This window comes from Heteronotia binoei, chromosome 20, assembly GCF_032191835.1.
Source record: "Heteronotia binoei isolate CCM8104 ecotype False Entrance Well chromosome 20, APGP_CSIRO_Hbin_v1, whole genome shotgun sequence".
Taxonomy (NCBI): Eukaryota; Metazoa; Chordata; class Lepidosauria; order Squamata; family Gekkonidae; genus Heteronotia; species Heteronotia binoei.
This window is the reverse complement of record NC_083242.1, coordinates 38,008,696-38,234,356: the sequence shown is the minus strand read 5'-3', so window position 1 is coordinate 38,234,356 and position 225,661 is coordinate 38,008,696. Positions and strand designations below refer to the sequence as shown.

At 52.2% G+C, this 225,661-nt stretch overlaps 9 protein-coding genes and 2 non-coding genes across 12 annotated transcripts; 5 read left to right on the top strand and 6 right to left on the bottom strand.

Annotated features, from left to right (window-relative positions):
* Nucleotides 1-17,227: 17,227 nt before the first annotated feature.
* Nucleotides 17,228-24,064, top strand: DNASE1L2 (deoxyribonuclease 1 like 2). The gene is made up of 8 exons (XM_060260730.1): nt 17,228-17,368; nt 17,999-18,087; nt 19,083-19,166; nt 19,936-20,036; nt 20,248-20,360; nt 21,457-21,611; nt 21,968-22,064; nt 22,945-24,064. Exons 1-8 carry the CDS (start codon nt 17,228-17,230, stop codon nt 22,996-22,998), a joined length of 834 nt encoding a protein of 277 aa, XP_060116713.1. The 3' UTR covers nt 22,999-24,064.
* Nucleotides 24,065-25,971: 1,907 nt separating this feature from the next.
* Nucleotides 25,972-32,718, bottom strand: ECI1 (enoyl-CoA delta isomerase 1). Its single transcript, XM_060260654.1, has 7 exons — nt 32,199-32,718; nt 31,852-32,097; nt 29,773-29,900; nt 28,576-28,722; nt 27,844-27,965; nt 27,540-27,718; nt 25,972-26,351 (listed from the first exon to the last, which is right to left on the bottom strand). Exons 1-7 carry the CDS (start codon nt 32,716-32,718, stop codon nt 26,185-26,187), a joined length of 1,509 nt encoding a protein of 502 aa, XP_060116637.1. The 3' UTR covers nt 25,972-26,184.
* A 1,479-nt stretch (nt 32,719-34,197) lies between these two features.
* Nucleotides 34,198-67,363, top strand: PARN (poly(A)-specific ribonuclease). 2 transcript variants are annotated; one of them, XM_060260806.1, is made up of 25 exons: nt 34,198-34,405; nt 37,873-37,950; nt 38,591-38,670; nt 39,670-39,737; nt 39,824-39,905; nt 40,841-40,901; nt 42,382-42,547; nt 44,176-44,241; nt 45,401-45,439; nt 46,960-47,002; nt 48,315-48,395; nt 48,574-48,630; nt 50,900-50,977; nt 52,404-52,447; nt 53,779-53,821; nt 55,489-55,563; nt 57,457-57,461; nt 57,719-57,825; nt 58,095-58,164; nt 58,733-58,788; nt 59,852-59,938; nt 60,817-60,891; nt 62,184-62,376; nt 64,723-64,907; nt 66,459-67,363. In XM_060260806.1, the coding sequence occupies exons 1-25, from the start codon at nt 34,387-34,389 to the stop codon at nt 66,509-66,511; spliced, it is 1,911 nt and encodes a 636-aa protein (XP_060116789.1). In that variant the 5' UTR covers nt 34,198-34,386; the 3' UTR covers nt 66,512-67,363. The 2 variants fall into 2 exon arrangements, with proteins under 2 accessions (XP_060116789.1, XP_060116788.1); XM_060260805.1 differs by lacking the exons at nt 57,457-57,461; nt 57,719-57,825 and having other exon boundaries at nt 55,489-55,559; nt 58,072-58,164.
* Nucleotides 49,446-49,517, top strand: TRNAP-GGG (transfer RNA proline (anticodon GGG)). Its single transcript has one exon. It is a non-coding gene; the product is annotated as a tRNA-Pro (tRNA).
* A 3,640-nt stretch (nt 67,364-71,003) lies between the features above and the next one.
* On the bottom strand, nt 71,004-71,075 carry TRNAT-CGU (transfer RNA threonine (anticodon CGU)). The gene has a single exon. It is a non-coding gene; the product is annotated as a tRNA-Thr (tRNA).
* Nucleotides 71,076-73,064: 1,989 nt separating this feature from the next.
* LOC132588525 (uncharacterized) lies at nt 73,065-79,586 on the bottom strand. Its single transcript, XM_060260938.1, has 4 exons — nt 79,296-79,586; nt 77,203-77,251; nt 75,823-75,868; nt 73,065-75,389 (listed from the first exon to the last, which is right to left on the bottom strand). The coding sequence occupies exons 2-4, from the start codon at nt 77,228-77,230 to the stop codon at nt 73,172-73,174; spliced, it is 2,292 nt and encodes a 763-aa protein (XP_060116921.1). The 5' UTR covers nt 77,231-77,251; nt 79,296-79,586; the 3' UTR covers nt 73,065-73,171.
* A 1,794-nt stretch (nt 79,587-81,380) lies between these two features.
* On the bottom strand, nt 81,381-103,471 carry CLCN7 (chloride voltage-gated channel 7). The gene is made up of 24 exons (XM_060260808.1): nt 103,366-103,471; nt 103,176-103,247; nt 102,919-102,981; nt 102,336-102,468; nt 100,469-100,578; nt 99,687-99,767; nt 98,856-98,918; nt 98,161-98,244; nt 95,334-95,427; nt 94,198-94,262; nt 93,959-94,075; nt 93,387-93,441; nt 92,519-92,579; nt 90,248-90,386; nt 89,679-89,772; nt 87,563-87,732; nt 87,227-87,278; nt 86,696-86,823; nt 85,969-86,054; nt 85,570-85,702; nt 85,260-85,319; nt 83,673-83,849; nt 83,460-83,540; nt 81,381-82,661 (listed from the first exon to the last, which is right to left on the bottom strand). The coding sequence occupies exons 1-24, from the start codon at nt 103,462-103,464 to the stop codon at nt 82,575-82,577; spliced, it is 2,304 nt and encodes a 767-aa protein (XP_060116791.1). The 5' UTR covers nt 103,465-103,471; the 3' UTR covers nt 81,381-82,574.
* An 8,836-nt stretch (nt 103,472-112,307) lies between these two features.
* Nucleotides 112,308-122,635, bottom strand: PTX4 (pentraxin 4). The gene is made up of 3 exons (XM_060260653.1): nt 122,513-122,635; nt 117,095-117,896; nt 112,308-112,955 (listed from the first exon to the last, which is right to left on the bottom strand). Exons 1-3 carry the CDS (start codon nt 122,633-122,635, stop codon nt 112,315-112,317), a joined length of 1,566 nt encoding a protein of 521 aa, XP_060116636.1. The 3' UTR covers nt 112,308-112,314.
* Nucleotides 122,636-125,069: 2,434 nt separating this feature from the next.
* On the top strand, nt 125,070-141,567 carry BFAR (bifunctional apoptosis regulator). The gene is made up of 9 exons (XM_060260859.1): nt 125,070-125,143; nt 127,312-127,361; nt 127,593-127,914; nt 129,032-129,233; nt 132,426-132,595; nt 133,841-133,985; nt 136,041-136,229; nt 138,183-138,385; nt 140,601-141,567. Exons 3-9 carry the CDS (start codon nt 127,652-127,654, stop codon nt 140,791-140,793), a joined length of 1,365 nt encoding a protein of 454 aa, XP_060116842.1. The 5' UTR covers nt 125,070-125,143; nt 127,312-127,361; nt 127,593-127,651; the 3' UTR covers nt 140,794-141,567.
* Nucleotides 141,568-164,774: 23,207 nt separating this feature from the next.
* On the bottom strand, nt 164,775-181,882 carry LOC132588324 (alpha-N-acetylgalactosaminidase-like). The gene is made up of 7 exons (XM_060260690.1): nt 181,711-181,882; nt 179,470-179,644; nt 177,770-177,947; nt 176,357-176,451; nt 174,281-174,442; nt 171,313-171,510; nt 164,775-165,035 (listed from the first exon to the last, which is right to left on the bottom strand). Exons 1-7 carry the CDS (start codon nt 181,863-181,865, stop codon nt 164,775-164,777), a joined length of 1,224 nt encoding a protein of 407 aa, XP_060116673.1. The 5' UTR covers nt 181,866-181,882.
* A 13,688-nt stretch (nt 181,883-195,570) lies between these two features.
* On the top strand, nt 195,571-220,294 carry ZC3H7A (zinc finger CCCH-type containing 7A). The gene is made up of 22 exons (XM_060260509.1): nt 195,571-195,678; nt 197,016-197,055; nt 197,893-198,090; nt 199,753-199,911; nt 200,841-200,921; nt 201,028-201,066; nt 201,950-201,983; nt 203,145-203,419; nt 204,744-204,951; nt 205,446-205,510; nt 205,994-206,192; nt 207,308-207,469; nt 207,995-208,191; nt 208,598-208,695; nt 212,124-212,305; nt 213,043-213,119; nt 214,856-214,989; nt 216,200-216,305; nt 216,801-216,909; nt 218,131-218,264; nt 218,578-218,741; nt 219,335-220,294. Exons 1-22 carry the CDS (start codon nt 195,611-195,613, stop codon nt 219,522-219,524), a joined length of 2,919 nt encoding a protein of 972 aa, XP_060116492.1. The 5' UTR covers nt 195,571-195,610; the 3' UTR covers nt 219,525-220,294.
* Nucleotides 220,295-225,661: the final 5,367 nt, after the last annotated feature.

The following is a 225,661-nucleotide window of genomic DNA, read 5'->3' as shown; positions in this document are numbered from 1 at the left end:
CTTTACCTGCCTTGCTTCTTGTTCCTGTGGAGAAGTCCACCTGTGCCATTCCCTTAAAATGCCACATCGCCCCGACCCGACCTTGCCAGGCCTCCAGGTGTTTGCACAGGTGAGCAGATTCCCTAGAGAACACTTCCTGCCCCCCCAGGGAAAGTGTATGCGCAATACATCGCCTCTCCTTTCCCGGTGTAGTGAACGCTGCGTGGTCACTGTCTGGCTTTGCCTGCCAGATGGTCACTGCAATGGCCTCTCCTACATTACTGCATCCGTGGCAACACCTTCTTGCTGGTCCCCCCCGTTTTTCACAGAGTTTGCCACGTCATGGTGCGACCGAATGTCCGGCGGTATAACCGGATGGGCAGGCTGGGCTCACCAACCTCGCCAGCCAAGAGAAGGAAACTCTAACATCAAACCCGGGCAGAAAGAGCTCGTTAATGTAACACCTACCACCTGGAGGACTCGCTGCCGGCGTCCCGGCTTACTGGGCCATGGCAGATGACCCCAAGGTGAAAGGGTGGAGCCAGTACTGCGCACACTGCGCTTCACCTAAAAATTCCTCTGCGCAGGCCTGAAGGGCATATCCACATCCACAACCCACAACATACCAAGTCCTGCAGCGATGGGCAAGGGGCGAAACGGCAGGTGGAAGATGCCACTGGAAGCCGCAGTCCCGATCCTGCATGTAGGTGGTTCAGGGTATTGGTCGCCTGATGCTGACCCAGAGATGAAAGCATTTTTCGGCAGCACCCTGAACGACCAAGCAGCCTTATTTAGGGACAGCACTGCTTGCTCCGTATGGAGAGGGGCCTAGAAAAGGTGGCCTAAACAAACCTCGTCTCCCCCCCCCCCCCCCGTTGGCTAGCCGCGGTCAACGGGCATTCTTACTTGCGGTCAAAAAATAACAACAAAGAAAAGGCATGCACCTGCCTCACAAAGTGTGCAAAGACTAAAGCTTGCGTGTTGGAACATCAGAACCATGCTTGACACAGTAGACAGTGGTCGCCCTGAACGACGCTCTGCTCTAGTTGCCCACGAACTTCTCAGGTTGAATATCGACACAGCAGCTCTCAGTGAGGTCCGTTTCCCTGAGGAAGGTAGTCTTCAAGAACACGGTGCTGGCTATACCCTCTACTGGTCAGGTAAGTCAAAGGCTGAGAGCCGCCTTTCTGGCGTTGGCTTCATGGTCAGGAACTCCATTGCCTCTAAACTCGGAAACCTGCCAACAGGTCACTCAGATCGCATCATGTCCATGCGCCTCCCACTTCAAAACAAGCAGCATGCAACACTCTTCAGTGTGTATGCCCCAACCCTTCAAGCAGATCCTGCAGAAAAGAACAAGTTCTATGCTGATCTACGCAACCTCGTACGGAAGACCCCTATAGAGGACAAGGTGATCATCCTTGGAGACTTCAATGCCAGAGTAGGTAAAGACTCGGAAGTCTGGAAAGGAGTACTTGGAAAACACGGCATTGGCAACTGCAATGATAACGGGCGCCTCCTGCTAGAATTCTGCACGGAGCATCAGCTCACCATCACCAACACTATCTTCCAGCAGAAGAACAGTCTGAAGACAACCTGGATGCACCCACGGTCCAAGCATTGGCACCTTATTGACTACATTCTGGTGCGCCAGAGAGACCTTCGAGATGTCTTACACACCCGAGTAATGCCCAGTGCAGAATGTCATACGGATCATTGTCTTGTACGCTGCAATCTCCGTCTTCACTTTAAATCTACACCCAGGAGAGGCGGTATCCCCCGGAGGAAGTTTCAGGTTGGCAGCCTTCAGTCAGCCGAAGTTAAAGCTGCCTTCCAGGCAAAACTCCAGACAAGAATTGAGGACCCCAGTTGCCCCACAGATCCTTCTCCAGAAGCACTCTGGGAACACCTAAAAACTACCATCCTGTTGACCTCTGAAGAAGTCCTCGGGTTCTCCACAAGGAAGAACAAGGACTGGTTTGACGAGAACAATCAAGAGATCCAAGAATTACTGGCAAAAAAGAGATCTGCCTACCAAGCACATCTTGCTCAGCCCTCCTGTCCCGGGAAAAAAGCAACCTTTCGTGCTGCATGTAGCAACCTCCAGCGCAAGCTTCGAGACATTCAGAACGAGTGGTGGACCAAGCTTGCAGAGAGAACCCAGCTGTGTGCAGACACTGGTGATTTAAGAGGGTTCTACGAAGCCCTGAAGGCAGTATATGGTCCATCATATCAGGCTCAGAGTCCCTTGCGTAGTGCAGATGGCCAAGTGCTCCTCACAGACAAGGCATCCATACTGAACTGGTGGTCGGAGTATTTTCAGGTTCTCTTCAGTGCCAATCGCGTAGTTCAAGATTCAGCAATCCACCTCACCCCACTTCAACCAGTGAAAACAGAGTTGGATGAGATCCCCACCCTAGAAGAGACTGTTAAAGCCATCAAGCAACTGAAAAATGGCAAGGCAGCAGGAGTTGATGGAATTCCACCAGAGATCTGGAAGCATGGGGGCACAGTACTACATAGCTCACTTCACAAAGTACTTGTCACCTGCTGGGAACAAGGCAAATTAGCACAGGACTTTCGCGATGCAGTCATCATCACCCTATACAAGAACAAAGGGGAAAAGTCAGACTGCTCCAACTACCGGGGGATAACCCTGCTCTCCATCGCAGGCAAAATCCTTGCCAGAATACTCCTGAACAGACTGGTGCCCACCATTGCAGAAGAACTCCTCCCAGAGAGCCAGTGCGGCTTCAGAGCTAACAGGAGCACCACCGACATGGTATTTGTTCTCAGGCAGCTCCAAGAGAAATGCAGGGAACAAAACAAGGCTCTGTATGTGACTTTTGTCGACCTTACCAAAGCTTTCGATACCGTTAGCAGGAAAGGCCTGTGGCAAATCTTGGAACGTTTAGGATGTCCCCCAAGGTTCCTCAGCATGATCATCCAGCTACATGAAGACCAGCGAGGCCAAGTCAGACACTGCAACGACCTCTCGGAGCCCTTCCCAATAGGCACAGGTGTAAAGCAAGGCTGCGTTCTCGCGCCAGCTCTCTTTACGATCTTCTTTAGCATGATGCTTCAAAGAGCCACAGTAGATCTAGATGATGACGATGGTGTCTACATCCGCTATCGCACCGATGGCAGCCTGTTCAACATGAGGCGACTAAAGGCCCACTCCAAGACAATGGAAAAACTCATCCGAGAGCTACTGTTTGCTGATGATGCTGCACTCGTCTCCCACTCGGCATCAGCTCTGCAGCATATGACGTCCTGCTTTGCAGAGGCTGCCAAGCTATTCGGCCTAGAAGTTAGTCTGAAGAAGACAGAAGTTCTCCACCAGCCTGCACCCCAGGAAGATTATCACCCTCCTTGCATCACTGTGGGTGAATCAGTTTTGAAGACAGTCCAGCAGTTCAGCTACCTGGGGTGCATCATCTCCTCAGATGCCAAGATCGACAAGGAGATTGACAATAGGCTGGCAAAGGCAAACCGTGCATTTGGCCGACTGCATAAAAGAGTGTGGAGCAACAAGCATCTGAAAAAAGGCACAAAGATCAATGTTTACTAAGCGGTTGTGATGACAACCCTCATCTACGGCTCCGAATCGTGGGTTTTATACCGTCATCACCTGCGACTCCTTGAGTGCTTTCATCAGCGCTGCCTTCGCACCATCCTCAACATCCACTGGAGTGACTTTGTGACCAACACTGAAGTCCTCAAGCGGGCGGAGGTTACAAGCATCGAGGCACTGCTGTTGAAGACGCAGCTGCGCTGGGCAGGGCATATTTCCAGGATGGAAAACCACCGCCTTCCCAAGATTGCCCTGTATGGTGAACTTTCCACCGGCCATCGAAATAGAGGGGCACCAAAGAAGAGGTACAAGGACTCCTTGAAGAAATCCCTTGGTACCTGTTGCATCAACCATCACCAGTGGTCTGACCTAGCCTCAGATCGCAAACCATGGAGGCACACCATCCACCAGGCTGTCTCTTCCTTTGAGAACACACGCATAGCTGGTCTTGAGGACAAAAGGAGATTGAGGAAGAATCGCACTGCTACAGCACCAACCCCAAATCAGACTTCTCCCTGCAGCCACTGTGGCCGGACCTGCCTGTCCTGCATTGGTCTTGTCAGCCACCAGCGAGCCTGCAGCAGACGTGGACTACTGCACCTTTCTTAAATCTTCATTCGCGAAGTCAAGCCGAGAGAGAGAAATGATTTGGAGTTGGGAGTGAGCAGTGAAGTGGCCAGGTTTGCAGATGACACTAAATTGTTCAGGGTGGTGAGAACCAGAGAGGATTGTGAGGCACTCCAAAGGGATCTGTTGAGGCTGGCTGAGTGGGTGTCAACGTGGCAGATGAGGTTCAATGTGGCCAAGTGCAAAGTAATGCACATTGGGGCCAAGAATCCCAGCTACAAATACAAGTTGATGGGGTGTGAACTGGCAGAGATTGACCAAGAGAGAGATCTTGGGGTCGTGGTAGATAACTCACTGAAAATGTCAAGACAGTGTGCGATTGCAATAAAAAAGGCCAACACCATGCTGGGAATTATTAGGAAGGAAATTGAAAACAAATCAGCCAGTACCATAATGCCCTTGTATAAATCGATGGTGCAGTCTCATTTGGAATATTATGTGCAATTCTGGTCACCGCACCTCAAAAAGGGTATTGTAGCATTAGAAAAAGTCCAGAAAAGGGCAACTAGAATGATTAAAGGGTTGTAACACTTTCCCTATGAAGAAAGGTTAAAACGCTTGGGGCTCCTAGCTTGGAGAAACGTCGACTGCGGGGTGACATGATAGAGGTTTACAAGATAATGCATGGGATGGAGAAAGTAGAGAAAGAAGTCCTTTTCTCCCTTTCTCACAATACAAGGACCCGCTGGCATTTGATGAAATTGCTGAGCAGTCAGGTTAAAATAGATAAAAGCAAGTACTTCTTCACCCAAAGGGTGATTAACATGTGGAATTCACTGCCACGGGAGGTGGTGGAGGCTACCAGCATAGCCAGCTTCAAGAGGGGGTTAGATAAAAATATGGAGCAGAGGTCCATCAGTGGCTATTAGCCACAGTGTGTGTGTGTGTGTGTATTGGCCCCTGTGTGACACAGAGTGTTGGGCTGGATGGGCCATTGGCCTGATCCAACAGGGCTTCTCTTATGTTCTTATGTTCACAGACGCGCAAAAGCGAGCAGCATTCTGGCCAGGCCCGGAGTGGGCACCGAAAGCCGCAGCTCATGGTCTTGGCCACAAGGGGGCCCCTTCTCCACGCTGGAGGACCCCGGTCCCAGCGCCAACCCGGCGGCGCCTCTGGACAGGTGAGACCTTGAGGGTGGCATTTGGGAAAGGCTTCCTCGAATGACAAAGGACCGGGCTGAAGCCTCTCCAAGGAAATGGAACACACACACACACACACACACACCCCGCGCCATTCTTTGAACTGCAAAAAAGGGAGGTGTTTCCAGTCCCAGCTGACCTCTTCAAACCAGGGATGCTCCAGCAAATCTCACTTTAAATGCCCCACATATTTACGCTACTAACGAGGAATATCTCTCACCTTCCAGCCCTCAAAGAGAACATTTTCATCAGATTTTTTAAAAAGGGCCTCACTTTGTCTGCACCCGCTTTGGATGGACCCCCCCCCAAAAGAGGGCATCTGGCCCCCCTCCTTCCCTCTGACAGGGGTGGGCGCTGGCGCATGGACTCTTCTCAGCCCCCCCCCCCACACCCCGAAAGACAAGAAGGATAATCACGGAATATTCCTATCTTGTCCTGTCATGGGTTGCCAATGTTGTGTTGAGAGATGCCTGGAGAGGGAATTCCTTGGGTTGTGATGCCAGAGAACCTAGGGTTGCCAATTCGCAGGTGGGGGCAGGGGATCCCCCGGTTTGGAGGCCCTCCCCCTGCTTCAGGGTCATCAGAAAGCGGTGGGGGGGGCGGAAATGTCTGCTGGGAACTCTATTATTCCCTATGGAGATTTATTCCCATAGAAAATAATGAATTGATCCACGGGTATCTGGGGCTCTGGGAGGGCTGTTTGTTGAGGTAGAGGCACCAAATTTTCAGTAAAGCATCTAGTGCCTCTCCCCAAAATATCACCCAAGTTTCAAAACGATTGGACCAGGGGGTCCAATTCTATGAGCCCCCAAATAGGTGCCCCTATCCTTCATTATTTCCTATGGAAGGAAGGCATTGAAAAGGTGTGCTGTCCCTTTAAATATGATGGCCAGAACTCCCTTTGGAGTTCAGTTATGCTTGTTACAGGCTTGATCTTGGCTCCACCCCCAAAGTCTCCTGGCTCCACCCCCAAAGGGGGAGAGATCAACCCTGGCTCTGCTAGGCTTCTCAGCACCTCTTGACGCAGGAGGAAGAGCGATGTGTGCACTAAAGGGAGCTGCAGAGAGGCTGAGCAGAGTCCAAACTCATGTTGAGACCTGCTGGCCATTTAAAACCTGAACATTCATGTGTGGAACCGCTTGTCACTGTGGTACCTTTGGCACTGCAGGCCACAAACCGTTCTTGAATGAGGCTTGTTGAACTGGCAGGCTCAGGATTGCCAAGGGAGTTGTTTGGGTCCTCCCGAGGGTTCTGATGCCCTCTGGGCCTTGGTTACAGCCAGAGCTCTGGAACCTCTAAATGTTATTGTCCTCTTTCTTTCCTAACCCCCGCCCCCGCCAACTGCTTCTGGGCTCCACTGCTCAAGCCCCTTGTGAGAATTTTGCTCAACTCTAAGATTTGACAAACTTTCTAATATTTTCCCCCACAAGTAATGAGGAAGTAACCCAAACATCTAAAGCAGAGAGATGGAAATCTTCCTCATGCCACTGGGGCCACATAGGAGAAAGTGATTTAAAAAGTATGATAGGGAGTCAGGTTTTATTATGACAGTTCTAATTCAAGAAGCCTTTTAAGGTAGATTCTGAGCTGACAGCCCTGTGGTACGGAGTGTTAAAGCTGCAGTCCTAAGCTTTGCTCATGACCTTCGATCCTCGGTGGAAGCTGGGTTTCAGGTAGCTGGCTCCAGGTTGACTCAGCCTTCCATCCTTCTGAGGTCGGTAAAATGAGTCCTCAGCTTGCTGGGGGGAAAGCGTAGATGACTGGGGAAGGCACTGGCAAACCACCCCGTAAAAGGTCTGCCTTGAAAATGTTGTGAAAGTAACATCACCACAGAGTCGGGAACGACTGGTGCTTGCGCAGGGGACCTTTCCTCCTCCTGAGCTGATAGAATTGAGTCCACCTTCCGGTGACATCAGGGGTGTGTGGCACTGGCAAATGAGTTGTGCTAATGAGCTCCAGCACCCCTTTTTCTGCAAAATGACTTCTTTCAATGGCAGCAACATGAGAAACCTGAAGCAGAATAGCCCGAGTTGGGCCTGGATCCAACCAAAGGCAAGTGAAGGCACCGAGGGGGTGAAAAGAGGACAAGGCTTCCTGGGAGCCCCCGGGGGTAGCTGCTTAATGGGGGGAGGGGCAGGTCATGTGGCAAAGATTTGCACACTTGATTTCCAAAACACACAAAGATGATTGGCTGTCATTTTGGTTCACTAGAATTTTATTTGAAGCAGATATTTAGAAGTCCGCATTAAATAAAAGGGTATCAGCCCTGAGACCAGCAGTGACTTCACAATCTTTTTCCCTTGCTGCAAAGAGACACTTCTTTCCTCCCACTGCTGCCCCTCCCAAGCACCAAGAATAGAGAGCATCCCTGCTCCAGAGTCCAGACAGAGTGAAGAAATGGCCAAGGAGACGTGTGGTGCAGCGGGAGATAAGGTGGATGGGGACACGGGCAGACAGGTTTGCCCCAAAGGAACCAACAGGATATATTTGGGGGGGGGCCTCCCTATTTTGCCCTCTTCCTGGGGGTTGCCAAACAGCAGAGCTCCTTCCTGTTGGACAATCAAAAACGAACTGGTACCGGATGCGAAATCAGCAACCACAACACAAATTGCATCTTTCCTGTGAGGCAACCCGATAGTGTGGGCCCATGGGCAATCATGTTTCCTTTTTGAAAAACACCGTATGTCAGGCCCCAGTGGATGGACACCCCTGTTGTGAAAGGGATCGGGTTTGTTCAACTGACCCACCATAAAAGTCAGCTTCCCTGGGCAGGGGTGTGTGTGCGTGCATGTGTGTGAATGCACACTGTAGCAAGCTCTGCTCTTGAGGTACTGGTTCTGTCTGCACCCACTTCTTTTATTGGGGGGGGGCATGCTAAGCAAGGTGAATTGCAGCAACATTATCCTGCCAAGGTGGGGTCATAGTGGAGAGGGATGGACTGGGGGAGACTCAGGCAGTCTGTGAGATCTTGGGCATTCACCCTCTCTGCTTTGCCTCCCTTACAAGGTTGTTGTGATGATAAAATGGAGGAGGGAGGGGGGAACCACCCTGGGCTCTGAAGAGGAACAGCCAGAGAAAATGGCCAGCCGAGAAGCTATGGAGAGACTTTCTGGGGAGCCCTGCAAAGGGGCTTGTGAACACCTGACAACTGAGCCTCCCCAAAAAAACTCCTTTGGAAGAAGTCCGAGGACGTGGGGCCAGAATTCAGCAGTACCCTTGGCTCTCTTGGGTCCATTTAAACCCAGAGGTTCTCCTGACCTCCCCCCCCCCACATCCCACATTCATCTGGGCTTGGTCACGGCAACCTCAGGCGGACAGCTGGTCCCCTCCACCCTCCCAGCATCAACCCAAATTCAGAAAGAGGCCAGACAAAGTCGGGAACTGACGTCTCCGGAGTGTTCGGAACGACTCAGGGGTGTTTTTCAGGTTTCCGCAGGATTCCACCCAGCCTGGATTCCTTTCTCCCTCGCTCAGAAGAAACTAGTCCAGCTTGTTTGTTAGATCTCCTCGTTCTGAGAACCCGAGAGCATTTTGGGGAAAACACCATTCCTTGAGAGCTCTCGATTTGTTGGCTCTGCATGGCAGACAAGTTCATCGCTATTAGAACACCGTCATTGATTGATTTATCTGGGATATATCTATATGCCCAGCCTTTCCTTTGACACATTCAGGACTTGAGGCAGGGTTTCATGTTGTAGGTGAAATGTCGGCTTGCCAGATTAACAATTAGGCCAACTAGGCCCTGGCCTATGGGGCCCCAGGACTGGCTCCCCCCACCCCAGTTTTCTCCTTCCTTGCAGCCCTCCCAGCCTGCACACGCAGCCAGCAACTGAGCCGCTTTTTGGCCCACTTGCCTGGGGCAGCTGCTGCTGGTGTCATCGCCAAGTTTGCCTCTCTCTGCCTCTCCGCCGCAGCTTTGTCCAAGGGGCTTTGGAGAAGGGGCCTGCAGGCTGCAGCGAGGTGGATGCTCTGACTCTGAGATCATTTGCAAGCCCCCTCCCCTGAGGTTTTGACTGCCTGGGGGCCTCCACAGGGTTTAATCCGGCAGGGTGCTTGTGCTGATGTACCATTGACTTCCTTTCCTGTAAGGCACAGAGTGGGGCCAGAGGCTAGAAGACCACGTACTTCCAAGCCATGGGGCAGGGGTGGGGAAGCAGACTCTTTGCCAGGGGCGCACTGTTATGTATGTGAGTCGGTATTGTTATTGACCGTGTTCCTGCCGGGCTCCTTGGAGCCTTTAGGCCTGAGCTTGGGGACTTAGGAACAACTGGTGTTGCCAATCCCCAGGTGGGGGCAGGGGATCCCCCGGTTTGGAGGCCCTCCCCCCCCCGCTTCAGGCTTGTTAGAAAGCGGGGTGGGGGAGGGAAATGTCTGCTGGGAACTCTATTATTCCCTATGGAGATTTATTCCCATAGAAAATCATGGAGAATTGATCTGTGGGTATCTGGGGCTCTGGGGGTGCTGTTTTTTGGGGTAGAGGCACCAAATTTTCAGTATAGCATCTAGTGCCTCTCCCCCCAAAAAAACCCTATTTTCAAAATGATTGGACCAGGGGGTCCAATTCTATGAGCCCCAAAAGAAGGTGCACCTATCCATTATTTCCTATGGAAGGAAGGAATTGAAAAGGTGTGCTGTCCCTTTAAATGTGATGGCCAGAACTCCCTTTGGAGTTCAATTATGCTTGCCACAGCCTTGATCTTGGCTCCACCCCTAATGTCTCCTGGCTGCACCCCCAAAGTCCCCAGATATTTCTTGAATTGGACTTGGCAACCCTAGGAACAACAGGCAGCAGGATCCATGAATGCCCTGCTCCAATCACAGGCCCCTGGCTGGTTTGAATGACCCAGTCATGTGCTTGTGCGGGAACCCAGGGCACAGAGCGGGTCCCATTCGCCAGTTCCGTTAGTGCAGCCACCACTATGCTGTACTCAATAAAGGGCTTGTTCTCACGACCACCTCGCCTCTTCAGTGCCTAAGAACCCGCTCTATTACAGGCACATAGCTTGAATGGGAGGGGTACAGATTAATAAGTGTGGAAGTCCCAGCTTGCTTTCAAGACTCTCTGCTTCCCATGGAGATGAGCCTGCCCCCCCCCACCCCCACCCCTACCCCTGGGCACGGCATTGCTCTGAGACACTTCGTATTGTCGCGTCTTTCCATCCACGTAGTTCTGTTGTGCATTCACGGCTTATAGATGATTTGATGTTAAGAACGGCAGCAAATGGATGCAAAAACCCCCCCCGTGCCAGTCACTCTGTTATAGACCAGCAAGGCTGCCATTTCTTTTTCTGTCAGGCCAACGTAAGAACATAAGAGAAGCCATCTTGGATCAGGCCAATGGCCCATCCCGTCCACCACTCTGTGTCACAGAAGAACATAAGAGAAGCCCTGTTGGATCAGGCCAGTGGCCCCTCCAGTCCAACACTTGGTGTCACAGAAGAACATAAGAGAAGCCCTGTTGGATCAGGCCAATGGCCCATCCAGTCCAACACTCTGTGTCACATAAGAACATAAGAGAAGCCATGATGGATCAGGCCAATGGCCCATCCACTCCAACACTCTGTGTCACTTGAGAACATAAGAGAAGCCATGTTGGATCAGGCCAATGGCCCATCCCGTCCACCACTCTGTGTCACATAAGAACATAAGAGAAGCCATGTTGGATCAGGCCAGTGGCCCCTCCAGTCCAACACTCTGTGTCACATAAGAGCATAAGAGAAGCCATGTTGGATCAGGCCAGTGGCCCCTCCAGTCCAACACTCTGTGTCACATAAGAGAAGCCCTGTTGGATCAGGCCAATGGCCCATCCAGTCCAACACTCTGTGTCACATAAGAACATAAGAGAAGCCCTGTTGGATCAGGCCAGTGGCCCATCCAGTTCAACACTCTGTGTCACATAAGTACATAAGAGAAGCCATCTTGGATCAGGCCAATGGCCCATCCCGTCCACCACTCTGTGTCACACAGTGGCCAAAAAACTCAGGTGCCATCAGGAGGTCCACCAGTGGGGCCAGAACTCCAGAAGCCCTCCCACTCTTGCCCCCCAAGCACCAAAAATACAGAGCATCCCTGCTCCAGACAGAAAGTTCCAACATCCCTGCCCCGCCCCAGACAGAGAGTTCCAACAATATGCTGTGGCTAACAGCTGCTGATGGACCCCTGCTCCAGATGTTGACCCAATCCCCTCTTGAAGCCGTCTCTGCTTGCAGCCGCCACCACCTCCTGTGGCAGTGAATTCCATGTGTCAATCGCCCTTTGGGTGAAGAAGGACTTCCTCTTATTCCCGCTCAGCAATTTCATGGAGTGCCCCACATTCAGCTGGTGAAGCTTCCAGCAGACCTTCATGCCAGGTGTGGGGGAGAACTTCACCTGCTGGATTTCTGTCATGCTCTGCAAGGGAGCAAAAGGCAGTGGCAGCCCCCCCCAGCCCCCAGCCCAGCCCTGCAGCTTTGCCAAGGAGTGCTCTGCCACCTCAGCAGTATTTGGCATCCCCAGTTGCACAACTCATCAGCTTCCCCCGAGCGAGGTGGGGCTTGCAGTGCTCAGGACGGGCTCCACCCACCCCGGGAACAGCCCTTGCATCCTTCCCAGAAGAGAAACGGCAGTCAGGTGCTGGATGATGCACCGGGGGTGGGTGGGGAGTCTGGATGTGCTCCCCCACCCCACCCCGGCAGCTTGACAGAGTCTTCCAGCTGGAGGAATCAGGCTGTGGGGTGTTGGTGTTCAGGGATCTTCCAGAAGCCTTCTGGGACTGCCGGTGAAGAGCACAGTAGGTAGGGGCAGCTGCTTAAAATTGCTCCTTTGCTTTATCTTTTGGGGAGGGGGCCTGCACAGCTTCTTGGCAGCCTCTGCCCTCCAGCTAAGAGGGAGGATGGGAAGGATGGGAAACAAGTTGTATCTTTCTGAGCCTCCCACAGGGAACGTTTGCAAAAGATGTCAAGCAGGCAGAGCAAGTGGTGGTGGAAACTGTGGCTCCCGTCTCCCCCAGGAGGCAGGCAGGTCCCAGGTTCTTATAGATAAAAATATGGAGCACAGGTCCATCAGTGGCTATTAGCCACAGTGTGTGTGTATATATACAATTTTTTGCCACTGTGTGACACAGTGTTGGACTGGATGGGCCATTGGCCTGATCCAACATGGCTTCTCTTCTGTTCTTATGTTCAGGTGTTCAGAAGGTGAAGCTTCCATTAGCAAGGCGAAGCAGTGCTGCTCCTGCAGAACTTCGGCCTGTCAGGCATGTGAGCCCAGCCAGGGGAAAAGTCCTGCTCGGAGGTGTGACTGAGCAGCCTGGGAAGATCTGAGGGAGCGAGCGGGTTCTGGGAAGCCACAGGGACGTTTCTCAGAGTGGGGTCCTCAAGAGGGGGGCTCTGATTTGAGGGCTCCCAGTTAGAAGCCCAGGGCTGGTGGAGGACTGTTGCTTCCTTTAGCCAGAACACCCCTTTGCTTTGGAACGAGGGATGCTGCAAGATATCAAAGGGACGTGTGAGCAAGAGATCTGAGGCACAGCCTTTGGTTCCACAGGTTGCTGAGCAGCTTTTGGAGGGCTGTGGGGTAGGTAGAGCCTCTGCTCAGCATGCAGAAAGTCCCGGGTTCAATCCCTGGCCATTTTTTTTGAGGGGGGGTGTTTGTGAGTTTCCTGCATTGTGCAGGGGGGTAGGACTAGATGACCCTAGAGGTCCCTTCCAACTCTAGAATTCTGTGATTCTATGACATCCAGGTGAAAGGACCAGGCAGGAGGTGAGGGGAAAGACCTGTTTGTGCCTGAGACCCTGGAGAACAGCTGCCGGTCTGAGCAGACAGGATTGACTTGAATGGGCCCAGGGGGGGCTGATTCACAGCTTCATGTGTCCATGAGAGGGGGGACTTGGAGCTGAGGGGCAGAGCCTCTTCTTGGCAGGCAGAAGGTCCCCAGTTCAGTCCCTGCCAGCATTTCCAGTTGAAAGGACCGGGTGATGCAAGCAAACTTGGCAGGATACGTGGGCAAGGCAGACCTCTGATCTGACTCCGTTTTGGGCAGCTTCACAGGTCAGCGAAAGACAGGACATCCTTAGGCAGGGACATCGGGCGAGTCTCAGGAGCTCCCTCTGGTGTGGCCATTCGGAGCACCGTCTCTGCATGAAGGGTTCTGTGGCCAGAGAGGCTGCAGCTGGTTCCCAGGTCCTCCTTTGCTAATCCAACCTTGAACAGGGACGATACCTAAAGAGCTCTGTCTGCACCCCAAAATAATTTTGGGACCAATCATGCATTCCTGAACCCTGGGAACTCTGCCCCACAAGGGGACCCAAAGTTATGTTTGTATTTGGAGACTTCTACCCACTCGTGGTGCAGAGTGGTAAAGCTGCAGTACTGCAGTCCGAGCTTTGCTCACAACCTGAGTTTGATCCCGGCAGAAGCTGGATTCAGGTAGCTGGCTTGAGGTTGACTCAGCCTTCCATCTGAGGTTGGTAAAAGGAGTCCCCAGCTTGCTGGGGGAAAGTGTAGGTGACTGGGGAAGGCAACGGCAAACCACTCCATAAAAAGTCTGCCGTGAAAATGTTGTGATGCGATGTCACCCCGGAGTTGGAAGTGACTGGTGCTTGCACAGGGGACTACCTTTACCTTTTTTTTTACACACCGTATTAGTTCTACAAGGATATCTACTTACTTTAAAGACACAGTTAATAACCTTGAGGAAGACCACTTTGCTGTTACTTCAAGGACATTGCTTCTATACAGTTGAGCCTTTGGGACTTTTGTGTCAATTATTTGTTATATTGTATAACAATATTATTTGCACAATTTTGATGGGAGTGTTTGCATACTTTAAGCATAGTGTACCATAGAACACAGTTTCCTTTGTTTGTTGACTTCTTGTCCAAAGTCTGGCTGAACGTTAAGAAGCGGAGGCACATGCCAGCCGGTTTGGGCAACAAGAGAGTCAAAGTTGGGTGCCTGAATTCCTGGACTCTGAGGACGGCGCCTTGCAGAGACAGTCCCCCTGCCTCAGTTTGGGCACCAAGAAGGTTCAATATCTGCACACAGAATCTGTGCAGGGAATCTGGGAAGATATGATCCAGCCCACCCCAAATCTTCTTTTGGGGGATGTAAGGGGAGACACTGCCCCCTTTCCCTGGATGGCACATCATCCCCATACAACCCAATGTGATCTTTAGGGCATCACTTTGAAGTTCTTTGTGCCTCTGCCTGGAGCTTTGGAGCCACTACGAAGGAGCCCCCTCCCTCCCTGGGCAGTGCCAGACGACGCCCAGCTTCTCTTCCCAAAATGTGTCCGTCTGGCCTTGGAGCCCTTCGTTCAGCAGCAAGAGAGACACACCTTTGATGGCTCAGCGATGATGGAGATGGTGCCTGAATCAGGCCTTATTATTCAGCCAGGAAGGCCTGAGCAAACATGGGCTGGATCCTGCTCTGTCTCTTTAACAGAAGTGGGAAGCCAAAACAGGTCATCTTTCTCCCAAGTGGGGAACCAAAGCAGCTTGCCTCCTCCTCCTCCGTTTTATCCTCAGAACAACCACCCTGTGAGGTAGGCGAGGCTGGGAGTGTGTGATTGGCCCCAGGTCACTCAGGCAGCTTCCAAGGCAGAGGCAGGATTCAAACCTGGGGCTTTGCATCACCTTGGCTCTCACAAATGTTCCGATCCCCTGGGTCTGACGCTCATGAGAGCCTCTGTGGGGTCATGGCGAGACTCCAGGCTTGAATCCCCCACTTGGGTCTTGGCAGCTTGCTGGGTGACCTTGGGACAGTCGCTCTCTCTCTCTCTCTCTCTCTCAGCATCGCCTTCCTCACAGGGTTGTTGTGGGTTGCAATGGAGGAGAAAAGAACGTTGTGGCAAGCCCTTTCAGGGCACAAGAGGGGTATAAATAGCATCTAAGGAAGAATCACGTGTAGATCAAACTAATGTCAACAGGGCAGCTTGAGAGATCAGTTTAGAAGCTGGAAGGTCTTCCTGGTGACCTCCCCCACTTCCCAGTGTGGGGGTCGGGATGAGGGGGCTTTGGGGTCCCCTGGGACTCCTCGGCCTTTACCAGCTGGTGGACGCCTGGCAGTTCTAGAGGTGATGCTGTTCCCTTTGGGGTATGTTGGGGGACCTGCCCTCCTTCCGCAGAGATAGGTCAAGGTGGGTGGCTGGGTGAGTCTCTTTGTAGCAGTAGGAAAGAGCCTTTGGTCAGGTCCCTCATTGTTTTCTGTGTCTGTTTGATGTGACCTAAGGAATGCACGCTTCAGCTGCTGGAGAAAGGAAACTTCACTGCCTACCTCTTGAGAGCTGGGAAACTGCTGGGCGCAAGGCCACGGCTTCTATATGGGGATGTCTCTTAGGATGCTTTGTAGTGAATGTCTGCTTGATTTGGAGCCACTAAGTTTAAACGGTCTTCGGGCCCTAAATTGAGGTGTGCTTGTAACCGTCCTTGCAAGGGCATAGAACCAGTGCATAGCAGCTGTGTGTCAGTTTCGACACTATGTCAAGTCCTGGTTTCCTTCAATAATTATGACTCTCCATGAGTTTGGATCATGGGGCTGCCCCTGTGCCGAACTCGGCGGCTGCAGCTGGTGCAGAACGCACTGGCTGCCGGTGGCGTACCGAGTTCGTTACAAGGTGCTGGTTATTACCTTGAAAGCCCTATATGGCCGAGGACCTGTCTACTTGAGGGACCGTCTCTCCCCGCATGAACCCCAGAGAGCGCTGAGGTCAGCTGGAAAGAACCAGCTGAATATCCCTGGGCCAAAGGAGGCCAGATTGAAGTCTACCCGGGACCGGGCCTTCTCTGTAGCGGCCCCCCTACTGTGGAATCAGCTCCCGGAGGAGGTACGGGCCCTGCGATGCTTAGATCAATTCCGCAGGGCCTGTAAGACCCACCTCTTTAAAATAGCCTTCACATAAACCGAGCCAAGAAAGACCTGTTGGATATGTTCTATGTTTTAATCACTGGATTTTATGGAAGATCTTAATTATAGCACCATAATCTTGTCTAATGTAATTTTAATGATTTTAAGGATGATTTTATAATTGAAATTGTATATGAATTTATAATTGATTGCACATGGTTTTATTGTATACTGTATTTACATGTTGTGAGCCGCCCTGAGCCTGCTTGCGGGGAGGGCGGGATACAAATAAAAAGTATTATTATTATTATTATTATTATTATTATTATTATTATTATTATTATTATTATTATTATCAGTGTTCCCTCTAAGCTGAGTTAGTGCGAGCCAGTTCACAGTTTTTGTAGCCTCTGGCTCACACGTTTTTGTCTTAGCTCATGAAAAATGGCCCCAGAGCAAGCTCGTCGATGCAGGAGCTCACACCTTTCATGCCAGCAGCTCACGAAGTAGAATTTCTGCTCCCAAGACTCCGCAGCTTAACCCTAACCCTAACATTGGTTTGGATAAGCGTTTATTGTAAGGCAGGATACATGGAGTCAGTGTCGAAACTGACACACAACTGCTATGCACTGGCTCTATGCCCTTGCTAGGACAGTTACCAGCGCACCTCAATTGAGGGCCCGAAGACCGTTTAAACTTAGTGGCTCCGAATCAAGCAGGCATTCACTGCAAAGCATCCTATGAGACATGCCCAGATAGGACCCATAGCCTGGGTGCCCGGCAGTTTCTCAGCTCTTGAGAGGTAGGCAGTTAAGACTAACAAAAATGGTGTCCAGGTGTCTGAAGAAGTGAGTGGCGATTCACAAAAGCTCCTTCCCGGAGGACTGTGGCTCTCTTCTCTTCCTGCCCTCCTTCCGTTGGCACAGAGAGGAGACCAGGCTAGAAGGGTAATGAATGAAATGAAATGACACATGGGGCAGCTGCCACGCCCAGCAATGCAGAGTGGGTTGGGGGAGCTTCCCCCCCCCCGCACCCGTAACTGCCTTCTCCTCCTCCCCGTGTCTCTTCCCAGGGGGGAAGAAGGGCCATGAAGTGGGGGCTGCTCATTCTCCCCTCCCTGGCTGCTCTGCTGCACGCAGCCAGCGCCTTGCGGATCTGTGCCTTCAACATCCAGACTTTTGGGGACAACAAAGCGGACAATGAAGTCGTCACAAAGGTCATTGTTAAGGTGAGTGCGGGCCTGGGAGGGGGGAGATGAAGCTGGAGCCCCTCCACCTGCCCTTCTGTGAGAACAGACTGGTTGGAAACAAAGAGGGGCTGGGCTCCAACACTGTACCTCTCAACTCCCCCCACCACAAGCCCCCAGAAGAGGGTGGGGAAAAACACATTCTGCACATTCCCCAAGGGACTGTCTTCACCCTGCCTCTGACGAGAGGCGAGAAGGAAGAATCAAGCGGACACACAGACACACCAAGGCTGCCAACATTCAGTGCTGGAGAGTCCACCCTCCAAAGTTTTCTGCAGGGGGACTGACCTTTGCAGTCTGAGGACTGGCTGTGATTCCAGGAGTTCTCCAGGTCCCACCTGGAGGCTGCTGGCATCCCAAACACACCCCCATCCTGAAAATGAGGAGGCAAATGGAAGCCACTGGGAGGCCCATCACGAGGGCTGGTAGGACCACAGAGACACAAATCCCCACTTCACTGGCCCCACAGCCCCCTCTCAGCCTCACATGGAGGAGGCGGAGGAGGGAAATGTGTTGGCTGAGGGGAGATATTAAAACACGCAGGGAAAGAGCACCCCACCCCCCAGGCGCACTAACCCACTGCTCGTCCCTGAACACGTGTGCTCGTTCCAGATCCTCTCCCGCTACGACATCGCTCTGGTGCAAGAGGTGCGTGACTCAGACCTCAGTGCTGTCACCACCTTGATGGAGCAGCTCAACAGGTGCGTCAAAGGACATGGTGGGAGGGGCAGGCAGAAGCTCAACTGGTGTGCCATGGAAAACTGCAGAAAGGGCAGGCAGAAATTCAACAGGGGCGCCAAGTGGCATTAGAACAGGTCAAAGGAAGTCCTTCTTCACCCGAATAGCCATTCACGAATGGAATTCAGTGCTGCCGGAAGTGGTGGTGGCTGCAAGCACAGACAGCTTCAGGAGGGGGCTAGGTCAACATCTGGAGCAGAGGTCCATCAGTGGTTATTAGCTGCAAGGTATAAATGGAGCACTCTGCCGGGGGCAGGGATTCTCTGTCTTCTTGGTGCTGCGGGGGGGGGGGGGTGCAACAGTGGGAGGGCTTCTGAAGTTCTGGCCCCCTGATGGCACCTGGGTTTGGGCAACTGTGTTGGACTGGATGTGCCATTGGCTTCTCAAGTTCTTATCGTGGGACAGGCAGACAGAAGCTCAACAGGTGCGCCAAGGGAGCTGGTGGGAGGGGCAAACGGAAGCACAGTATGGGGCCTTTCTTTCCCCCGTGTCTTGCTTGAGCCTGGATTCTGCACCACACAAAGTCTGTCCCAGCCAAACATCCTAACTTGTACAACCCCCAGAAAAGGACCGAGAGAATGGGAAGGAAGGAGGCGTGGTCCAGCCCGATCAGCTTGGCTCTGAGTCAGCAGATGGTTAGAGCTTCCTCTTTGGTTAACCATTAGGGAATTAACCAGCTCTCCCTTAACTAGAAGGAGGGCCCCTCTCTGGGGTAGCTCCTCTCTCCAGCCAGGCCACCGTGTGCTTCCCTGGGCGAATATGCCAACTTCCTCATGCCCAGAAGGCACCTGCTCAGGCCTGACTTGGGTTGGAAGGGCTGTTGGCCCACGGAAGAGAGGCTGGCCTGTAGCTCAGCAGCTGCGGGGGAGTGGGGGAGGAGAGGAGGAGTTGGTCTGCTGGGCAAGGGAAGGGAAGGGACTTGCAGCCCCCCGCCCACCTTCTCCCTCTCACCCCACAGAGCCTCCAAGAACTCCTACGAATACATCATCAGTGAGCCGCTTGGGCGGGAGAAATACAAGGAGATGTACCTCTTCATCTACAGGTACGGAACCAACTTTGGCTAGCTCCCCCCCCCCCCCCCATTTAAGAGTAAATTCATTGGGCTGGTGCAAAGCCCTTGAGTCCTCCTCCTCTTAGCTTGGTCCGTGGTACTCTGGAGTCCCACCAGTAACAGAGGCACAGAGGCAGTGGATCCCGTGGGAAGGGCAAAAAGCAGCGGCTGCAATATTGCAAAGCGGGAGCTGCTGGTGGCCCAATGGCAGAGCCCCTGCTTGGCAGGCAGAAGGTCACCCCCTGGCAGCAGCTCCAGTTAGAAGGACCAGGCAGAAGGGGATGGGAAGAGAGCGGCTGCCAGCCTGAGTAGGAGCCCGATGGATTCTGGGGGATGGTCTGATTCAGGATCAAGCAGCTTCACAGGAGGCTTCAATTAGTTTGTGCTGGGGGGGGGGGTCACCCTTGATGGGTGCAGGACCCGTTCTTGAGCCCAGTCACACAAGTGACCCCCGCCCAGGCAGCCCCCCAAGAGGGCCTGCTCTGGCTGGCAGCCTCAGCGACGCTGGAGGCGATTGGTGTCACTTTGATGCCTGGCCCCTCTTCTGCCTGGATCTGGCCAGCAGGAGACGAGAGACATTCCTGGGTCAGAGGGCCTAACCCGAACCCTTGACACACACACCCCCCCCGCCCCCCACAGGCTGTCTGGCTTCCTGGCAGAAGGCTTCTGCACACCCCACCCCAGAAGAGCAGCACTGACAGCAGGCAGGCTAGACAGAACATTGCATTACTCTTGAAAAGCGCCTCTGCTTTCTCTCCAGGCCCGAGAGCGTCTCTCCCGAAGCCCAGTACCAGTATCCCAACCGCGACAACGCCTTCAGCAGAGCCCCCTTCATCGTGAAGTTCTCGGTTCCCAACTCCAGTGAGCCAGGGGGCTGCAAGGACACCCCTCCTTCTCCCCGCTCCCCACAGGGTCTGCACCTGCCCTCAGGTGCCGGGGGAGGGGGCAGGAGGACACCGCTGGAAGCAGAACGCAGCAGGCGGGCAGAGGGGGACTCTGGAGGGCTCTGCCCTTCTGGGGCTCTGGGAACACAAGCAAGGGGTGCCGCCTTCTAACTCTGGTTCTCTCGCAGAGGGGGAGCCACTGATCCTGGTGCCTCTTCACACCCCTCCGAGCGAAGCCGTGGCCGAAATAGATGCCCTCTACGACGTCTACCTGAAGGTCATAGACAAATGGGGAACTGACGTAAGTGGCCAGGTGCGGAGGGGGATGGAGAAGCAGCCCCCCCCCCAGCCGTGCCTCATTCACAGACCACTCTTTAGTGGTGGAAAGCAGAGGATCTTGGGTGCGAGTTAAGCCTTGAGAAGGGATGTGGGAGGGACCCCTCGATACATCACTGCTGGTCTTGTCTGCTCAGACTGGCAGCGCTCTCCAGGGTCTCAGGCAGAGAAGCGTCTTTCGCCTCACCCGTCCTCTTAACTGCGATTGAACCGGGGACCTTCTGCCTGCCAAGCAGAGGCTCCACCCCTGAGCCCCAGACAGTGGCTCTCTCCAGAGTCTCAGGCTGAGGGGTCTTGCATAGCGTCTCCTGCTTGGTCTTTTTAGCTGGAGATGCTGCCGGGGATTGAACCGGGGGCCTTCTGCTTGCCTCCCAGCCAGGGCCCTCCCTTTGTCAATCGCAGCCTACAAGTGGGATTAAAGGGAAACCAGACTAAGTGATAGAGTTGCCAAGTCCAATTCAAGAAATATCTGGGGACTTTGGGGGCGGAGCCAGGAGACATGGGGGCGGAGCCAGGAGCAAGGATGTGACAAGCATAATTGAACTCCAAGGGAGTTCTGGCCATCACATTTAAAGGGACAGCACACCTTTTAAAATGCCTTCCTTCCATAGGAAATAATGAAAGCTAGGGGCACCTTCTTTTTGGGGCTCGTAGAATTGGACCCCCTGGTCCAATCCTTTTGAAACCTGGGAGGTATTTTGGGGAGAGGCACTGGATGCTATACTGAAAATTTGGCACCTCTACCTAAAAAAACAGCTCTCCCAGAGCCCCCGATACCCATGGATCAATTCCCCATCATTCCCTATGGGAATCGTTCATGGAGGTGCATAATGGCTGTGGGGGTGGAGCTTCCCCCGCCGGCCAGCTGGCTGGGGGAGGGGGGGAGCCTGTAAAACCAGGGGATCCCCCGCTGGGACCTGGGGATTGGGAGGCCTAAGTGAAGCGAGCCCCCTGGGCCCCTGCCCTGCCCTGGATGAGATGAACCCCACAGTAGGGCTTCTCTGGATTCAGTCCTGGGGTCCCCAGGCTGAGCAGCACCTCCCCCCTTCTTCCCTGGGCAGAACATGATGTTTCTCGGAGATTTCAACGCCGACTGCAGCTATGTGGGGAAAAAGGACTGGGCCTCCATCCGCCTGCGTACCAGTGATGTCTTCAAGTGGCTCATCTCCGACTCCGCAGACACCACTGTGGGCCAGTCGGACTGTGCCTATGACAGGTAGGGTGGCCAACCTCCAGGCAGCAGCTGGAGATCTCCCAGAGTTACAACAGAGATCTGTTCCTCAGAGAAAATGGCTGCTTTGGAGGGGGGGGGGGCTCTAGAGCATTGTACCCTGCTGAAGCCCCTCCCTTCCCCAGACCTCACCTTCTGCAGGCGTCACTCCCAAATCTCCAGGAATTTCCCAACCTGGAGGGCCACAACAATCCCTTTGAGCCTCTCCAGGAGGTTCACCAGTGTGTCTCTGTCACTGGCTCTTTGCTGACTCTCTAGCTTACAGTGGCCATGTTCTGGTGGACAGGCTGCAGGATCCACACCTGGAAGACGCACTCCGCCTGTGCCCTTTTGCCTTCCAGGATCGTCGTGAGCGGCTCAAAGCTGAGGAAGCGGATTGACCCCAAATCTCCCAAGGTGTTTAACTTCCAGACTGCCTTCAAGCTGAGCCAGGAAGAGGTGGGTCTTTCTCCTCCAGGATGGATCGATTTAGATCACCAAAGGGCCCATCGAAGCAGCTCATTTCAATGGCTTCTTCTTCAGCTTTCCGTTTCTTGCCTTTCCTGATGGGCTGCCAGAGCAATTAAAGCATAGCTTCGCATTCAAGAGCTCCCAAAGGAGGGGATGAAGGCAGTTGATTCTGGAGAGCCTCTGCCAGTCTGAGCAGACAATACTGACTTGGATGGACCTGTTGGCTGAACCCTGTGTATTCTTGCCACCTCTTCCTGATCTCTTCTACTTCTGTTATGTCCCTACCATTTTTGTCCTTTATCATGGTCATCTTTGCATGAAACGTTCCCTTGATTTCTCCAATGTTCTTGTAGAGATCTCTTGTCCTTCCCATTCTATTATTTGCCTCTACTGCATTGCATTGTTCCTTCAGGAAAGCCTCCTTTTCTCTCCTTACTGTTCTCTGAAAACCTGCATTCAGTTGGGTGAATTTTTCTTTTTCACCTTTGCCTTTCGCTACCTAATCTTAAATAGGGACACACACAGCCTGGCCCAACAAGGTCTCATTTATGTCAGATCTGGCCCTCATGACAAATGAGTTTGACACCCTTGCTGCTGTAGGGAGTTGAACTGGGGACCTCCTGCGTGCCAAGCAGAGGCTCTGCCCCTGAGCCACCAGGGCCCCTTCCCATGAAGCTCAGGCCAAGGTCTTCCCCATCCCCTCCTGCCTGGCCCTTTTGAACTGGAGCTGCTGCTGCTGCTGGGGACTGAAGGGGGGGGGGAGGGACCTTCTGCCACCACAGCCCCTCCCCAATGCAGCGTGACGATCCCCAGAAGGGTCCCGCCTCACCAGCTGCCCTGCTTTTTCTCCTTGTGTCCTTCCTTGCAGGCTCTGGCCATCAGCGACCATTTCCCAGTGGAGGTGACCTTGGACTCTCCGTGAGGGTCCCGGACTTCTCGGGCCAAGGAAGGTTGAAGCGTTGCAGCCACGGCTGGACCTCCGATGTGGGTGGTGTCTTCGCTCTGCTGCTTTGTGGCCATCCCACCCTTCCAGCTTTCCAAGGTCTCGCTGGGTCGTGAAGCAAGCCCAGGAGCCCAGGAGTTGTGGGCCAGGACGGCCGACGGCCATTTCTCTCCCTCCTAGCAAACTCTGGCTTCCAGTCCCATCACAACACTGCGAATTTACAGCCTGCATTTCTCAGTGCTGGAATCCATCCTATTGCACAGAAGGGATTGATCTGTCGAATGCACAAAGCTGCCTTATACTGAATCAGCCCCCCGTCGGCCCCTCCAAGTCAGTCTTGCCTACTCAGACTGGCAGCAGCCTGGTCCTTTTTGTTGGGGATGCCGGGGACTGAACCTGGGACCTCCTGTGTACCAACCAGAGGCTCTTACCCCTGCGCTACACCCCTCCCTTTCAATAATAATAGCTCTGGCTTTATCTAGATCAGAGATGGCCAAACTGTGGCTCAGGAGCCACATGTGGCTCTTTCACACGTGTGGCTCTTGAAGCCCCCACTGCTCTGTCGGCCAACTTGGAAAAGGCTTTTGTCTCTTTAAATCGCTTCTCCAAGCCAAGCCATCTAAAGTTGCTTTCTACCCACCTCTCCCTCCCCCATCTATTTTCCTTCCTCCCTCCCTCTGTCTTGTGGTTCTAAAGTATCTGACATTCATGTCTTGTGGGTCTCAAACAACTGAAGTTTATTCTATGTGGCTCTTACATTAACCAAGTTTGGCCACACCCGATCTAGATCATAAAAGCCATTTCATGGGCTTGTTGACTTTCAACGCTCAGCTCACTCTACAGCTTTGGGCAGCATTTTCCGGTGCCATCCTTTCATCTTGCAAGTGTTTCGTCCTCTCAGAAGATAATAAGCGGCACTATTGACTCATTTGGCAGCACCGACCTATGAAGGAAGGCTGGATGTTGGCCAGTGAGATCTTTTAATTCTCCTAATCGTTTTTTGATTGCAAAAGCAAAGGGAGACAGGCCAGTTTTTCAAGGAAGAGGAATCAGGTCACCTCTTGGGGCAAGAAGCACTTGCAGGCTGGAGCTGGTGCGCCGATGTGGTCTTTCAAGCTACCTCAATGAAACTCTCCGCCCAGCCTCCACCCCCACAGCTCTGGCCTCCGCTGCTCCCATTGGCATTCATGAGGAGGCCCAATCGTTGACATCCTGTGGAACCTGAACTCGGTATGACTTACTTCTGAATAAGCATATCTAGGATCAGGCTTTTACATGCAAGCTTAGCTTCAGCCAACTGTAACACAACTCTTGTGTTTCGAATAAAAACCTATGTGAGTTCACGGCAAAGTGTCAGGCATTCCAGACTGTGTGTTCTTTTCCTTTACAGGCTGGAGTTGTTGCTCTGAGTTCGATGGCTTGAAAGGTCCCCCACACACCCCTCTTTTCCCTTTGGGAATCAGCCCGTCACAGTTCAAGCCAGCTGTTTGAAATCTTAGAACAGCGAGGATTTCACTCAGTCTGTGGGGTGGTGGGAAAGACATACGGGGGAAAAATTAAAGAGAGAGGGAAAAATCAGGTCTCCTCCTGGCTCTCCTCCCTGTTAGCCTTTGGTTTCCAGCCCGGAATCCCAGGGCAGCTATGATAAGCGGCCCCCTCACAGCTGGTTCCCCTTCCCCACCTTCCAAATCTGAGTCAGCAGCCAAGTGTAAAGTCCACACAAGCATCCTTTTCCTCCCCCCCTCCCCCAGTCACTCAAGACCGAGAGGACAGGACAGAGGCCTCAAGCAAACCATCTTTCCACACAATTCCCACTACTAACCCCATCTCCATCCCTCCCTAATTTGGGGGCAACTAAGAAGGACCAAGCAACTCCCAAAAGCTCTGGAGGGGATTGGTGCGGATCAGGATCCTGAAGACTCCAGTTTAAACCCCCCACTCTGCCAGGGAAGCTTGCTGGGTGACCCTGGGCCAGTCACACACTCCAGCTCCATGCTTTTAACCCCCTTTGGAGGAAAAAAAGGTAACGGTAGTCCCCTGTGCAAGCACCAGTTGTTTCCGACTCTGGGGTGATGTCACATCAGGATGTTTTCATGGCAGACTTTTTTACGGGGTGGTTTGCCATTGCCTTCCCCAGTCAGCTACACTTTCCCCCCAGCAAGCTGGGTGCTCATTTTACTGACCTAGGAAAGATGGAAGGCTGAGTCAACCTTGAGCCGGCTACCTGAACCCAGCTTCTGCTGGGATCGAACTCAGGTCGTGAGCAGAGCTTAGGACTGCAGTACTGCAGCTTTACCACTCTGCGCCAAGGGGCATAAACACCCTCTGGCCCCCTTCCCAGCCAATTTCCTAACTGATTCTGGTAGAAAGACGTCCCTTTGGTGAATTATGGCTACTCGGGAGACCAACTATTCCGTGTAAGGGCGAGGTGTGTGTGTCTGAATAGTCCAAACATCATAGAATTTCCCTTTATCAATCACGTTGCCCTGGTCCAAAATAATAAAAAAAACCTGCTTGAACATTAAAAGAATTCACGAACAATGCTAAAATAAAACTTATGCAAACATCTTTACAGAATGACTGCAGAACAAATATTCTTTTGAGCGCAGAACTGGATTATTCCACGGTAGGATGCAGGTATCCCAGGCAGCAGCGGAGATCCAAGTGTGACCTAATCACAACTAAAGAGGGAGATTCTCTTGAGGGCTCCTGGTCTGTTTGCCGCCAATAGACAGCTCAGGTCTGCCCCCTGCAAGGGCAATGCCGTGCCAGGGCCTCTATCCAGCAGCAGGGTACCAGCAGCAACGGAAAAGGCAGCAAGGGCCGGGAGCAGACACACAACACACCAACTGGGGAGTCTCGGTGGAATGTGGCCAGTTTCTCTCTCCCCACCCCTCCCGCGGCTGAGAGGCTGTGTGCCAGCAGCTACTGGCAGGAAGACAGGAGCCCCTGTTCGAACAGTTACCTTTATTGACAGTTCACATTCTGTTAAACTCACTCATTTAAGAGAACTCCTGCCCGGCCCCGAGAGATCCCTCCTCCCGGGATCCAAAGTCCAGGCAAAAGGCACCACAGCAGAAAAAGGCACGGAGGTTTCTGGGCTGGCAACGCTGGAGCCCCCCTCCCCGCTCCATCGCCAGCCTGGCCGGCAGCTCCTCAGCCAGCTTAGGCCTTCCTCTGTTTCAGCATCTCAATGTACATCTGGAGGGACTTCTGGATGGAGTCTCTGGAGATGAAGTCGACAAAGTTCTGGATGTCGGAGTCCCGATGCTTGTGCAGGCGCTCCACCGCCTTCTTCCGCATCATCGACTTGGTGATCTGACGGGCGTGATCTAGCAGCAGAGGGCGGAAGTCGGTGGGATCAAGCGGCTGGTTTCCCCCCACACCCCACCCCACCCCAGCTCAAGAAGGGCGGAATGTGGAATATTCCAGCGCCATCTCTAATTAGTTGACTCCTGTTTTGTTTTAAATTTTATGTATAGATGCATTATTACAGTGGGGGAGAGGAAGATATGCAAATCAAACAAATGAACTGAAAATAAATCCTTCTCCTTCCACAACTCCCGCACCAGCTTCACCCATCCCCTAGCCTCCTGGCTGGCAATGGAAGACAGAGGGGGGCATGAAGTAGTTTCAATAATGGAATCAGCTGCTGGGGAAGCGGTGAGCTCCCCCTCCCTGGCCGTCTTTGAGCAGCAGCTGGACAAACTCTCGTCAGGGGTGCGCTAGGCTGCTCCTGCACTGAGCAGGGGGTGAGGCAAGACGGCCCTTCCAACTCTATGATTCTACATTCCGCAGGAGCGCCAGGCTTGGTCCAATGACCTCCACTTGCCGATCTGCGATGCCCAGGGCTTTTTTTGTAGCAGGAACTCCTTTGCATATTAGGCCACACCCCTCTTATGTAGCCAATCCTCCCGGAGTAGGCCCTGGAATAAGAGCCCTATAAGCCCTTGGAGGATTGGCTACATAAGAGGGGAGTGGCCTAATATGCAAGGAGTTCCTGCTACAAAAAAAGCCCTGACGATGCCTTGAATCTGGGCCCAAAGCCTAACCTGGATCTACTCTGCCCCAGCTGCAGGGATTTAAGCTAACAGGCATGGATTCGACGCCTCCCTCCCTTCCTCTTGTCCCCCCCCCCAGCTTACAACTGCTCTTCTACTAGCTCTCTCTCCGCACCTGGATGGGTGCCCGTGGGGAGGAGGAGAAGCGAGAACCCCCAAGTGGGTTGTAGGGAACCCAACAGGGATGCAAGCGAATGCCCCTCCCCAGCAGCCTTTAGGGAAAAGACGCCAACAGGTCTGCTTCTTCCTTGGCCCCCTCTGAGACACTCTAGGACTGCAAACGAACTCCGAGATGGAGCCCTCCCTGCAGCCCCTCAACAAATAGGTTCTCACTCAGCTCCCCAACCGAGCTTTCCCTCCATGGTCCGTTTGCCCTGGGACCAGCCCCCCCCCCCATGTTTTTATCTCTGCAGAGACACCTGTGGGGATGGGGGGAGGATCCTCTCCTTGCTTCCTCACCTGGAGTGGCCAACCACTGTGCCATCACCTGAGTCGCCGCGCTCTCCATCTTCTCTTCCGGCACCAGCTGATCCACGAGGCCAAGCTTGAGAGCATCAGGTGCGGAGTAGAGGAGGCCGAGCTGCAAGGACCGCTCTGCGGCTCTGTGGCCAACGGTGCTTATCATCACATCTTTGAACCTGGCCACAAGGGACAGATGTTCAGGCAGCGGAAGGCACGGCGCTAGCTAGCCAAGCCTGCACGGGGCCCACGCCAAAAAGGCCTCCTGGCTGCTCCTCCACGGCTGCCCGCACTCCTCCCTCACCAGAAGGGGGCGATGATTCCCAGCTGCGTCTCATTCAGACCAATCCTGTATTTGGGGTTCTCGGCCATGATTCTATAGTCGCACGAGAGGGCCATGAGGCAGCCACCGGCAGGGCTGGAACCCTAGGAGCAGAAAACACACAGTCCACTTGGCCCCAAACAGCACCCTTGGCTCCCCAGGGCACTCTAGGAGCTGCAGAACCTGAACTCTCAAGTTCTCTCCCTGCCCCAGTTCATTTTCCTTTGATTTGAAACACTCTCAAGACAGGAGCATTCTCAAAGTAGCCAGTTCTTTCAATGCAGAGCAAGTGAGCTCCTGAACGCCAGGCCTCACGAGCCACACTGGGGTTCTAAGGACCAAATAGTCACACAAGGTAGCATCCACTTTGTGAGCTGTGAAGAGCACCAAGCACAGGAAGCCCTTTAGAAACAACGCGTTGGCAACTAATTTGGGTGGTGCGTTTTGAAGGCTTTGGGGCAAACCAGTGGCCCGATCCTATCTTGTCTAAAGCAAGCAAACTTGATCACTGAAATGCCCACATGCCATTTGCAACAGACGGCACCGTGTGCGTGTTTTGCCATTTAAGTGGATGGTTTTGGTGACACCCCCCCTTCCCCTGTCCCACCAGCATCCTCTGTCTTTCCCAGCATCTCAGCTGAGTCAGGGTGTGACCCTTCTCGCCCGGAGAGGCCAGGGAACCAAGGGAGCTGGATGTAGCAGAAGTAAACTTGCGTTGATGGCAGCAACCATCGCCAGACGGGAATCGTACAGCTTCAGCCACATCTCCTGCACGGCCTTCCAGAACTCCGCATAGTGCTCCTTGCTTTTGCCGTGCATCTCAGTGATGTCTAGCCCTGCCGAGAAGATTTTGGGGACAACCTGGGAAGAGGGAGAGGAAAGCGTCTCAGGACGTCTCCCTCTGACACCAGGCGACAAAAAGACCTCCTGCACTGTTCAAGCCCCAAAGGAAGGTAAGATCTGGCCACATCCCCTCTCCCCTCCCCAAAGAGCCCTGCATCACCCGCACTTCCCAGACGTGACACGAAGCAACAGAAAGGCAGTCTCTTGGCCTTCACAGCAAGGGGCCACACCTCCTCAAACCAAGTCCCCAGACACCACCTTCCCACCCCAAAACAAATTCCTTCCAAGCCCTGAGCCTTAAAGCAAGACCTGACCGTTCAGCTGCCCAGAATTTTGCAACAAGAGGCTGTGCTGGAACGATAGACGAATACGGCCACCCGCCTGAAACGATCACTCACCTCAGTGCTAATACCCTGCGCAGCTCATCCCTTAAGCTTTTAATTCTTTCAATTAGGCCTGCAGCGCTTTCTAATTGGATCGGCGTCTCCAGTTTCACTTTCAGAGGAGATTTTAAATTAAACCCTGGCTGTTTATCTGTCAACATGGGGAGTGTTCCTTTGCCCATCAGTGGTTGGTTCCTGTTTTAACTGGGTTTTTTTGGAAATGACCCCCCACCCCACCCTTCTCATCTGCCTTAACACAGTACAAATCTGAAGTGAGCCCTGGCACCAGAAACCTGGCCCTGGAATTGCTACTCTCTCTGGTGCCCTGGGACTCCTGGCTGGATGGCCCAGGGCAGCCCAACTTGGAAGCTAAGCAGAGTCGCCCCTGGTCAGTCTTTGGATGGGAGACCACCCAGGAAGCCCAGGGTCGCTCTGCAGAGGAAGGCAATGGCACATCTGCCTTCCCTCCTTGGCACATTTAAGAGAAGGTTCTTCCTTTCCCATCCATGTCCGAACTACGCTCCATAGTGGCCACCTTCACAGGGGCCCAGAAAACCCAACGGCCGGCCACTAAGTCCGCTCACGAAGATGGGAAGACCGACTGCAACAGCAGAAGCAGCAGAGGAACATTTCCCACCAACCGCTACTGGCCCAGAAGAGCCGTATCCCTGTATGGGATCTGTACCGAGGTCAGGATGATCCCCCGGCAGGCCTTGTCGTTCTCCAGCTTCTCCAGGCTTATCGAGAATTCCGTCAGCAGCTCCAGGCTCAGGCTGTTCACCGGGGGGCTCTTCAGCTTCATGACGGCCACCCCTAAGCGACACGACACACAGTCAGCAGCGGAGAACAACAGAAGAGCGTCGCTTCTGCAAAAGAGCACTCTCCCGGCCGCCTGGCACATGCACAAGGCTGCCTTCCCCACAATCAGACCCATCCAGGTCAGTCTTGTCTACTCAGTCTGGCAGCAGCTCTCTCCTGGGTCTCAGGCGGAGAAGGGTCTTTCCCATCACCTTCTGCCTGCCCCTTTTAACTGGAGATGCTGCTGAGGGCTGAAGCGGAGAGCTTGCCAAACCCCTCCCCACGCCTTGGTCCTTTGGCAGTCTAATTCTTCCATCATTTTAGACACTTTCCAGAGTTATGGGATGAGGGCTGGCAACACAATGAGAAAGCATGCCCTCTATAAGCTAACAAAGCCGGAATGTTACCTAGTTTTATGGCACTTCACACCTACAACAGTAGTCTGCTTTTTATCACCCTCCAGTGTTGTTTTCAGCCCTGCTTTGTTCTAACACTAACAAACACAGACCCCTATTTGTGATTCTTTTAATCTGCTAAAAACATTCCCATGATTCCACATACCAACTCCCTGCCCACTTATATTAAGAATTGCTGCTTGCCAGTCCCATTTTGTCTGATGAACTCTGCTTAAGAGCACACAAAAGCTTACATTCTGATTAAAAACTTAGTTGGTCTTAAAGGTACACTTGTCTACTGCTTTGTTACAATGGAACTCTGCGTAGGGTACCCTGAGTATCACGGGCAAGGGGGAAGGGATCGCATCCCTGCTGTATATGGATTGTCATCCTCAAAGCAAATGTATAGCACACCTTTCTGAGCGGTCAAGGCAGCTTGCTGCAACTGCGGGGACCTCTTTGCAGCCTGCTTGCTTACTAATATGCCCCTGGACACAGAGGAGAGGCAGAAGGAGGTGGGTTCCTCCTTTCCAAAATGAAACCCATGCAACGTGGCTGTTTTTGCCTTCTATGTTTCTGAGCAATTCAGTGAAAAGTGAGCCGGGCTGCTTGTCAGCCCAAGGAGGTTCAAAGGGCGCCGGCAAGAGTGTGTGTTTGTGCACCTGGAAGTTATGGCGACCTCCGCTGGGAGCCTGGAGGATATTCAGGGAGGTGGCGGAATAAAGCCTGCCCTGCCCTCCTGAATGCTGGTATTCCAAGAAGGTCTCCCATCCAAGTCCTTGCCAGGGTCAGTCCTGCTTAGCTTCCGAGATCTGATGCAATCACTGGGCTTGCCAGGTCAGGGGGCAAAGGGGACCGGCCTCTTGTACTGCAATGGCTGGAGGCACCAGGGGCCGGCCCTTGCCAGAGATTTCCCAGGGCTGCTTCTAGCCTTGGGAGACCTGGCCGGAGGACCCTTTGAAGCGCTTCAAGGCTGCTTTATGGCTGCTTTTATTATGACTGACGCTTTATGGTTTTACACTTTGCAAGTTGCCTCAAGCAGCCTGGGCTCCCTTCCATAAAGGGTGGCAGGCTTTTCCTGGCCTGTTTCTGTTGTCATCGGTCATGTTCGAGCCCAGCGAAGTTGAATTGTGGCTGCAGAACGACAACTCCTCCCCAGCCGCGCTTGGTTGCAAGAGCCCCTCTAAGCCGTGGAGTCCTGTGAGCAAACATTCTACTTTATGATCTCCTGGCATTCAAGTTGTGTGCATATAAAAACCGTGAGCTAGTTCACACTCACTCCGCTTAGAGGGAAGGAGGAGTCCAGTTGCACCTTGAAGACCGGCAAAGTTTTATTCAGAAATTCAGCTCTCGTGCGCACGCAGACTTCTCCAGATGAGGCGATGGGCTCTGCATGCGCACTAAAGGTGACGTTCTGGATAAAACTTTGCTGGTCTTCAAGGCGATGCTTGACTCCTACTTTGTTCTAGTGCTTCAGACCGACACGGATCTCTCCGCTTCGAGGGAGCCCGGCCTGGTCGGTCTTCAAGGTGCCCCTGCTGGGGCCCTCCAAGCCCCCTCCCGCCCCTCACCGGTGCTCTCGTCCAGCTCCACCAGGACCTTGTCGTTGCTGAAGGGTCGCCTCGCGCCCGCGCCGCTCCACAGCCCTGCAAGACAAAGCAGCCCCGCCGCTGCAAGCCCCTGCTGCTGCTGCCAGCCCCCCCCGGCCCTTGCCCGCCAGCAGCCAGGACGGGGCGGGGCGGGGAGCGGCGGTACCTGCGCGCAGGAGGGGCAGCCGCCGAGCCCACGCCGCCTTGCCCGCCATCTTCGCAGCCAGCCTGCAAGCGGCACGGAGAGCGCGACGAGGTTGCGCAAGAGCGCCGCTCGCTCGCGGGGCTGGACGGGGCGCACGAGCACAGCGCCGCCTCCTCGGCCCCACCCACGGCCCCGGGGAAAGGAGGCGGCCACAAGCGCCGAGCAGTGGAGCCGCCGCCGCCGCCGCCTTCCTGGGCCCGGGGCCTTTGCAAGCCCAGGGCCTCCTCCAGGGCCCCAGCTCCACCAGGAGGCCAGGCCTGGGCGCTCTGCAGAGCGGGGCTCCCGGAAAGCGGGCCGAGGGGCCCCGGGCAGGGCTGGAGGGCGAGCGGGAGACCCAGAGGCCGGCAGCACCTGCAAGGCGCAGCTTTCCGCAGGGAGTCCCGCTCACGTCTCCTGCACAGAGCTGACGGCTCCGAGAAGTTCCTACTCTGCCGCCGCAAATCCTGGTCGTTTGGCAGGTGCTGCTCATTTCTGCTTGCCTTGGACAGTTCGTTGCTTGCACCACCCCGAGTCTGCAGTCCTCGTCCTCCTGCATCGCTCCCGGGTTCTCTGGTGCTGCAGGACGGATTGCATTCTTTTATATGACCCACCTCAGCAAAGAAGGGGGACTCTACATAAATACAAAATGCTGGATTCGAATTCATTAAGTTCAAGGCCTCCCCCCCCCCCATTGTAAGAAGAACCTGTCTGGTTTTGAGCTCGTTTCTCCGTCATCCCTGCGTTGCCTCTCTGACACCCCCCACCCAGAGTGACCGACCGGAGGGCGAATCAAGCGAGAATGGCCCAAAAGACTCCGAAGAAGCCACCGTGTGCGAGTGCACAAGCGCCGTCCAGTCACTTCCAGCTTTTGGTAACCCAATGAATAAACGATGCTAGCAGTCTTGCAGACTGGAGGCCGTGGCTGCCACAGTGAGAACACATTAAAAAAACCGGACTGATCTCCGCCTTTGTGGTGTATTTATTGATTAAATGCAATGGGGCAGCCGCTCCGCCCCCCCCCCGCCACATATCTGTGTTTTAGTTTCGTTCTAGTGGGTGGAACGCTTGTTTCAGTTTGACGTTTTGGACGTTAGCTGCACTTGTAGGTTGTGGGAGTTGTCCCCCTGCAAACAAAGGGTTGATATTTTGAACCTGCTTGTATCCGCTGAATGGACTTGAGGAGGGGTGCTTGGATGAGTAAACTAACCCGGGAGCCCACAGCCAAAGGGGGGAGGGGCGTTACTGCTTTAAGTTCCTCCCCAACTTGCACCCAACAAGCTTGGGGTTGCCAATCTCCAGGTGGGGCCTGCAGTCTACTGGAATTACAATTGATCTCCCGCAAGCAGAGATTATATTCCCCCGGAGAAAATGGCTGACTCGCAGGGTAGACTAAGGCCAATGCCACTGATTGCCCCCCCCCCCTCAAACCCTGCTTTCCACCACGTTTTGCCCCACCCAAATCTCCAGGAATTTCCCAACCCAGTGTTGGCAACGCTGAAACTGGCTCCTTGGGTCGAAGGAAGCAACACTCTGGAAGTGAGTCCGGTGGCTTCCCCCTTTCCAGGCTAATGTTAACCTCTGCACACGCTATCACCTATCACCTGCAACCTGGATGTTAACTGGAGATGCCAGGGATTGACCCTGGGACCTTCTGCATGCCAAGCAGAGGCTCTGCCACTGAGCCATCCCTTCTCCATGACTCTCCAGGGTCTCAGGCTGAGGGGGAGGGACGGTGGCTCAGTGGTAGAGCATCTGCTTGGGAAGCAGAAGGTCCCAGGTTCAATCCCCGGCATCTCCAAAAAAGGGTCCAAGCAAATTGGTGTGGAAAACCTCAGCTTGAGACCCCGGAGAGCCGCTGCCAGTCTGAGAAGACAATACTGACTTGGATGGACCAAGTGTCTGATTCAGTATAAGGCAGCTTCATATGTTCATATGTTCACACGTGCACGGGAGCAGACACCAGGCGCCCTTCCACGCGTGGCATCCCCGGGACCCTCCTGCGACTCTCGATTCTTGCACGGCAGCCCCGCCCAAGTGAGGGCAAAAAAAAAAGGGCAAGAGGAGCTCGGGTTCCGCGACTGCGCATGCCCGAGAGCGGCCGCGCACGCTCAGTCGCGCGAGACATGAGCCGGCGGAGGCGGTGTAGTGTCGTTGACGTCATCATCTCGGCGACGCGGAACACGTGGCCCAGACGCGCCGCGGGGAGAGGGGGTGGGCCGGAGGGGGGTTGTTTGTTTCCGGAAGTGCCTCGCTGGGCCTGAGCGGAGAGGCGGCCGCCTTGGCCTGACCCGGCCCGGGGAGGGAGAGGCCGGCCAGGAGCCTGAGCCGCGGGCATGGAGGTGACCAGGAGCAGTGAGTTCTCCGGCCTCTGAGCATGTGCAAAGTGCAGCCCCTTGACTACCGAAGGGGGGGGCGGGCGCTGGGCGTGGCCTCCGACCCCCCAAGAAAGTGGGCGGCAGCCTCTGCGGAGGGACGGCAAAGGCCAGGCGGGTAATGCGGGGAGGGGGCTCCAGCTGCCTGGACGGGGAAATGTGGCTCTGCTTGGCCTGCACAAGGCCCCAGGTTCAATCCCCGGGGGCAGCAGCTCCAGTTCAAAAGGCCCAGGCAGGAGGGGATGGGAGAGACCCTGGGAGAGCTGCTGCCAGTCCGAGTAGACAACACGGACCTTGATGGGCGGGGGGGAGGGTCTGATTCTGTAGAAGGCAGGGGGGGGACCATGGCTCAGTGGAAGAGCCTCTGCTTGGCATGCAGAAGGTCCCAGGGTCAATCCCTGGCATCTCCAGTTAAAAGGATCAGGCAGGAGGTGATGGGAAAGACCTCAGCCTGAGACCCTGGAGAGTCCTGGAGAAGGGCCATAGCTCAGTGGAAGAGCCTCTGCTTGGCATGCAGAAGGTCCCAGGGTCAATCCCTGGCATCTCCAGTTAAAAGGATCAGGCAGGAGGTGATGGGAAAGACCTCAGCCTGAGACCCTGGAGAGTCCTGGAGAAGGGCCATAGCTCAGTGGAAGAGCCTCTGCTTGGCATGCAGAAGGTCCCAGGGTCAATCCCTGGCATCTCCAGTTAAAAGGATCAGGCAGGGCCATCTCCAGTTAAAAGGATCAGAAGGGCCATCTCCAGTTAAAAGGATCAGGCAGGAGGTGATGGGAAAGACCTCAGCCTGAGACCCTGGAGAGTCCTGGAGAAGGGCCATAGCTCAGTGGAAGAGCCTCTGCTTGGCATGCAGAAGGTCCCAGGGTCAATCCCTGGCATCTCCAGTTAAAAGGATCAGGCAGGGCCATCTCCAGTTAAAAGGATCAGAAGGGCCATCTCCAGTTAAAAGGATCAGGCAGGAGGTGATGGGAAAGACCTCAGCCTGAGACCCTGGGAGTCCTGGAGAAGGGCCATAGCTCAGTGGAAGAGCCTCTGCTTGGCATGCAGAAGGTCCCAGGGTCAATCCCTGGCATCTCCAGTTAAAAGGATCAGGCAGGGCCATCTCCAGTTAAAAGGATCAGAAGGGCCATCTCCAGTTAAAAGGATCAGGCAGGAGGTGATGGGAAAGACCTCAGCCTGAGACCCTGGGAGTCCTGGAGAAGGGCCATAGCTCAGTGGAAGAGCCTCTGCTTGGCATGCAGAAGGTCCCAGGGTCAATCCCTGGCATCTCCAGTTAAAAGGATCAGGCAGGAGGTGATGGGAAAGACCTCAGCCTGAGACCCTGGAGAGTCATGGAGAAGGGCCATAGCTCAGTGGAAGAGCCTCTGCTTGGCATGCAGAAAGTCCCAGGGTCAATCCCTGGCATTTCCAGTTAAAAGGATCAGGCAGGAGGTGATGTGAAAGACCTCAGCTTGAGACCCTGGAGTGCCATGGAGAAGGGCCATAGCTCAGTGGAAGAGCCTCTGCTTGGCATGCAGAAGGTCCCAGGGTCAATCCCTGGCATCTCTAGTTAAAAGGATCAGGCAGGAGGTGATGGGAAAGACCTCAGCCTGAGACCCTGGAGTGCCATGGAGAAGGGCCATAGCTCAGTGCAAGAGCCTCTGCTTGGCATGCACAAGGTCCCTGGTTTAGTTCCTGGCATCTCCAGTTCAAAAGGCCCAGGCAGGAGGTGATGGGAAAGCCACTGCTGGCACGAGTAGACAAGACTGGCCTCGATGGGCTGGCTGGTCTGATTCAGTAGGAGGAGACTTCATCTGTGGTGGGGAGGGGCTGTGTCTCAGGGGCAGATGATCTGCTTTGCATGCAGTGGGTCCCAGTTTCAATCTGCAGCATCTCCAAGCTAGAATGGACCAGGCAGGAGGTGATGGGAAAGACCTGTGCCTGAGACTCTGGAGAGCCCTGAGCAGACAAGACTGGCCTCGATGGGCTGACAGGTCTGATTCACTCTAACAAAACTCAAGCAAAGGAAACCCGCAGTATTGGGGGTTTCCTTTGGTTAAGCTTGATTACCCCCCAGGACCCCGTGTGTTTGCTGATTTGCTCTAAGGCAGCTTCGTGCATTCAAGTTTACTTGTTGTTTATCTCCTGGCCACAAAAAAGCTTCAGCCTCTGTTAAAGGGATGGGGCATTTTCCTCCTGGTTTGCTGGCAACTACTACTCCTGATAGTCTCAGCAAGGCTTGACAGGTGGAGATGAGAAATAAATGCTCCCTCCTGTACCACCGGCTATTATCCTGAATGGTGAAACGGAACCTCCAGATGCAGTGTATCACTGAACGTTAGTTGCTCTGTGGGCGGGCAGTTCCCAGAGATTGCAGGGCAGGTGAAGAGAGGCCTTGCAGTACCTTCTTTTCTGTCATTGTGAGAGCACATAGCAGGATAAATGCAAACACACAGGCTTCTGCCGGGTGAGGCTGCAAGTCTGTCTTTGTCTGCTCAGCAGCTCTCTCGGGTCTCGTTAAGATCTTTAACATCACCTGATTCTTTGGGCTGCAGACTCCAGAGGAGGTACTTTGAGTACCGAACACAGGAAGCTGCCTTCTGCTAACTCAGGCCTTGCCTACTCGGAATGGCAATAGCTCTCTTGTCACTGCCTGCCTGACCCTTTGAACTGGAGATCCTGGGAATTTCCGCATACAAAACAAATGCTCTGCCCCTGTGGGAGACATGATGCCAGGCCACACTGGCTCATTGGTCTCTTCCGGCTGTCCCATGCCTGGTACTTTTCCTCCTTGTTTTGAAAGTGTCTCCTCAGTAACACGTGTCGAGAAGATCTTCCTTGCCCAGTCCTTCCCATAATTGGGCACTTGTGGCAGGACTATGTTGTCTTGTGCCTTCTGTAGTTCTTGTGACACTGAGACGGCTGCAGCAAGGGAATTGTCAGCTTGCTTGTTCCATGTCAGGCAAGGTGCTGCTAACACTTTGCTAGCAGGGACCCCTGAGTGAAGTTAAGACGCCTCTCCCACCCTTGTCAACTCTTTGGTGAGACCGGCATGTCTTTTCCATGACCTCCTTCCTCAGTTTGTGGGAGGAGTTGAAGAAAAGTGAGAATGGGCAGGTAATGCAGAAAGACGGAGGGGCTGCATATTCTCCGACCATCCCCAGCCGCGTCCTCATCAGAGTCTGGCCGCAAGACCAGTAAGAGGGAAGCCTGCCTTTTCCCACACTGGTGTAAGGGGTCCCCCAAGACATTTAAAACGGGAAAGCGTAACTTGTGAATGGGGGTAAAGTGTATTAACTGGATGAAGGGAAGATTCCTAAATGATTAATCAAGCTTTCAGCAATGCCGTCTTTGGATTTCAGAGCTTCAGGGGTGGAAAGAAAGAAACTTTTAAGTCTGTCCCACATCTGCGGAAGAACATAGTAATGAGGTGGTCTGAATTTCTTTCCTTCTTCTCTTGACTGCCTACAGATTTTAAGGATAATCTCAGCAAAGTTTGTGAAGCTATTGAAGAGGCGGACTTTTTGGCAATTGATGGAGAGTTCTCAGGTACTGCAGGGCCAATAACTTAAGTTGTGGAATTTCTTTTGTTAAACTATGTTGTAAGGGTCTGAGCCTGCAACATTTCTTGGGTCACTTCTCTGAAAAGTTCCTGCTTCATGAACTGTAGCCAAACTGCTGTAATATTGTTAAATGCCAAATCACTGAATTTTGGGTCAGTCCAGCAAGATATTCAGTCTCTAGGGGGCCTGTGAAGAATGAAAGTTTTGCATCCTTTTCCTTTTTTTGTAGGGATGGTAAATCAGGGTGTAATTGGTGGTCTCTTTGTAACAAAAAAGCCCTAACCCGAGACGCTGACTGTTTTGCCTCACTGAGTGACTTCAAGAGGTTCCTAAACCTTTTAATGTGTGTTGTTAGATGAGAGTCAGCGTAGTGTGGTGGTTAAGAGCGGCGGACTCTAATCTGAAGAGCCAGGTTTAATTCCCACTCCTCCTCCTCCTCATGAAGCCAGCTGGGTGACCTTGGGCCAGTCACAGTTCTCTCAGAACTCTCTCAGCCCCACCTGTCTCCCAAGGTACCTGTTGTGGGAGAGGCAGGGAAAGGCGATAGTAAGCCATTTTGGAACTCCTCAAGGCGGAGAAAAGCGAGGTATAAAAACCAGCTCTTCTTATTGTTTTGTAATGATTAGGAATCAGCGATGGACCATCTGTCAGCGCGCTGACCAATGGCTTTGACACGCCCGAAGAAAGGTATCAGAAGCTGAAGAAGGTAAACATGCTGTTCTCTCCCTGAAAAGCTCTTGCCTGTGGAGGCGCAGTGTAACCTATGAGAGCTTTCTGGTCTTTTCTGTGCTGAGGGGAGTACTAAAGGGAAACTAGACCCTTTTTTGGCTTTTTTTTGTGTGCATGATGAGTTGGGGACTAAAGTTTAATTATGTAGAAAATGCCAGCAAAAACAGAGTTCAACACATTTCGGTTCTCAGTATTTGTTATGCTTTGGATATCTAGCCAAGAATTAAATATTGTAAAAAAAAAATTCTGTTTTTTACATTGAACAGATATCACTGTTCACAATTTGGGATTTGCCTGTTATCTGTGAGATCTCTTTTATCTATCAAAGAGAGCAGAGCAGTTGTAGGTAGAGTTCGTTTCCTTTTCTACTTGTTCACCTCAAGGAATGAGGATCTGTTCTTTACCATCAGGAAAAATCCTCAGTGGATTTCTTTTATCCTCTGTAAATGGTTCTTGTTAGGGGATTCCACAATTATGTTTGTGTAAAAGGGTGTGGGATAGGACCGTGGCCACAGGGGCCCTCCTGAATTTGCCTGGCCACCTCCCCTCCCGGCCTCTGGGACCCTGGGGCAACCAACGCTGCCCTCCTCCCCTGCAGCCCGCAGATCTCTGGGACGTGTGCTGGTACACTTGAAAACAACAGTTCATTAATACATGTATGTATCGGGGTTTTTGTAGCAGGAACTCCTATGCATATTAGGCCACATACCCCTGATGTAGCCAATCCTCCAAGAACTTACAGGGTCTTCTTACAGGGCCTACTGGAAGCTCCAGGAGGATTGGCTACATCAGAGGGGTGTGGCCTGATATGTAAAGAAGTTCCTGTTCCAAAAAAAAGCCCTGTATGTATCAAAGTTTACATGTTGCAACAAAGACTAGAAAATGGGTTCTGTGTAACATAAGGCATTCCGCTTGGTCCTCAGCTCCGAATGAAGCTCTGAACAGATTTACTTCGTCCCTCTTTTTTCTTCTCTAGCATTCCATGGGTTTCTTGCTGTTCCAGTTTGGACTCTGCACTTTTAAATATGACCTCACGGAAGAAAAGTATGTTGCTCTCCTGATTTAATGCTTTTAAATCGAGACCTGTGAACACAGGGTCACCTGACTTCTGTTTCTCTTACCCTTCCTAGGTACATCATGAAATCATTTAATTTCTATATCTTTCCCAAACCTTTCAACAGAAGCTCGCCAGATGTCAAATTTGTCTGTCAGGTTAGTGAGAAAATCGGTCAGTGCGCTTCTCTTCCTTCTTGGCCACGGAAGCCTCCCAAAACCCCTTTTCTGCCCTGCAGGTTTAATTTAATTTAATTTTTAGATTTATATCCTGCAAGCAGCCTCAGGCCCTGCGAAACCTTGATAACTCCCACAGGGGCTGGATCTCCCATGGGGGCTCATTCCACCAGGTAGGGGCTCACACCGAAAAGGCCTTGGCCTTCGGACCAGGGACTATGAGAAGATGTTGAGCAGCAGACCTCAGAGCCCGGGGGGGTGGGGGGTTCATATGGGAAGAGGCAGGCCCCTGGCCATAAAGGGCCTTATTGAGCTGAGACCATTGATTTCTCACTGACCATTTCTCATTGATATTGAGCTGAGACCCATCCCTAATTATGTGTAGGCTGTGTGAGCCAAAAGGAAGTCTAAAGTCAATAATGGTGGAGATTCAATGCAGTACCTGAAGGCAGTGAGCTCAATGCTGCTTTATTTGCCTAACAGACAGGCAGCTTCTTGGAAGATAGGTGCTGCTCAACCAGCCACAAAGATCATATTTGAGATGGCCTTAAGCTGCTGGTCCCTGAGAGAGAAGAAGGAAGGGGGCTCAGCAAATGTCAAGCAGCCTCCAAATACTGGAATTCTCGGGGCGTCCTGGATGCCTGGTCTCTCAGAGGAAAGAAGGACCCCTGTAACGTGTGGTGCCCCAAATGTGCCATAGCGCCCCAGTCCCAAAGAGGTTGTACCTTCAGTTGTGGGGGCCATAAACGTCATGTCAGCTTTCCTGCCTGGGACTCTCATTCTATGCAAGGAGGCATTTAGCAGTTCTGTGATTTGCTTTGTAGCAGCTGTGTAAGTTTTGACCAGAGCTTTTATTGGGCTCCACTGACCTGTGCCATCTGTCATAAAAGCTGTTTTCTTTCTCTTTATTTTCCCAGAGTTCAAGTATAGACTTTTTAGCAAACCAGGGATTTGATTTTAATAAAGTTTTTCACAACGGTAAGCCTTCTTATTCCCCGTCTCTTGGAAATCAGTGTCGTAATTTCTCTTGCTTGCAGTGGGAGATCAGCTCCCGCCTCCCTGTGCGTGCAGAATCTAAGTTGTGGCAAATCTCTTCAGATAAAGAAGTGCTTGGAGAAACGTCGACTGCAGGGTGACTTGATAGAGGTTTACAAGATAATGCATGGGATGGAGAAAGTAGAGAAAGAAGTCCTTTTCTCCCTTTCTCACAATACAAGAACTCGTGGGCATTCAATGAAATTGCTGAGCAGTCAGGTTAAAACGGATAAAAGGAAGTACTTCTTCACCCAAAGGGTGATTAACATGTGGAATTCACTGCCACAGGAGGTGGTGGCGGCCACAAGCATAGCCACCTTCAAGAGGGGGTTAGATAAAAATATGGAGCAGAGGTCCATCAGTGGCTATTAGCCACAGTGTGTGTGTGTGTGTATAATTTTTTTTGGGGCCACTGTGACACAGAGTGTTGGACTGGATGGGCCATTGGCCTGATCTAACATGGCTTCTCTGATGTTCTTATGCTTCTGTAGCAGAAGTTCCCAGTCTTTTAAAGCCCATAAACACCTGTTAAATTCTGAGACAGGGAGTGTGGTGGATACAGCCACAAAACAGCTGCTTCAGGAGGCAGAGCCAGCCACAACATTTCTGCCGCCACTGAACCTTCAACTACCCAGTGAAGAGCCGTCTGTTGTGGTGGGGGCTGCTGCTGAAGCAACATTTTTAAAAACCTGCACAGCCAATCAAGTCTACAGCGGCCAATCAGAAGCCCTGCTGGGCAAAAAAACTGCACCTGTTGCCGCCCACATGTGGCAGGCACCAGGAAAGGTGTCAGTGGTCACCATGGCAGCCACAGGCACCACGTTAGGGACCCCTGCTCCAAAGGAACCACTGAGCACCGTGCTACGAAGACTGGTCTTTCCCTTAAGCAGAGCCTGCTGAATTTTGTCTGTGTGGTGAGCAGTTCCTGAATCTTCAGGGCCCCAAATAATGCGTCCAGGTCCCTTTTTCTGTGCTTAGTGGAGTACGCTGATTTTTACTAGACGCTTGCATAGTTTCCTGTGGCAAGTGAGGGTTACATTGGGTGGCAAGAGGAGAAAAGCATGAAAAAATCTGGGTTTTCTAAGATTTGGCTCATGAAGAGGTACATGGAAACAGACGAAGCAAAGTAAAATAACCTTTTTATTAGTGTTAATTGCTCCGAGCCAGCTACCTTTGGGGGTAGATTTCTCTTCCGCATGCACTCCTGACCTCTCTTTGACATTCCTTGCCAGTAGGGGGTGTGACAGCTTCCCTCAAGCTCTGAACTTGCCTCTGTTGACCAGGATTCCTGGCCTCAGAGGGAGAGAGAGAGAGAGACATAGAGGTGGCCCAAGAGCAGGGCGGCATTGCAGTATGATTGTCAGATCTGGGAGGCTCTGCTTCGAATCCTCTCTGCCACAAAGCACTTTGTTCTCTTCCAAAGGAATCCCTTATTTAAATCGAGAAGAGGAAAGGCAGCTGCGGGAGCAATACGATGAAAAGCGTTCTCAAGCCAACGGTGTGGGGACTTTGTCGTATGTGTCCCCCAACGCCACCAAGCATCCCGTGACTATCCCGGAGGACCAGAAGGAGTTCATTGAGAACGTGGTGTAAGTGGAAACCTACAGCTCAGAGTCTGTAATCCGCTTGGGGTCTTGGTGTAGCCCCCCCCCCCACACCCCCCACCCCCGCTGCTTTTAAGATGAATGTATTTGGAACAACCTTCTTGCTGCGGCACACCTGGCACTAAATCTGCCATCTTTTTGGCACCCTTTGCAGGGGAGGCCGATAAAGTCCTCCCTGGCTATGCAGGGGGTGTGGTACGATTAGCCATTCTGCGCCAGGACTTTTGGGGTCAGGTCTATTTGTTCTTTCATGTTTATATGTTAGTCTTTAAATAATTTTTAACATTTAATGGTTTTATCTATTTTACAGTTTTATATTTGTTTGGCTTTGGACACTATAGAAATAATAATAATAATAATAATAATAATAATAATAATAATAATAATAATAATAATAATAATAATAATAATAATAATAATTTTGATGATATTGGATTTATATCCTGCCCTATACTCTGAATCTCAGAGTCTCAGCGCAGTCACAATCTCCTTTACCTTCCTCTTCCATAACAGACCCCTTTGAGGTAGGTGGGGCTGAGAGAGTTCTTGCAGCAGCTGCCCTTTCAAGGACAACTCCTATGAGAGCTATGGCTGACCCAAGGCCATTCCAGCAGCTTCAAGTGGCGGAGTGGAGAATCAAACCTGGTTCTCCCAGATAAGAGTCCACTCACTTCACCACTACACCATACTGGCTCTCACAGCAGCTGCCCTTTCAAGCTCAACCTCTGCCAGAGCTATGACTGACCCAAGGCCATTCCAGCAGCTGCAAGTGGGGGAGTGGGGAATCAAACCCAGTTCTCCCAGATAAGAGTCCGCACACTTCACCACTACACCAAACTGACTCTCCTTTCTAAATCAGATTTTATCAGTTAAAGAAATGTATGCATGTCCCCTCCCCCCCTTTTCCACTTGGTGTTCTGAAATCCTTAGTGCGAGAGCAGGCAGAAGGCCTGAGGTTCAGTCTCTAGTCTCCCCAGCTGAAAGCCCCTTGGGTGGGCAACAGTGCTGAGAAGGACTTCTGCTTGCAGTCCCAGTCAGAGCAGAACCCAAACAGAAAAATGCTCGTTCAAACACTGACTATATGAAAGGCTATTATGAATATTCAGCTGGGCATTTGTTATGCAGATGCGCCTGCTGACTGCTCTCCTCTTTAAGGCCACTGGAGCTAAAGGGAGGTTGTGACCCCTGTGCTCTTTCTCCTCCCTAAGAATTCCAGTAGCTGCTTTCCCTTTCTGCAACACCCATTCCACACTGGCACTCACAGAACCTCTTTCACTTGAATCTGATGTCGTCTTTGGCTCATTCCATGCCATGAAGAAAGTGCCATGCAAACAAAACTTGTGCTTACCCCCTGGTCAGCCTCAGGGCCACTCACTGGAAGGACGTAGAGGCTCTGGCTGCCTTTGGAAGGCTCCGCCTCCTGATTCTAGACTTGTCCAATGAGCAGTGGTCCATTTTGAGTCCTCCTGACTCATATCTACACCAGAGAAGCTCACTGAAAACATTGTACCCTTTTTTTTTTTAAACCGACTTATTAGCTCTCTTTATTTGATAGATTTCCGCACAGGATTTTAGGTGTCTCCCAGCACCTTTAATTTCTCTCGTTCTTTCAGAGAACGGATAGAAGAGCTCTTACAGAAGGAAGAAAGCACAAGCTTGGAACTGGAGCCGTGCACAGGGTGAGTTTGCCCCCAAAACAATTGCGGACACTTAGCAATGTTTGTGTTTAGCTCACGGCTTTTTTTTTGCAGAAAAAGCAGAGCGGGACTTCATTTGCATGATAGGCACACCCCCTGATGCCAGGCCAGCCGGAACTGCGTTTCTGGACATTCCTGCTCATAAAAAGCCCTGGTTTAGCTTATTTGTGCATCAGGATCAGTGGCAGCTAGCAGACAAGACATAAAAACAAAGGGCAGCCTTGGAAGTAGGTATGGCTGCTATCTAAAGGACAGTCAGCACTCAGTAAAAGAAGACAGATGTCAAGTTTCCACCTCCTCAAACCCATGTCTAAATAGTCTATTTGAGTCTCATTTGGAATACTGTGTACAATTTTGGTCACCACACCTCAAAAAGGATATTATAGCATTGGAAAAAGTCCAGAAAAGAGCAACTAGAATGATTAAAGGTTTGGAACACTTTCCCTATGAAGAAAGGTTAAAACGCTTGGGGCTCTTTAGCTTGGAGAAACGTCGACTGAGGGGTGACATGATAGAGGTTTACAAGATAATGCATGGGATGAAGAAAGTAGAGAAAGAAGTACTTTTCTCCCATTCTCACAATACAAAAACTCGTGGGCATTCAATGAAATTGCTGAACAGTTGGGTTAGAATAGATTAAAGGAAGTACTTCTTCACCCAAAGGGTGATTAACATGAGGAATTCACTGCCACAGGAGGTGGTGGCGGCTACAAGCATAGCCAGCTTCACGAGGGAATTGGATAAAAATATGGATCAGAGATCCATCAGTGGCTATTAGCTACAGCATATTATTGGAACTGTCTGGGGCAGTGATGCTCTGTATTCTTGGTGCTGGGGGGGAAGTGGAAGAGCTTCTAGCTCCACTGGTGGACCTCATGATGGCACTTGGATTTTTTTTTTTTTTTTGGCCACTGTGTGACACAGAGTGTTGGGCTGGATGGGCCATTGGCCTGATCCAACATGGTTTCTCTTATGTTGTTATGGGTCAGGCAGTCCTCAGAATCCACCCACCAGAACAGCAGAGGGAAAAGCAAAAGAAAGACCCTCTGGTATTTGGGGAAAGTCAGTTGATGTGGGAGGGAGACAGCAAGCCAGAGCTGTTCTGTTGGGTTCACTACCTTCTCTCTCTCTCTCTCTCTAGATTCCAGAGGAAGCTGATCTATCAGATGTTGAGCTGGAAGTAGGTGTCCCTGCCGCTGCCCACTGTGAAGCCAAGAGGGCTAGGGAGGTTCCGTGGCCCCTTGTGGGTGGGTGTGCGTGGGAGATGGGCCGCTAAGAGGTTGGCCAGCCTAGCAGGCGTGTCCGGACTCCAGCATGGGGGCGTGGCAATGGCAGCAGGAGCGGCTGGACCATTCAGAGCAGCGGTGGGTCTCAGCGCCCTCTCTGCTTCCTGGTGGACCACGCTGCTCTCACGATTTGCACATGGGACTGTCCCCGGAACTAACACCCTGCATAGCGTCTTGCGTGGATCTTTTCCACCGAGTGCTTTTGTGCATGTTGCAGCCAGGCAGCAAGCAGGGAGGGAGCAAGGCTCATTCTGGAGCACTTGCGGGGGGGGGGGGCAGATGCAGGCATTGGAAGCGAAGCAGGTCTGGGGCTGACCAAGCCCTCTGTGGAAGGGCTCCTGGGAACTCTCTTGGGTGCAGTTGAAGGGAAGCCAGACACCAGTGTGCAAAGAGTGAGGACTGTGTGCAAATGTGGGCACGGAAGTCTTCTGCGAGTCTGCTTTCAGTCCCCCTTCCTTTCTGAGTCCCTTACGTGGCCTGGGACCAACATACCTGCGGGACCGTCTCTTTCCATTTATGCCCAGGAGGTCGTTATGTTTGGCCTCCTCGCCTCAGCTAGGGCCAGGGCTTTTTCAGTCGTGGCCCCAACCTGGTGGAATCAGCTCCCTATTGAGATCCAAGCCCTACCTGGCTGATTAGCCTTCCGTAGGGCCTGTAAAATGTAGCTGTTCTGCCAGGCTTTTAGCTGAGGCTGTGGGCGTCTATTCTTGATCTCCTCGGCCAGCACTGTCGCCTGTGCTAGGAATTGGAATACAAACTGCCATCCCTATGAGATATCATAATGTGAGATGGCTAGGCTGGGCAATATGTGATGTCATGGTCATCTGAGTGCTGTGGAGTTGTCTGTTTTAAAATGTTTTTATTGTATTTTATTGTTTTATTATATGGTTGTACTCCGCCCTGAGCCCTACGGGGAATGGGCGGAATAGAAATTCACAAAAATAAATATAAATAAATGAATAAAGAGCTGTTTCCTGAAGGGCCCCCTTCCTGGACTTTTGGCTCTTTTCCTGGCAGTAGAAAGGGGGAGGGGGTCATGGCAGAAGGGGTTTCCTTTGCAGGCAGCAGTTTCTCCAACTTGTGCACACCTGCGGAGGGCGGCTTCTGTGAGTCTCAGGCCTCCCCAGGCTGCTGGGCCACTTTTGTTTCCAAACCCAGACCCAGAGCAGCTAGCGTGCGGCTTCCGAAACAAACTGTGACGGGCACTACGGTAGAGTCCGGGGCACCTGAAGGGGGGGGTGCGCTAAGCTTTCAAGAGTCAAAAGCTCCCTCCGTCAGAGACCACGGGAGGGGGGAGGGCTCTCCGTGACCGGGTGTTGTCTGTCTTGTTGGCTTTCATTTTATTGATTGGAAGGTTCACATCCCGCCCTTCTTCGTGCTTCAAGGTGGCTTATGATAACGTGTTTCATTGCAGGTATCCAAAAGGTATCCATGTTGAAACTCTGGAAACGGAGAAGGTACATTTAAAAAAGCTTTCTGTTTTATCAAAGCCAAGTCTGCCACTGGGATTTGGTGCCTTTGGGAGGAGGTCGGACAGGCCTGACTTGGAGCAGGAGCAAAACTGGTGGCCGGCAGGCAGGACCCAGCCTTTCAGAGGATGTTGTTTTGTTCAGGGAATGGTTCAGGTTGCCCCCACAGCAAGGGCTGCCTTTTTCCATCTGAAGCGGGCCTGACAGTTGGCCCCCGACCTTACCCCCCCCCCCCCCCCCATGATCTAGCCACAGTGATTCATGCAGTGGTCACCTTCAGATTGGACTACTGTAACTCTCTCTACGTGGGGCTACCCTTGACTCTGCTCCAGAAACTCCAGCGGGTGCAGAATGTGGCAGCCTGCTTATTAGCATCGAGGCCTTTATGGGTGCAGATGCATCCGGCGCTGCCCGGACTACACTGGCTACCTCTTGAGTATCAGATCTGTTTCGAAGTCTTGGTTCTTACCTTTAAGGGCCTTTACAGCCTGGGGCCTGCATATCTTCGGGGCCGCCTCTCCCCATATCAGCCCCCCCCCCCCCCCGCCAGGTTCTGAGGTCAGCTGCACAACATCTTTCTGTGAGCCCTGGTGCTAGAGACACCCGAATGGTTTCAACAAGGTCCAGGGCCTTTTTGGTCTGGGCCCCCACCTGGTGGAATGAGCTCCCACTGGAGATCTGGGCCCTGCGGGGCTTATCTAATTTTCGCAGGGCCTGTAAAGACCGAGCTCTTCTGACAGGCTTTTAATTGATCCAGCGGGTGTCCCCTGAACTCATCGCTTCCCCCAGCGCCTTGACCATCTAGGCGTTTATGTTACGCTGAACACTGCCAGCCTGTATGTGCTTTGTGACTTATTGCCAATGACGTGGATCATGCTTTCTGTTATTTAGTTTGGATGTCGTCTGTTTGATGTTTTGTAAGGTTTTTTTAATGTTGTGAGCCACCCAGAGCCGGCTCGCAGGCTAGGGCAGGGTATAAATCGAAAAATAAAATTAAAATTTGGCCAGTCTTGGCTCAGTCACAGATTCCCAGCAGTTCCACTCTTAGGGAAAATTGTTTTCCAGAAGAGGCTTAGGAAGGGGGTGGGGGTGGGAATGTAATTTCAGGCACTTGCTGTGGCACCCGCATGATGGGGCAGTGGCAGCTTCATGGGAGAGGCCAGGCATGCTGAAAAGGGTCTGGTTGCACAGGAGAATAGTAACCCTCCAGCGTGCCCTGGGGGTGGTTGGGGGGATTGACAGCTTTCCCCTGAGCTTCAGCTGCGGCAGGCCTCGGGTCACGCACCTGTCTCCTCCTCAGAAGGAAAGATACATCACTGTCAGCAAAGTGGATGAAGAGGAGCGCAAGCGTAGAGAGCAGGTCAAGCAAGCGAAAGAGCAGGTGTGTGTGTTGCGGGGGGCAGGGTGACCAGCCAGTCCTTGGTTTCCAGCAGTGCGTGGTTTGCTGTCTGGCTGGCAAGGCTGAGAGTTGCCAGGCCAAACTGCCTCGTGGCTCATGGGCAACGTTGCCTTCTGGCTGTGAGTGAGCAGAGAGCACCTTTGGATCCACTCTTTTGCAGGAAGAACTGAACGACGCCGTGGGGTTTTCCCAAGTCATTCACGCGATTGCCAGTTCTGTAAGTCCTCCCTCTGCTAACCTCTTTTGGGCGAAATGGTTCAGTGGGAGGAAAACTTCATTGTGGGCTGGGAGCGTGGGGCTGCTGAGTGTGGGAAAGGTGCTGCCGTCTCACGCTGAAAACGCTGAGGGCCGGGGTGGTTGTAGTGGTTAGTGTGATAGTTATTTATTCGTTCAGCAGCACCTTTTAGACCAAAGTTTTATTCAGAATGGAAGCTTTCATATGCATGCAGACTTCATCAGGCAGTGGAATGGGGTACAGGGAGCAGAGCACGCACGCATACGAGAGCTGACATCCTGAATGAACCTTTGTTGGTCTTAAAGGTGCCACTGGACTCCTACTTTGTTCTGCTGCTTCAGACCAACAGGGCTGCACCCCTGGATCTATTTATTCCTTTGTTAGTTTGTTGCAGTTATATCACTCCCTATCCCACCATGGGCTCAGGGCAGCAAATAGTGTAAATTTGGGGAGTGACGGTGGCTCAGTGGTAGAGCATCTGCTTGGGAAGCAGAAGGTCCCAGGTTCAATCCCCGGCATCTCCAAAAAAGGGTCCAGGCAAAGAGGTGTGAAAAACCTCAGCTCGAGACCCTGGAGAGCCGCTGCCAGTCTGAGTAGACAAGACTGACTTTGATGGACCAAGGGTCTGATTCAGTAGAAGGCAGCTTCATATGTCTTCGGGGAGGGACAGTGGCTCAGTGGTAGAGCATCTGCTTGGGAAGCAGAAGATCCCAGGTTCAATCCCTGGCATCTCCAAAAAAGGGTTCAGGCAAATAGGTGTGAAAAGCCTCAGCTTGAGACCCTGGAGAGCCATGAATGGGGCTGTGGCTCAGTGGTAGAGCATCTGCTTGGGAAGCAGAAGGTCCCAGGTTCAATCCCTGGCATCTCCAAAAAAAGGGTCCAGGCAAATAGGTGTGAAAAACCTCAGCTTGAGACCCTGGAGAGCTACTGCCAGTCTGAGAAGACAAGACTGACTTTGATGGACCTTTGAGGGTCTGATTCAGTAGAAGGCAGCTTCATAGGTTCTGTTATTAAGGGAGAGGTGGTGGCTCAGTGGTAGAGCATCTGCTTGGAAAGCAGAAGGTCCCAGGTTCAATGCCTGGCATCTCCAACTCAAAAGGTTCCAGGCAAATAGGTGTGAAAAACCTCAGCTCGAGACCCTGGAGAGCCGCTGCCAGTCTGAGTAGACAAGGCTGACTTTGATGGACCGAGGGTCTGATTCAGTAGAAGGCAGCTTCATATGTCTTCGGGGAGGGACAGTGGCTCAGTGGTAGAGCATCTGCTTGGGAAGCAGAAGATCCCAGGTTCAATCCCCGGCATCTCCAAAAAAGGGTCCAGGCAAATAGGTGTGAAAAACCTCAGCTGGAGACCCTGGAGAGCCGCTGCCAGTCTGAGGAGACAAGGCTGACTTTGATGGACCAAGAGTCTGATTCAGTAGAAGGCAGCTTCATATGTTCATATGTAAATAAAATACAACAAATGTATAATTAAAACCAGTTAAATAAAACAAGATGGCAGCAAAAACAAACACACTGCTCAGAGCGGTCCAGTGTGCCTCCTGTTGAATGTTAGCAGGATAGCAAGCATCTGTAATATGGGCAGAGGAGAGTGAGGTGTGATCTGGGAATCCTCACGGTGGTTGTGGAACCTCACTGGGTGACCTTGGGCCAGGCACACACACTCAGCCTCATCTCCCTCATGGGGTGGATTCGGGGGGGGGGGGGGTCGCCGTGTTGATCTGAAGCAACAGAACAAAGCCGGAGTCCTTTAAGACCAATGAAGCGTGATTCCAGGTTTATATGCTTTTGTGTGGTATCTGAAGGTGTGGGCCTGCACATGAAAACTTCTACCCAGCATTAAATGTGGTTGGTCTTAAAGGTGCCCAGCTAGACTGCAATTTCTTTCTGTCTCCCAGGGTGGTTATTGTGAGGGTAAAATAGAGAAGAGGACAAAAATGGTGTAAACCGCTGGATATCTCCATTGGGAAGAGAGCAAGGTGTAAACGAAGCAGACAATCCGAACTGCTTGTTAGATTCCCCTCCTCCTTCCCACACCCTCTCCCTCCATGGGGCCCAGAGCAGCGTGTGCCTTCCCTTCCATCTGGACGCTAACCCTGTGAAGTGGGCCAGGCTTACCCATGGAGCCTTACGGCAGAGGCCTTTGCGATCCTAATCCGACACTCAAAGCAGCTTCTCAGCCCCTGGAGCCCCATTGTTTTTCTCAGTGGTCCCAGTGTTGCTCTTGCAGTGGCTTTTCGAACTCTCCTCCGCAGGGCAAGCTCGTGGTCGGCCACAACATGCTGCTGGACGTCATGCACACCATCCACCAGTTCTACTGCCCCCTCCCAGAGGTGAGTGGCTTTTGTGCTTCTAACCCGATGCGGAAGGCTGCTCTCCTTCCGTGTCCTTCTCACGGAGAGGCCTGTTTGTCCAAAACTTGGTCTTCCTTCCCACCCCGTCAGGCAGGTGTTCTGGGAGTGAAAGTTCCTGGTAAGTGAAGTGGGATGCAGGGATAGAGCAAGATGGGTGGCCGCATTAGTCTGTCCGTAGCAGAAGAAAAGAGCCAGATTCACCACGTGACTCACAACAGCTCCGACCCTGCCACAAATGTTGTGTCTTTGAGGTGCTTCTGGGCTCTGTCCCTTTTCTGCTGGGGGGGGGGGGATTCTTGGTGAAGCCGGCTTCATTCTCTGCCCATGAATGCCCAACAGAAGGACATCTTCCTGGATCCCTTTCTGGCTTCGCTTGGTTGATGTGAGGGACGGTGGCTCAGTGGTAGAGCATCTGCTTGGTAAGCAGAAGGTCCCAGGTTCAATCCCCGGCATCTCCAAAAAAGGGTCCAGGCAGGTAGGTGTGAATAACCTCAGCTTGAGACCCTGGAGAGCCATGAATGGGGCTGTGGCTCAGTGGTAGAGCATCTGCTTGGGAAGCAGAAGGTCCCAGGTTCAATCCCCGGCATCTCCAAAAAAGGGTCCAGGCAAGTAGGTGTGAATAACCTCAGCTTGAGACCCTGGAGAGCCATGAATGGGGCTGTGGCTCAGTGGTAGAGCATCTGCTTGGTAAGCAGAAGGTCCCAGGTTCAATCCCCGGCATCTCCAAAAAAGGGTCCAGGCAAGTAGGTGTGAATAACCTCAGCTTGAGACCCTGGAGAGCCATGAATGGGGCTGTGGCTCAGTGGTAGAGCATCTGCTTGGGAAGCAGAAGGTCCCAGGTTCAATCCCCGGCATCTCCAAAAAAGGGTCCAGGCAAGTAGGTGTGAATAACCTCAGCTTGAGACCCTGGAGAGCCATGAATGGGGCTGTGGCTCAGTGGTAGAGCATCTGCTTGGTAAGCAGAAGGTCCCAGGTTCAATCCCCGGCATCTCCAGCTAAAAGGGTCCAGGGAAGCAGGCGTGAAAAACCTCAGCTTGAGACCCTGGAGAGCCGCTGCCAGTCTGAGTAGACAAGACTGGCTTTGATGGACCAAAGAGGGTCTGATTCAGTAGAAGGCAGCTTCATATGTTCATGGGGAGGGACTGTGGCTCAGTGGTAGAGCATCTGCTTGGGAAGCAGAAGGTCCCAGGTTCAATCCCCGGCATCTCCAACTAAAAAGGGTCCAGGCAAATAGGTGTGAAAAACCTCAGCTTGAGACCCTGGAGAGCGGCTGCCAGTCTGAGTAGACAATACTGACTTTGATGGACCGAGGGGGGTCTGATTCAGTAGAAGGCAGCTTCATATGTTCATGTGGTCAAGTTCTTCTTCACATGCCATTAATTGGGTTGCTCTCGTTTTGTTTTAGGAACTCAGTGAATTTAAAGAATTAACAACGTGCGTCTTTCCAAGGTAGGCTCTCTTTCCAGCTCGTTGGGGTATCCCTGATCCACAGTACCGGTAGAGTTTGATACAGAAATTCGCAAGAGCACCAGCTCAGTTGGGTCTGGTATGCAGGCCGCACCTAATATTCTGGACCTTCAGAACGAACAGGGATGCCTTGGTGGTGGCCCCAGCACCTCAGAGCATTCTGCCAAAGTCCAGATCTGCAAGTTCCGCAACATGTAACTCTCGTCTTAGAGTTTTAACGATGGTGTGTTGATTGCTAAGCTTGTAAACCGGGCTCTTAAACTGCTGTTGTCTGTTGATGGTGATTGATGAGCTATGAGAAGAGATGCTGGATGCGTTTCCCCCCGCAAATAGGTTTGTTTTTGTGCTGCTGCTGCTTCCTTCTCTCTTGGGGGGGCTGCTAATTTGTTGAGACTGGATATGTCTCTTTGCCACTGGGTCCTTCCTCCTGCCGATGTGATGTTATCTTTGACTGTCCTTGACCTCTTATTGTGCAGCATCTATGCATATTTTCTTTATGTGATTATATTTGTATCCTGCCTTCTGACAATCAGAGAATGCAATATAATGAACAAAAAAGGATCACCATTAATAAGACAGGTAATACAAGAAACAACTACTGTGATGTGCTGGCTAACAATACAGCGGAGAATGAACTTCCATCCAGGTGCTCATAGGATTTTCCTTGTAATAATCAAATGTGAGAATGGATCTCTGTTATAATACGTAGTACAAAAATATATTTGCAAAGGTTTTTAAGTTATTTTATTAAATATAGTTCGCCAGCACATCACAGTAGCTGTTTCTTGTATCACCAGTCAGAGAATGCAAGGCAAGGCGCACTGGATTAGGCAGCCATGGGTGGGCCTCATCTCTGGCTTGGTTGAACCCAGTCATGTGCTCCCCACCATATTCCAGGGCCCAAAAGGGGCAGCGCTCAGTTCTCCGGGTAGGGGAAACAGTGGTGGGGGATATTTCCCTTTCTTTCCCACAGCACTGACTCGCACCTGATTTGATCCTCGTCCAGTTTCTGCCGGTCATGGGGAAGTCATACGTTGAGGCACCATTCCCCGGCCACTGGATGTCCTGCTCAAGCCAACTGGCAGTTTCTGAGGTGTCACTACGCTTCCCTTCCCCCCCCCCTCCCTTTCCCAGCTGTGCAATTTGAGGGGCTAGAAACTTGGCATTAAAAGAATTCGCACTATAGTGTTGGCTTCTGCTCCTAAAATCACAGTGCAGGTTGAGGTAGTCTAAGTGTAAATACTCAGCCTTATTTCTTGTTTCTGAGACAGCAGGTATGTGCGGGCCTTATTTTTTTAAAAATTCATTTGTAGGCTACTGGATACGAAGCTGATGGCAAGCACCCCGCCGTTCAAGGTAACCAACCCCGGCTGCTCCTCTTGGCAAATCTTGTTTTTAGGGACTGTCTTGGATACATGTAAGTAATCAACTGGCTGAATTGGTATTGCTGGGCAGCACAAATGTGAGGAACTTTCTTACGCGGCTTTGGTGAAGCAGAAAAGAGCCAGAGTCCCGGAGCACCTTAAAGAGTAGCAAAATTTTGGCTCCAGAGGCACAGCTTTGGTGAGTCATGGCTCTCTTCTTCAGCTTTGGTGACGATCCTTCATTGTGTTCCTCCGATGGCAGCCCAGATGGCTTTCAGCAAGGAGCAGGTTGATTTCCACTTGTAATTTTCTGTCGCAACAAACAGCGCGGCACAAGCCACGTCACCTGCTCTAAGGATTCGTGAGAACTGTTCACAGCTCCTGTGAATCTGATCCATTGAACATATGAGCTGCCTTACACTGAATCAGACCCTCCTCGGTCCATCAAAGTCAGTATTGTCTACTCAGACTGGCAGCTGCTCTCCAGGGTCTCAAGCTGAGTTTTTTCACACCTATTACCTGGACCCTTTTTAGTTGGAGATGCTGGGGATTGAACCTGGACCTTCTGCTTACCAAGCAGATGCTCTACCACTGAGCCACAGCCCCATTCATGGCTCTCCAGGGTCTCTAGCTGAGGTTTTCACACCTACTTGCCTGGACCCTTTTTAGTTGGATGCTGGGGATTGAACCTGGGACCTTCTGCTTACCAAGCAGATGCTCTACCACTGAGCCACAGCCCCATTCATGGCTCTCCAGGGTCTCTAGCTGAGGTTTTTCACACCTACTTGCCTGGACCCTTTTTAGTTGGAGATGCTGGGGATTGACCTTTTGTTTACCAAGCAGATGCTCTACCACTGAGCCACCATACCCTCACTTAATAACAGAACCTATGAAGCTGCCTTCTACTGAATCAGACCCTCGGTCCATCAAAGTCAGTATTGTCTGCTCAGACTGGCAGTGGCTCTCCAGGGTCTCAAGCTGAGGTTTTTCACACCTACTTGCCTGGACCCTTTTGAGTTGGAGATGCTGGGGATTGAACCTGGGACCTTCTGCTTACCAAGCAGATGCTCTACCACTGAGCCACTGTCCCTCCCCATTAATGGCGGTCAGCTTCTTCATTGCTGGAGGAGGGATCTGTGTGATCCATCCCCTTGCATGGAATTTGTTTGCTGGGAGTCTCTGCTCCTAGTTATGATACACCCCCTGTTTGATAACCATGGGTAAAAACCCCATGACTTCCACTTAAAAACTGTTGCTCTGACTTCGACTTTCGGCTTCTAAGGCTTTGCAGGGCATCTTCCTTTTCGAAGTGCCACAGTAGCTGGAGTGGAAGGATCTTGCATCTCAGCAAACCTGCTTTGGAATGGCTGGGGTGTGCGGAAATCTTGTTTTTAAAGAGGACATGATTTCTGTAAATGACCCGTCTTCTCCAAAGGAGGGCCATTGTGGAGAAATGGCTTGGATTCCAGCACTGAAGATGAATTACAGATGCTGGAATCCCAGACCTTTCAGCTGAGAAGTGCAGCTTCCCTCCAGTACAGCTCCTTCATGCAAGGGGGGAGGGGGGCAGCAGGGAGCCCTTGCTCTGTAGGGCTTCTTGGAGTGCACACCTCTGGGTTGTGTCACTGAGCAGGTGCCGTCGTGTTTTGCACTTCGCAGGAGATCATCAGCAACACCTCCCTGGCAGAGCTGAGAAGCGCTCTCAAGGACAAACACTTCAGCCCTCCGAAGTCGGTAAGGACACCCGGGGTTTGTACGGCGCGGCAGATGATGTTGGGCTGAAGAGAAATTTTGTTCCACAAGGTTTTCCCGGCTTCCCTCCCCTGTGTTTGGCTCTCAGCTGGGCTTTGGCAGATGCTGTGTGTTGTGAGAAGGAGTGAGGTGGGAAGCAAATCTGGTTTCCAGGTTAATGTGACAGGGGGCAGAGCTGGTTCCTCCCATGAAATTAGGAGTTTAGTGGCTTCTAGGCAGTTTACTTATTTAAAATATATATAAGCCACCTTCCTTCCTTATGGATAGATCCAGGTGGGCAGCTGTGTTGGTCTGAAGCAGTAGAACAAAGTAGGAGTCAAGTGGCACCTTTAAGACCAACACAGTTTGATTCAGAATGGAAGCTTTCGCATGCATGCAGACTCATCAGACAATGAAATGCTGGTTATCACCTTTAAAAGCCCTATATGGCCGAGGACCTGCCTACTTGAGGGACGGTCTCTCCCCATATGAACCCCAGAGAGCGCTGAGGTCAGCTGGAAAGAACCAGCTGAATATCCCTGGGACAAGGGGGGCCAGATTGAAGGCCACCGGGATCGGGCCTTCTCCATTGCAGCTCCACTGCTGGGGAATCAACTCCCAGAGGAGGTACGGGCCCTGTGATGTTTAGACCAATTCCACAGGGCCTGTAAGACCTACCTCTTCAAAATAGCCTTCACCTAATACCAAGCCAAGAAAGTCTCGCTGGACATGTTTTAGCCACTGAATTTTATTAAAGACCTAAGTTATAGCACCACAATGTTAATTTTAATACAAGTTGTTAATGATTTAATGATGATTTTATAATTGTAATTGTAATTACTATGTATGGTTTTATTGTATATTACATTCGTATGTTGTGAGCCGCCCTGAGCCTGCCCTGGCCGGGAGGGTGGGATTCAAATAAAAAGTATTATTATTGTTATAATGAAATGGGGTACAATGGGCAGAGCTACTTATAGCTGGTAGGTAGTGGTTAAGAATGCAAAGTGGTACAAAGTTAGAATCCAATGGCAAAACAGTAAAATTAACAAACTGAAAGTACATTCGGTCTGGATAGTATTTATGGAGTTCAAGGTGCTTTGCAACATAGGTGACATACGTATATAAAATTTTTAAAAACCAGAATTTCAAATCACAATTCAGGACTGCAGCCCTAAATTAAACCACCTTCAATTGCCTTCTAAAGATTGACGTAAGAACATAAGAGAAGCCATGTTGGATCAGGCCAATGGCCCCTCCAGACAAACACTGTGTCACACAGTGACCAAAACCCCCCAGGTGCCATCAGTAGGTCCATCAGTGGGGCCAGGACACTAGAAGCCTCCCACTGTTGCCCTCTGCACCAAGAATACAGAGCATTACTGCCCCAAACAGAGAGTTCCAACAGTACGCTGTGGCTAATAGTCACTGATGGACCTCTGCTCCAGATGCTGATCCAATCCCCTCTTAAAGCTGGCTATGCTGGCAGCTGCCACCACCTCCTGTGCCAGAATTCCACATGTCGATCACCCTTTGGGTGAAGAAGTATTTCCTTTTATCCATTCTAACTCAACTGCTCAGCAAGTTCATGGAGTGCCCACGAGTTCTCGTATTTTGAGAAAGGAAGAAAAGTATTTCTTTCTCTGCCTTCTCTCTCCCATGCATAATCTTGTAAACCTCTATCATGTCACCCCGCAGGCGACGTTTCTCCAAGCTATAGAGCCCCTGAACTGAAGGGGGCACCTTCCTGGGGTGGTTGTTCTGCAGTTGTGGGGCTGCTACTGATGTGTGCCTACCACACGAGCGCCTTGGATGGGGACCGTCTGGAGGGCTCTTTCTGTGATGTTAGTTCCCAGGCAGAAGGAATAAAGACCGGCATGAAGGACATTGCATGAGGACTCGTAGGCAGAGACACGCACAACCTCCCTCCCCCTCCCCCATGTTTTCTGTCTGTTGAGGCTTCCTTCAGGTGAAAGGGAGGTTGCTTTTGTCAGGCAGTGTTGCGTGCTTGGCCTCTGGCTTTTGTGTTTCTGTAGCTCTGTAACCAGTAATGCTGTTTTGGTCCTCCAGGTCCCCTTCCACAGCCCCGTGTGGCTAAAGTGTTTCTCTCCTGGCCATGGTAACCCCAAGTCTGCCTCCTTTCTCTGTTCTCAGAAAGCGCAGAAGGGTTCCCCAGTTACGACACGGCCTCCGAACAGCTCCACGAAGCAGGTTACGATGCTTACATAACCGGCCTGTGCTTCATCTCCATGGCCAACTTCCTAGGTACCGGAACACGCAGGGAAGCATCCTGGCACCGAGTCCAACCCCCCCCCCCTTGCCCTCGGCCCATCCTGCTCAGTCTCACCTACTCTGACTGGCAGCAGCCGAGGCCTTTCCCATCACTTCCTGGCTGATATCCCAAATGGGGACTGAACTTGGGACCTCCTTCCTGCCAAGCTGATGCTCTCCCTCTGTGCTTTGGGCCCTTCTGTGGCCCTCCGCTTCTTGCACTGTGTGGTGCCCTGAGAGGCTGGATGTTTCTCATTCTGCAGGATCCTTCCTCAGCCCTCCCAAGAATCCCGTCTCTGCTAGATCGAAGCTCGTTGAGCCGTTCTTCAACAAGTAGGTAGCTTTTGGGTGCCTTTCCTTCCCACCCACCCTTTAAAAGTCTGAAGTGCTAAAATATAACATGAAAACCGTTAGTAAAAGGAGATTTTGTGATCTGCTTCTGCAAGATATACCTTGGAATGTCGGAATGTTTCTGTTGGTGCTGCAGGCAGGCCTCCTCTTGGACTTCATTTTAGATGAAACCTCGTCGGTCCCCAGCGTGGACCCCAACTCCTTTTCGGGCCCCTGCCAAATGGGTTTTCAGGAAGTGGGCAGGGCCCGGTGGGACTTTTGTCCTGCAAGGCTTCTGATTGGCCACTGGAGATTTGATTGGCAGTGCAGGTTTTAAAAAAAACGTTGCTGCCGCCACAGCCCAAGGATCTTCGCTGAGTGGCTGAAGGGCAGCTGTGGCAATATTTTTGTGGCTGGTTCTGCTTCTTGTAGCAGCCATTTTGTTGCTGTGCGACGTGCCCGAAAAGGTTGAGGATGCCTGGTCTGGCTGGAGAGCGAAGGGCCTCCCTGTAGCCTCCCGGAGTATTTCAAGGGGGCCACTTGACTCTCCCTCTTTCCCCTCTCCTGCCAGGCTGTTCCTCATGAGGGTGGTCGACATCCCCTATCTCAACTTGGAGGGACCGGACTGTAAGTATTCCCCAGGGCTTTAAAGCCAGGCTGGGTCTGGGAGAGGCTTTGGCCAGTTGGTTTGCCAGGGCTGGAAAGTCTGGCTTCTCTGCAGAGCACAGCCTCACTTTGGGAAGCTCATCAGTGCCTGCACTTTGGTCCTTCTCGCTCGACGTTCAGCAGCGGGATGCCGAGTGTGTCAAATTTGTGGCCCGCTGGGTGGAACTGTCCCATCCGGGACTCTTACATGGCCCAACACGAGCAACGGGCTGTTGCCTTTGTTGCCAGGTGACCGAGACTGTGCACTATGGCCCTGCATTGTGTCCCAGTGCTAGTGAGAGCCAGGTTGGTGGAATGGTTAGGAGCAGAGGACTCTGGTTTGGAGAACCGGGCTTGATTCTCCACTCCTCCTCCACGTGCTCCTGCACCAGCTGATGTGACCTTGGGCCCGTCACAAGTTCTCAAGAGCCCTCTCAGCCCCACCTGCCTCACAGGGAGGGTGTCTGTTGTGGGGAAGGGGAGGGAAAGGAGGTTGGAAGCCCCTCTGAGGAAGGGAAGGGTGGCGCCTTCTCCTCCTCCTTGTAATGCATACTGAGTGGTGCAAGTGGGAGGGGGCCTCAGGGTGATACTTTGAGGAAATACTGGAAGAGTGTTAATGTTTTAAGCATGTTTGTATTTGGAGCAAAAATAATATCATTAATTGGGTTGGTTTAAAATTTATATCTCTGGTATCTCATGTTACATTTTATGGCACACATGCTTTGGCCCCAGCAAACTGACATTTATGTCATATCCAACCCTTGTAACAAATAAGTTTGACCCCTCTGGTCCCAGTAGACCTTCTTTTATTTCGTTTTCTCCCCAAGGGGGGACCCAAACTAGCGTGCATTGTTCACCTCTGTTTTGTGCTGACAACAGCCCTGTAAGGTAGAGTCTGAGAAAGTAACTAGCCCAAGGTCACTCAGCAAGCTAGATAGATTCGAACCCGGCCTCCCAGGTCTCGGTGGGACACTCTAGTCGCTGTACCTTGAGGGCTCTTAAGAAAAGCTCCCAGAGCCTGTAGCTGTTTCCCCTTGTCTTTCAGTGAAGCCCAAAAGGGACCATGTTCTTTATGTGACGTTTCCCAAAGAGTGGAAGACGAGCAACCTGTACCAGCTCTTCAGTGCTTTTGGTGAGTGGCAAAGGGTGGGCGGACTGGGAAGCAGATCTGGATGGCAGACTCCACACAGCATTGGATGCTGTTGCCTGTTCTTAGGCACCTGGATTAAGAGGTGTAAAACGCTGGGAAACTTTGAAATCTTTGTGGGGGGAAATGGGAAGACTATACCAAATTGCAGAATTTCATATACTAAAATCATTCATTTTATGCATTCAGCAGAATGGAATACGTTTAGGATTGATATGAAAGTATTCCATATATCCCCCATGGCTATTCTCCCCTCCCAATGGCTTAAAAATTTAAGAACCTAAGAGAAGCCATGTTGGATCAAGTCACTGGCCCATCCAGTCCAACACGCTGTGTCACACAGTGGCAACGCCTCTACCCCTGCCAGTGCCATCAGGAGGCCCATCAGTGGGGCCAGGACACTAGAAGTCCTCACACTGGGGCTCCTCCCAAGCACCAAGAAGACAGAGCATTGCTTGCCCCAGACAGAGTTCCAACAATACACTGCAACTAATAGCTCCTGATGGACCTCTGCTCCATGTTTATCCAATCCCCTGAAGCTGGCTATGCCTGTAGCCACCGCCACTTCCTGTGGCAGTGAATTCCACGTGTTTTGGGTGAAGGACTTCCTTTTATCTGTTCTAACCTGACTGCTCAGCAATTTCATGGAGTGCTCATGAGGTCTTGTGTTGTGAGAGAGGGAGAAGAATAGTTCTTTCTCTTCCTTCTCTATCCCATGCATCATCTTGTAAACCTACAGACCCAAAATCTTAAAGTGGGATGAGAGTCCAGCAGCCACCCTGCTCCTGACTCTGCCCTCTTCTCAGCCAGATCTGATACTGGATGTGCTTAGCATGTGTCCTTTCTCTCCCCCCCCCCCAAAGGTAACATTCAGGTCTCCTGGATTGATGACACGTCAGCATTTGTGTCGCTTAGGAAACCTGAGCAAGTCCCGATCGGTGAGTCTTGGGGAAGCTCTCTGTGGTGGTCGTGGCTGGAGTGGGGAGGGGAGGGGAGGGGGACAGGGTTCCTTGTTTCCTTGGGCGCCTGTGAGTTCATTGTGGGCTTATGCCACAGGAGCTGAGGGGGGGGGGGTCATTGGGGGCTTGTTCCATTTGCTGAGTTCTCCCTGGCAGTTAGCTGTCATTCCCTTTCTGCCTGTTAGAGCCAGGCCGTGGGTCAGCAGAAAGCGCCCGCAGTGAGACTAGCTGGTGGAAATCAAGGCAGAAGAAAAATGTTCTGCTGCTTCTACCCGATTGCATGTTCCTTAAAAGGAGTAATAAGTGCTGCTTTCCTCTCAGTACTTGGCTCTCAGGGGGGCCTCATGCATCGTGTTTTGTGCTGCTGTGCCGAGACCTGACTTCAGAATGGATGCGGGTTGCTTCGTGCGTGAAGCAAGGCAAATGGGATACAGGAAGGCTTTTCCTTTTAAAAATCTACTGGGGGGGGGAGGTTGGGAGAGAGCTGGGCCTTTCTTTAGGTGTCTTTGAAAGGGGAAAGGAGCCACCTGCCCCAGGGCATGCGGTTCATAAGCAGGGCCAAATGCTGGCGTCTGAAAGCTGGCTGTCTTCTTTAACAAGGATGTCCAAGTGGTGTGTGTGTGTGTGTGTGTGGTGGCATGTAAGTGTGTTGTGGCACAATCTGTCATGCTTTTGGTGTGCTGATGGGGGTGGGTGGGGAACGGACAATGTAGAAGCCACACTGTCACTGTTCAATCCATTGTATCTGGTTTCCTCTATGCCGAATCTTCCACTTGGCGGAAGTGCTCCAAGCTCTTCTGCGGCTGGCCTTTCTAGCTCTTGTCCCAGCTTGACTGGTATTTTCCATGGGGTTGGGGGAGCAGCAGTGAGCATTGGTTTAGGAAACTTGCAAACTGCCTTTCACTCTTCAAAGGCACCCAAGGAGTTAAAAATACTAAAACAATAAGATGGGAAAACCAAAGCGGCTAGAATGAAGAGCAACTGGAAGAACTGATGATGCCCGATAAAAATTAAACAAAACTCCATTAAAACAGCAGGCCTCTAATGCAGCCTGTGGAAGTCCTGGGAAATTAAAAAAGTCACTTGACCTAGGCATTTTGTCTATCCACAGCTAGAGGGGCCACCACTGAAAAAGCCCCTGCTTTTCTTCTTCCCTACCTAACCTCTGGGAACAATGGGGAGGGGTGCCTCTGATGCAAATCCAAAAGACTGCGCCGGTTCAAAGAGGGGGGAGGCCTCTGTCTAATCCAGAGTCCCTTTTCTTCCCCCAGCTGTTAACACCAGCAAGTATGCAGAAAGCTACCGAATCCAGACCTATGCAGAGTACATTGAGAAAAAGCACGAGGAGAAGAGGCAAGGGAAGAGGAAGTGGACCGAAGACGGCTGGAAGGAAGTGGAGGCCAAGCGGCTAAAGCCACAGGCCATGCCCCACCTGCTGCAGAACCGTTACTGCAGTTTCACCAGGTGAGACAGAGGCGTGGGGAGTGATAGATTCTTCAGGAACAAAGCTTGAGTCCAGGGGCACCTTTAAGAGCAACAAAGTTGAATGCTGCGTCTAAGAGAGCCACTTTGGTGTAGTAGTTAAGTGTGCGGACTCTTATCTGGGAGAACCGGGTTTGATTCCCCACTCCTCCACTTGCACCTGCTGGAATGGCCTTGGGTCAGCCAGAGCTCTCTTATCTGGGAGAACCGGGTTGGATTCCCCACTCCTCCACTTGCACCTGCTGGAATGGCCTTGGGTCAGCCAGAGCTCTCTTATCTGGGAGAACCGGGTTGGATTCCCCACTCCTCCACTTGCACCTGCTGGAATGGCCTTGGGTCAGCCAGAGCTCTCTTATCTGGGAGAACCGGGTTTGATTCCCCACTCCTCCACTTGCAGCTGCTGGGATGGCCTTGGGTCAGCCATAGCTCTCAAATTGTCCTTGAAAGGGCAGCTTCTGTGAGGGCCAGTTTGGTGTAGTGGTTAATTGTGCGGACTCTTATCTGGAAGAACTAGTTTGATTCCCCACTCCTCCACTTGCCTGCTGGAATGGCCTTGGGTCAGCCATAGCTCTGGCAGAGGTTGTCCTTGAAAGGGCAGCTGCTGTGAGAGCCCTCTCCAGCCCCACCCACCTCACAGGGTGTCTGTTGTGGGGGAGGAAGGGAAAGGAGATTGTGAGCCCCTCTGAGTCTCTGAGATTCAGAGTACAGGGCAGGATATAAATCCAATGTCGTCGTCTTCTTTGTGTGCAGGCACCCTTCAAAATGCACACAAAAGCTTCTACCCAGAATTAAAAACTCAAAACTTTGTTCTGTTGCTTCTGACCAACATGGCCGCCCTCCAGGCCTTCCGAGAGTTCCACTTCCAGCCTCTGCAGGGCTCAGAGCTGCTTTCCAGCCCAGAAGGGCCCAATCCTGGGCCAGTGCCTGTGGCATTAGTCTCACAGCGTTTGTCCCAGCAGCCGCCACTGACTGACTGTTGTACTGCTGGTGGACGGATCACATGTATAGATTTGTGGCTTTGAGCCAACCACCAAGCAGCAGGCCTGTAGCCACGGAGGGCGGGGGCTGTGGGGGCACTACCCCCTGACTTGCAGGCAAGGCCCTCTGGCTCCCAGGGGCCCTCCAGGATGCAGCCAGCGCTTTGTCTTTTGCCCATGGCTGAGCTGGTGAAGTGTTCTCAGAGGCAGCTGGAGCTGGGAGAGCTGAGCAGGGCCCGGGGCACTGCAGCAGCAAAAGCAACAGGCAGAGAGGAGGGAGGTGGAGCTGCATGGGATGGGCTGGGCTGTGGGGGGGGTGGGGATGGAGCTGCTGGCCGCAAGGGGCTGGGGTGAGGGAGAGGGAGGTGGAAGGAAACCCCTCTGCTTGCACGCAAGCTGCAGTCCCTTCTGGACTCCAGAGTTTTAGGGTTGGCTTGCCTCGACTTGGCCACTTTCAGAGCCTCCAGCTTTTGCCCCAACCCCAGAAAGCTTCTGAGAAGTGGCAAGCCCCACAGTGTATGGGAAAGGGGGCCCCCTGACTTTAACATCCTGGCTACAGCCCTGCAAAGCAGTGTAGGGAACACAATAAGAAGTGTTTCAAGCTGCTGAGGCCTGCAGGAGAAGAGAATTGCAGATTTATACCCTGCCCTTCTCTCTGAATCAGAGACTCAGAGCTGCTTAAAATCTCCTTTACCTTCTTTCCCCACAACAGACACCCTGTGAGGTGGGTGGGGCTGGAGAGGGCTCTCACAGCAGCTCACAATCTCTTTTCCCTTCCTCCCCCACAACAGACATCCTGTGAGGTGGGTGTGGCTGGAGAGGGCTCTCACAGCAGCTGCCCTTTCAAAGACAACCTCTGCGAGAGCTATGGCTGACCCAAGGCCATTCCAGCAGGTGCAAGTGAAGGAGTGGGGAATCAAACCTGGTTCTCCCAGATAAGAGAGCTCTGGCTGACCCAAGGCCATTCCAGCAGGTGCAAGTGGAGGAGTGGGGAATCAAATCCGGTTCTCCCAGATAAGAGCTATGGCTGACCCAAGGCCATTCCAGCAGCTGCAAGTGGAGGAGTGGGGAATCAAACCCGGTTCTCCCAGATAAGAGTCCGCACACTTAACCACTACACCAAACAGGCTCTCAGCCCAGCTGCACCTCAGGGGGCAGGCGAGGGTGGCGCAGGATCATGGAACCCCCCTCTGTGGCCCTGGAGGACCCAGTCCCTGCCTCTTTCCTCCACCCCCCTGCCTAGTTTTACAGCAAAAGAACGTCATTGCTGTGAGTAGTTCCAGCACTAGGTGAGTGCTCTGATTCCCTCGGCACCATCCATTATCCCCTGGCATTTCCCCTCCTTGCTCAGTTTTACAGCTACCAGCGCGGCGGGAAAGAGAAGCATGAGTCCGATCCAAGAGGAGAGCGGCTGTGATGAGGCAGAAGAGGCAGCGCTGGATGCTCCCTCCGACTCCTCAGAGGAATCCGCCGCCGATGAGAGGAGGAAGAAGGCCAAGAAGCTGAAGAGAGCCAAGAGGGAGCAAGACCCGGCAGGTAGAGGCGGGAGGTGGGAATCTGCGGGTATCTCCTGCTGGGCTCCTACCTCCAGGAGCTTTGGTCAAGCAAACCAGGTGGCAGCACAGTGTCACAAGAAAAACAAAAACTGCCTAACCAAAAATACACTCAAAATTCAAAGAACACTTCTCCAGTTATATTGAAAATTAATTCCACAATAATACAAAGATTCAAACAGTTGTATACAGAGAAGGCACCATCCATACACAGGAGACAAAAACACTTGAAGGGATCCACAAACTCTTTAGAGTTGAAAGAGTATCCAACATATAGAGGAACTGGAGTCTACTCCCATAAATCGGGTTGAAAGGATTAATGTCCTTTTACATGATTGCTAGCTGAGAAATCACGTTTCGCAAATCACAGCTTTTTCCATAAAGCCAAATTCCCCGATTCTCTGTGAAGGCAAAATTCCAGGAGCGAATGTGTACAGCATCTTTCCAAAGCAAACTTTTTCTGTATTATTGTGGAGTTTATTTTCAATACAACTGGAGAGAAGTGTTCTTGGAATTTGGACTGTATTTTTGGTTAGGCACCAGTTCAAAGAGGGGGGAGGCCTCTGTCTAATCCAGAGTTCCTTTTCTTCCCCCAGCTGTTCACACACACACCCACACTCACACATTTTTGTTCTTCTTCTGCTCGGGGAGCTTTTGTGGCAGGCTCCTCTTCTTGCCCGGTGGCGCAGAGTGGTAAAGCAGCAGTACTGCAGTACTGTGGTCTGAACTCTCTGCTCATGACCTGAGTTCGATTCCGGCGGAAGCTGGATTCAGGTAGCCGGCCCAAGGTTGACTCAGCCTTCCATCCTTCCGAGGTCGGTAAAGCTTACTGGGGGGAAAGTGAAAAAGACTGGGGAAGGCAATGGCAAACCACCGTGTAAAAAAGTCTGCCGTGAAAACGTCGTGAAAGCAACGTCACCCCAGAGTCGGAAACGACTGGTGCTTGCACAGGGGACCTTTCCTTTCCTTTTTCCTCTACTTGCCTTGGGGAGGGGGGAGCCGGTTTGACTGGCCTGGAGGAGAAACAAATTCTCTGGTGGGAGAAGAGCTGCTGTCTTGCTGGAGAGCTTCTGGTCTGTGGCTGCAGCTCCATTAGCCGGGCAGCAGCCACCATCTGGTTTTAGAGGAAGGTCCCCTTGCCAGCGGTGGCATCAAAGATGGGACTGGTGCAGATTTCAGCAGAGAGCCTTTGGCACTGCAGCCCATATCTGAGGTTGCTCTGGCAGACATCTGGCACAGCTCCCCTTCATCAGCTCCTCTCCAGAAGCTTTGGGACAGAACAGCCACCCTTGGCGCACCCCCTCCCCCAAATCTGTCTGGAAGCAAACATCCCCATGGGAGTCAGAGTGTTGGTTCCTCCCTTCCCTCTTCTGTGTTGGCCAAAGGCAAGGAGAGAGGCTGTTTTGCCAGGCCGGTGGCCCCCTCTGCAACCCTTCCAAGCCACCGGTTACCTGCTCACGTGGTTCAGAGTGTGGCTCTGTTGTCTTCTCTGGGTAGCTCTTTAACTTGCTTCGTGTGCTTTTGCTTTCTCTAGGGGGCGTCACGAGCGCTTCCTCTGTGGTCTTTGAGGTCCCAGACATGTGGTAGCCGGCAGCTCTCTCCCCGTGGCAAAGTGGACTTTGGCTCAAAGCGATCTGTGGCGCGTTCGTGGCCTCAGAAGCCATACTTCATGTAAATAAAGTGGGGTCTATTTAAAAAAAAAAATGAAAGAAGCGGAAGGATGTCTTTTTGGAAAATCAGTTTAATTTTTTAAACTCTCTCCTTGAACAATCATTGTCGCGGTTTGTGTGCGTGCGTATAACGCGTTGATTTTGTCGATGACGTAAAATCTTTGCTTGTCTTTAAGTGCTAGATCTAAAAAGCAAGATGGGCGTTAAAAGCTTGGATCTCGATACGGCATGTAGCCCACAAAATCTGCAAAAGGAACCTGTCCGTGTTACAATTCCTCCCTTCTGCTCCCTCCCTTGTTGGGGATGCTGACTTCTCACACTGTCATGCCCACCAGCCTTCATAACACCATTCATCCCCAGCTGTCCCTTAATGCTTCTTCTCTTGGTTTCCCGCAAATGCAACGTGTTCTCTGTAGGCGATCTACAGCCTGACTCTCTTCTCTGCACCCTCCCAAAATAACATTAGAGTGACTCATCTTTGGGGGGAAATGATCCTAAACTTCACATCTGGCAGGGACCGTGGGAGGAGGGTGCCTTCTTCCGGCTTCTGTGTCTGGGTTAGGGGGGTGGTCCTACTTTAGAACACAGAAGGAAACCTGGGGTATTCATCAGCCTTCCTTAGTTTAAAGGTAAAAAGGAATTCGGATTTGGTAGATTTCATAAACTTTATTTCATATTTAACATTTTTTGTATCATGGAACTGAGAATGAGAAAAAAATGTATTTCCATAAAGTGAAAATTAAAGAATTTTTTTCTTAGGAACCAAAAAGGGATTCATTGTTGTTGTTCGGGGCTGATGGTGCTGCCATGTGAGAGGCGATTTCAGACCTGCGGTCACGGGAGGACGTCAACGGCCAGGCTTTATGAGCCATGAGTTGCGGGTTCAGCTTTTTTTCCTTTCTGGATCTAGGAAGGGAACCTTGAGTTGAGAACGTGGAGATATTTGCTATTCCAGTATGTGGCGCTGTGAGCCCTTCAAAAGCCAGTTTGGTATAGTGGTTAAGTGTGCGGACTCTTATCTGGGAGAAATGGGTTTGATTCCCCACTCCTCTGCTTGCACCTGCTGGAATGGCCTTGGGTCAGTTATAGCTCTGGCAGAGGTTGTCCTTGAAAGGGCAGCTGCTGTGAGAGTCCTCTCCAGCCCCACCCACCTCACAGGGTTTCTGTTGTGGGGGAGAATATATAGGAGATTGTGACCACTCTGATTCAGAGGGAAGGACGAGGTATACAACCAACTCTTCTTCTGAGAGTCAGTTTGGTGTAGTGCTTAAATGTGTGGACTCTTACATGGGAGAACTGGGTTTGATTCCCCACTCCTCCACTTGCAGCTGCTGGAATGGCCTTGGTCAGCCAGAGCGCTCTTATCTGGGAGAACTGGGCTTGATTCACCACTCCTCCACTTGCAGCTGCTGGAATGGCCTTGGGTCAGCCAGAGCTCTCTTATCTGGGAGAACTGGGTTTGATTCCCCACTCCTCCACTTGCACCTGCTGGAATGGCCTTGGGTCAGCCAGAGCTCTCTTATCTGGGAGAACCGGGTTGGATTCCCCACTCCTCCCCTTGCAGCTGCTGGAATGGCCTTGGGTCAGCCAGAGCTCTCTTATCTGGGAGAACCAGGTTGGATTCCCCACTCCTCCCCTTGCAGCTGCTGGAATGGCCTTGGGTCAGCCAGAGCTCTCTCAGAGGCTGTTCTGCTCAGAGACTGTTCCACCTCCCTTACAGGGTGTCTGTTGTGGGAAGAAGGGAATGGAGATTGTATGATGTTCTGTGACTTCTTTGGGTAGTGGAGGGCAGGGTATAAATCCAGTCTCTTCTTCCTCTTGGTAGTTCCCCTCCCAGGCCTGGTGGGGGGGGGGGGAGGTAGCTGAGCAGAGGTTGGCTAGGCTTGCCTCTGGGGGCTTCAGGGAGGCTTGAACCCAGGACCGCTGGGCTTGCAGTCTTTGCCTTTGGCAAAGCAGCTAGAAGAAGATCTGCAGCCATGGGCTGCTGCCTTATCAGAGGGCACCATCCCTCCCTGCGCCTGCCGGGATGGCTGTCAGGGCCCTGCAGCACGGATGAGGCCTCTGGGCTTCAAGCAAGGAGCTCGGTCACATTGGGGAGGTTTTCCAGGGGCAAAACGGCCCCCAGGCTGGCTCTCAGGCGTGCCACGGCTGCAAGCAGGGAAGCGCCTGGCAAAGACACAAATCCTTTTACTTAGGAGAGGAAGCTCTTTGTGCTGATAAGAGCTGATACAAGATATAAACCAGAAAAGGGGTAGAAGAAATGCTCAGAAGCTGTGCCTCGTTTCATCTGGAACAGATCCCTGAGTGGGCCTTCAGACCTCCCTATGGTTGCCAGCTCCAGGCTGGGGAATACCTGGAGATTTTGGGGGAGGAACCTGAGGAGTGTGGGGGCTGGGGCAGGATGCCCGAGAATCTACCTTCCAACGCATCCATTTTCTCCAAGGGGGACTGATCTCTATAGTCTGGAGACGAGCTGTGATTCCAGGGGATTCCCCAGGCCCCATCTGGAGGCTGCTGCCATCCCTTCCTGATCGGCTGAAATCTCAGGAGATCTCCAGCCATCAGGTGGAGGTTGGCAACCCTATCTGGGGGGGAGGGAGAGAGACAGGGTTTGCTTGTAATAAAAGCCACTGCATGATGCCAGCGGAGCCCGTAGCTAGTCTCTGAAGGGCTGGGAACTTCCCAGCTGATTCAGTGCCGGCCAGCCAAAATGCCCTCTGGGAGCCAGTCCAAGATATTTTGTCTCTCCAGCGAAGGTCCAGTTTCTCTGGCCCACCCCCTCCCCAGCTTCTTTGTAGCTCAACAGGGTTTCGTGGGAAATGACCTCCACTTTCCTAGGACATTCCGTTTCTCCCCTCCCCCATTTCTTCAGCATCAAATATAAGATACTTTGGAAGAAAGGGCCAGGAATCACAGTGCGTTGCGCCGTGCAACTCACCAGGCATTGCGCTTGCTGTGGTTTGTTTCTTCAAACAGAAAGGGGTTTGGGACTTCGATCCCCTCCTAAGCTCTGCTGAATCGGGATAGGGGCTGAACGGTCGCTGAAAGGCAGCCATGCTTTACTCATGAAGGCTGGAAACCCGTCCAGCTGAGCAGGAGGAGACCAGCGCAAGAGCAAAAAGGATGTTTAGGGGCATTGGGGTCGTGTGGATGAAACATTTGCCCCCCAAAGTCCCTCTTCCCCCTTGTGGCGAAGGCCGCAAGCAGCTGGAGCATCACAGGCGCAAACAGGAATGGGAACAACAGACCATCCCCTGTGCAAAACCAAGAAATGCCTTGTGGAGCCGCTCGGCTGGAACTGGAACTTATATTCTGTCATCTCTGGCCAATGTGCAGCATCATTAAAATAGACCAGTTACAAAAAACCCATAAACAACACTTTTTAAAAACAGGTGACAAATACAGCTCCTTGTCCCAATTATAGACTGCAGGTGCGGGGGGTGGGGGGAGAACAGCAGGAGGAAGCCAGCGCTGTCCTCAATCAAAAGCCTGGCGGAACATCTCTCCCTTACAGGCCCCCTGGGACTGCATTAGATCCTGCAGGGCCCTGATGGAGTTTGGCAGAGAGCTCCACCAGGTTGGGGCCAGAACCGAGAAGACCCTGGCCGTCATTGAGGGCAGATTTAGAGCTTGGGACCACTAACAAGTTGTTACCTTGCAAGCGCAACGCCCTTCCAGGGCATAACTCAAGGGTCATCTAGCCCAACCCCTGCACGATGCATGAAAATTGACTCAAATAGTGCTAAATAATAGGAAACTATGGCCTGTCTCTCTCATTGAGGTGGGCAGCCATGTCAGCCTGAAGGGCAGAAGCTTCCATGTGCAGGCACACATCTTCAGACAAAAGCTTATGTACCCAGAACCAAACTTTGTTGGACTTCCAAGATGCCACAGTGGACTCAGACTTGGTTCTCTTTTGGCTTCTTCGCTTTCAGCCACTTCTAATTTCTGAGGTTTCTTGGGAGCGTTTCAACTCGGCAGAGGACGAGCGCGGGAGCTCCGCAAGGACTAGGAGCAGGTGGAAACGTCTCCTTTGGGGGCGCGGAAGGGGCTGCCCGTTTCCTGCAGTCTGCAGGGGGCTGGACTAGATGGCCCTTGGGGGGCCCTGCATTCAGGCAGCAGCGAGGCCAGGCTCCCGGGCAAGAGAAGGCGCCCGCAGCAGGCGCACCAGCGCAACTCCCGTGGACTACAAGCCCTTGGTGAACTGAGCATGCTCCGCCTGGGCTCTGGATCCGGATCCTGCGGGGGGGGGGGGGGGAGATCTCAGAAGCGAAATCCGCTTTGGGGGGAGGCGGTGCCGGGGCGCCCCTTCCGCTCCCGGCCCCTAAATGGCCCTAAAAATGAGCCCTTCCTTTCTCCGCCGCCGCAGCCTGGAGCGGGGAGGGCGTCCCCGGAGCGCCGCTCTTGCGAGGCACGGACGGGGTTCGAACCCGTGATCTTCGGTTTACGAGACCGACGCCTTACCACTTGGCCACCGCGCCTGCGTTAAAAACGTCGCCTTGCTGCTATCTAGGCTGGCGCCGCTCCCGAGACGACGGCGCGCGCCCCCGAGAGCGCCTGCGCAGAACCGCTCGCCCGGGCTCCTTCCCTTTGGCGAGGTCTGGCAGGGCTGCCTCCTGCGCCGCGTGCGCACGCGCGGGGACGGAGGCCCTTCTTTGCCGCGCATGCGCCTCTGCGTTCACAAATCGGAGCTTGGTTTCGGAAAGCGGCAAGAGGGGGGGGGGGAGAGCCTCTGTTCCAGGGGGCGGCCAAACTTGCTTAATGTAAGAGCCGCATAGAATAAACGCCAGATGTCTGAGAGCCACAAGACATGAACATCAGATGTTTGAGAGCCGAAAGGAAGAAAATATATGGGGAGAGAGGGAGAGGTAGAAAGAAAGCAACTTTAACGTTAAATGCATTCTCCAAGATGCCGGCTGGCTTGACTTTAGAGAAGTGATTTAAAGAGACAAATGCCTTTTTCAAGTCAACTGACGTGGCAGTGGGGCTTCGAGAGCCACACCATTTGTGTGAAAGAGCCACATGTGGGTCCCGAGCCAGTTTGCCCAGCGCTGCTCTGTTCCTTTGCAGTTTAGCTAAACTCCTCCCCCCCCCTCCCCGCGACAAGATTAATTGGATCGGTCAAAGGGCAGCTGTTCTGGAGAGGCAGTGTAGACCTTTTGCAATTACTTTTTTCCAAATAAAAATTCCCAACACAATAGCAAAAGTGAGACTCGCTGCAACTGCAGCCTGCCTGCACGTGGGACTACACCTGGTTCGGCCTGTGGACGGGGTTGCCAACAAGCCTGGAGAAACAGAACAAACTTTGAGAAGACCCACAACGTTTGAATCTGGCAAAATCCATTGGCTTTTGTGCCTGACTGGACTCAAACGCTCTTCTAACACTTGAGATCAACAGGGCAACCCCCCTGGAGCAGAAGATCTGCCCTGCCCCTGGACGGGAGGCTCTTTGCCTGGCAGGGCTGCTGCTAGCCTGGCCCCCTGCCACGGAAAGGGTCGGCTGCTGCCCACTGGCCGGGCACTACATTGCTGAAGAGGCTCATTTTGTCGGCTGCTAAAAGTCTGGCATGATGGCCTCTCTGGTTCATAAGCCGCTTTGCCCTGCCAGCCTCCAGCCAGCTCCTGTTGTCGCGGCTTTGCTGATGTTGTGTAGGTGGACCTTAGTGAAGACTTCATTGGGTGCTCCTGCCTGGCTCATTGGAGCCAGAAGGACTGAGCTTGGGGACTCAGGAACAAGGGGCAGGAGGATCCAAATCCCCGCTGCCCTGCTCCAATCACAGGCCCCCTGCTGGTTTGAATGGTCCAATGACGTGCTTGCGCAGGAACCCGGAGTTGTATATAGCCTGTGGGCCCAGTTAGCAGCCCTATGCTATGCTGTACCTAATGCTGTACCTGAGCTGTGATCACAACTGCCTCACCTCTTAATTGCATTGAACCCGCTATATTATAGCTGAGCATACAGGCTTGGGGAGAGGAGGACAATATCTTATGCTGTTGTGGGCTGCTGCCATTGGGTAGGAATAGCTTGACTTAGGGCGTTTTCGCACTGACCTTACTCGGGAGCGACGTCCCTCTTCACCGCGCAGCGTCTGCGCGGATTTCGCACTAATTGCTCCGCAGAACCCGGAAGAGCCGCAAAGTCCCGCTGCTTTTGTGTCGCAAATGTAAACTGGTTTTTGGCCAGTTTACATTTGCGACGCAAAAGCCGCGGGACTTTGCGGCTCTTCCGGGTTCTGCGGAGCAATTAGTGCGAAATCCACGCAGACGCTGCGCGGTGAAAAGGGACGTCGCTCCCGAGTAAGGTCAGTGCGAAAACGCCCTTAAAAAAAGAAAGAGTCACAGCAGTATTGCAGAACCTGCAACTGGAGCGCAGCTGGTTGGTATTACCGACAACTAAACAGGATGGGCTTGGCCCGGCTTTGGCCACGACTTGCGAAAGGCTTTGTCGAATGAGCAGGCTGTGAAAACTGTTTCCAGGCAAAGTCTTTAATTGTCCCCCCCCCTTTTTTTTTTAATTAGGAAGAGCCCCATTCCATGAGCCAACACACTGCAGGCTTTCCGGACGGCAGGAGCTGGCTCATTTCTGAACCGGCTGCGGAGTTCTGGATTTGCTGGCCAGGCGCGCCACCTCGGGTGTGCGGTACCCGTTCATTTCCAGGATCCACCGGGGAAGGGACCAGCAGACCGTCTTGAGCTTGGCGCTGGCGTCGTTGGAAGGCATGCACACATAGCAGAAGGACCGCCGAGGCTTTCTCAGGGGCCGGGGGCTGGAGGAGGCCTGCGATGTCCTCGCTCTCCTCCTTGGCTGAATAGTGATTTCCAGACCAGCTCCTTGCGGTGGCTGAAGCTGGGCTCGCACTTTTTTCCTCAAGTGTAGATTCAGCTTCTCTTTCTTCACCTCCAGCTCCAAGAAGATGCTGGTCCTGATGATGGACGCCTCAGCGCGAAGCTTCATGGCTCTTCTGCTCACTGCACTGCTTTTGGGGTCTGGCGGGACTGGGGGAGGAGGAAGAGCTCTCTGGCCAGGGCCTCCCGTGAGCGGCTTCCCCTGGCGGCTTTCCTCATACCCTTTTGCAAGTTCTTGCAGGGGCCTGGGAGCATCTGCTGAAACCTGGTGAGCGGCCGGTTCCTTCAAAGGAGCACTTTGGAACAGCACTTGTATTGATTCTTCAGCACCAATTGCAGGGGGAGCAGATGAAGTGGAAGAGTCCAGCAGCTGTGGGAGTGGAAGTCTTTGGTTCAAGCCACAAGATGCGATTCCCGCCCTGTGAATTTGCCCCCAGAGGCTTACCAAAAGCCGAGCCATCTGCTCCCTGGTCTCTTCTTCAGACTCTCTGGGCCGGGAAGAAATGGAGGTCGTCACGGTGGCAGTCAGCTTGGTATACGTGATTGAAATGTTCCCTGAGTAAGCGAGGCATTTACGTTTGATGTTCAGATCAAGAATACAGATGTTCTCCTGGGCAAGGAATGGCAGCAAAGGATACTTCGGCTTCAGGATCTTGTTGCCAGAATTAATCATCTTGGGAAGGGATTTTTCAGAAGCGCCACGAAACAGCTGGAAGGAATGGCCAACCATTTCCGGAAAGGCTCCCATTTTAATTTCTAGTGCCTTTGCAGCTGTGTGGAAAGCCAGCCGATGGAGATCTTCTGGCTTCCATGAGCTGAGAATAAAGGTGCTTTTGAGCCCCAGAGCTTGCTCTGAAGAGAAGGTGCCCACAAACACAAGGGGGGAGAAGAGGAGTGTCAGAGCGACCTGCTTCCTTGACACCAGGGTGATGGTTCCTGTGGGTGTGTGACTGTCGCTCGCTGTCCCCGAGCACAGACTGGTTATTGACTGGAACGCTGCTACAGATTTGGCGACGACGCTGGGCATTCCACACTTCCACTGAACCATTTTCTTCTTGATGTGAAACTCAAGGAAATCCCTGGTGTCTTGGTCCAGGACCGAAGGGACAAACTCATCAGGAGAGGCACTGATAAAGATGGCATTCAGTCTGGAACATTCTCTGCTCTGAGAAGAGCTCTTGGGGATGGCTTTCCCCAATGTGTCCAGAAGCCTGCACAGAGAGGAGACATGCTTGCACGTCCTGGCCTTGTCAGTGTGTGGAAGAGATTTGAGGGCCACCAAAGCCAGTGGTGGGGGCTGCCTCTTCTTCCCCTTCTCATCATTGTGGGTCAGTTTGGGAAGAGAAGGCTGGGCCTTGGGCCTACGGAGGGCTCCCATCTGGACCTGAAGAGACTTCTCCACAAGACAAAGGTGGCCATCTTTTTCATACGCTGAACTCTGGACAATATTTATCCTTGCCACGGACGTCTGAGTTTGGACTTCTTTCGCTTGCAGGGAAAGACACACACTTGTTGTTTCTGAACGAGTCTCCAGAAGCAACAGAGAAGCCTGTGCTGGTGGCGGTGGTGGTTCTGGTGTCCCTTCATCCCGCAGACAACAGCCTTCCTCCTCGGGCAAGCTGGGGTCCTGTGAAGTACGGTAGGAGCCAGAACTTTCGCTCTCTGACCCACTGGATGAGGATGTGGCTGCACGGGCCCAGCCTCCAACGGTCTCCTCAGAACATTCCGCAGAAGAGAAGGCTCCAGGAGCACAACAGAAGTCCAGATTTTTTAAATGAGATAGGCAAAAATAGGAGGGGGAGGAAGACAGGTCTTGGAGACTGTGTTGGGGGCTCGACAAAGACGATCTCCTTTTATGCTCTGGATATAAAACCTCCCCCCGGAGTCTCTTTCCTGTGCCTTCAAATGCCTCCAAAGAATGTCTGTGCCTCTCTGAAGGCTGATCATAACTGCAGGAAAGAAATATATTTTGAAAATAAATAGATTTTTACAAAGCTTTTAAAATATTGGGGAGGGGGACTTGGTTGAACCAAGGACCGATTTTGCACTCACCTTACGCCGCTCTCACATTCCTCTTCTCAGCTGGGCTGCCTTCCGATTTCACACTTTCTGCCCTAGGGCTGTAGCAAGCACGACGTTTTTGTGCGGCAAACAAAACCCGCTAAAAACTAGTTTCTCTTTGCTGCATGAAAACACCGACACTTGCTGCAGCCCCGGGGCAGATAGTGTGAAATCCGAAGGAAACCCCGCTGAGAGCGGTGTAAGGTGAGTGCGAAATTGAGTAAGCTGTCTTCCATAATTTCCCTAGAAGGGGATCCCCAAAGTTTCTCAGAATACAGACCCAAAACCATTGCTGTAGTAGAAGCAGGTATCGTTGCCTACCTTTGGAAACCTGACGTTGACGGTTGCCCCGAAAGACAAAGAGAGCCTAGGAAATGAAGGGATAACTCAGTCAGCTGACACATCCCAACAGATTTTCCTTATTTATAGTCCTCCTTTTTCTCAGGGACTCAAAGCGGATGACGCGAAGTGCATCAGGACAACTCCCTAAGATGGGAAAGACAAAGAGTTCAGGAAGATGAAACCAAATTTGTGGCAGCAGCTTTTGTGAGTTACGGCTCACTTTTCCAGACCTCCCTCCGGATCCCTGAGGCAGGCAACCTGATATCTGAAGAAGTGAGCGGTGACTCACGAAAGCACCTCCCCTGCCACAACCCTTTTTTTAGTCTTTAAATTGCTCCTGGAGTCCGGCTCTTTTCTTCTGCTCCAGGCAGACTAACACGGCTGCCCATCTGGATCTATCAACAGAGCAGGACATCCAGTGACCAGGGCATTATGAGGGTTTTAGAAGTCTGGGACCACCAGAAACAACTGAAGGCATAAATATTCACAAGACAAATTAGACCAGGGGTGACAAACTCATTTGTTACGAGGGACGGATCTGACATAAAAGACCTTGTTGGGCTGGGCCATGGATGTAACTATTTAAGATTAGGTAGCAGAAATATAAAGCACACAGACAAACGCAATTAAAGGTTTTTTTAAAATGTAAAATAAAACACACTTAAAACATTAGCACTTGTGTCTCTCCTGTGCAATCCAGGTAATTGGGCAAAGAAAGCTCTGGCTCTTTACTTCCTTCCCCAGGGAATCAGGAGGGGGAGGAGCCTCAGCTAATAGAAGGAAGAGAGGCTTGACTCAGTAGCTCTGCTTTGCAATTGAGAGAGCCTGGCAAAGCAAGCTATTCCTCCCTCCCTTTCTCCCCAAGGGAGGAGCCTCAGCAAATGGGAAAAATAGAGGCTTTGCACTGTAGCTCTGCTGTGCGATTGAGCAAGCCTGGCAAAGCAAGCTGTGATGCAGAAGGAAGCAAGAGAGAGGGAGAAGGAAGCAGATGACAGCCGGTTGCTCTGGGACCTGATAGGAGCCCTCCGGGGGCCTGATTTGGCCCCCAGGCCACAAGTCTGACACCCTTGAAGATACAGAAATTATATAATGGAAGGTCTATTTGCAATAAGCTATACACAGCAGTAAAGACTACAGTCATTCGCCTTATGCCATACAGTTGCCATTCTATCCATGCTCCTTAAATACGGCATACCCGTCTACTTATAGAATTGGCACTGATGGAATCTGAAGGTGTGATTGACATACATGGCCATCAACATCACAATCACAACCTGGTCACAAGCACCATAACCTCATCACAGTAGTGCTTAGGTGACTCTAAACTTGAAAGAAAAGCACACATTGGAATAGACATACATTCTCTTTGGGGCGTTTCTAAGTCCATTTCTTTTGCCGTTTCAGTCTCCTGTGGGGAAATAGAATAATTAACAGGCATTCATTCTCACATTCTGACCTGTTACTGTCTTATGGTTTCCCACACTAATGCAACCCAGATCAAAGGTTTTCTGGATTTGTTAATTTTACTATTCTGCTATTGGATTTTAACTTTGTACCAGTTTGCATTCCAAACCCCACCAGCTCTATGTGGCTCTGCTTACTGTCCTCATTCCTTGTCTGAAGAAGTGGGCATGCACACGAAAGCTTATTTTATTCTGAATAAAACTAAGTTGGTCTTAAAGGTGAAATTGACTCCTATTTTGTTCTACTACTTCAGACCAACACGGCTGCCTACTTAAATATAGCTGAAAGGGAAAATGGCTTCTTCTCCTTCATCATCATCATCATCGATTGTTAACTTCATTTATTGCCCACCTATTTCTCATAGACTCAAGGTGGATTGCAAAGGGTGAAAAGCAATTCAATCAGATAGGAAAAAGACCCGCAAGAAACAACAGAGGAAGTCTGGCCTCAGAGTTCCAACAATACGCATCTCTCAGGAAGGCAGCAGAAACCAAGCCTAGTCTAAAGGGTGATAAGAAAGGGAGGTCCAAAGGCTGAGGAGGCTGAAAACAAATGGGAGATGAGTTGCTATTCCAGATGTGCCTTGACCTGTGTTGGAAGTGACAGAGGCAAACCACATCTGTTTCTTTTGCCCTGCTGGATGGGCCAGGCTAGACCAATCGTCAGACCTTGGAAGCTAAACAGGGTTGTCCAAGGTTGGTCAAGGGATGGGAGACCGCCAAGGAAGTCTGGGTTGCTTGTGCCAGCTGTGGAAAACAACCTCTCAGTGTCTCTTGCCTCAGAGAACCCTGTGAGAGCACCGTAAATGGCCTGCAACTTGACGGCACTTCCCCCACTCCCGGACTCCTGTCCCTTCACTCACCAGGCATGGGCTTATCCACTGATGCAACCACTCCCTGGCTGGGACACAAGGCGGTCACGCCATAGAAATCAATGCAGATGACAGGACCAGGCCTCAAATAAGCGTAAGAACACAAGAGAAGCCCTGTTGGATCAGGCCAATGACCCATCCAGTCCAACACTCTGTGTCACACTGTGACCCAAAAAACCCCAGGTGCCATCAGGAGGTCCATCAGTGGGGCCAGGACACTAGAAGCCCTCCCACTGTGCCCCCCCCAAGCACCAAGAATACAGAGCATCCCTGCCCCAGACAAAAGAACATGAGAGAAGCCATGTTGGATCAGGCCAATGGCCCCTCCAGTCCAGCACTCTGTGTCACACAGTGGCCAAAAAACCCCAGGTGCCATCAGGAGGTCCACCAGTGGGGTCAAGACACTAGAAGCCCTCCCACTGTGCCCCCCCCCCCCAAGCACCAAGAATACAGAGCATCCCTGCCCCAGACAAAAGAACATGAGAGAAGCCATGTTGGATCAGGCCAATGGCCCCTCCAGTCCAGCACTCTGTGTCACACAGTGGCCAAAAAAACCAGGTGCCATCAGGAGGTCCGTCAGTGGGGCCAGGACACTAGAAGCCCTCCCACTGTGCCCCCCCAAGCACCAAGGATACAGCGCTTCACTGCCCCAGACAGAGAGTCCCATCAATACCCTGTGGCTAACAGCCACTGATGGACCTCTGTGCCATTTGTTCAACCAATCCCCTCTTGAAGCTGTCTGTGCTTGCAGCTGCCACCACCTCCTGTGGCAGTGAATTCCACACGTTAACCACCCTTTGGGTGAAGAAGTACCTCCTTTCTAACCTGACCGCTCAGCAGTTACGTTGAGTGTCCACAAGTTGTGGTATTGTGAGAAAGGGTTACAGCTGTCTGAACAAAAGCATGACCAAGTGGGGCACAGAGGGTGAGACCCTTCCTCTGCTGCTGCCCCGGCACTGCTAGTCAGAGGTGAACTGCCCTCTGTTCACGGAGGCTCCTTTCAGCAGCCATTGAGTCCCCCTTCCAGGACCTGCCTAACCCCCTTTAAAAGGTTCCCCACGTGTGATTTAAGTCGTGCAGAGGTGAGTTGTAATTCCAGGAGCTCTCTAGCCCTCACCTAGCGGCTGTCAGCTGGTCGTGCTGTCCCTGCAGTGGGCAGGGCCAAGGAAAGAGCCTGCAGGGCCCAAACGCTCGCCAGGACCCGCATGGAAGTCGAGAACCCTGAGCCAGGGGGAGGCCGTTCACCAGCTGTTTCCAGCCCAGGTCAGCAGAAGCCAAGAGTGGCAAGGGTGTGTGTGGAGTGGGGGTCTTTCATTGAGGGAGGGGAGGGCAGAGGCCCCACGAGAGGGCAGCACCTCCCCTCCCCAACTCCAGCCAGGGTCTCTTTCCCATCCAAGCTTAGCTTCCCAACGGGGACCCCACCCCAGCAAGGGGCCTTCAAGTGAGCAGCAGAGGTGGCTGGTAGGTGGGGCCTGGAGATCTCCTGCTTTGACAGCTGAACTCCAGCTGGCAGAGATCAGCTCCCTTGGGAGAAAAAGGCTGCTTTGGAGGGTGGACTCTAGGACGGGTGGCCAAGGGTAGCTCTCCAGATGTTTTCTGCCTACAACTCCCATCAGCCCCAGCCATTGGCCATGCTGGCTGGGGCTGATGGGAGTTGTAGGCAAAAAACATCTGGAGAGCTACCCTTGGACACCCCTGCCCTATGGCATTGCACCCTGCTGAGGCCCTCCCCTCCCCAAACCCCACCCTCTCCCGGACCCACCCCCCAAACTCCCCCCCACAGGGCGTTTTTTGTAGCCAGAACTCCTTTGCCTATTAAGCCACCCCCCCACCTGATATAGCCAATCCTCCTGGAGCTTCCAGGGCTGCCTTAAGCTCTCGGAGGAATGGCTGCCTCAGGGTTGTGGCCTAACAGGCTTAGGAGTCCCTGCTACAAACAAAGCCTATTTTCCAACCCAGACCTGGCCACGAGTGGCTGGCCAGCGCCTTCCTCGATGCCCCTCTCCCATTCAGACAACAACCTTGCTTAGTTTCCAGGACCTGGCTCTACCACATCTCCCCACCCAGCTGTAGCCTGACTCAGGATGCAGTCGAATGGCGGACATCCAGTCCTAGGCCCATTCCTCCTAAGGCTTTGAGCAGGTGCCTCCCTGCCTCACCCTCAGCTGTGCCAGGCCAGCCTGGACTCCGCCCCGGAGTGGCAGTGGGCAGGGAGGCCGCACTTTGAGAGGCCCGCCCCCTCATTGCTTCCCCAGCGGGGCTGACCCTCCTTACCAAGAGGGCGGCCGAGGGAGCTGGCGGCCTTTGCAGAGAGGCGAGACAGGAGGTCACCCAGCTGTCCAGAAGGGCGCAGACGAGCACCATGCCCAGGCCGGCCAGCCAGGAGAGCCAGGAGGACTCGGGCACCCAGCTGTCCGCTGAAGGCGGCTGCCAGCCGAAGGTGCCCTGCAAGCGCCGGAGCCCGTTCTGCTCCCGGCAGAGCCTGTGGAGCAGGGGGGGTGCCCCGTTGGGGTCCTCCTGCGACAGGAGCAGGCTGAACACCAGAGCCACGCAGGCCAACCTCATCATAGCTGGGAGAGAGCAGGGTGGGCTGCAGCTGGGCCCCACTGCCAGGCAGCCATCTCTCCCCAGCCAGCCTCTGGGAGGCCATTCCCACCAGGTCATAGTAGGATCTCGTTGCTAAGCAACGTCCGGCCCAAGCAGTCCAGGGGGGAAATTCAGCCAACATTTTCCTGCTCTACATCAGCACTCCCCCCTCTTGCAGTTGTCCTGCCCCAAAGGGGGACCAAAGATGCATCCGGAACCGAAAGGGCAGCCCGTCAAGTTCTGGGCTCCAGCCAACAGAACCCCTGCTTTGGAGGGCAGAAGCAATGGCAATAGATAACCCTTGCTGAGGTCTCTCTCCCAACCCTTCCTCTCTGAATGGCCTGGTGTTTCTCCACCCAGAGATGGCAGCCTTCGTAGGGACTCCTCTTTCACCCGGGGAAGCGGCCAGGGCTTCCAAAACATTTTAGGCAGGGGGACTGGGCCAGGATCCGGGAGAACCAGCTTTGAGTCCTCGCTCCGTCATGGCATGGGGTGGGGGGTTGTGCGCAGGGGGGGGCGGAATCCTGGCCTGCATAGCCACCCCTTTCCCCGCCCCCTCGCTTCACTGCAACGCCAGAAAGAGAGAAAGCAGGCCAGCACAGAAGGAAGCAAACAAAAAGGATAAATAGGTTTTTATTCCAGCACAAAAAAAAGGTTATCTTCTTGAGCTGCAGTTGCTCGGGGCCAGGAGGCAGCCAGCCCACGACCAAGGGCCCCACGGCAGATGAGGGGCTTCCAGATGGGGGGGAGGCACACTCTTCCCCCTTCCCCAAGCCTGCAGGTCCTCCTTGCTTCCTCTCAGCTGAGCTGCTAAGGGTCAGAGGAAGCGCTCTCAGGAACAGGGACTGAGACGGGGTGGAGGGTGGGGAGTCTTCCTGCCCCCAGCTCCCTTCGCTGGAGGGGGGTGCTGAGCCCTGTGAGCAGCTCCCACCAGAGCCTCTGCAGCCCCAAAAGCTGCAGCGTCAGGAACGTCCAGAGGGGGTGTGGAGGCAGAGAAGGGACACGACCCTCCCTCTTTGCAAGTTGGCAGCTTGAAAGCCAGAGGGAGGCCACAGTAACTCAAATGAGGAGGATAGAAACCATCCAAGCATCTAAAGCAACCCCCCACCTCGACCCACCCTGCTATTCGGCTAGCAATAAAAAGCCACAAGGGCAGCAGCAGTTTTTTCCCCACTGGCCCAGAATAGAGAAGAGTTTGAGGGAAGGGGAGAGGTGCGGAGAAAGGCCCCCACGCCCCCAGCCTGCCTGAGCCACCCCCCTGCAGCATTGGGTACAGTGTGCGTGTGTGTGGGGGGCAGTGACACAGTTGCCAGGCAGGGTCAGTCCATCCTGATACGCAGCCACGAGACACTATTGGAAATCCCTGGCCGGATTCTCCAGGCCGGCTCTGTTCAGGTCCAGTCCAGGCACAGAAGGGCAGAGGGAAAGGAAGGAAGAAAGGCACTGTTGGTGGGAGCTGGGGCAGAGGAGCATCTGCTCAGAACCGGGTTGCAACAGAAAGGGCACTGTGAGGAAAGGGCTCCTCTGAATCGTAGCGCAGTTCCTCAATAAAACCTACCGCCTCCTTGATCCCGTATTAAGACCGTGAATGGAAAGGAGGGGAAAGGGAGGGAGGGAAGGAGGGAGGGAGTCCACCTGGAGGGCCAGGGAGTGGGGGGCAGGCTGTGGGGGACACACTGTGAGACACCAGGGGCTGGGCACTGGGTCAGCGTCCCCCACTACAACCTCTGTCTCGAGAGAGAGGCAGGGCAGGGCTGGACTAGGCTGCAGAGGGGCCACGATGCACAGCCAAGCCTTTGGTGCCACCGGGTCACGTCTGGGCCAGCGACAGTTCCTCCAAACCCTCCTTCCCCAGGCGGTACCGGGCCAGATCCTTCCTGGTGACCAGTCCCACCACCTGCAGAGAGGGAGGGAAGCAGGCAGTTAAGAGGTAGCCCAAGCGGCTCTCGTTTCCTTCCAGGCTCCTCGGGGTGGGCAGAGGCGGGCTGCAAGCTCCGAGGACAGACTGAGGGGGCAGAATCTGGGGTTCCCCACATCAATAAGATTATATTGGGGTTCCCCCTCACTGGGAGGGACGGTGGCTCAGGGGAGGGACGGTGGCTCAGTGGTAGAGCATCTGCTTGGTAAGCAGAAGGTCCCAGGTTCAATCCCTGGCATCTCCAAAAAAGGGTCCAGGCAAAGAGGTGTGAAAAACCTCAGCTGGAGACCCTGGAGAGCAGGGGAAGGACAGTGGCTCAGTGGTAGAGCATCTGCTTGGGAAGCAGAAGGTCCCAGGTTCAATTCCTGGCATCTCCAAAAAAGGGTCCAGGCAAAGAGGTGTGAAAAACCTCTGCTGGAGACCCTGGAGAGCCGCTGCCAGTCTGAGAAGACAATACTGACTTTGATGGACCAAAGGTCTGATTCAGTATAAGGCAGCTTCATACGTCCATATGACTCCAAAGCGGCTTCTCACACTGTTCTCTGCCCCCCCTTTGTGTCATGGAAGCTGGCTGTGTGACCTTGGGCCAGTCACATTCCCTCAGACTGACCTACCTCCCAGGGTGGTGGTTGTGAGGATAAAATGGGGAAAGGGGGACAAATGTAAACAGCTTTGCGTCTCCCCCCCTCCGGCCACTGAAGGGGAAAAAAGAGGAAGGGTCCAACTGGAGACCACCCTTCTTGGGGTGAGGAAGTCCCCTCCCCTGCCTTCACTCACCTGGTTACGATTGTCCACCACCACCAGGTGGCGCAAGCCCAAGGCCCGGAAGAGCTTGAAGACGCGAGGGAGGGAGGCCTCCTGCAAACACAGAAGAGGGGCTGCGTCCGTCGGGGGAGAAAGGGGGCCAGCCAGCAAGGACTTGCCCCTCTGGGGGATGCCACCACAGGATCCCCCCTTCCCACTAGCCTGCCCCGGCATGCATGGGCCCACCTGCGGCACTGTGTAGGGCGAGGGGTTCATGAACTCGGTGAGGTCCATCATGCACTCCCGCTCGTCCTGCGACACGTGGATGGACTGGATGGGGGGGAAGCGGGGGTAGGCGTCCCGGAAGTCCTTCAGCTTCAAGCGACGGTGCACCAAGGAGAGGCTGCTACGCTCCACAAAGACCTGCAGGGCGGAAGGGGGGCCCACAATGGACTCCCCCCCAGGGTGGGAGGGAGGGAGGAAGGAAGGAAACGAAACTTTGAAGAAGAAGATATTGGATTTATATCCCACCCTCCACTCCAAAGAGTCTCAGAGCGGCTCACAATCTCCTTTATCTTCCTCCCCCACAACAGACACCCTGTGAGGTGGGTGGGGCTGGAGAGGGCTCTCACAGCAGCTGCCCTTTCAAGGACAACCTCTGCCAGAGCTCTGGCTGACCCAAGGCCATTACAGCAGCTGCAAGTGGAGGAGTGGGGAATCAAACCCGGTTCTCCCAGATAAGAGTCCACACACTTAACCACTACACCAAACTGGCTCTCCCTGGCTGAAGTGATAAGAGTGGACAGAAGAGAAAGCCCAGCCTGGCTGGCTCTTGTGTCTTAGGAAGAAGACGGTAGGGCAGAAAATCAACATGCAATACTGTTTGGTTTTTTTAAGTCTGTGGCGCAGAGCGGTAAAGCTGCAGTACTGCAGTCGGAGCCCTCTGCTCATAACCTGAGTTCGATCCCAGTGGAAGCTGGTTCAGGTAGTCAACTCCAGGCTGACTCAACCTTCCATCCTTCCGAGGTCGGTCAAATGAGTCCCCAGCTTGCTGGGGGGAAAGCGTAGACGACTGGGGAAGGCAATGGCAAACCACCCCGTAAAAAGTCTGCCGTGAAAACGTTGTGAAAGCAACATCACCCCAAAGTCGGAAACGACTGGTGCTTGCACGGGGGACCATCTTTACCTTTAATTAAATCAGTGAACACTAATGTGACATCGTCCCACAGAATCTGAGTTATCAACAAAATGTTTAAAATGCATTTCACTGATATCTCCTCTTTGAACCACGAAAAAAGGCAGGATGGGAAAGTTTTAATCAATAACCAGGATGGAGCGGCACTTCAAAGCTCTTTCCTATGTTGCTTTTTCAGTGAATCCCCTGCCCCCCAAAAGGGTAACCACCTGGGAAGTTAGTTGTATAAAACGGGCTGCAGATCATTTGAAGCCAAGATGGAAATTTCACCCAGGATCAAGAAATCCCAAATCTTAACAGCACAATGACCACTGAGGTTTACCCAGGTTGGGCTGGGAAATCAGGAACCCCGAGGCTCATGGGAGGGATGGACACACAACCCACAAAGCGACAAGATCAGCCCTCCGGAACCACCATCTGCCGGAGGAGCCGGTTTGGTCCAACCAGGGGCAAGAGAGAGAGACTCCAGGGGGCAAGGCCTGGGCAGCCAGCAGAGAGAGGAGGCCCAGATCCAGCTCAGACTGGCTGCTTCTGGTGCCCAGTGGGAAGTGGGGGCTGTGCTTCTCAGCGGCCCAGGCTCTGCGACTCGAGCCAACAGAGCTCCCAGGGCAGCCGGAAGGAGCCAGAAGAGATCTTACCTTGTGCTTCAGCAGAACGATCAGCTGGGAGCGCAGGATCAGGCCTCGCAGTCCCAAGGTCTGGAAGAGAGAGGGTTGCACGTGGCAGAATCGCCCCCTACCTGGGCCCAGGTATGAGGAGGATGTTGGGAAAACTGTGGAGGTTCAGAAGCTCCTTGCATGGGGAGAGAGCTTGTCTGCAAAGTTGCCTGGAGCTGGGGGCTTCCACTCAAGGTGCAGGGAAGTGCTCTGAATCCTAAAGGCCAAGATGACCGAGGGGGGGGTGTGCAAATCCGAGACCTCCCTGCAGAGAGTGCCAAACCTCACCCACCTGGGAGCCGTCGGGGAGGCTCTCTACTACTGGGAACCCATTGTGGTTGGAGCTGGTGTTGCTGAGGATGTCCACGACGGTGCCCACCTTCTCCACCTGGCGCAGGCAAGTGACTGGGGTGCTCATCACCTCTCTGGGGAGGGGGAAGACACAGCCCAGGTCACAACAAGGCCAAAAAAGATCCAGAAGGTTTCACAGAAAGAATGAGCAAATCCCCTCTCTCTGCAGAACACGGAAGGGCCTTGAACAGCAGACAGTGCTGTGGGAAATGCAGGCTCTTCCATGGAGAGATCTCGCTGTTAGTGTCTGAGCCAGACTCCCAAAGGAATGGGTCACAGGGCATCTTCTCCTCTGCCCCACTCTTCCCTTAGCCTGCTGCAGCCTGCTGGTTCAGCTTACCTGGCGATGAGGGAGTGGGAGGTGACGGGGGCTTCCCAGTGCAGGAAGGGGACGCTCTGTAGCTGGATGTGCATGTCGTACAGGCCCTGCAGGGGGAGGAAGAAGGGTAAAGGGGCACCGTGTCTCAGGAGGCAGCAGGGCACCACTTGGGGGGGTGGAGATGAGGTGGGAGTCCCGGGAGTCCGAAGCTCCTTGCAGCCATGAACTCATTGCTTGGGGGGGGAGGAGCTTTCAGGCATGCCTGGTGGTGCAAGCCAGGCCAGCCAGCTTCAGGAGCAGTGAGATCCACGCCCCCCAAACGCGTTCACAGCTCTCGAAAACTGCTCCTGAAGAGCTGGCTGTGGGTATCACCCACAAAAGGCCCAATGGAATGGCAGAATTGGAGAGAATAAAGGAGCTTGGATGTTTTTGTTTTTTTAAAAACCACAGGTTTTCTAGGCTTTAACATTCCAAATCTCAGAAGCTGGGAGGGGGTGTTAGTCTGAGCAGGATATTCCAGCAGCCCACCCCGCCCCTCCCCACACAGCACTCTGGAATAATGCAGACACCAACGGCCCCAGAATTCTCTCTGTTTCCCTTTCCATCCCATTTCTCAAGATGGCCGACAGAATCCCCTGGGTGCTGATTTGGACAGTCCAAGCAGAGAATGCCACTGAGTCCGCTTGAACCCTCAGCCGGCAGCCTGCCCAGCCTTTTTACCTGGGGGGTGGGGCTAGCCCCTCCCTACCTCGACGAAGTAATCGCCCACGATCTTGGCCGTCATCAGCACCAGCATGATGGGGAAGCCGTAGGTGACGTTGCCTGTCGCCTCCATCATGATGACCGTCAGGCTCAGCGTCATGCGCACGATCCCCCCTGGCAAGGCAGGCACAGCATTCTCTTCCGCCACAAATGCTGCTCGCCCTCCGCAACTTAACCCCAGCCGCCCTCCGCCTTGCCTTGCTAAGCCCAGGCTCTGGCTTGCTAGAACTGCCAGCGGGGGGGTGGGCAGGGTTGTGCGTGTGCCCAGCAGCCCTCTGAGGGCTCGCCATCTTGTCACACTCACTGGATGCCAGCTGACACGTCCAGGTTTGCTCTCTGAGAATCCTGAAGCTGCCCCAAAGACCAGCAGAGGAAGCTGGAGGGAGCAGTAGGCAAACTTCAAGAGGGCACCCCCTCCCCCCCACTCACTTGCCTCGGCCCTTCCTTCAGCAGCCGGTCATTCTTGGCATAGTCTCCCTGCATGCCCCCAAGTGGCCCCTCCCAGCGCAATACTCACCCAACTGTGCAGCAGCTCCCATCAGAGCGTATTTCCCTGGGTCCGCCCAGATCTGCAAGCCCAGCACCCAAGAGAGACACAGTGGCAGCCGGCAGCTGAAAGGGTGTGGAGGGGAGAGCCCCACCCTACCCCACAAGGACCCTTTTCCAGAACGCCAGATAATGAGCCACGTGGAAAAGCCAGAGTTTGGGGAGGGGTTACTTTCAGTCCCTGGCTAAACGCAGGCCCACCCCCTCACTCCCCCAACCCAGCTGAACAATCCCTCTTCTTCTGCCCAGATGATTCCTTCTGCCAACCCTGTGGGGGGGGGCTCCAAGCCCACCACCAAGCACCTACCCAGCCACTGGTGATATAGGAGAGCGAGATGCCGAAGAGGCGGCCCCAGGCGGCCCCGATCAGCAGGGACGGGATGAAGACCCCCGCGGAGACCGTCAGCCCATAGGTCCAACAGGCCAGGAAGAAATATGCCAAGGTGAACATGCCCAAGGTCATGGGGTTGTAGGTCCCTGCAAAGGGGGAGGGAGAGAAAGAGCATCAGTGTCCCACAGCTCCTGAGCAGCCACAAAGTCCTCCTTCTTCCACCCTTCCTGAGGCACCCACGCTTGAGACCCGCATCCACAAACATATGAACATATGAAGCTGCCTTATACTGAATCAGACCCTTGGTCCACCAAAGTCAGTATTGTCTACTCAGACTGGCAGCAGCTCTCCAGGGTCTCAAGCTGAGGTTTTTCACACATATTTGCCTGGACCCTTTTTTTGGAGATGCCGGGGATGGAACCTGGGACCTTCTGCTTCCCAAGCAGATGTTCTGCCACTGAGCCGCCATCCCTCCCTTAATAACAGAACCTATGAAGCTGCCTTCTACTGAATCAGACCCTTGGTCCATCGAAGTCAGTATTGTCTTCTCAGACTGGCAGTGGCTCTCCAGGGTCTCCAGCTGAGGTTTTTCACACCTCTTTGCCTGGACCCTTTTTTGGAGATGCCGGGGATTGAACCTGGGACCTCCTGCTTCTCAAGCAGATGCTCTACCACTGAGCCACCATCCCTTCCCTAAAAAGCTCAGAAGTAGAAAGCCACATTAAGGTAAAGCAACTCTGAAGGTTGATCTTTTTAAAACTTGGGCCACCTCCCATTGGCGAAAGAGCAAATAAGGCTTGGAGGTCACTCTCTCTGCAGACAGAATCCAAACGGAGAGGAACGGGTCCAGAGGAGGGTGGTGAAGATGGTGAGGGGTCTGGAGACCAAGCCCTACAAGGGAAGGCTGAAGGAGCTGGGTGTTTTTAGCCTAGAAAGGAGAGCGCTGAGAGGTGATCTGATCACCATCTTCAAGTACTTGAAGGGCTGTCCTAGAGAGGATGGTGTGGAATTGTTTTCTGTGGCCCCAGAAGGTAGGACCAGAACCAACAGGTTGAAATTAAAACAAAAGAGTTTCTGACTCAACATTAGGAAGAACATCATGGCCGTTAGAGCGGTTCCTCAGTGGAACAGGCTTCCTCGGGAGGTGGTGGGCTCTCCTTCCTTGGAGGTTTTCAAACAGAAGCTAGATAGCCAGCAATGATCCTGTGAACTTTGGCAGATCACTTATTACGCTTTGGGGCTCTCCAAGACTTAAAGATGGGGTTCCCAACCTGCAGCTGGGGCCTGGAGATCTCCCAGAGTGACCACTGACCTCCAGGCTACAGAGAACAGCTCCCCTGGTGGCGGGAGGGGAAACAGCTGCTTTAGAGGGTGGACTTTAAGGCATCCTCCTGTCCCAATCTCCAGAAATTTCCCAAACCAGAAGTGGCAACTCCACTTAAAGGCAGGACCCGGAGCAGCTGCCCTTCTTGACTTGCCTGGGCAAAGGAGAAGAACTCCGGGCCCAGGCGGACTCTCACTTTTCAAAGCTGGGAGTCTTTTGCGATTCTTCTGCCACGCCCTCTGCAGGTGGGGAGGGGGGAGATGAGCCCAGATCTTCCAACCCCCCCCCCCCCCCACAGCCCTTCTGCTCTTCAGAGGCCCTCCCCCCAGAAGGAATTCACTAGCCGGGACGTGGCCCCCTGCCTTTTCTCATTAAAATGCCATCAGCTGGGAAACACATCCCAGAAGGGGCCCAGGGGCATTAGGAAAGCAGCTCAGACTGAGATTCTTTGTGAGCAGCAGGAAAAGCTTTTAAGGAAAGAGAAGCTGAGGACATCTGCAGCCTCCAAAAGGACGGGGTGGCAGGAATGTCGGTTCAGGTTCAGCGTTGGCGGAAGAAAACGCATTTGCTAAAGCAAGGCCCAGCCAGCCGCCTCTTTCCTCCCCCCCTCGGGGCTTATAAGCAAAAGAAGGGGCTGAATTCGGCCAAGAATGCCTCCTCAAGGCAGGAAACGCAGAGCAACTGGGGGGGGGGGAGGGGGCAGGGAGAGGAAGGAGGACTCTCTCCAGCTACACAAATGCATTTGCTGCTATTTGGGAAGCGACTGACCTGGGGGGTCGTGGAAGAGGCTGACCACGCTTTTCTCGGGCGTGTTGAAGAAGGCCGTGGCCATGGAGTTGTATTCTCCGTCAGCACAGAACAGCTAAAGGGAAGAGAATGAAAGAGGAAGACGACCGCAGATTTATACCACGCCCTTCTCTCTGAATCAAGAGTCTCAGAGCGGCTCTCAATCTCCTTTCTCTTCCACCCTCACAACAAACACCTTTTGAGGTAGATGGGGCTGAGAGAGCTCTCCCAGAAGTTGCTCTTTCAAGGACAAAGGCTCAGAGCGGCCTACAATCTCCTTTATCTTTCTTCCCCCACAACAGACACCCTGTGAGGTAGGTGGGGCTGAGAGAGCTCTTACAGCAGCTGCCCTTTCAAGGACAACTCCTACCAGAGCTATGGCTGACCCAAGGCCATTCCAGCAGGGGCAAGGGGAGGAGTGGGGAATCAAACTTGGTTCTCTCAGATGAGAGTCCACACACTTCACCACTACACCAAAACTGGGGAAGGGGAGGAATTAATCTGCAGGGGGCACCAAAGCAGAGTGAGCAGCCTCCTGCTTGCCCCCTCACCTGCAGGGGATAGGTCACCCGGTTGCCTTGGAGAGGCTGGCAGTCCTGGGAACTGTAGATCATCACGAACCCCACAGCCGCCGTCACGGCCCCCACCAGCATAGCCTCCAGCACCTGCAAGCAGGGGCGGTGGATGTACCTGCGGAGCAAACACAAACCCCACCCCCCCCAGCAAGAATTGCAATTGGGCCACGGCTGGGATAGGCCAGGCAAGCCCAACAGCCTCGTCAGATCTCAGAAACGAAGCAGGGCCGACTCCGGCAAACTCTTGGATGGCAGACCTCCTTGGAATACCAGCAGTCGGGAGGGCAGGGCAGGCTTTATTCAGCCACCTCTCCGAATACCCTCCATGTTCCCAGTAGGGGTCAGTCACCAGAGGTCACCAAGACTTCCAGGTGCGTGCGCACACACAAACACAATACGCAAAATACCAAAAGAAGAGAGTTGCAATTGGACCGCCCTAAGGGCCCTGTGGGCAGAGCGTTCACGCAGACCCACGGAGAACTCTCTCTGAGAGAACACTTCCTCTCCTCTCCCAAGCAGTCAGGAAAAGTCACAGCGTCTCTTAAATTTAAACACTGTCCCTGCAACGCACACAACAATCCTTGAAGGTAGACAAGCATCGAGAGCTCCGTTTAGGATTTTAAGCCAAACTGGGGGGGTGGGGGGGAGCAGGCAGGTAGGGAGTTGGAGGTCAAGGACCCTCAACTTGTCACGCCTGACTTTGGGGTTCCCCGGATCGCATACAAGGCCGCTGCACGGAACAGCATCTGGGACTGGAGACCGTTTGGGCAGACTCAGCAAGGCTAAGAGCATCAGTCCATCAGAAGAGTGCTGCTGGCTCAGCCCAGGGAGTTCTCAAGTGCCAAACAAAGAAGGATTCAGAGGATGAGTGCCTCAGAATGTGGAGGTTCTCCTTACTGTGGCTTGTAGCTCCTTCATGGGCCACTCTCCTTCTCAAGAGAGGACCCAGGGGAAAGAGGAAGATTTCCTTCCCTGACCCCACAGACGACGTGCAGAAAGCGATGGACTCACGAGCACGAAGGAAAAGCCACCTAGAGCCCTCTGCCCAGAGAACCTCCTGGGGACCAGGGGTCTGCACCATCCCAGCAGCTGGCTCCCCAACTAGCCCTGGGGGCTCAGAGAAAAGGCAAATCTAATCTTTGCCTCTGGCTAGGGGGGAACTCATCCCCAAACAGGCACCGAAATGAAATGACCACCTCTTTCTTTCCCTCTGCATCCAGCCCCAGCCACTCAGTGCTCTAACTTCAGAGACATTTTCCAGAAGTCTTAAACCACCAACGGTTGTAAGTCTTGAAAGACCATCCAGGCTTATTTGGGACTGACCGATAACTGGAATCTTTCTGTCCTTCCAATTTATTACACTATTCAGCCATTTGATCCTAACTTCGTGCCTCAGTTTACACTCTAAAGCCACCAGCTACATGTATTTCAGCCCCCTGCACCCCATCCCCTCGTCTGAAGAAGTCTGCATGCACACGAAAGCTGGCATTCTGAATAAAACTTTGTTGGTCTCAAAGGTGCAACCGGACTCCTTCTTTGTTCTACTGCTTCAGCCCACCTGGATCTATCATCCTGCCCCAGAGACGGTCCCCAAACAGGCACTGAAATGAAACTGCCACCTTCTCTCTTTCTCCCTGCATCCAGCCCCAGTCCAAAGAGCCACTCAAAACCTGGGAGCTCGGGGACTGTCCCCATTCCAACGGATACCGGGCTCTAGCTCCAGAGACATTTCCCAGAAGTTTTACACCACTAGGAGTTCTAAGTCACAAAAGAGCATCCAGCTTATTTTGGGAGATTCTATCTGACTGATGGCTGGGATCTTTCTGTTCTCCCCACCCCTCACCAGGGCTCGTAGCCTTCTGTGGGCACCCACAGGCCCTCGAACCCAAGCCATGCCAGCCACTGGCAGCAGCTTCTCCCCAGCCTGTTTCTCCAAGCCTGGCTGCTTCCCAGTTAGGGGGGCAGCTGTGAAGCCGGGATGTTCCGATGCTGTAAGAGGAACCAGAGAAATCACCTGGGGATCAGCAGAAGACCTCGACGCAGCTAAACCCTTGCAGGCCTCTGGTAGAAGTGGAATTCCTGACTGGATTACCAAAGACTGCCTTCAACGGCAACAGAGCTTGTGGGGGGGAGGGGGGGGTTCCAGCAGCTTGCAAACAGACAGCTCTCGAGTGCTTTTCAGGCCAAAGCATAAACACAGAGCTGCTTTTCCTCCCGCCCCGCTGAGCGCCAGTGCCCAACACTCACCTTATCCGGAACATGGTCAACCAATAGTTCAAGGCATTGAAGGTGGCCCCGAGAATCCCCCCTGCAGCCAGAAGAAAGGAAGAAAGAGCTGGGGAAAGGCGGAAACGGCTGCTCACAAGCAGGGGGGGAGGAGGCTGGCAAAGGGCGGGGGGACACACAGCCCTGTGGGAACAAAACCCTTCCCCCAGAACAAGATCACTTGCAAAAGAGGGGTCCTGGTGTTCTAGGTATGAGTCAAAACCCCTCTTTCCCGACAGTATCAGCAGCCAGGGAAATCCATCCATCCCATTTTTATCCCCCTGCTCCTCCATTTTATCCTCACGCCAACCCTGTGAGGTAGGCCAGGCCAGAAGAGAGCAACTTGCCCAAGCTCTTCTGGAGAGGTCCAAGGCCAAGTGTGGGGATTTGAATCTTGGTCTCTCTAGCAAACTCTCCCCCCCCCACCCCCCCACTGCTGGGATCCTCGATAACACAGGAGCTCCACAGTTCTGCCCACGACATCAAGCCTCAGTCTCTGCAACAGTCAGACCCAACTAGGACTGGATTGTGTGTGGAACAGCAGCCAGAAGTACCGAGACCAAACACAGCAGTGACACTTTCTTTCCCTCCCTGGAAAAAGGACGATTATGAAGCTGCAGACAGAGAGCTATTTCAGCTGGTGACCACGGCCCAGGAACATCCGCCTCCCATTTCCAGCGAGTAACAGCTTCACCCCTCACATGGCCGGGGGAGCCCCCTCCCTCTGCTCTTTAAGCTTCCAAGGACCCCCCACCCCAAAAAAAGGCTCAGAGCTGAGTTCAGAATGGGAACAAGACCTACACAGAGACATCCAAATTCATTCTGTTGTCGAAGGCTGCACAGTTCTTACCCACAACTCCCATGAAGATGAAAATTGGGATTTCTTGGATGGTGTAGCCCATTTTCTGTTAAAGCAAAAGAACAAAAGGAAAAGAAAACAGAAGGAAGTGTGAACTTCAGGGGAGGAGGAGGAAATTGGATTGATAGCCTGCCTCAATAGCCTGCCCTTCACTCAAAGCAGCTTCCAATCTCCTTTCCCTTCCTCTCCCCACAACTTGTGAGGTAGGTGGGGCTGAGAGAGCTCTCAGAAAACTGCTCATGAGCAAGAAGTTCTTTCAAGAACTGTGGCTGGCCCACGGTCACCCCGAGGGCTGCATGCAAAGGAGGAGTGGGGAATCAAGCCCGGCTCTCCCAGATTAGAGTCTGCACTCCTAACCACTACACCAAACTGGCTCTCCAGTGAGCTCCAGAGACTGGGAGACCAATTCTGCCAAAGGAGATGGCAGAGATGGCCACCGTTGCATTCCTCCCCTCACCTTGGCTACATACAGCTCCTCCCAGCAGCCACTGGATTTCTCTTCTCACAGGAGGAGAGAGGCTTTCCCACCTGCCAGGTGAACCTTACAAAGGTGCGGGCTTTACCTCGGTATCAAAGCGGCCAAAATTGATGAGCCCCGGGCTGGAGAGGTCCCAGGGGTTGCCGTGGTAGATGCTCAGGATGGAGTTCAAGGTGAAGGTTGAGATCATGGAGGCAAAGAACTGCAAAAGGAAACCCAGGAAAGTGTTTGTGGCTCAGGACAGCCAGTGGGGGACTCATGCCTGGCTCCCCAGCCCCCCCTCCCCCCACCTGAAGGCTCTGGCAAGTGGTAGGTCAGACTCACAATTCTCCAGGTCAGGAACTGGTTCCAAAAGGAAGCTCCTTCCTCCAAGCTGAACAGCACACCGCCTGGCCATGGGAAAGGGAAAGTGAGGCAGCGTCTGCACCCCTCAAGGTATCCATGCCCAGGTCCCCGAAGCCCCTACAGCTGGCCTTGTTCCCTCAGGGCATGAGGGCCTGCGGTCAGCCGCAGCCAGGGGCCCCAGGAATGGCTCCAAGCGTTGGAAGAAGTGCTGGCCACCCCCCAAGATGCAGCAGCCTCTGAGGAAAGGCTGAAGGAGCTGGGCCTGTTTAGCCTGGAGAGGAGGCGGCTGAGAGGTGATAGGATCACCAAGTCCTTGAAGGGCTGTCCTAGAGAGGATGGGGTGGAATTGTTTTCTGTGGCCCCAAAAGGCAGAACCAGAACTAACGGGTCGAGATTAAACCAAAAGACTTTCTGGCTCAACATCAGGAAGAACTTCCTGACCATTAGAGTGGTTCCTCAGGGGAAGAGGCTTCCTCCTCGGGAGGTGGTGAATGGGCTCTCCTTCCTTGGAGGTTTTTCAACAGATGGCCGCCTGACAGCAATGCTGATCCTATGAATGAGGCAGATCATGGGAAGGAGGGCAGGAAGGGCTGCATCAGTGCTGAGTCCTCGTGGCCCTTTCTGACACACCCAGGGAAATGCTGGGGGCCACTTTGGGGTCAGTCAGCAGTTTTTCTCCAGGCCGGTTTGACCAGAGAACCTGGAGGGTTCTGCCATCTTCTGGGCCTGGAGCCTGCAGGGGCCACTGGGGATGTATGTGTCTGTGGGAGAGGTATCTGTGAATTTTCTGCATTGTGCAGGGGGTTGGACTAGATGACCCTGGAGGTCCCCCTTCCAACTCTACGATTCCATGATTCAATTCTGATGTCATCTCACCTGTGCACCCACCGGATTGGCACACAAGAATCAACCTTTCCTTTCTGAGAACTCCAGTGCCCTGACAGAGGGGCAACCCCCCTTGCTGACGATCCATACTTAGAGGGTGGAAGAGGTGGGGAAGAGAGAGCCCAGCAAGAGATCCAAAGGCCCTTCCTAGTCTTTGGGGGAAGAACAGTGGGGCAGCACTGCTGAGAGAGGCCCCGTCTGGAAGAGGTCAAGGAGGGGGGTGCTTTTACCAACAGGGGCTCCAAAGGCAGCCGAGACGCCTGCCGCAGCTCCGGCCGAGACAAAGTCCCTCTTCTCCGTGTCTCTCCGGAAGTACTCAAACATCTGAAAAAAGCAACCCAAGTCCAGATCAGATGGGTTTCTTTGGAGGGTTTTCTACCCGCCCTCCATCAAAAACTGCACTCGGGGCAGCTCAAAAAGAAAAATATAAAAAGCTACATTGAAATTTCACACATCAAACAGTGCTAAAGGAAATTCTGAAATGCTGGGCAGACATAAAACAGGTGTGCTCAATCATCCAAGTCAATAGAAAGTGGCTCAGAGAGGGGACAAGGTGAAGCTGGATCCAGACAGAAGAGAGGGGAGAACACTGGCCAGGAAGACGGCTGCTTCGGGAGGATTAGGGCTTGCTTGTCCCAGACAGTGAGGAGTTGAGCAGGGCAGGTACTTAGGAGGCTGACAGACGCAGAAGAACACTTCTTCTCCCAGCTGCCTGCTCTCTCCTCTGCTAGACTCTGCCGATCCAGTCACGGTTTTGTCACCGTGTGGCTGCGTTCGTGTAATAGCAGTCCCCAAGGAAGGGAGTGGGTCACTGTCTCTAGACAAGTTCATGAGAGAATGCAAGGTTGTGTTACCTGCTGGGCTCTTTTTTATGTGCACGTGTGTGTGTCTGCGTAAGTGTGTGCGCAACTGGAAGTCTTGGCGACCTCTGGTGATCGACCCCTACTAGAGGCTTGGAGGATATTCAGAGGGGTGGCTGAATAAAGCCTGCCCTGCCCCCGCCAACTGCTGGTATTCCAAGGAGGTCTCCTTCCCAAGAGTTGGCCCTGTTTAGCTTCTGCGATCCGGGGCAGGGCAATGCAGTGGGGGGGGGGGTCTTACTGGGGTGTGGCCTGCAGACTGGGGGGGGGGGGGGTTTAAGGTGAGTTATTTGGGGATTTAAGTTTATTCCTTTATGTGGTTTTGTGATCCACTTCCAGCCACCAAAGCAGGATATAATCATTCCAATTAATAAACAAAACAATAAATGCAGACCCCCTGGAAATAGCAGTGTCAAAAGAATGTGACCCTCGATGCACCGAAGCCACCCTGACCCCACAGCATTCCATAGAAAGCTGCCTCCTAACGAGTCAGACCCCCCCACCCCGGGTTCATCAAGGTCACTCTTGTCTACTCAGACTGGCAGCTGCTCTCCAGGGTCTCAGGCAGAAGGACTTTCACATCACCCACGTTTTCATGATCCTTCTAACTGCAGCTGCTGCGAGGGACTGAACCTGGGACCTTTTGCATGCCAAGCAGAGGCTCTGCCATGAAGCTACCAGCCCCTCCCCTACATCTTCTTTGAAGGAACCTATGAAGCTGCCTTCTACTGAATCAGACCCTCCTTGGTCCATCGAAGTCAGTATTGTCTGCTCAGACTGGCAGCCGCTCTCCAGGGTCTCGGGCTGAGGTTTTTCAGCCTACTTGCCTGGACCCTTTTTAGTTGGAGATGCCGGGGATTGAAGCTGGGACCTTCTGCTTCCCAAGCAGCTGCTCTACCACTGAGCCACCATCCCTCACTTAATAACAGAACATCTGAAGCTGCCTTCTACTGAATCAGACCCTCGGTCCATCAAAGTCTGTATTGTCTGCTCAGACTGGCAGCGGCTCTCCAGGGTCTCAAGCTGAGGTTTTTCATGCCTACTTGCCTGGACCCTTTTGAGTTGGAGATGCTGGAGATTGAACCTGGGACCTTCTGCTTCCCAAGCAGATCCTCTACCACTGAGCCACCATCCCTCCCTTAATAACAGAACCTATGAAGCTGCCTTCTACTGAATCAGACCCTTGGTCCATCAAAGTCAGTATTGTCTGCTCAGACTGGCAGCGGCTCTCCAGAGTCTCAAGCTGACGTTTTTCACGCCTACTTGCCTAGACCCTTTTTAGTTGGAGATGCTGGGGATTGAACCTGGGACCTTCTGCTTACTAAGCAGATGCTCTACCACTGAGCCACAGCCCCATTCATGGCTCTCCAGGGTCTCAAGCTGAGGTTATTCATGCCTACTTGCCTGGACCCTTCTTAGTTGGAGATGCTGGGGATTGAACCTGAGACCTTCTGCTTCCCAAGCAGATGCTCTACCACTGAGCCACCATCCCTCCCTTAATAACAGAACCTATGAAGCTGCCTTCTACTGAATCAGACCCTCGATCCATCAAAGTCAGTATTGTCTGCTCAGACTGGCAGCGGCTCTCCAGGGTCTCAAGCTGAGGTTTTTCACGCCTACTTGCCTGGACCCTTTTTAGTTGGAGATGCTGGGGATTGAACCTGGGACCTTCTGCTTACCAAGCAGATGCTCTACCACTGAGTCACAGCCCCATTCATGGCTCTCCAGGGTCCCAAGCTGAGGTTATTCATGCCTACTTGCCTGGACCCTTCTTAGTTGGAGATGCTGGGGATTGAACCTGAGACCTTCTGCTTCCCAAGCAGATGCTCTACCACTGAGCCACCATCCCTGCCTTAATAACAGAACCTATGAAGCTGCCTTCTACTGAATCAGACCCTCGGTCCATCAAAGTCAGTATTGTCTGCTCAGACTGGCAGCGGCTCTCCAGGGTCTCAAGCTGAGGTTTTTCACGCCTACTTGCCTGGACCCTTTTGAGTTGGAGATGCCGGGGATGGAACCTGGGGCCTCCTGCTTCCCAAGCAGATGCTCTACCACTGAGCCACCGTCCCTCCCCAAGCTATGCTGTGAGAACAGCCCAAACCAAAACCAGCAAGGACAGGGGGAGTCAAGAAAGCCCAGCTCAGCCAACCCCCGCTCTTCAGGCACAGTGCAGCCCCAGGAATTCAAACCTACTAACCTTGAAGTCTCTCTTCAAGGAAGTTGACCGTCCCTGAGAAATCCCAGCTGCGATGACAGCCCCTGAGTGGATCATGGGGCCTTCCTAAAGAGAAGAGCATTAGACTCCAGGGCAGCAGTTTCCTCCACCAACCCAAACTGGTGCCCATGAGGGCCACCTCGCCTATCCACACCTTCCCTGGTACCCACCAAATATTTTTAGAGAGTGGGTGGGGCCAACTGGGTCTTTTGACCAGCAGGGCTTCTGATTGGCTGTGCAGGTTTTTTAAAAGCATTCTTTTAGCAGCAGCACAAGAATCTTTACTGTGTGACTGAAGGCAAGCCATGGTAGCCATTTTGTGACTCGCTGCGCCTCCAGTGGGAGACATTTTGGGGCTGTGTCGGAACTCCCAGGGGCCTGCAGGCTCAAAAAGGTTGGGGATCCCTGATTTAGAGGAAGACCCCTCTGGAGCCACAAGTCACTGGGGGGATGAGCACGTGAAGGGGGTTCGCTACCACATCCAAGCCTGGCGTAAACAGATTACTACCCCAGATGGGTGAAGCAGCCTTCTATCCCAGAACCCAGCTGGGAACGTCGAGGAGTAACTCTGAGGGGCTTTGAGCGACTGCATTTTGGGAAACTTCATGCACAACTGCTGGGGGAAAATGCCCAGAGAAGTCAGAAGCTGACGATTCTTCCTCAAGGGCCCTCCTCACCTTTCCGACGGCAAGGCCCCCGACCACCGAGAGAATCACGCCACAGACTTTGACCACCAGTGTCTGCGAGAGAAGAAACACACGAGAGAAACCCTCACCCTCTAGCCGGGCCTAACAGAAGGAGTGAGGCCACCATTTGGCCTTCCAGCATTTCCATCTCAAACAAACAAACACACACACTCTCCACTTTCAATGGAAGCAACCCAAGAAAACCGGTTTATTTTATTCACTTCTTTTATACCCCGCCTTTTCTCCCCAGAGGGGCTCACGTCGTCTTCCTCGCCTCCATTTTATCCTCACACCAACCCTGTGAGGTGGGCTGGGCTGACAGCATGTGCCTGCCCCACGTCACCCAGCATGTTTCTGTGGCACAGTGGAGATTCGAATCTCCAGATGCTTCCAGATCCTACTCTGACTCCTCCAACCAACGTTCCCTCGAAGCTGTGGAGTCTTGTGAGCAAAAATGCTACTTCCTGAACTACTGACATTAAAGTTGTGAGCTCCGGCATAAATCACTGTGCTCTGGGCTCCCTTTTCCTGAGCTAAGGCAAAAATGTGTGAGCCAGAGGCTAAAACATTGTGAGCTAGCTCATGCTAACTCAGCTTAGAGGGAACACTGCCTCCAGCCATGTTGGCTCTCATCTCTATTCTCTTTTGTCAACATTATTTCAATCCCCACCCCCGGGTCTGTTCTGCTGTTTGGGAACCCGTGTTTTTGGGAGCCTGCTGGGCCACATGAGAGAGAGAGAGGGTCTACCGGAGGGGGGGTGGGGAGGCAGCCTCCACAGTGCAACCTCTCCCCTCCCCCCCCTCCACCTGACAGCTCCTTACCTTCAACCGGACCACGTGGGGGATCTTCACACCATTGAGATAACATTTGATCTGGGGGATTCCACTGCCAGCAGCCACTGGCTAAAAACACAGAGGAGACATGTCTGAACACATGTGATGCTGCTTCTTACTGAATCAGAGCATCGGACCACCAAGGTCAGTCTTGTCTACTCAGACTGGCAGCTGCTCTCCAAAGGTCTTAGGCTGAGGTCGTTCACGTGACCTTCTACCCAGTCCTTTTAACCGGAAATGCTGCCGGGAATTGAACCAGGGACCTTCTGCATGCCAAGCAGAGGCTCTTTCACTGAGCTACGACCCCGGCTGTCATTCAGTTGGTGCAGCAGCTAGATACCCCACGCCTCCCTCCCATTAAGACAGACAACAGGCCAGTTCCGGGGTTATTTATGAAATATTTATAAACTGCCTCTCCATTCAGAGCATTCAAAGAGGGGTTCCAATCGTCAAAAAAGTAAAAATACAAAGCTATGATGTGCAACACAAAATATATACAATAAAGGCTAAAAAAGAAAACAACCCCAAGTTAGCTACAAAACAATCAATAAAAAACAAACCAACAGGAGTAAAGTTTCATTCAAAGCTACCGGAAACCAAAAATGTTTTTGCCTGGCATTGACAGATGTCCAAGGAAGGCAACAGAGGAAAATGGGAGAGAAAATGCCAAAGGAGAGGAGCAAAGAGCCCCGCCCCTTGAAGGAGGGCCTGTGAAACCCAACACTGAGAGCCAGGCCTGCAGAAAGAGACATGGGCCACGGAGGCCTCACCTCAGCAAGGGCCACGATTGTGGAGCCCACCATCACGACAGCAGCGTTCAGGGCGGCCCAGAGAAGCAGCGAGAAAGACAGGCCTCCCGTCTCCGTGAACCTGTCAATATCTGAAGAGAGGAGGTTAAAGAATCTAGCCCCAAATATCAGGAGGGGGGGGGGTAGTTTCAACCCTCCATCTGGGCAGGAGGCTCTAACCCATGGAGGAAGTGACGTCTGGCTTCTTTCTCAAACGCCCTTTACTCAAAGCACAGGGAGAGGCTGAAGCAGGCAAGCTGTGGCAGTCTCAGACGTTACAACCAAAACCTCTGTTAAAAGCAGCATTTCCTGTTAAAAGCCTTTCAGTTCTTTCCTTCTCACACACCAGACTCACAACCATCCTTTCAAGCAGCTCTTCCAACTGCTCCCACATCCCCCTTCTATTTGACTCTTTACTCACACAGCGATCCTTGAGTCAGTCACACACGCTGGCCTAACCCGAGGGGGGGGCAAACCGCAGCTTGGGAGCCACACGTGGCTCTTTCACACATATTGTGTGGCTCTTGAAGCCTCCATTCCCGTCAGCCAGCTTGGAGAAGGCATTTAAATCACTTCTCCAAGCCAAGTCAGCCAGTGGCTTGGAGAATACATTTAAAGTTGCTTTCTTTCTACCTCCTCCTCCTCCCTTCTCCATCTATTTTTCCTCCCTCCCTCCCGGCTCTCAAATATCCAATGTTCATTTCTTGTGGCTCTCAAGCATCTGATATTTATTCTATGTGGCCCTTTAAAGCCCTATATGGTCAAGGAACTGCCTACCTTAGGGACCGCCTCTCTCCATATGTTCCCCAGAGAGCACTGCGATCAAGCTCAAAAAACCTGCTTGAAATCCCTGGGCCAAAAGAAACTAAATTAAAAGCTACCAGAGAACAGGCGTTCTCTACAAAGGCCCCCCAATGGTGGAATCAATTGCCGGAAGAGGTGCGGGCCCTGCGGGATCTTAAACAGTTCCGTAGGGCCTGCAAAACTGCCCTCTTCCAGCTAGCTTTTTAAGACAGAACTCCTGATAAGATCAGGAATACCGAGCCATCCTATATGCCATCCGACTGTATTTTAATGTCATACTGTTTTATTGGTTTTATTGTTTAAATTATTAATTATATTATTTATTGTTTATCTGTATCATGGTTATACCATGTCTTGTTAGCCGCCCTGAGCCTGCCTAGGCGGGGAGGGCGGGATATAAATAAAAGTTTATTATTATTATTATTGCATTAAGAATTTGACCACCCCTGGCCTAACCTACCTGGCATGGTTGCCGGGAGGATTTATTTTATTTATTTACCTTCAAATTTATATTCTGCCCAATCCAAAAGCGGACTCAGGGTGGATGAAACAGAGGAGGAGAGAAAGATCCTCTGGCAGGATCAGCCTGAAGCTCCTCATAAGAGGAGGACAAGCAGACGCTTCCGACACCTCCAGGACTGAATCTGCTCCCAACCTGGCCTCCGAGTTGAAACACAGGAGAGATTTTGACCGGCAGAGAAGCTTGCCGAAACAACATCACTTGGGGCCAAACGAATAACACGGGTCGGACTGGTAATATCAAGCCGTGAACCTCTTGAGCTGGGTGAGATTCAGTTGATGTGGCAGCGGCAGAGGGGAAAAGTCTTGTTCGCTGTCACCTCAGAGGCCTGCAAACGGGCTCAGATTGTGTGCTCCGTCAGACTGATCATTGGGGCTCCCAGGTGCTAGTTCAGCACTCTTCACCAGAACACCACGGCAGCTCTCAACTCGGGTGTGTCCCAGGCCCTGCCTGACCTTTCCTTTCCTCTCAGGGAAGCTTTCTCCGGCTGCTTGGCAGTGCCCAGCCAGTGCCGCCAAAGGATACTGCCCTTCACCACTTTGTACTTCAGCCCTGCCAAGCGCTCCACCAGGATGTCGATGAAGCAGGCGACGAGGCCAGTGAAAATCCCAATCAGGGCGCAGATGACCCAGCGCCGGATCTCCACTGTCCGGAAGGCCTGCGGAGTGGGGGGAAGAATCAAGAAGTCACAGCCCTCCTTCTCCCCACCCCTTCAGCAAGCCTGGGCCATGACCCCCAGAGACGACAAAACGCAAGACTTGCAAGAGGCCAACATTGAGTTTTGCGAGGTCCATTTTTTAGAAAAATGAGTGAGTAAACTTTTGCACCACAGAGTTGCAAAGCTATGCTTGAAATGGTGCAGGGGAGGGGGCTCTGGAGTCCGAAAAAGGGTTGGGGTGGGGAAGAGGGGCCTAAAAGGCTGCAAGGGCGGCCCATCAGTGTCTGCTGAAACAGCCTGTAAAAGCGGCAACACCAGAATCAGACAAAGTGAAGAACGAGATGAAAACTGGGTGGATTCTGTGCTTCATTGACTGCCAGGGCCCGGGGTTTTCCTGGGGTTTCATTCTGCCCTCCCTGTGCCCTTCCGGCTCTTTCCCACCAGACTCACCGTGTGGTTCCTCCTTTCCTCTTCCAGGAAGAGCTGGTTCTCACAATTGTCGTAGTCCAAGCTCTGCAACCAGTAAGAGGAGGGGAAGGAAGGGTTTGACTGAAAACAGGAAGTGGGAGAGAAAAGGCCGTGGCGAAGCAAGAGCCCCGTTTGCCCAGTGAGCCACAAGAAGCCTTTCCCAAGATTGCACCACTCCATTGTACCCTTGGGAGTCTCAGCTCTGCTGAGTAGAAAGCCAGTGAAGGCAGGCTTCTCACCTCATACTTGAGAGACAGGAGCTTCTCGTTGTGGGGGATCTCATGGGGAAGGGAGCAGGGGGCATCCATTTCCTGTGGGACGCAAGAACGGCATTCTTTGCAATCCTCATCCAAACCGTTTGGACTCCCACCTCTGGCATTTTATCAACTGCTCTCCCCTTTCACCCCAACCCTGCCATTGCTCACTCACCAATTCAGAGTCCTCGTCAAGGTAGACATCGCTCAAATGTCCAAGGCGAGAGGCAGACGAAGACGGAGTGAGCTGAGAAGGCAGCAAACACGAGACCATTGAATACGCGGCCTCCCTCTTTCATGGGAAGTGGGGCACCCCAGAAGAAGGAGACCCTTGGGGGGAGCACGGGGCAGCCTGGCCTCTAGCAGCACCCTCCCCCCCCCATCTGTTTGTCCTGCAAGAGGCATACAAAGGGAGGCCCACGAGACCACCCAAGAGGCCCACAAAGCCCAGAAGCCAAGAGAAGCCACCTAGACGCTTCCGGGAGGCAGCAGTGATAGAGGGTGTGACCATGCCAGCCAGCCACAGCTGCTGCCCACCTCCTGTTTGGTTCATTCTCAGCTTGAAAAGAAGACCATTGTAGTCCAGGAGGCAGGGAGCACACGAAGACCAAGGCAGTTCACTCAATGACAAAAGCCCCCCCCCCCACCCGCAGACCCCTACTTAGGTTTCTTTGGACCCCGGCACCTTTCTAGGTGCAGCATTGCAGCAGGGGAGCTGATTTGCAAACCTGCATGCTGAGCCCCTCCCAAGCGACTGTTTCAAGAACACAATCCGGGTTGACTCTGGATTTCTGGGGCAATTAAAGGGGATGAGAAGGAGCTGAATAAAAGACCCTTGGTCGATTTTGGTGGTGGGCAGGGAGAAACTGGCCACATGGAGGCAGCTTCAGCTACAGAGCCCACTCGGCACTGCCCGGCATGTGACATTCCAGGAGATAATGCCCAGATCAGTGCCGCTTTGGGGAGGGGCGGCCTGCCCCAGAGACAGATCACAAGGCTGGAGCTGAGACTATTCCTCTGGGCCCCCCCCTCCTCTCCCCAGCTCTGCCACACAGCAGACAGGCGGGCCCACGAGTCAAATGCTTCGGATTTGGGAGACGACTGAAAACGATCAAAAGGATTGTTGAGCGTCAAGTCGCTGTGTTTGTAGTTTCCACACAGCAGGGAAGCCGAGAATGGGGCCTGCGGAAGCGACACCTTCCAAGCTAGAAGGTGCAAAGAAGAACTGGGCCCCCCTGCATAAACTGTCACCCCACTAGGCACACAGGGAGGGCAGGGTTGCCAACCCCCCAGGTGGCACCTGGAGAACTCTACAACTGATACCCAGACCTCAACTTCAGAGGGTGAGCTCTATTGTACACCACGGGTTATAGGCAGGGCTGTAGCCAGGATTTTAAAAGTTGAGAGGGCTTTTTAAAAAGACCGGGGGCACCCTTTCCCCTCCACTGTGGGGCTTGCCACTTCTCAGAAGCTTTCTGGGGCAAAAGCTGGAGGCTCTGAATGTGGCCAAGTCCAGGCAGGTAGGCCTAAAACTTGGGAGTCATGTAGGGACTTCACCTTGCATGCAAGCAGGGAGGTTTCCTTCCACCTCCTTCTCCCCCAGTCCAGCACTTTGCAGCCAGCTGCTCCATCCATCCCCCCCCTCCCTGGCCCCTCCCACAGGGCTTCCTCCACCTCCCTCCTCTCCACCTACTGCTTTTGTTGCTGCACTGCACTGGGCCCTGCTCAGCTCTCCCAGCTCCGACTACAGCCATGGCAAAAAGCGGGTGGGGAGAGCAGGTTGCACCCTGGCTGGTCCCCTGGGAGTCAGGGGGCAGTGCCCTCGCAGGCCCCTGTGGCTACAGGCTTGAGTCTAGGAGGAGCAGAAGTCTTAGAATGCTATCCCCACCCTGCTAACGCTCTGCAGCTCCCCAAACACCACCATCCACAGACCCATTTCCTAAATCTCCAGGGATTTCCCATGTCAGAGACGGCAACTCTAACAGGAGGGGCACCCTTCCCCCAGAACTCCCAGTCAGAAAAGGCTGGTGGGGCTTTTAAAAAGTGTTCTCAGGTTGCCACAACATTTTAAGCTGCCACTTCATATTAGTGTTCCTACCGACCTCCTTTGCACTGATCCATAATTTATTTCCAAATGTTAGCCTTGGTTTTATTTTAAAACTGACAGGTTGTTTGAATCAGAAACACGAGCATTAAATAAATTCCAGGACCATCGCCTGGACAAAGGAGCCTCATTTTGCAAAAAGCAGAGCAAAATTCTGCCTGGATAAGGCCAGAGGTTTGGCGCGCCTCTTCTGGGCTGAAGGTGGCAAGAAGCAAAAGCCTTTCCTCCCCAGAGCTGCTCTTCTGGCCCACAAACAAGAGCCCCAACGGCGGCCGTGATGGCATCATGATGGCGCCGTGGCCCACTGGTTAGACCCTGAGCAATGGGCCGGGGCACAGACTTCAGCCCAGCCTGCAGAGCAAGCAACTGGTGCCTTCTGGGGATGCCAGCCTCTCAGTGGGTAGCAGGAAAAGAAAGCACAAGGCTTCCCTGATCACCAGCCTCAAACTACCAGAGATCAAGTCCAAGTGTTGTCATTGGATTGCTTAAAAAATGGACTTGATTTGTGGTGGTTTTTGTTCCATTTTGTATAAATGATTGCACTGATTTTATTTCTATTACCACCTCATATTATATAAGTTTTGATAGTTTCTTTGATTGCTTATTATTATTAGTTATTACTGTTTGAGGCTGGTAATCACGGAAGCCTTGTGCTTTCTTTTCCTGCTAGCTACTACCGCGATTCTCTTTTGGGTTTACTCAGCCTCCCGGTGGGGCCTGGAGACGCCCTGGAATGACAGCTCCTCCCCAGACGACAGAGTCGAGTCCCCCTGGAGAAAAGCAGGCCCTTGGACTCGGTGGCCTCGTGCCACCCCCATTGAGGCCCTGCTGCCCTCCCTCCCCCGGCCTGGAGCTGGCACCCGTCCTCGCTGACAGCCCAGCCCAAAGGCCCCGGGGAGGGCAGCCACTGTTCTGCACCCGCCCAGGGGGCCCGGGAGCCCCGCTCCCCTCCGGCGTCCTCGAGAGGAGGAGGAAGAAGAGAGCCCCTCCCGCCCCGTCTCCCGCCCGGCCCGGGAGGCTGGTACCTGGCGGGGCTTGGGGGCGGGCGTGCCGTTGAGGAGCGGCGTGGTCTCGCCTTGGGCCCCTTCCCGCTCCCGCCCGGACCACGAGACCTTCGTCGCCACGTTCGCCATCCTCGACGGCCGCCGCAGCGGGGAACGAGCAGCAGCAGCCCGGCCGCCGGTCATGTGACCCGCAGGCAGGCCCCGGCCCACGTGACTCCCCGCGCCCGACGCATCCTGGGAGATGTAGTCCCTGCGCCTGCCTGGCCCGACGGGGCGCACGGGAGGACCAGCCTGGCGGGAGGGAGGAGCCGCCGCCCGCTGTCAGTAGGGCATCTGTCTCTGCAGGACTGGGTTGCCAACTCTAGATGGGACACTCCCTGGAGACTTGGGGGCGGGAAGCCTCGGGAGAGTGCTGTTTATGGAGGGGAGGAGCCGTTTTCTCCAGGGGAGCTGATCTCTGCAATCTGGAGATCGGCTGATTCTGGGAAATCTCTGGCCAGTAGGGTTGCCAGCCTCCAGGTCTCACCAGGTCAGGACGGAAAGATCTCCCACTTGTACACTCAGGGCCTGAAGATCTCCCACTTGTACACCTGATCTCCAACTGGCAGAGAGCAGCTCCCCTGGAGAAAATGGCTGATTTGAAGGGGGGACTCTATGGCATTGGACTATACTGAGGCCCCTTCCCTCCCCAACTCCAACCTCTCCTGGATCTACCCCCAAAGCCAACCCTGCCTCCAGGCACCACCTGTGTGCTCCCCCCCCCACCCCAGCAGCAAGGTGTGCTGGAGGCACAGCCTTCTTCTCTCCACGGGGTTCTGCTCTCCCTTGGAGCAAAGAGCCCCCTCCCCTGCCCTCATGCCAGAAAAAGGGGGCCTGCTTCTCTCCTCGCTCTTGTCTCTTTCGGCCATACTCCTGGGGGATAATCTAGGCTTCCTCCCCTGCTGATCTTCTAGATCAGCCTCACGATGCAGAAGGGTGTGGTGGGGAGCTGGGAAAGGAAAACAGGGACGGGTGACTCAGGGCCTTCATGCCACTGGCTCACGCCCCGTCACTGGACTTTCCGTCCTGACCTGGTGAGATCACCGGAGCAGCAAAGGCCTGGTGAGTGTGTCTGAAGCAAGCCAGCTGGTCTGACAGGCGACCCAGGAGCAGTAGGGATCGCTTGGGCCGCGTTCGCTGTCCTTTTCATCTGGGTGTCACGCAGGGCTGAGAAGAAACACTCTGCACACGGCCATACACTCCTCTTCAGCCACCCAGGAACTGCAGAGAAAACATTCCCGACAAGAGGACGCTGGGTCTGTTTCTCACACTGGAGACGTTTCTGGACCCAGCGGCATTGAAACTGCGAGAGGCCCCTTTTCATTTAGTGGTTAAAGTGTCAGTGTAGGATGTGGGAATGGGATCGAATCCCTCACTTGTGCCATGGAAGCTTGCTGGGTGACCCTGGGCCACTCACACACTCTCCGCCTAACAGCACAGGCTTATTGTGAGGATACAGAGGAGGAGAGGGGAATGACATGCTGCTTTTGGGACCACGTTCGGGTGAAAGGCAAGGTATACACGTTTTTTTAAAACCGACACCCCCCCCCCCCCATTTTATCCCCTTTTTGCTTATCTGCTCTCCTCCACCTGCCAGAAACAGCGAGAGGAGAGGAGGAGAGAATTGGACAGCAAAGCCCATCCATACAAATTAGAACATAAGAGAAGCCACACACACTGTGGCTGATAGCCACTGATGGACCTCTTTTGCATATTTTTATCTAACCCCCTCTTGAAGCTGTCTATGCTTGTAGCTGCCACCACCTCCTGTGGCAGTGAATTCCACGTGTTAATCACCCTTTGGGTGAAGAAGTACTTCCTTTTATCTGTTTTAACCTGACTGCTCAGCAATTTCATCAAATGCCCACGAGTTCTTGTATTGTGAGAAAGGGAGAAAAGTCCTTCTTTCTCTACCCTCTCCATCCCATGCATAGTCTTGTAAATCTCTATCATGTCACCCCGCAGTCGACGTTTCTCCAAGCTAAAGAGCCCCAAGCGTTTCAACCTTCCTTCATAGGGAAAGTGTTCCAACCCTTTAATCATTCTAGTTGCCCTTTTCTGGACTTTTTCCAATGCTATAATATCCTTTTTGAGGTGCGGTGACCAGAATTGTACACAGTATTCCAAAAGAGACCGCACCATCGATTTATACAGGGGCATTATGATACTGGATGATTTGTTTTCAATTCCCTTCCTAATAATTCTCAGCATGGCGCTGGCCTTTTTTATTGCAATCGCACACTGTCTACATTTTCTGTGAGTTATCTACCACGACCCCAATATCTCTCTCTTGGTCAGTCTCTGCCAGTTCACAACCCATCTACTTGTATTTGTAGCTGGGATTCTTGGCCCCAATGTGCATTACTTTGCACTTGGCCACATTGAACCTCATCTGCCACGTTGACGCCCACTCACCCAGCCTCAGCAGATCCCTTTTGAGTGCCTCACAATCCTCTCTGGATCTCACCACCCTGAACAATTTAGTGTAATCTGCAAACTTGGCCACTTCACTGCTCACACCCAACTCCAAATCATTTATGAACAAGTTAAAAAGCATGGGACCCAGTACTGAGCCCTGCGGCACCCCACTGCTTACCGTCCTCCACTCCGAAGACTGCCCATTTATACTCACTCTCTGCTTCCTATTAACTAGCCAGTTTGTGATCCACAAGAGGACCTGTCCTTTTACTCCATGACTCTCAAGCTTACTAAGGAGCCTTTGATGAGGAATTTTATCAAAAGCTTTCTGGAAGTCAAGGTAAACAACATCTATTGGGTCTCCTTTGTCCACATGTTTTGTAAATCTCTATCATGTCACTCCACAGTCGACGTTTCTCCAAGCTAAAGAGCCCCAAGAAATGTAACAGGTTAGTGAGGCAAGATCTTCCCTTACAGAACCCATGCTGAGTCTTCCTCAACAACTTGTGTTCATCAATGTGCCTACCCATTCTGTCCTTGATAATGGTTTCTACCAACTTTCCTGGTATTGAAATCAGACTGATTGGCCTGTAATTTCCTGGATCTCCTCTGGATCCCTTTTTAAAGATGGGGGTGACATTTGCTACCTTCCAGTCCTCAGGAATGGAGGCAGATGTCAATGAAAGATTACACATCTTGGTCAGAAGATCCACAAGTTCAACTTTGCCATCCGGGCCTGGTGACTTATTAGTTTTTAATTAGTCTATCAGTTGTAGGACCTCCTCTCTTGTCACCTCAATCTGACTCAGGTCTTTCAACACCCGTTCCAAAATAAGTGGTTCTGGAGCAGGCAAACACTTCTCATCTTCCACAGTGAAGATGGAGGCAAAAAATGCATTCAGCTTCTCAGCCATTTCCCTATCCTCCTTCAATAATCGGTGTGATCACTTTTACATCTCTCACCAAGTCTTGGGCATTACTTAGGGCCAAATCCAGGATCGCCCCACCCCTGGTAGGTTCTGAGACCATCTGCTCCATAGCACAGTCACTGAGAGCATCAAGAAACTCAATCCCTTTCTCTCGACCAGAACACATATTGACCCAATCAATCTGCAGGTAGTTAAAATCACCTATTCTGCAAAGGAGTTCCTGACTTCAGCCAAAGTACCTGCAGTGCCTGAAGGACTCCGAGCTAAATTTGCTGACAGCCAGCCGATGCCAGGACAACTTATTGTTCTAACCTGCTGGGTTTCCTTGGTTAAAAAAAGAAAAGAAAAAGCTCAACGGGGCTGTTGGAGTCCTGGCCCCATCCCAGAGTGACCCTTGGCTGGAAAGAAAAGCAAAAGAGAACACGGTGGCTCAAACCAGAACGGAATTTATTATTCCCATCCTTCCCAACATTGTCCTTGGGGTTCCTCTTATTACAACCTGGCCATGAGAATAGCAAGTCAGTCCATGCAGTATGCAGACCGTTCCAGCTGGGCAGCCATGCAGAGGATAGCAGGAGGAAGACGGAGGCTACAGAACGGGGAGGACCAAAGGACGCTCGACAGGAACCCCCAGACACATTTCAGCTTCTTGGTGTCTATTCTTTTTACAATGAAAGCAGCCCCCCTTCCCCCCCGCCTGTGACAGCTGAGAGGGGGAATGGAGTGTCAGGGGCGGGTGCAGAGGGACTGCTGAAACTGTTCCCCTTCTTGCCTGCCTGATCACAGTCTTGCATTTGATTCGCCACAGCCACAGTGGGGGAGAATTTGGGGGCCGTGAATAGGAAGCAACATGGCTCTGTGTTGTGTGTGGAGTTCTAAGCAGGCAAATGGAAGGTGTTCCACATCCCCCACCCATGGCTGCCTTTCGTTACAAACTCGAGGGGCCCAATCCACAGATTGCCCGTCTCCCTGGCTAGAGGTACAGGAGGAGGAGGAAGGAGGAGCCCCAGCAGGGCCGGGCTGCCTCTGTCACAGGGCCAGGAAAGCACGGAGTGTCCCAGGCTGGGGGAAGCCCTGGAAAGGACTCTCAAATACTGTCAGGTTTGAGTCTAGGAACGCCTGACTGACTAACTGGAGTTTCAAGGCGTCAGCTTTTGAGAGGCCCGGCTCCCTTCGTCAGATGTGAGCAGAGTGGAAGGGCGGGTCTCGCAGTCCTTTTATCGTCCTTGGCTTGGAGACCCCCCCTGGAATAACAACTGGGCTCCAGAACGAAGTTTGAGACAAGAGGCACCTTTAAGGCAACACAGTTTAGTTGCAGATAGAAGCTTTTATGGGCATTAAGCTTTGTTGGGCTTTAGGGTGCCACTGGAAATCAAGCTTTGTTCTGTTGCTTCAGACCAGGTTATGGAGATCAGTTCCCCCGAGAAGATGGCTACTTTGGAAGGTGGTCTCCAGGGCATTGTACCCCACCGAGGCCCCTCCCATCCTCCTCCAACTTCACCCCCAAAATCTCCAGGAATTTCCCAACCCAGAGCTGGCAACCCTGTTTTATCCCAGTAGGGGGAGGGGGTGAAGGCTGCAAAGGCACCAGGCACCTTGTCATCCGCTTGACTGCAGCAGAGCGGAAATGCTAGGGGGGGGGTGGGGATGGAAAATTAGCATCTATAGTGAGATCAGAGTCCTCTGTCCCTATTCAGGCCTGGGAGGGGGGATCCACCAATCTGAGCTTGTGCAGGAATTCAAGTTCTGCCATCTCTCACTGTGATTTGTCTTGGGAATGTCTTCCTCTGTGGGCTGCTGACGCTGCAAGAGTGGGGGGAGCAGTTTGGACCAGCCAGGACTAGACTGTTGGGGGGCTCTTTGGGGGCTGGAGGCAGGAAACCTCAATGGGAAATTCTGTTGGGGAAGGCCTCTGGCACATATCCCACTGCTGTGAACAGGAACTGGCCGCATCGGCTCTGCCTTTGATGCAGCTAACCTGGGCACCTGTTGACTCTCCAGCTCCGAAAGGGACCCTTTGCTTGTGGGAAGGGGCTTGCCCTTCAAGGGCCACATGGCAGGAACCTGGGAGAGGACGAGCTGATCTGGAGGCTCCATCAAGGCCAGCAGAGGGCCGGAGAGCTGAACGGCCTTCTGAGCCAAACACGAAGGCCTGAACTGCAGAGAGGCACTTGGAAGGCAGGCTCCGTTCGGGCTGTGCCCTGGGCCGCTAATACTTTCCGGATCCTCCTGGTTTCGGATTGTGCAGCTGGGATTAGCAGTTGGGCCTTAGGAGAGGACGAAGCGTCCTTTTGGGGAGGGGAAATCTTTGTGGCAGCATGTTCTTGGAGAACAGGATGGCGGGTGGCTGAGCTAGCCTGTAAATGGGGTTGCCAACTTCCATCTAGGAACTGGAGAGCTCCTGGGGTAACAATCAGACTACAGAGATCAGCCCCCTCTGGAGAAAATGGCTGCTTTCTATAGCATGATGCCAGCCTTCCCCCCCCCCTCCCCCAGTCTGGAGGAAGTTCTCAGAATCCCAGTCTCCTGGACCTCCCTTCCCTCCCCCAGACCCCCACCCCCAGGCACACAAATCTCCAGGAACTCCCAAGCCAGAGTTGGCAACGCTCCCTGTCAGCCAGGCCGATGTCTCACAGGCAGTGCTCGAGGCAGCTGCAGCTCACCTTCTGCACAGCCCCGCTGAGCCTGGTGACGTTTGCCAGAGAGAGGATTGGGCCCCGAGGGAGGCCGTCCCCAATGGCGATGCTGGAGACCTCCCCCGGCGACAGCGCCCGGTCCCACATGGCCCAACCGGCCAAGGACCCCACAAAGGCCTCCGAGGGCTCAAACCCCCCACCGAGGGTGTCCTGTTCCTGGCCCAGGACGAGTGACCCTCCGGCGGGGATCTCGTAGCCCTTCTGGAACCTGGAGCCCATAGAAGCCAGCCGCCTGTCCACGTAGAACCAGTACCGGCCCTGGATGGAGGACCAGATGAGGCACAGGTGGTGCCACTGACTGTCCAGGAGACGCCCCACCGGCAGCTCCCGGAAGGCCGGGTCCCCGATGACAAAGTGGATGGCGTTCCGGGGGGCCGCATCCCTGCCGTGCAGCACCAGCTTGTTGTCATTGTCTTCGGTGGCGTAGGACAGGGTCGTGCCCAGGTAGCCGGCGCTGGTCTTCACCCAGCTGCACAGGCTGAGCTCCAGCAGTCCGGTGTGGAAGCTCGGCCCAAAGTCCACAAAGTTCTCCGTGGAAGCGTTGGGGAAAACCAGCATGGAGCCCACGTTGCAGACTGACAGAGAGAGAGAGAGAATGGTTGTTCTCTGCACTGGATCATAGAATCCTAGAGTTGGAAGGGACCTCCAGGGTCATCTAGTCCAACCCCCTGCGCAATGCAGGAAACTCTCAAACACCTCCCCCTCAATTCACAGGAGCTTCATTGCTGTCAGATGGCCATCTAGCCTCTGTTTAGAAACCTCCAAGGAAGGAGAGCCCACCACCTCCCGAGGAGGAAGCCTGTTCCACTGAGGAACTTCTCTAAACTCACAAACCCCTCCCCCTAAATTCACAGGACCTTCATTGCTGTCAGATGGCCATCTAGCCTCTGCTTAAAAACCTCCAGGGAAGGAGAGCCCACCACCTCCTGAAGAATCCTAGAGTTGGAAGGGGCCTCCAGGGTCATCTAGACCAACCCTTTGCACAATGCAGGAAACTCACCAGCACCTCCCCCTAAATTCACAGGATCCTCATTGCTGTCAGATGGCCATCCAGCCTCTGTTTAGAAACCTCCAAGGAAGGAGAGCCCACCACCTCCCGAGGAGGAAGCCTGTTCCACTGAGGAACTGCTCTAAACTCACAAATCCCTCCCCTTAAATTCACAGGATCCTCATTGCTGTCAGATGGCCATCCAGCCTCTGTTTAAAAACCTCCAAGGAAGGAGAGCCCACCACCTCCCGAGGAGGAAGCCTGTTCCACTGAGGAACTTCTCTAAACTCACAAACCCCTCCCCCTAAATTCACAGGACCTTCATTGCTGTCAGATGGCCATCTAGCCTCTGCTTAAAAACCTCCAGGGAAGGAGAGCCCACCACCTCCTGAAGAATCCTAGAGTTGGAAGGGGTCTCCAGGGTCATCTAGACCAACCCTCTGCACAATGCAGGAAACTCACCAACACCTCCCCCTAAATTCACAGGATCCTCATTGCTGTCAGATGGCCATCTAGCCTCTGTTTAAAAACCTCCAAGGAAGGAGAGCCCACCACCTCCCAAGGAGGAAGCCTGTTCCACTGAGGAACTGCTCTAAACTCACAAACCCCTCCCCCTAAATTCACAGGATCCTCATTGCTGTCAGATGGCCATCCAGCCTCTGCTTAAAAAGCCCCAAGGAAGGAGAGCCCACCACCTCCTGAGGAGGAAGCCTGTTCCACTGAGGAATCGTTCTAACGGTCAGGAAGTTCTTCCTAATGTTGACCCGGAAACTCTTTTGACTTAATTTCAACCCATTGGTTCTGGTCATATGAACATATGAAGCTGCCTTATACTGAATCAGACCCTCGGTCCATCAAAGTCAGTATTGTCTACTTAGACTGGCAGCGGCTCTCCAGGGTCTCAAGCTAAGGTTTTTCACACCTATTTGCCTGGACCCTTTTTTGGAGATGCCTGGGACCTTCTGCTTACCAAGCAGATGCTTTACCACTGAGCTACTGTCCGTCCCCACTGAGCTACCGGTCCTACCTACCACACAAAACAATTCCACACCATCCTCTACAGGACAGCCCTTCAAGTCCTTGAAGATGGTGATCATATCACCTCTCAGCCGCCTCCTCTCCTAGCTAAACAGGCCCAGCTCCTTCAACCTTTCCTCATAGGACTTGGTCTCCAGACCCCTCACCATCTTTGTCGCCCTCCTCTGGAGCCCTTCCAGCTTGTCTGTATCCTTCTCAAAATGTGGTGCTCAAAACTGAACACAGTACTCCAGTATTGAACACAATACTCCAATACTACCATCTAGAGCAGGGGTGCCAAACATAAGAGAAGCCATGTTGGATCAGGCCAATGACTCTGTGTCACACAGTGGCCAAAAAAACCAGGGGCCATCAGGAGGTCCATCAGTGGGGCCAGGACACTAGAAGCCCTCCCACTGTTGCCCGCCCCACAAGCACCAAGAATACAGAGCATCACTGCCCCAGACATAAGAACATAAGAGAAGGCATGTTGGATCAGGCCAGTGGCCCATCCAGTCCAACACTCTGTGTCACACAGTGGCCAAAAAACCCAGGTGCCATCAGGAGGTCCATCAGTGGGGCCAGGACACTAGAAGCACCCCCCCACCCCCTGGCTTCATAGTTAAGAGCAGTAGACTCCAGTCTGGGAGAGCTGGGCTTAATTCCCCGCTCCTCCTCCTCCTTCACATGCAACCAACTGGAGTGACCTTGGGCCAGTCACAGCTCTCTCAGAGCTCTCTCAGCCCCTCCTACCTCACAGGCAGTGTTCCCTCTAAGCAGAGTTGGTGTGAGCTAGCTCACAGCTTTTTATCCTCCAGCTCACACATTTTTGTCTTAGCTCAGGAAAAATGGCCCCAGAGCAGAATCATTTATACAGCAGCTCACCACTTTCATGCCAGGAGCTCACAAAGTAGAATTTTTGCTCACAAGATTCTCTAGCTTAGAGGGAACATTGCTCACAGGGTGTCTGTTGTGAGGAGAGGAAGGGAAGGAGATTGGAAACCGCTCTGAGACTCCTTCAGGTAGAGAGAAGTGAGGTATAAAAACCAAGTCGTCTTCTTCTCTAAGCATGAGGGCAGAACATCCCTCAGCTGACCATCAGAAGAGAGGATGACGGAGGACAGAATCTCTGCGAAAAGGGGGCAGTGGGCAGCCAGGCTCTCCATCTGGGGTGTGGTGCTAACAGGAGAGAATCCCCACGGGGAGAGAATCCCCACGGCCAGCGGGGAGAGCTAGGGTTGGTGCAGGCACCGTTCAGGGAACCAACCGCTGCTGCTGGCTATTAGCCACAGTGTGTGTGTGTGTGTGTGTGTATTGGCCACTGTGTGACACAGAGTGTTGGACTGGAGGGGCCATTGGCCTGATCCAACATGGCTTCATTTATGTTCTTATGTGACACAGAGGGTTGGACTGGAGGGGCCATTGGCCTGATCCAACATGGCTTCTCTTATGTTCTTATGTGACACAGAGTGTTGGACTGGAAGGGACACTGGACTGATCCAACATGGCTTCTCTTATGTTCTTATGTGACATAGAGTGTTGGACTGGAAGGGCCACTGGCCTGATCCAACATGGCTTCTCTTATGTTCCTATGTGACACAGAGTGTTGGACTGGAGGGGCCATTGGCGTGATCCAATATGGCTTCTCTTATGTTCTTATGTGACACAGTGTTGGACTGGAGGGGCCATTGGCCTGATCCAACAGGGCTTCTCTTATGTTCTTCTGTGACACAGAGTGTTGGACTGGAGGGGCCATTGGCCTGATCCAGCATGGCTTCTCTTATGTTCTTCTGTGACACAGAGTGTTGGACTGGAGGGGCCATTGGCCTGATCCAACAGGGCTTCTCTTATGTTCTTCTGTGACACAGAGTGTTGGACTGGATGGGCCATTGGCCTGATCCAGCATGGCTTCTCTTATGTTCTTCTGTGACACAGAGTGTTGGACTGGAGGGGCCATTGGCCTGATCCAGCATGGCTTCTCTTATGTTCTTCTGTGACACAGAGTGTTGGACTGGAGGGGCCATTGGCCTGATCCAACATGGCTTCTCTTATGTTCTTATGTGACACAGAGTGTTGGACTGGAGGGGCCATTGGCCTGATCCAACAGGGCTTCTCTTATGTTCTTCTGTGACACAGAGTGTTGGACTGGAGGGGCCACTGGCCTGATCCAGCATGGCTTCTCTTATGTTCTTCTGTGACACAGAGTGTTGGACTGGATGGGCCATTGGCCTGATCCAACAGGGCTTCTCTTATGTTCATGTGACACAGAGTGTTGGACTAGAGGGTCCACTGGCCTGATCCAACATGGCTTCTCTTATGTTCTTATGTGACACAGAGTGTTGGACTGGATGGGCCACTGACCTGATCCAACGTGGCTTCTCTTATGTTCTCATGTGACACAGAGTGTTGGACTGGATGGGCCATTGGCCTGATCCAACATGGCTTCTCTTATGATCTCATGTGACACAGAGTGTTGGACTGGATGGGCCACTGACCTGATCCAATATGGCTTCTCTTATGTTCTTATGTGACACAGAGTGTTGGACTGGAGGGGCCATTGGCCTGATCCAACATGGCTTCTCTTATGTTCTTATGCTGGGAACCATTCCCTGTGCGGGACTTCTCAGGCATGAGGACCCTGCAGAACACCCCCCCCCCCCAAGAGTGGGCACCCGTGGCCCTTTGGAGCCCCCGCTCCGAGAGACCTACTTGTTCCCGGGGGACGAGGGGCTTTGGGGAGCTCCTGCTCTTCGGGGGCCTTGTCCATGGCCAGCTGCTCCTGCCTGAGGCCTCCTCGGGGCTCCACCCTTAGGGGTGCCTCCGGCTCCTTCTCCTGCAGGGGCGGCTTCTGGCCTGACAGGGATTCGTTCTGGGCCTGGGCAACCAGACGGCGGCTCTTCTGCTGCAGCCTCTTCCTCTGCCGGTGCTTGGCCCGCAGCTTCTTCAAGGTGGGACTCTGGCCGGCAGCTGCTTCCGGCTCCTTCTCCGTGGGGTTCCGGTTCAGCAGGGGGGCTGCAGCCAGGGCGCTGGGCAAGAGGACCTCGTTGTGCTCCGGGGGAGTCTTCGCCAGCTGCTCGAGCTCGGCCAGCTTGGCTCCCTGGTTCTTCAGGGCATCCTGCAAGCTTTCCAGCACCTTCCGCAGGCTCCCCTGGCTGAACCGTAAGGCTTGGGTGTCCTCCCAGCTCCTGGCGACTTCTTGAGTCAGGTTGGACAGGAGGGCTTGCTGCGCCTTCCTTTCAGCCGCCCTCTGCTGGTCTCTCTCCTGCCGGGACTCTTCCAGGGCCTGGACCCTCGAGGCTGCCCTCTTGGTCTTGTTCTGCAGTTTCTTCACCCAGCTCTTCAGGTGCTGCAGCTCCTCATGCAGGGCTGCGTGGGTCGAGTTGGCAGCGGACTCCAGGGCCTCCTGTTTGTCCTCCAGGTGCCGGAAGCTGGCGTCGATGTTGGAGGACACGTTGTAATTGGCGGCAATCTCCTGCAGGCGCACCAGGGAGACTTCTTGAAACCGGCGAAACTGGGGAGGGAAAGAATGCAAAGTTAGGCATTGAAAGGCCCCTTGTGGAAGGTGTTGGGTATGGAGAGGGGCCTATGTCAGGAGGGGGCTTAACACATTGCCTGCCCTGTTTTCACTTGGGACACCTCAAAGTGCCTCTGAGTCCTCCTGGCTACCTGAGAATAAAGGAGAGGATGTGAATCGAGAAATCCAGTTGTGGCTGATATGGGCTCTGCTTGCCCCCCTTCACTTGGGAAAGCGCCAGGACCTAGAAGCAAAAAGCATTGTAAGAACCTCAGAAGAGCCCTGCTGGATCAGAGTAGTGAGTGTCTGTCTAGTCCATCCTCCTGTCTCACACAGTGGCCAGCCAGTTCCTCTGGAGGGCCAGGAACAGGGCAGAGAGGCCAAGGCCTTCCCCTGAGAAGAACCTCAGAAGAGCCCTGCTGGATCAGACCACTGAGGGTTCATCTAGTCCAGCCTCCTGTCTCACACAGTGGCCAGCCAGTTCCTCTGGAGGGCCCACAACAGGGCAGAGAGGCTGAGGCCTTCCCCTGAGAAGAGCATCAGAAGAGCCCTGCTGGATCAGACCAGGGAGGGCCCATCTAGTCCAGCCTCCTGTCTCACACAGGGGCCAACCAATTCCTCTGGAGGGTCAACAACAGGGCAGAGAGGCCGAGGCCTTCCCCTAAGAAGAACCTCAGAAGAGCCCTGCTGGGTCAGACCACTGAGGGTTCATCTAGTCCAGCCTCCTGCCTCACACAGAGGCCAGCCAGTTCCTCTGGAGGGCCAACAACAGGGCAGAGAGGCTGAGGCCTTCCCCTGAGAAGAACATCAGAAGAGCCCTGCTGGGTCAGACCAGTGAAAGTCCATTTAGTCCAGCCTCCTGTCTCACACAGTGGCCAGCCAGTTCCTCTGGAGGGCCCACAACAGGGCAGAGAGGCTGAGGCCTTCCCCTGAGAAGAATGTAAGAAAAGCACTGCTGGATCAGACTGGCGGTCCATCTCGTCCAGCATCTCCTCACATGGAGTCCAAGAAGTTCCTCTGGAGGGCCCAGCACAGGGCAGAGAGGGCAAGGCCTTCCCCTGGTGTTGCCTCCTGGCACTGGAGTTCAGAGGTTGACTGCCTCTGAATATGGAGGGTCTCGTCAGTCACCATGGCTAGTAGCCCCTGACAGACCACGAATCTGTCCAATTGCCTTTGGAGACTTCCCTTGTTGGCAATCTGACACCTTTCCTTCCACATGACCTACAAAGCTCACTCGCTTGGAAAAAGAATGGAACAAAACGGGGGAAGACCTGAAAATCAGATGGTTATAGGACAATATTGTGTGTCGGTGACCCCAGAAAGTGCTTCTGTGAACTTCTTGGGGCTACCCAGACAATTCATGCCCGGGGTGCTATTCAAAGAGGGAATTAATTCCCCAGATCGTATGTGATGTCCTTGGCCATTGTGTGGCCATTTGGGGGCATTTTAACCTGGTCACGTTCAGTCACTGGGATCTACAAACTTTGGAAAAGGGGAGGGGGGGGGCTATTCTTCCCCACCAACCTAGTTGGAGCTCATAAGTCAGCCTGACTATATTTAGGAAGAGATCTGTTATTGAACAAGAATTATTTATAGCGTTAACTGGAAATCATTCCTAAGTATAATTAAGGCCAAACTGAACGTGATGCTGGAATTCCGTCCCTGGAACTCGCAGTATGTTTTCTGGCTATTAAAAAAACACCCAACAACAAACCAGTCAAACATGCAGAAGAAGTCTGTAAACTCTACCCCCTGATCCTATTTCCAGACTGAGCCCCCCACCCCACCCCAAATGCTTTTAGACTTGGTAGAGAAAAAAAGACGGGTATCTGTCTCCCCCCACCCCGCCCCCGCCCCTTCGGTTAAAAGCAGCTTGGATTGGGGAGGGACTGTTTTCATCAGAGAGCCCACCCCCATCCTCAGCTCTGCACCCCCCCCCCAAGACCAATCCCCCCATATGCTTAGGGTCATGTTACACCCAGTCGTTGGACTCCGACACAAGGCACAGGTTTGCTCTTGCAAGTCATTCATGTCCCTCTCTGGTTACTTCTGATAAGAAACATTTTAATCATGATTTCTCAGGTGGGGAGCTGTCCTGGGAAGTGACTTTTGTGGAAATCAGTGAAGGGACCTGGAATAAGTGAGAGGCCTGACACCGAGGTTTATAAGAGGGATTTCTGTCCCTGCTACCTTGGGATGCCAGCAGCCTCCAGGTGGAATCTGGGGGTCCCCTGGAACTTCAGCTCATCTCCAGATGACAGAGATCACTTCTCCTGGAGAAAATGGCGGGGATGCCAGCCTCCAGGCAGGGCCTGGGGATCCCCTGGGATTACAGTTCATTTCCAGACGACAGAGATCGGTTCCCTGGAGGAAATGGATGCTTTGGAGGGGGGGCTCTGTGGCACTGGACCCCACCAAGGTCCCGGTCCTCCCCAGGCCCCACCCCCCAAATTGCCAGCAGTTTCCCACCTGGATCTGGCAACTCTACCCCCTTCCCCTGCCAGTGGCCACGGGGGGACCTGTGTAAAGTGCCAAAAAGTCACAAGTGACTCATGGCCATGCCAGCCAGGGGCTTTCCAGGCTAGTGAGACCCAGAGGTGGGTTGCCTTCCTCTGCAGACCCTGCCTAACCCTGATTGGGCTGTATCATGCCACCTACTCCAATGAAATATATACAAGGTATGTCATCTTAAAACAGTCCTCCTGCTAATACTTTCTGAAAGAAGAATATTGGACGTCCTGGCTAAAAGAGCAGATGTCCCAAACCCCAGGGGCTCCCAAGGGCTTTTCGAGAGGAACAGGAGTGCCCGGTGCCTAAGAGGGCTGCCCCAAAGAGTTCATTGTGGGGACAGGGGTTGGACCGAAGAGGCATCTTCCAGATGTGTTTCACTAGTGGCTGATCTGCAGAGCAACAGAGCTCCACATTAACCATGGACTGCCATCTGTTTGACAGAAACAGACAGGAAACCTCTGGAACTTCTGCAATGCAGCCTCTTTCTCACACTGTCCCTACTAAAGAAGATGACGCTCGCTCTGTCTCTCAAAATATCACCCAGCTTTATTTATCCTTGCTTGTTGTGGGCGGGTTTTTCTGGGTGGACAACCCAGGCCACTAGACATCCTCTGAATCTTCTATCTTTACTGGGGCCTGGAGCTAGCCAGTAAATCCCACCCCCCAGTGCCTTCAAAGCCAACCCCGCCCCCTCAGCACAGAAAGACAACGGTGACATTCATATCTCTGTTCCTGTTCCCTGGGGGGGCTTTGGTTTGGCATTGTGATCCCAGGCCCCTGAAACCCACCCAGGGGAGAAGCCCCCGCCCCACTCCCAAGAGGTTCTCCACCACCTGTTCTCATTCTGTCCTGGTCATTCTGCATCTTGCAAGCAGTGTCCCCTCTAAGCTGAGTTAGTGTGAGCTAGCTCACAGTTTTTTAGCCTCCGGCTCACACATTTTGGTCTGAGCTCACGAAAAATGGCCCCAGAGCAAATTCATTTATGCGGCAGCTCACAACTTTTATTGCCAGTAGCTCACAAAGTAGAATATTTGCTCTCAAGACTTCACAGAGGAAGTGTTGCTGCAAGTACCGTATACATAAGAATCCAAGATCATCTCCTGTTTATCCCACCTCCTTCTCTGTCCCTGTTCTTTGCTGCCTCCCTTGACTCTGGAAAGCTCATCTCCCAAAAATCTTGTGGGGCTACTGGACCTGAATCTTCAGAGCCTGCCCTCCAAAACTCCCTTGCCTCAAGGTTGATTGTAAGCTCCGTTGGGCAGGGCCCTGTCTGTACAGGGCATGCATTCCACATAAACAACCAGGGGGAGGACCCAAGGGCCTCTGGTGAAGCCACCCTCTCTGTGCAGGAACCCAGAGTCCCTGTTCTGTTGATTTCTCTTTTGAGATCTCAGTTACTGACTGCTACAAAATGACCACATGACTTAGATTTCCATTTGGAGCACCGATTCACAAGCTAAACAAAAGTGAAGTTTAGCTGGCTGAGCTGAACAAGGCCATTTTGTGTCAGCCAGAAATGTAAAAGGAAAAAGAACTGAGATGTCTTAAGAACTCATAAAGGGAAATTCGGAGAACACAGGCAGAAGACTAACCAAAATAATACCTGAGGGTATGGGGACAGGCAATAAGCTGGCAGGAACCAAAAGGGTGTGAACATTGTTGAAACTGAAACCAAAACCAGATTCAAAAATTTAGAATTTTAAAATACTTTCCTAGCATTTGAAATGGAATTTGAATTGTTTCTTCTTCATTAGAACAGAGTTTGGGTCCAGCGCACATAAAAGCTTATACCTTGAATAAAACGTTGTTGGTGCCCGACTGGACTCAAAAGTTGTTCTGCTGCTTCAGACCAACCTGGCACCCACTTGAATCTTTTCTCTTTACGTTTTCATTCCGTGCAACTTTGCAATAGCAAAATCTGAGTTTACTTTGAGACCTTTTTCAAAATACATCTCTCCAAAAGTCTGAAATTTCAGAATCTGCAGCAGAAAATTGTTTAAATGGATGCAAAAGGCCAGTTCCGGCAATCCAACCCCCCCAGGTTAACTGTCCATGCCCAACCAGAGCCCTGGAGGAACTACCTGGGGGCGAGAGCGGCTCACCTGCTCTTCCAGTCTCCGAAATCTTTCGAAGAACGGCTTCCTCTGCTGCAGTTGGACGCCCTGGAGACAGACCCCAGCCAGAACCAACAGGACAAGCGAGTGTCCCAGGGCCCCCAGCCCCATCCTGAGCTCCTTCCAGTTCCTCTGGGTGTGGCACACGGTGATTTGGTCCCCTCTCTGGATCACAGGCTCCCCTCGAACTCGCTGCTCTTTGTGAGCGACTGCAAGGATTCCTCCCTTAAAGCTCAAGTTTCCTCCCACCCGGCTAAAAGGGGACCTGGGTTTGCGCTCAGAATAGATGAGATCTACAGACTTCCCAAGAAGCCAAGTTTAGTTCAGGAGCCAGCCAGCTACAGAGGAGGGAGAGACGCTGCTGGGGGAAGGGAAGCCCAGCCTGTGGTTGGACCTCTCTCCCCACTACCCGGAAGGCTCCCCAAGCCGAGAAACTCTAGGACTGGGTATGTTCCTTGACCCCCAGACAGTGAGAGGGGGGTCTGTTGGAGAGCCAGGAGCGAGAGGTGAGGTCTGGAGTGGGCAGCTTCCAAGGGTGTGAGTCCATGGGCCAGAGGTGGCAGTCAAGGTCCAAAGTGGGCAGATGACCAGGTCTCCGAGGATGCAGGTTGAGAATGAGGACCAGAGTGGGCGGGAGGTCAAGTCTCCAAGGATGTGGGCCCAGTGGAGGCAGGCGGCTGGCAGTGCACCAGGACTGTAAGGATGCTGGTTGGCAGGGAAGTCCCATGGGGGCAGTGGGTTGAGTTTCCAAGGAGGCAATCTGAGGGCAACTGGCAGGGCAGCCAACCTCCAGGGAGCACCTGGAGATCTCCCCCTACGACCTTGGATCTCCAGATTACAGAGAAAATGGCAGCTTTGGAGGGTGGATGGTGTGGGAATTGTAGCTTACTGAGACCCTCCACTCCCCAGGCTCCACCCCCTCCCCCAAATCTCCAGGTATCCCCCAGCCCAGAGCCGGCCACCCGAGCCAGAGGCGAGGCCCAACCACAGAGCAGGGAGGGAGGGCTCCAGGTACCCCCAGCAGCTGTCCAGGGTGGAAAGCAAGGAGCTGAATGGCCCCACTCGGGTGATGTGCACCTCAGGCCCATGTGGCTATCAGTCCCGGTAGAGCCTCTATGCCGTTTCTTCTGCAGCTGTGTGTGGGGGGGGGGGGGTGCCAGGTGCACAGAGGCCTGGCTGGGAAGAGAGGAGGCCTGGTTTGCACCCCCCCCCATGCCTTACTTAAGGGGAAGGTCAAAAGAATAAAAGGCCATGATGTGGGGTGTGCAGCAGGAGCCATGGAAACCAGCACGATCCTGATGGCAGCTGGAAGAGCAACAAGCTTTGACTCCATCAGACGTCTGCCTGCCTGCATGGTGAAGGGGCAGGTTTGGGGGAAGGGAGGGACCTCAACCAGGTCAGAGTGCCCAAGAGCTCACCCTCCAAAGCAGCCATTTTCTCCAGGGGAATTGGCTGCTGTTGCCTGGAGACCATAAGAAGAGTGGGGCATCTGTAGGTGCCTCCTGGAGGTTGGCAACCAACCCTACACCACAAACCTGGGGGTTGCTAGCACCTGAAGAGTTGGGGGTGGAGCCTGCAGAGGGGAAGGGCCTCAGTGGGGTGCGAGGCCACAGAGCCAACCTCCAAAGCAGCCATCCTCTCCAGGGGAAACTGACCTCTGTGGCCCAGAGATCAAGGGGATATACAGGGACATCTCCAGGTGCCACCTGGAGGTTGGCAGCCCTGCGATCACATCCAGAACTGAGTTCCTGCCTCAGGCTCCACCCAGAGTTGGCAATGTGCTGCTTGGCCAGCATTGCCAGGTCCAATTCAATAAATACCTGGGGACTTTGGGGGTGGAGCCAGGAGACTTTGAGGGTGGAGCCAGGAGCAAGGTTGTGACAGGCACAATTGAACTCCCAAGGGAGTTCTGGCCATCACATTTAAAGGGACCGCATACCTTTTAAATGCCTTCCCTCCACTGGAAATAATGAAGGATAGGGGCACCTTCTTTTGGGGCTCGCAGAAGTGGACCTCCTGCTCCAATCTTTTTGAAACTTGGAGGGTCTTTTGGGGAGAGGCACTGGATGCTATGCTGAAAATGTGGTGCCTCTATCTCAAAAAACAGCCCCCCCTGAGCCCCAGATACCCGCTGATCAATTCTCCATTATACCCTATGGGAGTCTGCCTCCATAGGGAATAATGGTGTACCCAGCAGAGATTTCCTCCCCCCCCCGCTTTCTGATGACCTTGGAGTGAGGGGGAGGGCCTCCAAACCGGGGGATCTCCTGCCCCCCACTGGGGATTGGCAACCCCACGTGGCAATCCCCCGCCCTCCTGGAGAGCAATGCCAAGGGAGGAAGGAAGGAGGAGCTGAAGCCAAAATCGCTTCTCTGGGCTGCAAAAATCCCTTTTGCGACTTGGAAGGCCTGGGAGGGCCGCTCTAGCTCCCGCGGTCCTCCACCTCTATGGCCCCTCCTTCGCCTCCAGAACCGGAAGTGTGCCGCTCGGCCGTTTCGCTCTATGGTCGCCTGTAGAAGAGGGCGGGCTGGTGGCGTCAGTGCGCAGGCGCGGCCGGAAGTAGATGCCGGCGGGGCTTGACCGAGGGAAGGGAGATGTCGCCGCTGCCGCTGCTGCCGGGTCGGGGTCCAGGGAGCGCCGGAGTGGGGCGGGGGTCGCACAGGGGGCCCGGCTGGGACGAGGCTGCGCTGCAGGGTGGCATGGGGGGGGGCTGTCCCAGACTGAAGGCTCTTCTTCCCCCCACCCCCCGGGGCAGAACCCCCTGCAAGCAGAAATGCAGCTTCTCAGGGAGGGGGAAGTCTGGCTGGAAGAAGGCGCTGGCTGAGGCCCACGAGCTTTCTCCTTCGAGGAGGGGGGCTGTGACAGTTCTAGGAGGCGCCTGGAGGCTGTGCACGGGTGTCAGCCCGGTTCAGACGAGGTGCTAGACACGTGAAGGGGGAAAGCCCTTTAGGCTCCCTCTGCTGTCAAGCCTGGCTGGGAGGGAGCTGAGCCGGTGGGGTGGAGGAGGGGGAGAGTAATACCTGAAGGGAAGGGCCAAAGGCGCCCCAAGGAGGGCAGGAAAGGGGACTGCACCTTTTTGTGAATAGGATTCGTTCTCCCTGATCCTTCTTGCACTCTGGCCTGAGCAGGGCTTTGACAGGCCTGTGTCCTGGAAGCTCTTGACACTCTGTCTCGATTGAAGATACGGTCAGAGAGCAGCCAAGGGTTAGCCTGCTGTCAAAGAGCTCAGTGCGAGTCCAGCACCACCTAGAGAGCAGCCAAAGTTCCAGAGTGTGAGCTCCAGCTCCCTTTGGCAGGCATTGTTGTCTGTTGGAAGCAGTTGAGCTCGAAGGGACTCCTGGCCTCAAATCTACCTATCCTGCTTGAGAGTCTTTTTAAAATTATGGTTCAGGGTTCCTGGAATTTCTCAGCTTATTTTTGTTTAAAGCAAAAAGCGTGGAGGCTCTTGCAAGCCACATCAGCTTGTGAAACCTCTCTCAGGTATTCGTAAGAAGAGCTCTGATGAATCAGAGTAAGGGCCTGTCTAGGCAGCTGCCCTCAGTAGTCCCTGGCACTGCGACATTCAATAGTACATTGCCCCTGAACATGGAGGCGATATTAACTAGGCAACACAAAGCAGCATGTTTTCCCTTGGACTTAATGGGTAGCTGCTGCTCAGCCGTGGACTTCTGGAGGTGACTAGTGAGGTTTCTATAGCAGCAGGGAATGATATTCTGCATCCCACCATCTCTTGTTTAAAATAAATTTCTTCTTATCTCTGTGGTGTATAAGGTATACCCAATGGTGCCAGCCTCATTAGTGTGCACATCTGAGGATTTTGCCATTTGCTCACTTCATGAGTGCATTGTAAATACTCTGTATGGAAAGGGTGGGAACATACTACCCAATGAAACAGTAAAGCATTGTTTTCCATGAGTATATAAAACCCACTGGGAGAAAAAAACAGATTTGTAATAAATGCATTCAACATGCTTGGGCGTTTCCCTTATATAGGAGCCCTTAGACTCTGGCCCTAAGGGCATAAACAGTTTTTATACTTAATTACATTGTTATTGCTTAGGTTGTTCAGCCTTTGAAGAGCAATTTACATGCTCCAAAATGCATTGAAGTCTTTGTCAGCTTGCAGAGAGGTGGTGTTTGTCACCTCTTGGTGTTTTTGTGGGGTCTTTCAGTTCATGTGTTGTAAATCAGTGGTCCCCAACCTTTTTGGCCCTGGGGACCAGCCAACTATGGCCCCAGGGCCGGCAGGGTGGGGGCACCCAATTCTCTGCAGTGTTTCCTCTTCCCTCCCTCACCCCCCATGCAGCCTCATCGCCCCCCTGCACAGCCTCACCACCTCCTCCCGTTTTCCTCCCCCTGTTACCTCCTCCCTCCGCCGCCCCCGCGCAGCCTCGCCTCCTCCCATTGTCCTCCCCCATTTCCTCCTCCCTCCTTTGCCGCCCCCTCCGCAGCCTCGCCGCCACCTCCCCCCCCCCCGTTTTCACCATTTTAAGGCCGAGGAAGGGGCCGTGAAGCACCTCCCAGGCTGAACCCCCCACCAATCAGCTGATGGGTTGGAAAGTCGCCACAGCAGCAGTCAGCAATACTGCCCTTGCCTTCTTCCCTTCCCCGGCCTTAAAATGGTGAAAATGGGGAAGAGGAGGCACCGCGGGGGGGCGGTGAGGCCGCATGGGGGGGGGGCGGCGAGGTTGCGCAGCCCGTTTCAAAGAGGTTGCGGCCCGGTACCGGTCCCTGGCCTGGGGGTTGGGGACCCCTGTTGTAAATGGCTTGTTTTCTCTTTTTCTTAGATTGCATTTTCTTCAGGCCAGAGATGCGTGTGATTCTGACTTGACTGCAGGTATGCAAATAGGTTGTTTGTCTCGGTAGGAAAACTGAGTGTTGACTGTTGAAGGTTTTCACTTCAGAAGTGGAGGAGGACATTTTGGAATGTTTGGGAACTCTCCTACCATGGTGCCTGGAGGCAGGAAATATGCTGGTTCTTTCTGTCTTCCCCTGGGGAGGGATCTGTCTTGTGTTGTCTTGTGTCGTCTCACGGAGAAGCTGAGTCACTTTTTCCTGCTGTTTCCAGAACTGGTCACCTGCTGCATGATCTGAGAGGCCTTTGCCCAGTCTGCTTCAAGACAGAACATGGAGGACGGTGCAGAACCGCAACGTGGAGTGGAGAAGCAGGAGGTGGCAGCAGCTGCTCCGGTTTTCAGCCGGGAGATTTCCGTGAGCGAGTTCTGCTGCCACTGCTGCTATGACATTCTGATCAACCCGACCACCTTGAACTGCGGGCATAGCTTCTGCAGGCACTGCCTGGCCTTGTGGTGGGCCTCCTCCAAGAAAAACGAGTGCCCGGAGTGCCGGCAGAACTGGGAAGGGTTCCCAAAAGTCAACATCCTCCTCAGGTGATTGCGGGGGCACGATGGGCCACCATGGGCTTTGCTTGTTCACCTGAAATGTTTCTAGCCTGCTGTTCCCCAGGTGACTCAGAGCTCACACTGCTGGCTCTTGAATTTTCAGTCTTCTCCATTCCCCCCCCCCTGTTGTTTGGGCCCCTTAGATGTTCTTCACTTCCTACTTCCACGTTTGAAGCACTGCATATTTCTTTTTCTGGCTCGTGGGAGCATCAGAGCTGGCCTGCCTGTCTGTCCAGGCTGTTGTGGGCTGAGAAAGTCTGACAGGATGGTAGTGCCAGAGGGCAGCTGTCTTGGTCTGTAGTTGAACAGTTAGATTCAACCTTTAGAGCCCAACGAGCTCTAGGACCTTAGAGCCCAATGAGATGTTTGCAGTATGAGCCTCAATGGTTCTGAACTCTGACAAAGGGAGCTCTCACTCTCAAAAGCTTCTGTCCCCCACAAATAATCGTGGTCTTTAAGGTGTTCCTGGACCCAGCTGTTAGCAGAACAACACAGGAAGCGGCTGTAGACTGACTCAGTCTTGTCTGCTCGGACTGGCAGCCGCTCTCCAGGGTCTCAGGCACAGAGGTCTCTCATGCCACCTACTGGAGGGAGTGGGAAGTGCCGTCAGGTTGCAGCCCACAAATGGCAACACCACAGAATTTTCAGTGCAAGGTGGTTTTCAGAGGTGGTTTGCTCTTGCAACCCTGGGCTTCCTTGGGGGTCTCCCATGCAAGTGTGGCCCTGCTTAGCTTTCCATGAGCCAGGGGGATCAGGTCAGGGAATGTCATTGGCTACGCAGTCCCTTTGGATTGGAGGTGGCCGTGCTCCCCCCCGCCCGGGACATGCAAGGCTCCTCTTTGTCCTGTCATCAGAAGAGCCCAGAAGGAACGCTTGGCGTGCCCTCAATGGCTGCCAAGAGATTGCCCAACAAGTTTCTTGGATCAGTGGAAATTTGGGGCAAGGGTTCCCCATTTCTGCCCTTCAGACACCAACCCCCCACCCCCCGCTGGCTCTCCTGCCAGGGCATGCAAAGGAGCTCTCCAGCAGAGACGGCATGTCTTCCAGCCTCAGCGATCGCGATCCTCTTGGAAGGTGTCTTGCTGAGCCGCTCTTCCCTCTGCAGAGACGCCATCGAGAAGCTGTTCCCAGACGCCACAGAACAGCGGAAAGACGACATCCAGCAAAACGCCGACATCTCCCGGAGCCTGGCAGCATTTCAGAAGTACGGGAATGACCAGGCATCTGCAGTCCCAAACGCGGGGAGGACTGACCCTCGAGGAAGGGGCTTCTTCTCCGGAGTCCTGACGGCTTTAAGTTGCGTGGCGGTACGTGTCCCCTTGGAGGCGGCGCCCCCCTGCCTGCTGTCAGAAGAGGAGGGCAGGGTACTGGGGAGAGAACGTTCAGTGGCAGGTGAAGCCACCAAAAACAGAGAAGGATCAGACTTTTGTGGGCCACACTCATGCCCTTCCTCGAGTCCCCTCCTCATGGAAGGTAGAGCTTGGGCCTCTTTGCTGGCCTTTCACCTCTCATGGGCCACCTTTTTCTTTACATAAGAACATAAGAGAAGCCCTGTTGGATTAGGCCGATGGCCCCTCCAGTCTGTGTCACGCAGTGGCCAAAAACCCCAGGTGCCATCAGGAGGTCCACCAGTGGGCCCAGGACACTAGAAGCCCTCCCACTGTGCCCCCCCACAGCACCAAGAAGACAGAGCATCCCTGCCCCCGACCTAAGAACATAAGAGAAGCCATGTTGGATCAGGCCAATGGCCCCTCCAGTCCAACACTCTGTGTCACACAGTGGCCAAAAAACCAGGTGCCATCAGGAGGTCCATCCGTGGGGCCAGGACACTAGAAGCCTTCCCACTGTTGCCCCCCCAAGAACCAAGAATACAGAGCATCCCTGCCCCCGACCTAAGAACATAAGAGAAGTCATGTTGGATCAGGCCAATGGCCCCTCCAGTCCAACACTCTGTGTCACACAGTGGCCAAAAAACCAGGTGCCATCAGGAGGTCCACCAGTGGGGCCAGGACACTAGAAGCCCTCCCACTGTTGCCCCCCCCCCCAAGAACCAAGAATACAGAGCATCCCTGCCCCCAACCTAAGAACATAAGAGAAGCCATATTGGATCAGGCCAATGACTCTGTGTCACACAGTGGCCAAAAAACTCAGGTGCCATCAGGAGGTCCCCCAGTGGGGCCAGGACACTAGAAGCCCTCCCTCTGTTACTCCCCCAAGCACCAAGAAGACAGAGCATCACTGCCCCAGACATAAGAACAGAAGAGAAGCCGTGTTGGATCAGGCCAATGACCCATCCAGTCCAACACTCTGTGTCACACAATGGCAAAAAACCCCAAGTGGCATCAGGAGGTCCACCAGTGGGGCCAAGACACTAGAAGTCCTCTCACTGTGCCCCCCCCCCACAAAAGCACCGAGAATACAGAGCTTCACTGCCCCAGAGAGTTCCAACGATAAGCTGTGGCTAATGGCCACTGATGGACCTCTGCTCCGTATGTTTATCCAATCCCCTCTTGAAGCTGTCTATGCTTGTAGTCGCCACCACGTCCTGTGGCAGTGAATTCCACGTGTTAATCACCCTTTGGGTGAAGGACTTCCTTTTATCCATTCTAACCCGACTGCTCAGCAATTTCATTGAGTGCCCATGAGTTCTTGTATGGTGAGAAAGGGAGAAAAGGACTTCTTTCTCTACCTTCTCTATTCTTTCCCAATGCTAGCCACCCCCAAGCTAAAGGGAGGGGCTTCCAAGAGCCCAGCCCTCCTTCCAGGCTCTTTTCACTGGAAGATGTGAGCCAGGCTACTAAACACGGCTGGGGTTGGGGGGCTTCAGCTCCCAGGTGGTGGTGATTTCCAGGCCTTTGGCTCAAAGGCGTATTCCTCCCTGTCCCTGCTCAAAGCTTTTCCTCCTGCAATGTATGATGTGACTTAAGGAAGTCATGTGCTTTGTGGAAGGTTTTGCCCGGAATCTATCACAAGGCTTCTTGAGTAAACACAAAAGAAGCTTTTAACGAAGAAGCAGGTAGCAAACAGTTGTAGCAGGGAAGCGCAAGACTGCTAGTCTTGCCAGACTGACGATCAGTGAAAGGTGCAGTCCAAATATAGGTTACAGATTAACGGCTCACCACTTCTCCAGTCTAACCATTCCCTGCTCAAAAGTCTTTGAATTAGTTCCCAGACCACAGTGCCGCTTTTCTCCAAGGCCACATTCCAACACTGCAAACGTTTTCAGTTGATCCCTCTCTTCCTTTACCAAGGAGACAAAATTAAGCCCCTGATTCCCACCAAAGTTACCCTGTGTTATGGCCTCTTATGACTGTTACCGATACTGTACTATTCTACAGTCATCCATCTAGAAAATATAATGAATCTGTATAAAGGTTAGTGAATGTTGATGTTGTAGTTCATAAGTTAGCACAGACCTGAGTAAAGGAAATGTATGTAAATACATATATAAATGCATGTAACAATACAGTAGTGGATATGTGAATATGCTGGAGACAATGAAGCACTCCTTAGCAATGGCAATAATATTAAGGAAATTAGTAGAGTGTTACTTAACTACAGGTTTGAAACATCGTTGTCAGGGACTTGTACCTGCGACTTTGGGCCAGTTGAGACTACGAAGATTTGCCCGAAGGTGAGAGGCAGTGTGGTTGGCCTCTCCAGTTTGGTGTAGCGGTTAAGTCCATGGATTCTTATTTGGGAGAACCAGATTTGATTCCCCACTCCTCCACTTGCAGCTGCTGGGTGACCTTGGGTCAGTCGTAACTCTCTCAGGGGCTGCTTTGCTCAAGAGCGGTTCTCTCAGAACGCTCTCAGTCCCACCTACCTCACAGGGTGTCTGTTGTGGGGAGGGGAAGGGGGAGGAGATTGTAAGCCACACTGGTGCTCCTTCAGGTAGTAAAGGGTGGGGTATAAATCCAAGATCCTCTTTTTCGTGTGAAGCCAGCTGGGTGACCTTAGACCAGTCACAAGTTCTCTCAGAGCTGTTCTCTCTCAGCTCCACCTACCTCACAGGGTGTCTGTTGTGGGGGGAGGAAGGGAAGGAGCTGCTTGGAGACTTCCTGGGGTATAGAAAAGCGGGGTGTGAAAACCAGCTCTTCTTCAGTTGTTTTCTCTGCGCTCTGCTGAGCTGCTCTGCTCTGCAGTCCCTCTCTCCCCTCCACCCCCCGCAGCCCTTTGGACTTCCCTCCCCAGGGAGATTGGATTGCCTTCCTCTGTTGGCATCTTTCACCAGCGGGGGGAGACTTCTTTGCTTCATCTGGTGTATACTACCCCCCCCCCCCTCCATAACTATTACTGGCCCTCCTACTAGTCTTGCTTGTTTCCATGTTTTTAACGGAATTATTTTATCGTTTGAACTGTAGTTTTAATTGCTTAAATGTTTCAGTGTTTTTTTGCATTCACCACCTTGTAGACTCTGATTGGTTGGGAAGGTGGCAGGAAGGGCCTGTGAGGGAAGGCCTGTGTTCACGCCCCTCCCTCTGTGGGTTCTTCCGCAGGTGGTCTTGCTCGGCTACCACTGGAGCAGCAGAGAGCTGGAGGACGACCTCCTTGTCCACAAGCCGGTGGCCAGGTGGGGGGCCGAAGAGGTGACGCACTGGCTGGGCCAGCTGGGGCCCTGGGCCGCCCTCTACCAGGAGAGGTTCCTGCTGGAAAGAGTCAACGGCAGGTGAGGAAGGGGCTGCTGATGCCCCTGCGTAACTGCTGCAGGGAACCGCTTCTCAGAGGTTGTGTGTCCCTTGGGTCATGCAAACATTGGGGCAAACGTGTTTGTTTTGAAAGGAAGTTTCCACAAATAGTTTCCCCATTCACAAGAAGCCCCTGCTGGTCAGCCTTACTAACTAGGAACATGTCAGATTTTTAAAATGTGGTTGGAGGTAGGTGACTGCCAGTTTGGTGTAGTGGTTAAGTGTGCGGACTCTTATCTGGGAGAACCGGGTTTGATTCCCCACTCCTCTACTCACAGCTGCTGGCATGGCCTTGGGTCAGCCGTAGCTCTGGCAGGAGTTGTCCTTGAAAAGGCAGCTGCTATGATTGCCATTTGCTGGCCTTGGGTCAGCCATAGCTCTCTTATCTGGGAGAACCGGGTTGGATTCCCCACTCCTCCACTCACAGCTGCTGGAATGGCCTTGGGTCAGCCATAGCTCTCTTATCTGGGAGAACCGGGTTGGATTCCCCACTCCTCCACTTGCAGCTGCTGGAATGGCCTTGGGTCAGCCATAGCTCTCTTATCTGGGAGAACCGGGTTGGATTCCCCACTCCTCCACTTGCAGCTGCTGGAATGGCCTTGGGTCAGCCATACCTCTCTTATCTGGGAGAACCGTGTTGGATTCCCCTCTCCTCCACTTGCACCTGCTGGAATGGCCTTGGGTCAGCCAGAGCTCTCTTATCTGGGAGAACCGGGTTTGATTCCCCACTCCTCCACTTGCACCTGCTGGAATGGCCTTGGGTCAGCCAGAGCTCTCTTATCTGGGAGAACCGGGTTGGATTCCCCACTCCTCCACTTGCAGCTGCTGGAATGGCCTTGGGTCAGCCAGAGCTCTCTTATCTGGGAGAACCGGGTTTGATTCCCCACTCCTCCACTTGCACCTGCTAGCATGGCCAGCCATAGCTCTGGCAGAGGTTGTCCTTGAAAGGGCAGCTGCTGTGAGAGCCCTCTCAGCCCCATCCACCTCCCAGGGTGTCTGTTGTGGGGGAGGAAGGGAAAGGAGATTGTGAGCCGCTCTCAGTCTCTGATACTGAGAGAAGGGCGGGGTATAAATCTCCAGTCGTCTCCTTCTGCTGCTGCTCACGTGGCCGTCCTGGGGAGCCCGATGCTTCCCTGCTGTGCGATTCCCAGTTTCTGGCTGCTCAGTGCTGTGCAAAGCCTGGCAGGGGAGTGTTTCTTCTCTCACGGGAGCGGTTGGTGTTCCAGGCTCCTCCTGACGCTGACGGATGAGGATTTTGCCCGGGCTCCATTCCACATTGAGAACAGCAGCCACAGAAAGGCCATCGTGGCAGAGCTGGAGCGGGTGAAGGCGCTGGGGGTGAAGCCGCCACAGAACCTGTGGGAATACAAGGTAAGCCGGCCGTGCACCCAAGCCCCTTGCCCAAGGCTTTCCAGCTAGAGCTCCCTCTGCCTTGGGGGCAGATCCAAGGAGGAAAGGGGCTCTGGCCCTCACTGCCTTACAGCCTCACCGGAGAAAGCTCCATGTGGGGAATTCCCAGTGTTCTCTTTATTTATTTTATTTTGTATTTTACTAGGCGTCTATTCCGCCCTGCCCCATAATGGGCTCAGGGTGGATCACAACATAAACTGAACAATAAAAAACCTACCGTTTAAATTCAAAACAATACATTAAAGTGAGTAAATCAAACAATAGAACAATAAAACAAAAAGGTGCATCCTCAGACCGGAAGGGCACATTTCACAGGATACAGCAGTTTTCGGTCCAGAACAAATGATGGTGATAATAAATAGGACAGCACCATAATCTGTAAAGCACGATGTCCCAACAAGGGAAGGTCACCTAATGGAATAGGTTGCCCACTGCCTCAACCAAAGGCCAGGTGGAACAGGCATGGGTGTCCCATTTGGATCAGGAGCGTGGGGTGAAACTCCCTGTCTCACTACTTTCCCCATCCAGAATAACTCTAGGAATCACTGTTTGTTCTCCTGGGAAAGATGATACAGACATGGCACTGGTACATCCCCCCCACCCCACCCCCGCGCTGTGCAAATAGCAGCTCTCTGGGACCATTCTCGGTGGGGAAAACAGCCCAGCAATGAAAGCGGAACACGCCCGTAACTCACACGTGCCCTTGGTAGGTGGCTTTTAAAAACCAGCACAAGCTGGTGACCCAGTAACCTCAGCACAGTTTCTGGCTAAACCTTCCCTGGTCCCATCTGTGCAGGCCATGCCAGCCCCCGGCTCAAAGCAGTTTGATGGAGGGGTCAGCAAGAGTCACCCCTGCTCCTTCCCGCCACGAACAGGATTTTCTCCGCAAGCGTCTCTGGGCTGTTTTAATGTGATTTGATATCGGCAGTTGAATTTAATAGCGTTTCATTCTCTCTTCGCTCCCCATGTTTGAGTTTGAAGGTGAAGTTAAAGATGGCAACGCTGCCTGAAGCATTAGAGAGCGCTGGGATGTGTGTGTGTGTGTGTGTGGAATCGAAAGCACACACACACACCCCAGTGACTCACACAGCCCTGCCGAAATTGGCTGGAGCTGCGTGTTCGTTTCAGGGTAGGTGGTGCTCCTGGGCCAGACCTGTCCCTCTTTCTCCTTCTGCCAGTCATGGTGCGTCCCCCGGACTTGCTTTCCCTGGTCTGAAGCGGCAAAGCAGAAGAAGCTCAGAGCTTCCTTCGCACCAGACTGGGTTCGCGTGGCTCAGACTTCAAAGCGTCACCTGGTGGTCCGCTTCCTATGAAGGAGCCTGCGTGATTGGCAAGAAATCAAGGAGTATCAAAGATTTCAGGTTTTCACGGCTGGTAACATCATTAGGGTTTGTAGAGTCTTTCGGGCTCAAGTGCCGTGTTCTACTGGAGAAAGTTTTCCTTCCAGACGTTTCGTTCTCAGCTGCGGAGAACGTCCTCAGTGGCGTTGCAGCCGGAGCAGGCGCTCAGACCTTCTTGGCTGCTGTGCATAGAGAAAACTTTCTCCAGTAGAACACGGCACTTGATCCCGAAAGACTCTACAAACCCTAATCAAGGAGTAGATTTTCAAAAAAGTTTTTGCATATTCTTTGCTGTATAACGGGGTGACCCAAACTTGCTTAACGTAAGAGCCACGAAGAATAGCTTGGAGAACATCGACTGAGGGGTGACATGATCGTGGTTTACAAGATTATGCACGGGATAGAGAAGGCAAAGAAAGGAGGACTTTTCTCCCTTTCTCACAATACGAGAACTCGCGGGCACTCAATGAATTGCTGAGCAGTCGGGTTAGAATGGATAATAGGACTTCTTCACCCAAAGGGTGGTTAGCACATGGAATTCACTGCCACAGGAGGTGGTGATGGCTGCCAGCTTCCAGAGCGGATTGGAGAAACATCTGGAGCAGAGGCCTCTCAGTGGCTATTAGCCACAGCGTATTGATAGAACTCTGTGTTTTGTTCTCTTGTCGGCTTTCAGGCTGTCCACCCCAGCAAGTCTGTCTTCCTGCTCTACGCCTTGAAGAGCTCCCCGCGGCTCACTCTGCTCTACCTGTACCTCTTCGATTACACGGACCTTTTCCTCCCGTTCCTCCACACCATCTGCCCAGAGCAGCAGCAGCAGCAGGACGAAGAAGGGGACCTCGAGGACGTTCTGGCCAAATTGCTGGTGAGTGTTCAGGACCTGACAGAGGACTCAGCCGTCCTGAGACAGAAGCAAGCAGGAGGGGTGTTTAGAAGGGACGGCGTCGCTTGGGATGCTTGAGTGGCTGGTGTGAGGCTCAGGAACAGGAAAACCAGCAGTGGCCTGCCCAGCACCATCAGGGAAGAGAATGAAGCTTTCCAGTCTTTCTGGAACAGCTTTTAGGGGTTCTCTTGCTTTTCCCAGAGACACAGACTTGGGTATGAAGTCTGAGTCCAGAGCTCCTTTAAGACCAACAAAGTTTATTTCTGGGTAGCTTTTGTGTGCGTGTGTGCGTGCATGTTTCTGAAGTGTCCATGAACACAAAACCTGATATCCAAAATAGAACTTGATGGGCTTTAAAGATGCCCCTGGACTCCAACTTTGTTGTGTTGTTTTGGACCCAGGGCCGGGCCTCCCACTAAGCAAACTAGACCAAGAGCAGCAAGAGGCGGGGGGCGGCAAATTGGGCTCTCCCCCCCCCTTCGGTGCCCCAGGCAAGTGCTTAGCTTGCCTCCTTCCCCCATTCGGGCTGCTGGTGCGGCCTCCCGCCCTACCCCCCGCTGCGGTGTCCCGCCCCCCAGGTCCTCCGCTTGCCTGCCTGCTGCTGCTTTTAGCAGCGGCGCTCCGCTCGCTCGCTCACTCGCTCCCCCCTTCTTGCGGGCTAAAAGTAAGCTTAGCCGGCGAGCAGCTTGCACCTGCGCGTTTTGTCTCTTGGCCTTGCCTCTGCGTAGCGACCTTGGACTTCCTTGGTTGTCTCCCAGCCAAATACCAATTTGGGCCAGTCCTGCTTAGTTTCTGCCATCTGGCGAGTCGGAGTTAGTCTGGGCCAACCCAGGTCAGAGCTGCACAGAGAGGATGGACTCTTTGACTCTGCGGGAACAGAAGTCTTGGAATCTGAGCAATACGGAGTCTGTGATGTGCTGTAAGGTGAAGGATTGCCCTGAAGCTGCCCGGTGGTTTTCCTATCTGATGGACCACCTTTGGCCTTCCTGTTCTAAAGCACCCTGCACCTTCAGTTTGATGTAGTGGTTAAGTGCGGTTCTGGGAGAACCGGGTTTGATTCCCCACTCCTCCACTTGCAGCTGCTGGAATGGCCGTGGGTCAGCCATAGCTCTCTTATCTGGGAGAACCGGGTTTGATTCCCCACTCCTCCACTTGCAGCTGCCGGAATGGCCGTGGGTCAGCCATAGCTCTCTTATCTGGGAGAACCGGGTTGGATTCCCCACTCCTCCACTTGCAGCTGCCGGAATGGCCGTGGGTCAGCCATAGCTCTCTTATCTGGGAGAACCGGGTTTGATTCCCCACTCCTCCACCTGCAGCTTCTGGAATGGCCTTGGGTCAGCCAGAGCTCTCTTATCTGGGAGAACCGGGTTGGATTCCCCACTCCTCCACTTGCAGCTGCTGGAATGGCCTTGAATCAGCCAGAGCTCTCTTATCTGGGAGAACCGGATTTGATTCCCCACTCCTCCACCTGCAGCTGCTGGAATGGCCTTGGGTCAGCCATAGCTCTCTTATCTGGGAGAACCGGGTTTGATTCCCCACTCCTCCACTTGCAGCTGCCGGAATGGCCTTGGGTCAGCCAGAGCTCTTGCAGAGATTTCCTTGAAAGGGCAGCTACTGTAAGCTCTCTCAGCCCCACCTACCTGTTGTGGGGGGGAAGGTAAAAGAGATTATAAGCCACTCTGAGATTCAGAGCATAGGGCAGGGTATAAATCCAGTATCTTCTATCTTCTTCAGGCTGTTCCCTAGTGGGCTGGTGGGGGGAATTTCTTGGTTGTTGGGGAGAAGAGGCTGGAGGGGTTGCTTAAACGCTGGATTGTAGCTGGGCAAGTTGTGAGGCCCCCCCTAACTCAGCACCAACAAGCTGATGGCGCCATTAGAAGAAGAACTGTGCTCTGTGTTGGGCTTTGTTCTTTGTGATGAATTCTGTCTCTCTAGGACCCGAAGGAACCCGCTTGGAAGCAGTGGCGGGAGTTCCTGGTCAAGTACGTCTTCCTGCCCTACCAGCTGGTGGCCGAGTTTGCCTGGGACTGGCTGGAGGTGCACTACTGGACGTCCCGCTTCATCATCGTCAACGCCATGCTGCTCTCTGTCCTGGAGCTCTTCTCCTTTTGGAGGCTCTGGTCGAGAAGGGAACTGAAGTAAGTCCTATTTGGTTGGTGTCGGGGGGGGGATAGGAAGCACGGGGGAGGAAACGTAGATGGAGACCTGGAATGAGGGCGAAGGCACAGTTTTGTTCCCCAAGAAAGGGCCCTCTTTCCACACGGAGGCAAGCCTTCTCTTCCCTCTACAACAGGGTTCCCTGGCCCTCTCTAAGCCTGTGGGCAGCTTTGGAATTCTGGCACAGCATGGGGGGGCATAGCCACAAAACGACCCCCACAGGAGACGCAAAATGGCGTCCGCATCTTCAGTCCCACAGTGAAGATCCTTGCACTGTGGTGATGGCAACTGCCAAAGCAATGTTTTTAAAAACCAAGCTTCCGACGGCCCATAGCGCCCCCCCCCCCCACTTTCTAAAAGCACTGGGTGGGCAGCTGTGTTGTCTCTCAGGCAAAAGCCCTTCATCTTCAAGTGCTTTCCAAGACCTCAGTTTCTGCCATCGCTGGGATGTTACACATCTGAGTTGCGAGGGGAGACTTTCAGGAGCCTGTCTGATTCTCTCTGAATCAGTCTCAGAGTGGCTCACCATCTCCTTTATCTTCTCCCCCCACAACAGACACCCTGTGAAGTGGGTGGGGCTGAGAGGACTCTCACAGCAGCTGCCCTTTCAAGAACAACTCCTACACGAGCTCTGGCTGACCCAAGGCCATTCCAGCAGGTGCAAGTGGAGGAGTTGTCCCAGATAAGAGTCCGCGCACTTCACCACTACACCAAACTGGCTCTCTGCAGTGGCCATGCATGAAACAAAGGCAGTGGCGCATTGGCCTGGCCTTGTAGCAGACCTGCGCAGCAAACTCGAGTGGCCTGTGGCCGAAGGGTTGTTCTCTGCGTGCCCTCGCAGCTCTGCTCAAAGGTCAAGAGCACAGGGGGAGAGAAGCACTCCACTGGGCACCTTTCCCAGCTCTGTCTCCCAGAGTCTGCATGTTTTCTGCAACACAGTTTCTCTCCTCCTCCCCCCCCCCCCCCAAACACACCCCATTTGCCAAGTGTGCGGCTGTTGAATAGGGACTTGCTGTTCTTATCAGCCTGGGGCTCAGCATCTGAGCACCCGCTTTGCCCACGGAAGGTTTCCCGTTGGGCGACCTGGTTAAAAAGCCGTCTGGCCAGGTGGGTCTTGCTGCCGCTACCAGGTGGCTCTCTCCTTCAGGCCTGGTTTCTATTCCAGAGGAGCAACTAAGTTAGTTTTTGGGTTTTTTCTAAAGTCCTTTAGAGAACCGTAACGGAAGGGGTGAACTATTAGACAAGCTGTTTTGCCTTTGTTTTCAGTGGCATTTTTGCTTTTGTCAAAGGAAGGACCTTTTTCTGAACGTTTATTTATTTATTTGCCTTAGATTTATATCCCGCCCTCTCCGTGAGCAGACTCAGGGCGGCTAACGGTCATGTTAAAAACGGTTTCCAGTTACAGTTTTAAAAACAATAAAACTTAAGCAGCTTTAAAACTACATACTTGGTGCTATTCAAGAATTTCGGTACAGGCAAGTCAGATTACGATGGTGACGTAGTTCTTCTGTCGATCTGTTCGTGGTCCCTTCTGATGGTATTGCTCAGCAGCACAGAGTGGCAGCCTTCTTCCACTTAGTTGTTATTAGGCCTCTCGGAAAAGTTCAGTTTTACAGGCCCTGCAGAATTGGGAGAGATCCCGCAGGGTTCTTACGGCCTCCGGGAGAGCATTCCGTGGCATTGGTGCTGCCACTGAGAAGGCCCTGGCCCACGCAGAGCTTAGTCTGCAAGAGTTGTTCCTGCCTTTCCTAGCTTGGCATTCCAACAGCCCCTTAGACTAATGAGACCATTTGTGAAGAACAGAGGCTCCTTTTGGCAAAGGCCTCCTGGAAGCTGCGCCCTGGAACTCTCGCTGTTGGTCTGTGGGACTCTTCTACCGTAGACCAAAAGGGCAACTCTTTGAAACAACTTCCTTTCCTTGCCTATCTGCCAAGCTCCTAGTCCCTCCCACCCAAGGAAGGAAGGAAAAGACGCTTCAGAGCTGTGGGTTTACAGCAGGGCCGCTTCGGGGCAAGCTTAATGTGCTCCCCATAAAGGGGAGCGGTTTGGGCAAAGCAGGGAAACGCTCCCGACGGAACAGCAAAGGTGAGCTTGGCTTCTGCAAGGCCTGTAGAGGACTCGGCATGGATCTGATGTGAATGTGCCCTCTGTGCGCTCTCTCTCTTTCTCTCCCTCCTGCCTTCCTTCCTTCCCCAGGACTCTCCCTCACCGGATGTGGAACCACTTCTGGAAGGTGTCCACCCAGGGACTCCTGGTAGCCATTTTCTGGCCCTTCATCCCTCAGTTCCTCTGCAACTGCCTCTTCTACTGGGCATTGTACTTCAACCCCATCATAAACATCGACCTCGTGGTCAAGGAGGTCCGTCGCCTGGACACACAAGTGCTTTGACGCACCCTCTCAGACTCTTCCTCGCGCGGCACGCTGCACCTTCGGCCGTTTCGAAGGCAAGGGGACTTATTCTTTCCACAGCGATAAAACCTGTGTTGATTTCTTTCCCTGTTTGCTTTAACTCGTTTTTGGAGGAGGTATTTTTGTTGTCGTTGCAGTAGAAGCAACCAGGGCATTTTGGGAGCCGCTTCCCCCCCCCACACACACACACACCAGATGGCAGCCTCTTTGTTCATGGGATGGTCTGCCCAAAACTCCAGCTTGGGCCAGTTGTGTCAAATGGTTCTGGCTGTGGAATGGTACCTCGGGGGACCTGGCAAAAGCCCAAGCTTTTGGGTTCTGAAAAAAGACTTGTTTCTCTCCTTCGGGCACTTGTAGACGTAAAGGGATACTTGAAGAGGTACTTGCTCCTTGAAAAACACCACGATTTCAGACCTGATTTTGGGGCTTCCTTCTTCCCCCATCCCCATTTTAATGAATCAAAGGAGGAAGCAAATGTTGCTGTTGCTTTATTAACTTCCTAGGTCCAATTACAGCCACCTTTTTTAAAAGGAGTCCTGCATGCGGATCACCAGCCGTGAAGTGGCTGTTCTGTGTATCAAGTGCCTGTTTTCTCTGTTAGTTTCAAAGTCAGCCCAACCACACTGAGCTTTGTTTTAAACGCCTGCTTCCCTACAAATGAAGCTTCGATTATGTATTTGTATCAATATGATCTTCCGATTTGCATATGAGCCTTTTGGAGAATTAAACCGGATTTTCTTTTTTTTTCTAATATTTCTGTCTGCGAACTTCCCGGCTGTAAGGATGGGCAGAGTTTGACATTGTCACAGGCCTTGTGCTGCTTCTGTTTCTTTTGTGGCTTTCTCTGGGGCCGAGTTAGAATCATAGCGTTGGAAGGGGGCCGTAGAGGCCATCTAGTCCAACACCCTCTGCTCAGCGTATGAATCAGCCCAGGGCATCCCTGACCAGGGCTCGTCCAGCCCCTGCTTGAAGACGACCAGCTCCTCGTATTTCTCCTGAGCAGCATCTCAGGTTCCCAGCCAGCTGTGAGCCGGAGCTGGCTGGAAAGCTTCCCTTGGGACAAGGCACTTTTCACAAGACGACAGAAAACTGGTCAGAGAAACACTTGTTGGTGGATAAGTGCAGACTTTCCTGGCAGATTGAATCCAGACGCACCAACGTTAGCCCAGGGTTTATGTAACGTAACTCAGGAGAAAGAGCTAGGCTGCAGCCAGGTGACACTTATATGATCAGGACCCTCACCCCAAGGAAAAAGTGGGCAGAAAGGAGCACGGGTGCTGTAACAAAACACTTGTAAGAGAGCCAGTTTGGTGTAGTGGTTAAGTGTGCAGACTCTTATCTGGGAGAACCGGGTTAGATTCCCCACTCCTCCACTTGCACCTGCTGGAATGGCCTTGGGTCAGGCAGAGCTCTCTTATCTGGGAGAACCGGGTTTGATTCCCCACTCGTCCACCTGCACCTGCTGGAATTGCCTTGGGTCAGCCAGAGCTCTCTTATCTGGGAGAATCGGGTTTGATTCCCCACTCCTCCGCTTGCAGCTGCTGGAATGGCCTTGGGTCAGCCAGAGCTCTCTTATCTGGGAGAACCAGGTTTGATTCCCCACTCCTCCACTTGCAGCTGCTGGAATGGCCTTGGGTCAGCCAGAGCTCTGTTATCTGGGAGAACTGGGTTGGATTCCCCACTCCTCCACTTGCAGCTGCTGGAATGGCCTCGGGTCAGCCAGAGCTCTCTTATCTGGGAGAGCCGGGTTGGATTCCCCACTCCTCCACTTGCACCCGCTAGCATGGCCTTGGGTCAGCCATAGCTCTGGCAGGAGTTGTCCTCGAAAGGGCAGCTTCTGAGAGAGCTCTCTCAGCCCCACCCACCTCACAGGGTGTCTGTCGTGGGGGAGGAAGGGAAAGGAGATTGTAAGTCGCTCTGAGACTGATTCAGAGAGAAGGGCAGGATATAAATCTGCAGTCGTCGTCTTCTAAGCTGACGAGAAAGTTGGGCAGATGGAACCTTTGAGGAGCAGGTTGCTAAAAACCTTCAGACGAATAATGCACATTACCTGATTTCCTGCTTCTAGTGTATTTTGGAGGAAGAGTAGTTGGTTGGACAATTGAATGACAAAGGGGTGGGTGGGTGGCTTAATAGAATGGTGGGGAGAATGGAGAGAAATGGAAGCAATGCATTTTTCACTGTGGGAATTGTGGGGCGTACACCCCCCCCCCCACCCACACACACACACACCCATTCTGTGGGGGCCGAGCGGAGTCCAGCTGAAGAGACAGGAGAGGAACGTTCTGGGACTGCAGGGAAAATGGAAAACGAATCCCGTTGTCATGCCAGAAGGGCAGGGCACTCAAGAGCTCTTCAGGAACTGGAATGCGAAACAGCTGGGCTGCTTCCCTGTATGTGCAGCTCGTCCCTCAAATCGTCAGAAGTAGCAAATGTCACCCTGATTATTTTAGACTAGTGCAGATCTAAGGAGTGTTGCGTTTCTTAACTTCACACCAGCAGCCTGAATAGCCCCACTAAGCCTCGGGCTTTTTGGAGCTAGGCCAGGCTGGCCATCGTCAGTATTCAGAGGGGACACCACCAAGGAGGTCCAGAGTTGCCATGCAGAGACGGGCAGTGGGCAGCCACCTCTGCTCCTCTCTCGCCTGGCACATGCATGCCCAGCAGCCAGTTGCAACTGGATAGCCCCCTCTTCTTGGCCTGCCACCTCCACATCCTCGAAAAACAAAGCCTGCAATCAGATCGGCTTCTGCCGAGGGAAGTCTGGCCTTAGATGCAGCTTGCCTTTCTTCCCGAGGCTGAAAGTGGATGACAAAATGTTTTATAAGAAATTCATTCAGACAGAATAACACCTCCACTGGACAACGCAATAGGACTAGGATGTTACAGAACTAGAGAACGACAAGGACACCAAACTACAGCCATAGCACATTATAATGTGGAAAGCTGGTCGCAACAGTAGAAGACCGTGCAGAGAAGGAAAGGGGAGAGGGGTGTGTAATAAAGCTCTGTAAGAAGAATACAATCCTATTCAGTTGTAAAAGCAAACTCTTGAGCTGTTCCATTATAAAGGTGGTCCCCTGGGCAGGCACCAGTCGCTTCCAACTCTGGGGTGACGTCGCTTCATGGCACACTTTTTACAGGGTGGTTTTCCCTTGCCTTCCCCGGTCATCTACACTTTCCTCCCAGCAAGCTGGGTCCTCATTTTACCCCCCTTGGAAGGATGGAAGGCTAAGTCATTCCTGAGCTGGCTACCTGAAACCAGCTTCCACCGGGATTGGTCAGGAGCAGAGAGCTGGACTGCAATACTGCAGCTTTACCACTCTGCGCCATGGGGCTCTTATTGTTCCATTATACTGTGATATATATATATAATTTTTTTATATATTGGACTGGATGGGCCATTGGCCTGATCCAACTTGGCTTCTCTTATGTTCTTAATTAAAAATCATTAAAATTAAAGAGTAGGAACCACTGGTCAGTTCTTGAAGTGGGGTCCCACAGGGATCTCTATTGGGCCTGATCCTCTGGTTTGTTCACAAAGGATCTGGAAGGAGGGGGTGAGCAGGGTAGTAGATGACAGGAAATTGATTCAGGATGGTGAAGAGGATCTCTTTAAACTGGGTGAGAGCCGTCAATAATGTGGGAAATAAAGCTGAATGTAATTCAGGACCAAGTGAAGGTTCTGGGAGCCAAATATCCTAACTTTAAGCATGTATCAGAATATTTAACGAAAGGGAAAGAGATCATAGGATCATAGTGGATAGTTACCATCAGTGTTCCCTGTAAGCTGAGTTAGTGTGAGCTAGCTCACAGGGTTTTGTAACCTCTGGCTCACACATTTTTGTCTTCATTCAGGAAGGATGGCTCCAGAGCAAACTAATTTATGCAGTAGCTAAATTGCTCTCTCCCAGCTTTAATGCCAGGAGCTCACAAAGTAGAGTTTCTGCTCACATAACTCCACAGCTTAGAGGGAGTATTGGTTTCCATGCTGATAATTATTAGGAAAGGAACAGAAAACAGCCAGTATCGTAATACTCCTGTGCAGATCAATGGTGTGACCATGCTGGGAATCCCATGTGTGATACTGGATGTTGTTGTTAACTCAAAGATATTCCAGAGCTAGAAAATGTAAGAAAGGGTAACTAAGATGACTGAACGCTTGGCATACCTCCCTCCTGCAAGCTGTGTCCAAAAAGCCGCATGCTTTTTTGGCGTACGGAAAAGATGAGCTGGACGGGGACACGGTGGAGGTTTATGAAGTTATGCATTGAGCTGAGAAAGCAGCTAGCTTTGTCTCTCTCTCCCACAACATGAGGACCCCCCAGGGACACCCAATGAAGTCAACAAGCCACAGTTGCAAAAGGAAAAACATCTTTATTCAACGAGTATTTAAATTACAGCGTTCACTACAAGTGGATGTAGCGACGGCTTTTCAAGGGGGTTGGATGGATTTGTGGCGAGAGAGTGTCCATCAGTGGCTGCTGGGCGGGGTGCCTGAAGGGAACTTCTGTAGCCAGAGGTTTTGGCCACAGAGCTTGTACTGGGTGGACCACTGGCCTGATCCAGCAGGGCTTCTCTTACGTTCAGAGACAGTCAACCTTTGAATTCCAGCACTAGGAAGCAGCAGGGGAAGGCCTTGGCCTCTGTGCCCCATTGGTTGCCCCCCCCCAGGGCAGCTGGGGTGTGTGGAGGAGGGTAGGGAAGACGCTGGACTAGATGGACCACAGACCTGATCCAGCAGTGCTCTTCTGGTGTTATGCCCAAGTGCTCCTTGTTAACTTTAAAGTGACTTGATTTGCCAGGTGAGCAGGAGTTACAGGTGCCTAGAAAACGGACTTCCAATCATACAAAAAACTTTCAGCTATTACTTCTAAAAAAAGAAAAAAAGGGAGAGAGAGTCTTTATCCAGCCCCGTCTCCACCGTGGCAAGCCCAAGCAGCGCTCTGTCTTAATCGTCTTTGCAGGGAGGGGTGGACGTCCCACACCGAGATACCGGCCACAAGATGTGTGTTGCGTTGTAGGGGGCTTTTGCCAAACACTTGGCCGCTTCACGGTCACATTTGCAAGCCATTTTTTTGCATTTGTCTTCGATACTGTCTGTGAAAAGAAAAGAGCAAGAAGCTGCTGAATCCGGCCACTTTTTTTGGGTTGTCGCTACTTGGCTGCGCTGCAGGTTTTTTTACTGGGCTTATTTACAGAAATGTATTTATAAACTTGCATGTCTCAGGATGTTTGTGGCATCTCTAAGGCTAACCAATGTATGTTGGCATTTACGCTTTCTCAGGCCTGGCGCGCCCTGCCCTGGATAGCTCAGTCTGGCCAGTCTCATCAGATCTTCAAGGCTAAACAGGATCAGCCCTGCTCAGCATTTGGAAATCTGGGGTTGGAATTTGCAATGTTCTAAAAGCTATGCAGTTTTGGATTATAGATTCTGTAGCCTTTTCCCCCAGAGGGATATCCTACTATGAATCCAACCTCAGCTCGTGCATCTGGGGAGGGACGGTGGCTCATTGGTAGAGCATCTGCTTGGGAAGCAGAAGGTCCCAGGTTCAATCCCTGGCATCTCCAAAAAGGGGTCCAGGAAAATAGGTGTGAAAAACCTCAGCTTGAGACCCTGGAGAGCAGGGGAGGGACGGTGGCTTAGTGGTAGAGCATCTGCTTGGGAAGCAGAAGGTCCCAGGTTCAATTCCCGGCATCTCCAAAAAAGGGTCCAGGCAAATAGGTGTGAAAAACCTCAGCTTGAGACCCTGGAGAGCCGCTGCCAGTCTGAGAAGACAATACTGACTTTGATGGGCCAAAGAGGGTCTGATTCAGTATAAGGCAGCTTCATATGTTCATCAAGCTTTCCCCTGTTTTCTTTAGGAACAGATGCATAAGCTTTAGAACCACGTGGGCAGCCATGTTGGCCTGAAGCAATAGAACAAAGCAGTAGACAACTTTAAGACCAGCTAAGTTTTATTCAGAATGTCAGCTTTCGTATGCTCTAAGCAGACTTCACCAGGCAAAACTGGAATGAGAAAGCCGTCCTTAAATATAGAGAAAGTGGGCAGTGAGTTAGAGCCGAAAGTTTCAATGTGCTTGAGTCCAGGCTTCTTGCCGAACCATGCTTGAAACGGAATAACACCTGCTACTTTTGAAGGTATTCTATTGCGAATATAGACTGCTGTATTTCCAGCTTCAGCCCATAGTCCTTTAGGGAATCTATGCATCAACGCTATGCAGAGGCAGGCAATGGCAAGCCACCTAATGATCCTCTCTCGCCCGGATAGCCCAGGCTGGCCGGGTCTCCTCAGATCCCGGAAGCTACGCAAGGTCAGTCCTGGGGAGAGCTCAGGTGGGAAACCCTCCAAGAAATCCCAGGACTCCTCTGCAGAGGCAGGCGATGGCACTTTGCCCTCCCTTGGATGGCCCAGGCTGGTCACTTCACAGAAGCTAAGGACGGTCAGTCCTGATTAGTACTTGGATGAGAGACCGCCAAGGAAGCCCAGGGGTGCTATTGAGAGGCAGGCAACACTGCAACTCCCCCTCCCCCAGTTTGTCTCTTGCCTTGCAAGCCCTACAGCAGGAGACCCCCAGTGTGGATCCTCCTGACACTTTTCCTGGTGACTCCCAAATGCTTTTAGAAAATGGCTGGGCCGGGAGGGGCTTGTGTCCAGCAGAGCTTTTGATCGGCCAGTGGAGATCTGATTTGACTGTCCACAGCTGTTCTGCCACGACCCTCTTTGCGACTGAAGGTAAGCTGCGTGCGTTGAATGAAAAAAACAGCATGTTCAGTTTAGAAGGCGCATCCTGTTAAACAGAGCCTGTACTGGAAATGTTGAAGAGCTGCTATTAGAGTTATGCATAACGTAACTCCCTAGTTTTGTGGTTGGCTCCGCCTCCTGTGGCAACCATTTTGTGGTTGGCTCTGCCACCTGCGTCAACCATTTTGAGGTTGTCCCCACTGCTCTGTGTCAGAATCTCAAAGATGCCCACAGGATTAGAAAAGGCTGGAGCCTCCTGCCCTACAGAATTGCTGTAAGTTGACTCCAACTTGAAAGCATGTTCTGCTACCCCCATGGAGTGGTCCCCCCCGCCCCCTTTCCGGGCATGTGCGATGTGACTTTCCCTCCCCTTTGCAACGGCTCTGTCTGTCTGGAATTCAGCACTCACAGTCGTGTTATCCCTGGGCCGAGTTTTGCTCCCGTGTTCTGGGAGATGCTCCTCTGAATAAAGGTGGAGTAGACATCGGGGCGTGTCTTCCTGCGAGCAGAGCGTTTACTCACCACACTTGGCTGCGTTGTCCTCACACTCCCACAGGTAGCTCTCCATCTTGGGTGCGCAGCCGGCGCTCTCCGCTTCCCCGTAACAGCAGTCGTGCTTAAAGCAGCACCTGCCGAGTAGAAGCAGAGCAAGGATTGTCCCCAAATGCTCCATCTCACCCAGAATTCAACAGCCCAAGGGGCCGGAATTGTTTGGGCAAGTGGAACTGAGTGCTTTTTCTGAACCACAGGCTCTGTGCCCCGAGACCCTCCACAAAGATGCTGGATAAGAGAGAAGTCTAACTTTCTTCTTATTCCCTTGCAATTTTAGTAGCCCAGGCTCCCTGTTTCAGCTCGGCCCACTTGTCAAGATTTGTGGCATTCTTTTAGTGAGCTTTTCCACCCAGCCCAGCTCCTCTGCTGTCCACCGGATAGCCAGCACCCCACACGTGGTCCTGCCATGTAACCGTCTGCTGGATCTGAGTCAGTGAGTGAGCTGCTGGCAGGTGAAATGGCTTTATTCCAGAGCTCACTTCAAGCAGCATCATTTCTTGTTGCTCCACTCGGAGATAGGGTCTGTTTTGCCCCAAGTGCCGCTCGCCTACGCAGTCCCTGTTCAGCAGATGGGTGCAGCGGCCCTGGCTGTGAGCAGCGTTTGGACAGAAACACTTCAAATTGGGTTTGATTTCTTGGTTAGGAAATTTAACCCACTTGATTTCAGGAGCTGGTAATAGAAGATATTGGATTTATATCCCGCCCTCCACTCCGAATCTCAGAGTGGCTCACAATCTTTTTTATCTTCCTGCCCCCCACAACAGACACCCTGTGAGATTGGTGGGGCTGGGAGAGCTCTCCCAGAAGCTGCCCTTTCAAGGACAACCTCTGCCGGAGCTATGGCTGACACAAGGCCATTCCAGCAGCTGTGAGTGGAGGAGTGGGGAATCAAACCCAGGTCTCCCAGATAAGAATCTGCGCACTTAACCACGACACCAAACTGCCTTTCAAATAGGCAAGTTTGGGGGGGGGGGAGGAAATCCTGGATCCAAATTACACACACACACACACACACACACACACACAGAGCTGGGAATTCAAGCCAAACCATTCTTGCAGTGTTAAAAGTGATCTACTCTTACAGAGTGATGCAAGAATTGTGTGAAACAATTTAAAAACTCTCAAGCACAAGGTCACATTCAGAATTGGGGGGGGGGGGAGTTTGACTGCCCCCCCCCAGTCTTGATGGCTTTGTTCCTGTTTTGGGGGTGGGTGATTGTTGGCTGAAACCCAACTGACTCTGAAGTTTAAAAACCAGACGCTGTTATTCCAGAGAGTTAAAGAAAAGCTGAGTTCACATCACTTAAGGTGACGACTGCAGCCCAGGAGGACAGCTGGCATGCTGTGAAAACATGTCCACGTAGGCACCTAGGCCATGCTCTCCATGGCTCTCAGGTCAACAAACAGCTTCACCGGAGGCAGCTCTGGCATTCCCAGCTTGCCCTCGGCCACACCTTCCAAACAGGAAGCTGCCCTGGTAACCTAGATGCCAGTCTTGGACACAACATTCTGCAGCCAGCTCCCTGATTACAGTGGCCACAGTCAAAGGCCAGGCCCAGCTCTTTGGTTTGACAGTCTCATCCCACAAAGAGAGGTCAGAAGCATCTCAGGCTGTGTTTACAAACATTTAAAAATAGCCGAAGCCCAGCTGGTCATTAAGCTACAGGGAAGCCTGTCTTTTTCGGAACCTTCAGAAAAGCAGTTTAAGGATGTGGTCTGCTTGATGCATAGTCTTCACCCTCCCCTGGGATATTACCAGATCTGCGTTTCTTCCCTGTGTGTGCGTCCGTTCCAGGGCAGCGGCGGACTGGCCTCAAGGCCTACGTGGCTGCATTTGAAAGCTGAAATTCCTGCACTCCACAGATATGTCATTAACTGTCAAGAGTTCCTGTGGTTTGTAAGGCACAACTTATTTGAGACTCTTCCCAAAAGGAGCTATCCTCTCAAGTTATCCGGAATTCTCCACTCGGGCTGGGCCAGAGTAAAGTCCACCAAGATTCCCTGCAGGTTGGTGTCGGCCTGCTGTCCCTCCACCTTGCTCAGAGCTACAGGCTTCAACACAACATGTCATCGTGTGAAAATTTTGTTTTCAAAGAGAGAGAGAGACAGACAGACCCCTAGATCTCAGGCCATGTGCAACTGTTTTAAAAGGCAAGAAAGCCATTTGCTAAACAAACTCTTCCTTCTCCTGCCTCATACTTCTTGTTCTTCTGCCTGGTGGGCATCCATTTTGCTCTCCTTCCTTACTTTCTGTTGCCTCTTTTCTTCCAGTGATATTTCTGGTTCCATAAATCCCTTAGTACTAAAATAGATTAGGGATCCTGTAGCCCAGAGACGTGACTGGTTCTTTTCACAGTCCCAGGCTGAGAAACTGCAGCTGGGTAGCCAGAGGCAAACAAGGAAGCAGTCGGACCAACTCTTGCCTGGCTCCCAGTCATTTCACAGTCTGTACCATGTATTCCATCTTTTTCTACACCTGAGCAAAAGGGAAAAGCTCAGGAGGAACTAATTTGCATATTAGGCCACACCTCCTAATGCCACCATTGCTTCCCACAGGGCTTTCTTGGCGAGAGAGACCGGCAGGAACTCATTTGCATATTAGGCCACACCTCCTAATGCCACCATTCTCACAGGGCCTATTGGAGAAAATGCCCATCAGGAACACATTTGCATATTAGGCCACACCCCCTGGTGCAAAGCCATCCGGAACTATTCCTGTGTGTCCCTGCTCAAAAAAAGGCCCTGCTTGGCTATATGGAAAAGTTATGTATTTACCTCATTTACACCCACCTTTCTCCCCGTTGTATCCTCACTACAACCTTGTGAGGTAGGTCAGAGCTGAGAGTGTGCACAACTGGCCCCAGCTCACCCAGTGAACGTCCACGCAAGAGAAGGGATCTGGAACCCAGGTCCCAATCTGACACACTAACCACTACCCCACACGCCCTCCGGTGAGAAATTGGTGGCGGCATTTGGCTCACTTGTCTGCTGAGCTTCCTTACCAGTCGGCTTCATCGCTGGGCCAGCCAGCCCCTCCCAAGCCGCAAAAGCAACCGTAGCGCAGGTAGGCAAAGGGGGTGCGCCCGGTCGTGCACTGAATGGCCCCCGCCAGCTGCAGCAGTCCTCTTCGTCGCCGAGGCAGAGCCCCTTCTGCAGCTGGGGAGAGAAACAAACATCTCCATCAGCACCAGCAGATGCTCCCTCTGAGGCTCCACAAGGCCACTTCTGGCTCTCTGACCAAGATCCCCCGCTCTGGCAGGCAGAGGACGCCCAGCGAGGACCCAGATTGGAACTGGAGGGGGCTGATTAAGAAAAACAGTGGCCCTTTTGGAACTGCCTTTGTACTCTGTTTTAGTAACCAGTGACTAACGGGTTTTTTCTGTCACTTCAGACAGACCCATTTGAGTAAGCGGCTACTAGCAGAATTCATTTACCTGCTCATACAAACCTGCTTGTGTTGGGTTAGCAAAGGGTAGTTGAGCCGGTTTGGAGGGAAACAGCTTTCTTCCATCTTCTACCCCTTCGTTGCACTTCTGAATCACTGTGGGGTGCGGTTTAAAATGTCTGCAGTGCTGCTTTTTTATCCAGCGCCCTTCTTTGCTCAAGCTCATTCTTTTGAATGTTCTAAGTTGAGTGCTGTAGTGCTAAACCAATATAGCCCCACCACAGAGATGCCCATTTATTTATTTATTCCATTTCTATTTGTACCCCCCCTTTCTCCCCACTGGGGACAGAGGCAACCTACCCACCTCCTTCTCCTCTCCTCCAGCTTATCCTCACAACAACCCTGGAAGGTAGGCTAGAGTGAAGAGTGTGTGTGCGACCGCCTCATGGTCACCCATCTCCGTGGGGCTGCTATAGCACTGAAGGGCTGCCTTGGTTTAGCACTAGAGCGGTCAACTTAACACATTCCAAAAGAAGGTCCAAGGAAGACTGCATGGCAAAAGGTTGGCGGGGGGTGGGGAGCGGAACTGTTTGAAAGGACCACAGCACTCCAGAGATGGTGCATTAATTGAAAGAAATTTGCAATATCGCTTTATTGAAAACCGGGCCAACAAAGAATACCCGCCACTTTAGAAGAGCAACGTGAAAAGGGCCTTCTGTGTGGGGCAGTAGTGCTTTCCTGCTTCTGGGAGGCTGACCGTTGTTTCTCTGGACAGTTAGAAATGAGTCCAGTGGCACCTTAGACCAGGGGTGTCAAACATGCAGCCCGGGGACCAAATCAGGCCCCCAGGCCACTGTCCGTCATCTGCTTCCTTCCCCCTCTCTCTCGCTTCCTTCTGCATTGCAGCTTACTTTGCCAGGCTTGCTCAATCGCACTGGAGCTACAGAGCTAAACCTCTCTTTTCTCCATTGGCTGAGGCTCCTCCTTTGGGGAGGAAGGGGGGAAGGAGAGCTTGCTTTGCTTTTCTCTCAATGACACAGCAAAACTACCGAGCCAAGCCTCTTTTCCTTCAATTGGCTGAGGCTCCTCCCCCTCCTGGTCCCCTGAGGAAGGAAGGAAGGAAGGAAGGAAGGAAGGAAGGAAGGAAGGAAGGAAGGAAGGAAAGAGCGAGCCAGAGCTTCCTTTGCCCAGTTCCCTGGATCCCATGGGAGAAATACAAAGAAAGCACCTTTAAGACCAACAAGTGCTAATGTTTTAAATAAGTACATACATGGCTTGGCCAAACAAGGTCTCACTTATGTCAGATCTGGCCCTCATAACAAATGAGTTTGACACCCCAGCTTTCGAGTCAAAAGGCAATGCTTCTTTTATCAGAGACAAGTCAGAAGGGAGCCAGTCTGCTGTAGCAGTTAGGAGCCTGGACTCTAATCTGGAGAACTTGGTTTGATTCCCCACTCCTCCTCCTCCTCCACATGCAGCCAGCTGGGTGACCTTGGGTCCTAGTTCTCTCAGAGTGTTCCTTTCAAGAGCAGTTATCTCAGAGCTCTCTCAGGCCCACCTACCCCAGAGGGCATCTCTTATGGGAGGAGAAAGGGAAGGAGATTGTAGACCACCCGGAAACTCCAAGGGAAGGGTGGGATATAAGTCCAATCTCTTCTCTTCTGCTTGTAAAAGATGCAAAGGTATAATAATGTGTCTTGTGATCTTTACTCTGCACATCTCCATGCTCACGTTCTGCCTCTGAGCATTTCCCCTCTGATCCAGAGATGACAGGCTGCATGGTACCTCTCCATCTTTCCCAAGCACAGTTGGCAAAACACCCCCCCCCCCCCAAACACACACGGGTCGAAAAAGAGGCGCTGGAGCTCATTAGCAGAACTCATTTGCATTTTCCAGACACCCCTGACATCATCGGAAGGTGGACTCAATTATACCAGCTCAGCATCTGCCTTCAAATGCTTCTTGAGTTATAATTGTCATAATAAAAACTCCCGTCATACTTTTTAAATTACTTTATCCTATGTGGCCCCAGTGGCATGAGGAAGAGTTCCATCTGTCTGCCTTACAGGTTTTGGTTATTTCCCACCCACCCCTTTTTTTTTGGTGGGGAAAAATATTAGAAAACTTGCCAAATCTTAGAGTTCAGCCAAATTCTCACAGGGGGTTTGAACAATGGAGCCCAGAAACAAGTATGGGGGTGGGGGGTGGGGTTTAGAAAGAAAGAGCACCATAAACTGTAGAGGTTCCAGCGCTCCGCTCCATGTGCTGCCCAAAATTAGGCCTGCACACGCACATTCTGGCAAGGATAAAGGGATTCACGGAGGTCTCCTTGTGTCTGATTTTGTTTGTCTGCAAGGCCCTCCCAGGCTCAAATCTAGCTGTCCAACACAGCTGCCCTCCGAAACCATCACTTTGGAGCCATTCTGCCCATTTGTAGCTCCCCAGAAGCATTCATGCATAATTAACTCCCTGTGTGGAAGTTCTCGTGCTTTGGTAAAGTGTGGCTTCCCCAAGGCTATGAGCCCCCTGCTGATTTTTTGATATTTTTCTCTGGGAGCAGCATGTGCAACACACCCTGTTCTGCTTTGACAATATGTCAGGATCCTCCCAAGCTGTCTTCTGTCTGCCACTTTGTGATTATGAGGAAATCAGAACTTTGTCTCATATGTGAAGCTGCCTTGGACTGAAATCAGCCCCACAGTCCCCCACCTCCACCCTCCCCCCCCGCCAGTATTTCCTAATAAGATGGCCAATGGCTTTCCACAGTCTCCAGCAGAGACATAAGCACATCAGCCCTGCTGGATCAGACCAGAGAGGGTCCATCTAGTCCAGCCTCCTGTCTCACACAGTGGCCAGCCAGTTCCCCTGGAGGGCCAAACAAACAGGGCAGAGAGGCCGAGGCCTTCCCCTGAGAAGAACATCAGAAGAGCCTTGCTGGGTCACACCAGTGAGGGTCCATCTAGTCCAGCATCCTGTCTCACACAGTGGCCAACCAGTTCCTCTGGAGGGCCAACAACAGGGCAGAGAGGCTGAGGTCTTCCCCTGAGAAGAGTGTCAGAAGAGCCCTGCTGGGTCAGACCAGGGAGGGTCCCTCTAGCCTCACACAGTGGCCAGCCATTTCCTCTGGAGGGTCAACAACAGGGTAGAGAGGCCGAGGCCTTCCCCTGAGAAGAGTGTCAGAAGAGCCCTGCTGGGTCAGACCAGGGAGGATCCATCTAGTCCAGCCTCCTGTCTCACACAATGGCCAACCAGTTCCCCTGGAGGGCCAACAACAGGGCAGAGAGGCCGAGGCCTTCCCCTGAGAAGAACCTCAGAAGAGCCCTGCTGGATCAGACCAGAGAGGGTCCATCTAGTCCAGCCTCCTGTCTCACACAATGGCCAACCAGTTCCCCTGGAGGGCCAACAACAGGGCAGAGAGGCTGAGGCCTTCCACTGAGAAGAACATCAGAAGAGCCTTGCTGGGTCAGACCAGTGAGGGTCCATCTAGTCCAGCCTCCTGTCTCACACAGTGGCCAACCAGTTCCTCTGGAAGCCCAACAACAGGGCAGAGAGGCTGAGGTCTTCCCCTGAGAAGAGTATCAGAAGAGCCCTGCTGGGTCAGACCAGGGAGGGTCCCTCTAGCTTCACACAATGGCCAGCCAGTTCCTCTGGAGGGTCAACAACAGGGTAGAGAGGCCGAGGCCTTCCCCTGAGAAGAGTGTCAGAAGAGCCCTGCTGGATCAGACTATGGAGGGTCCATCTAGTCCAGCATCCCGTCTCTCACAGGGACCAATGAGTTCCCCTGGAGGGCCAACAACAGGGCAGAGAGATCAAGATCTTTCCCTGAGAAGAACATCAGAAGAGCCCTGCTGAATCAGACCAGGGTGGGTCCATCTAGTCCAGCATCCTGCTCACATAGTGGTCAACCAGCTCCTCTGGAGGTCCAGCAACAGGGTACAGAGTCCAAGGCCTTCTCCTAATAAGGATTTAAGAAGAATGCTGGATTTTGACCAGTGGTCTATAGAATCATAGGGTTGGAAGGGACTTCCAGGGTCATCTAGTCTAGCATCCTATTTTATTTATTTAAATATCATTTCAGTTTATATACTTCCCTTCCCTGAGTTTACAGAGCTCAGAATGGCCGATCAGTTCTTCTGGAGGACCAATAACACAGCAGAGAGGCCGAGGCCTTCCCCTGGTGTTTCCTGCTGGCTCTGGGATTTAGAGATTTCATGCCTCTGAGTACAGAGGTTCCCCCCAGTCCCCATGACTAGTAGTCATTGATAAGACATCCTCCATGAATTTATCTAATCCCTTTTTAAAGCCCTTTATACCTGTGGCCACCACTACATCCTCCGGCAGCAAATTCCACATTTTAATCACTCTGCATAAGGCAGGAGTCCCCTAATTTGGACTCCTGAGGGCCAGTTTGGTGTAGTGGTGAAATGTGCAGACTCTTATCTGGGAAAACCAGGTTTGATTCCCCACTCCTCCACTTGCACCTGCTGGGATGGCCTTGGGTCAGCCATAGCTCTCGCAAGAGTTGTCCTTGAAAGGGCAGCTTCTGTCAGAGCTCTCCCAGCCCCACCCACCTCACTGGGTGTCTGTTGTGGGAGTGGGGGAGTAAAGGAGATTGTGACCGCTCGGATTCAGAGTATAGGGCGGGATATAAATCCAATATCTTCTTCTTCCTGGTTTATCCTCCTTTCCTTCTGCCTGTCTTGTTCCTGCCCGTTTGGTCATTTCATGTGCGAAAGGTGTCAGGGCTTGAATGCAGGGACCTGCCCCAAGGTGTACAGTTCACTCCTGACCTGCTCAGGGAAAACCTGGCTCTTCCACCCCTCCCAGTTCCTTCTCTTCCCTTCCTGCAGGGTGCTCTGGACGGCTCCCGCTGCTCTCGCCTCCTCACCTGGCCTCTTTGCAACCACCGGCCCAGGGCGGGCGTGGGCAGCTGCACCCAGGATGTGACCCTGGGCTGACTCTCTGTGAACCCTGGGCTGTGCCTCTCCCACCTTGGGGAGGCGCCTGTGCAGGGAGGTGCCTTTTTGTTTGTTTTCCCCAGACGATAACTCTCTTTAAGCCTGACTTCTCTGAAAGGTGGCAAGAGGAAGTCCTTCTGCCTGGAAAAGGTCACATGGCCCAGCCTGCCGCTTCGTGCGGGCATCATGAAAATGGCATGCAGATCGGGGGGGGGGGGGGGTTATTTAGTAGAAAAGAAGGTACTGGAGCTATTAGCACAACTTGTTTGCATATGTCACATACCCTTGACATCACTGGAAGGTGCATTCAATATATCAGCTCAACATCTACCTTAAAATGTTTCTTGAATCATAATTGGAATAAAACCTTACTCCCGTCATACTTTTTAAAGCAATTTCTTCTATGTGGCCCCGGTGGCATGAGGAAGATTTCCATCCGTCTGCTTGGTATGTTTTTGTTATTTCCCCCTTTTTTGTGGGGGAAAAGATATTAGAAAGTTTCTCAAATCTTAGAGTTCAGCCAAATTCTCACAGGAGGTTTGGACAGTGGTGCCCAGAAGCAAGTATTTGGGGCGGGAAGGGGGGGGGGAGGGGTTAAGAAAGAAAGAGCTCAATAAAATGTAGAAGTTCCTGTGAGCTCCTGCCCAAAATGAGGCCTGGGGGAGCGATGGGTCTGACCAGCATCAGTTCTCTTCCGCTTAATGGCCAGGATCCATGAAAGCTCCTGTCTAACCAGTTCTCTGTGCGCCCAAGGAAGAGTTGGACGTGTGTTTCTGGAAGAGCGTATCCCTTGGAGAGAGCTGATTTAGCTGTCTGGCATAGGAAAGGGGGTCTCTGGTGTTCCACAAAATAGAGGAGGGGCCAGTCCCCACCCGGGCAAACCCAGAGGCTGCCTGCAGTAGCTTTTTGGAACCGCCATCGTGCGCAGCATGAATCAGCAGCTGCAGGCCTGGCTTCTGAGGCAGGTCCCTTCCCCCAAGTTCTGCCTCTCACCCACCTCTGCTCTTTCCTCGGTGATTGCCTCTGTTTGCTGTAGCCAGCTGGGCAAATTAAAAAGGGCTTTTTTTATTTACCCTCCCGGGCATGCAGCAGTTTAACAGGCAAAGCTGGAAAACCAACACCCTTTGGCGATTTTGCCTGGCAGGTTCCAGTCTACCTGGACCGGCATCAGCAGAGAGATTCTCTATCATGAAGGCATTTGCTTTGCGGAGCAGTGGTGCCCTTCTGTCTTCAGACTCTGGGCCCCCAAACAGCCCTCTAAGCAAAGCCAGTGTTGAAGAAGCCATTTTCTCCTCCTAGCAGCGGGCTCACTTATGGGGGACAGCTGGAACCATGACTGATCTTAGGGCGAGTGGAGGGGCTCCTCAAGGCTGTGGGGCACTCTGTGAAATGTCTGTCCATCTGCCACGCAAAAAGCCCTACACATCCCCACTGTGGATCTTTCCTGTGGCTTCACAGGACTGCTGTAAGAACATCTGTTAAAAAAAATCACTTAGAAAATGTACGAAGAAGAAGAAGAAGATATTGGATTTATATCCTGCCCTATACTCAGAGTCTCAGAGCAGCTCACAATCTCCTTTACCTTCCCCCCCACCCACAACAGACACCCTGTGAGGCGGGTGGGGCTGAGAGAGCTCTCCCAGAAGCTGCCCTTTCAAGGACAACTTCTGCAAGAGCTATGGCTGACCCCAGGCCATTCCAGCAGGTGCAAGTGGAGGGGTGCGGAATCAAACCCGGTTCTCCCAGATAAGAGAGCTATGGCTGACCCAAGGCCATTCCAGCAGCTGCAAGTGGAGGAGTGGGGAATCAAACCCGGTTCTCCCAGATAAGAGAGCTCTGGCTGACCCAAGGCCATGCTAGCAGGTGCAAGTGGAGGAGTGGGGAATCAAACCCGGTTCTTCCAGATAAGAGCTATGGCTGACCCAAGGCCATTCCAGCAGGTGCTAGTGGAGGAGTGGGGAATCAAACCCGGTTCTCCCAGATAAGAGAGCTCTGCCTGACCCAAGGCCATCCCAGCAGGTGCTAGTGGAGGAGTGGGGAATCAAACCCGGTTCTCCCAGATAAGAGAGCTCTGCCTGACCCAAGGCCATCCCAGCAGGTGCTAGTGGAGGAGTGGGGAATCAAACCCGGTTCTCCCAGATAAGAGAGCTATGGCTGACCCAAGGCCATTCCAGCAGGTGCAAGTGGAGGAGTGAGGAATCAAACCCGGTTCTCCCAGATAAGAGAGCTCTGGCTGACCCAAGGCCATTCCAGCAGCTGCAAGTGGAGGAGTGGGGAATCAAACCCGGTTCTCCCAGATAAGAGAGCTCTGGCTGACCCAAGGCCATTCCAGCAGCTGCAAGTGGAGGAGTGGGGAATCAAACCCGGTTCTCCCAGATAAGAGAGCTCTGGCTGACCCAAGGCCATTCCAGCAGCTGCAAATGGAGGAGTGGGGAGTCCAACCCGGTTCTCCCAGATAAGAGAGCTCTGGCTGACCCAAGGCCATTCCAGCAGCTGCAAGTGGAGGAGTGGGGGGTCAAACCCGGTTCTCCCAGATAAGAGTCCGCACACTTAACCGCTATGCCAAACTGGCTCTCTGGACTGAAGGTGAGGCCATTGCATAAGTCCATTTGTGTGATGGGTGGATACCCACATGTGCTGGGCAGAAAGAACACCAGACGCCAGTCCCCGTCTTGGGGGCAGGAGAGCTGCTGCCCCTTTCATGTGGGGAGCTGGGAGCTACTGGCATTAAAGCTGTGAGCAAGCAATTTGGCATAATGAAAGCAGCACAGGAAGAACCTCTGCACAGCAGCAGGTGGGCAACCATATTGGTCTGAAGCAGTAGAACCAACTACTACTTGACTCCTACTTTGTCCCTCTGCACAGAAGTGAGACCCTTCCCAGAGGACTCTCGCCAACCCTGCCTCAGCACAGAGTGTGAAAGCTGCAACTGGGACCAGACTTTTTAAATGCCCTTCCTCATTTCCTCTCGTGTTCTCGCTCTTCCTCTCCCTCTCCTCCCTCTGGTCCCTCTTCACATTCACCCCACAATCTCCTCTGCTCCTGGAACCAGCAGCCCACCTGCGATTTGAGCAGATCTGGGCGCGTAAGACCTGCCGGTTCTCTGGGCGATGCCTTCCCTCTCAGTAGCCCTCTTCTTTCCCCTCTCCCTGTGTGTCTGGAATTGCTCCTACCGTCTTTTGTCCAGCACTGGACATTGACTAATGGTGTAAAGAAATGAGCTTTGCAAATAAGTCTGTCCAAGTGGCCAGCAACTATTTCTGCTCATCTGCCCCCCCCCAACAAATAATGTATGCTGAATAAGGGGAGAGGGAGACCTTCCACCTCCCCAGAGCTCCTCCTCTGGCTGATGCCAGGTAGCCTGCAGGTGTTTTCCCCTTGGTGCAGGTGAGAAGCCGTTTGCAAACCCAGGCAGTCACTACGGTCAGGATGGAATGTACAGCGGCACTGCTGTGAACTGGCAGAGACTGACCAAGAGAGAGATCTTGGGGTCGTGGTAGAGAACTCACTGAAAATGTCAAGACAGTGTGCAGTTGCACTAAAAAAGGCCAACGCCATGCTGGGAATTATTAGGAAGGGAATTGAAAACAAATCAGCCAGTATCACAATGCCCCTGTATAAATCGATGGTGCGGTCTCATTTGGAATACTGTGTGCAATTCTGGTCACCGCACCTCAAAAAGGATATTATAGCATTGGGAAAAGTGCAGAAAAGGGCAACTAGAATGATTAAAGGGTTGGAACACTTTCCCTATGAAGAAACGCTTGGGGCTCTTTAGCTTGGAGAAACGTCGACTGCGGGGTGACATGATAGAGGTTTACAAGATAATGCATGGGATGGAGAAAGTAGACAAAGGACTTTTCTCCCTTTCTTACAATACAAGAACTCGTGGACATTCAACGAAATTGCTGAGCAGTCAAGTTAGAATGGATAAAAGGAAGTACTTCTTCACCCAAAGGGTGATTAACATGTGGAATTCACTGCCACAGGAGGTGGCGGCGGCTATAAACACAGGCAGCTTTAAGAGGGGATTGGATAAAAATATGGAGCAGAGGTCCATGAGTGGCTATTAGCCACAGTATATGTGTGTATATATATATGTGTGTGTGTGTATGTATGTGTGCATATGTATGTATATGTGTGTGTGTATATATATACATACATATATTGGCCCGTGTGTGACACAGAGTGTTGGACTGAATGGGACATTGGCCTGATCCAACATGGCTTCTCTTATGTTCTTATGCTCTGCAGTTGTCCAGGCAAATAGGTGTGAAAAACCTCAGCTTGAGACCCTGGAGAGCCGCTGCCAGTCTGAGTAGACAATACTGACTTTGAGGGACTGAGGGTCTGATTCAGTATAAGGCAGCTTCATATGTCCAGAATTCTAGATAAAATTTCTAAGGGAGGGTCGGTGGCTCAGTGGTAGAGCATCTGCTTGGTAAGCAGAAGGTCCCAGGTTCAACCCCTGGCATCTCCAGCTAAAAAGGGTCCAGGCAAGTAGGCATGGAAAACCTCCGCTTGAGACCCTGGAGAGCCGCTGCCAGTCTGAGGAGACAAAACTGACTTTGATGGACTGAGGGGGGTCTGAATCAGTAGAAGGCCACTTCATATGTTGTCCTGCTCCCCGAACCAAAACAGGATGGGGGCCACTGGACGCTCCTTCAGCCTCTGCCTGACCCAGCACTTCCCCTGGCAAAGGGCCACAGCCTCGTGGGCAGCTTTCTGGAACGGTGGTTGTGAGCTCAGGGAGGGGTTCGGCCACACAAAGAATCACCCGCTGAAAGCAACATCTGCGACTGCAGCCGTGGGGCCTGTTAATTGAAGGCCGTCTCCTCTCTGCCAAAAAGTGTTGTCGCAGCCTCCCCAAATGCAGTGCCTGAGGCAGCCAGCTCACCTGGCCTCCGGGGAAATAGGCATGACACGTCCCAGCCAGTGTTCCCGCTAAACTGAATTAGTGTGAGCTAGCTCACAGGTTTTTAGCCTCCAGCTCACATATTTTTGTCTTAGCTCAGGAAGGATGACCCGAGAGAGCACACTAACAGGAGCTCACGAAGTGGAATTTTTGCTCCCAAGACTCCACAGCTTAAGAGGGAACATTGGTCGCGACCTTGAGGCATGTGCCACAGGTGGACTTGGCCCTGGCGAGGAAAGGCCCGCCCTGTGTGAGCTGCTTCTAGGATACGGCACACGCACCACCTGGTTGGGAAGCATCCCCTTCTAACGGGTGCCTTTCCCTGCCACTTTTGGGCGTGGCTCAGGCACAGGAGCTGTTTTAAGGGCAGCATTCCTGGGCCCCGTGGAGGCTGTGGTCTGGTCTGGGGCACTTTCTGGGGCTTCAGGGGGCCGTCTCTATGTACCATTCTCCTGCAATATTTTTAAAGCTCAAAAAGGCACACCTGGGGTGACTCACCTCCAGCCCATTTCTTCTCCTTGCTCTTTCCCCCAAGTAGAAGCCCCGCCCACACCCCTGTCTGCTGTTAGCCCCAGTGCGGACCGGAACTCACATGGAACTGCCACCCGCCCACCCTCCGCTGCTGCTGTTGGCCCCACCATCTCGCTCTGCCCTGCTTCCGATGGGTTTGAAATTGTGGGGAGCTGTGAGCTCCTGGCATTAACGCTGTGGCATCAAATAGGTGTGCTCTGGGGCCACGTTTCCTGAGCTAAGACAAAAATGTGTGAGCCAGAGGCTAAAGAACTGTGAGCCAGCCCCATAGTAACTCAGCTTAGAGGGGACACTGATGAGGAGCCTTGGTCTTGGATCTCCTTATGTGGAAGAGCTGCAGCCAACACCCCCCCCCCCCTTATCAAGGTAGCCGGAGCCCTGGGTGCAGGTGGCCAGGCCCAGAAGAGGGGCTCAAGCCCTCCCCCCAGCAAGGCAGGCGTGGCTTCCTAGGGGGGGCGCTGAGGGACCGCTGTGGCCTGGCCTCGCTTGGTTCCCAGCGCTCAGGAGCCGTCCAGAAACGATGCCCGTCTCAGCCGCCGAGGGGGAGGCATCACAAACGCCCCCCACCCCCACCCCGAGAGGCAACAGGGGTGTCGGAAGCTGGCTGGCCCCTCTCCATCAGCCCCTCCTTGAGACCTTCCCGCCGGCCAGCAGAACCTCCACGTCCAGTGGCACTCCCCCCTCCCCCGCTCTGCCTGCCGCTGGACTCAACCCGCCTGGGTCTCTTGCTGGGCGCCCTCGCCAGCTGTGCCCGGCTGTTCCCTCCCCGTCCCCGGGACTCACCCGTCAGAAGCAGCAGCAGCAGCGCCGCCCGCCGCCCCGCCAGGCCCAGCATCGGCCGCAGCGTCTGAGGCTGGCTGGAGGAGGAAGGAGCAGCTCCGTCCGTCCGTCCCGTCGAGGCGGCTGCTTGCGGGCGGGCGCAAGTGCCGCGTCTGCCCGGCCTCGTCCTTCTCCTGCTGCCGTCTCTGGCGCCCGCCCGCCGGCACTGCTGCAGCTGCCCTCTTGCGAGCGCAGGACGGACGGGGCGGCCGGGCAGCGAGCCCTCGGGGCGGAGCGCAGCTGCCCTTGGCCGGCCCAGGCGAGGCGTGGCGCGGGGGCGAGGCCGGCAGGCTGGGCGCCCTTGTGCCGCGGGGAGAAGCAGAGGGGCTCCTGGAGCCGCAGGGCTGTTGAAGACCCCCGCTTCTGCTGGCGAGGAGGCTGCCCAGGGGCCTGGAGGAAAGCCAGAAGGGCTGGGAAACATTCAGCCTGGGGGGGGGGGGGGGGCAGGACTCACAATCACGGATCTAAACGAAGGGCGGGAAGGTTCCCGCTGGAGATCAGTCAGCTGTGGTAGAGACTGCCTCAGGTGGTGGGGAGTTCCCCCTCCCTCCCTGGCAGCCTTCAAGCACTTCTTGGCTGAGCCTGCGCTTCTCAGGAGGTGGACTAGATGGCCTCTACAGACCCCTCCAACTCTATGGTTCAGTCACTCAAGGCAAATGCCGGAGATGGCATTAGAGGGGCTGGAGAGAAGCCGGGGATCTGTGCCTTTGGGCAAGCTGCTTGCAGCAAGTGGCTCCATACAGAACTAGAGAGACCTAGGAGGAGGAGAGCTGTTCCTTGGGCCGGCCTCCTGGGCTGAGGGGTGCCCTGGCTGCTGCCTGCTCACCTCTCCCTGCAAGACTCTCTCAAGAGCAGTGATTTGCGCCACGGTACCCCCTTGGCTTCCTTACAGCAGAGCTGGCGGTTTTTTTATGGGGTGGGGCAGGGTTTCTCCCCAACACCATCCGCTATTCGACCCTTGGCCTGTGCACTTTCCAAAAAGGGGGCTCCCAATTTCGGTCCGCTGTGCAATGTTTGCACTTCACTTCAACGCAGGCATACAGAGGGAGTCTGATGACAAAAGTCAAGTTTATTCATCACCGCATGCGGCACAAGACACACAAAGCCCCTCCCTTAAGAGCACCGCTGACCACAGAAGCCCCAGGACATAGCCCCCATCAGCTGCGACTTGGGCAGTCCCCAGCAGAGAGCAGGACCAAAGGTCCACTGCAGCAAGGTTCCAGTTCAGCATTACTGATTCGAGCCCTGTTGTAGAAGAAGCCGTTTCCCCAGGAGGCTGCCAGAGCAACACCCCCAGAAAAAACCAAGAGGTGTATCATTTTGATTCCATTTCAAAAAAGCAGCCTTTGGAAAGGACACCTACTGCCACAATAGCCTCTTTCAGACCCCCCCCCCAGGCAAGAGCGGGTGGGTTTTGCGGTGCTGTCCGGGGGTCTTTGGGCACCATGGGATGCCCGAGGGACAGGCAGGAGCTGTGGCAGAGAATCCAGCCGCCTCCCCTCCTCCTCAAACGAGACGTGGGCAAGAAGTCTGGGCAGGGGCAGAAAATCCAGCCAGGCCATTGAAACCAGGGCTATTTCCTTTCATTTAGGAAGCTCAGGAGGGAGGTGGCAGGACAGATTTACCAGAAAGCAGCAAACCACTAGGGATTCCTACCAAGAAACAGGAGGGGAGGTAGGATTTGCTTCCTGGGAGGGGCTCAGAAATCCACGGCAGGCTGTCCCACACTCTTGAGTGTCCACATTTCATTGGCTTGTGTCGGGGAAAGCGTGAATGGCATGGCCACTTTGCTGCATGAGTGCATTTGCTGGCTTGACAGGAACTGTGCCCTCTCGCCTTTCCCGGTGAGCTGGGGGCTCCTCTTCTCCTCTCTCCACCCAAGAAGGCTATTTCCTGGCAGCTGCTCCTTTGGGCAGAGCTTTGCCAATTCCCCAAAGTCAGACCACCCCACGGGATACTCGAAGTCACCCCCAAACATCCGAGGCAGAACCCTTCCTGGAACGTTCATGTTGTGCATGGAGCGGGATGAGGGGCTTCTTTGAGGCAAGGGGGCATCAGCTCAGTGGCCTGAGGAAGAGCAGCACCACCCCTGTGGGAGCCACCGTGAAGGAGAGCGTGGCATTGCACCTGTACTCCCCCAGGAAGGACCTGTCCAGCACATTGTAGATCTTGTAGCCCGTCTTGCAGTCCAAAATGTGCAGCAGGTCCAGGCTGGTGACAAAAGGCCGGGGGGTCTGGCCTGTGCCGTTATTCAGGACTGCGATCCCGTACTGGTGGTCGACGAGGCCTCTCTTCCACACTTCGAACTGGCCGCTCTGTCAAAGAGAGACAGGAGGTGGGCATGAGTGGCAAAGAGCTTCACGCCTGAGAAAACTAGGAGTGTCCTTCTCCGCTGCCCTGGTTTCCTAGAGAAGCCCCTTGCTGCCGGCAGCCCCCCTCCTCCTCCCCTCCCCACCGATGGTTTCTGACATGCAAACTCCCATCTCTTTGTGCTTTTCCTGACAAATTCTATCCCAAGGCAGCAGGGAGACCTCTGAAAGCCAGAAACAGAGAGCCAGAAGGGACCTTAAAGATCGTCCAGTCCCCTGCTGGGATTCATGGCTATCTTCCCTCCTCCCCTTGTGACCCCTGCTCTATGCCCCAAGGAGAGCAAAAGAAGCTGGAACAGACCAAAGGAGAAAGGGGGGGGGGGCAGCCTCATGACTTGGAAACGGGATGCCAGCCCCACTCCTCTCGAACAGGCCATGGAACAGTGCTGGTGTGCGGCCGGGGGTTGGGGACCTCTGGGTCAGGCTATTTCTAATTTCTTCAAGATCTTCTTCTTGGACGCCTCCTTTCTGCTTTTAACCTTTGGCTTCATCGGCTGCCCCAATCCCCATGAGAGTAGTCTAATTTTGGGAGCCACCAAGCCAGAATTTTCTAGAATACCCATGATTTGAGTTCAGGGATATTGCTGTGATTTCTAACTTGCACTGTCATGGAAGAGCAACCAGTGGCTGGTTCCGCCCCACCCTTGCCCCACATTCTGCCAAGCTCAGGATCAGGTGACCTGCAGATGGCCACCACTTCTCTCCCTCCTGTTCCACCCTGCCTGGTCTGTGAGCCTGACTCCTCCAGCCCCCACTTGCTCAGCTGGGGTCGCCCTTCAGCTGGTTTTTGGCCACTTTACTTGTCCTGGTTCCTTCCTTCCCAGCCTGGACTCTGAGATCCATCCCAGGCACTTGTCTTTATGTCGCTCGCCCGTGGCAGCTTGCCTCATTCATAGGCTAACCTCTCATGGGAACAGGCATGCATCTACACACAAGGACATGTGGTAGCCAGCCAAGGGTCTTGCGTCTGTAGCCCCTCTGTGGGGGGCAGACTCTCCAAGACAAGGCGGGAGATGTTGGCCAGTCCCACATTTGAACCACACACACGAGAGAGTCAACGTATTCCTGCTCAGTTGAAGAACTGAAGAACAGAATACGGCCTCTGGGTTTTGGCCACTGTGTGACACAGAGTGTTGGACTGGAGGGGCCATTGGCCTGATCCAACATGGCTTCTCTTCTGTTCTTATGTGACACAGAGTGTTGGACTGGATGGGCCACTGGCCTGATCCAACAGGGCTTCTCTTATGTTCTTATGTGACACAGAGTGTTGGACTGGATGGGCCACTGGCCTGATCCAACAGGGCTTCTCTTATGTTCTTATGTGACCCAGAGTGTTGGACTGGATGGGCCATTGGCCTGATCCAACAGGGCTTCTCTTCTGTTCTTATGTGACACAGAGTGTTGGACTGGATGGGCCATTGGCCTGATCCAACAGGGCTTCTCTTATGTTCTTATGTGACACAGAGTGTTGGACTGGATGGGCCACTGGCCTGATCCAACAGGGCTTCTCTTATGTTCTTATGTGACACAGAGTGTTGGACTGGATGGGCCATGGGCCTGATCCAACAGGGCTTCTCTTATGTTCTTATGTGACACAGAGTGTTGGACTGGATGGGCCATTGGCCTGATCCAACATGGCTTCTTTTATGTTCTTCTGTGACACAGAGTGTTGGACTGGATGGGCCATTGGCCTGATCCAACATGGCTTCTCTTGTGCTGTTATGTCTGGGGCAGTGGTGCTCTGTATTCTTGGTGCTTGGAGGGGGGGCAACAGTGGGAGGGTTTCTAGTGTCCTGGCCCCACCGATGGCGCCTGGTTTTTTGGCCACTGTGTGACACAGTGTTGGACTGGATGGATCAGTGGCTTGACCCAACAGGGCTTCTCTGATGTTCTTATCTATTAGAAAAGAGCCGGAGTCCAGCAATGCCTTCAAGACTGAAAATATCGGTGGCCACAGGGGAGAAGCTTCTGTGAGTCGCTTAAGAAGTCCGTATCTGAAGAAGTGAGCTGCGGCTCTGCCACCAATATTGTTAGTCTTAAAGGTGGTCCTGGACTCTGGCTCTTCTTTACGGAAAAACGATTGTCCCTCGATGGCCGCCTGACAGCAGTGCTGATTCTGTGAATGAGGCAGATCATGAGAGGGAGGGCGGGAAGGGCTGCAGCAGGGCTTCGTTCTTGTAGCTCTTTCTTACACGCCCAGGGGAATTCTGATGGCCACTTTGGTGTCAGGCAGCAATTTTCCTCCAGGCCACTTTGGCCAGGAGTTCTGGAGGGTTCTGCCATCTTCTGGGCATGGAGCCTGCAGGGGCCACTGGGGACATGTGTGTGTGCGGAAGGCATTTGTGAATTTCCTGTGTTATGCAGGGGGTTGGACTAGATGACTCTGGAGGTCCCTCCCAGCTCTATGATTCTAGCCCTGTTCATGTGTTAACAGCAAATGCACGTTCAGAACAAAGGCCCCTCCAGGGCTGAACAGGGACACAGGATTTTTCTCTCACCACAGTTGCTAATTTTCTGCCCCTGGCATTTCCCCTCTGCTTTTATTAAGCAAGTTACATTTTGCATTGTACCTCAGCATTATTTACACATGCACGCAACATGCACACACCTTCTGACTGGGACAAAAGGATTCCAGTCTCCATTTCTACTCTACGCCCTGATGAAGGCAACTCTGATTCCTGAAAGTTCATTCCCTGAAACCCTACGAGGTGCTACAGGGCTCAAAGCTAACTGCCGCTACACCAGGCATGAAAGCATTCACATCTGCTTGCCAGAAAGAGGAAACCTGTGATTAGGGTTGCCAATCCCCAGGTTTGGAGGCCCTCTCTCTGTTTCAGGATCATCAGAAAGCTGGGGGGGGGGGGGAGAAATGTCTGCTGGGCATTCCATTATTCCCTATGGAGACCAACTCCCATGCAGGGGTGGCCAACAGTAGCTCTCCAGATTTTTTTTTGCCTACAATTCCCATCAGCCCCAGCCATTGGCCATGCTAGCTGGGGCTGATGGGAATTGTAGGCAAAAAAACCATCTGGAGAGCTATCGTTGGCCACCCCTGTGTTGATCCACGGGTATCTGGGAGGGTTGTTTTTTGAGATAGAGGCACCAAATTTTCAGCATAGCATCCTGTATCTCTCCCCCAAATACCCACCAAGTTTCAAAAGGATTGGACCAGGGGGTCCAATTCTATGAGCCCCCAAAGAAGGTGCCCCTATCCTTCATTATTTCCAGGAGTGCTGTCCCTTGAAATGTGATGGCCAGAACTCCCTTTGGAGTCCAATGATGCTTGTCACAACCTTGCTCCTGGCTCCACCCCCAAAGTCTTCTGGCTCCACCCCCAAAGTCCCCAGATATTTCTTGAATTGGACTCGGCAACCCTCCCTGCTGTTGAGGCTGGCGTCCAGGGTCCTGCCCTAATTTGCATTGCATGTAACATGCATATAAAAAGCACATTCTTAAAAGAGGAGCATATGTGTGTGGATTGTACGGGTGTCAGCTGCAATTCACAAACTGCGTTTCTAACAACGGGCAAAGCAAGCAGTGCTGAACCACCGGCTTGGAGACGACCCTCTGGGCATATACTGTTAGAAGGTTAAGTATTAGTGAAGACTGCAATGTACTGTTGACTGGGGGTTTCCTTTGCTTGAGCCCTCCTCTTCAGGCACAGCTGACCTTGCTATGGCCTCTTAAGCCAATTTCCTGGGCTGCGGCGACCAGGGGTCATTTCATAGAAAAAGAGGTGCTGGAGCTCATTAGCACAGCTCATTTGCATATGCCACACACCCCCCGACATCACCGGAAGGCGGACTCAATTCTATCAGCTCAGCATCCACCTTAAAATGCTTGAATGATAACTGTCATAATAAAGCCTTGCTCCCATCCAATGTTGCTTCTAAGCTGCACAGTCTTGTGAGCAAAAATTCTACCTTGTGAGCTACTGGTATTAAAGTCGTGAGCTCCTGGCATTCAAGTTGGGAGCTCCAGCATCAATCAGTGTGCTCTGGGGTCCTCCTTCCTGAGCGAAGACAAAAACGTGTGAGCTGGAGGCTAAAAAGCTGTGAGCTGGCTCACGCTAACTCCGCTTAGAGGGGACACTGCTCCAATCATGCTTTTTCAATTACTTTCTCCTCTGTGGCCACAGCGGCACGAGGAAGATTTCCATCTGTCTGCTTTAGATGTTTTGGTTATTTTCCCATTTTTTGTAGGGAAAAATATTAGAAAGTTTGCCAAATCTTAGAGTTCAGAAAAATTCTCACAGAAGGTTTGAACAGTGGAGCCCAGAAGCAAGTATTTTTTTTGTGGAGGGGTTTTTTAAAGAAAGAATAATAAAGAAACAATAAAATGTAGAAGTTCCAGAGCTCCACTCCTGTGAACTCCTGCCCAAAATGAAGCCTGGTGACCCCCCCACCCCAGAGTTCAGCAAAATTCTCAAAGAAGGTTTGAACAGTGGAGCCCAGAAGCAAGTTTTTTTTGGGGGGGGGGGTTTAAGAAAGAATAATAAGAAACAATAAAATGTAGAGGTTCCAGAGCTCCACTCCTGTGAGCTCCTGCCCAAAATGAAGCCTGGTGACCTCCCCCCCCCCGCCCCAGCTGTCCAGCCCTAAATGCCCTCAGAAGGCTCACAGGCCGGAGGGCAGCGATGAAGTCCTGCCTTTGCACCAAACCCAACCCTTGCTGTGCAGTCCAACCGTTGGGCTGAGGTAATGCAAGTATCGCATACCGCTGAGTCCCGATGAGAAACGGGCGGGGCTGCCAGGGACGTGGCACCTGATGTTTGAAATTGGCAGACACATCTGGGGGAGGAGGGTGGAGCAGGGACCGCAGTAATGATCGAGAAGGTGGGAGGGGGGCGGGGGAGGTTCCCGGCCTCTCTGGGGCCGTCGGGCTCGCTGTTGCAAGATTCCCGCCGGGGTCATCCTGGCTGCGGATGGGAGCGAAGCCGTGTTGGGCAAGGGCAGTCCCAGGAATGCCAGTGGCGCTGTGCTGGCACAGGAACTGCTGACAGGGGAGGCCGGGCACAATTAAACACCAAAGCCTCCGGAAATCGGCCTTGATTGACTGCCCACGCAGAGGCCCTAGTAGTCACGGGGCACCGAAGAGGAGGAGAAGGAGGCCTGAGGACAGGAGCTGCACTGCTGCCCTTGGAGGGGGCTTCTGCCCCTCTCTGGGGGGTGAGTGGGCGGGCACTTTCTTTCCGGTCAGCCTTCCCTGTGGAACCAACACCGCTTCCGCCCACTAGGTCATTCTGCCCCCCAAGCTTTCTCTGTCTTTCCCTCAGGGCTGGAATCAGCATCCGGTGTGGGGGGGCAGCTACTGGGGGGCCTAGGCCTTCAGCGGGCACACTGCTGCTGACCCACCCCCACCCATGTTCCAGAATGCCCAGAGACCTGGGTGCATGGGGGGGGGGGGGACAGCAGCCCCTGCTGCTGGGGAGAGAGAGGGCGGGTGCAGGCCCCTGAGGAGAGATGGGCAGGGAGGAGGACAGTTGGGGGCCTCAGCTACTGCCCTCCCAGAGCCCCTCAAAACCTGGAACTGGCCCTGCCGTCGCTGATCCCATATGGAGCAGAGGTCCATCAGTGGCTATTAGCCACAGTGTCTTGTTGGAACTCTCTGCCTGGGGCAGGGATGCTCTGTATTCTTGGTGCTTGGGGGGCACAGTGGAAGGGCTTTGTGTCTTGGCCCCACTGATGGACCTCCTGATGGCACTTGGCTTCTTTGGCCCTCCCACTGTGTCTCCCACCGCTCCAAGCATAAGGTATACAGAGCATCCCTGACCCAGACACAAGAACGTAAGAGAAGCCTTGTTGGATCAGGCCAATGGCATATCCAGTCCCACACTCTGTGTCACACAGTGGCCAAAACCCAGGTGCCATCAGGAGGTCCATCAGTGGGGCCAGGACACTAGAAGTTCTCCCACTGTTGTCCTCCCCCCAAGCACCAAGAATACAGAGCATCCCTGCCCCAGACATAAGAACATAAGCCATGTTGGATCAGGCCAATGGCCCATCCAGTCCAACACTCTGTGTCACATAAGAACATAAGAGAAGCCATGTTGGATCAGGCCAATGGCCCATCCAGTGCAACACTCTGTGTCACACAGTGGCCAAAACCCCCAGGTGCCCTCAGGAGGTCCGCCAGCGGGGCCTTGCAGAGATGGCCGAGGCAAGCTGTCCACCAAAACCGACGGCCCCTGAGAAGACCCCGTTTGACCGCTCCTCTCACCCACCTTTGCGATCCGCCTGCCCGGGACCCCCAGCGGATCCTGGTCGATGTAGATCAGCAGGGGATTGCGCAGGAGGTCTCTGGCCTCGGCCGAGATGGTGCGCAGGTTGCAGGACATGAAGAGTGGGGCGGCCAGGATCGCCCACAGGGCCAGCTGCACCTTCGCCTGCTCCAAGCTCAGGCCCGAGTTGCCCACCAGCAGCTGCAAAACAGATGGGAGGAGGCCCCGCTCAACGTGGCGCTCGGTGCAAGAATATCCCCCACGCTGCTTCTTAAGAAAATGGCAACAGCAAAAACATTAACAGTAAAACAGCTTCAAAGTCGGAAACAAATAAAAGTCCAGAGAAACACCCAGCCCGTTAGCTTTGCATGTCAAAACACTCCGTTCCTTCCTGGGGCTTCACAAACACTTGCTTTCTCTTTCAGCAACCCCAACAACAGCCTTTAAAGGTAGGCCCATTTCCAGAGCCATCGCTGAGTTGCTGATTTAGGGCCCCGTTCAGGGTGGGAGACAAACATGTCCCAAGGAGTCCACCAGGAAGTGCTCCGCCCCCAACTGAAACTCCTGGGAGCCGCTCAAAGGCATGACCGTTCCCCCCCCCCTTCCCGTCAACACAGGTGACCTCACAGGCCTGGCTAATGGGACGAGAGCGGCAATTATCCCTTGACAGCCCTGAATGCAGAAACTGCTGCCCACAGATCTCAACACGCTGGATAACAAGCCATTGCCTCATATTAGGAAACTCCCTGTCAGTGAGAGCCGGCCGGGGCGGAGGAGCTAGCCCTTGCTCCTGAGGAGACCACAGCCCGGACATCCTGAAATTGCTGACGGGAGGGAAGGGAAATCGGGCTACATTGCACCTGGAGGGAGGGAGGGGAGGCAGGCTGGTGAGCACACCTGGCAGGGAGAGGAGGGTCTTAGGAGAGAAGCCCCCCCAGACGCAGGACTTGGGGCAGAGCCAGAGTTCAGTCAGCCTCCTGAGTGTCGCCCAGAAAGGGCCCAGCCTGGTGCTCCAGGTCTGGGGAAGAAGGCTCGAGCGGGGAAGAAGAAGCCAACGACTCCCTTGGCTGGGAGGCCAAGAAGCGGACACAGAGTGGATCCCTCTGCCCATGCCCCCACCCCCCACGGTGCTTCTTGTCCACCAAGGATCATCCAGGAGGAAGGTCTGGTGTGGCCACATTCTCCTCCTCTGCTCGTGAGAAGGAGCCTCTTTGGTGACAGCCCTCTGAAGCCGCTTTGTTTTTTGTGTCTGGGGCTTGAGAGGGAGGCAGCGAAATGTCTTTATTCCAAAGAATGACCTTCTGCCCACAAGACAAGGTGGCTTCAGGTGCTGCCTTTCAGCAATACTGGCCAAGCCAACATCCACTTCGTAGGGTCTGCGGTTAAGCAGGTAGATTCCTCCCAGGCTCACCCTGGTTCTCCTCCAGGTCGAAAGAGAACTGTGGTAAAGGCAACCTCTCCCCAGAAGCTAAAACGACTCAACTGAGGCTATTGTCTGTTGTTGTTCAGCCGCACAGTCGAGTCCAACTCTTTGCGATCCCATGGACCAAGTCATGCCAGGCCCTCCTGTCTTCCACCTTCCTCCGAAGTCTGCTCAAATTCGTGTTTGTTACATCAGTAACGCTGTCCAGCCATCTCATCTTTTGCCGTCCCCTTCTTCTTTTGCCTTCTGTCTTTCCCAGCAGGGTCTTCTCCACTCCCTTCTCATTGGGTGGCCAAAGTATTTGAGCTTCAGCATCTGGCCTTCCAGGGAACAGTCAGGGTTGATTTCCCTGACTGGATCTTCTTGCAGTCCAAGGGACTCTCAAAAGTCTTCTCCAGGGAATGCTCCCTTCTCATTGGGTGGCCAAAGTATTGGAGCTTCAGCTTCAGCATCTGACCTCCAGGGAACAGCCTGGGTTGATTTCCCTTAGGACTGACTGATTGGATCTTCTTGCAGTCCAAGGGACTCTCAAAAGTCTTCTCCAGGGAATGCTCCCTTCTCATTGGGTGGCCAAAGTATTGGAGCTTCAGCTTCAGCATCTGACCTTCCAGGGAACAGCCTGGGTTGATTTCCCTTAGGACTGACTGATTGGATCTTCTTGCAGTCCAAGGGACTCAAGAGTCTTCTCCAGCACCACAGCTCAAAAGCATCTATTCTTCTGCGCTCGGCCTTCCTTATGGTCCAGCTCTCACAGCCATACATTACTACTGGGAATACCATCACTTTGACTATATGGACTTTTCTATTGTACTTGGGTCCTATAAGAAGACCGGAGTCCCTGTCAAAGACAGTCATGCTGGGGAAAGCTCCAGGGAAAGAGGGAGACCGACAGGAGATGGAGGGACTCAGCCGTGGAAGCCACGAAGGCCCTCTGCTTGCAAGACCTGAGCAAAGCTGTTACGGAGAGGAGAGTCTGGAGGTCGTGAATGCGCAGGGTTGAGGGCACTGAACACACAGGCAGAGGTGGGAGCCTGGAAGGGAAGCGCCCTCTAGTGGCTCCTTCCGGCAGGCAGCTGAACTGGCTGGGAAGGGGGTTTCAGTTTGGTGTAGTGCAGGGGTGTCGCTGGATCAGGCCCCCGAGCAACTGGCTGTCATCTGCTTCCTTCTCCCTGTATCTTGCTTTCTTCTGCATAACAGCTTGTTTTGCAAGGCTAGCTCAACTGCACAGGAGCTACAGAGCAAAGCCTCTATTTTCGCCATTGGCTGAGGTTCCACCCATGGGGAGGAAGGGAGAAGGAATAGCTTGGTTTGGCTTGATGTCCAGCGGTGGCCTGGCAGATGTCCCACAAGAAGAAGGGGGGGGTGCCTACCCCCAGGGTCCTTTCTGGCCCCAGCTCTTGCTCAAGAGGGCTGCATGATGCTCTCGGTGGGCTGCCCTCCCCTCCCCAAATGCAAGGGACTATTGCAAGGGACAACGAATGTCGCAGATTCATTTGTGTCTGTTGGATCTCTGGGGGGGAAAGGCATTATGGGAAGAGATGGTGTTACCATGTCGGGATCATTCCACCTTCCTGGGCCAGCGGCGGGCTGCAGGGTGTCTTGGTGGTCCCCGTACCACTTGATGATGCGAGAAAGACTTCCCCAGGAGTCTTCGATGTCACCGAAATTCCTCCACAGGTTGCAGATCTGGCCGAGTAAAGTATAATTCACCTGGATCAAAAGAAAAGGAATAAATGATGCTTTTACCACCAAGGTCACCAGCTGGCCATGGAGGCCGATCTGAGCCTCCCCGCCACCGGTGAGCAGAGCTTGAGCGAGGGGGGCTAAACAGAGATGGCCTTTGCAGCCCCCATGGTTGTTCATCTCATCCGAAACATTTGCAGAGGGGCTCTCTCCTAGACACTGAACTGAACACCTATTTTTTTCCCCTGGGGCTTTCTTGAGCTAATTTAGGTCTCTGCTGTTTTAATGAATGGATTTCTGCATTTTAAACAGTTTTTTTACTGCTTTTTTTGGGCAGTTTTTAGCTGGTTTTTATTATGGCTTCATTACACACAGCACTGTGGGCGTTTAATGTGGAACTTTGAAAGCTTCGGCATTTTCTAATTAAGTAAGCATCTCACTGCCAGTGTTCCCTCTAAGCTGAGTTAGCGTGAGCCAGCTCACAGATTTTTAGCCTCTGGCTCACACATTATTGTCTTAGCTCAGGAAAAATGGCCCCAGAGCACACTAATTTATGCAGGAGCTCACAACTTTAATGCCAGCAGCTCACAAAGTAGAATTTTTGCTCACAAGACTCTGCAGCTTAGAGGGAATGTTGCTCACTGCCTCTTCTTCAAGATGCTCTTTTCAAATCCCAGTCAGAAAACGAAACAAAACAAAAAGCCACGGTGCAAACTATACTCGATAAAACAATATTTGAGCCCGGAAGCACCTTGAAGACCCACGAAGTTTAACTCTGGGTAGAAGCCTCTGTGTGCGGGCACACTTCTTCAGATACAGGCATGCATGCACATGGAACTTCCTACCCAGAATTAACCTGACTGGACTCAGGCTTTGTGACCTGCCTGAATCTATGCCTGATAAAGAAGGTCTCAGAAGCAATTAAAAAGACAAATGTCAGTCCCCGCAATGTTGTGTGCTCCACAGTGTTAAATACTGGGTTCAATACATTCGGAGTTCACACAGAACTGGCTTTATTGGTAACGACATACTAAGACAACATGGCGGGGCTGTGCCCCCCCCCTTATATGCATGCAAAAGGACCCCCCGCCCCAATTTTCCCAACCAAATCACACCCTGACCACTCACTGGTTACTTGAAAAGAGTCCAGCTCTCGGATGGAGATACCACATTGCTAGTGTTCTCGCGGCTGCCTGCGAAAGTTCCCCACCATGAAGCGAGTCTGATGAACATATGAAGCTGCCTTATACTGGATCAGACCCTTGGTCCATCAAGGTCAGTATTGTCTTCTCAGCAGCTCTCCAGGGTCTCAAGCTGAGGTTTTTCACACCTATTTGCCTGGACCCTTTTTTGGAGAAGCTGGGGATTGAACCTGGGATCCTCTGCTTCCCAAGCAGATGCTTTACCACTGAGCCACTGTCCCTCCCCTACTAACAGATCATCTGAAGCTGCCTTCTACTGAATCAGACCCCCCTCAGTCCACAAAAGTCAGTATTGTCTTCTCAGACTGGCAGCGGCTCTCCAGGGTCTCAAGCTGAGGTTTTTCACTCCTATTTGCCTGGACCCCTTTTAGTTGGAGATGCCGGGGATTGAACCTGGGACCTTCTGCTTCCCAACAGATGCTCTACCACTGAGCCACCGTGCCTCCCTGATACATAACACAGGGTCAGGGCAGACACACAGCAATTGCTTCCAAAATTATTCTTTTCTTTATTTATACTTTGTCTTTTTCCCCAGTGGGAACCCAAGGCTCCGATGATCCTTCTCCTCTCCCCCACTGAATCCTCACAACCCTCCTGAGAGGTAGGTTTGGCAGAGAGGGCATGGCTGGCTCCAGGTCACCCAGCAAGCTACCTTTGCAGAGTGGGGGGGGGGGCGGATTCAAACCTGGATCTCCTGGATCACAGCTGGACACTCAGACCACCACACCGCCCTCGTTACCTTTGGCGGCAGGCCCCCTTCGTAGGCAGGCCAGCTGCAGGAGTAAACAATCCACCGTCCCGTTTTGTTCAAGGCTGCGCTCATCTTCGGGTAGCCTAGGCAACAACAAAGGGCGGGGCTGGCAGCTGGCTCTCTGATTCGTTTATAATCTCCTCTCCAGTCCTCCCCCCACCCCGTGGGACCCCCAGCAGCTTACGGCACCCTTCTCCCCCTCCTCGGTTTTATCCTCGCAACAGCCCTGTCAGGTAGGCTACGCTGAGCACCTGAGCTTCCGTGGCAGAGCGAGGACTCGAACCTGGGTCTCCTAGCTCCCCTCCTCCATTTTACCCTCACAACAACCCTATGAGGTAGGCTAGAGCCAAGAGTGTGTGCAACTGGACCACCTGGTGTTGTTTAAGCCAATCACTGCAAGCTGATACCCATTGGGTGGGGGAACGTCTGGAGACATTGGCCAAAGAACTGCCCAATCCAATGTCAGCCTGGAAAAACTGAGGGGCTTGTTATAGGGTTGCCAAATCTCGGTTGGGAAATCCCTGGAGATTTTAGGGGCAGAGTCTTGGGAAGGCAAAGATTGGGGGAAAGAGGGGACTCAGTGGGGCATGATTCCCTAGAGCAGGGGTCAAGCTCATTTGTCATGAGGGCTGAATCTGACATAAATGAGACTTTGTTGGGCCGGGCCGTGTGTGTACCTATTTAAGATTAGGTAGCAGAGATATAAACTTTATAAAGGACACAGGCAAACACAATTAAAGATTTAAAAAAACAAACAAACTTAAAACATGCTTAAAACATTAGCACTCATTGGTCTTAAAGGTGCTTTCTTTGTATCTCTTCCACGGGATCCAGGGGACTGGGCAAAGGAAGCTCTGGCTCTTTCCTTCCTTCCCCAGGGGACCAGGAGGGGGAGGAGCCTCAGCCAGTGGAAGAAAGAGAGGCAAGGGTCAGTAGCTCTGCTGTGTGATTGAGAGAGCCTGGCAAAGCAAGCTCTCCCTCCCCCCTCTTCTCCCCAAGGGAGGAGCCTCAGCCAATGCAAAAAACAGAGGCTTTGCATTATAGCTCCTGTGTGATTGAGCAAGTCTTGCAAAGCAAGGTGTGATGCAGAAGGAAGCAAGAGAGAGGGAGAAGGAAGCAGATGACAGTCAGTTGCTCGGGGGCCTGATTGGAGCCCTCCAGGCCACATGTTTGACACCCCTGCCCTACAGTCCATCTTCTTCAGGTTAATGAATCTCTCTAGTATGGAGGCCAATTGTAATTCCAGGAGATCTCCAGCCAGGAAGTTGGCATCCCTGGCTTGTGAGCCCCTAGAGGTCTCACTAAACAAGTTGCATTGCTTGTCTCGATGACTTTCCATTTTCAGTCTAGATGGCAACTTGCCCGCCCCATCCCAGCCCCCCCCCCCACCTGAACACTGACCGGCAGCCCTGGCGGAGGAGTTGGAGAAGCAGCCGTCCAGCTTCAGCATGTCCACGCCCCACTCTGCAAAGGTCTTGGCATCTGTCTCGATGGTGTCCAGCGTGGTCCCCGGGTAGCCCTCGCAGGTGAGGTTGCCCAGGTCACTGTAGATGCCAAATTTCAGACCTTTGGCATGGACCTGTGGCAGGAAGAGGGAAGCTGAGCATGGATCCGTCACACCTCCAGGAAAAGGGGTCTGGGGGAGCCGGGCTGGGAAAGGCCTTCCTCTGCTGGACCCAGGAGGCAGCTGAAAGGTGATAGGATCACCATCTTCAAGCACTTGAAGGGTTGTCCTATAGAGGAGGGTGTGGAATTGTTTTCTGTGGCCCCAGAAGGTAGGGCCAGAACCAATGGGTTGAAATTAAATCAAAAGAGTTCCTGGCTCAACATTAGGAAGAACTTCCTGACCGTTAGAGTGGTTCCTCACTGGAACAGGCTTCTTCGGGAGGTGGTGGGCTCTCCTTCCTTAGTGGGGAGAGCCAGTTTGGTGTAGTGGTTAAGTGTGCGGACTCTTATCTGGGAGAACCAGGTTTAATTCCCCACTCCTCCACTTGCACCTGCTGGAATGGCCTTGGGTCAGCCATAGCTCTTGCAGAGGTTGTACTTGAAAGGGCAGCTACTGTGAGAGCCCTCTCCAGCCCCACCCACCTCACAGGGTGTCTGTTGTGGGGGAGGAAGGTAAAGGAGATTGTGAGCCGCTCTGAGACTCTTCGGAGTGGAGGGCGGGATATAAATCCAATATCTTCTTCTTCTTCCTTCCTTGGAGGTTTTTCAACAGAGGCTAGATGGCTGTAGTAGATTTTCCGGGCTGTGTGACTGTGGTCTTGGCATTGTGAGACCTGACGTTTTGCCAGCAACCGTGACTGGCATCCTCAGAGGTGTTTTCCGGGTTAAACCTCTGAGGATGCCAGTCACAGTTGCTGGCAAAACGTCAGGTCTCACAATGCCAAGACCACGGCCACACAGCCCGGAAAATCTACTACAGCCAATAGACTCCGGCCTTTGACAGCATAGAGGCTAGATGGCCATCTGACAGCAATGCAGATCCTGTGAATTTAGGGGGAGGGGTTTGTGAAGTTCCTGCATTGTGCAGGGGTTGGACTAGATGACCATGGAGGTCCCTTCCAACTCTATGATTCTATGCAAGTGAGGCCATGACATGCATTAATGCAAAAACTGCACCGGGGGCTTCATTTCATACAACCACACTAATGGCCTGAACTCCAAGTACAAAGAGAACAGCTGTGACCAAGATGTACAGGAAGGTTTCTTCCGTGACATCAGGAACTTCACAGAGGTTGGCCTGCAGAACTACAGGAGTTGTGCTAACACGCCTTCTACAAGTGGACTTCACACGCCCACCTGCAGAAGAGATGCGCTTTTGTCTCCTGAGTGAAAGAGAACCTGGGGGCCAACTGTCTCTTCCCACGCGAATGGGAACCCAAATCAAAGAGCACAAAAATTGCTTCCCTACAGTTAATACATGGCGTGGCCCCTGGTGAGGCAGTTATTTCCAGATCTAGTCCTGTCATCCCGCTGTAGGGGTGCCTTAAAAACCAGCTGGCTGTCTAACTTCACAGCAGCCCTTTCTTTTTCACTTCTAAATCGGAGCATTTGTGGAGAGAACTAGTCTTTGGAGCGAGGCACCGGGTCAGACTTACATAATCTGCCAGAGCCTTAATGCCGCTGGGAAACCTCGACGCATTTGCCTGGAGCCTGCCCAAGGAGTCCCTTTCTTTGGCCGCCCAGCAGTCATCCAAGTTCACGTATTTGTAGCCGAGCTCCTTCCAGCCGTCTTCAGCCAGTCGGTCCACCATCATCTTGATCAAGCGTTCGCTGCTCAGAATAATATACGAATTAGGTGAAGAAAGCGTGAGTCCAGTCATGCACCAACAGCTTTATTAAGACCGACAGTTTTATTCTTGGTATGAGCTTCGGTGGGCACGCACACCCCTTCGCATGAAAGGGGAAATTACCAGTCCACACATAGAGACAGAGAGGCTGAGCACTACATTCACCTACAGCAGAATGGAAATGTTTTAACAGATGTGAGCACCAAACAGGAATAACAAGCTTAGTTTATATGGTCACTCACCATTTGGGTTTAATTCCGGCGGGGGGGAACATAGTGAAGGGAATAAATATGTCAAAACCGGAGACTGATAGGAAGATAGAGCTTTATCGCTGTAAGGTCAGTTCCATGCCTGAAGGAGGCGGATGGGGGTGTCCCTCAGCATTCCACAAGGATACATCTGCCTATCGACCTCCAATTTTGACATATTTATTTCTTCTGCCTATATGTAGGGACTGGTAATTTCCCCTTCATTGGATCTGAAGAAGGGTGTTTGCATATGAAAGCCCATACCTTAAATAGAATTTTGTTGGTCTTCAAGGTGCCCCCCAGACACACACATCTGCTGCTTCAGACCAACACAGCTGCCCACCCGAATCTATATTAATTAAGCAGATACGTTTAATAGCATTTAATTGCATCTAAAGGAACTTTAAAGTCGTTACTGTTACGCAATATACATCATGTTACCTTTTTTTTTCAGATTTATGAGACAAAACATGAACCGCTTATTTGACCTCCAATTAAGGGAAGAGTTAAAACAAACCGAAGAAGATGACTTTTCAAAAAGAGCAGTAACCCTGGAGCTCAGCTTATAAAACTTACATATCTCTGTAGCCTTCAAATGTATATTTAAGTGGAGTTTTGGATATCGCCACATGCTACTTATGGCATTGCTCCTTTGGATTTTTCTGTTTATCACGTGAAAATTCTACTTACGCATAGTTATGCTTCTTGCCTATGCTTTGTAGAGGTCTTAACTATGTGGAGCACCTTAAAGACTAACAGAATTTGTGGTGAGGGAGGAGCTTTTGTGAGTCATGGCTCGCTTCTTCAGGTAAGACTCCCAAAAGCTCCTCCCCCTGTCATCTTGAAGGTGCTTTTGGACTCCGGCTCTTTTCTACTGCTCCAGACAAACACAGCTACCTCTCTTGATCTGCCTAAACCAGGGGTGTCGAACATGTGGCCCGGGGGATGAATCAGGCCCCCGGAGGGCTCCTATCAGGCCACCAAGCAACTGGCTGTTGTCTGCTCCCTTCTCCCTCTCTATTGCTTCCTTCTGCATCGCAGCTTGCTTTGCCAGGCTTGCTCAATCACACAGGAGCTACAGAGCAAAGCCTCTATTTTCTTCACTGGCTGAGGCTCCTCCCTTGGGGTGGAAGAGGGGGAGGGATAGCTTGCTTCAAAGGGAGCTCTGGCTCTTTCCTTCCTTCCCCAGGAGAGGGAGGAGCCTCAGCCAATAGAAGGAAGAGAGGTTTGGCTCAGTAGCTCTGCTGTGCAATTGAGAGAGCCTGGATTGCACAGGAGAGATACAAAGAAAGCACCTTTAAGACCAGTGAGTGCTAATGTTTTAAGTTTTTTTTAAAAAAAAATCTTTGTATTTGTCTGTGTCCTTTATAAAGTTTATACTTCTGCTACCTGGCATTACATTTTATGGCACGCCTGGCCTGGCCCAAGGAGGTCTCATTCATGTCAGATCCGGCCCTCTTAACAAATGAGTTTGACACCCATGTTCTAAACTGTGCAGTTTCTTTCTTCTTTGCTTTTGTACTGAGACCTCTCTCCCCTTTTCTTTTTCCACACAAGAAGCCACCACGAATCATGCTCGCCAGTCCGTGAAGCAATTTCTCAGGTGGAATGAGAAACTTGCACATAGGCAATGCAGGTGAGTCCACACACTCCACACGCTTGCAAATGGTGCCCACCAAACAAAAAACAACAGCAGGAGAGCCCTGCAAAGAAACGCAGCCACACCATGCCTTCTCTCTCTCAGGGCAACAGCCAAGGTAGGAGTTTGGAGCCACTCTGAACCTGGGTTCATTCGCCCCACCTGATGCAATTGTCAGGCTCCTTCTCGCAGTCCGTGTTGCATCGGAAGTGTTCCCACGGCACCCAGCCCATCGGCGGCGTTCTCAGCAGCCCGTTATCCAGGGAGGAAGCATCAGCCAACAGGCCCAAGACGAACATCAGGGGAAGCAGCGCCATGGCTTAGAGAGCACATCTGGAAAAGAGTGGCGGAACTTCCTGCTCACCTAGGAACATAGATACATTCTGCTGGGTCACGCGTATGTGTGGGGGGGGTGTTTGGCAAGCAGAGAGTCCCCGGTTCAATCCTTGGCACCTTCCAGTTAGGGAAAGGCAACAGATGATGTGAAAGACCTCTGCCTGAGAGTTTGGAGAGCTGCTGCCAGTCTGAGAGGACAACAATCTGATTCAGGAGGAGGTGTCCGTGTGTCCTGGGGAGGGGCTGTGGTGGCTCAGTGGCAGGGCCCTTGCTTAGCATGCAGAAGGTCCCCAGTTCAATCCCCAGCAGTATCTCCAGTTTAAAAGGTCAGGCAGGAAGTGATGTCAAAGATCCTTTTCTGCCTGAAACCCCGAAGAGTTTGCTATTCTGAGCAACAGGGCTTTTTTTTTTTTGCAGAAGAAGCCCAGCAGGAATTTATTAGCACAATAGGCTCCTGACACCAAGCCAGCTGGAACGGCGCTCCTGCTGAACAGACAAGACTGGCGCGAATGGACCAAGGCGGGTCTGATTCCAGCTGAGGCAGATTAATCTCTGCCAGCATCCCACTTCACCCAGTGGCCAATCGGTTCCTCTGGAGGAGCAAGGAGCAGGGCATCGAGGCCAAGGCCTTCCTTCGCTGGTGTTGCCTCCTGTCCTAGGGCTGGCATGCAGTCTGGCTGCCTCTGACTATGGAGGTTCTCTTTCCTCCTGGTGCCAGCTGTTCCGTGTGACAAGGGGAAGGAACAGTGGGCGCTCCACCCATGCGCAGTGCTGCCCCTTCCCTGGCCCCTCCCTCCGGGCTCTGCTGCTCCATCCATCTGAGGGGGGCAAAGAAATGTGGGGTGCTGAAAACTGGATTTGCCCTTCCCTGCCTCCTTTCCCACTCCAGTGTCTCGTGCTGGGGGGTGGCAACTTGCACCCCACTCCCCTTATGTGCAACCCTACTGGCCAATGGCATTGGTCCGGGGGCTCCCTCCCAGTTGGAAAATCCCTGGAGTTTGGGTGGCGGAGACTGGGGAGGGAGAGGGGAGGGAACAATGTAGAAGATATTGGATTTATATCCCGCCCTCTACTCCGAAGAGTCTCAGAGCGGCTCACAATCTCCTTTACCTTCCTCCCCCACAACAGACACCCTGTGAGGTGGGTGGGGCTGGAGAGGGCTCTCACAGCAGCTGCCCTTTCAAGGACAACCTCTGCCAGGGCTATGGCTGACCCAAGGCCATTCCAGCAGGTGCAAGTGGAAGAGTGGGGAATCAAACCCGGTTCTCCCAGATAAGAGAGCTCTGGCTGACCCAAGGCCATTCCAGCAGGTGCAAGTGGAGGAGTGGGGAATCAAACCCAGTTCTCCCAGATAAGAGAGCTCTGGCTGACCTAAGGCCATTCCAGCAGCTGCAAGTGGAGGAGTGGGGAATCAAACCCGGTTCTCCCAGATAAGAGAGCTCTCGCTGACCCAAGGCCATTCCAGCAGCTGCAAGTGGAGGAGTGGCGAATCCAACCCGGTTCTCCCAGATAAAAGAGCTCTGGCTGACCCAAGGCCATTCCAGCAGCTGCAAGTGGAGGAGTGGGGAATCAAACCCGGTTCTCCCAGATAAAAGAGCTCTGGCTGACCCAAGGCCATTCCAGCAGCTGCAAGTGGAGGAGTGGGGAATCAAACCCGGTTCTCCCAGATAAGAGAGTTAGGGCGGACCCAAGGCCATTCCAGCAGCTGCAAGTGGAGGAGTGGGGAATCAAACCCGGTTCTCCCAGATAAGAGAGCTGTGGCTGACCCAAGGCCATTCCAGCAGCTGCAAGTGGAGGGGTGGAGAATCAAACCCGGTTCTCCCAGGTAAGAGAGCTCTGGCTGACCCAAGGCCATTCCAGCAGCTGCAAGTGGAGGAGTGGGGAATCAAACCCGGTTCTCCCAGATAAGGGAGCTCTGGCTGACCCAAGGCCATTCCAGCAGCTGCAAGTGGAGGAGTGGGGAATCAAACCCGGTTCTCCCAGACAAGAGTCCGCTCACTTAACCACTACACCAAACTGGCTCTCCAGTTTCCTTTCCCCGTGTCCACCTCCAAAGCTGTCCTTTCTTGTATTGCACAATTTGGAGATCAACTGCAATTCCGGGAGATCCTCAGGCCCCACCGGGAAGTTGGCAACGGGGGCCCTGACGGCATGAGCGTGACGTCACTCACCCGCTGTTTGGCGGCTGCAGCTAAACAGCAGGAGCAAACGTGATTTGGGGGGCGGAGGGCTAAAATGTCCGCGGGGAATAGTGAATTTCCACGTTTTCCAACTTTTGCGGCGGCCAATGGGAGGGGCATGACGTCACCTTTACCGCTGTTCTTTTGGGTGACGTCACAGAAGCCGCTTAATGACGTCAGTCAGAGAAGGAAGGCAAAAGCTGTCAAGCCACGCCCCTTCCAACCAATCCCCGCCTCTGGATGGTTGTTGTTTTTTTACTCCGCCCAATAGTCCGCGAACGGGCAGGGCGCATGTGCCTTCCTTCGCTCCGGCCGGCTGGCGCAGCGGTGGAAAGTCACATGAAGCCAGAACGCATTCGTAGTTTGCGCATGCGTACTAGGATTCCCTCTGAATCGTTTCGGGCTCCCTGCTTCACTAGCCCCACCCCCTTTCCCACGAGCGCCCCTAGCGATTGGCTGCTAGCGTTTTGAGCGGCCATGCCGGCCAATCAGGAGCTGGTGTGGGTCGCCCATTCCAGTCCATACTTTAGGCAGAGGTTGAGCGCTAAATGTACCATTCTTAATTGCGAAATACTAAAAAGTAATTATCTCAGAACCTGTGTTACATTCCGTTTGTCTCCTTTGAAATATGGAGGTAGCTAACACCATGCTTTTCTCTGAAGGGTTTTCAATCTACCATTCTAATATTCAATGCATTACATTACAAACACTATACCGTTTTACTATACACTAAAATACATAGGATGTGTAGCACTTCTTTGTTAGAATACAGATGTAAGGATGAGTTTGGCATATGTAGTGAGAAAAGAAACCAATATCCCTGTTAATTCCAGGGGGGAGGTCTTTGTTTTGAGTGTTGTAATAATTTGCAATTCAGCAATTTCCTTTTCCAATTTGTTCCTGAGATTCCTTTGCAATGACAAGCTACTCTGAGGTCACCTAGTGAATATCCTGGAAGGCTGAAGTGTTCTCCTACAGGATTCTCAGTCTTGTGATTTAAAAAAAAAATTTTTTTTAGTACGTGTGTGTGTTCTTGCATGCTTGGAAGTCATGGTTACCTCTGGTGGCCCCTACTGGAGCCTGGACATTTTTCAGAGAGATTGCCTGTATTGCTTGCCTCCCAGCCCTGGTACTCCTTTGGAGGTCTCCCATCGAAGTGTAGGGACTCATTCTTGTGATTCCTGATGTCAGATTGATGCCCATTTATTCTTTGGTGCAGTGTTTGACCTGTTTCCCCTGCAAAGAGAACTGGAGGGTACTGTTGGCATTTAATGGCATATATAGGGTCGCCAGGTCTGTGTTGGAAAATACTTGGGAAACTTTGGGGGTGAAATTGATGCTGGAGACATCGAGGTGAAATTGATGCTGGAGACGCTCCCTCTTTTTTGAAAATTGTGTAAAAAATCCATATAATTGAATCAATATTGGTCCCAGGTCTGATGAAAACTGGAAAGAAACAAGAAATTAATCGATTGGCTTGTCACCACACTACTTTGGGACTTTGAATATACATGTTTTGGACATTTGGACTGATTTCTATATACTTCTTAGTAAATTGGTCACTAGCTTGCATTTTTTGTTGTCTCACCTGGAGACTGGCAACTCTAAGAATGCGCCCTTAAAGCAGCCATTTTTGCCAGAGAAGCTGGTCTCTGCCAGCTGGAGATCAGTTGTACAAGCAGGAAATCTCCAACCTGCACCTGGAAGCTAAAATTACAATACAGAGAAGTCACTCCAGAAATACAAACACAAGCACAACCCAAAGGTTACCGTGACAAATGCCTAATATTTGTATAAAATTTCAAAACAACGAAGAGAAACAAGTCCCTAGGAAGACATCAAAAAGTGTCCATTTCTTGTATCCAAAGCGGACTTGGTGCCAATTCCAGTAGATGCAAAAGTATTCAATTTCCACATGCAGAAAGAAGTTGGAATTCCCTGGGAATGGGCACTTTTTGATGTTTTCCTAGGGACTTGTTTCTCTTTATTGTATTGAAATTTTACACAAATATTAGTCATTTGTCGCTATAAGCTTTGGGCTGTGCTTGTGTTCGCCCCTGGAGGCTGGCAACCCCACCCAGTGAATTAAACTGTGTTGGTCTTCCAGGTGCCTGGGGGAATCCCGCTTTGCCCTGCTGCTTCGGGGCAAGAGGGCAGCCGCTGCCCACCTGGACCCACCTGCAGCATCCCGCCTGCATCTCTGGCCAGCCAATGGGCATTCCCGGCTGCCATTCTCCCCGCGTCAGTGGCGGCCTCCGAGCGCCAGGGGGCGCTGCGGCGCTGCGGCGGAAGCGGAAAGGCTGACCGGAAGTAGACGAGCGAGGGGGGAAGCGAGAGAGAGAGGCCTCGGACGCCGCCGCCGCCGCCGCTGCCTCCGCCTCCCGAGCCGCGCGACCGAGGAGCAGGTGAGGCCGCTGCCCGGGCCCACGAGCCGCCCGCCCCACAGAGGAGCCGAGTCCGGAGAGGCGGAGGCCCCCGGGAGCGCCTCCCTTGCCAACTCCTGGGCGGGACATTCCTGGAAGGCTGGGCTAGGGGTGCCAATCCCCAGGTGGGGGCAGGGGATCCCCGGCTGCAGGTCATCCAAGGGGGGGGGGGGAGAGGGAGGGAGGGAAATGTCTGCTGGGAAGTCCATTATTCCCTATGGAGACCAGTTCCATAGGGTATCATGGAAAATTGATCTGCAGGTATCTGGGGCTCTGGGGGGGGGGGGAGCTGTTTTTTGAGGTGGAGGCACCAGATTTCCAGCATAGCATCCGATGCCTCTCCTCAAAACACTCTCCAAGTTTCAGAAGGATTGGACCAGGGGATCCAATGCTGTGAGTACCCAAAGAAGGCCCTTCATTTTCTCCAATGTGATGGCCAGAACTCCCTTTGGAGTACAGTTCTGCTTGTCACAAACTTGCTCCTGGCTCCACCCCAATGCCTTCTGGCTCCACCCCCAATGTCCCCAGATATTCCTTGAATTGGACTTGGCAACCCTAGGGTGGGGGTGGGGACCAATGAGCGGGGTGGGGGGTGCCCGGGAGCCCCCCCTCCATGACAGCTGCTTCCCCTGGGGGGGGCGGTGTCTGCTGGTCTCTGTTGCCTGGAGAGCAGTTGCCATCCCGGGAGAACTTCAGCTCCCACCTGGAAGCTGGCAACCCTGGACAGGAAGGCCTCCGTCTCGGTCTGAGAAGGCTCCAGCATTGCGGTTTGCAAAACGGGTTGAGAGATGGATTGGTCTCCGCAGTTGCTAGTGGCTGCAGATGTGGGATGGAAGAAGAACCAAGAACTCTGTAGGAGAGGATGGGGGCTGACCTCACCTGCCCTCTGTGCCCCAGCAACCCAGGTGGGAAGAACGAGAGAGCAGAGGGGTGGGGAAGGGGGGAGGCAACGTTTTTACTACTGAGATAGATTCAGGTGAGTCGCTGTGTTGGTCTGAAGCAGGGGTGGCAAGACGGCAGCTTGGGAGCCACATGTGGCTCTTTCACACTTGTTGCGTGGCTCTAGAAGCCCCCAAGGCCCTGTCATTGGCCGGCTTGGAGAAAGCATTTGTGTTGTTAAATCAACTCGTCAAGCCAAGCCAGCCAGCAGCTTGGAGAGTGCATTTTGCATTCTTTCAACCTCTCCCTCCCTCCCCCATCTATTTTCCTCCCTCTCTCCCTTGTCTTGTGACTCTCCAACATCTGATGTTCATGTCTTGTGGCTCTCAAACATCTGATGCTTATTCTGTGTGACTCTTACATTAAGCAAGTCTGGCCACCCCTGCAACAGAGCCGAGTTTGAGTCCAGGGACGCCTTGAAGACCCACAGAATTGGAATCTGGGTATAAGTTTGTGTCTGCAGGCACACATCATCAGATATATGCGTGCATTATTGGCAACAGCGAGATTAGTGTTAGGTGCACATTGGGAAAGCAGTACACTGCACTCCATACAAGCCTGGAGATCAAGACTATGGGATTATTTCCTTTTGGGTAAGCTTTGTGCATTTAATTCTAATATACAGACAGAACGCAGTCAGGAAAAGTTTATTGCCCTTTGGTTCCCCACTAATTTCTTATCTGATTAAAAATGATGTTCTCCCCAGAAACAAATTTTTATCATGATCTTATTTTCTTTTGACTTGCCTGATGTAGATAAGCACTGAGTACTTATGTATTTCTGGGAATGCCTGCTCTTCACAGTTAAAAATAAAGTAAGATGTTTGAAATGTTGACTGTTGGTACATATCTGCTTTACAACTACCGCACTATATTTAAAAAAGAAATGCATGCATGCACATAAAACCTGGAACCCAGAATTAAACTTTGTGTGTCTTAAAGGTGCCGCTGGAATCAAACATTGTTCTTCTGCTAGCTGTTAAATACTCAAGAGGTTTGTCTGGAATGTCTTTGTATTTCTAGTCATGGTGTTTGCTCACTTTCTCCATTTTGGGGTATTAGCTGCTATGGACTCGTGCACCCAAGTCCTTCACTACCAGCTATTAAATACTTGTGTGGAATTTATGTGCAACCAACTTTTGTATTTCTCATCACAGTTTTTGCCCACCATCTGCTGCTGTCTCCCCAAATCTGAAAGCTGAACTGTGTCTGTGTCTTTATTATCATTCTCCTCTGTTGTTGGACAGTTAAGACATTTGTGTTGGTTCCTGTAGCCAGGGAAGATCACCTTATTTATTTATTTCCTTTATTTATACACAGTTGCCCCCCCACCCCAGTCTGGATCTAAAGCAGTTTAATTGGTGCTCTTTTCCATTTTATTCTCACAATAACGCTGTGAATTGACTGAGCCAAGGATACCCAGCAGACTTCTGTAGATTCAAACCTGAGTGTTCCTCGTCCTTGTCTGACCCCCTAACCCAGTGATGTCAAACTCATTTGTTTTGAGGGCTGAGTGTAAAGTGGAAAGCCTGGTTTAAAAGGACGCATGCAAACTAAATTAATGATATTATTTTTTAAAACTCAAAATACAAACATGCTTGAAACATTAGCGGGTGTCCTTATCCTACGGCTTATACCATCTATTTGTCCTCCCCTACAATGACTTAACAATTTACCATCTGGATTATTATATCTGGGCCGATATCTATGTTTTAATCTGCAAAATCCGCCCACGCTGCCTATGTTATATTTTATCTTGTTGTGCTTGTTTTTAACTGTTTGTTACAATTTTATTGTTGGGTTTTAACTGTTTTTATTATGTCTGTAATCCGCCCTGAGCCTGTTATGGGAAAGGGCAGAATATAAATCTACAAAAAGAAATAAATAAACAAACCCAGTATTTCCTTAAGGGCTTCCCTGATGCCTGCTCTCTGACTCCCACTGGCCATTACTCATTAGCACGGGGACAGTATACAGGACCGTACTGCACAGGCCCTGTCATCTGGCAGTAAAGGTAATGGCCAGTTGCTCAGGAATTGAAAGGGCTGCATATTTGACACTCCTGTCCTAACCCCTACGCCACAGTGGCTCTGCAGCCATTTCTCCTAAGTGCTGGTGTGATATGCAGATCATAAGCAGGAGTTAGCAGTTTGGTGTAGTGGTTAAGTGCATGGACTCTTATCTGGGAGAACTGGGTTTGATTCCCCACTCCTCCACTTACATCTGCAGGAATGGCCTTGGGTCAGTCATGACTCTTGCAAGAGTTGTCCTTGAAAGGGCAGCTGCTGTGAGAGCTCTCTCAGCCCCACCTACCTCCCAGGGTGTCTGTTGTGGGGGGAGAAGTTAAAGGAGATTGTAAGCCACTCTGAGTCTCTGATTCAGAGAGAAGGGTGGGGTATAAATTTGCAATTCTTCTGCACCAAATGCCTTTCTAATCATAGCAGAGCACATTTGGGGAGGGAGAGCTTCAGACATTCACATTCAGTTGATTTAAATCCTTAATGTTTTCATGTGTGCTTCTCTTTACCCATGAAACCAGCAGCAGGCAAGTGCAAAAGACGGTGTAGTTTTAAAGAAGTCAACCTTGCTGCCTTTTTGCATGTCGTTATTGTGCACATTTCATCAGCTTCTGGTAAGATAAACAGCGGTGCTAGCGTGAACATTAAAAACAACAGAGGCCTCGTGAGCCTTTTTGTTCGTGTGGAGGGAAAACAAAAATTTGGTTTTAGTTGATTAAAATCCTGGATTTATGTGTGTCTGGCTGAACAGGAAGGTGGATTTATATTTGTGTTTCAGCCTTCCTGTCTTTCTCGGAGGCCCTGTTAATGACTCGCTTCCTTCGGACCCCCTCCCCCCATCCTCGTTTGGTCTTTGCAGAGTTCTGGGTAAAGATCCAAAGTGGGGACTTACAGCACTTGCTGGAGAGAATTAAAAACACATGCCCAATGATTAACAAAAAGCGGTACTAATAACTACAGAACAATGTCTGCATTAGTTTTTTGGCTACCTTTATCTGGAAGCCAGGAAATGATACTTAAAAAAAAATAGTGATGCAATTTCCCCTTGGTTTTACTCACAGAGAAAGAAGGTTTTGTTTTGGTTTTCTGTTTGCGGGATGAATACCTTTGGTAGCGGTTTTGTTGTTGAAATGTACCCGGGGGTATTGCATCGGCCGCCTGTTCAAACAACCTGCGGCAGGTACGAAGCTGGGTCTCAGAAGTCAAACAAAACGAAAGGCAGTAGAGGCTGCAGATAAGGCAAGTTTGACCCACTAACAGCAGTGGGGGTTAAGGTCACTTCATGCTCTCTGGGTTGCCTCAAAATACACAGCAGAATAAAATGAAACGAAGCAAAAGTGAAATAGAAACTCTTCTTTAAGTGGCTACATCTCAAAGAACGCGGGCAGCGCTGTGCTCCACATTGCATTGAGTAGCCTTTCTTTTCATTCATATTGAAGAGTTCGGTGAGCTTTTACTTACGGCTGTCTGTTTCACTGCTTGCAGGAATAGATCATGAGATTAATTTCCTGTTCTAAGAGGGACAGTTTATTCAGTGGCTTCCTTGTGAGGATTTGTCAGAAACATTCCAGAGAGCTTTTTAAGCAGTTTGAAAAATATTGTGTTTTAAGTATTCCAGAGGGGCAGCCATGTTCCTCTGCAGCGGCAAAATTAGACAGTGACATCTTAAAGACTTAATACCCTTTGTTCCAGGCAGATAGCCTTGTTGGTCTGAAGCAGCAGAACAAAGTCTGAGTCTAGTAACACCTTTAAGACAACAACGTTTTATTCCTGGCATTCGTGTGCGCAAACTTTGTTCTACCATTTGTTCCGGTGATTGATGAAGCCTAGCGTGACTTGAATGTGCTGGAGTCAATGGTACTAGTCTTTGAAGTACTGATGGACTCTGGTTTTATTTTGCCTTTTTAAAGTGACAGAAGTTGTTCTGACTCTGTGGAATTAATCAATTCTGAAAAATTATGTGCACAAAATCAGTGTGATATTTCTGCGGTATCTCGTGTCTCTCCACTAATGACGTTTCGCTTTTAGGCTGAAATACATGAGATGGATACTCTTTTATGTCTGTCTACTTTAATAAGCCCCGTGGCGCAGAGTGGTCAGCTGCAGCACTGCAGTCCAAGCTCTGCTCATGACCGGAGTTCGATCCCAGCGGAAGCTGGGTTCAGGTAGCTGGCTCAAGGTTGACTCAGCCTTCCATCCTTCCGAGGTCAGTAAAAGGAGCACCCAGCTTGCTGGGCGGAAAGTGTAGATGACTGGGGAAGGCAATGGCAAACCACCCCGTAAAAAGTTTGCCGTGAAAATGTTGTGAAAGCAACGTCACCCCAGAGTCAGAAATGACTGGTGCTTGCACAGGGGAATACCTTTATCTTTTTACTTTAATAAGAGATGCTAAGGCTGCTTTACCAAGTCCCAGGAAAATGTGAAAGTTTATGGAAAGAGGACAGCCAGAATGGCTGAATGTATTGGTATCTGTCATCTTCTCAGTGTTGAGCTGATTTTTTTTTTTTAGTTAGGAATCTCTTATTCTCCATGGGAAGTTTAATTCAAAAATGTCGGCGCGCCTGTGTTCTTGAGAGTATCTGGGGCTTTGGGGGAGATTTTCCTCTCAGCTGGAGGAAACCACTGCCACCTTGGTCAGCTGGCTTTTCATGTCAACATCTGAGCTTTGCGAGGAAAGGACAGTCTAGTCACAGTTACTCAGTGTCTTCAGTCTCACCAGTCGCTCTTATCAAAGAACCAGAGGCCTGCCGTGTTGTGTGCGCAGGGGAACGAAGGACATTCATAGGTTTACGGGCCTTCGGTTCTTGCTTCTGGCACGCTGAAAGCTCAGAATTTCTGAATGGTCTAGTTATGGCAGAGCGCAGTGTGGGAAAACTTTTTACTAGTGCTTTTTAAATGCCAGTGATCCAAAACTCCTGACCTGGATAGCCCAGGTTAGCCCAGTCCCTCTAGATCTCGGAAATTTAATCAGGGTCGGCGCTGGCTAATACTTGGATGGGAGACCACCAAGGAAGCCCAGGGTCTCAATACAGAGGCCGGCGGTAGGCCCCCGCCTCTGAATATCTCTGGCCTGAAACTGCCCTCTGGTCAGCTAACTTTCAGTTGAGAAACAGCAAGTTGCCTCGTTTGCTCTTTGAACTCCGGCCGTCTCTTTTACATTGATGTGTTCGGATGGCGAGAGGAGGGTGGGCTTGAAGAAGGAGATATTGTTTTTTCCCAATTACCTGGATTCTCCATCGTTTTTCTGCTGACTAGGTGATGGTTCCGTTTCTTCCTTCACGGGGATAAAATAGGAAGGGGTACCTTTTGTAGTACGGCTTAATTTCAGCGTCCACGTTGCTCTCTGGCATGTCCTGTTTAAAATTTTGCCTGGATAAAGTGTAGTGTCTTCCTCTTTGATAAATGCCATACAAAGTCTCTGAACCGCTCTCATTAGCATTCGCGATACTGGACTTCTTGTTGCATTCCTGAGGGCTTTCAGTGCATCTTACGCTGCGTCTGCCTCGTTCTTTAACTGCTAGCTTTGTAATTATGGATAACGTGGGACTTACAGTAGAATCCTGTGCCTAGTTTAAGCCTGTTTTAATCTGTGGGCGTAGACTGGAGTAACTCTGCTCTGTTAGAGTCTCAAAGTATGGGACAAAGTTTTCAGTCCATGGGCACCTTTAAGGAGAACAAAGTTTAGTTCTGGGGATAAGCTTTTGTGTACGTGTCGGCTTCTTCAGATACATTGAAGAAGTGGGAGGGACAGTGGCTTAGTGGTAGAGCATCTGCTTGGTAAGCAGAAGGTCCCAGGTTCAATCCCCACTGGCATCTCCAACTAAAAAGGGTCCAGGTAATAGGTGTGAATAACCTCAGCTTGAGACCTTGGAGAGCCACGAATGGGGCTGTGGCTCAGTGGTGGAGCATCTGCTTAGTAAGCAGAAGGTCCCAGGTTCAATCCCCGGCATCTCCAACTCAAAAGGGTCCAGGCAAGTAGGTGTGAAAAACCTCAGCTTGAGACCCTGGAGAGCCGCTGCCAGTCTGAGTAGACAAGACTGTCTTTGATGGGCCAAGGAGGGTCTGATTCAGTATAAGGCAGCTTTATATGTTCAAGTGTGCATGCACATGAAAGCTTATTGTCACGTTCCTGGCTATTATCTGTTTCTGTTTGATGTAGCCTGAGGAATGTATGGGACGAATGCTTCGTCTGCTGAGGAAACGAAAGTTAAGAGTTCGCCTCCTAGGAGCTGGGAACCTACGTGGTACTAAGGTCACTGCTCCCCTCCAGAGATGTTTTGTAGAATGCTTGATAGTGAGGGTGTGCGTGTGATTTGTAGCCGCTAAGTTCAAACTGTCTTCATGCCCTAAATTAAGGCACGCTTCTAACGACCCCAGCAAGAGTATATAACCTGAAGCTGTACTGCTGTGTGCCAGTTTCGACACTGGCTGCGTGTCAGTGTAGCTCATCCTACCTTACAATAAATACTTATCCAGACACATGGAGATTTATAATTGAAAGAGAACTGGGAACATGAAACTTATACCCGGAATAAAACTTTGTTGGTCTTAAAGGTGTTGCTAGGCTCAAACTATGTTCTGTTGTTTCAGGCCCCCCACCTTAATCTAGCCTCAGAGTATGTTAGTGCTCCATACAAGTATTGGAGTGTGTCTCGCTTTCGGCTGTTAGGTGTCCCTGGCAAAGACAGTCGTGCTAGGAGAAGGGGAAGGCAGCAGGAGGAGAGGGGGAGCCCACAGGAGATGGATCGACTCAGTCAAGGGAGCCATAAAGCAGGGGTCTCCAACCCCCAAGCTGGGGACTGGTACCGGGCTGCGGCCTGGGGGTCGGCCTGGGAGGAGCTTCATGACCCCTTCCCTGCCCTTAAAATGGTGAAAACGGGATGAGGCGGCGGTGAGGCTGAGCAGGGTGTGTGAAGGAGGGAGGAGGAAACGGTGGGGGGGGGGAGGACAGGGGAGAGGAGGATAGATCCAAGTGGGCAGCCTTGTTGGTCTAATACAGTAGAACAAAGTAGGAGTCAAGTTGCACCTTTAAGAGGCAGTGAGACTGCGTGGGGGGAGGAGGAGGGGGCGGGGGGGGCTGAATTGGGTGCCTCCACCCTGCTGGCCCTGGTCAGCCCTGGGGCCAGAAAGGTTGGGGGCCACTGTCATAAAGGCTCTCAGTTTGCAAGACCTGAGCCAGGCTGTTCACGATAAGATGTTTCGGAGGACATGGATCCATGGGGTTGCCACAAGTCAGAAGGGACTTGAGCGCACTTAGCATGCGCGCGCACACACAGCTGTGGTCTCCCCAGCAATGAGCCGTTTCCTTTTGTGAGGTATCCTTTGGTGTCTGCTGGAGTTCCAAAGCCACTGGAAGAATTCTTGTGAGAGCGGAAGGCAAGATGCACATTTTGAAGTGATGAAGTCAAGTTGCGAGCGCCAGGCCGAGTCAACGGATGTTGCTGTGCTCCCATTCAACAAACGAGAATGATCTGGAATCGCCACAGGGCTGTTTTTGCTTGACACATGAGCTCTGGGGTTAGCTCAGTCAGAACTTCATTATCGCAGCCAAATGGACTTTAGCTGCAGGTTCTTTTCCCAAGGATGGAGGTGAGAGGAGACGGTTGGTTGGAGCTGAATGGCAGGGTCTCCGTTAACTAGCGTCAGCATCCCCCAAAGGCTGCATCTGCCCATCCGCCTCCCATTTTGACATATTTATTCCTCTCACTGTGGTTTCCCCTGGAATTAAAACTTAATAAATAGTAACCATATAAACTAAGCTTGTTATTCCTGTTTGTTTTTTGAATCTGTTCCAATATTTTCATTATGCTGTCTACTAATGTACTGCTTAATCCTCCACTTGTATGTATGGACTGATACTTTCCCTTTCATTGGGTCTGAAGAAGTGTGCAAAAGCTCCTACCCAGAATTCAACTTTGTTGGTCTTAAAGGTGCCACTGACTCACAGTTTTGTTCTGTCGCTTCAGGCCAACGCGGCTCCCTATCAGAAAGCTGAAATTAAGAAAAGAAGCGACATTTTGTACTTTTGCCTCCAGTGAGAAAGATGTACCACTCGTTCCCTTTCCACGGCTAAGCATCTTGCTTCTTTTTGTAAAGGACCAACCCGCCAACTGCTCTCTCGTTTGTTTCAGAAGCTGCATACTGAAGAAGTGGATGTTCATGATAACATGTCCAATGTTTCCGTGGATAGGAGCATCAGACAGCAAGAGATCAAAAAGGGACTGCAGTTTATACAGTAAGAGCTTCCTCGTTCCTGGACATCTTTTGGCATAGGCGGTGGGATTCTTAACATTTGTGTTTGTGTTGGTTTAAGCCACAACTTGCCTTGAGTGAGGAAACATGGGGGCCTTGTGTGTGTTCAATATAATGATTAGCCAGCTTGGCCTTCCAGTATAGAGAGATGCACAGAGCAACAGCATTACTGAAGGGGCAGCAGTGCCCAGAAGGTGGGCAGGCAGTGGGCTTTCATCTTCCTTTTGTGCTGAAGAAATGGGCTTCTGTGAATGGCAAAGCAGGAGGTGGGTGTAAGGAAACCCAGCTGCCCGAGCAGGCAGGTAGCTCCCCGGTGCCTGCGAATCATGCAGAATAGCTTTCCTCCCCAGGGACTGAGCTCTGCTTCTGGAGAAGGTCCAGTTCAGACCATGCTCTCTGCAGCCCAGAACGCTCTGTGAGACTGACTTGGCACTGCATAGCTTCCGTGCTTTAAGACAGGCAGCGGTTCACTCTTTGTGCCAGTGACCTCCCAGCTTATGGCACTGGGGAGGGACTGCAGCTCAGTTTTAAAGGCTTCAGATGTTGAACTGGGATTCTTCTCCACCTGTTAAGAGCTCCTGTCAGTCATACACACACAACGCTGAGCTCCCAACTCTGCCTTGGGGATGTGTGGAGATGCGGGGAGAGTGGTGTTTGAGAATGTGGCAGCGTCAAGACCACCCCCCCCCCCCAGCCCTGCCTGAAGCTCTAGGAGCATGGAAGACAAGCAGGGTCAACCATGGTTAGTACTTGGATGGCAGACCTCAAAAGAAACCCACGGTTGCTACTGCGCAGAGGCAGGCAACGGCCGACCACCTCTGTTTGTTTCCACCCGTCATGGATGGCCAAGGCTAGCCCATTCTCGTCAGCTCAGAAGCTAAACAGGATCAGCCGTGGTTAGCGTTTGGATGGGAGGCCACCAAGGACGTCCAGGGTTGCTATGCATGGGCAAGGAGTGGCCAGCCACCTCTCTTTGTCTGCGCTGACCAGGAGGCCAAAGGTAGCCCGATCTCATCAGATCCTGGAAGCTAGGCAGGGTCGGCCCTGGGGAGTCCCTGGATGGGAGACCACCGGGGAAATCCAGGGTTGCTCTGCAGAGGCAGGCAAGGGCAGGCCACCTTTGCACCTTTTTTTGCTCTGAAAACCCCCCTGGGGGGGGGCGACACTTAATTGGGAGCGTAGTAACCACAAGCAAGAAAAAAGAACTTTTCATGCCTCCCTGCCCCCCTCGCCGTTGATGTGTCCTTCCAGTTCTCTTGGATATATTCCGTTTGGGCAAGGCCTGCGTTCATTTAAAATACCCTGTCTGGTTTCTCGTAGGTCTACATTACCCTTCCCCGGGACACAAGAACAATATGAGGTATCTTTTCTCCCTTCTCTGTTGTGGGTGGAAATATGACCCTTCTTTGTAGGCCGTTTGGCTTTGTCACATTCCTTCCCGTCGCTAGCTGTTTCACCGAAGCAGTCGGAGAGTCCTGTCTAGGCAGGGCGGCAGGCTGCACTCAGCTGTGGGAATCACGGCCCCAGCACAGTGGAAGGTGGGTGCTTCATGTTTAATATAGCAAGGGGAATGTCCTGGAACTGCGGAAGGGAGGGGAAGGCCATCCGACCTCTCTCACTTGGCTCTGGGAGGAAAGGCTCCTGTGCAACAGTAGCCCTTCCCTCCGCAGGAAAGGGAGCCCTGGTGGTTATGCCAATAAAGGTGTGCTTTAGCTATAGCCTCAGTGGGGTATCCGCACTCACTCATTTCTGGCCTAGTCAGACTGATCCTCCTTCCTCTCCCCTTCTTCCCAACTGTGTAAGCAGAAGGGTATGGCCCGTGTCTCTTGGCTGCTGTAAGTTGCTTTGGGAGACTGCTATTTAAAAATGCAACAAATGATTCAGATTAGGGTGGCAGGATGGCAAAGTGTGTGTTGTGGAGATGCAGAAACGCAGCTGGTGCTCCTCTGGTGTGGAGGCTTTGACCTATGAGAGAAGCTGTGGACGAGGGAAGGCACCGGAGTACTGCCGGTCCCCTTTTATTTCTTTGTCACTGGCCTGTTGGCAGTAGTTTCTAGGATTGTATCAGGAAGGGCCAGAGAACAGCTAGCGCTTTCTGTTGCTGCTTTGAAAGAGACCAGCAGTCGTTCCTAGGAAAAAGATCGCTGATAGAGTTCAAAGGCAGGAGTTGGCTTGTAAGGGCTTCTTCTTGTTTCAGGTATTCCTACGAGAGCTTGTTAAAAACCTGTTTAATGAAGGGAATGATACATACCGAGAAGGCGATTGGGACGGGTCACTGAACCACTACTCCGAAGCTTTAAACATAGCGGACTATGCCAATAGTGAAGGCATCCACGTTTCTGAAGACATAGTAGAGAGGATGCACGTGAATCGTATTGCGTGTTATTCTAAAAAGGTAAGCAGTGTTTGTATTGTTGCTGTTTGCAGATCTGCTTTGGCACAAGTGGGGGGGGGCTCCCCCTGCAACACGCTGGTGGGGGGGGGTGTCTGCAGCTCTCCAGGAGGGCCTTCCCCCTGCAGCTCTCCGAGCACAGGGGATCCAACTGGACAGTAGCAAAGGGATCCTGGGACAGGTTCCAGCTTTGCAGGTGTCCTCAAAGCTGGGTGCAGGAGGAGGAGGAGGAGAAGAAGAAAAATTGCAGATTTATACCCCACCCTTCTCTCTGAATCAGAGACTCAGCGGCTTACAATCTCCTATATCTTCTCCCCCCACAACAGACACCCTGTGAGGTGAGTGGGGCAGAGAGGGATCTCACAGCAGCTGCCCTTTCAAGGACAACCTCTGCCAGAGTTATGGCTGACCCAAGGCCATTCCAGCAGGTGCAAGTGGAGGAGTGGGGAATCCAACCCGGTTCTCCCAGATAAGGGAGCTCTGGCTGACCCAAGGCCATTCCAGCAGGTGCAAGTGGAGGAGTGGGGACTCAAACCCGGTTCTCCCAGATAAGAGAGCTCTGGCTGACCCAAGGCCATTCCAGCAGGTGCAAGTGGAGGAGTGGGGAATCCAACCCGGTTCTCCCAGATAAGAGAGCTCTGGCTGACCCAAGGCCATTCCAGCAGGTGCAAGTGGAGGAGTGGGGACTCAAACCCGGTTCTCCCAGATAAGAGAGCTATAGCTGACCCAAGGCCATTCCAGCAGGTGCAAGTGGAGGAGTGGGGAATCCAACCCGGTTCTCCCAGATAAGAGAGCTATAGCTGACCCAAGGCCATTCCAGCAGGTGCAAGTGGAGGAGTGGGGAATCCAACCCGGTTCTCCCAGATAAGAGAGCTCTGGCTGACCCAAGGCCATTCCAGCAGCTGGAAGTGGAGGAGTGGGGAATCAAACCCGGTTTTCCCAGATAAGAGAGCTATGGCTGACCCAAGGCAATTCCAGCAGCTGCAAGTGGAGGAGTGGGGAATCAAACCCGGTTCTCCCAGATAAGAGAGCTATGGCTGACCCAAGGCCATTCCAGCAGCTGCAAGTGGAGGAGTGGGGAATCAAACCCGGTTCTCCCAGATAAGAGAGCTATGGCTGACCCAAGGCCATTCCAGCAGCTGCAAGTGGAGGAGTGGGGAATCAAACCTGGTTCTGCCAGATAAGAGTCCACGCACTTAATCACCACAGCAAACTGGAGGAGACCCCTCCTCGCAGCCCTTGTGGACGCAGGGGGAGACAGGCACTAGAGAAATCAGGGGCCAGGCGAGCGCTGAGGGGGTGTGACAACATGGGAGGGAGGGGTTGCAGGCAACGGCTGAGGGGGTAGCAGCTAAAGGGAAGCTGCGGAAGGTGTTTTCAGTTCAAGGCAGGGGAGAGAAGGGATGGGAAAGGGAGGCAGGAAGGAATTCTTCCTCTCTCACTGCTGAGCCTGGACTGGGATTCACAGTGTTCTTTGGCTGGATGGTGCCTGGGATTCAGAAGGTCATGAAGCTCCCATGGCCCCCTTGCTGAGAGAGGGTCACATACCCGATTCAGAAGCTGGATCCTGCAGTGCAGTGAGCCCGGCCTGTCGCCCTACATCCTTCAACCTTAGTCGCCCAGTGTTTTAAGCCCTGCTTTTCTTTTCTCCTTCCCTGGTACAAGGGCCTGCACGATAAAGTCCTTGAAGACTGCGGGATCGTTTTAAAGTTGAACGGGAACAATTTCAGAGCGCTCTACCGGAAAGCCAGAGCCTTGAAGGAGCTGGGGCGGTACAAGGAGGCTTACGACGCTGTGGCAAAGTGTTCCCTGGCCGTACCACAAGTAAGCAAATCTTCCAGTGGGTTATTGGTTATACAGCCCTGCATTGGGAAGGGGTGCAGGACTCATTTGTTAGGAGGGCCGGATTGGACTTCAATGGGACCTTGTCTGGTCGGGCCGGGCAGATTTGGTAGCAGAGAAATAAACTTTATAAAGGACACAGACAAACACGATTAAATATATTTTAAGAAAAACTTTAAACATGCTTAAAACGTTAGCACTTGTTGGTCTTAAAGCTGCTTTCTTTGTGTTTCTCCAATGAGATCCAGGGAACTGGGCAAAGGAAGCTCTGGCTCTTTCCTTCCTTCCCCAGGGGGCCAGGAGGAAGAGGAGCCTCAGCCAATAGAAGGAAGAGAGGCTTGGCTCAGTAACTCTGTGGTGTGATTGAGAGAGCCTGGCAAAGCAAGCTCTGCCCCTCCCCCCTTCCTCCCCAAGGGTGGAACCTCAGCCAATGGAGAAAATAGAGGTTTTGCTTTGTAGCTCCTGAACAATTGAGCAAGCCTTGCAAAGCAAGCTGTGATGCAGAAGGAAGCAAGAGAGAGGGAGAAGGAAGCAGATAGCAGCCAGTTGCTCAGGGGTCTGATAGGAGCTCTCTGGGGGCCGCATGCTTGACACTCCTCTTTGGAACATTCTCTCTCAGCATCTTTGTGTTCATCCTGCGGGGGGGGGGGGGCCTGCTGGAGCATTGGGGACGAGGCCTTAAATTCTTTCACTCCGACTGTGTGCCCAGAGATCTCCAGCCTTCCTGCAGGGAAGGTGCTAGCAATAAGGGAGGGATTCTGTTCTCTTCTGCTGTGAGATTCTCACCAACCTATTCTCTGCTGAAGACCTGTGCATTGGAGAGCTTTTATTGGATGAAAGGAAAGGAAATCTTGCTTTATAAAAGTTGCTGGGATCGTCTGTCACATTTTGTGTCTTTTTCTTTAAAACAGGATGAAAGTGTAATAAAATTAACTCAAGAGCTTGCTCAGAAGCTAGGATTAAAAATAAGAAAAGCCTACGTTCGAGCAAAAGTAAGTTCCCAGGGTCGGTCAGTCTCCCCACCCCCACCCTTACAATGTTGGTTTTGCAACTTTGCTGTTGTGCATTAGCTGCTCACAACCATCTGCTTGATTGCAGCTTCCCGCCAACCCTGCCTCTGGAATAGTGTCAAATAAGGTAAGAATCGTTCCTGTCTTTCTGTGAATGGCACTTTTGGGCACTCTCTTAGGAGAGCGGGAGCGAGAATCCTGACAGCAGACATTGGAGTCCCATGAACACACGTGAAGCTGCCTTCTATTGAATCACACCACCACTCCATCAAAGTCAGTCTTGCCTACTCAGACTGGCAGCTGCTTTCCAGAGTCTCAGGCAGAGGTCTTTCACATCACCTAACTGGGGATGCTGTGGATTGAACCTGGGACCTTCTGCATGCCAAGCAAAGATGCTTCCGCTGAGCACAGCCCCTCCTCTACGTTTCTAAATCTAATGGTCCTTCAGTTTCTGAATTGTCTTGTGAGTGTCACCAGCTCTAGGCAGCAGAATCACGAGCTGGGTTTGTAAAGGAGCATTCGGAAATAAAACAGATTGTACTTGATGGAGCTTGCTGTTTGAAGGAAGTAGTACTCGTACAGACAAGAATGCACGGTGCATTTCCTGTGCACGCTGGTGGAATGCCCATTTAAGGAGTGGTTTTTTGAACTTGTGCAAAGTAGTGTTACGATAAAGCACATAAATGACCGTGGGTGTTTTAGGATTTCGAAAACCATGTTGTTTTGTTCTCACAGTAGTGTTTTGGGTCTCACAATGTTTGTTGTGCATGGCTTAAATTTCTGAAATAGGCTGAAGTTGAGGACTCAGCCTGATTCCTCCTTAGCATTGTTCTAAAATTTTGCGGTCCTAATCCCGTTGTGCCGTTCCTTGAGTTTCTCACCCTATTCGATGGCATGGCCTTACATTGTGGCATCTGCCTTGAGTACTGGTGTAAAGAGCAAGCTGTCAAAAAACACAGAAATGTCTGCCCGAGGCCAAACTTCATAACGGATATTTTGTTTGCTTGCAGAGTTCAAATTCCTCTATAGAAGATATTGAATCAGGTGAGGCTTCTTGGACTATATACCACCTTAATCTGGAAAGTTGTACATAAAGAGCAATTCTGTGCTTCATCACCAGATTTGTTTTTATACAGGTCAGCTCAGAAAGGCTCCCCTCTTTCCCCTTCGCTTCCCCCCCCCCGGCCTTTCTACGGACTTGTGTAGCTTGTGCCCCTGCAGTGACGGAATCTTCCCCTTGCTGTGTTTGCTTCCTTCTGTCCTAGTGCCAGGTCCCCTGGTCTAACTTGTGGGGTGGTGAATTGGGCTGGAACACAGAAGACCACGTTTGCCCCAGAGTGCACGGGCAAAGGGCCTTAGTCCCTGCAGGAGCGGCATCTCCCTAGTGGCTTTAAGAGGAATTCTGCAACTTTACTTTCTGTAGACATTTGATTCTTCGCATAAAAGAAAAAAAGAGAGTCAGTCTGGTGTAGTGGTGAAGTGTGCAGACTCCTATCTGGGAGAGCCGGGTTTGATTCCCCACTCCTCCCCTTGCAGCTGCTGGAATGGCCTTGGGTCAGCCATAGCTCTCTTATCTGGGAGAACCGGGTTTGATTCCCCACTCCTCCACTTGCAGCTGCTGGAATGGCCTTGGGTCAGCCATAGCTCTCTTATCTGGGAGAACCCGGTTTGATTCCCCCCTCCTCCACTTGCAGCTGCTGGAATGGCCTTGGGTCAGCCAGAGCTCTCTTATCTGGGAGAACCGGGTTGGATTCGCCACTCCTCCACTCGCATCTGCTGGAATGGCCTTGGATTAGCCATAGCTCTGGCAGAGGTTGTCCTTGAAAGGGCAGCTGCTGTGAGAGCCCTCTCAGCCCCACCCACCTCACAGGGTGTCTGTTGCGAAGGGAGAAGATATAGGAGATTGTAAGCCACTCTGAGTCTCTGATTTAGAGAGAAGGGCGGGGTATAAATCTGCAGTCGTCGTCTTCTTCTAAAAGATATTTTGACATGGCCTGCTATTCTTGGGAGCAGAGTGGGGGTGTGGAGGGTTCTTAAGAGCATTCATTATAGGGCAGGATTGGGCCTTAGTCACGTTGGTGTCTCCTCTCCGTCCCATTGCGGTTCAAGGAGAATTTGGCAGTTTGTGTCACTGTTGTCTTTACCTCCCGCTTAAAAGAATCCCTGTTCTGAGGAGCTGTCTTTGCAAACCAAAATGTGTTTCAGATTTTTCCAGTTGGAAGGAAAAGCCTCTTTCCTCCTCCTCCTCCTCTTCCAGTTTTACTCCTGAAGTGTCCAGCAACCTGGCGCCGTTACCAGTTGCGTCTGTGGCGGGGCTTCCAGTGGAGAAAGGCTCTCTGCCTCGGGCCTCCCTGACCAATGGAGGCACCGTTTTTACTATGCCAGAAAGCTGCTTAGACTGTGGGGACGGAGATATTATTATCGGAGACGAACTGGACGAGTTGCTGGACTCGGTCTCTGACCCCGGTGAAAGCGTCATGGTGAGCTGTCTGCTGTTTTCCTTGGGGTGAAGTTGACGAAAGCGCTAGCAAAACAGAGGGGAAAAATTCCCATGCATTGGGCATCTTCTCAGAATGCTGTCTTGTGGGCCCCTTGTGTCTGCTATAATTTCGCCTCCGGAATTGGTTCTCCGAGTGAGGAGGAAGCATTTTGTAGTTCAGTAGATCAAGACAGGTAACCACGGCAGCCCTGACTGGGTAGCCAAGTCTCTTCGGGTATCGGCAGCTAAGCAGGGCCGACCCTGGCAAGGACTTGGATGGGAATCCTCCAAGGAATACCAGGGTCAGGAGGCAGAGGCAGGCAGCAAACCACCTCTCTGGACGTCCTTGCCTCCAAACCCCACTAGGGTTCACCAGAAGTCAGCCATGACTTCTAGGCATGCACACATGCGCACGCACACACAATTCACTCTGAGAGCCAGTTTGGTGTAGCGGTTAAGTGTGCAGACTCGTATCTGGGAGAACCGGGTTTGATTCCCCGCTCCTTGGGTCAGCCATAGCTCTGGCAGAGGTTGTCCTTGAAAGGCCTTGGGTCTGGCAGAGGTCTGCCATAGCTCTGGCAGAGGTTGTCCTTGAAAGGCCTTGGGTCAGCCATAGCTCTGGCAAAGGTTGTCCTTGAAAGGCCTTGGGTCAGCCATAGCTCTGGCAGAGGTTGTCCTTGAAAGGCCTTGGGTCAGCCATAGCTCTGGCAGAGGTTGTCCTTGAAAGGCCTTGGGTCAGCCATAGCTCTGGCAGAGGTTGTCCTTGAAAGGGCAGCTGCTGTGAGAGCCCTCTCAGCCCCACCCACCTCATAGGGTGTCTGTTGTGGGGGAGGAAGGGAAAGGAGATTGTGAGCTGCTCTGAGACGCTGAGATTCGGAGTGGAGGGCGGGATATAAATCCAGTATCTTCTTATCTCCTTCTGTCTCTAACAGGAGAAAAGAAAGCTCTTGAGAGCTCATCCCCTGCCACAAACGGTGCTATTGGATCTTACCCTTTTCTACTGTTGTAGCTCAGTTGTTTGTCTTGGGCCCCAACTTCCTTGGCAGCACTTAGGAGCGAGTTGTAGGGATTCTGCAGGCCCCACAGAGCCCTGGCAAGGCACACGGATGAATGCTTGGCCACTGCAGTTTTGCGAGGGGTTCTAGATGCTGGATTTCTAAAATAAAAATCCCGTTTTAAAGTTAGCACTACGCCCATGGCAGATGCCAGCTCCCAGCAGCTGAGGCAAAGTCTAGGAAAGCTCCAATCCCAATAGATTGCCGTTCCCTGATGGTTTTGAGGTCCTCTTTCTGTACTAAGTGTCCATGGTTTCCTTCGTCTTCTAGTCCAGCCCTGTGGTGAGAGGAGCCCTTCCCGTGGCCACCATCGCCCCCAGCATCCCTTTCTCTGCCCCTCTGCTTGGGACTTTGCCGGTCGGAGCTGGGTTTGTTCCCGCTGCTGCCTTTTCCGAAATGTATTCCCAGCCCTTGGTTTCCTCCCTGGACAACTTTTGTTCTTCTTTAAGTACCTTTTCAATCAGTGATTCTAAAAGAGGTAAGATGCCAGTCCTAGCTGCTTTAAAACCTAGCAATAAGGCAGGAGATCTGAATAGAAGCCCTTTTCCTCTATGAAGGAGCATGCGTGGGGTGGAGTTCACTAGGCTAGAGTTTAATTCAATGTCACATTCTTAAAGTGAAGAAAGGTACAGTCTTGTAAGTCGGGCCACTGTTTGGTAAGGATGGCTCTCAGACTAGAACTGTTGTCTGCCAATGCCAGAGAACTTTAGAGTCTTGTCTCACAGGGCTTTTCCTGCCCCAGACGTTACAGAGGAGTGGGTGAATCCAACATGGCAGTTTGGTTTTTTCATGTTCCTCTTCTGCCCCTCTGGCGGCATATTTGAGGGTTGCTGCGCCAGGCACTTGGCGATGGGCAAGGGGTTCAGTACGAGGTGCTCCCCTGAACTAAGACTGTGCTCTTTTCGGTTTACCTGACTGTAAAATGTATGTAAACATAAAACAGTTTTTTTTTTAAATCTTGTAACTCTTCAGATTTACCCAGTTCTACTGCTAGAGATGGCACATCAGCGTTAAACAGTAATTCTCCTCTTTTACTTGTAAGTACTTGTGCAAACTTATCAACTAATAGAGAGCCAGTTTGGGGAAGTGGTTAAGTGTGTAGACTCTTACCTGGGAGAACCGGGTTTGATTCCCCACTTCACCATTTGCAGCCATAGCTCTTGCAGGAGTTGTCCTTGAAGAGGCAGCTGCTGTGAGAGCCCTCTCAGCCCCACTCACCTCACAGGGTGTCAGTTGTGGGGGGAGAAGGTATAGGAGATTGTAAGCTGCTCTGAGTCTCTGATTCAGAGAGATGGGTGGGGTATAAATCTGCAGTCTTCTTCTGATTCTTTCGTTGTCCTTGTTCAAAATTCTAACAGAAATGTCTTCTTAGAGGCAGAAATCCATGAAACATGAGATTGAAAGGGTTTTGTTTTTTTAAAAAGGTTGCTTTTGTATTAACACTTTCTGTACGTCAGCTTACAAATCAGAATGACAACAATCACAGGTGTAAATATGACAACTTTCTTTGTTCCCAACAGATGAATGGGCCAACTAGTTTGTTTGGGTCTGAGAACTACGTTGGGATTTCAGGTCCGGCTCGGAATGACTACTCGAGTGTCTTCAGCAGCAGCCCTGCTAACGTGCCCCCCCCAGCGGCCCCCTCCCTGGTGGCCAGGAACCCCCTGGAAGGCACCCACGAGCTCCGGCAGGCCTGCCAGCTGTGCTTCGTCAAAACGGGTAAGGCCCCATAAGCTGCCTCTTCTGCCTTTCTCCCCTTCCTCTTAAGTGCTTCGGGGGCTTTTCAGAGTGTCCTTGAAGGAGGGGGGCAAGCAGACAAAACCACGCAGCACTGGATGTGTTGTAGAATGTTGCTTTCTCCACTGAAGCTTGATTATTTGCAAGGACTGTGGCTCTGTGGCAGAGCCTCTGCTTGGCAGGCAAAAGGGCCCAGTTTCCATCCCTGGTACCTCCTATTTAACAGGACCAGGCAGGAGGTGATGCAAGAGACCCTTCTCTGCCTGAGACTCTGGGGAGCTGCTGCCGGTCTGAGTAGATAAAACTGGCTTTGATGGATCAGGGTTTTGATTCAGTATCAGGCAACTTCACATGTGGGGAAGGAGGGCATGGGTCAGCGGTGGAGCCTCTGCTTGGCATGCAGAGGTCCCAGGTTCAATCCCCGGCACCTCCAGTTAAAGAGTTAGGGAGTCGGGGATGTGAAAGATCTCTTGCCTGAGACCCTGGGAGAGCCACTGCCAGGCTGAGTAGACAAGACTGACTTTGATGAACCCAGCGGGGTCTGATTCATTAGAAGGCAGCTTCACGTGTTCATATGATAGAAAAGGCATATGCTTTCAGTATGGGCTGTGGCTCAGTGGCAGAGCCTCTGCTTGGCGTGCAGAAGGTCCCAGGTTCAATCCCCGGCAGAATCTCCAGTTAAAAGTACCAGGCAGGAGGGGATGGGAAAGATCCTTCTTTGCTTGAGACCCCGCAGAGCGGCTGCCGCAATGTGTTGAGGAGAACTAGGAAATTTGGTTTGGGAATGCTGCAGGGCAGAAGGTTTTCAAAGACAAGGTGAAATGAGGGGGTAAATCTGGGTTTCCCAAGAGCCGGTGGGTGCCAAAGTATGCACTGTAGGCTCTTAGGAGAAAGAACTTCACCTTGGAAGTTTTTCTTCTTCTTCGTAAAATATAAAGGATTTGGAAAGACAATGGCGGCAACAGATTCTGTCGGCTGCATCAGTCTTCTTAAAATGAATTTGGATGCAAAGCGGTCGTTCGTCATTCTTCAGAATGCAGTCGGTTGCAGGCCAAGGAGGATAAAGCGGCAGTTCTCTTGCCCCAATTTTCTTTCAGGCCCTAAATTACTGGATTATACCTACCACGCCAATCTAGAGCACAAATGCAAGAAGGACATTCTTATCGGCAGAATAAAGAACTCTGAAGACAAATCATGGAAAAAAATAAGACCGAGGCCTACAAAGACGCAGTACGTGGGGCCCTACTATATCTGTAAAGGTAAGGAGCCCTGCTTTTTTGCGGGGGAAGGGGGTGCTTGTCACTTGCTCCAGGAGAGTGCGGTGTTCCCTCTAGGCTGAGTTAGTGAGAGCTAGCTCACAGTTTTTTAGCCTCCGGTCACATATTTTTGTCTTATCAGGCAAATGCAGATGACACAAAGGCTCTAAGGGGAATGTCTTTTTTTCTTGTTTGTGTGTGTGTGTGAGTGTGTGCATGCATGTGTGCGTCTGGAAGTCATGGTGACCTCTGGTGGCTGATGCCTACAGGGGCCCTGGGGGATAGTCAGAGAGGTGACTGAATAAAGCTGCCCCTGCCCTTCCAGCTCTGGTATTCCAAGGAGGTCTCCCATCCAAGGGCTTGCCAGAGTTAGCAGCCAAGATCGGACGAGATCATGGGGTTTGCAGCTGGGCTATCCAGGGCAGGCCTGGTTCCAGGAAATGTTTTAGCGCACCCTCCCTGAGAGCTGTGCCCTGCAGCCTGCGGGTGGCCTTCACCCCCATCTCAGATCTGCCTTATTGTGCCTAGATGTTGCTGCTGACGAGGAGTGTCGGTATCCTGGCCACTGCACCTTTGCCTATTGCCAAGAGGAGATTGACGTGTGGACTCTGGAGCGCAAAGGGGCCTTCAGTCGCGAAGCCCTCTTCGGGGGCAGCGGGAAGATCAGCCTGACTGTGTCCCGCCTCCTCCAAGAGCATCACGGACTATTCATGTTTCTGTGCGAGGTGCTTGCTTAAAATATTATTTCATAACCTCCTCTTGCTGCATAAATGTTAAAAGCGGTTTAATCAGCGCTCTTTGTGTCTCTTGGGAGCAGCTCCTTAGATGAAGCGGCAAACACTGACCAGTCCACAGAGAGGCTCTTCCTGCAGTTATCAGGAATTGTCAGGGTTGCTTTCTGTATCAGATGCGGAGCGCAGCTTTCTTCCTGTTCGAAGGCTGATATTTTTTAAAGATGTTGCTTCAGCAGCAGCTGTTCCAAAAGCACCACCAGCATTGGCTGCAACTCCTGCGGTAGCCATTTTGTGGCAGCCATTTTGTGCCTGTGCCCACCGGGCTGTGTCAGAATGTCTTCAAAATGTGGCCTACGAGTTTTTCCTGTTCTAAAACGTTTTCCGTTCTGCATTTCAGAAATGTTTTGAACATAAACCCAGAATAATCAGCAAAAGGAATAAAGATAACTCTGCTTCTTGCTCACATCCTGTTATGCACGACTTCGAAGACAACAAGTATGTCTGAAACTTGCTGCATCCCCTTAGATTTTAAAAGTAGCAGCAGCTGTAGATATTTGTCTTCTAGTTGTAGTCTTGGTACATATTTGTTGTTGTTCCGTCGCAGTCGAGTCCGATTCTTTGCCAGATTGGTGTAGTGGTTAAGTGTGCGGACTCTTATCTGGGAGAACCGGGTTGGATTCCCCACTCCTCCACTTGCACCTGCTGGCATGGCCTTGGGTCAGCCATAGCTCTGGCAGAGGTTGTCCTTGAAAGGGCAGCTGCTGGGAGAGCCCTCTCCAGCCCCACCCACATCACAGGGTGTCTGTTGTGGGGGAGGAAGGGAAAGGAGATTGTGAGCTGCTCTGAGACTCTTCGGAGTGGAGGGCAGGATATAAATCCAATATCTTCATCTACCTCACAGGGTGTCTGTTGTGGGGGAGGAAGGAAAAGGAGATTGTGAGCCGCTCTGAGACTCTTCGGAGTGGAGGGCGGGATATAAATCCAATATCTTCATCTACCTCACAGGGTGTCTGTTGTGGGGGAGGAAGGAAAAGTAGATTGTGAGCCGCTCTGAGACTCTTCGGAGTGGAGGGCAGGATATAAATCCAATATCTTCATCTACCTCACAGGGTGTCTGTTGTGTGGGAGGAAGGGAAAGGAGATTGTGAGCCACTCTGAGATTCTTTGGAGTGGAGGGCAGGATATAAATCCAATATCTTCATCTACCTCACAGGGTGTCTGTTGTGGGGGAGGAAGGGAAAGGAGATTGTGAGCCGCTCTGAGACTCTTCGGAGTGGAGGGCGGGATATAAATCCAATATCTTCATCTACCTCACAGGGTGTTTGTTGTGGGGGAGGAAGGGAAAGGAGATTGTGAGCCGCTCTGAGACTCTTCGGAGTGGAGGGCAGGATATAAATCCAATATCTTCATCTACCTCACAGGGTGTCTGTTGTGGGGGAGGAAGATAAAGGAGATTGTGAGCCGCTCTGAGACTCTTCGGAGTGGAGGGCGGGATATAAATCCAATATCTTCTTCTTCTTCTTCTCTTTGCGACTCCATGGACCAAGTCACGCCAGGCCCTCCTGTCTCCCACCGTCCTCTATTAACTATTTAGTGGTAGAGTGTTCTAGCTCTAGTAGCAGTGTGAGTGTCCCTCAGGCATAAGGAGGGAGTGCTTACAGCTCTTCTGTGGTGTCATGCCATTTAAAGAGCAGAAGCTAGAAGCTCAGATGAGCGTGCTAAGCGTGCCTTGTGACATCCCCATCTGTCAGGCCATTCCACCACATGTTAACGTTCAGTGTAGGTGCTGAGTTCAGTTATTTTGATGGAAATTCCTTTCTGAAATGCTGTGTGACTTACAGATGCCACCCCCCCCCCCTTCAGAAAAAAATTTACTTCCTTGGGTGAATTCTGCAGGGATTTTTTTGTAGAAGCCCGGCAGGAGCTCATTTGCATATTAGGCCACCCCCACCCTCCGAAACCCAGCCAGGTGGGACTGCATTCCTGCTCAAAACAAAGATTGCCCTGCCACTGAGCATAGCTGTCCATTAGAAGAGTGAGAAATTAGACCTTATAGAAGAGTTCCTTTATTATCTCATGCCATCTAATAAGAGGTTTACCTCAGTAAAAGGGGAGTAAGTACTTTAGCTTCCTGAGTAATCAGGATAGTTCCACCTCACTTTTCTGCTTGTCAATATGCAGCTTCTAAGGCCATTTCTAACAATTTTGGTTTATCTTAATAGTTTGACTTGCAGTCATCAGTGTTTTTAAAGTGACAAAGCACAATTGTGGATACAAATGAGAGAAGTCGCTCCAGAGATACAAACACAACCCAAAGGTTATAGTGACAAATAACTAATATTTGTATAGAAATACCATACAGTACAATACGAGAAATGAGTCCCTTAATGAGAACACCAAAAAGTGTCAATTTCTTGTATCCAGAACGGACTTGGTGCCAATTCGAGTAGATGCAAAGGCATTCAGTATTTCACATGTAGGAAGAAGTTGGAATTCCCTGGACAGGTCGCCGACTTTGAGCCGTTTGGGAGCGTGAGCCATTATTGAGAGAGCGTCTTGTGGAGACTTTGAGTCCCTATGAATTTTGTAGGAGCATTGCAAAATGGTGTATTGTGGCATCTCGCTCGTTGACAACGGCTTGAAACAGGTGTGTCCAGGGAGTTCCAACTTCTTCCTACATGTGAAATATTGAATGCATCTTCTGGAATTGGCACCAAATCTGTTCTGGATACAAGAAATTGACACTTCTTGGTGTTCTCATTAAGGAACTCTTTTCTCGTACTGTATGGTATTTCCATACAAATATTAGTCATTTGTCACCATAACCTTTGGGTTGTGTTTGTAAGTAAGTAAGTAAATGTTTATTTATACCCCGCCCTCCCCGCCGAGGCAGGCTCAGGGCGGCTTACAGGACATGATACGGAATCATGATATCATAATAACAGATAAAATCAATAACAGTACAAGTACAAATATAAATTATTATAAAAAGTTAAAACAATACAGTGGTGCTATTTATCCGGCAGCATAATATGTATTCTGGTTACATCTTAAAGGCTTCTTGGAAGAGGGCAGTTTTGCAGGCCCTGCGGAACTGATTGAAGTCCCGCAGGGCCCGCACCTCCTCCGGTAGCTGATTCCACCATTGGGGGGCTTTTATAGAGAAGGCCAGCTCCCTGGTCGTTTTAAGTTTGGCCTCCTTAGGCCCACGGATTTCCAAAAGATTTTGTGAACTGGAACGCAGTGCTGTCTGGGGAACATATGGAGAGAGGCGGTCCCTAAGGTAGGCAGGTCGTCGGCCATATAGGGCTTTATAGGTGATAACCAGCACCTTGTAGCGAACCCGGTATACAATTGGCAGCCAGTGCAGTTCTCGCAGCCTAGGCCACACGTGTTCGCACCGAGGTAGTCCCACTAGTAGCCTGGCTGCTGCGTTCTGCACTAGCTGCAGTTTCCGCGTTCGGTACAGGGGCAGTCCCATGTAGAGGGCATTACAGTAGTCCAATCTCGAGGTGACCGTCGCATGGATCACTGTTGCCAGGTCGCCTCGCTCCAAGAAGGGGGCCAACTGCCTCGCCCGTCTAAGATGAAAAAAGGCAGATTTGGCAGTGGCCGCTATCTGGGCCTCCATTGTCAAGGAGGACTCCAGTAGCATTCCCAAGCTCCTGACTTTCCGCACTGGTACCAGTGGGGTCCCGTCAAATGCTGGGAGGGAAATCCCCCCCTTCCGGGGCGCCGCGGCCTAGGCAAAGGACCTCTGTCTTTGCTGGATTCAGTTTCAACCCGCTCAGCTTGTACAATTGTAGATACTGCGGAGTTGTCCAGCTAGCCTGAAAACCTCAACAAAGTGCAGATTTTGAAGCTGCATGTCGAAGCCTTCCCTTTACTCAGGCTTGGCCTTTTCTTGACTCCCCCTCCCCCAGGTGCCTTGTCCACATCTTGCGAGAAACGACCGTCAAGTACTCCAAGATACGACCTTTTCACAGTCTGTGTCAACTAGACCTTTGCAGGCACGAAGTTCGGTACGGCTGTTCCCGGGACGATGAATGTTTCTACGCTCACAGCCTCGTTGAGCTCAAAGTGTGGATAATGCAGAATGAGACAGGTGGGTCTAGCGCAGAAACAGTCCTTTAAAAAGTGCCTCTGGGCATTTGCAGAGTGCATTTTTGTTGTGATCATATGTCCTGACATCTCTGGAATTGAGGAGAGGGCTTTTGGCTTGGAACCCAGCATCAGCTAAAATAATCCTTTAATCTTCTTGAATTATGCCACTTCAGAGAGAGCTGAATCTTGTCCTGTATTCTTACTGGCCTTGCTTTTTAGACATTTGTCCTTGTCACATCCTTGTGATCCACGATGTTTCCAGCACACAGGCTGCATCGGAGGAGACAGACTCTCAGAACTCCTGATGCTGGGTTGTTTTCAGATTTTCAGATTCACTTGAAAGACTCTAATATGAGACGCAGCCATTACTGGAATTTGTCTTTTCCTTTGCTTTTTTACGCGATCAACCTCTATTCGATATCTGAACTTCTTGTAGTGAAGCAACTTATTGTAGCCAGCCAGTGACTTGGAGAGGGCATTTTAAGTTGCTTTCTTTCCACTTTTCCCTCCCCCAATCTTTCTTCCTTCCCTCCCTCCCTTGGGGCTCTCAAACATCCGACCTCCATTTGTGCAAGGATATTCTGCATCGTTTAACAAGTTCATTGTAAGGTGTGTTTAAATGCTAAAATCACAAATTTTGGACGTTATTTCAAGAAATGAAAATATTGGAGGAGCATGGTAGTACTTATGCAAGGGTTAGAAATATTATAGCTTTGTTTTGTATCTCCCTCACCGCAGGTATTTCTCATGAGGCTATTGTGCAAGAATCAAAAAAATATTGGCAGAATATGGAGTCTAGCACCCTTGGTGCCCAGGTATTTTTTACTTAGCCCACCGTGTTCTTGGAAGTATGTCCACTCTGTGAGTGGAAGTTGCTCTATGAAGTGGAACAAACATTGACCCAAAGTGCAAATGGTGGGGTTACAGAGCACCAGACAAGGATCTGACAGTCCGCTGGGTGACCTGGGGCCAGTCGTGTACAACCTCTCAGCCTAGCTTACCTTACAGGGTGGTTGTGAGGATAAAAGGGAGGCGAGAACAGCGTGAACCACTTTGGGTGCCTATTTGGGTGAAAAGGTGTGCCGGGGAGAGGGGTATAAAGGAAGCAGAAAAAAGCTCCTTGAGCTCTGGAGCCCTTTTTAAAAAGGGAAGCGTTGATGCTTCCAAGAATATCCAAGGCTCTGAGCTGCTGGTCATTTTGCTCCTGTTGCCCGTCAAGCATCACAGTTCTACTGTGGAACCTCTTTCCAGCTTCTGAAGCTAGAGTGGAACAAAAATATATTGGCGTTGCTGGAGTCCACACCAGCTCATTCTCTAGCACAGAGTGGCCAAACTCGGCAGCCACATGTGGCTCTTTCATTCATATTGTGTGGCACTTGAAGCCTCCACTGCCCCATCGGCTGGCTTGGAGAAGGCAGTTCTCTCTCTTAAATCACTGCCCCAAGCCAAGCCAATCAGCGGCTTGGAGAATGTGTTTAAAGTTGCTTTCTTTCCACCTCTCCCCACCATATATTTTCCTCCCTCCCCTCAAACACCTGACCTTCATGTCTTATGTTTCTCAAACATCTGACATTTATTTCATGTGGCTCTTTACATTAAGCCCCCCTGCTCTAGTAGGAGGGTAGAGGCCACAAGCATTGCAGGCTAAAAAGGGGGACAACAGTGCAAAATTACACCCTTCTCAGCCCATTCACTTCCATGGACTGAGGAGGGGGATAACCAATGTTAGGATAATATAATAATAATAATAATAATAATAATAATAATAATAATAATAAACTTTTATTGACACTGTGGGGCCGTCTTAGGATCCTGCACTGCAATATCAGGATCTCTGGCCTCTGCTGTGCAGAGGTGGGTTGAGAAGGAAAGGGAAAATGGGGAGTGCAGCGTTTGGCAGCATGGAATTCTGACCCTAATCACATGGCTTCTTGTGTCACAGCTTGGAGGAAGTGCCACCCTGGTTAGAATGATATTTGACTTTATTCTTTGCCAATTGGATAATCAGTAAGGCATCTGAACTTGAAACAGCAGTGTTCACACTGTGTCTTTTAGTGATGTCTGAAATGGCTCTTAGTGGCCATGTGGCATGAGACACTGCCATGTGTGAGACCAACAGTGAGGGGGGGGTGCACAGGTTGGTTTTCCTTTCAGATTGCAGGATGGAATTTTTGTCAGCCACTAAATGCCTTCAGATGCAGAAGAGGTCCAGTGCTTCTGACTGCACGTAGTAAATTTGTTGAAAAGTATTTATCCTGTTTGGTAAAAGGAGTCCCCAGCTTGCTGGGGGGAAAGTGTAGCTGACTGGGGGAGGCAGTGGTAAACCACCCTGTAAAAAAAAGTCTGCCGTGAAAACGTTGTGATGCGACGTCACCCCAGAGTCAAAAACGACTGGTGCTTGCACAGGGGACTACCTTGACCTTTTTATTTACCTTGTTAAGCTAAACGCAGTCACCTGAAATTGCTTTGCACACTTCTAGGAAAGTTGGGTCTCTTCTCTTAGATATTTGTGACGTGCAGGGCTAAAATCTTTTCTTTTCTGTCTTCCAAGATTATCAGCAACCAAGCGAAGCATGGCTCCCTTAATTTGAAAATGAAGTTTGTCTGCGCCCAGTGCTGGAGAAACGGGCAAGTTAGTGAGCCGGACAAGAACAAGAAATACTGTAGCGCAAAAGCCAGGCATCAGTAAGTAATGCCAGTCTGTCTCTCAAGATGGCTCCTGTACACATGGATAGCTCAGCCATGGCTCTTTCAGAGGGCATTAGGGTGTGAGGTTAGGGAGTGTGCCCTGTGTGTGTGTGGGGGGGGGGGAGGAACTTCCTGTCTGGTAAGGGCTGAGATCTCCAGGAGGGTGCCCATGAGCACCATGTCACCTGCTGACTTTTCTGGTGTGTTGTGGGGTCCTGCCCACGCACCGGTGAGAAAAGTAAGATTTACACGACAGTGAAAACACACACACACAGAGACACACAGGGAGGCGCCTGGATCAATTTCTAAAGTGCATCAAGTTGCGCAGAAACAGTAGCTAGCAGCTTCTCATAATTCCAAAAACTCCGCTGCGCAACAGTGATGGCCGCTTTTATTTAAGTCATTACATCATAACATTCCACTCGCTCCAGTCAATTATCCACCGTATCAGGTCAACGTGACCACAAATTACACCTGCGCAAATCATCTCAAACTAGCATGTTTTCTCTGGTATCATAAATCAAGTTTGTCTGCAAAACATTCCTTCCACGTACTTTACTCTCTCTCTCTTAAACCTACATTACTGCTTCTTGTCTGCACTTAAACTAAATCCCCACACTGGTGCCCACCAAGGGTTTCTAGAAAGCGGGTGGAGTCAGGTGGAGCCTTTGCCCAACAACGTTTTTTTGGTTCCTGGAGATCTGATTGATGTTGCTTCAGCAGCAGCTGCCATCACAACACAAGGATCTTCACCGTGTGTCTGAAGGCAGCCATTTTGTGGCTGGCTCCGCCTCCTGAAGCAGCCATTTTCCGTGCAGCCTTTTTGTGACTGCCTGCCACACTGTGTCGAAATTCCAAAGGCTCAAAAAATGTTGGGGAACCCTGGGCTGGGGATTGTGGCAGTTGTGCCGTCTCTTGGCAAGATGAGAATCCTCCAGTGCTGAACCCAGGTGATTGAAAGAGGGGCTGTGTGGTCCTCTGAAACGATGGTACAGCTGGATGACTGGAAGAGAAGCCTCGTGAGCGAGAGTCGCAAGATATGAGTCCCTGAGGGTCGGCTGCTCGGTGCCACTAGGTTGGGCCCCCCCCTCCCCCCAGAATGTCGGTTATAGGAGCAGCTTTGAGTTTGTTTTGAGATGAGATTCCTTCTGATCTGACCATGCCGTGCATCTTGGGCAATGTGTGTTTTTGGCCCCAACTCCTCCAGGTGGACCAAAGATCGTCGGGTGGTGCTGGTGATGTCGAACGAGCGGAAGAAGTGGATGACGATTCGCCCCCTTCCCACAAAGAAGCAAGTGCCTTTGCAGTTTGATGTGAGTGTGACTCTGAAATCAGGACTTCTTGTATGTTGGGGTGGGGGAGATGTTTTGCTTTGGGTGGGGAGGGGTGATGTGGCTTCTTAGGGGCACGAAGCATATGAACCGAGGTTTGTTCTTTACCCCATATGGATTGGAAAAGGGGAAGCTTTTTAAACAACAGTTTCTGGAATCCAGGTTGGAAGGACTTACGTATTCCTTCTTTTCACCATAAAGCCCTCGAAACGGCTTAGGGGACTGCGATGGAGATCCTGTGAATTTAGGGGGAGGTGTTTGTGAGTTTCCTGCATTGTGCAGGGGGTTGGACTAGATGACCCTGGAGAACCCCTTCCAGTGGTTGAAACGGTCCATTGCATCTCGCAGTGCCTGGTGCTCTTATCCCATGAGTCTCATGCTGATGGCGGGGAGGCCACATCTTCAGGTTCCTCCTCCCGCTTCTCAGGAATGCAGTTTGTCTGACTCTGTCGCCTTTTTATCTTTGGTCTTTCTTAGCTGTGCAATCATATTGCATCGGGCAAGAAATGTCAGTACGTCGGGAACTGCTCCTTTGCTCACAGTCCCGAAGAGAGGGAGATGTGGACCTATATGAAGGAAAATGGTAGTAAGTAAAGCACTTTCTAAGGTGCTTTCAAGCTCCTTGCAAGCTTGTGGGGTGGGATGGCTCTGTGCATGGCGAGGAAGTAGAGCCAGTGTTGGTGTAGTGGTTAAGTGTGCGGACTCTTATCTGGGAGAACCAGGTCTGATTCCCCACTCCTCCGCTTGCACCTGCTGGAATGGCCTTGGGTCAGCCATAGCTCTCTTATCTGGGAGAACCGGGTTTGATTGCCCACTCCTCCACTTGCAGCTGCTGGAATGGCCTTGGGTCAGCCATAGCTCTCTTATCTGAGAGAACCGGGTTTGATTCCCCACTCCTCCACTTGCACCTGCTGGAATGGCCTTGGGTCAGCCAGAGCTCTCTTATCTGGGAGAACCGGGTTGGATTCCCCACTCCTCCACTTGCACCTGCTGGAATGGCCTTGGGTCAGCCATAGCTCTCTTATCTGGGAGAACCGGGTTTGATTCCCCACTCCTCCACTTGCAGCTGCTGGAATGGCCTTGGGTCAGCCATAGCTCTCTTATCTGAGAGAACCGGGTTTGATTCCCCACTCCTCCACTTGCACCTGCTGGAATGGCCTTGGGTCAGCCATAGCTCTTGCAGGAGTTGTCCTTGAAAGGGCACCTTCTGTGAGAGCCCTTTCAGCCCCACCCACCTCACAGGGTGTCTGTTATGGGGAAAGAAGATATAGGAGATTGTAAGCCGCTCTGGGTCTCTGATTCAGAGAAGGGCGGGGCATAATTCCTTGTGAAAGCTACAGGGCTGTGGGCAGCGTTCCCTCTCAGCTGAGTGAGTGTGAGCTCAGTTTTTTAGCCGTCAGCTCACGCCTTTTTGTCTTCGCTCAGGAAGGACTGCCCCAGAGCAAACTAATTGATGCAGGAGCTCAGAACTTTATTGCCAGGAGCTCACGAAGTAGAATTTTTGCTCACAAGACTCCGCAGCTTAGAAGGGAGTATTGGCTGTGGGACCCTGGTGTTTTCCATTCTCGGCCACGCATCCTCCGTTCCTTGCTCCTGCAGGCATGGCTTTGGATAAATTTAGGAGCCCTCACAAAACCCAGTGGTTCTGGGATCTGGCTCTGAAGGGGAGAATTGCTTTTGAAGCAAGCATTTGTTTGCCAGAGTTCTATTGTCGTCGAAGCTGCTAACCGTGTTTGTTAGCAATATTATTGTGTACTTGTTTGCAACTCAGTTGCCACCGTCTTATTCCGCCCCTTCTCTCACCTAGTTCAAGATATGGAGCAGCTGTATGAAATGTGGCTAAAGAGCCAGAAACCAGAAAAAGGGGAGGACCCGGCTACTCAAACAAACAAGGAAAACGGGAAGCAAATTCACATGCCGACCGATTATGCCGAGGTTACGGTAAGTCACAAAGAGCCAGCTGTTCTCCTGGGTTCTCATCCCTTCCCTGTTCCAGCCTGGGCTGCTGCCATGGTTCCTGGGGAAATGGCAAGGACAGTTTTCGGGGCGAGATCGGTCTGCCAGTCTCCACTGTGGGTTTTTTCCCTTTGCCAGCTTCGCGCATTCTGAAGCGGACTCTTGCCATGGCAATCCACGCTCTGCCACAGTTCGTCCTTTAAGGGAAGAGCTGAGTTCGGGAGGCAGCACGAGCGGGATGGGTGTGGCATGCTGCTTTTTCGGGAGCTGTTGATCTCAGTATTTTGTAAACCCCCAGGTGGATTTCCACTGCTGGATGTGTGGGAAGAACTGTAACAGCGAGAAGCAGTGGCAAGGGCACATCTCCTCCGAAAAGCATAAGGAGAAAGTATTCCATACGGAGGACGACCAGAACTGCTGGCAGCATCGTTTCCCAACAGGATATTTCAGTCTTTGTGATAGGTGGGTGTCCCTGGGCTTGGTGCTTGGGGGACGAGGAAGAGTGGGAGGGCTTCTGGAGTTCTGGCCCCACCGGTGGGCTTCCTCATGGCCCCTGGGTTTGGGCCACTGTGGATGGGCTGCTAGCTTGATCTAGCATGGCTTCTCTTACGTAGTCGGGGACCACCTCAGAGACTGACAAGGGTTTCAGGTTGTAAGCGTTTGAAAGGCCCTGGAGCTTCGACTCTCAAAGAGTTGCACCGTGAAACTCTCCTCGGCCACTGAGGTGCTCCTGGACTGCGATGCAACTGCAGACGTGCAGCATCCAGTTCTTGGCACAACGGGTGTGCAGCTTTATTAGTCTGTTCACCCACACTCTAGGTTCTTCCTTCAAGGCGGGTGGGGCTGGACTGGGTGATCCTTGGGAGCTCCTTCCCTCTCTCTCTTTCTGTGATTTGAGGTTCTGTATCCCAGTGAGTCTTGGGGTGGGGGGGATTCCAAAGCCACATGGAGTCCTGGCCCACAATCCCACCCCGACACCCACATCCTCAGTTGCATCACACACTTACAAGAGATGTATGACTCAGCTTGTTCTTCGTTCTTTTGTTGAGAAACAGATCTATGGCTGGCGCTTGTGCGGAGGGAAACAATTGTAAATTTGCCCACGGGCCTGCAGAGCTCCGGGAATGGGAAGAGCGGAGGCAGGTCCTACGAATGAAGCTCAACAAAGCCAGAAAAGACCACTTGATTGCTCCGAATGATAATGACTTTGGAAAATATAGTTTTTTGTTTAAAGATTTAAACTAACTAACACTATAACAAGTATGCATTCACGTTACCCGATGGAAGCATAAATCAGAATTTGACAGTAATCAAAAGCATGAGACAGAAGCTGCAGATTTTCTGCTTTTCTCGGCCTGTATTGTCCCTCCTGAAGAACAAACTGTCGTAGCTGTGTAGGGGGAAAGTCGGTGGGTCTGTCTGTGCTCTCATGAAACAGAACGGTGAACTAACAATAAAGCAAAGTCCGAAGTCTTATGTGCTTATTCACCTTCTGTTGGTTGGAAGAAAGGTGGGAAGTCACAGGAGGGTGGAGCCGTCAGGGCTAGGAAGAGCCTCGTATTGGCCCTTCAACTGATTAAAAAAAAAAACCTTTTAAGGTAAGTTTATACACAAAAACCAAGCATCTGAGGCTCAAAAGGTAATGATGGATGAAATTCTTCAGATGTTTTAACGGAGAGGATTTGTTTAAAAACAAGTTTGCTATTTATGTCTATGTAGGTTGCTTAATAAAAAAAAATGGATTTTCTTAAAAGATTTTAAGCAAAATAACCATTTAACGGCAATATATGTTGAATGGGGTATTTTTCTCTCTTTGTATGTTTCCATATAACTTACTGAGAAAATGGATCTTGGAAGAAAGAAACGTATAACTTTTTTTGAAAATCAAGTAGTTAAAATTCTGTTTCTTGGTCTTTGCTGTTTAAATGATGATTTTGAAAGATTCCACTTGTATGTCAGTATTGTGTATTGTATGGACCAATATTGCCTGTAATAAAATTAACTTTCCATAAAAACACTTTCCTACAAATATATCTTCAGACTTCTGCAGGATCACAGATATTTGCTCAAGAGCAACAGAAAGTGCCACAACTGGGTTGCCCTTGGAGTCCAGGCCCACTTCCAGGGGGCAGAGTTCTGATTCTTGTATTCTCTGACATTCTCACACAAACCACCCACTAAGGAAGTTCTAGCTGAGCAGGTGTGACTGGCCCTGGATTATCCAGGAAGCTTCCATTTCAGGGCAGAGCGGGGGATTGGAATATGTGTCTCCCAGAATTCTGGTCTGACTGACCAGTACGCCACACTGGCTCCAAGCAGCTGCTTGATATTTTCCTTTGGGGGAATTAGACTTGTGCATTATTTTTAATTCCCTTCTGCAGAAGCAAGCACCACTACCTAAAACACACCCTCTCTGTCTTTTGATTGTATTTAGTTAAGCTTATTTGTTGGCTTAACATTTTGTAGAACAGGTCTGAGCGAGACAAAACTTTTTTGTCCCAAAACAGTTTGTGTCCTTCCATTATTTTTGCTAGGAAGGGCCAAGAGTGAGGGGAACTGTCCAGGCAACAACAGCCAGCCGGGTGGTCTGAGCAGAGTGCGAAGATGACCACCTCATTAGTGCCCAGGTGAACTGGCTCTGAACATGTAAGAAAGAAGGTGCTGGTGGGACCCATTCACCATACCATTATCAATCCAAGAGCCCCGCTGGTTTGGTCCAGACAAGGAATATCGAGTCCAGCATCCTGTTTTCTCACTGTGGCTCCAACGCTTTGGGGTCGGAAGACCGCAAATGGCATGCTGGTATATCCCCCCAAGAACGTTTCACTCAGCAGATAAGAACTCACTGGTGATCTCTGGCCCAAAACATATCTGGTTGTCTTCAACCAAAGACAGGGCTTTTTCAGCCCTAGCATCTACCTGGTGGAACTTCCCAAATTATATCCAGGCCCTGTGGGACTTAATGCAGTTAAGACAGATGTTTTGCCGAGCGTACGGTTGAGGACAGCCGTGGAGTCCAACTAGCCTACCGCCTCCTCCCTTCTCTCCCCACCGGGAAAGGACACAAAGCCGTATACATAAGATGTCATCCGTAAGTTTTGCTGAATTGTTAGTTGTTTGAACTTGATCTGATATTTAAATGTCTATATTGGAAATGTTGCTTCTGCCCCGAATCCTGTTGTACAGGGGAGTCTGGTTATAAATCAAATAAATGAAATGGAAAATGCAACAAGAACTGTAATTTCCAGGCGAGCTCCAGGCCCTACCTAGAGCCTGGCAACTCATCATGTGGCAAGATGTTCCATCAGAAAAGTGATCTTTGTCATCAGGAGATGAGTGCAATTAGGGTTGCCAACTCCAAGGTAGGAAATTCCTGGAGATTTGTGGGTGGAGCATGGGGAAAAGTTTTGGGAGGAGAGAGACCTCAGCAGGTATAATTTCATGGTATTTACCCCCCAAAGCAGCCTTTTTCTCCAGAGGAACCGATCTCTGTAGCTAGTTAGGGGCGCCAGCTTCCAGACGGGCCTGGGGATCCGGAATTACAGGACATCTCTAGGCTGCAGAGAAACGGCTGCTTTGGAGGGGGGACTCTGATAATGTCTCTTAGAATCCTAGAAATGGAATGTGGCAATGATGAATACTGGAAACTACAAGATATGAGATTTTGCCCACACTATTCCTTCCCCTTAAAAAAAACCCCTAAAACACTATTAACCAAATTGGCAGCAGCTTCTGCCTGTCATATTTTTTTAAAATAAATTAAAAAAATGGAGACCACTTATCCATTATAGATCGATGTGAAGACATATTAGAGTGATGGTTTATCTCATCAGTGATCTTGTCTAATATAAGACTTTGATGTATCAAGCCCTTATAGAGGGAGAATGCTCATCTTTCCACTTAAGCTCAAGAACAGCTTTAGCTGTGGTTAATAATACCATTATTAGCTCTCTATCCAGTTTTTGGATAAAAAAGATTTCCCAAAGATTAAGAAGAATCAAAGTTGGAGAAAGTGGGTTTAAAACCCCTGTGATTTAAAAAATTTATTTAACCTGTTTCCAAAAAATGGCGACCACTGGGCAAGTGTGAAAAAGAATTGCTGTTGCCTGTCTTATAATATCAACAGGATATCCATATTCATTCTACTGCTGATACAACCATTTTCTATTGATCATAAGTTTGTGTGGAGTTCTGTTTTACTCTTAAAAACTGACCAAAAAGCAAATTTCTGTAAAGGCAGAAGGGAATGAAAGGAATCAGATCTTAAAACAAGAATTCTGATCTGTTGGCTTTCTAAATGTTCTCGCCATTAGTTGATTAGAATTGCTCCTAGGTACTACTAGTGTATCTAAAAATTTGCCATTGGATTAATAATGTTATGTCATTGATTCGCTCTTTCAAAAAAACTGACTAATCTTGATATGGTCCATGAAAACAATAAATGATAAAAAAAAACCTTCTATAGCAGAAAGTGTCACTGAAAACATGCTCTGATTTTGAAGGCAGCAGTCCTAAATCGCTCCATCCCATCCAGGAATTTCCCAAACTTGGGGGGTGGCCCCTTAACCGCCTCCCCCCATTGCTCACCGGCCACCCTAGCTGTAGGACTGCCACGTCTACTTCAAGAAATATCTGGGGATTTGGGGGGTGGAGCTGGGAGACTTTGGGGGTGGAGCCAGGAGCAAGGGTGCGACAATCTTAATTGAACTTTGAAGGGAGTTCAGGCCATCCCATTTAAAGGGATCGCAAACCTTTAAAATGCCTTCCCTCCATTGGAAATAATGAAGGATAGGGGAACCTTTTGGGGGGGGGGGCTCAAAGAGTTGGACCCTCTGGTCCAATTTTTTTGAAACTTGGAGGGTGTTTTGAGGACAGGCACCAGATGCTATTTTGTAAATTTGGTGCCTCTACCTCAAATAACAGCCATCCCAGAGCCCCAGATACCTGTGGATCAATTCTCCATTATTTTCTATGGGAATAAGTTTTTATTAACAGATTTTCAGTTTACAATAAAGAACACTAATTATCACGTCAAATAATATAATAAACAAATTTAAGGATATAATAAACAATTTTTTAAAAAAAACAGGAAGGAAGGAAGGTCCATAAAATAGAGAACCAAGGAGCAGCCATACAATTATACTGAAGAGCATCCAGTGAAAATACATTCTATTGACTGATTCTACTGTAGGGATGTACAAACAACTGTCCCAATATTCTATTAAGAAATCCAGTTAATCAAGCTCACAGTTTTTGTATTCAGACCAGAGGAGAGAAAGTGAGCCCAGAACATATTAGAAATAGAGCATATCATGATAAAAATGTTTTTTTGGGAGAATATTATGTTTGGTGAGATGTTCCACTATTTGGAACCAGAACACAGTAAATTTTTCTTTTGTATGTTCTGTCTAGGGTTGCCAAGTCAAATTTAAGAAATATCTGGGGACTTTGGGGGTGGAGCCAGGAGACTTTGTGGGTGGAGCCAGGTGACATTAGGGGTGGAGCCAGGAGCAAGGGTGTGACAAGCATAATTGAACTCCAAAGGGAGTTCTGGCCATCACATTTCAAGGCACACCTTTTCAATTCCTTCCTTCCATAGGATATAACCAAGGATGGGGCATCTTTTGGGGGGGCGCTCATAGAATTGCACCCTTGGTCCAATCGTTTTGAAACTTGGGGGACATTCTGGGGAGAGGCACTAGATGCTGTACCGAAAATTTGGTGCCTCTACCTCAAAAAACAGCCCCCCCCCAGAGCCCCAGATACCCGTGGATCAAATCTCCATTATTTTCTATGGGAACAAACCTCCATAGGGAATAACAGAGTTCCCAGCAGACATTTCCCTCCCCTTCCTTGCTTTCTGACGACCCTGAAGCGGGGGGGGGGGGCTCCAAACCGGGGGATCCCCTGCCCCCACCTGGGGGTTGGCAACCCTAGTTCCGTCAGAGCATCCGCACCATCAGCTGAGATTTTCCTTAGCAGGAAACAACCCAAAGCTGCCTTGAAGGGAGAGCCTTGTTGTCTTTCCTGCAATGGAGCTGCTGCCAGCAAGAGCAGAACAGTCTCTGGCTGAAGGGGGAGAGGTTCTCCGCAATTCCTTTTAATGGGAGAGCCCCCAAATCATGCATGTTAGGGCAGGACCCCTGAAGAGGGAGGAGGGCCTCCAGAGCGGGGGGTTGGCAACCCCCCATCCCGGGAGCCCCCGGGCCCGCCTGGAGCCTGGCACCCGCGCCGTGCCCTAGCTGGGCCGGGCCTGGTGGAGGGAGGCGGGCCGGGAGCGACGTGGCGGCCACGTGGAGCCGCGCGAGGGGCCGCTGGGCCGCCGGTCCCGCCTCCCTGCCGGGGCGCAGTAGGCCGGGCGGGCCGGGCCGGGCCAGGCCGGGGATGTCGGGCCCCGAAGGCCCCGCCGCAGAGCCTCCTCCTCCGCCGCGCCGCCGCCGCCTCCTCCGCGCCTCCGCCCGCATGGCCCGCGGCCGCCGCCCCCAGCTCCTCTGCGGCGCCGCCCTGCTCCTGGCCGCCGCCGGCCTCGTGGCCCTCAGGGGCTCCTGCAGGTAGGCGCCAACCCCCCGGCGGGGGCGGGATCCCCCGGGCTGGAGGACTAGCAGGAACCGGGAGGGGGGGTGGGAAATGTCAGCTGGGAACTCTGTTGTTCGCAATGGAGACATGCCCATAGGGAATAATGGAGAATTCATCCCTGGGGCTCTGGGGGGGCTGTGTTTTGGGGTAGAGGCACCAAATTTTCAGTACAGCATCCAGTGCCTCTCCCCAAAATGCCCCCCAAGTTTCAAAAGGATTGGACCAGGGGGTCCAATTCTGTGACCCCCCAAAGAAGGTGCCCCTATCCTTCATTATTTCCTATGGAAGGAAGGAAGGCATTGAAAAGGTGTGCCGTCGTCAGCATGTCTGCTGGGAACTATTCCCATAGGAAATAATGGAGAATTGATCCGGGGGTATCTGGGGCTTTGGGGGGGGGCTGTTTGTTGAGGCAGAGGCACCAAATTTTCAGTACAGCATCTAGTGCCTCTCCCCAAAATGCCCCCCAAGTTTCAAAAGGATTGGACCAGGGAGTCCAATTCTATGAGCCCCAAAAGAAGGTGCCCCTTTCCTAAAGAAGGAAGGCCTTGAAAAGTTGTGCCGTCCCTTTAAACGTGAGGGCCAGGACTCCCCTTGGAGTTCAATGATGCTTGTCACAGCCTTGATCCTGGCTCCACCCCCCAAAGTCTCCTGGCTCCACCCCCAAACTCTCCTGGCTCCACCTCCCAAAGTCTCTTGGCTCCACCCCCAAAGTCCCCAGATATTTCTTAAATTGGACTTGGCAACCCTAAGGCCCCCAGCCTGGAACTGGCAACTGATCCACTTAGGGGTGCTACTGCGGGGGTTCC

Excerpts from the sequence above, each read along its gene's own strand:
- LOC132588525 (XM_060260938.1), bottom strand. The coding sequence starts at position 77,230 with ATGGACTTAGAAACGCCCCAAAGAGAAT. Across the intron at positions 75,869-77,202 it reads AGAAACGCCCCAAAGAGAAT|GCTCTCTTTGTCTTTCGGGG; the intron begins GTATGTCTATTC and ends TTCATTTCCTAG. Across the intron at positions 75,390-75,822 it reads TCAACGTCAGGTTTCCAAAG|TTATGATCAGCCTTCAGAGA; the intron begins GTAGGCAACGAT and ends TCTTTCCTGCAG.
- BFAR (XM_060260859.1), top strand. The coding sequence starts at position 127,652 with ATGGAGGACGGTGCAGAACCGCAACGTGGAGTGGAGAAGCAGGAGGTG. Across the intron at positions 132,596-133,840 it reads CTGGAAAGAGTCAACGGCAG|GCTCCTCCTGACGCTGACGG; the intron begins GTGAGGAAGGGG and ends TTGGTGTTCCAG. Across the intron at positions 138,386-140,600 it reads TGGTCGAGAAGGGAACTGAA|GACTCTCCCTCACCGGATGT; the intron begins GTAAGTCCTATT and ends TTCCTTCCCCAG.
- DNASE1L2 (XM_060260730.1), top strand. The coding sequence starts at position 17,228 with ATGAAGTGGGGGCTGCTCATTCTCCCCTCCCTGGCTGCTCTGCTGCAC. Across the intron at positions 17,369-17,998 it reads TCACAAAGGTCATTGTTAAG|ATCCTCTCCCGCTACGACAT; the intron begins GTGAGTGCGGGC and ends TGCTCGTTCCAG. Across the intron at positions 19,167-19,935 it reads ATGTACCTCTTCATCTACAG|GCCCGAGAGCGTCTCTCCCG; the intron begins GTACGGAACCAA and ends CTTTCTCTCCAG.
- PTX4 (XM_060260653.1), bottom strand. The coding sequence starts at position 122,635 with ATGGGGCTGGGGGCCCTGGGACACTCGCTTGTCCTGTTGGTTCTGGCT. Across the intron at positions 117,897-122,512 it reads TTCGGAGACTGGAAGAGCAG|TTTCGCCGGTTTCAAGAAGT; the intron begins GTGAGCCGCTCT and ends TTCCCTCCCCAG. Across the intron at positions 112,956-117,094 it reads CCCTCGTCCCCCGGGAACAA|TCTGCAACGTGGGCTCCATG; the intron begins GTAGGTCTCTCG and ends TCTCTCTGTCAG.
- ECI1 (XM_060260654.1), bottom strand. The coding sequence starts at position 32,718 with ATGAATTCGAATCCAGCATTTTGTATTTATGTAGAGTCCCCCTTCTTT. Across the intron at positions 29,901-31,851 it reads GGAGCTGGACGAGAGCACCG|GGGTGGCCGTCATGAAGCTG; the intron begins GTGAGGGGCGGG and ends CGTGTCGCTTAG. Across the intron at positions 27,966-28,575 it reads CGATGGTTGCTGCCATCAAC|GGTTCCAGCCCTGCCGGTGG; the intron begins GCAAGTTTACTT and ends TTCTGCTCCTAG.
- CLCN7 (XM_060260808.1), bottom strand. The coding sequence starts at position 103,464 with ATGGTCTCGTGTTTGCTGCCTTCTCAGCTCACTCCGTCTTCGTCTGCC. Across the intron at positions 100,579-102,335 it reads GTACAAAGTGGTGAAGGGCA|ATATTGACAGGTTCACGGAG; the intron begins GTATCCTTTGGC and ends TCCTCTCTTCAG. Across the intron at positions 86,824-87,226 it reads GGGAGCTGCTGCACAGTTGG|GGGGGATCGTGCGCATGACG; the intron begins GTGAGTATTGCG and ends CTGCCTTGCCAG.
- PARN (XM_060260806.1), top strand. Across the intron at positions 53,822-55,488 it reads CAAGCACCCCGCCGTTCAAG|GAGATCATCAGCAACACCTC; the intron begins GTAACCAACCCC and ends TGCACTTCGCAG. Across the intron at positions 62,377-64,722 it reads CGTTACTGCAGTTTCACCAG|TTTTACAGCTACCAGCGCGG; the intron begins GTGAGACAGAGG and ends CTCCTTGCTCAG.
- ZC3H7A (XM_060260509.1), top strand. The coding sequence starts at position 195,611 with ATGTCCAATGTTTCCGTGGATAGGAGCATCAGACAGCAAGAGATCAAA. Across the intron at positions 197,056-197,892 it reads GGACACAAGAACAATATGAG|GTATTCCTACGAGAGCTTGT; the intron begins GTATCTTTTCTC and ends TTCTTGTTTCAG. Across the intron at positions 205,511-205,993 it reads GTAATTCTCCTCTTTTACTT|ATGAATGGGCCAACTAGTTT; the intron begins GTAAGTACTTGT and ends TGTTCCCAACAG.
- LOC132588324 (XM_060260690.1), bottom strand. The coding sequence starts at position 181,865 with ATGGCGCTGCTTCCCCTGATGTTCGTCTTGGGCCTGTTGGCTGATGCT. Across the intron at positions 174,443-176,356 it reads AAGGGGGCCTGCCGCCAAAG|GTGAATTATACTTTACTCGG; the intron begins GTAACGAGGGCG and ends CTTTTGATCCAG. Across the intron at positions 165,036-171,312 it reads CGGGCAGGCGGATCGCAAAG|AGCGGCCAGTTCGAAGTGTG; the intron begins GTGGGTGAGAGG and ends TCTCTTTGACAG.